The sequence below is a fragment of the Mirounga angustirostris genome, unplaced genomic scaffold, assembly GCF_029215605.1.
Source record: "Mirounga angustirostris isolate CCGP_5_RB_7025 unplaced genomic scaffold, mMirAng1.0.hap1 SCAF_12, whole genome shotgun sequence".
In the NCBI taxonomy this organism is placed as follows: Eukaryota; Metazoa; Chordata; class Mammalia; order Carnivora; family Phocidae; genus Mirounga; species Mirounga angustirostris.
The window spans coordinates 74242372-74530729 of NW_026991720.1; the positions used below are offsets into that span (position 1 = coordinate 74242372).

Sequence of the window (288358 nt, forward strand, 5' to 3'; positions counted from 1 at the left end):
ACGAAAAAAAAAATCCGATTAATATAATTTTTGTAACTACCCAATAAAGACCTGACTTTTTGTTTCCATGATTCCAATAGTTTATATCCTTAATATTTTATTAAACACATAGATGTATTTCTCACTCTAAAGGTTTCAGATAGTCTCTTTAGAAGTGTTTCTATAAGGCAAAATGCCAATTCCTTGCAAACTTTGAATTGAAAATTACTGAAACTGACATGGTGCGATGTAAATCTTGTAGGATTGTTTATTTTGTTGGTAAGAACTTCTGAAATAAAAAATTATAGAGCAGTGACAATAGATACAACACGTCCATGTTTTCCTTTCTGTTAAGACTGACATGGTTAACAATGTCATGTTTATTGAACTTAGAACTGCAAAATGTTTCCTTAAGCTGAGAGTAAGTATTACCCATGCACAGACATTAGATACATTCTATACAAAGAAAACAAGGTCTTTGCAAGCCCTGAAATTTCAAAATCAGAAAAAAACTTTGCCAAAAAAATGAATGAAATAGAATTTTTAAAAGAAGATAGTGAAGCTCAGTCTAGACTATTTCACTCTTCATAAATGTAAGTAAGCATTGAGGACCTAAGTGTAAGCACCCTCGAATGGACTAGAAAAATCAATATGTCACATGCTGTGACTAACAGCTCCAAGGATACTATCCCTTCTTCATTAGGCAAATGTAATTCCTAATAATGCCTAATTATTAAGAATAAGGTATATTCTTCTAAAATGAAATAACTGACAAGTAATCAAAAAGTATACAATTCACATATATGATCCTATTGCATTATTTTCTTATTCAAAGTATTACATTTATTCAAAGTATGACATTCTTGTTCATTTGACTATTATCCTATGTGCATCTGAGTTTCCCCATAGGAAACAAAGTAATCCTTCTTTATGGTAATGTTTCAAAGACTGTAGTAATTTTTCTAAATTTCTTCAAAATAATTTAGTTTGTGGCCTTTCTTCTTTAAAATGATACCAGTTCTTCTGTTAATTTGCCATATTTTAAGTCAGTTATGGTATCCTTTGCTTTCTAATTCTTGTCATCCGTCTTAAAACATCAAGGCAAAAACTGACACATTTGTTATTCTCAGCCAATTTTAAAAATAGTTTTTAAAATATACAACAATAACAAAAACAACTCCTTTCTTCTCCTTGACAAGTTGTGATTGATATCTATCTGTGTGATTTCATCATATTCAATAATTCCCCATCATTGCTGGCTTATATTTCAGATATGGTGTACCCAATCTAACTAACAGAAACATAAGTGTTTTTATTTGCAGAGTTGCTATAGATACAGAGTTGCTCAGTTGTATTAACTTCTCTCTTTGCTAAAGGAGACACTTTCTTTCTAACTTCAGTAATTAAAAATTTTCAGAGAAAGTGAAAGGAAAGCAAAACACTTTAAGCCTATATTAAATGAATCTTAGATACAGGTCAAATTCTATTACCACAAACATTATGAAAAGCAAACATCATGTGCAATTTTGCAAGGTCCATTTATATTAAAGTAATATTTGATCTGATAAGTTTTCATTCCGTGGAAGGAGATGTGAATGGCAAAGGGCATGGATTTCAGCCTATAGCCAATTTGACATTTCCACATATTTCCAGATTCATGGCTATGTCACAGATGATTGACAGAGTGAGAAATCCTCTCTTCCATTACCTTTCTCAAACACATCCCAAGTCGATCCCCTTACTTCCACATCGACTGTCCAACCTTAGTCCAAACCATCATCACCTCCTGCCTGGACTCCTGCAGTATCCTCCTAACCAATCACCCTGCTCTCAGTGTTGCCCCCATATGTAATATATTCTCTACATCCAACAGCTAGAGGGTTATTTATATATATTTTACTTTGAGAGAGAGAGAGAGAGAGAGAGAATCTCAAGAGGCTCCACACCTAGCGCAGAGCTGACCTAGGGCTCGAACTCAAGACCTGAGATCACGACCTCAGCAGAAATCAAGAGTCAGCGCTTAAGCAACTGAGCCACCCAGGTGCTCCCAGAGTGATATTTTTGATACATAGATCGTATCCTAACATTTTCCTATTAAACCCTATCATACCCAGAATAAAATCCAAATGATACTCTGTTTAAAAAGCCCTGCTTACTCCAGTCCCTGCTCATTTTCTTCTACTGTGTGCCTATCTCCCCCTGCTCCTCATGGTGCTCAGAGAGGCCCTTCCTGACTACTCAAGCTAATAGAGCTATCTGGGATTTCTCTACCAGAGAAAATGGTGGGGTTTTTCAAGTATATTAATAGAATTTAATTTTTAGAGAAGTTTTAGGCTTACAGAAAACTTGAGCAAAAAGTATAGAGAATTCCCATATATCTCTGAGCACCCCAGAACACACATAGTTTTTCCTATTATTAACATCCTCTTTTTGTTGTGGTACATGTGTTAGAATTGATGAGCCAATATTGATACAATATTATTAACTAAAGTCCATAGTTTACATTAGGGATCACTCTTTGTGCTCTGTATCCTATGGGTTTTTGACAAATGCATAATGTCATTTATATGGCATTTCTAATTCTATAGCACACGTGTATCTGCCATTACAGTGTCATACAGAATAGTTTCACTGCTCTAAAAATCACCTGTGCTCCCCTTATTCATCCCTCCATCCCCCTGAATCCCTGGTAAACCACTGATCTTTTTACTCTCTCCCTGTTTTTGCCTTTTCAATAATGTCATATAGTTGGAATTATATGGTATATAGCTTTTTCAGATTGGCTTCTTTCATTTAGAAATATACATTTAGGTTTCCTTCATGTCTTTTAGTGGCTTAATACCTCCTTTCTTTTTATTGCTGGAATAATGGAATATTTTAACAGTATTCCATTATATTCTGAGTTGAATGGTACCCCTCCCCTCAAATATTGAACTCCTGATGCCCTGTGAATGTGACCTTATGTGGAAAAAGGGTCTTCACAGATGATCAAGTTAACATGAGATCCTTGGGGTGGGCCTACTACAATATGACTGCATTCTTATTTTTTTTTCTTTTTTTTTTTTATTCTTATGTTAATCCCCATACATTACATCATTAGTTTGAGATGAAGTGTTCCATGATTCATTGTTTGTGCACAACACCCAGTGCTCCATGCAGAATGTGCCCTCCTCAATACCCACCACCAGGCTAACCCATCCTCCCACCCCCCTCCCCTTATTTTTTTTTTTAATGGAAAATTTAGACACAGAGACAGAGGCACAGGGAGATTGCCACGTGAAGACTGGAATTATGCTTCCACAGGTCAAAGAATGTAGAAGATCGCCAGCACACCACCATCAAGGAGAGAGACATGGAACAGATTCTCCCTCACGGCACTCAGAAGGAACCAATCCTGCCAACATCTTGATTCGACACCTCTAGCTTCAGAACTGCGTGACAATTCTTGTTGTTGAAGCAACCCCACCTGCGCTGTGATAGCAGCTTCAGGAAACTAACACACATTGTAGAGATGTGCCGCAGTTTGTTGCTCCATTCACTGGTTGAAGGACATCTTGGTGGCTTCCAAGTTTGGGCAATTATGAATAAAGCTGCCATAAACATTCATGAGCAGGTTTTTGTGTGGACAAAACTTTTCCACTCCTTTGGATAAATACCAAGGAATGCAACCACTGGATCTTATATTCAATTTTGTAAGAAACTGCCAAACCACTTCCAGACTGTTCCACCATCTAGCATCGCCGCCAACAATGGATGATGGTTTCTGGTGCTCCATGTCCTCACCGCATCTGGTGTGGTCAAGTGTTTTGTCTTTTTAGCCATTCTAATAGGTGTGTAGTGGCATCTCACTATTGTTTTAATTTGTAACTCTCTAATGACATATGATGGAACGTCTTTTCATACGCTTCTTTGCCATCTGCATATTTTCTTTGGTTAGGTGTCTGTTCACATCATTTGCCCATTTTTTAATTGGGTTACTTACTTTCTTTTTGTTGAATTTTAAGAGCTCTTTGTATACTTTGGATACCACTCCATTATCAGATATATGTTTGCAAATGTTTTCTCCCAATATGTGGCTTTTCTTGTCATTTCTTACCAGTGTCTTTGGCAGAGCAGAAGGTTTTAATTTTAATATTGTCCAATTTATTATTTTTTTCTTTCATGGATTGTGCTTTCAGTGTTGTACCTAAAAAGTCACCACCAAACCTGAAGTCACCTAGATTTTCCTCCGTGTTATCTTCCAAGAGTGTTATGGTTTTAGACTTCACATTTAGGTCCATGACCCATCTTAAGCTAGTTTTTGTGGAAGATGTAAGGTCTTTGTCTAGATTCATTTTTTTTCTTTTTTGCATGTCGAAGTCCAGTTGTTCCAGCACCAGTTGTTGAAAAGAACTGAATTATTTTTTCTCCTTTGTCAAAGATTGGTTGGCTGTTTTTGCATGGGTCTATTTCTGGGTTTTCTAGTCTGTTCCACTGATTCTATTTGTCTATCCTTTCACCAATACCACACTGTTTTGATTACTATAAGAACCTATTTTTAACATGTTAAGCTTTTATATACTTTAATATTTTATTGTGTATCTACATTTTGATTATTTCTCATTTTTGAATGACAGCTATGAAAGCAGAGAACTCCTCTATTTTGTCCGTTCTGTGGTTCTAACACTTAAATACCTGGTGAATACAGAAGCTCTTAATTGGTATGTGGGAAGTAAATGAATAAGTGTTTTCTATTTTAACCTGCTAATTACCACAGTTATTTCCATAGTAATATATTGTGTGTGTACACACACACATACATGTGAAATTCTGAAATTTGGTTGCAATATTTTTGTTTCTTTAGGTCTAAGACACATTTGGTCAAATTCCACTAATTCTTCTACTTAAACTAAAATAATGCCACTATTATTAAACACTATTTGAATTCTTAGCTTCTCCCAAATTCCATGCATTGTATTCTGATTCTTGAAAAGCTAACTATTGTAGAACCTATGGACTTAATTGCACTAAAGTATTTATTATTTGGTGGCCAGAGATTTGGCATTCTTAAGGATGGGACCCTCAAAAGACATTTGTTATCCCTCACACTTATTAAGTCTATCAAGCCAAAAGAGGTCTGGTTAGCAGAACTCAGGCTTTTCTGGTGCAGAAAACAACAGGGACCATGGTGGGCATCTCATATGGGCAGTTCCTATAGAGCCTTAGGTATATGAAATCCTCAAGCAGGATGCTGCAGAATCCTTGTAGTATTTTAAAAGAAATACGAAACCCGTATTTTTATATAAAATCTAGTATTTAAATATTGGCAACTAATAGAATGTATTTTTTTCTAGACTATGAGAATTTTCAACAAGAGCACCATATTATGAGTGAAAGACAAATGGGAGAAGATATAGACAATACAGAGACACAATAAAGAATTCCCATCTACAATATATAAAGAACTCATATAAATCAATAATAAAGAATTAGAAAGTAAGAGAGGGACTTCAGAGACACTACACCAAGAAAGGTATTGATATAGTCAATAAACATAAAAAATGGTCAATATAATTATTCATCAGAGCAATTCAAATTAAAACAGCAATGACATATCGCTATACACCCTCCAGAATGACTAAAATTCAACACTGAGTATAATAACACTGATTAATATTACAGACATAAAAAATGAGCAAATGAATTGAGAGACAAGTGACTAGAAATTGATTCCTTTTACATAAAATTCAGGAACAGGCAGAAGTAGTCTACCGTGGAAGTTAGATAGTGGTTGTTTCTTGGGCAGAGTATATTCACTGAGAATGGATACGAAGAGCCTTCTAGAGTCTTGCCAATCCCATCTTGATCTGGGAAGTGATTATGTGTGTGCAAATTTGTTTGTAAATATTCTTTGAGTTGTATAATGAAGATTCCAATGAGATACTAGGACACGCCCACCCAAATGGCTAAAATTAAGGAGACTCCCAGTACCAAGAATTGGTAAGGCTAAGGAATAAGTGTAACTTGAATATATTATATGTTGAAATTAATATAACAACTCTAGAAAACTGTTGGTAACATCTCCTAGAGTTGAGTGTTCATATAATTTATGACTAGCAATTCCATGGCACATACACATATATCACCAAAAATACACAATCAAGGATGTTCACTGAAGAATTATTCAGTATAGCTCCCAAAAGGAAACAACCCAAATGTTCATCAACAGTGGAATAGATAAAAATTGTGGTACATTCATACAGTGGAATATAATATAGGAGTAAAATTAAGCAAGCTGCTACAAAAAAGAAAATGAATGAATTTCATGAACATCCAGTTGAACAAAAGCAGCCAAACCAAAGAAGTACCTAACATTCAGCACTATTTATATAAATTCAAAAACTAGCAAAAACTAATTTATGATGTTGGAAGTCAGCTTGGTGATTACCTTTGGAGATTAGTAAGGGAAGGGAAACAAAGTTGGATCCTGGGGGGCAAATATTATTCATCATATGATGCTCACTGCCTCAATGTAGGTTACAAGAATCAATCTTTAAAGTATATTTTAAAAATTAACACGCTTATTTTACAGATGAAGATACCAGGGCTCCGGGAAGCTTAAAAATAGGCAAGTCACACAAATTGGAAAGAGAGCTAGTCTCCCACTGCCTGGCTCTCTGGTGGGTTTTTTGTTTGTTTCTTGGGGTTTCCTCTCCTGTGACTAAGTTAGCTAGTTAGTTATTTATTTAGGCCATTCTTTTGCCACAAGCAAACGGATGGAAGATCAGTACACTGCTCATGATTTGATACAAGTAAAACCGGCGAGCTTACAGTCCCCTGCGCTTTTCTGATCCGTGCGCAGACCCGTGCTGTGGTCTCTATGCCTGGGCGGCAGTCCCTGGTTCTCTGTATTCACCTTCATCGCCATTGGGAAGTGGATTCACATGAGGGTTAGGAATAGAATATGGTTACCATCTCCCCAGCCAAGGGGCTGGACCTGATGTGAAAAGGGAGGTGAGGTGATGAACGTGGATGTCTCCTGCTCTTCAGGGAAGCGTTCATCATGCTCAACCCCAGCCCGAGAAGAAGGATGAAGCAGGTGAGGGACTTCCTCCTGGGAGCTGAGCCCTCCTCCCGGTGGACGCCACTCAGCACAGGCTGTCCCCGCTGTGGCCAGACCAAGCTAGCAGCCCAGAAACCCAGGACCCAGGCGCTGGCGCCATGTTGACCCGGACCACCGCAGAGCCAGAAAGGAAAGCAGCTCTGCATTTCCTGGTTTCATTGTATGTGTACGTGAAAGAGACTACAGATACATTGTGACTGTCTTTCATTAAAATAAATTATCATGGTAATAGAACTATGAAAAGCTATAAAATCTTTAAAACAAACTCTTCAAGCAAAACACTTTTTGAGAAAGTCTTCAGAAAGTACAAATTGTAATATAGCTTTTTGTTTCCAAAACATGCCTCCGACTAACTTCTTTCATTCTAAATTATCTTATTTGGTTTGCTAATTGCATTGCTTCTCTCATACTGGTCTTTTTTCACTTTTATAGGTCTGTTGCACTTTACCTCAATATTTAGCTTAATAGAGGTTTAAGGTTTTGAAATTTAAAAAAGAGAAAAACAACATTTTTCAACCAGTTAATATCTAACTCAGCTCATGTCTCCAAATACAGCTAGTTATTCTTTGTATTTGCCTCTAATCAGTACGTGATTCTAACTCCAACCACAACCCCAGGGAACTGGCCGACCCATGGCCGGGCCAAGCTCACTGAAGGGCTCCAATGAGAAGTTTGAGAATCACCGAGTGCCTGATTCCAAGGTGCCCCAACTACATAGACCTCCTTTATCAGTCTCTTTTTTCCTAGGTCTTAACTGTTAGTGACATTGTCTACTAAGGATAACTGTTTCAAACTAGTTTCTTGCAGGCATAGTTTACCCGCAAGGCATAGGAAGTCACGGTAAACAGATGAAGACCTTTAGCATTTTTGCAGTGGTAAACCTCAGAGTAAATACAAACGTTCAGATGTGAAGTTCTATTTGTGCTTAAAGCATACCAAAAAAAGAAAGAGGGAAAGATTAGAAGGGAAGGAGGGAGGGAGGAAAGGAAGTGAAGAGAGAGAAAGAGAGCATTCTTTCCTTAGCAGCATCTTTAAAATCCTTATGATTGTGATATGCTCCCGCTTAAAATGAACCCTACAGGGTTACAAAGTGGGTTGTGACTAAGTAAAGGATCCTGTAGTCCCTGAAGAAGAAGGTGTACTGTTTTCAGGACTGCCTCCTAGCAGATCAAATAACAAATACAGGGATGATTACTTAATCAGTCAAAAAAACAAATTAGGGGAAGCTTCCTTCAGACTTAGTTAGATTCTATAACTAATTTTGCAAAAAGACACCAGTAAGTCAGAGAGTCTAAATTTATCCCATGAATTATGAGAATACAGGTCAAATGATAAGAAATCAAACTGACCCCACAGATTTATTTAAAAAGTATTACCAAGATATGCCTTCAGATAAGTGAAGTGTCCTGAGGTGTACTGAGATTCATAAAAGAAAGTGTCAGTTCAGTAGCTTGGACTAATGAAAACTACAGCATGGAGAAACCACGGATACTGTTGTTGCCCCGAGTCATCAAAAGAAAGACATAGCATTCCACAGTAATCCTGAAACTCATAACCAATTGAGTAAGACCTATCCATAAATGTCCCACTGTAAAGTCCCCAGTCCCGTTCATCCCACACTCCTCCTCCTCCTCCTCCTCCTCCTCCTCCTCGAGGAAGAGTCCCAGAAGCCCAGGAGGTAGAGAAAGATTCAGATGACGGAATCCAAACAGTCCCTGCTGTTTCCTTAGCATTTGGGTGTTCTCATTTCCCTAGTTCCAGAACGATGGTCCGGTTTGACAAAGCAGTGGGGAGAGAAGAGAACCTTGCTGCCAGCAAATGCCAAGAAATGTGATCATCATGTCTGTTGACACTCAGAATCCCAGAAGAGTCTGGAAGGATGGTAGGGCAATTCACTGTAGCTGAGACCCTTTTCCAGCTTTTTCTGAAATTTTGCCATGTCATATTCAAGGACAGGAACCATTTATTTAAACATAAGGTGCCTTTTCTAAACTTTTTTCTTTCTGATTTCCAGGGGCCACACTTTTAAAATACAACCTTATTGTGTGTACCCTTCAAATTTAAAATGAATCTCAGTACACCTGAAATGCTATAAAATCTATTCTTACCACTTTGGAGATGATACTAGACAAAAAGATTTTTAAGACCAGCAGACAGAACAGTTCCCTTTTTTTCTTCCTCTCATTCTCACTCTGCATATTGAAAAAAAAAATAGCCAAAACTCACTATCAGCACAAATTGAGGGAAGGATGGAAAGAGAAAATATTGGTGGGAGTGCCACCCACAGGCCAGGTACTTTACATTCATTCAATCATTTCATCTCTATAACAATTGCTTTAATGTGGGTAATATGGCTATTTTTTTTTTTTTTTTTTTTTTTTTAGAGAGAGAAGGAGAGTGAAGCTCAGAAAATTTAAAGAGAATATTTAAGGTCACAGAATGAAGTGGTAGAGCTGGGATTCATGCACATGACGCTAAGTCTAGACTCTTCACGCCACATTGCCTTTTATCCTACATCACTCAGCCTCCTTGGAGGATCAAAGAAGGATAAGCCACAGCGGTTCCTGCTTTCATCAAGCTTGAAATCCTCTGGAGGAAAAATAGCAAATACAGACGTTTTTGCTAAATTAGAAGCATGAGAACCAAATGTAATGCATTATTCTGGACTGGATGCTAGGTTTTAAAAAATCTGTAAAAGATACTCCAGAATAATTAGAGAAATTTCCATTGGAATCATATCAGATAATATTATTGTATCAAGTTAAAATATCTTGGATGGTACCCAGGTTATACAGGAGAATGTTTTTAGGACACACAAGCTGAATCATTTCAGGGTGAAATGACAAAATGTCTGTGACTTATTTTCAAATAATTCATAAGAAAAATGTATGTGCCTGTATGAATATACAGACAAAGCAAATGGTGTAAAATGGTAATGGTCACTAAATCTAGGTGAACTCTATAAGAGTACTGACTGCATTTTTTTCTGTTTGGGGGGTTAATATGAGATTATGTAAAATGGCTTGCGGTTGCAACAGCATTCACGCAGTTTCTAAAAGGAAAAAACTGCAAGAGTTGTAATCTAAAATAAGTGATGGGGATTAAAGAGTGCACTTCTTGTGATGAGCACCTGGTGTTGTATGTAAGTGTGGAATCGCTAAATTGTACACCTGAAACCAATATTACACTGTGTGTTAACTAACTGGAGTTTATTTATTTATTTATTTTTTAAAAGATTTTATTTATTTGAGAGAGAGAGGGCACAGAGGGATAGAAGGAGAGGGAGAAGCAGACTCCCTACTGAGCAGGGAGCCTGATGCGGGACCCGACCCCAGGACCCTGAGATCATGACCTGAGCCGAAGGCAGACTCTTAATAGACTGAGCCACCCAGGTGTCCCTAACTGGAGTTTAAATAAAAAACTGTAAAAAAAATTATATTTCACCAAGAAAATAAAATAAATTAAAAGTCATAAGACCAGTAGAAAACCAAGCCAGTCTCACCCTTGATAATTTCTGTTTGTGAACCTTAAGGATAAGAAAGGAGAGAAGGAATAATAAATCATATATTTTCGCAGAGGACTGAAGTTTTTGGATTGAAGGTAACTGATAATCTTAATACAAGAGAGTCTTGGAAACAGTATTTGGTTACAGGCAGGACAGCTCCATAATTTGCAGGGCCCAGAGCACAATGAAAAGGAGAGAACTCTTGTTCAAATATTATTAGTATTATGGCATTATTAATACCAGAACATTAAACCAAGTGTGGGACCGTTCACAGTGGGGAACCTGTGTGACCACACAGGTCTCATGTCCATGAAGCCCACCCTTATTACCTTAAAAAAATGTGAAATATGTCACAGTTTTCTTCCCATAATTATAAAAAATCCAGTCACTCAACCAGAATAAAGATTGTATTGAACCATTATACATTGTGTCAAGAACTATAATTGAAACAAATGAGCTCTACAATGCATTCCTTCCACATATAAGTTCCATATTTTATTAATATTATTTTGCATTAATAGTATTTATTATATTTCGTATTCCAAATATAAACTCATATGTTAATCATTCATATCACATGATCTGGGGCTCTTGTGTCTTATATTATATGGAGGATATATGAAAGCAGTTACATAACATAAGCCACATAAAAAGTCCTGTGTGAAGGCACCTGGGTGGCTCAGTTGGTGAATCGTCTGCCTTCGGCTCAGGTCATGATCTCAGGGTCCTGGGATCGAGCCCCGCATCGGGCTCTCTGCTCAGCGGGAAGTCTGCTTCTCCCTCTCACTCTCCCACTGTGTTCTCTTTCAAATAAATAAACAAAAATCTTAAAAAAAAAAAAAAAGTCCTGTGTGAGTTATAAAATGGATCTGGTCTTCTCAAATGTGTCCATGAGAATGTAAACTAGCAATTGAGTAATAAATATAACAGAAGACATAGGTGTTTACTATGTTTATTTCCACATTTTCAGTTGTTCACAGATGAATTGGTTAGTAATGTTTGCATTTGTGCTGTCAAATTGTGCTGAACTGGTTATTGGTCTGTTACTTTGGGCAGTTTTTAGAAAGAAACGCAACTGCAAGTCTTTGTCTTAGAAAACTCATGCCAGAGATAAACAAATCAAACCAAGGAACACTGGCTAATAGGTTTAGCTTATTACCATTTCACATACTTATGTCATGTCACAAACTTCCAGTGAGTAGGGGTTTCTGTGGTTGAAATGCTTACCCCAAAAAATGTTCTTTCATTAGGATAATTTTTCATCTTCTGCCTGTTAGACTATTTCTTTAGTTATCATTAATCATGCTTTATGCAAATCAACTGCACAGGCAAACTGCCAACACAAAAAGGTCTTAATGAAAATTTTAATCTTTATTTTTTCATAAAATTCTTTCATTATGAATTAGACCATATTGGTTATAAGTCATAATATCTAATTAACATCCAGATATAAATATAGTTCCACTCCTCAAAAAAAAAAAAAAGCTGCATTTCCTGACTTCTTGCAATATCAAACATTTCATGTTAACCCTTGAGCTTTGTAAGACATTGTATCAAATCTTGAAGGTTTCTGGACTTCCATATTAAAGGAAATGCAGGATATAAGACAAAACAGTTATCAGGGATGATGGGCATATATCTGGTGATATTTCAAGTAAGGCAAAATCCCACAATGTGTATGTATATTTGAATTTAAAAATAAAGGCGAGCCTTTCATACAGTACTATTCGTTTTAATTTTGTTTTAAGCAATAAATAATCATGTTTCTTAGTTTTCATTTAAAAAATGCCTATTTTTCAAAAACAAAACAAAGAATATCAAGCTCATGGGTACAGAGAACAGATTGGTGGTTGCTTGAGGTGGGGGGTGGGAGAAGGGGTCAAAAGTACAAATTTCCAGGGCGCCTGAGTGGCTCAGTTGGTTAAGCGACTGCCTTCGGCTCAGGTCATGATCCTGGAGTCCCTGGATCGAGTCCCGCATCAGGCTCCCTGCTTGGCAGGGGGTCTGCTTCTCCCTCTGACCCTCCCCCCTCTCATGTACTCGCTCTCTCTCTCATTCTCTCTCTCTCAAATAAATAAAATCTTTAAAAAAAAAAAAAGTACAAATTTCCAGTTATAAAATGAGTAAATCGTGGGGAGGGACCATAGTTAATAATACTATATTGCATATTTGAAAGTAGTAAGGAGAACAGATCTTGAAAGTTCTATCACAAGAAAAATAATTTTTAACTATGTATGATGATGGATGTTAACTGGACTTACTGGGATCATTTTGCAATATGTACAAATATAAAATCATTAGTCATACATCTGAAACATATAATGTCAATTATGTGTCAGTTAAAAAAAAACCTGTTTTTAAGCAAAATACTCCTTGAAATTTTATGATTCTTCTATAATGGAAATAGTGATCTATTGACTAATATTTTTTAAAATATTAGTATTTTAAAATATTACCTTTTACGTAAGTCGTTCTGGGGAGTTGGTACAATGCCCACTAAATAAAATAGTTCCCAATTATTTTCTTGCCATTTAACAAAATTTTTTTTAAATAAAAAAAAAGAAAAAAGAAAAAAGAGATTATCAAAAATATTTTTAGTAGAAAAACTGTGAGGCAGGACTGCCAACCCAATCAAATATCAAGTCACATTTTAAAACAGTGATAATCAAAACAGTATGCTACTAGAACAAAAATAAGTATGAAGATAAATAGAACATAGTGAAAATGTCTGAAAAAAGCTTTAACAAACATTTGTATTTGACATAGGCAACATCTGGAAATTACAGAGAAGAGAATATTCATTAATAAATAAATGAGAAAAATTCATTAGAATTTGTGGAAAAATTAATCTAGATACACAGTCCACACAGTCCACAGTCAATCTAATTTCTGATGGATTGTTGAATTAGGTAAAAACAAATCTTAGAAAATTTAATTAAGTACAGATCACTAGAAGGATGACCTGCCTATAATATATACAATTTATTCAAATCAAGACCCTGACAGATAAGTGAACAAAGATAATAAATAATTTACATTAAAGGAATAAATAATTTACATTAAAGGAATTAGAAGCTCATATAAACTTCTATTTTGACAGAGAAGAAATGCAATTAAATTAAAATTAAGGTAATATCTTATTTCCTTTATAATGAAAAAAACTAATGTTAATATCAAAATATAATGAGAGTGACTTTGGGGTCAAACTAGCTTATTCTGACAAGATGGTCTGTACAGATTCTTTATGAGAAGCAAACTACGATCTGTAGAACAACTGTAGATTTATTGCTACCATTTCTCTGAATGCCCACATTTCCAAGAAATTCCTGTCAGAAAATAAATTAACTTTAGAAATATCTATGTACAAACTAGTTTATAACAGTAACATAACAATAAATAATTAGAAGTATACATAAAGTTTAGCATCGGAGCGCCTGGGTGGCTCAGTCGTTAAGTGTCTGCCTTCGGCTCGGGTCATGGTCTCAGGGTCCTAGGATCGAGCCCCACATCGGGCTCCCTGCTCTGCGGGAAGCCTGTTTCTCCCTCTCCCACTCCCCCTGGTTGTGTTCCTGATCTCGGTATCTCTCTCTGTCAAATAAATACATAAAATCTTTAAAAAAAAAAAAAGAAGTATACAAATATACATAAGGCTTAATGATGAAAGAATGCTACAATTACTAATTTTACATCAGCTGCAGGCTTAACCATCTCCCTTAAGACTTTAGGAAAATTGGCAACATGATTGAGATGGTCATGTGGAAGAATGAATGTAGGAGAATCTCTAGAAAGTATTAGCAGACCTTTTCTAGTAAATATCAAAATTGACTGTAAATATTTGAGTGTAGTCTTGTTTAGAAAGCATATGTGGAATATAAAACAAACAAAAACCCACAAATAAACACACAAAAAGCAGAATCAGTCCTGTAAGCACAAACTAATGGTTGCCAGGAAGGAGTGTGTGGTGGGCAACATGGGTGAAGGGCAGTGAGAGATACAGGCTTCCCATGGTGGAATGAGGAAGTCATGGGGATAAAAGGCACAGTATAAGGAACACAGTCAATGATACTGTAATAGTGTCCCATGGTGACGGATGGTAGTGTGGTGAGCAGAGCATCATGTATATACTTGCCAAATCACTATGCTATACACCTGAAACTAATGTAACATTGTATGTCAGCTACACTCAAATAAAAAATTTTTTAAAAACAAAAGAAAAAGTATCAGGGATATCCTCACTGCTTAGACTCTTAGAAATATACTTTAACAGAATGTATCAATGCTTCTAAAAAGTGTATCACTTAGCATAAAACAGCATTTATTAAAAGACCCTAAAATATGTCATGGCTCAAAACCAGTATTTTTCACTCTACTAACGCCTGAGATGAATGTTCCTATTCAGTCAAAGGGTAGCTCCCTCCACATGGTGGCTAAGGGGCACTGGTTTCTTCTGTCCTTCAGACCTCTTCCTCTCTGGCAGCCCAGAGGAAAGAGGACCGCGATGAAGTAGATTTGGTTGTTAATGATCTTAGCCCAGAGATGGGACAAATGAGTCCCACTCTTCTATGCCGCTGGCTAGGGAGCTCAGTTACGTGGCCACCCCCAGCTGTAGGTGAGGCTGGGAAAGGAGCCTCCTGGTTCTTAGGAAGCAGAGAACAGAGATCTAGGAGATGACTAGCAGTCTCTACCCCAGCATATACATTTTATGAGCCAGCAGATTCATCTTTGAGAATTAATCCTGAAGAAATAACGATACACATTTATAACAATGTATGACAAAGTATGTTCATTAACAGTGCTCATTTTAATAGTGAAAATAATCTCCAATGATAATAATTTATAGAACATCAAAACAATGATGCACTACACAGACATATATAATATATAGAATAATGACCCTAGTATAAAATAATGGAAAATGAAAAGTGCAACATAATATTAATTGGAGAAATGAAAAAGTCAAGTATAGAACAATACAGTATGGTTCAAGATTTGTTATAATCAAAACTAGAAATAAATGTGGATGTAGTTACAGGAATATAGATTCACATATACATATGGACATAATCACAGGAGAAAAATTAAGGATATGGCCCCAAACTGGTTTTTTTTTTTTTTTTTTTTGGTCTGGTAGAATCAGGCAATTAATTTTTTCTTTAAGTTTGTGTTTTCTACAATGACAAAGCACTGCATTTCTTAAATACACTAAAAAACAAAAAAAATCATAAATTTAAATAATATGTTAAAATATTAAACAGGGTTTATTAGATATTAAGACTAAGCACAGTATAGACAGTTGTAAATCCATCATGATTACAAATATGTATTTTTACATATTCACATATATACAAAAAGACATAAAGGCATTCATGTAAATATGTACAGATTTGTATTTAAGTTTCTGTTGTAATTTTCCCTTATTTATTTTTAAAGATTTTATTTATTTATTTGAGAGAGAGCAAGAACGTGAATGGGGGGGTGGGGAGGGAAGGGGTTGAGGGAGAAGCAGACTCCCCACTGAGCACAGAGTCTGAAGCGGGGCTCCATCCCAGGACCCTGAGATGAGAGCCTGAGCCGAAGGCAGACGCTTAACTGATGGATCCAGCCAGGTGTCCCTAATTTTCCCATATTTAAAATGTTACATTACTTCAACCATTTATAATGGGTTGGGTCTTTTAATGAGAAGAAAAATATCACTTAAAAGCTAACTGTAATTTGCTCTAAAAGACCTAGAATTATTCTGGGGGGACAGAATCATTTTTGTCCTTTAAACTAAATTGGGAAAATACTTTCATTGCCTGCCTCTCATCGTGGAAGTTAAGGAAACAGGGAGTTTGCTCAGGTCCAGCCTGTGCATCCGGATGAATGACAGGGCCTCCCCATGCCCACCAAAAAAATAAGACCGTATCTTAATTCCTGGAACCTGTGAATGTTCCCTTGTTCAGACAAAGCGTCTTTGCTGATGTAATTAAGTTAAGAATCCTGAGATGAGTTCATCATCCCAGATCACCTACGGGTCCTATAACCGATGACAGTCTCCTTTATATAAGAGACAGAAGAGAAGACACAGAGAAGAGAAGGCAGCATGACGAAGGAGACAAAGATGCAGTGATGCAGCCACAAACCAAGAACCGCCCAGAACCATCGGAAGCTCGGAAGAGGCAAGGCAAGGAATTTCCCCCAGCGCCTTGGAGGAAGCGTGGCCTTGCTGACACCCTCATTTCTAACTTCTGGTCTCAAGAACTGCGAGAGAATAAAGTTCTGTTGCTTTAAGCCTCACAGTTTATGACGTTATTATAGCAGCCATGGGGAGCTAATCCAGAGTGGTTAGACAAAATGAAGTAAATCACCCTGTGTAATCAAGTAGCAAGAACATAGAATATTCTCCTGATCCTGGGAGAACATGCTTGGGGGCACCTGCATGGGGAGACAAGGAGGATGTGGGGGAAAATCTCCAGATAGAAAATAATCTGGCACAGAGTAGCCCGCAGGACTGAGGTGGGTATGACCAAGAAGCCGTCAAACTAAATAACTTGGTTTCACTGTGATGTTATTATCTATGCTGTGCTGTTCTCTAGCTTAATCTCTATCCTTCATCCCTCCTTCTTTAGTGAAAGTGTTCTCTTAAAAGAATGGTGCTATGGGGACTGAGCAGGGTTTGTCTCGGGTACCACGGAGAAGTAGGGCAGGGAGAGAGCAGGACAGGGAAGGGGAGAAACAAAGAAGGACCCCAGAATTCAGCAGCAGCATAGGGACAGCAATGAGTAGTGAGCAGGGAAACAAAAACCCAACAACCTGCAGGGCCCTGGAGGAGGCAGGGGACCTTCCATAGCAAGGCACCAGATCCAGGGAGTGTATTTAGACAGTCAAGTAGACATGACGGCAGAACTGCTCAGGGCAGTAGGAGTACAGAACAGCCACACGCAGAAGGCGAGGTCAAGGTCAATTTCAGCCAGAGTTAAATTCCAAGTTTCTTTCAAAACCAACCACTTGCAGCCCCAGCTCTGACCTTCTCGTTCCCTCTCTTCCCCCTCCATCTCTTCCCATGTTATGTTTGGGATTTTTCTTACTACGGCGTATGGTAGGAAGAGTCAAGTTCAGTTCAATAGAGTCAACACCAACGATGTGGTACCCCACTGCAGGACTGATACCGTGAACAATCAAAGCACAGAGAGATCGTGAGGACTCCACACGAGGAAGAGTAATAAATTAAAATCCTGGTCTTTGAAACATCAAAGAGGGGAGGAAAAGATGAAAAAGGAAAGAGAGGCAAGCAGAAGAGAACAGAAAAGTAACAGAAGCTTCTGGAGATGGGCGGAGAGATGAAAAGGTAGTATGATTCAGGAGTGAAATAGTAAATAGAAGTATTGTAAAAATCAAAACAACAATGAGGTAAGGAAAGGTCATAAGAGACAGAGAAAGGAGCTCAGCAGGAATAAAAAGTAGGAGTGAAGAGGCAGAAAGAGAGCTTTGAATACAGAACACCATATCATCATAATAAGGCAGTTTATATTAAACAGGAATACTTTTAGAACCTATATAAAATCATTTCAACTTTCTGGCTTTTAATGAGAAGTGTAGTCAATTTAAATTTTAATTTAAATAACACTTTCCAAAGACCATAAAATTTTGGACTCCATCAGGATTTATTACCCTCTAGGAGAAGTTAGGTACTTTAGAAATGCATTAATTCCCTTATAACATTTGGCTTTTGCCACAGAACCAGTTGCTGGCTAAATGACTCTGTGACCTAAAAGAGCTCATTTATTTCTCACAGTGAATATTCACTCTTAGGGAGCATCTTTCATATTAGGAGGCTCCAGCTCAGGTTTGTGGAGAAAGGCTAATGATGAAACAGAACTTGACTGCTCCTATCTTGAATAAATTATTAGTCTTTTCTAGTTTCAGCATTAATTTTGTTATTTATGAGAATTAATATAAATCTGAAAAACAAACTATTCTACATTATGAAGTTTGAAAAAAGTGACTTTGGAAAACTTATAGTCATCCATTTTAGTTTTATAGGAAAGAAGTTCTTTTCAAAATGATGAGATGTGAAGGTGATAAATATGTAATAATGTTTTCATACACTTGCCAATTTAATGTGTTTGCATAAATATTTAATACATCAATCTTTTCAAGAAGAACATGTTCTGCATTTCAATGTGTCTTTTCTTTTTCATTAGATTGACCTATTTCTAAAGTCCCCAGAGTAAATTCTATTATTTGGTGGACATTTCCAAGACAATGATCAATTCTCCTTGTTTTGTGAGTGTACAAGAAAATACGAATTTGTTTAGACTCTATGTGACATCACCATTACATATATGCATATGTGGTTTATAAGAGTTAAATCTGTTCCCGTGGATTTGTATTATAAAAAGTATGAAGAACATAATTTGAATCAAAAATTTTAAATGAAGAAAATATGTTGAAATTATTTTAATTCTGAGTCTAAAGAAGGAAAGTTTCTGGTAAATGCTGACACCACAATTTTGTCCAAGTTTGAGATGCATGTATAAAACAAACTTTTTTCATGAAATTTAGTATAGCTCCATTAAAATTATTATCTTTTTAAGGTCTGTTCAGCTAAACACAATTCCTCATTAAACCAATCTCTCTAAATCTCATTCACATTCAGTTTTTTTCCAGTGTGCCTTCTCAAATCATATATATGCCTGATTACTCTACAGATAGCTCCTCTCAACAACACCTTGCATGTGCTAGTTTATTTCTTTACATGTACTCTTTGAAGCATATATTATATATATATGTGCTTGCTGCTTCATAATACCTTATCCCATGGTGTTGCTATTCTTATTTCTTTTTTCTCCATACATCTTCTACTGGGGTATTTAATTTTGAAACAATACTAAAAAGGTGTGTACAACAAAACTACAGACAGATGTCAACTACTGAGCATCTGTCCAGATGTTCTTAAGCTTAAGAGGCAGTTCTCTCTCACGTTCAAGTTTTCTGCAAGTCCTAAAGGTCAGCAAGACACAGCCAACTCTCCCAGGACTCTGCACAGGTAGGTAGGCTCTACCTTCCCTCTGGGGAATTAATTCGCTGGTCTGTAAGGCTGAGCCCCTCCCAGTGGCAGAGCATCCTTGCTGTCTCCTTCAACAAAGAAACAATTGAGGGGCACCTGGGTGGCTCAGTTGTTAAGCATCTGCCTTTGGCTCAGGTCATGATCCCAGTGTCCTGGGATCAAGCCCCGCATTGGGCTCCCTGCTCAGTGGGAAGGATGCTTCTCCCTTTCCCTCTCCCACTCCCCCTGCTTGTGTACCCTCTCTCGCTGTCTCTCTCTCTGTCAAATAAATCAAATCTTTAAAAAAAGAAAAAACAAAGAAACAATTGAGAGGTGGAGAACTGAAAAACATTCAGGCTGCCATTTTCCTCAGAATCCCCTAGTAAAAGGGTTAGCTTAGACATTGTAATATTTGAAGATATGAACAGGGGAGGAAGAAAGGGAGGGAGGGAGGGAGAAAACTAACAAGAACATCTACATTTGAATGTAGAACATAAGCTTCTCTGGAGACAAAGATTTAGTCTAGTTTACTATTCCTCTGTGGTTAGAAATGAGCCTCGTGCATGCTAAATGCTTAATAGTTAGTGGTAAAATAAATGAATTAGAAGAAGACGATCATTTTATTTTTTTTTTTTTTAAAGATTTTATTTATTTATTTGAGACAGAGAGAATGAGAGAGAGAGAGAGCACATGAGAGGGGGGAGGGTCAGAGGGAGAAGCAGGCTTCCCACTGAGCAGGGAGCCCGATGCAGGCCTCAATCCCGGGACTCCAGGATCATGACCTGAGCCAAAGGCAGTCGCTTAACCAACTGAGCCACCCAGGCGCCCGAAGACGATCATTTTAAAGGGAAAAAAAATGACCAGTTCTGTAATATACCATTTTTAAAATCAAATAATAAAATGCATCTCTAATGAATAAAGTAGATTGGGATTCAACAAGCCTAACTCTGAGGCAGATTTGGTAAAACTCCAGAGGCTTGGTCTTCTCTGCAAAGATGATGCTACCACGCAACAGCAATCTCCTTTTCTTTGTACTCAGGGAGCTTTGGTTTCCTATCGGTCTATTCAACAAACACTTCAATGTGAGATCAGAAGAAAATACCCAATTAAAGTAATTAAAGTTTACAAATGTCTCTTTCTGATAGACTTTCTGTTAAGAAATACGTTGTGAGATACCTTTGAAACATTGAGGCGGGAGGGGGAGCAGTTCATAAAAAATAATAGACTTTTAAAGCAACTGCACAACCTAAACTATGTGTTACAAATGTGGTCTTCTGTAAATCACTTGGGATTTCAGGAAGATCCTGTAATTTAAATTAGTCATGTATTTTTTTAGTAAACATGGTAGTTCTGTTTCTAGAACTTAATGAGCACTGTATTGCAGGGACAGGTAAGACACACTCTCCAAAACTAGTAAGCACCCTGGTCATCATGAATTCTATGTATATTTATGGAAAGGGGCAGCAGTAAATTACTTTTTATTTTACTTTTACATTTTATATTACTTCTAAAGAATCAGGGGATGAAAGCCCCAAGCACTCAAACATGGCTTTGTAAACAAGGACAACTTACTGAATAGAAAAGTCTCAATTGTTTAGTTGAAAGGCTGCTAACTTTCCCACAGATTGCTTTTAAGTCACTCAAAAATGCTAAAATACGAAAACTTGGAATTAATCAATGACTTTCATTAAATATGATAGAAAATGCTAGTGACCAAAATAGCCATTAAAGTATAATTCAACAATTGAGTAAGGTAATTCAACCCAATAAGAAATAGTTGTTCTCAAATATAATTAAAATATTCCATTGCTTATAGCAGATAGCAGAAGCCCATAAACTTTTTCTATAAATGATTAGATAGTTAATATTTTAGGATTTTGCGTCTTACAGCTTCTGTTGCAACTACTCAATTCTGTCCTTGTCGGGTGAAAACAGCCATAGCCATGCATAAAAGATTGACTGTAGCCATGTTTCCAATAAAACTTTATTTACAAAGGCAATCAACAGTCCAGATTTGGCCCATAGATCACTGTTTGCCAAACCCATAATATGGCATATAAGACTCTTCAAAATAGAGCAAAAGCTTACATTAAGATTCCACATTTGAAACATATGCAGCCACTCCCAAATTTACTACTTGTTCATATTCTCTCTTCCTCTTCCTGCCCTCCCCCTTCTTACGTTTCATTCCTCTCACCTTCTGCAGTAGTTCATCAACAGCAGGGGTCATAGTGTACAAAGGGACTAACCTTCCTCAAAGGGGAAGCGTATTTTTTGACTGATACTGTTTAAACTGCCAGCTCATGGTAATAATAAAAAGCAGACTGACTTTCAGTTGATTTTATTTTTTTAATGTATTTTATTTAAATTCAGTTAATTAGCATATACCATATTATTAGCTTCAGAGGTAGAGGTCAGTGATTCATCATTTGCATTTAATACCGAGTGCTCATTACATCACATGCCCTCCTTAATGTTCATCACCCAGTTACCCCATCCCCTCACCCACCTCCCCTCCAGCAACCCTTTGTTTGTTCCCTATAGGTCAGAGTTTCTTAGTTGATTTTACTCTTGCACTGAAAATTCCCTATCATTTTTACTGCCCATGTTGCCTGCTCTCAAGGCAGTCTGCGCCAGCATACCCAATGTTCTTCTGTATCTTAAATGGAAAATACAACTGCATATGTTGGACTTCTTTCTGAATTAATAAATGTTCTTTAATTGTTGTCTCGAGGTAATAGGATGCATCATAACTTAATAAAGCCTATATTGATACATATTTAAGCTATATCCAATGTTCCCTGGTACAAATAATGCTTCACTGCATATATTTGAATACTCATCTTTGCACACTTGTAAGAGAGTTTTGTTTGAATAAATTCCTAGCAAGTAAGTTCATGACACATTTAAAATTTTAACATATATTGTCACATTGCTCTTCAAAAATTGTGTCAATTTAAACTCTATCCAAGAATAATTGAGTACTATGAATAAATCCATACTCTCTCCAATAAAGAATAAAATCAGTGTTTGTAATTTTTGCCAATTTTTAACTCAAATGTGATCTCATTTTATTTCAAATTGTATTTCTTTTCATAAATTATCAAGCATTTTTAAAAATTTTTTCCTCTGAAAATGCTCTTCAGTATATAATGCTGTGTAATTTGGGTTCAGTTAAAGGGAATGTCCACAAAGACAGTCTTACCAACGCATAAATAAAGTTTAATATATTCAAGCAGAATATGTTAAAATTGCACAGCTTGTTAACTTGGATTAGTCTTGTTAAGATTGATTATTTAGCCTCATTAGTTAAATGTGTTTGGACATTTCTGTCTTGTTACACTTAAAATCTTTCACAGGCTTCTCAATAAATTATTTGTATTCTTATCAATAAGAAATAGTAATCAATATTTTTGTTTGGTGTGTAGTGTTAATAATTCCACTCTAATATGGGTATGATATTTCCAAAGACATATGTCCTCTTCAGGAAGCCATACTTCTTTTCTTTGACTTACAAATGAGGACGGGGTAGATTCATACATGATCATCCATAATATTTAATAATAAAATATAAAATTTCTAATCTAATTTCATAGGTGTATAGTTTACTGTCTGTTTGTTATGAAATGACAACCTTAAACAAATATATGATGATCTTGAAACCCTTTTAGACGTTTGACTTTTAGGGGGAGAATGTTGAGCTGTTTTTAAGTTTTAAAGTACTACCTAAACAAGATATGTGCACTCAGCCTTCCTACTTTTTGGCAGTGGTACACCCCTCATCCTGGTTTCTTCCCTGTGGCCCTCCCCCTTAGCTTCTAGCCACGGCCCATCCCTCTCCACTTAAAGAGGAAGCTTTATCTCTCTTTCTATTTCCTTCCTGTCCCTGTCAAAAAATAGGCGCCTATTATTTTCCTAATTATTATGCATAAAAAGATAATATTTTATACTAGAAAAAAAGTTCTCTGTCCATATTATACCAACTCAGGCAAAACTCTTACACCCAGATAGTATACTCTGCCTTCTCCCTTGTTAGAACGAGTGAACTGTCCATGCTCTTATCTAAACTCATGTGTTGCACTCATTCACTGGAGGCCATCTACTGTTGTCTGCTCAAAGAAATAACTTCTGCAATCATTCTTTCTCTCCCTCTTGTATCACTGTATGCAATGTTACCATGCCCAGGGCTCTGCCCTTGTAATCTTGGCATGTTGATCTACATCCAACCCCTAAATGTTTTCATAAAAACTCATGACTTCAAATACTCTTAACCTCCTGAAAGATTCCTCACTTATATCTCAAAGCCAAACCACACTCCTAAACTCTAAATTAATATATTCAAGCTGCTTATTTAACATCTCCAGCCACATTTAAACTAAGAGGCATCTTTGATATATTTTACAACTGAGTTTTGACCTTCCCTGTATCTTTCCCTCTTATGGTTCCACATCATTGAAAATGGCAATTCCATTGTTTCCAGGTGCTCTAATCAAAACACTGAAGGCAAAATTGAGTTTTCTCTTTTCTTTATAACTACATATAACCAACAACAAAGAGTCTCAACTTTTTCTTCAAAATATATCCATATCTAATAATTCTGGATTATGTAATTCTAATTATCACCATGGCTACAACTCCAGTTGAAACCACTCTCGTCATTCACGTCAACTACATGGACTCTCTCCTTCCACCTTTGTTTCCAGGCAGTCTGTTCTTTTTTTTTTTTTTTTTAAAGATTTTATTTATTTATTTGAGACAGAGAGAATGAGAGAGATAGAGCACATGAGAGGGGGGAGGGTCAGAGGAAGAAGCAGGCTCCCTGCCGAGCAGGGAGCCCGATGCAGGACTCGATCCAGGGACTCCAGGATCATGACCTGAACCGAAGGCAGTCGCTTAACCAACTGAGCCACCCAGGCGCCCCAGGCAGTCTGTTCTTCACACAGCAGCCATAGACAGATCATGACATGTCTCTCCTTAAGAATATCCCTTGGCTTTCCAGCTTCCTTGGAGTAAAAGCCAAAGTCCTTGCCATGGTTTACAAGGCCCTGTGTGATCTAGTCCAACAAGATCTCTCTCTGATCTCATCTCTTACCATTCTCTACCTTGTTCGCTTCTAGTCTCTTACCATTCTCCACCTTGTTCACTTCTATTTTCTAGAACATACCTGGCCCTCACTCATCCTAAGAGCCTGTGTTCCCTTGCTTGTGAATCTCCTTTCCATGTAGATCAACAATGCAGACTTCCTCACTTTCTTCAATTTTCTGTTAATTTATCATAGGGGTCAGATATAAAATAGAATATTAATAAAGACTAGACCACGCATAATAGTAAATGCTTGCTAAATCCATCATTAGATATTATATGGAATCAGAGGTTACATACGATTGGAGAAACATAGTTTCAATGTATGATCAAAATCAAGAAAATTTAAAACAGAAGAAATATCTTTTATGTAACAGTGAAAGAGAAATACTAATAGCTAACACTTACTGAATGCTATTCTCCTGGACATCATGTTCCTTATGCATATTAAATCACTTAATCATTAAAACTGCCTTGGGGAATAGGTAATATTATTTCCATTTTACAGATGAGACACATGCAGAGAGAAGTAACTTGCCCCAAATCACATAGAACAGGAGCTGTGATTTCCACCTAAGTGGTGCCTTCAGAACTATGCCCTTCACCACCACACTCTTAGCCATTTTACAAACTATTTCCATAATTTCAGGTTTCTTTACAAAGTAAAATTCCTTAGGTTCATCCTTGGTAAAACAAACAAACAAAAAGTACCACCCCGAGGAGTGATGTTGTAATAAGGGAGGCCATGCATGTGTGGGGGCAGGGGTTTTATGAGAAGTCACTGTACCTTCCTCTCAAGTTTGCTGCAAATCCCTAACTGCTCTAAAAAACTCTTTTAAAAATTCTTTAGGGAAAAAAGTTAAAAAGCCCAAATAAGTTATAATATAAGATTACAAAAGTAAAAACAAGTATGGTAGGCACAATTCTAATATAGTGCCAAGATTCCTGCCCCTGGGTTTACACTTCTGCAGAACCCTCTCTGTTCAGGGTAGGCAGGCTTTGTAAATACAATGGGATAGTCACTCCCATGACTGGGTAACACTACTTTGCACAGTTGACCTTAAGCAAGAGAGATGATTCTCAATGGGCCTGAGCATAAGTGAGCATAAGTCAGGTGAGCCCTCTTGCTGGAAAAGAGATTCAAATTCTGGAACACAAACTTGATGTGCAGGAAGTTTTCCATTGTGGCTTTGAAGATGGAGAGGGTTGCAAGGCATGAGCCTGAGAGTATGAGAGTGACCTTCCAGTGGGTTTCTATCAAGGAACTGAATTCTGCCAACAACTTGAAACATCTTGGAGGCAGATTCTGAGCTTCAGATGAAAACACAGTCAGCTGAGAACCTAGGCTCTCTGTGCTTGGATTTATGACCTACAGAATTATAAGATTATATATTGGTATTATTTGAAGTCATTATGTTTGCCATATTGAAATAGAAAACTAAGACAACAGGCATCATATAATTCATTCAAATTCAATCAGAAAAATAAACTAATTTCTCTGATTCAGTTTAAAGAAATAAGGAGGGCACCTGATGTGATGAGTGTTGGGTGTTCTATACAACTAATGAATTATTGAACACTACATCTGAAACTAATATGTTGGCTAATTGAATTTAAATTAAAAAAAGAAAAGAAAAAAATTAAATATATTTTGCCTTGAAGAAATAAATCTAAAACAAAATGCTATAGAAATGTTAAAAATATAAAAAAATAAGTTTCCCAAATTAAAGAAATAATAAAAAAACAAAAGTACCAACATTAACAGAGTAGATTGAAAAAAAATTGCAGAGGCAATAGGATTATTTATATTGACCAAAGGGTTATAATCTCCCATAATAGCTATAACAGCCATATAATTCAACATGTTTGCTACATAAAATACCAAAATGAAACATGAGAAGTACAAGATGAATTTGACAGAAAGATGTTTGTGAGAGTTTTCAATACATCTTTGTCAAGCTCAGACAAGGTTCATAGAGTTTGTGTGCTTAAGGGATCATGGAGGTTGGCGGCAGCAAGAACAGATGAGAAGCAGCATGGATAAGGATTACTGCTGATAATTTTTGCTTAATTTCAGTTATGGCCTTTGTTTAAGGGCAACCTTGGGGTGAGAGCCTGAAGGGACACCAACTTCTTGCTCTTTTCCCCATATCTGGTTAAAATATATTGAAAATCTTGAGTGTTTAAACTATATTCAGAATCTTACATTTCTTTGACTTAATTGTATACTTTATCCTGGCTATCATACAGCTATGTCAGTTTTTGTATGAACATTACTGACAAAATATTGAATGAAAAATATATACAGTGTGATTACTATTAATATGAAATGGTATTGTGACATTTGGTTTATTTTGGACTTAACCTACTTTTATTAAAATACGTATTCTTGTTCTGAAATTAAATACCTCACCTGTTAACTCATTTTAACTGGACTGCAAAGTCCACAGTGTGGCATGGAGCTGTGTGTGATCTCCACACTAGGTTGGGTAAAAATACACCAGAAGGTACACAAAGACTTTCCAAAGGGTTAAAGTTTCCAAAGGACAATGCTGCTTTTTAGACCCTTAACTTCTGTGTGGCTTCTTTTCTAATACTTAACTGAGAAAGAATAGATTTTGCTGATTCTTCACTGCCAAATCCCCTTTCATAACCCTTTGTCCTACTTCACACAGGAAATTATTCTCTCTCATTATCTAGAAACTTGCTATGCAGTGTGTCCCTAGCCAGTAAAAGTATCCCAGGCATCAAGTGAAGAGTCAGTTTGAGTGAAACACTGGTGTGGATGTTGACAAAGTGAAGGACTTTAGTGACTGTTTTAACCCCTTGTTTTGCAAGTCAGTTGGATTTAAATTCTTTGTTTTCAACAAAATTGATGGAATACCCAATAAAATCAATAACTATATTACTAAAAATAATTTTTGTGACTTTTGGCATATTTCTATAAAAACTTCAGGCAAATTGAATAATATTAATACTCCCACTCCCATGCAGTTAAAAATGTGGAAAGGATTTTACATTCATAAAAACAAAAGCCAACAGACTTGACTGAACTCTGATTCTCTAACAATTCTTATTATTCATCCAGAGATAGATTAAAAGTTTACTCTCTCATTTAAAAATGTAAGACTGATCTATTTTGCCATATTTAATAATTATTTATCAGCCTCTTAACATGTTTATATTGTTCTGATCACATAAGAATAAAAACTTCATTGACAAATTAATTATGAAGACATGCCTTAGTACTTAGAGCCTTTTTATAGGAAATTTAAAAAATTAATTTGAATTATATACACATATTTGTTGTAGAGAACTATAATAGGGTGATCAATAAAAGGTATCAAATATAAAAAATATTACATTAAGATAAAATTTTATGAAAGTTGTATAATAAAACTCAGAGATCTAGGATAAAAAATGTATTATGTAAAATTCCTAAACATAACAAGAATGTCTAAGTACTTTTTAAAAAATACATGATTGTGATCATCAAATCACTGTGTTATTTAGGTTCAATTGGACATTTTTAAGAGAGTTATCTGGCTATTAATTGTTCAATGAAAATACTTGCGGTATATCAAATTACTGACTATTTAAAATTTTGATTAAAAATTTTAGCTTCAAAAAAAATTATCCATCAGCTTAAACATGCATGATGAGAAGCATATTATTCACAGTTCAGTAAAGAGAATAGAGCAAAAAAGTTTGAAGGCATTACCATAGAGCAAGGGGTATTGGATTCGGCCATTCCTGGTATGTAATAATTTTCTGTACTACTTTCTAATCAAGAGCCTGTTTCATCAGCAATAAAATAGGATTAATACCACTTTCAGGATTGGTGGGAATAAACAAAATACTATTTATAACTGACTAACTCAGTACTTAGTACCAGTACCTTCCTCATATCTTCCACTACAGATAACATGGTATCTAACCTATGGTACTATTCAGTAAATGTGTTGATTTAATTTCAAATAATCACCTTTAGCCATAACAATATCCATAGAGAAAGTTTCCTGCAATAACAAGAACTCTAGTCTCTGACCAATAGCTGAAGAGATGGATGTCATTAAAACAGATTAAAGCAAGATATTGCAAATTTCAGAAACACGGATAAAATTTTAAATTAAGGGTTTCAGTTTGTTTCCTGAGATTAAGAATTCCTCATATCAGTGAGGTCATATGATACATGTCTTTCTCTGATTGACTTATTTTGCTCAGCATAATACCCTCCAGTTCAATCCACGTTGTTGCAAATGGCAAGAGTTCATTCCTTTTGATGGCTGCATAATATTCCATTGTGTATATATACCACCTCTTCTTTATCCATTCATCTGTCGATGGACATCTTGATTCTTTCCACAGTTTGGCTATTGTGGACATTGCTGCTATAAACATTGGGGTGCATGTACCCCTTCGGATCCCTACATTTGTATCTTTGGGGTAAATACCCAGTAGTGCAATTGCTGGGTCATAGGGTAGCTCTATTTTCAACTTTTTGAGGAACCTCCATACTGTTTTCCAGAGTGGCTGCACCAGCTTGCATTCCCACCAACAGTGTAGGAGGGTTCCCCTTCCTCCACATCCCTGACAACTTCTGTCATTTCCTGACTTGTTAATTTTAGCCATTCTTACTGGTGTGAGCTGATATCTCATTGAAGTTTTGATTTGGGTTTCCCTGATGCCGAGAGATACTGAGCACTTTTTCATGTGTCTGAGCATTGCTGGAGTGGTGGGGGGTGGGAGGGATGCAGTGGCTGGGTGATAGACACTGGGGAGAGTATGTGCTATGGTGAGTGCTGTGAATTGTGTACGATTGTTGAATCACAGACCTGTACCTCTGAATCAAATAATACATTATATGTTAAAAAAAAAAAAAAAAAGGAAGAAGATAGCAGGAGGGGAAGAATGAAGGGGGGGAAATTGGAGGGGGAGATGAACCATGAGAGACTATGGACTCTGAAAAACAAACTGAGGGTTTAGAGGGGAGGTGGTTGGGGGGTGGGTTAGCCTGGTGATGGGTATTAAAGAGGGCACGTACTGCATGGAGCACTGGGTGTTATACGCAAACAATGAATCATGGAACACTACATCAAAAACTAATGATGTAATGTATGGTGATTAACATAACATAATAATAAAAAAAAAGAAAGAAAAAAATAAATTAAGATTTCAGCAGGTCTTTCCAACCCAGGAATGACAGTGAGAGACAGATCATGTTTCTCTGGACCTTATCTCTCATGTTAGGAGGAAGAATAAAGAAATTTGTAACCCTGAGGAATGAAATAAAAGGAGTCAAATCTGTGGCAAAAGGGACTAAAATCATATACATAAACTGGCAGACTTATCCAATAGTGATTTTGGTCATAACAATCAACTATAATTTATTAGTTTCTGTAAATTAGGGCCCTTTGTAAATTAATCAATCTAAAACATAACCTCTGGAAAATGGTTCATAGATTGATTTCTGATTCATTATGACAGCTGAATGCCTGGGTCTATTTTTGATTCTCGTAGAATCCTTAAATACTTCTTGTTAAATATACTCTTGGCAAATAGGAATGAAAGTTTCCTAAGTACAATTGTAGCTTAAGCAGACAAAAGACAAGAGAAGACTATCCCTGCACCTATCCCCACACAAACAGAACAATACAAAATAATTTCTACCATCCTCCTAAAGTTTTTTTTTTTTTAATGTAGACAAATAAAATTGGCCTAGAACTGTGGAGTTAAATATTTGGAAACAGATATATATATTTCTTTGATGAATCTGATTAATTATGATTCAATCTTAGTGAGGAGATTTATACTCTGCTTATGTCTAATTTTATTTAATCACCTTTATTCATGAATACATCTCTTTATTATCTTTGTCTTTAGGATTTTTATGCAAAAACGCAAACTTTTTTGAAAGCAGTCATTTAAAACTAAGCACTGGCAATCGAGTCAAGTGAACCATTCAGTACAAGCAAAAGGTTTATGCCCAAAGATTTTACAGTATTCATTTCTATGAAAATAAGTAAAATATATGTTAGAATATATATTCAGACTTGACTTTATGCACATGATGTGTTCTAACAATCTACTTTATAAACAATACATACTGTGGTTCTAACAGTAAGACTGTGATGAAACACAGAGTACAAATTTTAATTACACACAGTTCTAATACAGTGAGCACTGCAGCATATCTGTCATCTTTGAAATGGTAACAGAATGAAAAAAAGTTTTGAAATATGAGCATGAAGGTAATGAGATCAATAAATGTCAGCTAGAAAAAGTAATCACAACTCCTGAGACTCACTGACCTTTCTACAAATTCCAGAAATAATAGAGTAGCTTGGGATGAGGAATTCTTTAACAGTGAGAAACTGATACAATTATAAAAAGAAAGGGAAGCATAGATTGCCCTAAGACAGCAAAAACATTGCCTATAAAGGTAATTTTGACACAATAATTTATTCCCTTGATTTTTCTTCTAAGGTCACCACCAACATTGATCACAAATCTTTGGTCTTTACAGAGACAAAATTCCCATTGAAGTCTTCTGAATACTGATATATCTGCTTCATAAACTTTTAGTTTGCTTTGTAATATTTAGCATCTTAATAGAGGTTAATCATACAGTTAGTTAATTTAAATGCCCAAAGTGAAAAACATTCTTTTTGGTAGTTTTAAAATCACTCTATTAGTTTATGAATATAATTTGGAAAAATCCAGTTTTGGAAAGTGTTTGAAGGAGTCTTTAGAAAGATTTAATCATTATTAAATATTCAGCATTTGAATATAAAATGAAATGATATTATAAAACTCTGAACTATGGTATTAAAATATTTTTAAAGTCCACAAAATTTTAGATCATATGATAAAATAAGGCTTCCAGAATGGCTAAGTTTCTACAGAACCAGAAGGGCCCAGAAAGGAGTAAATTTTCATTTATTGTGGCTTTTATCCCGAGGGCAGACTGGAGATGGCACTGTAAAAGTGGCTAAAATTTCAAGAGAAAATCTACAGTCTTTTTACACTAGGAGATTAGAGAAAAGTTCAGGGAAACCACAGATATTTAAAAGTGAAGGTGAAATCAAGGAAACAAGAAAGCCAGAGATATGAGCCACAGATTCTGCTCATATACTTGTCCATATGTTTTGCTGACCCCCTGAACTACATATACACTGGAAAAACTCAAAGAAGTATGGCTAAATACAAAATAACTGAGATTTAAACTGCCAGTCAAGAGGCGGAGTTTGCAACTTGACTCCAACCAAATTAATTACCTGCTAAAACAAGTCATCCACACACCTCTAAGAAATATAACAAAATCCAGAGATTCCACAACATGAAATTCATGATGCTCAGGGCATAATTAAAAATTAATTGACTCCTAAAGAATCAGGAATCCAAAAATGAACAAACAAAATCATCTGAGACCCAACCCAAAAAAGAACCAGGTCTTGAAATTATCAGAAAGGATTTGAAAATAGCTGTTATAATTATACTTAATAGAAATATGATCACAGGGCACCTGGGTGGCTCAGTTGGTTAAGCGACTGCCTTCAGCTCAGGTCATGATCCTGGAGTGCCTGGATCGAGTCCCACATCAGGCTCCCTGCTTGGCAGGGAGTCTGCTTCTCCCTCTGATCCTCCCCCTCTCATGTGCTCTCTCTCTCTCATTCTCTCTCTCTCTCATTCTCTCTCTCTCAAATAAATAAATAAAATCTTAAAAAAAAAGAAATATGATCACAATGGAAAAAAGAAAATAAATCTTGGAGATAAAATAAAAAGCTATAAAAGAGAACTAAATGGGACAGTATTCTGAGAAGATGGTTAGATAGGAAATATCAGGAATTTGTTTCTCCAACTAGACAAAGCTTATACTGGCAGAATCTGTCTAATATAACTATTTAGGAACTCTAGAGGCTATTGAAGGTTGCAACTTTCAAAGGAAGCCTTGAATACTAAATTGGAATTAATTTTAGTTATTCGCACAATAGCAGGTACCCATTCCACACCCCTAGCCCCATGGAAGGTACACACTTCCCAAAGCAGCCAGCAAACAGCTTGTGGGACCCAGAGTGAGCACATATATGGGATCTTTAATGAGTTTATCACCAGATTTCTCATCAGAAACTTTGGAGGCTGAAACAAACTGCTAAAAGAAAAAAAAAATGTCAGCCATGAATCCCATATCCAAAAAAACTGTCCTTCAAGAGTGAGGGAGACATTAAGACATTCCCAGATAAACAAAAGCTGAGGGAATCCATTACCAATAGATCTGGCCTACAAGAAATATTGAAGGAAGTCTTGCAGGGTGACATGAAAGGACACTAGACAGTAACTCAAAGCCATATGAGAAAATAAATATCTCAATAAAAGTAAGTGGGCAATTTTAAAAGCTAGTATTATCATAACAATGGTTTCTAACTCTATTTTTTGTTTTCTACATGATTTAAGAGACAAATATTTTTTTAATTACTAGTTTTAAAAGCTAGTATTATTGTTAACTTTGGTTTGTAACTCCACATGTTGTCTTCTACATAATTTAAAAGACTGATGCATTTAAAAGAACTATTAGTTTATGTTTTGGGACATACAATATATAAAGATATAATTTCGTGACATAAACAACTGAAAGGGGTAGGGATAGAGCCAGAAAGGAACAGAGGTTTTGTATGTTATTGAAGTCAAGCTGGTATAAATTCAATTTATAAAGTTATTAAAGTTATAACTTTAGGATGTTAATTGTAATTCCCATAATAATCACAAAGAAAATAGCTATAGAATATACACAAAAGGAAATGAGAAAGGAATTTAAACAATTCACCACAAAAAAATCATCTAACCACACAAGAAGACAGTAACACAAGAAATGAGGAACAAAAATATGAGGCATATAGAAGCCAAATAGAAAAATGACATATATCTCTCCTTATCAGTAATTATTTCAAATGAAATGGATTACACTCTCCAGTCAAAAGATAAAGATTGGCAGAATGGATAAAATCATGATACAACTCTATGCTATCACTTTACATCTAAAGACACAAATAGGTTGAAAGTAAAAGGATGGAAAATGGTATTGCATGGAAATAATAACCAAAGGGGACTAGAGGTAGTCATACTAGTATCAGACAAAATAGACTTTAAATCAAAAAAGTTTACAAGAGACAAAGAAGGACATTATATACTAGTTAAATGTTCAATATAGCAAGAAGTTATAACATTTATAAACATTTACATACCTAATAACAGACCAAAAAAATATATAAAGCAAAAACTGACAGAACTGAAGGAAGAAATAGAAAGCTCTATGAGAATATTTGGAGATGTCAATGACTCAATCTCACAAATGGATATAACAACCAGACATAAGTTAAGAAACAGAGGACTTAAAAATACAATAAGCCAACTGATCTAATAGACTATAGAGAACTCTACCAAACAACAACAGCATACATATTCTTCTCAAGTACACATGGGACATTTCCTAGGACAGCCCATATGTTAGGCCACAAAGTAAGTCTCAATAGATTTTAAAAGATAAATATAGAAATTATCTCCTCTGACTATAGTGGGATGAATTTAGAAATCAAGAACAAAAGTAAAACTGGGGGCACCTGAGTGGCTCAGTCATTAAGCATATGCCTTCGGCTCAGGTCATGATCCCAGGGTCCTGGGATCGAGCCCCGCATCAGGCTCCCTGCTCCGCGGAAAGCCTGCTTCTCCCTCTCCCACTCCCTCTGCTTGTGTTCCCTCTTTCGCTGTGTCTCTCTCTGTCAAATAAATAAAATCTTTAAAAAAAAAAAAAGTAAAACTGGAAAATTCACAAATTTTAGAAATTAAATAGCACACTATTAAACAACCACTGGATTAAAGGAGAAATCACAAGAGAAATTAGAAAATACTTACAGAAAAATGAAAATGAAAACATAATATACCAAAATTTAAGGGATGCAGTGAAAATGGTGTAAGGGAGAATTTTAAAGCTTTAAATGCAGACATTAAGAGAGTTCCAGGTCAAGATGGTGATATAGGAAGATCCTGAAAGTTCTTCTTCCCACGGACACACAGAATCTACAGCTATATATGCAACAGTTTCTGCTGGGGGGGAAAAAAAAACTAAACTAAAAGCTTGTGAAGCAACCCCTTTATATCAAACAAATAAGAAGGAAACCACATCAAAGAGGGTAGGAAAAGCTGAGACACAATCTCACCAGAAACCCCACTCACAGTGCAGCAGCTCACAATCGGGAGGGAACACAAAACCTAGAGCTTCTCCCTGAGGACTGACGGATTCATACCCCACATTAGGCACCCCAACTTATAAGACCAGCATATGAGAGACAAGCCCCAAAACAACTGCCTTTAAAGACCAATGGAACCCACACCCATGAGAAATGTAGGGCTGTGGTGAACTGAGAAATAGCTCTTGAAGGGCTCATCCACAGATTCAGCCACCCCAGGGCCCAACACAGAAGCAGCCCTTTGAAAACTGCCCAGACTTTATGTGAAAGGCTCATTTGCTAATTAAAACATTGGCCTGAGGTGCAGAGGCCTGCTGGGATTCTATCCAGGGACAGAGGCTGGTGGGTGCCATCTTCTTGCTCGCAGCTTGCTAAAACCAACAGGTGACATCTTTTTTTCCTTTTCTTTTATTTCTTTTTATTTATTTATTTATTCTTACCTTTTTCTTTTTATTTTTTGGGGCACTGTCATCTTTGTATTCCCCTTCCGCCTCACTCCAGCCAGTAGGTACCACCATCACACCCACCCTCTGTCACACCTTAGAGTGCTGGTATCTCCTGGGGGGAGCTTCTACAAATGTCTACAAATGTCTGACTTTCTAGGTTTTATATCTGGTTACCCAGTATCTATGGCTTCCATCCAGGGGATACCTCTTAATTGGCTCCAAAGACCAGGGAGGGACCTCTGTTCCTCGATCCCATGAGACTATAACAATTGCAGAGATAATTCTTGGCAGACTACCAGTTCCAAGCATTGCACAGACAGCAGACTGAAACGTAATACCCCCGGATCTTTCTGGGAAAAGGTCTATTTTCTTGTGCAGAAGCTTCAGCCTAAGGGGGAAATTCTGCTTTGGCACACTTACAGGGGCTTATAGAGGTACTCTCGGGGAATGTAAGCTGGCCCACACCATATTTTTAGTCTTCCTCGGCCTTATTCTAACTCACTGGTATCTTCCAGAGTGGAGCTTATACCCTTAACTGGTGCCATGATGTTTATGGCTGCTGTCAGGAGACACATCTACATTGCCTGGCTCTGGTACCCAGCAGGGCTTACACTCACAGGTCCCACCGGATTGTAGCCAATGGAAAAAGAACTTTTGAACAGCTATCACCCTAAGGACAGAGCAAAAAGCAACAGACCCAGAAGCTCAGTCTTTTTGTAAAAGAGGCCTTATTAGTTTATCATAATAGCTACCACCTGAGGGGCACACTTCTAATTAAACATACATTTAAGAACTGATTGTAAGCCCTTCCTGAGACCTCAGAGGGCAGGTGCTATTCTGCCTTTTCCCTCTACTACATTACAGAACACCAGCGTCTCTTGAAAGAGACCTCTTACAGGGGTCTGGTGCACCAGTCTTTACATCTGGTGCCTTAATTTTTGAAGTTGCCACCCAAGAGATACCCCTTGATCGCTTGGATCTGGTGGCCAAGAAGGCTTGTGTTCCTGGGGCCCATGGAATTGCAACAATGAGAAAGAGTTGTGGCAGGCTACCAATCCAGGGTACTGCACAGACAGCAGACTGAAACACATCTCAACCTTTCTGTAAAAACCGCCTACCTGATAATCCTAGAGCTTCAGCTATAGAGACAGGCTTCACAGATGGCACACATTAGGGGTTATGAAAGTACTGTAAGGGACCATAGGTTGGGGGATGCCATCACTGTGCTTCCTTTGCCTCTCTTTGCTACAAGTATCTCCCACAAAAAAGCTTACAAACTCATCTGGAGTTCTGATTTTTGCAACTGCTGTTCAGGGGACACCTCCAGATTGCCTGGCTCTGATGTCCAGTGGGGCTTACACTGTGATCTCAGAGGACTAAATATATTTTCATTCTTTAAAAGCTGCTGCCAGGTTTGGCCTCCAATCAGCCGAGGTGCTGACAGAAATCTACCACTTTGGAATACTGACTGACCTTGCACAGTCTCAATTACTGGAAGCTATTAAAAATTAAATAAGCTGCTTAGACAATCAAAGAGGTTAGAAATACAATCAAGATCTAGGGCAGGGTTGAACAGTAAGTTTCATCTCTTAAATAAGGCCAACCCATCAAGACTCAGAGAGATGGGTGTTTCATCTAATACATAGAAACCAAAGAGAATCAAGCAAAATGATGAGACAGAGGAATACATTCCAAATGAAAGAAAAAAAATTAAAGGTCAGGAAAAAAAAAAAAACTTAAAACAGAGATAAGTAATTTACCTGTTAAAGAGTTCAAAATATGGTCATAAAGATGCTCACCAAACTCAGAAGAAGAACAGATGAACATAGTAGGAACTTCAACAAAGAGATGGAAAATATAAGAAACTATCAAACAGAAGTCACAAAGCTGAATACAACAAATGAACTGTAAAACACACTAGAGGGATTCAACAGCAGATTGGATGAGGCAGAAGAAAGGATCAGTGAACTCAAAGACAAGGCAGAGGAGCTCACCCAATCAGAGCAGCAAAAACAAAAAAGAATGAAAACAGTGACGATAGTTTAAGGGACTTGTAGCGCAACATCAAGAGGAATAACATTCACATTATAGAAATCCCAAAAGGAAAAGAGAGAGAAAGGAAAGAAAATGTATTTGAGGAAATAATGGCTAAAAACTTCCCTAAGTTGGGGAAGGAAACAGACACCCAGATCCAGAAAGCCCAGAGAGGTCCAAAAAAGATGAACCCAAAGAGACCCACACCAAGACACGCTATAATTAAATGTCAAAACTTAAAGACAAAGAAAGAATCTTAAAAGCAGCAAGAGAAAAAAACAATTTGTTCTGTAGAAGGGAACCCCTATAAAACTAACAGCAAATTTTTCAGCAGAGGGGCGCCTGGGTGGCTCAGTTCTTAAGTGTCTGCCTTCAGCTCAGGTCATGATCCCAGGGTCCTGGGATCGAACCCCACATCAGGCTCCCTGCTCAGAAGGAAGCCTGATTCTCCCTCTCCCACTCCCCCAGCTTGTGCTCCCTCTCTTGCTGTGTCTCTCTCTGTCAAATAAATAAATAAAATCTTTAAAAAAATTTTTTTTTCAGCAGGAACTTTGCAGGCCAGAATAAAGTGGCATGTTAGAGTCAAAGTAATGAAAAGAAAAACTTCCAACCAAGAATATTTCTACCTACCAAAGTTATCATTCAGATTTGAAGGACAAAGAAAGTTTTCCAGACAAGCAAAAGCTAAAGGAGTTCATAAACAGTCCTATAAGAAATGCTAAAGGGACTTCTCAGGCTGACAAGAAAGGGTGCTAATTAGTAACAAGAAAACATATGAAAGTATAAATCTCATTGGTAAAGGTAAATATATTGTAAAGTTAATGGATTAATCACCTACAAAGCCAGGATGAAGTTTAAAGGTAAAAGGGATAAAATTAACTGTAACTACAATAATTAAGGGATGTACAAGATAAAATTATCTAAAATGTGATATCCAAAACATAACATGGGAAGGGGTAAAAATGTAGAGCTTTAGAATATGTCCAAACTTAAGCTGTTAGCAACTAAAATAAAATGTCATAAATATAAGTTGTTATATGTAAACCAAATGGTAACCACAAAGAAAAAACCTATAGTAGTTACACGAAAGATAATGAGAAAGGAATCTAAGCATACCACTAAAGAAAGTCATCAAACTACAAAAGAAGTGAGCAAGAGGAAAAGAAAAAAGAAAAGAGAAACAGAATAAATACAGAACAGGAAGAAAACAATTAACAAAATGGCAATAAGTACATACCTATAAAAAATTACTTTAAATGTAAATGGACTAAATTCTCCAATCAAAAGACACAGAGTGGCTGAATAGATTTTAAAAAAAAAAAAAGATACATCTATATGCTGCCTACAAGAGACTCACTTCAGATAGAAGAAATCATATCAACATCTTTTCTGACCATGAATGTATGAAACTAGAAATCAATTAAAAAAAGAAAATGGAAAAAAATCAAAAATAGGTAGGGATTAAACAACACGCTACTGAACAATCAAAAGATTGATAAATCCAAACCAGAAATCAAAAAATACCTTCACAATGAGAATAAAAATAAAACATACCAACAGTCATGGGATACATCAAAAGCAGTTCTAAGAGGAAAGTTTATAGAGATAAATGCCTATCTCAAGAAACAACAACAAAAAATCTCAAAAACCTACCTTTACACCTTCAGGAAATAGAAAAAAAAAGAACCAATGAAGCCCAAAGTTAGCAGAAGTAAGGGAGTAACAAAAATCAGAGCAGAAATAAATGGAATAAAGATGACAAAGACAATAAAAAAGACCAATAAAACCAAGAGCTGTTTTTTAAAAGATAAACAAAATTAACAAACTTTTAGTTAGATTCGCCAAGAGAAAAAGAAAGAGGACATAAACAAATCAAATCAGAAATGAAAGAGGAATTGTTACAACTAATACTACAGAAATACAAAGTATCATAAAGAACTGATATGAACAGTTATACACCAGCAAACTGGACAATCTAGAAGACATGGAAAAATTCATACATAATACAAACTTCCAAGACCAAACCATGAAGAAATAGAAAATCTAAACAGACTGATTTAAGACCTAAGAAGATGGAACCAATAATCAAAAATTTCCCTGGGAGGGAGGAGCAAGATGGTGGAGGAGTAGATCTAAATTTCATCTGGTCCCAGGAATTCAGCTAGATAGGTATCAAACCATTCTGAACAACTATGAACTCAACAGGAGATTGAAGAAAAGAATAGCAGCAACTCTCTGAACAGAAAAGCGACCACTTTCTGGAAGGTCTCTTCTGATTTGTTTAGTGTATAATTTTCTGGGGTTGCTGTTACCCTGTTACCATTTTGTTTTCTCATTCATCTGTTCTCCTCTGGACAAAATGACAAGAAGGAAAACTCACCTCAAAAAAAAAAAGAACAAGAGACAGTACCATCTGCCAGGGACCTAATCAATACTAACATCAGTAAGATGTCAGAACTAGAGTTCAGAATGACAATTATAAAGATACTAGCTGGGCTTGAGAAAAGCATGGAAGATACTAGAGAAACCCTTTCTGGAGAAATAAAAGAACTAAAATCTAACCAAGTCAAAATCAAAAAGGCTATTAATGAGGTGCAATCAAAATTGGAGGCTCTAACTGCTAGGATAAATGAGGCAGAAGAGAGAATTAGTGATACATAAGACCAAATGATGGAGAATAAAGAAGTTGAAAAAAAGAGAGATAGAAAACTATTGGATCACAAGGGCAGAATTCGAGAGATAAGTGATACCATAAGACGAAACACTATTAGAATAATTGGGATCCCAGAAGAAGAAGAAAGAGAGGGAGGGGCAGAAGGTATAGTGGAGCAAATTATAGCAGAGAACTTCCCTAATTTGGGGAAGTTCCAGAAATGGTCCATTTCTGGGCTGTCTATTGTTATATCCTGCCACTTTACTGAATCCAATCAAGAAATGGGCAGAAGACATGAACAGACATTTTTCTAAAGAAGACATCCAAATGGCCAACAGATACATGAAAAAGTACTCAACATCACTTGGCATCAGAGAAATCCAAATCAAAACCTCAATGAGATACCACCTCACACCAGTCAGAATGGCTACAACCTACCATTGTAGGTTACATTGTAGGTTACAGGATGAATATGGACATCCCTGCCATGTTCCTGACCTTAGAGGAAAAGCTCTCCGTTTTTCCCCATTGAGAATGATATTTGCTATGCATTTTTCATACATGGCTTTTATGATATTGAAGTATGTACCCTATATCCCTACACTCTGAAGAGTTTTGATCAAGAAAGGATGCTGTACTTTGTCAAATGCTTTTTCTGCATCTATTGAGACGATATATTGTGGATAATAATTCTTTATATCCTGCCACTTTACTGAATTCCTGTATGAGTTCTAGCATCAAGACTGTCTTGATGATTACAGCTTTGTAATAGAAATCCCCTGGGAAGAAATCCCCTGGGAAGGGGTAGAAATCCCCTGGGAAGTGGTAGAAATCCCCTGGGAAGCCATCTAGCCCTATGATCACCTAATCTTCGACAAAGCAGGAAAGAATGTCCAGTGGAAAAAAGACAGTCTCTTCAACAAATGATGTTGGGAAAATTGGACGGCCACATGCAGAAGAATGAAACTGGACCATTTCCTTACACCACACACAAAAATAAACTCAAATGGATGATAGACCTCAATGTGAGGCAGGAATCCATCAAAATCCTAGAGGAGAACACAGGCAGCAACCTCTTCGACCTCAGCCACAGCAACTTCTTTCTAGAAACATCACCAAAGGCAAGGGAAGCAAGGGCAAAAATGAGCTATTGAGATTTCATCAAGATAAAAAGCTTTTGCACAGCAAAAGAAACAGTCAACAAAACCAAAAGACAATTGACAGAATGGGAGAAGATATTTGCAAATGACATATCAGATAAAGGGGTAGTATCCAAAATCTATAAAGAACTTCTTAAACTCAACACCCAAAGAACAAATGATCCCATCAAGAAATGGGCAGAAGACATGAACAGACATTTCTGCAAAGAAGACATCCAAATGGCCAACAGACACATGAAAAAGCCCTCAACATTGCTTGGCATCAGGGAAATCCAAATCAAAACCTCAATGAGATACCACCTCACACCAGTCAGAATGGCTATAATTAACAAGTCAGGAAACGACAGATGTGGCAGGGGTGCGGAGAAAGGGGAACCCTCCTACACTATTGGTGGGAATGCAAGCTGGTGCAGCCAGTCTGGAAAATAGTATGGAGTTTCCTCAAAAAGTTGAAAACAGAGCTAGCCTATGACCCAACAATTGCACTACTGGGTATTAACCCCAAAGATACAAATGTAGTGAGCTGAAGGGGTACATGCACCCCAACACTTATAGCAGCAATGTCCACAATAGCCAAACTATGGAAAGAGCCAAGATGTCCATCGACAGATGAATGGGTAAAGAAGATGTGGTATATATATACACAATGGATTATTATGCAGCCATAAAAAAACAAAACAAACAAACAAAAAAACGAAATCTTGCCATTTGCAATGACGTGGTTGGAACTAGAGGGTATTATGCTACGTGAAATAAGTCAATCAGAGAAAGACATGTATCATATGACCTCACTGATATGAGGAATTCTTAATCTCAGGAAACAAACTGAGTGTTGCTGGAGTGGTGGGGGTTGGGAGGGATGGGGTAGCTATACGATAGACGTTGGAGAGGGTATGTGCTATGGTGAGCGCTGTGAATTGTGTAAGACTGATGAATCACAGACCTGTACCTCTGAAACAAATAATACATTATATGTTAAAAAAAAAAAAAGAGAGAGAAGAAAATAGGAAGGGAAAAATGAAGGGGGGGAATTCGGAGGGGGAGATGAACCATGAGAGACTCTGGACTCTGAGAAACAAACTGCAGGGTTCTGGGGTTGGGGGTAGGGGGATAGGTTAGACTGGTGATGGGTATTAAAGACTGCATGTATTGAATGGAGCACTGGGTGTTATACACAAGCAATGAATCATGGAACACTACATCAAAAACTAATGATGTCATGTATGGTGATTAACATAATAAAATAAAATTTAAAAAATATATATATAAAAAATAAAGTCACACTTGTGAAAGAAAAAAAAAATTTCCCTTGGGGCTCCTGTCTAGCTCAGTGAGTAGAACATGCATCTCTTGATCTCAGGGTTGTAAGTTCAAGCCCCAAGTTGGGTATAGAGATTACTTAAAAACAAAATCTTTAGGGGCGCCTGGGTGGGTTAGTTGGTTAAGCATCTGACTCTTAATTCTGGCTCAGGTCATGATTTCAGGGTCATGAGACTGAGCCTCCAGGTAGGCTTCACACTCAGCGCAGAGTCTGCTTGAGATTCTCTTTCTCTCCTTCTCTCTCTCTCTAAAATAAATAAATAAATCTTTAAAAAGAAAATCAAAAGCTCCCCAACAAACAAAAGTCCAGGACCAAATGGCTTCACTGATGAGTTCTACCAAACTTTCAAAGAAGAAGAACAATCCTTCCAAAAACTCTTCCAAAAAACATAAGAAGGGACACTTCAAACTGATTTTACAAGGTCAGCATTATGCTGATATCAAAGCCAAACAAGGACAACACGAGAAAAAAAAAATCATAGGCCAATATGCTGATAAACATAGGTGCAAAAATCCCCAACTTTGGGGAAGACACAAAGTATTAGCAACCAGATTTCAACAATACATTTATTCCTGGAATACAAGAATGGCTCAACATCCACAAATCAATCATTGTGATATACCACATTAACAAAAGGAGAAAAATCATTGATTATCTCAATATATGCAGAAAAAGCATTTGATAAAATTCAACATCCATTTACGACAAAAACTCTCAATAATGTGTATATCGAGGAAATATATCTCAACATAATAAAGGCTCTCTATGAAAATCCCACAGCTAACATCATATTCAATGGTGAAAAGCTGAATGTTATTCCTCTAAGATTAGGAATAAGACAAGGATGCCCAGTCTCACTAATTTTATTCAACACAGTATTGGAAATTCCAGCTAGAAGCAATTAGACAAGATAAAGAAAGAAAAAAAAAAAGGATCCAAATTGGAAAGAAAAAAGTTAAAACTGTCAATATTTGCAGATGACACGATACTATATATAGAAAACTTTGAAGTCCAACAAAAAACTATTACAAGTAATGAACAAATTCAGTAAAGTAGAAGAATGCAAAATTAACAATATATACAAATATCAAATTGTTACACTGTATATCCAAAAGTAATGTAATGTTGTATGTGAATTGATCTCAATAAAAAATATGAAAAAAATGCAGACATTACAAAACAAGATCTCAAATGAACAATCTGCCTTTACAACTTAAGACTAGGTAAGGAAGAACAAACTAAACCCAAAGCTATCATAATTAAGGAAATAATAAGAACTAGAGCAGAATTAAACAAAATAGAGAATAGAAAAATAGGGAAAATCAACAAAACCAAAAGTTTTATTTCCAAAAAGATCAGTACAATTGACAAACATTTAGCTACATGGACTAAGGGAAAAAGAAGAGAGAAGATTCAAATTACTAAAATCAGAATTGAAAGTGTACATTTTTATTGATTCTACAGAAATGAAAAGAATTATAAGAGAGTATTATGAACACCTATATGCCAACAAATTGGATAAACTTGATGAAATGGACAAATTCTTAGGAATATAAAACCTATCCAGACTAAATCATGAGGAAATAGAAAATGTGAATAGACCTATAATTAATAAGGACCTGAATTAGTAATAAAAAATCTCCTGACAAAGAAAAGCCCTCAGCCAAATAGCTGCACTGGTGAATTCTATCAAACTTTAAAAAAATTAATACTAGTTCTTTTCAAACTTTTTCCAACAACTGAAAAGGAGGGAACATTTTCTAACTCATTCTATGAGGGCTAGCATTACTCTGATGCCAAAGCCAGACAAAGACAATACAAGAAAACTGCAGACCAATATCTCTTCTGAACATGGATATGAAAATCCTCACCAACATACTAGAGAAAACCAAATTCAGCCTCATATTAAAAAGATTATACACAATGATCAAGTGAAGTGTGTTCTGGAATGTAAGGATGGTTCAACAAATGAAAATCTATCACTGTAATACACCACATTAACAGAATGAAGGGAAAATAACACATAATCATCTGATGCAGAAAAAGAATTTGACAAAATTCAATCCCCTTTCATGATAAAACACTCAACAAACTAAAAGGAAAAAGAAACTTTTCCTACATAAAAAGCAATATACTTAAAACCCACAGCAAACATCATACTAAATGGCAAAAGACCGAGAGCTTTTCCTCTAATATCAGGAACAAGGAAAGAATGCCCACTTTTATCACTTCTATTCAACATAGCCCTGGAAGTTCTAGCCCAAATAATTAGGCAAGAAAGAGAAATAAAAGGCATCCAAATTGGAAGGGAAGAGATAAAATTATCTCTATTCACAGATGATATGATCTTATCTGCAGAAAACCCTAAAAATTCCATACATAAACAAAAACTATTAGAACTAATAAATAAATTCAGCAAAGTAGCAGGATACAAGTTAACACACAAATATCAGTTGCATTTCTATACACTAACAATAAAAAATCAGAAAAGGAAATTACAAAAACAATTCCATTTACATAGCATTAAAAAGAGTAAAATGCTTAGTAATTAAACAAGAAGGTGAAAGACTTGTACAATGAAAACACTGATTTAAAAAATTAAAGAAGATATAAATAAATGAAAACATATCCCATATTCATGGATTGGAAGACTTAATATTGTTAAGATGTGCATACTACCTAAAGCAATCTAAAGATTCAGTGCAACTGCTATCAAAATCCCAATGACACCTTTTGCAGAAATAGAAAAACCCATCCTAAAATTCATATGGAATCTCAAGGGATCCTGAATAGACAAAACAATTTTGGAAAAGACAAACAAAGCTGGGTGAATCATACTTCCTGACTTTAAATCTTACTACAAGGCTACAGTAATCAAGAGTGTGGTAGTGGCATAAAGACAGATAAATACACTAATGAAATAGAATAGAGAGCCCATAAATAAAGCACATATATGTTCAAATGATTTTTATCAAAGTTGCCAAGACCACTCAATGAAGAAAGGATAGTCTTTTCAAAAATGGTGCTGGAAAAACTAGAAATCCACATGCAAAATAATGAAACTGGACCCTTACCTAACACCACATACAAAAATTAACTAAAAATGGATCAGACTTAAATGTAAGACCTAAAACTATAAAACTCTTAGGAGAAAACAGGGCAAAATCTTCACAACACTGGATTTGGCAGTGATTTGTTTTGGATATGACTCCAAAGGCACAGGCAACGAAAGAAAAAACAAGCAGGGCGCCTGGGTGGCTCAGTTGGTTAAGCGACTGCCTTCGGCTCAGGTCATAATCCTGGAGTCCCGGGATCGAGTCCCGCATCAGGCTCCCTGCTCAGCAGGGAGTCTGCTTCTCCCTCTGACCCTTCCCCCTCTCATGTGCTCTCTCTCATTCTCTCTCTCGCAAATAAATAAAAAATTTAAAAAAAAAAGAAAAAAGAAAAAAACAAGCAAATTGGACTTTGTGTAAACTTTTTTTTTTTAAGATTTTATTTATTTGAAAGAGAGAGAGCATGCACATGAGTGGTGGGTGGAAGGGAACAGGGAGAGGGAGAAGCAGACTCCCCACTGAGCAGGGATCCTGATGCAGGGCTCAATCCCAGGACCCTGAGATCATGACCTGAGCTGAATGCAGATGCTTAACTGACTGAGCCACCCAGGTACCCCAAAACTTTTGAAATTTGTACGTCCAAGGACACAATCAACAAAGTAAACTGGCAATCCACAGAATGGGAGAAATTATTTGCAAACCATATATCTGATAAAGGATTAATATCCAGAATATATAGATAACTCCTAAAACTCAATAACAACAACAACAACAACAAACAACCCAATTCAAAAATAGGAAAACGAAGTGAATAGACATTTCTCCAAAAAAGATACACAAATGGCCAGTAAGTACATGTAAAGATGGTCAATACCACTAATCATTCAGGAAATGAAAAATCTAAATTACAATCAAATACCTCCTCACACCAGTTAGGATAGCTATCAAAAAAAACACAAAACAACAAATGTTGGCAATTAGATCCTGTGTGCACTGTTGATAGGAATGCAAAACAATACAGCTGCTGTGAGAAACAATATAGTAATTCCTCAAAAAAGTAAAAATAGAATTGCCATATGATCAGCAATTCCACTTCAGGGCATATATTCAAAAGAACTGAAAGCAGGGTCTCAAAGATATATTTGTACACTCATATTCATAGCAGCATTATTCATAACAGCTAAACATGGAAGTAACCCAGATGTCACTGAAAGATAAAAAAAAATAAGCAAAGTGTGGTATATACATACAATGCAATATCTTTCAACCTTAAAAATTCTGGCATGCTACAATATGGATGAAACTTGAGGAAATAATGCCAAGTGAAATAAACCAGTCACAAAAAGATAAATACTATATGATCCCATTTATATGAATTTCCTAGAGTAGTTAAAATCACAGAGATAGAGAGTAGAATTGTAGTTGCCAGGAGCAAGTAGCAGAAAGGAATGGGAAGCTATTATTTAATGGGTATAGAGTTTTGCTTTCACCAGACAAAAAGAGCTATATAGATGGATGGTGATTGCTGGTGACTGTTGCCCAACATTAGGAATGTATTAATATACACTTAAAAAAGGTTATGATGATAAATTTCAATTAGGTATATTTTACCATAGGAAAAAAAAATTAAAGAACCAAATGAAAATTCTAGAACTGAAAAGCACAACATCCGAGATTTTTCTTAAGAACTAGATTTACTGAAAAGCAGAATAGAGAGGACATAAAAATCATTGAACTTATAGACAATTACATCAGTGATTATGATCTAATTATCAAATGTGAAGAAGAGAAACAAAAAAGATTGAAAAAAAATGAACAGTATCTTAGGGAACTCTTGGACAAAAGCTAAAGGTCAAACATATGTGTAATTGCAGTCCCAGAAGAAAAGGTGATAAAAAAATGAAGCAGTATTTAAAGAAATAATTGCTCACAATTTTCCAAATTTAGTAAAAGACAAATTTACAGCTTCAAAATGTTCAGTGAAGCACAAATAGGATAAATATGAAGAGAACCATGCCCAAGCACCTCATAGCCAAACTTCTGAAAGAGAAAGGCTTGAAAGCAATCAGAGAAAACTGATAGAAGATCAAAAACTTGAATGGCCTATAATTCATCAGAAACCACTGAGGCCAAAAAAACCTTAAAAAGTACTGAAAGAGAAAACTACCAACCCAGAATTCTATGTTCAGTGAAAATATTCTTCAGGAATATAAAAGTAAAATAAAAATAATCAAAGATAAAATAAAACTAAGATAAATTCATTGCCAGCAGAAATTCACTACTATCAAAAATGTTAAAGGGATTCCTTCAGGCTGAATGGAAGTGACACGATAAGAAAACTCAGATCTTTGAGAAGGAATGCAAAACCTTGAAAAGGTTTTTAGAAAAAGCAAAGGAAGCAAATATAAAAGGCTATACTTCCTCTTAATTTTTCATTAAAATCCAAAGGACCATTTAAAGCAAATATTACATTACCTTGTGAGGTTATCATGAGTATAAATGTAATACATATAATAATAGCTATAGCACAGATGATGGACAGGAAAGGGAGACCTACACAGTTACAGTTTACTACATTTGATATTAAATGATACAGCATTATTTATAAGAAAATGCATATGTTAATCTCTAGAGAAACTTCAGAAAAATAATGCAAGAAGGATAGCTAAAAAGTCAATAGTCAAACTAAAATAGTATGAAAAAAACTATTTGAATAATCTAAGAGAAGGCAGGAAACAGGATAGAGGAACAAAAAAAGGGGGGGGATAAAAAAGAAACAAATGGACTAAATATGCCAATTAAAAGGCAGATAGCAGAACAAATTTTTTAAGAGCAAGACTCAAGTATTCACTATCAATTAAAAGGCAGATAGCAGAACAAATTTTTTAAGAGCAAGACTCAAGTATTCACTATCTATAAGAGATCCACTTTAATATAAGAACATAGATAAGCTGAAGATAAATAGATGGAAAAGACATACTATGTAAAAAGTAAACATAAGAAAGCTGATGTGGCTATATTAATATCAGACAGAATAAACCACAAGAATATTACCAGAGACAGAGTCACATTTTGTAACAATGGAAAGGTCAACTCATCATGAAGACATAACAATCATATATATGCATGTGCCTAAAAACAAAGCTTCAAGATACATGAAGCCAAAAGCCATAAAACAAGTCTCAAATTTTGCAAAATAATATGCCATTGAACTGGGAGTCAGGACACCTAAATTTAGCCATTTATCAGCCGACTGACCTTGGGTAAGTCATATTATCTGAGACATTGTTTATTCCTCTTAGAGATAACAATAACACCTATCATCAAGATTTGTTTGGGGGTTTGAAATAATGAAAGTGAATGACCTAGGATAGCATCCAGCAAACAACTGGAACCTACAAAATGCTTATCACAGGTCTTGAATCAGAATTATTTTCCTTTCTTTTTTTAAGATTTTTATTTATTTATTTGAGACAGAGAGAGAGAGTGAGCACAAGGAAGGGCAGAGGGAGAAGCAGACTCCCCACTGAGCAGGGAGTCCAACGCAGGGCTCCATCCCAGGACCTGAGCCAAAGGCAGATGCTTAACCGAGTGAGCCACCAGGCAACCCTTGAATGAGAATTATTTTCTATTCTCACCATTGCCTAAATCAAGGTAATAAATGAAGACTGAATAAGGAGTAAGTAAAATATTAAACAGTAACACTATTGAAACACTTTTGCTAGGGCAGAGGGATAAAGGGCTTTAATAGTATTATTGCAGAAGCAACATGGCTCTTTTTACCTATTTCTCAGCTGAGATCCTAACCTAAAAGGGGCTTTTCCCAAGAAAAGGATCTTCCTGGTCACATCTGTCTGTCAGGAGCTAACAAAAGAGCACATATTTCAAATAAAATGAAAGCTGCAGGGCCTGACAGAAGCCAGTCAGGAGGTTAATAAACAAACAAGGGGGTTAATAAACCAGGCAGCCAGCATTTTCTAGGTCATATTAGCAGGAAGGAAAATCACCATAGAATTTACCTAAGTTACAGTATTTGGAGTCAATTTTGAATACTTGTTAATAAAAAATGAAAATTTTTGACAACTAATAATATAAATAATGACTATCACAGTATCAAAATGGAGTACAAGAATGATATGGGACACATATAAGTGGGAAGGAAAAGACAGAATTTCACGAGGAGAAATGCCACCTAAAAAAAATAAAGTTAAAAAATATAAAGTTACCTCCATAGCAGTATCATATTTAAAAGCTAAGAGGATACATGGGTACTGATGTCAGAAAGTGCCCTATAATATTCAAAGTTTGTTGCATATGTTTTCATATATATCAATGAATATTAAAGATTACATGTGTTTATTCCTACATACACATTCACTCTCAACACTATTTTTGTTCTCTTAATAAAGTCCCAAGATAGATAACAGCCTATTATTGATATATCTGGATGACCCTCTACCTGAAAACAGTAGGTAGATGTCTAATGCTCCGAGGATTCAAAGACAGTATTTTCACAGTGCTTGCTTCTTTCTAGGGGTGCTACACATGAATTCCCCCCCAAAAAAAGATCTTTTTAATACAAGCTAGGATATTCCTATTCCACAGTCATGTCTGATATTTCTTATACTAGTAAAATGATGAAAATTTAGCATTCATAATGTGTAATAGCTTACACATTAACCAAATGTTCCTAGTGTTTCTAGACACTTAAAAGTTGTTATAAGGCAATCTCTACTTTTCTGTGGAAAAGATAATTACCTGATTAGTTGCAACCTCTGAAAGACCTTGGGGACAAAAACACATACATCAAACTGTCACACTGTGATTTCTTGATAGCTCAAATCTCACTCCCAATGGCTTGCCAAGTGCTGAGCATATTACCACTTGCTATATAAGTATACAATAACATTTGTTTCAGTAATAACTCATAATAACCTATGACTTTATAGAAAATCAAGCCCATGAAAACTTTCTCATGAATCTGAGTTACTAATTCAATGGGAAAATTGTAATTCTACCATAATAATTTATATACAATATATATTAATATTAATGATTCATTTCCCAGTAGTTAAACAATACTGCTTAAGTGAATGGTCATAAGCAAAAGAACAATGTAGTTCTGTCATTCATGCTGGTATTGTGTATCTTCTATATGTCAGTAACTTAAAATCGTCTGAAAATAATGTATTTCCATATAATATACACATAGGCCACTGTGATTTTCTGCATTAGATATAGATACAAAATTACAAAATCCCTTAGAGATATTAATGTAAGACAAAAGGAACATAATGTGATGGTGTTCACCTGCTGAGTGATGAACTAAAGAGGATGAACTAAAGAGGATATCCTAAATGTGGCCAACAGAGAAAATTTGTATTTTTCCTTGAGCTTAAAGTCCACCAATGAATCACTTGATCTCATTAACATTGTTGCTAGAAATTTTGTAAAAGTGGTACTAATAGACTATACTGGCAAACAGTAACCACAGATATGGTGGTTCTGTCTGAGTCTAAATATCAGGCAACCTAAGGGGCAGAATCAGTAGCATGTTAATAAGAACTCCACAGGTGCGAGTGAGGGTCTGTAAGCAAAGTGCTAGATTATACGTCACTCACTGAACACTTGAGGCCAACCTGCAGGAAGTATCAACAACAGGGGCATTTCTATATGGACTAGCACCATGTATGCATAGTTAAAATGTTACAGAGTTTTATAATTGCCATTTATAACATGGAGGAATAAGGTCAACAAGAATTAAATGATTGTCCAATTTCACACAGCAAGGCAGTTATGAAGCTGAAACTAGCCAACAGGAGAGAAAATTTATAGCTTTCAAATACCCGAAATATATCTGACGTGGTATATAGTTGTTGCTTCATGCTGAGCTACTATTTGTTCTTTACTGTAGGACAGTAAAAAAACAAATAAATAAAAATTCAAAAAATGAAAAGGCAAAACAAAAACATGCACAAACCTCCACCAAATGCATTATCACCTTTGGATTTTCTTAAGACATAACCATTGGAAATGTTTATTTCTACTACTTTTCTTCCATGTTCCCACTGCTTTTGTTTTGAAAAAGCTCTACATTTCACCATGGAAGAACCCTTAATTAAAGGAAATGCACACATTTTCCTTTGATACTTTAGTTCAAGTAGCATTAGGTATATAATTATTGTTTTTGCACATACTCCAGTAAATGTTCTCTTAAAATTTGCCTGAAAAAACTATGTAGCATTTCATATTTCAAAAACAAAAGTTCTTTTTTTAAGAAGCCAACTAATAGTCTTTTACCTATAATGCCAGTGGGCAAATCACTTAGATTTAGAACTGAATTACGGTACTCTGACACTCTAAACTCACTTTTTTATATTGCTTTAATTCACTACATTTTAAAAATAGAGTAGCCAAAAGAAATATAGTTAGAAAATAAAGGGAAAAAACAACTTTCTTATAGCAACATTGTGTTTAATGATTGGATGATTTTCGGCATAAAAATAAGACTTTATAACCTTTAGCTTCCATATAAACTATAAACATTATATATTTATTATATATATATAAACTATAAATATATATAAAATAGTTGCTATTTTAATTCACTAGCCAGTAGAGCATCCTATTATACTACTTCCTCCTTAAATTAGTACCTTAATGAAAATTATTTGCAATTTTTTATCCTATCTGATATAGCAAAGAACCACATTTATATATATGCAAAATGGAAATCGATTGACTGTTTTCAAAGAAAATCATTTTGATAAAGGTGCATAATAGAAGCATGCATTAGTTTTTGTTGTTTTTTTTTTATTTCTGACTAGCCACTTAAAATAGGTTTTCTCAATTACCAGGAAGTATTTATTATATATCCATATTTGTAATTATAATTTCCAGGTTGAATATGTAACCCAGATTCTTTTTTTTTATAACCCAGATTCTTGAAAAATTTGTCATTAACTTGGTATCTCTAAAAGTTATGTTTAAATCTTGAAAAATAACCGACAAGTAATTATTGATGAAAACATTATTTTATATACAAAGATGATGGACATATGCTTAGCACTTTGCAAACCATTAGTAGTAAAGTTTGACCTAGTAAGAAATCAAAATCTGACAGTTCAACATATATCACCATTTCTTGAGCCATGTGGCATTTATTTTATTACAAATTAGGTAAATGCTATTCATGACTGATCTACATAGTATACTATACCTATTTTTCCTTTCTTGCACAAAACATTATTTTTTGGCCTAATAATCTATGTATTTATCACCCTTGGTCGTTAAACAATGCCTCAACTATGTAAATCTTCAGTCAATATATCTAAACACATTAGGAATCCTAACAATTCCATCTTCGCAGAGACATCTCTGCCAGACACCTCTGACTTGCTCCATCTGGTCAAGTTGCTCTGCAGTTATCCTCCTCATATATTTCTTCTCTCCCATCCTGAGATTCCCTTCACCTCTCCTTGACTTAGGTCCCCCATTTACTGGATCATAAATATTCTCTTTTCCTCAGTTTACTCCCTGCTTGGGACAGAGCACATACTTCAGTAGTTTCCTAGAAAAGGATGCATGTAAGATTTTTTTTTTACGTATCTTGCATGTCTGAAATGCCCTATTTTTACTTTTACATCTGATTCATAGTATAGAATTCTAGCTTGGAAATAATTTTCACTGGACATTTCCAAGACAGTCTTCTGGCTTCCAGCATTGCTGAGAAGTCCAATATCATTTTGCTCCTTAATCTCTTGAAGGAAACATATATTCTTTCTCTGAAATCTGTACAGTTCTCTTCATGGATCATGTGCTTTCCCTTGAACAGAAAAAAACAAGAAGCATATTGTGATCAATTGTCCCTCTAGCCTATGATTTACCTGTTTTGGCTCTCTCAAATTGCTTGTGTACTTAAAGGGAGAAGCCAAAGGAGTTAATTCATGTCTTAAATATCTCATAAATCAAAAAAGGAACAATCTCAGAGGGAACACATCCTGACTAAGGCTCTAATTAGTATTTGTCCCAATTCTCCTCACCATCACAAACAGGGACTATTCTTCACTGGGCAGGCAATCTCCCACTAGGTTGTTACCTTGGGATTTCATACTCATTGGCTCATTTAATCCTAAAATCCAATCAGAGGAACAGAGGTATATTTTGGGAGTAATGAACATTTCACTGTGCTTAAAAACACAAAGCTTAATAATACTGAAAGCCAACATTTTATTTCAGTGGCCAGGTCATGGTGACCAACTAAAAATAATCTCTAAATCACTCTAATAACAATATGTTGATGATGACTTTCAGGGCCCCTTTTCCCACAGAGAAATATTCAGAAAGATTTTTCTTTCACTTTGCACATTATTTTTTATTGAGGTGTAGTTGACATACAATATTATATTGGTTTCAAGTGTACAACATAGTGATTCGACATTTATAAACATTATGAAATCCCCATGATAAATCTAGCTACCATCTGTTACCATACAAAGTTGTTACATATTATTACATATTATCAAAAAGATTTTTAAAAACACACAGAGAGGAATTATAAAGAGCACCTAGATGAAGGCCCAGGATATTAGTCTATACTATCCTTTCTTCCATTTTATCTCCAAAATTATGGATTTTTTACAGGGTTTCAGAAACTGCAAAAAATAAATCAATGTTCAGTGTAATGAACCAGAAGATAAACTAGGCATGTCTTTGAGATTCAATATATTTCATTTGCTTTATTGACAATATTCTTTTTTAAAATTCCAGACAAGAGGTCTGAAATACATACCTGAGCCTTAATCCAGTGTTTTTATTATTAAGCATAATTTAAAGATATTAAACCATATTATCTTCCGTATATATTATCATGTTGACTTAGGGAGCGAAACAATAAACGCTGTTCTCTTAACAGTTTTGTGCAGAACTTTCTATATACTTGGGTTTCCTTATGTTTCACTGAAATCTTTATGTTCATGAGGTAACAGTGAAGGAACTCATCTGTGGTATTTTTTCCAATTATCCAAAGAAAGAAGATCATTTTTCTTTTTTCTTAGTTGAACAAATAATACACAGTAGGCACACATCTTCATTTGTCTACCTCATAATATTTAGTTCTCACTTGACTACTACACAGTAAATATTTTTATTCACATTTTGACAAATTCAGAAACCTGAAGCTCAGAGAGATTAAGTAACATGACCTACATTCCAAAGTTAGAAGTAGCAATGTTAAGATTTGCATGCAAGTTTTTTTTTTAACTCAAACTCTTATGCTTTTCCAGTTTTGATGAATAGATTTAAATGGAGTTTGATGATGTTTGCTTGGCTTTCACTAATAGAACATTCAAATGTTCAAGACATTTTCTCTCTAATGGGAAAAAAGGTGTAAGTTTAAAAAAAGGCTTGAAAAACTTTACAAGTATTATGAAAGTGTGGAAAGGAACATATTAATATTATGTGGCCAAATATATCACTTTTATGAGAGAATGCATTTGTTTCAACTTCTGCTTCTAAAACTGGTGAACCAGGTAATTTCAATAAGACCCTGGCTAAAGATCCAGACTGAGAACAAGCATCTTCTCCAGAGATTCTAATGAAATACAAGTATGGAAATAATCATCAGGAATATGGGTATGGGATATCAGCAGTAGGTCAAGAAATTTAACACATTTCTGGGAGATGGAAAGCATACTGGAGCGTTTCCTTTTGATAAAAACATGAGAGAGAATACACCATATAATGACCATAGGGCCAGAGTCACTTCCTTTATCTGGTGAAACCCCAAAGGCAGCCGATGCAATGGAGGGGTGTGTGTGTGGGGGGAATATGGGTCTGAAAACAGTGAAATTAAGTGAAGGTATGTACACAGAACAACTGGGGCAGATATCCCCTCATTCTTCTCCTCTATCCCAACTCAGGATACAGGCATCCGACACTTACCCCAGTCTTATCCCAATCCTAAATGCCTCCTTTCTAAAGAAATGATCAAAAAAGCTAGTGCATATACCAGCCCCCTAGAATAATATTCTCTTCATTCTCACATCTCAGGGCCTAAAGCCTGATCCCCAACTCCCCACTTGTTCATTCTGTCTGTCTAGAGTCAGTACAGGAAAGAGAAATCATTCTGGATTAGCTTTTTTTGGGGGGGGGAGGATTAAATAAAAGAAATTTGGTGATTATAAAATCAATGGAAGTTATAGAGTAGCAAGTACAATCAGCTTTCAGATAGGACTGATACATAAGAACAGCTGTTACTTCTGCAAAAAGCAGAACTATGAAAACTATTGGGCTTGTGAACATACAGATCAGAAAATGGGAATCGGGAAAGAACTACTGCTTATTCCAACAAGCTCCAGAAAGCTGCAGATGAGACCCTGGAATATTCCTGTGGAGGTGCACCTCCAGCACCTCAATGGCCAGCAGAAAATAGCTAAAAATACAGCAGGAAGAAGGGTTTTTTTTATCTAATGTGCAGAACCAACTTTGCTCCCAGAATCCTGGCCACTGGGGAGTCTCAGGGAAGAGATAGTTTCTTGGTTTCCAGTCAGTGCAAAAAATAAGACTCCCTAGAAGAAGGTGCAACTAGACCATATCCTCCAAACTCATGCCCCAGAAGAACTTGTGAACACTGGCACTCCATTCCTTAGCCAACAGGAGCTCCCAGGCAGGACACCGATCGCAGCAGAGACCTGAAAGGAAACCAAACCTATTGCCACAATAGCAAAGAAACCCCCGCACCACCCACTCCTCCCTTCATGGAATCAGCATTAAGAACAACCAAAGATCATGAGGCCTAAGAGGATAACCAACACTGTAAAAGAAAATGATGACCAAAATAAGAAAATAGGAAATTTAACATCACTCAGGAAGCAGAAAAGACAGCTCTAACATGATCAAGGAGATTAACTAAAGCTAGGATTCTTGGGAAAAGGCTCAAGTAGAGAACATGAAACCATTCTTAGAGATTTATGTTTAAACTGCTAACACTGAATGGCATAAAATATTTTAAAGTGTAGAGAGGAAAATATGGACAGAAAATATAAATGAAAAGTGGTAAATAAAAGACCAATCCAAGAGATACAGCCTCCAAGGAGCAGGGGTTCCAGAATAAGAGAACACCCTCAAATGTAGCCTACCCAGAGAATATCCAGTCCGGACTAGAGCAGGAGGATAGAGGGTCTTCAGGAGGAGAAAATTCTGGGAAAAGGAGAACTCCTCACACTAGGTAGTATAATATAAAACTGGAGAAGCTAGAAACACTTCTAAGAGCCATACAATTTTAGTAACATTGTTCCTATAGAAATCTCATCCCAGCACACTAGTTAACAATAAACAACATTATAAATGCTGCTTACTGATTCCTCACTTTTAGAGTCAACCCAAAATTACCCAGTTTTCAAATGTCAGCTCAGATGTATAAAATAGTACATGGGCCAAATAAAACACACATATGGGATGAGTCCAGGCCCCAGGCCCCAGCCAGCAACCATTACAGTCATCAGTTGACAAAATCTTCAAAATGGTGGTCTTCAGCCAAAAGTTTTCTGAAGTTTTATTTAATTTGAGAAGTTTGTAGCCGTTACTATGTTTGATCCAGAAAGTCAGGTGGGAGAGGAAAAGCATAGATAACATGGTTGTGGTTTCAGAAAAAAGAATATAAATGTCAACACATTGAACAAAATAAAAATAAACCTATAGGTGACTGATCATGGAAGACAGAAGTGGGGAAAGGTGAAAGAAAGGGTAGGGACATTGGAGTCCTTGTCTTGCGAGTGGAAAGCCAGGAGATGCTGTTGATAAACTGAGAGCATACACACAAAAAATGTAAGTGTAAACATAGTATTAGAATTGCAGAAAAGATCAACGGGAGAATTTAAAATAATTAAACTAAAATATTTGAAAGGAAGAAGACAAAATGTGAGCCAAATCCTCATTTTTTGGAGAAGGTGTCAATAGATGCATATTAAACACCTACTCTGTGGGGCTCCTAGCAGGCTCAGTCAAAAGAGCATATGACTCTTGCTCTTGGGGTCTGTTGAGTTCAAGCCGCATGTTGGGTGTAGAAATTACTAAAAATAAATAAACTAAAAAAAAAAAAAAATACCACTCTATGCCAGGCACTAGGCCAGGTGCTGAGGACACAGGAATGCACACAGGAGCAGGAGGGGGAATCTGAGCATGACTGAAGAAACAGAGGTAAAAATATATCATCTAGTGTTATGGAGGTAACCATTAAGAAAAATAAAACAAGCACAGTAGAACAAAGTTGCCTACGGGTCATGGTATTAGCAATGGGGGCATGGGGTTGTGGAGGAGGAGGCTGTTCCTTTCCTTGAAATGCTCTGTGTACTATCTAAGAGGCCATTGTGGCTGAAACTGCAATGTGGCTCCTTCAGTGACAGACTTGTACCCTGGCTGCTGGGAGTGCTGCTCACAGACCGCCTTTGGCCATCAGCCCCTTCGGCAACTGTCTCAGTTGCAGAAAGCCAATCCTCCCAGGTAGCCACACTTAATGACCGACTGATCCTGAAGTTGGGCTTGGCCCTCTCAACCCAACCCAATCAAACCATCAGCAGGTTTGATTTCTTCTGAGGCCTCTCTCCTTGGCTTACAGAAGAGTTGGAACCGATAACTCTTCAGAGCCACCCTAGCTCCTGAGAGTCAGGGGATACTGCCATTGGGCTTTCCCTTCTACATTTTTCTGCTTCTCATCATTCCCTTCCACAAGGGTTAATCCAATGGTGTTCAGTAATAATCTATACACTACCCTCTGTCTCAGAACCCACTTCCCAGGAAACCCATCTCTATGACAACCATTTGGTGGAGGTACTATGTTGATAAATACAAGTTTAAATGCCAGCAGAGTGCCAGTGATGGCTTATTCACTGTAATGTACAACAAATGAATAATTAGCCAGTAAAACAGAATATTTGTGACAATAGAATTTGTTTCCACTTTTATTAACATAAGTTTCACTTTGTTTTATTCCATTTTGTTCTCTTTTGTATTTTTGTCAAGGATGGACTCCTTTTTATCTAATATCTAACCCCAAATATGAAATTGGAGAATTATTTTGGATACACAGAAAACATTACTAGTTTTTAATTACTGTGCATTTCCTTTCTATTATACACTTTAATTTCATCAATACTTTTCCTCATGACAAGATGTTACTGATTGGGCAAAACAAAACACATTTCAGTTATGAAATCTGTTAATTCATATGTATGTATGTAACTTTGCCACCGAATGATAGTAAATTCTTTTTTGCAGTGTATCTCTGCAAGGCAAAGATTGTAGCTCCATTATTTATGTATCTGATTCCTAAATATTTCATATAAGGCAGATGGCCAATAAATTTTTAAAGCATGAGTGAATGAATGAATGAATGAATGGACTTGCTTCATACAATATTTCATCCAGAAATCTTTATACAATTATTAGCATATCTGACTTCCTGCTATGTAACTCATGACAGTCTAAGTTCTAGGTATGTCAATCTCCTTGCAGTTCCTACACACTAAAAGTCTCAGCTTCTCAATCATTAAATTCCTAAGTACTTATTAAATAACTACTCTGGGCCAGGCAGTATGCCAGGTGCTGGTTTTGAGGATATAATAATGCTCGTGGGGTGGAAAGAGCAATGCTTGACCTGTATCTTGTTGTTCACTCTCTCCCTTCTGCCTGGACTACTTTACGGTTTTGATTTTCGGGCAAATTTTTATTCTTGCAACATGAAGTGGTGGTTAAGAGCATGGATTCAGACCACCAGCATTCAAAGCCTTGTTCCACAGTTACTAGTTATGTGACTTTGAGCAAGTTCCTTAACCACTAAGTCTGCAATTTTCTCATGTTTAAAACATGGATAATAATTATATCTACCTCATACAGTTGTTGAAAGGATTAAGTGATGTAATCTAAGTAAAGGTCTCAGATTAGTTCCTGGTTCATAATTGTTTAATAAATGTTAGCTATTATTGCCAATATTACTGTGTCCTGCTGCTAGAAAAAGTTGAATGCTGACAACAAATTCTAAGATGTATCAGCTGCCACCGAAGTAGAGTGACTTTAGATCATCAACAAATCTTTTACTATTTTTTATAAAAAAAAATTAATCTGAAAACATAAAATATTATCTGGTATGTACAATAGAGCATTAATAATCAAGCTATCCTACCATATTATCCAGAAATCACTACAATGTTGTGGAAGCAGTGGGAAGAACAGCAAAATTTGGAAAGGAGCAAAGGAAGAGAACCCACATTGTTCTAGGTTTAAGGATGCGAGTGTTTCAAAGCTTATCCATGTTGCTTTAATTGCTTCTTTCATCACTTCTGTGGAAGTAAAGCTTCCACAATTTTCCTCATTGGAACTCTGAAGACCCAAGAGTTAGAAACATTACATAGGTCTCATGGTTTCCTTTTATTATGGAATAAAACCAGTACTAGAAAACAGAATGTATAGCTTTTTGTCAAATGTTCTTTCTACTATCCAAAGTTCTTACAAAGGCACACACAGGATTTTAAATCAAAGCTTTAAAAGGTTCTTTCATGGGTCAAACTTAAATGATCTAGATGGTGGGATGCCTGGGTGTCTCAGTTAGTCAAGCATCTGCCTTCGGCTCAGGTCATGATTCCAGGGTCAGGTCCTTCCTCAGTAAGGAGCCTGCTTCTCCCTCTGCCTGCCATTCCCCCTGCTTGTGCTCTCTGTCTCTCTGACAAATAAATAAATAAATAAAATCTTTAAAAATATGATCTAGATGGTTGGTCACCGTGGTATCACTTATGTGGAGTGCACAGATGTGCAGACTCTCCACCAACACACCACAGATGTCCACAGGAGGGATGATGTGGGAACATGTGCTGTCAAGAAGACAGTGGATTGCTACTCCTTTCTGTCTCCTCTTCCAATCAGGCAATCGATCAGCAGCACCAATAATATGCTCATCCTGTAGGTAATCTAAGATGTTGAACCTGATCTTAATTTACCTGCAATTTAACTCAATGCCAAAACTCTTCCCATGAAACAGTGAGTATTGTTTGGATGAATAATAGTTTTTCTACTCGGGGGTCTTGGAGTCAAGTGCCTTACCTATAGGAACATCTAACTTTCAGAGTTGTTATGAGGATCAGTAGAGATACTATATGAAAGTCACCAGAGCACTGTCCAGCACATAACAAGAGCTTAGGAAATAGTAGCTAGTAGCATGGGTAATGTGGGTACCTGTAGTAGTGGACAGCTAAATTTTGAATAGTTTAAGCCTGTGGGTTCGAATGGTAATGACATGCTCATGGAAGCATTAATGTGCATTAGTTTGATGTCCATTTTCAGAGGAAGAGCTAGCATCAGATTTTTTTTTTTTTTTCCTGAAAGAGCCTTCTGTATTCCTTTTTAGGGCCACCATTACAAAATACCACAGACTGAGTGGTTTAAAAAACAGAAATTTATTTTTTCACAGTTCTGGGGACTAGGAGTCAAAGATCAAGGTGTCAGCAGGTTTGATTTCTTCTGAGGCTTCTCTCCTTGGCTTACAGATGGCTGCATTCTTGTGTGTTCCCTCGGGTTTCTCTCTGTGCATGCATGTTTCTGGTGTCTGTGTGTCCACATTTCTTCTTTTTATAAGGACTCCAGTCATACTGGATTATGGCTCACCCTCAAGACCTCACTGTAACCTAATCACCTCTTGAAACACCTTACTTTCAAATATGGTTATATTCTGAGGTACTTGGGGTTAGGACTTCAATATATGAATGTGGGGAGGACACAATTCAGACCATAACATCTTTGCAAGGTAGAACAGCTTCACAGAGACAGATTATGTACAACAAGCATTATGATTGCCTTATCAAAGGACCCCAGTGGAAAAGAAAGGATAAGGGAGATAAAGGAACAGTCTCTGACCATTGCAGAAGAATGTGGCACACACCTAAAGTACGAAAGAGCACACTGACACTCTGTGGATGGATCTGCAGGAGATTGAGTCCAGCATTTCCCTCAGTAGTTCTCACTAGGTGTAACTGCAGGGCACAGAATGCGAACATGTCCTCATACCTCACTGTCTGGAGAGATGATCACTGGAACAAGCCATCTCCTTCTTACAGGCCAGCACTGCTTTCTTTTCAGAGTTACCAGGCAACAGAGAAGAGGGTGCCTAATAGCATTTGTGGTGTCCATGCACTCAGGGTCTAGAAATGCCCCCATAAGATAACTATGCCAATACTTTAAAAATACACGTACATTGCTAAGAATGAACAATTCTGAAAGTGTCACAGCAGGTGTCACCATCAAATGCTATTTTCCGGAGCAACCTTAGGCACCAGCAACATGGTGGTGCTCCACAGAAGCTGTAATATGTAATGGTTAAGACTCCAGGCTCTTGCTCCGATGTTGCTGGCTCACTGTCAGAAGGAACACTTACTACTGGGTAGCTTTGGGCAAATTCCTTGACCACCGCTTCCCAACACCTTCATATCTAAAATGGGAATAATACAGATTCTTTCACCAATGGGTCGCCTAAGAATTACATAAGCTAAACTGTGTGAAGTGCTAAGAATATTTCATTACCAAGAAATCCAGAGCAAAGAACTCGATCTCACTAGAGGAGGGGAAAGTTCCAAAATGTTCATTGTCAGATACAGCAAATAAAAATACTGGATGCCCAGTGAAAGTTTATTGTCATATAATAATGACTATTTTTAGAATAAGCATGTCCCAAATATTGCAGGGACACTCTTATACTAACCATTTGTTTGTTGTTACCTGAAATTCCAACTAACTGGGCATCTTGTATTTTTTTATCAGACAACCCTAAAGGAAACATACTGAGTGATAATGGGAAAGAACATCAAAGAGCACAATACCTTGAATGTCATAGCTGTTTAAAACACACATGCCTTAGGGCTGCCTGAATGTTTTAGTAGAGCCAAGGGGCTGTCACGTAGAGAACCTGTGATAGAAACAGAGCATTTGGACTGACGATGCATTAGGAAAACTCAGTAGCTACTTAAGAGTCAAGGAGAAAAATGAATTAGTAAGCATCATGAAAGTATCCACTGAATTATTGTCTCAGTTCTCCACTAGAAGTTATGCATTTAAAAGGCATTCAATAAAAGCTCGATACATGAAATATTAGTGAATGATTAAACAAATAAAGAACAAATACTTGAATGAATGAAATTTTTGAGAATAGTGAATTAGAAAGTATAGAGTAAGTGAAAGGAACCATGAATTTAGGGAGATAAGTTAGGAATGGCTTGAGGGAATCTAGCTGGAGGGGATGAAGAACAATCTAGAATAGATGGAGTTGAAATGGAGAGAAAAGATTCTAAAAACATTTCAAGATAAAAGTCACAGGACAGGGGAACTATGCACAAGCGTTATTATCATCATCCAGCTGTGAATACTCTCCTCAGAAATGTGTTGGTTGAGTTGCTTCTGTAAGATACATTCTAGTGGGAAAAACATTTCATGTGAATCCCTCAAGGTTTTCCATTCCAAGGATTCTGGGAAGAGAATAATAACAAAACAAAACAAAAGTTGTTGCTGTTGTTGTTTGCTTTTTTTAAGCACAGAAGAAGTTTAATCATAATCAAAAGTAAATATTCATTAGACAATGAAGAGTCACACTGTCTCCAAAAGTATCGGTAGGATGTGTGTACATTAGCATTTGAGAGTCCCAATGTAAATAAGCTTCATCTAAGACTGTTGTCCCAGTATTCTGATCTGTATGCATACCAGACACCTCCAAACACTGTCTCCTCTTGAATATAATACAAGAGAAAAATATAATTCAACCTATTCGAAGTGGCAAATCACAAAGGATTTTCTCTTCTAACAGGTACACACTTAGTACTTATTGATGCTATATCATCACAACTGCTAAGGCACAAACCAACAAAGGAATAAAAAGAATTGAAAGAAAGTAAAGTTGTCATAAGGCTTCTTTATATAAATGAAGTATGTCTCTCATTAGCACAGAGAGGTGTTGAATTTTTCAAATTGGTCAGAAATTAGTTGGCATTTCTTTAAACTTGACAGCTATGGAAAATGTGCAACAGGAATAATTTTTATATTTATTCAAAATAAGTATTATCATTAATAGGATTGAGTGTTCTAGAATTCATGGAGAAATTACTGTGGTTTATTTTTTTAAAGATTTGATGGTTTTGGTATATCACAAAACAATTTTTAAAAGCATTGTTCTATAATCTTCAAGCTCATTTATTTAAAAAAAATGTAATCATGTTTCTGATGCAATTAACCCTAGCTCAAATTTTGAACACTAATTGGTCTCATTAGCACAGATTTTTTACTTCTAACTCAGAGGGGGACAAAAGCTTTTCCAAAAACTCCCAAATAGTTATAGGGTTGAACTTTGAAATTTTCTCTGTGGAACTTCTCACAGAAAAGCAGGTTGTCTGATACCACACATTTAGTTGGATGGCATGAAAGTATTGCTACAATCCCCAAAATGATCAGGCTTGACATTCACACTGTCCCACTTTCATCCCCCTCACAGTTTTGCCAAAGGATGTTGTTCTCTGACTGTCGCATATTTAGAAATCCAGTTTCATATTTCCTGAGTATTTTATAATCCAACAATTTAGAAGTACAAATGCAGCAAGGACAGAACAGAACTAGAGCTGAGAGCCAAATGGAAACACCAAGAAGAGTGTTCCCACCACTATTTCTCCCTCAAAAGCAGGGACCAATTAAGTCTCTAGCAGTGACATGAAAGTGGAACATTCAAGTTCAGCCCATATTCTACAATGAAATTAAGTATTGGCTGCTAATATCAGCCACCTAACAATAGCAATACTCAAAATGAAGATCTAATAATCAAAGGAATGCAAAGAAAAAATTCCTTTCAAATCCTTAGTCTTATAATCTCACACCTAATTAGACCCCACAAAATGTTGAGTTCCCTCAAAAAGGACTGATAATACTGTTACAAGAGTCAGAAAGCAATAACAGCAATAAACCAAACTTTGTTTTTATTTACTCAATATTTATTAAACCATAATTCAATGTGCTAGAAATATATTAAGTATATTAACAGAAGTATATTAATTAATATATTAAGTATGGCACATAAATACATCTTTTTTTTTTAAATATTTTATTTATTTATTTGAGAGAGAGCACATGAGAGGGAGGAGGGTCAGAGGGAGAAGCAGACTCCCCGCCGAGCAGGGAGCCTCATGCGGGACTCGATCCCAGGACTCCAGGATCATGACCTGAGCCGAAGGCAGCTGCTTAACCAACTGAGCCACCCAGGCGCCCGGCACATAAATACATCTTAATGTGGTTTCAAGAAGCTATTAACATAACAACTAGTTAGAAGTACACACATAAGAGGCACCTGGGGCCTCAGTTGGTTAAGCGACTGACTCTTGATTTCAGCTCAGGTCATGATCTCATGGTTGTGAGATGGAGCCCGGATCGGGCTCCATGCTTGGCATGAAGTTGGCTTGGGATTCTCTCTCTCCCTTCTGCCTCACCCCTGTTTTCTCTCCCTCTCTTAAAAAAAAAAAAAAAAGAAGAAGAAGAAGAAGAAAAGAAGAAGTACACACACAATGGTGGTCATGGTGCCACACCGTGAGTGCAGATGCTAAGTACTTCAACGAAGTTTAGTTCTTAGCCTGTGAAAACATCAGCATTAGTTATCCAAGTTAATATATCTTCCCAAATTAAACAATTTATTTTCCAATAGAAGTATTAGGTTCCTGTGATATTAAGGACAATCAAACATAACAAGTCACAGGAAAAAATAAATTAAAGAATGAGACATTTTAGCTTGAAAAGAAAAAAAAAGCTATTATTCCATATACCTGAAATCAGAATCATAAGTCTTGCTTCAAATGACTGTACAGTTCATCAGGGAAAATGACTGGTATCTAAAAAGCCACAATACAAGCTAGAACATGATTAAATGCCATAAAAGAGGACCAGAGTATGAGATGATAGTTCAAAGAAGGGAGAGAAGGTATCCAGTTAGGAAATGTGCCATATTACATGGGAAGAAAGTATCTGACCCTTTGGGAGGGTTAGGACCCACTGGACTGAGAGGGAGTTCTATGTAGAGGAAATGACATAAGCAAAGCTGCAGAAGTGAGAAATTCTGAGACATATACCACCAGGTCCAGAGAACAGTTCCATTGGCAAAATGTGCCATATATAAAGGGGAAATATGAGTAATAATAGTAGGGAAATAGAACATACAGAAAAATAAAATTTCTCTGATTTCTCAGTGCTCCTATAAAAAAGCCTACCCTCTTGAGACATAGAAATAAAAAAAAAATGTTTGTTTTCACTTTCCCTAGAAACATTTTACCTTCCATATACCATTAAGATTAGATCGGCACTTATTTGTACAGTTAATTGCCCTGATCTATAATTATGATAGAACTTCTCGTACCTCCCCCCTAGAGAGCCAAATGGTTACAATGTGGATTAGGTCCCTAGATTAAATAATCAAGGTATCAAGAAGACTGTTTCCCTAGGAATTTATAATTCAAAAGGGAGGAAGCTCAGAATTTGGATACATCCTTAGGTCATAAAAGCTGTGGAGTCCAGGGTTTACATGTTCTTTGGAAAGATGTATTTACATTCTAAAAGGTTGTGACAATGCAGAATCCTTTCCATGCCATTTAAAGAACAAGGGTTGGTTTGGGTTTTTTTTTTTTTTTCTCTCCTTTCAGAAGGGGAAAGGAGCAGCTGTCTTTCCCCTGAACAAATCCATTTTTCTCCATCTCTCCTCTAGAGAATGAAACTCATCACTTGCCTTGAACGTGTCCATAGGAGCTTACATTGCCTACAGTCTAGCTGTGGGGAAGCAATGTCACAATGTTACTGCTGATCTGGTTTTGAGCATCAGTACAGAACTCTTTTCCCTCAGCCAGATGCCTTGTGCTTCTGTACTCACATACATAATACACATGCATACATGTATATATATCTACACAAACACACACAAATATGTAGATATGCATGATTCATGTATACACATACACACACAAGAGAGAGTATCTCAGAACCTTCACAGTTTTTGACAAAACAGAGTCAGATCGTGAAGAACATTCACTGGCAAACCAAAAGTTTTAATTTTAAAATGCTTCCTTTTGAACTGCAGGAAACACCTTCCAAAAGCTGCAGGAAAGTGGTGCCTTATCCCCACAGACATTACAACTGCTTCCAGCATAACATCATTTCAGTGATGTTATAAAATGTCGCTGCAGCCCACAACAGAGAACATAGAGACAGGTGAAAATCAAAACAGCAGTTGCAACCTAAGACAATTGAGTTCAACGAAACTCAATTCTATTTAGTTAACTCTCCTCTTGGGAATTTGAGGATACTAAAAAAAGATACTTTTCAAGATGGCTTCCTTCAAGGAACTGACATTTTTTTTTTCTCATGAGATAAGACAAATACACACTTGAACTAGACCAGTGCTAAGATTTTTAGTTTAGACAGTAGTTGCTAAAAATACTCAGGGAAGGAGAACTCAGTGCAGTTAAGAGACCATATTTCTGAAGGAGGTGTGTTCAGAAAGACTCTTCCTTCCCTACTTCGTAATGAGTCATTTCCTTATATTGTAGTTCCCCAAATGGAACTGGTAATTCTATACCTACCTGCCTGCAACCCTCTACATTCTCCCAAAGCACCAGACATCAATGAACATAAAGATAGGAAAGGCAGTTGACCAGATTCAGAAATCATTTATAAGAGCATCTAGAATTTGCTTGATTTTTCTCATTCAAGATCTTTGTACCTCTTGGCTTTGGAGTGAGATAAGTTTGAGTTTGATCTTGGACAGTTCACTTAATCTTTCTGAGATACAGAGTTTCTCTTCTGTGCAATAATGAAGCCATGCAGATAAAATGAGATACCTGGGATAAAATGACCATCATATCATCTGACTCATAGACAATAAATATTGTTCCTTTCCTGAAGCCACTCCTCCCAGATATCCTTGATTCTAGAAATATCTTTCAAGGGAAATGAGAGACAACAGGGGTGTCATTGTGTTGGGCAGAGGTGGACGGTCAGCAGTATATAAGGACATAAAATTGCTTATGATTTTCAGCTTTAGTCATAAATATGAATGGTGACAGACATAAGAAAAATATTAAGAGAGAGTTCCCTATGGTATTACAAGCTGCAAAAATCAGGGAAAACATGGAAAGCAAGTGTTTGAATTTTTTCTGCTCAATGAAAAAGCAATAGAAATGACAGACATATAAGTGGGAAAAAAACATGGATCTAAATGAATTTTTAAAATATGTAAACAAACAGGATTGTATTCAGTTATAGGAAAAGTATTAACATCACATAGGGTGATCAAAAATGTTTATAACTTAAAGGGCAAAAAAAATTAAGAATAAATTCATGATCTATTTTTGAAAATTTTAATAATGTAATTGGCTCAGATTTTCAATAAATTGCAAGGTTTTCTCAAGAGGAAAGAATAAAGAATAGAAATTAATCAGCTACCAAAAAGTGAAAATTACATTTAGTTGAATAACAACAATGAATCTGAAAATGTGCTGGAAACTCAGGGAAGTTGATCCACTGTCAAGTCTCTTGAATGACTGTATCTGGATCACTAATCTTCTCTGATAATACTCCTTGTGTCTTTTACTTTTCAGTGTGTAATTGTTGCCCTCATTTGATAAAGAGCAATTTTTTAACTGGAGTAAATCAGTGTGTTTTCATGCTGCTACCTGGCTGCAAATCTGAGATGACATCAGGCACAGGCTCTCTTTACTAATCTTAAAGTTTGGAGAAGGCAAACATCTAATTTGGTCTGAATATTGTGCCTTTGTTTTTTAAGAGAGACTATTGCTGTTTGAGTTTGTTTTATATAGGTTTCTTCTCAAAATGTGCTGATTTTATGCAAAGATTTTGCTTTCTAAAGAGGGAAATCTGAAGCTTCTCCTTTCTCATCCAATGACAGCTTCACCCGTTGAGGACAGGAATTTCATGGCTCACAATTTTTCCCTACATACCATATATTCAATTCAATAAGATTCTTGGTCAATTTCCCTTCTAAGACTTCAAGTCCCCTTAATACCTGGAATGCATTCACTGCTTCCCTCGATCTTGAAAAAAATAGAAATAACAAATTCACTGTGTTAATGACTTTCTCAAGTATATCTACGAATTTGCATAAATTTCTCAAAAAAAATAAATTTTGCATTTTTTAAAATAAGCTTGGAAAGTTCCACTTAGAAACAATTTGCCAAAAATGGCACTAGGCTGCTTTTAAATGCTGTGATTAAGGAAAGGGGGACCTGTCCATTGAACCTGCTTCAAATGAAGTAATAAAATTACGATTAGATGAAATCAATGCCAAGGGAAGCTATGAGAGATCTTAGAACACCTGCTCCCACCTCAGGCATTTTTTTACCTTTTTATTGAAATATAACATGTATACAGAGAAATATACAAGTTATTAGTATATCACTCAAAGAAATGCTACAAATTTAATCTGCCTGTGCAATAAATAGCCTCTTGTTCTGGTCACTACTTCTCCCCAAAAGAAGAACCACTATTCAAACTTTTAAACCATAGATTTTGGACTTTATATAAACTGTTTTGAAGTTTATATAAATGGAATCAAAGACTATATGCTCTTGTGTACCATTTATTTTGCTCCATATTAGGTTTATGAGATTTATCTATGTCATTGAATATGGTCAATCCACCTTTTAGGCATAAAACTAGGTGTGGGCAAATCTGTATTTTCTGCCTCCCCAATCTGCCATATTCACATAGAATGCTTAAACCATTAAAGTAATAGTTTTAAATTCTGTGAAATTGTCAACTTACTGTGAAAATTATTAAGCATATACAAAAGTAGAAAGAAGAACAAAATGAACCCACATGTAGCTATCATCTAGTGTCAACAATTTCATCAACTTAGGAATTTTTTTCTTTAATATTTATTTATTTGAGAGAGAGAGAAAGAGAGAGTGTGGACGGCAAGGGGCAGAGGGAAAGGGTGAGAAAGTTTTGAGCAGACTCCATACTGAGTGCTGAGCCCCAGTGGGGGCTCCACGCAGGGCTCTAACTCACGACCTGAGCCAAAACCAACAGTTGGTGGCTTAATCTACTGTGCCACCCACGTGACCCTAGGAATTCTTGTTTCTTTTTTTTGTTGTTGTTATGCTTGTCTCTTTTTTCTATTTTTTTTAAGATTTTATTTATTTATTTGACAGAGAGAGATACAGCGAGAGAGAGAACACAAGCAGGGGGAGTGGGAGAGGGAGAAGCAGCCTTCCTGCTGAGCAGGGAGCCCGATGCGGGGCTCGATCCCAGGACCCTGGGATCATGACCTGAGCCGAAGGCAGACGCTTAACGACTGAGCCACCCAGGTGCCCCGGAATTCTTGTTTCATCTGCAATTCCACTTGCTTCCCCCTCTTCAATTCACAATATGGGATTATTTTTTAAATACCCAGTATCATTTCATCTATAAACATTTCAATGTACAACTCAGAAAGCCAGGACTCATTTTACAATTTAAATACTATTATCATACCTAAAAATAATTTCTTACTCAGTGTTCTGGTTAGCATTCTAATGTTCCAATTTTGTCATTTTCCCCATTTTTGTTTGTTTGTCTGGTTGGTTGCTTAAAGCAGCGTCCAAATGAAGTCCAAGTGCTTTAAATGGTTAATATGTCCCATTTGATCCCTAGTCACCCCAATCCTGTTTTTTTCATTTTTTCCTGGCAACTCATTTTTTTAAAAATTTTAGAAATAGAGTGGTCTTGAAAATTTTACCACAGTACGAATTTTAATGCTTGCCTTCCCTTGGTGTATTTTTTTTTTTCTTTCCTGGATAAGCTAGTGGTTTATTTTGTCTATTTTTCTCCCAAGGAAATTAGCTTTTACATTTATTCATTACTTCCATTGTTTTTATGTTTTTCAACTTATTAAATTCTGTTTTATCTTTATTAATCTAGTCTCTTTTAGTTTCCTATTTTTCTAGTTTATTGAGCTGAGTGTTTAATCTAGTTCCTTTTTGTCTTATGTATATAGGCATTTGTACTCTACTTTTTCCTTTGATACTCTACTGTTGTCCTATAGATTTTTTTTTTTAAGATTTTATTTATTTATTCATGAGAGAGAGAGAGAGAGAGAGGCAGAGGGAGAAGCAGACTTCCCGCAGAGCAGGGAGCCCGATGCGGGACTCGATCCCAGGACTCCGGGATCATGACCTGAGCCGAAGGCAGACGCTTAACCATCTGAGCCACCCAGGTGCTCTGTCCCATAGATTTTTATATGTTATACTGCATCATTGTGAAAGAATTTTGTAATTTTATTTTTTAAACTTGACCCAAAAGTTCCTTAACATTCTTTTTTCTTTCCTTTCTAAGTTGAACAACCTACTTGGTTTCAATTTTCTGGGTGGGTTGTTTTTGCCATTATTCTTTTGTTTTATAAGTGTGTCCCTGTATATTCTCCTTTGAATCGCTTGCATTTTATGCTTTATGAGTTATTGCTGTGTTAGCATACACATAAATATTAATAACTCTTAAATTTACTGTGATTTATAGCCTTTAATACTATAAAATATACTTATCTATCTCTGATGATTTTTGGTCTGACTTCTGCCTTGAAAGGTATTATTGTGAGCCCTTCTTTTGATTTGTATTCACCTAGCATATCTTTGCCCATCTTTTATTATTTTTAAGGCTTGCTGAGACATAATTTACATACACTAAAATTCACCCTTTTAGGTGTACAGTTCTATGAATTTGGACAACCATAAATAATCATGTTGCTGCCACCACAATCCAAACATAAAATGGTTCTATCACCACAAAAAGTTGTTGTTTTTAGTCAATTATTAACCCACCTCCAACCTCTGCCAATTACTGATCTGATTTTACCTCTACAAAGTTTTCTTTAGCCTTTTTTTAAAAGTTTTTATTTAAATTCTAGTTAGTTAACATACGGTGTTATATTAGTTCCATATGTATAATATAGTGATTTAACACTTCCGTACATCACCTGGTGCTCATCACAGCAAGTGCACTCCTTAATCCCCATCACCTACCTCACCCATCCCCCACCCACCTCCCCTCTGGTAACCATCAGTTCTCTATAGTTAAGAGTCTGTTTCTTGGTTTGCCTCTCTTTCTCTCTTTTTCCCTCCTTTATACCCATTTGTTTTGTTTCTTAACTTCCACATATGAGTGAAATCATATGGTATGTATTTTTCTATGATTGACTTGTTTCACTTAGCTTTACCCTTGCTTCTATAATTTAGCATAAAGCTTTTGAAAGCTATCCATGTTGTTATATGGATCATTAGTTCATTCATTTCTGGTGTTGTGTATATCTGTTTTATGGCTATACATTCACCAGTTGAAGGACATTTGTGTTGTTTCCATAACTGGGCAAATAGTGAATAAAGCTGCTATAAATATTCCCATTAAAGTTTTTGTGTGAATATCTTCGTCTTCCTTTAGTAATTACCTAGGAGTGGAATAGCTGGGTCATATGGTAAATATATATTTGGTTTTATGAGAAACTGCCGACTGTTTTCTAGAGTGGTTGCACTACTTTGCATTATCAGCAATGTATCAGATTTTCAGCTGCTATCAATTATGTTTTTCCTCTTTTTCCTTTGCTTTTCTTTATTTCCCTTCCTTGCCCTTTCCTCCCTCCCTTCCTCTCACAACTCTAATAGATGTACTGTGTTATTGAATTATGGCTTTAGTTGGCATTTCTTATTGATTAATAACACTGGTAATCTTTTCATGTACTTATTGGCCATCTGTAATTCTTCTCTGATAAATGTATGTTCAAATTTGAGGTCCTCTGTCATTTACTTTATATGGAGTTGTGAGAGTTCTTCATGTATTTCAGGTATCAGATCTTAGATGTGTGTTTTGCAAATATTTTCTTCAAGTCTGTGGCTTATCTTAATTTCTTAACAAAGAAATTAGAACAGCAGATGCTTTTAATTTTGATGTCCAATTTATCACTTTATTTCATGGTGTTTTTGTGCATGTGTGTTATATCCAAAAAATCTTTGCCAAATCTAAAGTCACAAAGACTTCATGTTTTCTTTTAGAAATTTTATAGCTTAATTTTTACATATAGTTCTATAATTCATTTGAGCTACTTTTTGTGTATGGGTGTGAAGTATAGGTCAAGGTTCAATATTTTTGCATATGGATGTCAGGTTGCTCCAGCACAACTTACTAAAAGACCATTCCTTCTCCACTGAACTGCCTTGGAAATTTGTCAGTTAACTGACCATATTTGTGTGGGTCTATTTCTGGATACTCTTCCATTGTGTCTATCTTTTCACTAATACCACATTCTAATGATTACTGTTGCTTTCTCATAGGTATTGAAATCAAGTACAAACTACTTGTTCTTCTTTGGGGTTGGGATTGCATTCAATCTACAGATCAGTTTGGGGACAATTGATATATTAGTAATAATGAATTTTCCAATCCAGGAACACAATAATTTGTTCATTTACTCAAGTCTTCTTTGATGGCTATGATCTAAGCTTTATACTATTTAGTATAAAAAATTTCACATATTTTGATAGATTTTATCCCTATTTTATGTTTTTGGTACAATTGTAAATGGTACTTTTTACTTCATTTTTTCATTGTTCATTGCTAGGATATAGATTTGATTTTTGCCTACTGTGCTTATATCCCGTGACCCCACCCAAGTCACTAATTAGTTGTAGTAGCTTTTTTCAACATCCTTCGGAATTTTCTAACTCAACGATCACATTGTTTGCAAAGACAGTTTGATTTCTTCCTCTGGGTCCTTTGTTTCTCCTTCTTGCTTTACGACACTGGCTAGGAGCACTATGGGATGTGAATAGAAATGGTGAAAGAAGACATTCCTGCTTTATTCCCAATCTTGGGTGGAAAACATTCACAACTGAATATGATGTTAGCTGTAAGACTTTTGTAGAGGCTCTTTTTCAGGTTGAAGAAATTCCCTCTTTCTCCTAGTATAATTCCATTATGGTCATAGGTCATATTTTGTAGGATTATAATCCTTCCATAACTATTTTTAGTGGCTCATAATATGGTCCATCTTGTTTAACATTCCATCATATATTTGAAGAGAGTCTGTATTCTCTTGATATTTGTTATTCCATAAGTACTGACTAGGTTAAGTTGATTGATAGTATTTTTCCACATCCTTAGTGATTTTCTGTCTATTTGGTCTACTGATTACAGAAAGAGGAATATTACATCCTCCAAGTATAATTGTGGATTTGTTTATTTTCCCTGGTGAGTGCTATCAGTTTTTGCTTCATGTAGTTTGAAGCATTGTTGTTAGGTACAAACACATGTAGCGTTACTATGTCTTTTTGGTGAATCAGTGCACTTGGTGAATTATTCCCCCTTTATCTCTAGTAATATTCCTTGTTCTGAAGTCTACTTAGTCTTAGATAAATATAGCCCTCCAGCTTTCTTTTTATTAGAGTTTGCATAGTACATCTTTTCCACACCTTTCAAAAATTCTTATTTTGAAATACTTTTAGATTTACAGAAAAAAAATGTTAAAAGAGTAGTTTCCTTCCCCACCCATAATGTTAATACCATACAAAACCATAGAATATTTATGAAAGAACAGGAAATTAATGTTTTACAAAACTAACAACTAATACACAGCTCTATTCTTTTTTGGCTTTCATTTTTCCTAGTAATGTTCTTTTCTCTGGTACAGGATTCAATTCAGGATCTCAGATTTCAATTAAATGCTGTCTCCTCATTCTTCAATCTGTGGTCTTGCTTAGCCTTTTTTTTTTTTTTTCCTGTGTGACACTGACACTATTGCAAAGTACTGACCACTTATTTTGTACAATTCCCCTCAATTTGACTGCGTAATATTTTCTCATGATTAGAATGAGGTCACTTATTTTTGCCAAAAACAAAACACACAGAAATCATGTTTGGCCCTTCTTTAACAATATCAAGTGATAAATGACGCTGGTATGATTTATTACCAATGACGTTAGCATTGATCACTTAGTTGAGATGGTGGCTCTCATGTTTCCGCACTATAAAGTATCCCTTTTCGTTTTTATATTTTTAAGAATCTTGTGGGAAGATATTTCAAGTTTATGCAAATTTCCTGTGTCTCATCCTATTTTGACCACTAATTTTAGATTCTGTTACTCTTACTACTACAGTGTTTTGTCTAATGGTGGTTTTCTATGTCCATCATTCCATCTACACTTATTAATTATATTCTACTATAAAAAATGTACCATTTATTTATTTATTTAGTGAGTCATTTCTTTATACCTGTATGGACTTATATATATGTATTTTCTTCTGAGTTACAATCTAGATTTTTTTTCTCAACTTGTCCCAGATTTAGGCACTGGAAGCTGGAAACTTTATCCTATACAAATTCCCTCATTATTTTTCAGTCCTTTTTTATTTTCTGAAAATACAAAATGTTCCAGATTCATCTTATAATTTATACCATTCATACTTAAAATCTTCAAGGGGCCCTGTCCCTTTTATCAGGAAATCATATTTAGAAACCATGTCCTGCATGTAAGATTTGCTTGCTATTATTTTAATTAAGTGAATTTTGGTAATCAGAATTTCTTTAGGAAATTATCCATTTCATCTGCATTTTCAATTCTTTTTTCATAGATGGCTGCAATAGTAATCTCATGATTTTTAAAAAATTTCTTCTGATACAATGCTTACCTCTTATTTTGTCTTAGTTTCTACCTTCATACTTCCTTTCTTCATCAAGTTAATGAGTGATATGTCTTTTTTGTCACTTTTTTGAAAAAATAAGATTTTTGAATTACTAACTAGGTCCACTGTTTTTCTCCTCCTGACCTTGTTACCTTTTTATCCTTATTTTCCTTGACATTTGTGGTAGGGAGAATAATGTCCCCGTCAAAGATGTACACATCCAAATACCAGGAACCTGTTACATAGCAGAAGGGAATTCAGGTTGTAGATGTCATTAAGGTTGCTAATCAACTGATCTTAAAATAGGGAAATTTTTCCTGGCTTATCTGAGATCAAGGTTTCTGCAAGGTTGATTCCTTCTGAAGACTTCTGGTGTCCTGCTGACATCTTTGACATTCCCCAACTCAGCCTTCATCTTCACTTGGTACTCTCCCAGTGTACCTCAATTTCTCCAAATTTTCCCTTTTTATAAGAACACTGGCCATACTTACTTAGGGACCTACCTTACTTCACTATGCCCTCATCCTAACTTAAGTAGTTACATCTACAAAGACCTCATTTTCAAATAAGTTCACATTCTGAGGTATGGAGGGTTAGGATTTCAACATATGAAGTGAGGTGTGGGGGAGGAGGCACCACTGAACACATGACAAGGGCAATCTTTTGTTTCACATCCAGTCCATTTCTGAAGTTTTACCAAATACATTACTTTCAGGGTGATTGCCAACTGATGGCTATAAATTTGAGGAGCTGATTTTGTTCTTTATTAAGCACCAATTTGATCTTGAGATGCATTCTGCTTTTTTTTTTTTTTAATATTCAAATTCTAAAATTAAAGGATCAAGCTGATTCATAAAATTCATAATGCTATGTTGATTTGTTCTCATGACCTTGGAGATACTGATATAAATCTTAAGGAAGATTTGCCTAATGTATAGCCTAAGAAACAATATGCATAATAACTGGTATAATACCAGGCATCCAGAGTTAAAAATAAACATTAAATAAATTGTATTAAATACATTTAAATTATTTTTATTGCAATATAAATATGAATTTTATGTAAATATTAAGCAAATCATTGTACATATAATTAAACTGAATTAATTTAAAATTTTGATAATTACTTAAATTCTAATTAACACGTTATAAATTAATATAAATATTTATACAACTCTATATTGCCCATAAATATCTGAAAAGGGGGTCTGGGAATCAATAGGATTAGCTGGGGTTTCCCCAAATGATTTATTAAAAAATGTGGGTAGAAATGCCCAAATTGCATTCCCCTGTCAAGGAAGAGTAAACTTCTGTCATGAAATATAATATTCTGTCTTGGTTCTCTGTAATATATATTTCTCCAAGCCACTGTTCCCTGTGTAGGTGAAGATTCAGGATGTAAATTAATTACCTAATGGTCATTATATATTTCACTTTCTCTAAAATATCCTCCTCCTGTCTCAAAAGTTACATATGTGTATAAGGGTTGGTTATGAAATTCCTCCCATTTTAAGTGGTTGATTACTATATGGAAGTAACACAAGTAAAGAAGGATACAGTGGGGTCCTTTGGTCATTTTATTACATTGCCTTCTATCTATGAAGCAAGTTCTGGTTCAAACAGAACATGTGGCCTCTCCAGTTATAAGCAACCCCACTTAATTGTCAAAGAAACATGCTTGCCATGTACTTTGAGTCTTGCTGAACTCCCATGAATTGTTTATCCATTGCAATTCTGTATTCATGCGGCATGGTGAACACTATATGAAAATGGAGAAGCAAGGAACACTACACATGTTAACTTGTGTGCATGCTCCCATCATTCTCTTACAAATCACAAATTCAAAGATAAAATTAAGAATGTCAAGATGGCAACAGTAAAGCATTAAGCCAAGCATAGAGTCCTTCTGACTGTGGAGTCCTGTGTAGCTGCTTAGGTCATATGCCCACGAAGTCATCTCTACTCTCAAGTTGGTTGTAATACACCCCTGACATAAAGTGATGAAAAAGGCACATCATCTGTATTTTTTTTAAAAGCTCATAATCCCAGTCTAATGGTAAAAAATATACCAGACAAATGCATATTGAAGGAAACTCTACAAAATACCTGACTGGCACTGTCAAAACTATCAAAGCCATTGAATACAAGAAAAATCTGAAAAACTATCAAAGATCAGAGACACTAAGAGATAAAATGACTAAATGGGATATGACAGACTAGACTAGATTGTGGAAGAGAAAAAAAGGCATTAATTAAAAAACTGGTAAAATCCAAATAAAGTGAAGAATTTAATTAAAAATAATGTCCCAATGCTGGTTTCTTAGTTTTGACAAATGCAGGTGACAGTGGAAGCTGATAACACTGGAGGAAGCTGAAACTGGATGAGGGTTTTTAGCAACTCTCTGTAAATCTTAAATTATCCCCAAATAAAAAGTTTATTTTTAAAAGTTACTTTATCCCACTTTCCTTGCTAACCATTATCCTCCCTCTTCATCTGACAAATAAATAATGATAATGATAATATTATGTTTTAAAAAAAATGAACTTTTCTCAGAAGAATTTTAATGGCAACTAAGCTACCAAATGGGAATATAAATTATAAATATTTAAAGATATTATTAAATTATGCAGAAAAGATATGTCACTGAAAGAAACTGTCCAAAACTTTAGTTTCCAAGACCCCTTAAATAAAGTCTATCAAATTCCTGGTTACAGAAAAAAATAACATTCATACAAGAAGCAATAGGTTCTGTTTAGGTAATAACTTCAGATCTGCAACACGTATAGGAAATTCACATTACGTCTTATTTAGCATTCTCCCTCTTTGAAATGGCAAATTTCATGTTAATATCAAAATGTAGTAACAGTTCCTTAGACCATTTTCATCTATTTTTCAACAAAAGCTATTGAGATAACTGTAATACACAAAGTACTGTTCAAGGTTAAGAAGAAAAATGTGGGATGAGGATAAAACCTTTGTGTCACCAAGTTTTATAGCTGATAGCAGATAGAAAAATACTGTGCAGACTTTCTCAAACTGGCATCTCAGAAATCCCTTGTGTATGACTAACTGCCTTGATAAACTGCAATTACATTTGTAGCAAAAGGTCCTGGAGAGGAAAGGTATTGACCCAGGGAAAATGAAAAAATCCCAAGGCACTCTTTGAAGGCCATTTGTAGCCATACTTAAATAATTAGAGTATGAGCCCAGCCTTTTTAACCATGTACCTCTCGAATTCATGAGCCGAACCACAGGTGTGTAACATAGGTTAATACATCTTTTACTTAGTAAGAGTATAGCAAACAATTCGGTAAATGAAAATCAAACTGTTATGTAAAGATATTTTACTCATGCAAATTTTAAGGTCAATATAATTATTTGGATAATGCAAAATAGTTTCCCTTCTTGTGGGAAAATGGCATTTACAGGTGATCATTTAAAATTTTAGTTCAAAGTTTACTAATATCAACCTTACACGCGCACAGAGTTTCAAGAGTCAAATAGATTATCCAAGGCTTCTCATAAGAAACAGCAGGTCCGTGCTTGACTCCATCCCTTTTTCCCAATCTTGAAATAACCAAATTCAATTTTTTTTCAGATGATTCATTAGTATGTAATTCTGGTAAGGTTTTATATCTATATGCATTTATTTTATCTTAACGGTAACGTCAGGTTTCTGTATCAGAGGCAGACCAACTGTTTACTCACAGAATACCCTGTCTCAGTTCTCCATATTCCGTTTTATCCACAGAGCAATGATTTCTCAAGTTTTTGTTGCAGGCCATTTTGAGGAAACCCAATATAAAACAGGCTCTCCCTTGACTTCACTTGCAAGGGGTCTGTATTTCTGAATTCAGAAATTCTGAAATTGGGAGATTATACGGCGCTGTCACATCTGCCCCTCTCCCCTGCAGTAAGAGACACAGAGACAGAGACTGAAAGCCTTTCTTAGAGGAACAGGGGAAGGTATCTTCCCTCAAGTGTTAAGTATTTGGCTCTGGGGGAGATAAGGTTTTATTAATTAATTAATTTATTTATTACCCTCTGAATGGGAGCAGATGGCTACTTGAAGGACAAGTAGTTATGGGCCCAACAGCCTTAGTGGTGTGAAGAACAAATGGGTCTGGCGGGGAAGAAGAGACATTCTCTCTCTTTATAGCATATTGATTTCCATTGTTCAGAAAGCCTCTACCATGCAAAAACATGAAATTTTTCACTTTGCTTCCTGATGTATTCTACATGTGTAACTACTACACTTGTATTGCTATTTCTAACTTTTAAAATTGTAGGCACTAGTTTTGGCATCTTATTCTTTCACACACACCCCCAATGAATATTCCCTGCCCCCACAACTCTCAATGTAGTTTTATCATAATCTTGGTTAGCTCAGTATTCAACATTTTTATTATTACTACCATGTAAATGATACTATTGAGGCACCAAACTATGATAGCTTTCCTTTATTGCTCAGTAATAGTCTTCCTTGCAGCTAATAATGTATTTTTTCCCCTGAGTATTCTGTTCCCTTATCCACTCATCTAGGCTGACGCTTTCCCCTCACCAGTCTTTACTTATGTTAAAAAACCAAGAGATTCTCTCCAGTCCAACTTGTTGAGGAAGTCTTCTGAAGAATTATGACTTGCAGAGAACAGCACTGAAGGCATGACAGTTAGGGACCTGCAGCAGTCACTTGCGCTTTCTCACCTCAAATTGTCTCCACTTCTCTGATTTCAGCGGCAGCTGGGGTAGACTGTGCCCTGTGATCTCAGACTTACCTTGTTCTGGCATCATCCCATCTCAAGCTCTCTTTGTATGACTTTCTGCCCTCCCACTTGGTGCCTAGCCCACCCCCAAACATGGCCCAGGAGAGAGGAAGAGTTAACCTTCAGGCGTAAGTTCAAACAACTGGGATGGCAGCCATTGAATGAGAGGTGCGGCCTCCTCTCATGCAAGGGAACAATCCTTGGGGCCACTACAGATGCTTCTCACAGTGGTCCTCTACAATTGAGTCTTAGTTGCTCATTGTGACCCTAATAAGGGTATTTTTATATTGGCTTTTCCTCTTTCTTTTTCTCCTTCCCCCTCCCTCCCCCCCGCCCCCGCATTCCCTCACTCCTGCTCCCTGGGATTATCTCCCACATGAACCATTACCAAGTTCTTGTTCTGAGGGAACCCAATATAAAACAGGATCTCCCTTCACCATCACCCTGGCAATTTTCTTCTCCTTTCCCTTGGGTTAGCATTCCAGCTCTATGGATCCTCCTCTTTCCCTTACCTTCTTTTTTGTGGAATACGTCCTTCAATAGTCTCCTGAGAAAGTATTTTCCTTAGAATTTTGAAGACATTCTCCAGTGTTTTCTGGCTTCCAATCATGCCGCTAAGACATTGAATGCTTTATATTAGATATTGTATTAAATTTATTTTCCTCTCTGGAAAGTTGCAGGATCTTCCTTTTTTTTTTTTTTTTTTTTTTTTTTTCCATTAGTGTGCTGGAATGTCAGTTATGTGGTTGTGGCTGTCATTCCTTCAGTTAGGAAACTAGTAGAAAATTCTGCAATCTCATATTCCTATTCTAGAAAATCTACTTGCATTTGTTAATGATTTCCTTTCCTCCGTTTCTTTTTCCCCCTTTCTAGAAATCCTATTTCACAAATGCTGGGCTTCCTGGAATAGTCTTCTAGTTTCTTTATAGTTCTCTTTATAGTGCTCTTCTATTGCTCATATCTTAAAAAAAAAAAAAAAAAAAATTACGTCCTGGAGAGTTCTTCAACTTTATCTTGCAATTCTTTCACTGAAGTTTTAGTTTTTACTGCATATTTAAATTTTGTAGAGCTCTTTTTGTTCCCTGAATTATCCTTTTTTATTTCACCATTGAATAAAGGTCTTATTTATGGACTCTGTCATCTTTCATTTCATTGCATATAATAATAACAGGAGCAGAGTGGTTTGTTTTTTCCTCCCTGATATTGCTTCCTTAAAGCTACTTTTTTTTTTACTTTCTCTCTCTTTCATATTTAATTTTGAAGCACTAGAAAGCTGACTGGGTCCTTCTGTTGGTTGCTCACTAAATTTTCTGTAAGGTAACCAAGTTGGTCATTTTGTGAGGGCATCACTCCTCTGGCTGACCCATGCCAGCACTGGAGTGTTGACCCTCTCCTGCGTGGAAGGGTAAGTCTGTCTGCCAATGTTCTGGGCTAGAGTAGGAGAAGAAAACTGGAAGTCTCAGACAATGCAGAAATTCTTCGTTTTACTATCTCAGGAGACTAAAACTACTCTGTTCTGCTAGAATGGAGAGTAGTAAGCCCGTCAGTGAAATGGGAGAAGGGAGCTTGTGTACCCAACTGTCTGTTAAAGAATCTTTTGAATAATCATTTTAGCCCCTCATTTATCTCTATCTCTATGGATAACAAGAAGTAACCAAAGCTTGAGCCTCTTGGGAAATTGTATTTTTAAGTCAGTGACCTCACCACTGCTGATAGAATTCAGCATTCTCGCATCTGCTAGGTCATTTGCCACATTATCTGCTTTCCAGTTAATAAAATTTTTATTACTTTCTCCTCTCTCCTCTCCAAATTCTTTGTCCATGTACCTTACACCATTTTTAAAGTCCTATTACTACCATTTTAGAGGTATTTTAGGAGGTGGTGATATACAACTGTGTGGAAAATGTTAGTTTCAATCGGATAGGCTATAGGTTCTCAAAGTTAATAAAATGTTCTTATACAGAAATATCTACTCTCTTTTCTTTTTTTTCTTAAACAGGGTTTATCATAAATAATTTTACCTTTTTTTGCTATTTTCTGGCAATGTGATTTATCAATTATATGATTTTGGTACAACAAATGAGATCCTCAAGATTTTATTTTGTAATATCTGAGGCTACTTATGCTAAATTAAGTAGCTCCCAAGTTTTTCTAATTTTTTTAAGTTTTATACTATTATTCTATGATTCTTTGGTTTATTTTTTTTTTAAGATTTTATTTATTTATTTGACAGAGAGAGAGAGACAGCGAGAGAGGGAATACAAGCAGGGGAGTTGGAGAGAGAGAAGCAGGTTTCCCGCCGAGCAGGGAGCCCAATGAGGGTCTTGATCCCAGGACCCTGGAATCATGACCTGAGCCAAAGGCAGACGCTTAATGACTGAGCCACCCAGGTGCCCCTCTTTGGTTTATTTTTAACTAATCTTTGTATCTCAGTACTGACAGGATGAATTAGTGGCTTCTGTTCTAACTATTTTACACACAATATGGAAGGCTAGAGTGGTTCTACTTTACAAAGGCATAAAGTATTAAAAAAAAAAAGTTTTTTGACAGGTACTTTGTTGGAGGTCCTAGCCCTCAATTTTTCCCCTCTTGCTTACATTTTTAATATGACTGGTATTATTATAATAGAGTCTTTGAATAAATGAGGCCTTGTTGTACCTTAATAACAATAATAAAGATGATGATGATAATGCTAGTAATAATAATAATTTCTAAAATTTATGGAGGGCTTACTCTCAAGTACTATTTTAAGGGCCTTACATACATGTCTCATTACAATCTTACAAAGTACTAGTATTATCTGTACTATTGTACTGAAAAGAAAACAAGGACTAGAGAAATGATATTTCCTGTTACTAGAGTGAAAAAAAAACGTGAATCTGGGATTTTACTTCCAGTCTGACTGACTCTAAGATCTCTGTTGTCCCATTTCCATGCTATACTGACTCTGCAAAGCAGCTTAATAGATGCCACAAATGAACAATAGATATCACAAATGCATTTTTATATAATTTATAAAGTTTACATTGCAGGCTAAGATTAAATCAAGGACAAGCAGCTCAATAAGAATAGACATTGCGGTCACAGGTGAATGCATGTGTAGTGGCTGTGAATCCCCAACCCTGGAAGTCACAAGCTGGCTCCTGAGTGTTATATAGAATTTGATATAAATGATGTATAGGGCGCCTGGGTGGCTCAGTCAGTTAAGCGTCTGCCTTCAGCTCAGGTCATGATCCAGGATCAGGTCCTAGGATTGAATCCTGCATCGGGCTCCCTGCTTAGCAGGGAGTCTGCTTCTCCCTCTCCCTCTGCACCTCCCCCACACTCATGCTTTCTCTCTCTCTCTCTCAAATAAATAAAATCTTTTTTTCTTTTTTTTTATTTACTTCAAATAAATAAAATCTTTAAAAAATATTAAAAAATTAAAAATTAAATAAAAAAGATGTTTAACATCCACCATGATACTTCTTAGATCAAGGCAATATGCACTTATTAACAATTCACAGTATATGAAACTATGTGAGATAACTGAAAAATTAGGGACATAAAGAAAAGAAGATATATACCCTCTGCCTACAAGGGAGTTACAACAGTCTAGTTGGAAATATAAAATTCATATAAAAATGTGAAGAATTTTACAATACGAGAAGAATTTTTGAAATGCATGCAGTATAGTGTTACTTCATAAGAGAGAGCTCGGGTGGGGAGAGCTGGAGCTGACAGGTGGTGTGCAGGAGGCAGTGCTCAGGTAGGTTACGCAGCTTTCCCACTGACAATAAGGAGTTACAAGGTATGCTCATCATCAGATGAAAGGCAGAAATGAGAATTATACAGATAGTTGCAATACAGAGAGGAAGGGAAATAGCACAGAGGATTCTCTACCTAGGGAGGGAAGTGTGAGCAATACAGTGAGAGAACAAAGGCAAGGTGATATAGTGTCATGTCTCCCACAGGGAGCCATTCCATAAATACTAGTCAGAATTGAAGATACCTGGCAAATCAGGCTGAGGAATCTGGGCAGTAGCTTTTGGCTAAAAGGGAGATTTCTTAAAGTCTTTCTAAAAAGAATGACATAATGAATCCTTAGGAAGAATCATCAAAGTGGTAAATAAGATGGAAAGAGGAAGAAGGGCAGGAGCCTCTCATGGCTGATAAGATATTGGTTAGAAGAAAACCACAGAAATCTGGGCTTGAGGTTATAATTGCTTACATACACGAGAATGACGAAATGCAGAATGGGGGCCTACTTATCTATAAAGAAAGAACTGTCATGGCTAGTAAAAAAAAAAAAAAAAGAAAAGAAAAAGTTAAAAACAGTTTTCAGGTTTTCAGATCCAGTTATCAGAAATATTTATGAAGCTCCCAATACCCAGGAATATAACATCTTAGTCATCCCCACTGAACAGGCTCCGTGCCCCTCTGAACTGAAGTAGTATTTTTGATTAGGGCCCAGCTGGTGGTTCTGGGACACTTGCCAGAGGATCTGGTGACCAGCTTAATAATTACATGTTGATTAGAATATGTAATTTATGAAAACAATTTGAAAAATGAAACCCCAAACTGCCTGGAATAAAAGAAACCTTATTACACACATAAACACATTTCATTTATTAATTTTATTCTACCCTGAAAAGGAAAGAGAATAAATTGTCATGACTATACAGAAAATCCAATAATTATTTACTCATTTAATTAATCACTCAATTAAGTGAGTAATATATCCATTCAACAAATGTTACATGGAGCACCTACTACATGCCAGGCACTGTACCAGGTATTGAAGATAAAAATAATAGTAGGATAATATCCTTCCCCAAGAGGCTCACAGATTGGCCAAAAGAATAACTCAGGGTGTTGGGGAATCACAAAGGCATGGCAGTTCCCCATGTTACCTCAGAAAATGGCAGGACTAAAAATGGGCTGGACTGATGTGGAAGGGCAAGAGGTGTTGCATCATTTAAGTGAAATTAGCTTTGTTCTTTTACTCTAAGAGTCTTTTTTTTCTCTTACTCTAGAGTCATTTTTGATCTCCCTCTTTCTTTACACCCAACATTGATTCCATTGGCAAATTTTATTAAGTCTACCTTCACAACGTATCCCAAATTTGACTGTTCCGCATATGATCCACTACTATGTACACAACTAATTCAAGTTCCACTTATCTCACATGTGGACTACTGCAATAGTCTTCTCACTGGTCTTCATGCCTCTATCCGGGCCCCTAGCGTCTCTTCACCCAACATTCACAGTAAGCCTTTTGAAGTTAAGTCAGATGGCATTACTCCATTGGTTAAACCTATACTCATTTAGAGTATAATGCAAAGTTCTAACAGTGCCCCATGGAACTCTACACAGACTATATTTGTCTCCAACCTCCTCCCCATTCTCCAGTCCAACTTCCCATGTGCTATATGGCCTCCTTGCTGCTCTCCAGCAAACCTAGTGCACTCCCACCCCAGGCTTTCATGCTAACTGTTCTCTCTGCATGAAATGTTCTTCCTTAGATACCTTCTTCTCATACTTCTTTTTGTCTTTGTGTAAATATCACTTAATGTAGCACCTTCCATAAATCTTTAGTGCTATTACTCTTTTATTCTTCTTGTTTATCATGTATTTGTTTATTGTTTGTCCCTCCCTGCTGAAATGAAACGCCACAAGTGCAGAATAGTTGATATATTTTTGTTTGCTGCAGTATCCCTAAAATACGCGTAGCACAAAGAATGCCCACAAATAGTATTTGTTGAATTAGTGAGTCAAATGTAACTGACATGGCTTAGGGCTTTTTTCTCTTTTCAGCCTACTTAAGTGGGCAAATAAACAAAGGATAAGTATTGAACAGATAACCCTCTTTTATAGTCTTTAACCTGTAACCCCTGTAAGGTTTAAGGAGCCCACAGGTTACTATTTTTTTATTTTAACATTTAGATAGGATTTTATAGAGATTTTGGACTACAGGTCATTTTATTTTATTTTTTTAAAGATTTTATTTATTTATTTGACAGAGAGAGACACAGCAAAAGAAAGAACACAAGCAGGGGGAGGGGGAGAGGGAGAAGCAGGCTTCCCGATGAGCAGGGAGCCCGATGCGGGGCTCAATCCCAGGACTATGGGATCATGACCTGAGACGAAGGCAGATGCTCAACGACTGAGCCACCCAGGCGCCCCGATATACAGGTCATTTTAGGAAATTTTTAGAAATAGGAAAGTATGCTTTAAAAAAATCACCTAGAAACTTATTTCCCCATGTTATCCATGGCTGACATCTTCATATGGGTCTCATACTGTATGGACAATTTTACGCTCTGATTTTCATTATCTAATATTTAGGTTTTTCTTAGCATTAAGCAATTAAAGTTCTTTGAAACAATGATACGTGTGTGCATTTCTGTGTGTTTACACACAAATTGCTTTCCAGAAAGTATGTATCAGTATACACCTCAATGAGCAGACTTGGTGTCTATCTCTCCTTACCCATGCTGAGAACTCAGAGGCAAGGTAGTAGCATGGCTGAGAGCTCAAAAGCCAGGGGCATCTGGGTGGCTCAGTCAGTTGAGCATACGACTCTTGATTTCAGATCAGGTCATGATCTCAGGGTCCTGGGATCATCAAACCCCACCTTGGAGTCCACCCTTAATGTGGAGTCTGCTTAGGGTTCTCTCTCTCTCTCTCTCTCTGCCCCTCCCTACTTACTCTTTCTCTAAAATTAAATAACTAAAATCTTAAAAAAAAAAAAAAAAAAGCCAGACTGCCCAAGTTCCAATTCTAGTTTCACCATTTGCTAGCTTTGTGATGTTGGGAAACCTGTATCACCTCTTATTGCCTCAGTTTTCCTATCTATCAAGAGGAGATAACAATGATCCCAAGCTCATAGGTTTATCATGAGAATTAAGTTGAGTAAACATATGCAAAGTGCTTAAAAGATTAAGGTTACTTACTTACAAAGTGCTTAAAAGAACTATTGGGACTTCATTAAGATAAAAAGTTTTTGCACAGCAAAAGAAACAGTCAACAAAACCAAAAGACAACTGACAGAATGGGAGAAGATATTTGCAAATGACATATCAGATACAGGGCTAGTATCCAAAATCTATAAAGAACTCATCAAACTCAACACCCAAAGAACAAATGATCCAATCAAGAAATGGGCAGAAGACATGAACAAACATTTTTCCAAAGAAGACATCCAAATGGCCAACAGACACATGAAAAAGCCCTCAACATTGCTTGGCATCAGGGAAATCCAAATCAAAACCTCAATGAGATACCACCTCACACCAGTCAGAATGGCTAAAATTAACAAGTCAGGAAATGACAGATGTTGGCAGGGATGCGGAGAAAGGGGAATCCTCCTACATGGTTGGTGGGAATGCAAGCTGGTGCAGCCACTCTGGAAAACAGTATGGAGGTTCCTCAAAAAGTTGAAAATAGAGCTACCATATGATCCAGCAATTGCACTACTGGGTATTTACCCCAAAGATACAAATGTAGGGATCTGAAGGGGTACATGCACCCCAGTGTTTATAGCAGCAATGTCCACAATAGCCAAACTGTAGAAAGAGCCAAGATGTCCATCAACAGATGAATGGATAAAGAAGATGTGGTATATATATATATATACAATGGAATATTATGCAGCCATCAAAAGGAATGAAATCTTGCCATTTGCAATGACATGAATGGAACTGGAGGGTATTATGCTGAGCGAAATAAGTCAATCAGAGAAAGACATGTATCATATGACCTCACTGATAGGGGGAATTCTTAATCTCAGGAAACAAACTGAGGGTTGCTGGAGTGGTGGGGGGTGGGAGGGATGGGGTGGCTGGGTGATAGACACTGGGGAGGGTATGTGCTATGGTGAGCGCCATGAATTGTGTAAGACTGTTGAATCACAGACCTCTACCTCTGAAATAATACATTATATGTTAAAAAAAAAAAGAAGAAGAAGAAGATAGCAGGAAGGGAAAAATGAAGGGGGGAGGAAATCAGAGGGGGAGACGAACCATAAGAGACTATAGACTCTGAGAAACAAAATGAGAGTTCTAGAGGGGAGGGGGCTGGGGGGATGGGTTAGCCTGGTGATGGGTATTAAAGAGGGCATGTTCTGCATGGAGCACTGGGTGTTATACGCAAACAATGAATCATGGAACATTACATCAAAAACTAAAGATGTAATAATGTATGGTGATTAACATAACATAATAAAATAAAAAAAAAGAACAAACATAAAGATAGAAAAGAGAAAAAAAGAGTAAGCAGATACTTAGCATATATAAATGTTAGCTGGGAATATGAAAGAAGCAAAATTCAATATTGTATATGAACATTTAAAATGTGAGGGAAAAGTATAATATCCCATGTATCTTTGATTATAAATATATTGACTAATTTTTGACTTCTTGACCATGTTTTCTTTTTGTAATTAGTCTACTTAAGTCCTTTTCTCATAATTTATTCATTTGTGTTATTTAGATATTGAGATGAACTTTTCACATATTTATTGAAAATATTCCTCTAATGAGTTATATTGTTGGTTCATTATTATGTATTATAGTTCTAATGTACAGAAAATTTTTAACTTATATTGTCAAGTCTATCAGTTTATGCTTATGCTTCTATATTTTCTCCAGTATTTTATGACTTAAAATTTATATTTAGTTCTTTAATTCATCTGGAACTTAGTGTATGGTAGGATGTGAGAATTTACCTTAAAGTTTCTATGAAGCAAATTTTCTCAATATCATTTATTAAAAAAATTCATCCATACCCACTCTTTTATAATACTTCCTTTATATTATGCTTATATGGATGATATATATATTTATATACACACACCTATATATATATACACATATCATATCAAAATTAAATTCCATATCCTAAAGATTAGTTTACATTTTATGTCAGTATTTATAGAATAAATAAATGAATCTGAGTTGAGTGGATAGTAAGGATAAAAACTGCATTGGCAGAGTTTTCCTTTGTCTGTCCAAGTAAGGCTAAATATTTCCTTCATAGGGAACTTTTCATACTAAATTCCAGTTAAAGGTAAAAAGCAATGTGTGAGAACCTCCTGCAACTTTTGCTGCATGCAGATGATCTGTGTAATGCTAATAGCTTCATATACTCAATGTGATTGTGCATGAGCCTGTTACTAATAAACCCACTCAAATAAGCTGGCTAATGTATAACACAATAAATAGAACAATTAGAAATGCCACAGTGTCAACCAAAGCATTTGTGAAATTCTAATCTTTGTTTCTAACCATTTGGGCTTGTTTCCCTGCTGTTGTTTCTAAAGCTCGCACTCTCATTAACACTGAAAAGAACAGAGGCTTTCAAGAGTTATGTAGAAGGCCTGCTGCTGATCACTTGCCCTCATATTTTTAATGAGCCTGAGCATCTGAAATTAAATGAATTTTAAGTGCAGTGTCTTGAACTCACTTCAAAATGAGTACGCAGATCTCGTTTCTAGTCCTTCAGTTATTAGAAATAAATAAATGAATGATTGAATGGATAGATCAATCAATCAATCAATCAATTAAAAGGCCCTCCATTGCCTGCCTTGTACTGTCGGACTAGATGACTGCAAGCAACTGTCTGAGGCCCCTCCACTAGGCAGGAAGTACAGCCTTCCTCTGGGTACACTGCAGGACAGATGCTGGGACTAAGGCTGGAATGTTTTTGGATCACAACTGCGACCTCAGTGAGATAAACAATAAAATTAAGGACACTTGCATCCAAATCACTTTATCCTTTTCGATTTATTTTTGGCCAATCTTTCCTGGTCAGTGTTGCTATAGTAAGATGAGCCTGCCTCCTACATGATTTCTTTATGAGGTATAAAAGCCAATCCTAATGCTTGTTTTCATTTTATGGTGAAACATCCTTAGTGTTTTCAGTAGATTTAAGCATGTTGATAGGCATTATTGCTTGCTTGCTTCCTTAGTTTCACTTGTTTTTTTGCAAAGGCTTGTGAACAATTTGTCCAAAAGAAATGTAGCAATAAAGGACTTTACCTTGTTAAAATCTTCTTCGGCTTTTTTTGGTTTTCGTTTAATTCAACATATCATCTGATAACATAAATAGACTCCAATTAGGGAAAAACATAGAGATTCTGTTTTAGAAAATAAGGATATACTGTATAAACCGATGCTAATCTCCACCTTGCTAATCAGGAATACAGAGTCTCAGAGGTCAACTTAGAGAAACACATGTCATTCAAAACTCCCTACAAAATAAAGAAACTGCCATAGCATTGTGTCACATTTAATCATCAGATGATGAAGTCTATAGACAGCAGAGTGAGGTCCGTAATATTGCTACATTATATTCAAAGGGTCTGTAGAAAGTTATGATGGAAAACTGGGACATTTGCAGATGTGTCAAACAGCTAGGAGAAAAAGATCAAAGTCTTTCAAGGTTGTGGTTGTGGAGACTCCTAATCCTGTGTTCCTTCCAAGTACAATCATATCATAGCTACAATGTGAGAATATTGGGAAGGCTTGGAGTGAACTTCAGATAAGGCTCTTATATATGAATCGTGTCCACAGGCTATAATCAATCAAGTATTTCATTTTCCCAGGAGAAATGTATTTAAATTATTAATCCTGCCCAACCTATGAAGGACTGGTCATCAAGACTGCTTCTACACATACTAAATTATCTCTCACCAAAGAATATTCCACATTTAAATACCTCACAACTGAATATCTGTTATCTTTTGCATGTTCTGATTTGTCATCAAGGCTTTCTAGGATTCTGAATATGATTGATTGTTTCAGTGAGGTGCTAATCATCAGGGTAACAAAAATAGAGAATGTAAGAATCATTCACAGAATCCTTTTGCACTTGACTACATCAGAAATCCAAGTGAGAAGAAAGAAATAGGAAATCAGACCTTGCAAGGGAACCTTTTTAATTAACCTCATCAGTGCTGCTGTGGTTCAGAAAATGTGGAAGATACACAGTTCCTTTAACATGTTTGCCATATTAAATATTTAAAGCAATGATGAAGAGACTTCCAAGACCAGCTATGACAAGCAAAGAGGTTAAAAGTTATCACACTCATCCTTAACAAGAGAAAGCTGGTCAAAGTGAAAATCAATGACTTATTTTGGACCCATCAGAGAACTGACATCACAATACAAACTAAAACCCCATCATCTAAAGAGATATATACACCTAGAGACACAGGCTGAACCTGCTTAATTCAAGCAGAAGCCTCTGGAGCCATAGGTCACTAATTCTGATGACTTGCTAGAGGTTTAATAGTCCTAACTTGTCAACTAATACACAGGGTTAGCTGTCATAAAATTCACTAATAACTCAAGTGTGCACATAAGGATCCCCTGGTCCTTCACTGATATTCCTTAGAGAGAGGTGCTTGGACTACAGAGCTAGACTTGCTGGTGGAAGGAACACAGCTCCATTCCACTTTACATGATAATAGGCTAGCTCAGGAGTGGGACGAAAACATCCAATTTTCTATGTAACAAGAGATCTCTTACCTCCTGACCCAGGAAATCGCCTTACAGTACTCAGGATCTCAATGTCTACACTGCTGACATTAGTCAGAAGGCTTGTTTTCCTTCCTAAACACTACTGTCAAGCCAACAAAATAAAATGATGGGAAGAGGGACCCATGGCCAAAGAGATCAAGAATGAACCTCTCCACAGGAACTTAAAAATGTATATCCATAACTTTCCTATCCCAATTAAACACACACACACACACACACACAGTGCTCAGGATCTTCGGTTCCAACAATGATGAACTGCTTTACTAACCACCCAAAAAGTTATTTCTTGATATTGGTCCCTCATAAAGAAAGACATTTTTTTCAAAATATCAGAGGTTGGGGCACCTGGGTGGATCACTCAGTTGTCTGCCTTCAGCCCAGGTCATGATCCCAGGACCCTGGATGAACCCTGTGTAGGGCACCCTGCTTAGCAGAAAGTCTGCTTCTCCCTCTGCCCTCCCCCTGCTCATGCTCTCTCTTTCTCTCAAATAAATAAATAAAAATCCTAAAAAAAAAAAAATACCAAGAGGTTATGAACTTTTCAGTCTATGCATACTACAATATATAATGACCACAAACAATTTTGCTTCATGGCACACAGAGAAAATCATAATACCTACACTATAAACTGGACCAAATTGGAAAATTTTTTGGAATAAAAAGAGGGAGCTTGGTGTAAGAAAATAATTGTATGTTCTTTATATTATATAATTATAAAAATACATTATAAAGAATTAACAAAGAATCTTTGAATTTATATAAAACTTGCAAAGAAAATCTTAAATTCAAATTTAATGAGAAACATGAGGTTTTTTCATGTTAATAACTTTTTTAATGCTTGGAATGTCTACACACAATTCTTGATTAAATATTTTAATAATGATACCTTTAAATCCTAGGTAGTAAAGACTGATGAGAAACTTCTTTGCACACATGATATAAACTGCAGAAGTATATTTATTGCTTTACTGTTTTATTGATGTATACTTCTTTTTTTCCATTAACATGATTTTGGATAATCCCAACTCTTGTCATTGTACTTTAGAGTATGATCATTCTTCCAATTTAAGAGTTCTTCCTTGTTTTTCATTTATATATAATGTTAGAAAATCTTGAGATAATTAAAAATAGATTTAAATTCCAATAGAAATTTTCCATATTGAATATTTAAAACAATGATGAAGAGACTTTCAGGATCAGCTATGACATGCAAAGAGATTAGAAGTTACCACTCTCATCCTTAACAAGAAAAAGCTGGGCAAACTGAAAATCACAATACTAACAAAAACCCATCATCTAAAGAAATATATATACTCTGAGCCACAAGCTAGTTCTGTTTAATTCAAGCAGAAGCCTCTGGAGCGATATGTCAGTAATTTTGATGACTCGCTAGAGGTTGAATAGTCCTAGTTTGTCCATTATCCTAGTTAGTCCATTAAGATAACAACAAAAAATAAAATAAAATTATACAGTTTGGAAATTAAGAAATAAAACCATTTTTATTCAAAGACATCATGATTATTCATGTAGAACATCCCAAAGAATCCCCAAAGAAACTCCTGGAACTAATAAGCAAGAATGCAAAATTTTAGGATACAAAGTCAAAATACAGAAGTCAGTTGCTTTCCTGTATATTAGATTTAAACAATTGGAATTTGAAATTTGAAAAGCAATTCCTTTTACAATGGCATCCAAAAACTGAAGTACTTTGGTATAAATCTAATACAGTATGTACAGGATATAGAGAGAAAACTAAAAAAAAAAAAAAAAAAAAAAAACTGAAGAAAGAAATCAAAGGGTCTAGAATAGACAATACAAAACTGAAGAATAGGGTTGGAAAACATACACTACTTGATTTCAATACTCACTATGAAGCCATAGAAATCAAGATAGCACATTACTGGAGGAACAATAGATAAATATCAATGGAACAGAAAAAAAAGTCCAGAAATAAAACAGCAATTGAATGGAGAAAAGATAGTCTTTCCAACAAAGAGGCTGGAACAATTAGACATCCATAAATAAACAAATTCTTAAGATTTTATAAAACTCTAGACCCAGACCTCACATTGTATACACAAAAAAGTAACTCAAAATAAATTTTAAACCTAAATGTAAAACACAAAACTATAAAAATTCTAGAAGAAACATAGAAGAAAATCTGCTACCTCAGGTTTGGTAGTGAGGTTTTTTTTGTTTTGTTTTGTTTTTTAAAGATTTTATTTATTTATTTGAGAGAGAGAGAGAGAGCACATGAGAGAGAGAAAGAGCATGAGCAGGGGGAGAAGTAAAGGGAGAGGCAGACTCCCAGCTGAGCAGGGAGCCCAACATGGGACTCGATCCCAGGACCCTGGGATCACAACCCGAGCTGAAGACAGACGCTTAACCGACTGAGCCATCCAGGCACCCTGGTAGTGAGTTTTTAGATAAAATACCAAAAGCACAATCCAATTAAGTAAAACTTGGTAAACTGGACTGTCTTAAAACTAAAGCTTCTGCTGCATAAAATACACTAGTCAGAGAATGAAAAAGCAACTCATAGACTAGGAGAAAATTCCTGCAAAACACATATCTGATAAAAGACTTCTATACAAAATACACAAGAACACCTAAAACTCAACAATAAGAAAGCAAGCAATGCAATTAAAAAACAGCCAGAGATCTGAACAGACACCTCTCCAAAGAGGAAACAAAAACAACAACAAAAGATCATTTGTCATTAAGGAAATGCAAACTAAAATACCAAGAGGTCACTAAACAACTATTCAACTAGCTAAAATCCAAATTTTGACAACACCCACTGCTGAAGAGAATGTAGAGCAACAAGAACTCTCATTCCTTGTTGGTGGAATGCAAAATGGTACAGCTACTTTGTAAGATCATTTAACAGTTTCCTACCAAACTAAATATACTCTTTACCATACAATCAAGCAATTGTGCTCCTACTTATTTACCCAAATGGTTTGAAAAAGTTATTTCCACATAAAAATCTGTACTAGAATATTTATAGCAGCTTTATTCACAGTTGTCAAAAATTCGGAACAGTCATGATATTCTTCAATAGATGAATGGATAAACAAACTGGTACATCCATATAAAAGAATATTAGTCAGTGGTTAAAATAAATGAGCTATCAAGCAATGTAAATAATAAGGATGACCCTTATCTGCATATTTCTAGTGCAAAAAGCCAGTCTGAAAAGGCTATATACTATAAGATTTAATTTACAAGATGTCCTGAAAAAGGCAAAACAATAGCATTGGTAAACAGATCACTGTTTGCAAAGGTTTAGTGGAAGAGGGTGCTGAATAGGTAGAACACAGGAGATTTTTTAGGATGATGAAACTCTTCTGTGTTTTCTGTAGTGTTAGCTACATGACACTATGGATTTGTCAAAACTTATAGAACTTCACAGTCTGAAGACTGACCCCTAACAAGTGTATATTTTTTTAAAAAAATCATTTAGGGGGGATCTCCGGATGGAATGCATCTGATGACAAAATAATCTAACTGTATCACAAGTGTATGAAACAATGTCACTGAAGTTGATGGGGAAAAACAATGTCTACCGAAGTAATTCTGGAAATGAGTGGAGACTGTAAGACTAAAGTCAAAAGAGATAGTACATAAGTACTATACCATAATTGATAGTTTTCCCCCACACACAGGAATACAGATTAACAATTTTAAAACTACTATACATATATACTTCACTTTATTAATTAGGTAAATAGATGGCAGATGGTGGGAGACAGGTTTCTCAAGGCTGAAATGGACAATTACAAATAAGCAAGAATGAAGACTAGAACTATCCATGTTATATTGGATTAGCATTGGAGACATCAGTATAATTCATGCCTAACTTCATAAAGATACAGATAAGAAACACATAGAAATATAGAAATGTAGATACTTGTAAATACATGGGCTAGGAAGGAAAATACAATGAAGGTATGTCAATGTACATGGGAGCCAAGTAAAAGAGCTCCTCATTACCAAAGATGGAACATTTTTTGCTACAAATCATGTGATATTCATACTGTTAAATTATAACTCTTAAGTATAAAATAAGTATCTGTAAGCCCATACTAATAAAAATAAATTATTGACTAAAGAAATCAAATGGAAAGAATAGTTTCTATAGATAAATCCAAATAACTTATGTAGACACTGTGTGCTCAAGGAGCTGGAGCTTAACTTCCTACTCCTTAAGTGTGGGTGGTAAGTGACTTCTTTCCAAAGAGTAAAGTATGAAAAAGGCGGAAAAATAACTTTTACTGCAGAGAAATTTGACAAACACTACCTCAACTGGGTGATCAAAGATAACACTAATAATGAAAAGTCATCATGATAGTATGTACCCTTGAAATGATGTGATAATAACAGCGCTTTACCTCTGTGGTCTTCCTCCTAAAAACCCATACCCCAATCTAATCAGAAAAAGTTGATTAAGAAAGTTTCTATGAAGGGCGCCTGGGTGGCTCAGTTGGTTAAGCGACTGCCTTCGGCTCAGGTCATGATCCTAGAGTCCCGGGATCGAGTCCCGCATCGGGCTCCCTGCTCGGCAGGGAGTCTGCTTCATCCTCTGACCCTATCCCCTCTCATGTGTTTTCTCTCTCTCTCATTCTCTCTCTCTCAAATAAATAAACAAAATCTTTAAAAAAAAAAAGAAAGTTTCTATGAAATATCTGGCTAGTAATCCTCAGAACTGTCAAGGTCTTCAAAAATAAGTCAAGCTTAAGAAATTGTCACAGCCAAAAGGGCCTAAGGAGACATAACTACATATTATGTGGTATCCTGCCTGAGATCCTGGAACAAAAAGAGGACATGAAGTAAAAGGTAAGAGAATGTGAATAAATGTGGACTTTAGTGAATAATAATGTACAATATGGTGACAGATGGTAACTACACTTATTGTGGGAGCATAGCATAATGTATAGAATTGTCAAATCACTATGTTGTACATCTAAAACTAGTAAAACAATGTATGACAACTATACTTCAATAAAAAACACTCAAATATCTTTAAAATAGAAAAACACATATGAATATACAACAAAAAATAATGAATTTCTAAAAAATAATAAGGTACAATCCTGGTTCATTAATTGTGGCAAATATACCATACTAATTTAAGATGTTATTAATAGAGGAAACTGGGTATGAGGTATATGAGAATTCTCTATACCATTTCACAAGTTTTCTATAAATCTATAACTATTTTAAAATTTGTAAAGTATTAATATATTTTAGATCTAAGATTAACCCCTTACTCAATTTATGGTCTGCAAATATTTTCCCCCATTCAGTACATTGCCTTTTCATCTGGTTGACTGGTTTTTCTTACTGTGTAGAAGCTTCTCAGTTTGATGTAGTCCCACTTGCTAATTTTTTCCTTTGTTGCTTGTGCTCTTGGTGTCACATCCAAAAAATCATTGCCAAGACCAATATCAAGGAGTTTCTTCCCTATGTTTTCTTTTAGGAGTTTTACAGTATAAAGTCTTATATTTAAGTCATATAAAGATTTCATACAACTCAATAATAAAAAAATAAATAATCTGATTATAAAATGAACAGAGGAAATGAATAGATATTTTTCAAGAAGATAGCCAAATGGCCAACAGATACATGAAAAGATGCTTAACATCACTAATCATCAGGGAAATGCAGATCAAAACCACAATGACGTTATAAGCAAACAATGAATCATAGAATACTACATCAAAAACTAATGATGTAATGTATGGTGATTAACATAACAATAAAAATAGAGTTTTAGGAAAAAAAAAACACAATGAGATACCACTTCACACCTGTTAGAATGGTTATCATCCAGAAGACAAAAGATAACAAATGTTGGCAAGAATGTGGAAAAAGGAAACCCTCATGCTCTACTGGTGGGAATGTAAATTGGTGCAGCCACTAAGGAAAATAGTATGGAGGTTTCTCAGAAAATTTTAAATGGAACTACTGAAGGCTTTCATGCAGATGGTTTGGAGGGAACAAGGGCCTAAGCACCAAGCCTCAGCAGGTTCCTGTTTTTAAATGTGTTTCTTGACTATCTCAGTTTCTAACTTAAGTCTAGAGCAGCAACTACTTCATCGGTAATTATTTTGAGTAGGAGCACCTGAGTCTTGTCCCATGCATAGGTATTGGCCATCCCTCTCAGAAAGAAATATCAGCACAAACAATTCAGATTACAAAATGAGAAAATCCAAAACAAAAGCACATGAACAAATCTCCCAAGTGTACAAAGTGGGAGGACATTGGATGGATGAGAAACATCATGAACAACGATTCAAAACATACATGAAATGACATGTTTGGAGGTTGAAAAGTCAAAGATCAAGGTGCCTGCAGACTGGTATGTCTGGTGAAGGCCACTTCCTGGTTCACAGATGGCCTTTTCACTGCATTCTCCTCACTTAGATATTTCTTGGGTCTCTTCCATTTCTTCTCATGGGTTACAGACATGGTGATGAGCATGATCAGTGGGAAAACTCAACTATTTTTCTCTGAATTTGAAGAAGTTATCTATTGTGTTCTCTGCTATCTCCCCTAAATACTGTCCATGAATGAATACAACTCTCTACCCCTCCGAAATTGAGAACAGGGATATTATTATCTTTATGACTAATCCCTCCTTTAATTCTAAATACAGGCATCAAGAAGCTTATTACCATCAATGGTTTGGACTATAATCTATGCACAGTTTAAATCATTCCATATGAGGCAGAAGTACAATAATCACCCGCTGATACTAAGAATGATCTTAGAAAGCAATCAGATTTAAAAATGAGACTTAGGGTCACCTGGGTGGCTCAATCGTTAAGTGTCTGTCTTCAGCTCAGGTCATGATTCAAGGGTCCTGGGATCGAGTCCCACATCGGGTTCCCTGCTTGGCAGGAAGCCTGCTTCTCCCTCTTGTGTTCCCTCCTCACTGTGTCTCTCTCTGTCAAATAAATAAAATCTTTTAAAAAAATAATTAAAAAAAATAAAAATGAGACTTAATGGAAAAGAAAAAAAAAGAACTACCATTGATCTAGCAATCCTACTTCTGGGTATATATCCAAAAGAAATGAAAACTGAATTATCAAAAAAATATCTGCACTCCTAGGTTCACTGCAGCATTATTTGCAATAGCCAAGATATGGAAAAAACCTAACCATCATCAAATGAATGGATCAAGAAGATGTGTGATATTGTGATATATATCTATATATATCTATATCTATATATATAGATAGATAGATAGATATATCTCATATATATATATAAATATATATTTATATATAATGAAAAAGAAGGAAATCCTACCATTTGCAATAACACAGATGGATCTTGAGGGCATTATGCTCAGTGAAATAAGTCAAAGAGAGAAAGACAAATACTGTATGAAATCACTTACATGAGGAATCTAAAAAATCTGAACTTGTAGAAACTGAGATTAGAATGGTGGTTACCAGGGGCTGGGGGAATAGGGAACTGAGAAGATATTGGTCCAAGATTGTAAACTTGCAAGTAGAAGATGAATAAGTTCTAGAGATCTAAGGCATAACACAGTGATTATAATCAAAATACTATATTATTTACTTCAAAGTTGCTAATAGATCTTAAATATTCTAACCACAAAAAATAAATATTTATGTGACATGATAGAGGTGTTAGCTAACCCTATGGTGGTAATCACACTGCAATCAACACATCACATACCTTAAACTTATACAATTATATGTCAGTAAAAAGGTATTAATAAAATGCAGACAATATTGAAACTTTCCATGTAGCTTACATAGGTTTTTTTCCCCTCTAAATTTTCATAATGAGTCTTCAGGATTCAAATCCTAACCCAAATTAAATATTATTAGAAAGCATTTTAACTTCATTTTTCTGAAGTTTAATTTTGACTATGAAAACACAAACCTTTTCAGTATGTATGTAGTGTGTGTGTGTGTGTGTGTGTGTGTGTGTGTGTGTGTATAAAATTGTCTTGGCACTTTTCTGTTAATTTGGATGTTCCCACATTTCCATTAGGTAACTCATTTCTGGAAGCCAATAGGTCTCTTTCAATAATATCTCTTAAAGTGAGAATCACACAGATGCATTTGCCCCCAACACAAACTCACAACAGTTCTTCTTTTAATTTACAAACTCTTGATGAATTTCTTTCTTTTTATAATCAGCTTTATTTCAGTAGGAAATAGTAGACTATAGTATTCTGATTCTATTTCTTTAAGTAAAACTGAAAAGTTTTGTTTGGAATGTTGAGACTTGAATTTTAATAGATTTATCATTTTGACATTATTTAATGTGGATTCCAGAACTCCAGGCAAACCTTTACATTAAAAGATTCTCTGTGAATAGAAAAATGTATTACTTCAATTTCAAAGTTTTCAAATTGAACTTAATGTGTAAAGCTTTTACACCTTCCTATCATTGCTGCAACACCATTGATATATAAACCTCTGCTGTGTTTCAATATGATTTTATTTTTTACAAAGAGTTCATTTCCCATGTGAATATGCTATCTCCGAAGTTTGTTTTGCTCTTTCTTTCAAATCACTTAATGTTTCTCAGCATTTCTCTTAGGAGAGTCTAAATGAGAGGTAGGAAGAGTTAACTTTTTCTAGGCTGATCTCCTACAGACTGGTCTTTCTGAGAGGGTGGTGGCTGCCTGCTGAGGGACCAATTGGAAATGCAAACCACTCCACAGAAAAGAAAAACAAGTACTAAGGTATTCAATTCTGTGAGAATGCTAAGTCAGTAGTGGAGCAGGGTTGGAAGTCAATGATTTGTTCTGTCACAGATCTACAAGTTCAAGGCATGGACCCAAGTCCCTGATCATGGCAGAGGCTTGTGCTCTCCTAACCAAAAATACTGTGGCAAATCAGTGCTGATGGCTAAAGTTCTAACACATCATCGAACTGTGACTACAATACTCAGCCCACAGTCTAGGTCTAGCACTTAGAACCTGATATCTAGCGGTCTTATATTCCTGTGTGCTTCTGAGTGCCCTTTCAGGGAAAACTGCAAATCTACTAATCCTCCTGTATCAGAAGTTTCTCTCTATAAACATCATCCAGGTCTGATTTGTGTGTTATCGGGCCATTTATCCTAATTTGTTTGACAATTTGGTGCAGAAAGCTAGACATCTTGCCCCCAAACTCACCATAGCCTCCAAAGAGTGAACCAAGGGATTCAAGACCAAGAACATATGCAAGGAAGGTTAAGAAAGTAGTGTTCCAGGGATAATGGAGTCCATCAATTATAAGGATTTGAACTACAGGTTACTAATTTGTTACTTATCTCTTGTACTGACTGGAGCACAAACCAGGGACCAAAGATAACATTCTTTTGTTATTATTAATGATCTTGAAGGGATTTTTCAAGAAGTGAGGAAACTCCTTGAAGGGGAGAGGGAGATTAGAGCTACAATTTGCTAACCCATATGGGAGAAATGATGCTCTTCTGATTTCATTCTTGATCTTCTTCCCAAACCAAGTACATTAGTCCAAGACAGGATAGTACTGCTAGGGTGCTACATGTTCTGTTAAAGTAGAAATGAAAATAAAAAAGACCTAAAATACACAGCCTGCATGACTATCCCTCCCACTAGAAAAATAGGCACTATCCAAAGGTACCAAGTAAACCTAACAGGGTCCAAATATACTTTTTTAAGGAGTCCCCTTGTTGTAAGGGTGTAACATAACTTGTAGATAAAGAAGCCAACTATGATGAGATTGATGATGTTCCCAACCCTAATATACATAAAATAAAATAATAAAATACTGGGAGGTGAGAATGGGGGCTTCCTTCAACTGACAAGAGAACTGGTGGAATTGCACTATCTACTTAACACCTAAGATATGGGATATCTAAAAACAGGACTCAGAACTTCCCAAAAATGGAGACAAAATTGTAGCCTCTCCCTATGAAATTAAGCTTATAAAGTGATTGGTCCAACCGAGTGGCCCCTGAAGTGTCACTAGTCAGGGGCCTCTGATTTGCAGAAGCATTGCCTATCCAACTGTGGATACACCCATATAGGTCAAGCACTGGAGATATTGGTCAATTTACCACTGACCTATCCAGATATCATCCAAACAAACAACAAAACACTCTTCAATGACAGGGAAACACAAGAGTCTAGCTCTGGTATGGGATCTAGTATCACACTCCATTTTAGTCACGGAGTGCAACGCAAAGGAGAAACTTACTCCAAAATCCTAGGGGTCTGTATTATGTTCTCTTTGGGAAGAAGGAAAGGCTCCATGCAGCATCCCTTTCTATCCTTTAAGTGCAATTGGATCTACTCAGTCAAAGCTCTGAAACCTCAACCTGTTGCATATCCTTCTCTTATTCTGGGCCCCTTTCAAAATCTGCAATTTACACAGTAAATGAATTGAAAGAGCATCTCCAAATATGAAATATGTTCACTTTAATATCCAAAGAAGCCCACCAATTGTGATTCTTTCTTTTTATGGAGAAGTACAAGGTAGAACAACCTCTTTCATTTAAGGAACTATCCTGACATTTTTGAGACCATTCAATGATTAGAGACTTTACCAATGTGGCTGCCCCTGAAGTTTTATTTCCCATCCTCTGGTTTAGATGTTTCTTACTGAGATGCCTAGGTACTTGCTCATTTCCTGGTCACCAAATCCCATTAGCATAATGTCATATATGTAATGGACCATAGTGAGGATCTATAGGATGATTAAGGTCCCTTTATGATTATATTATGAACAAAATCAGGAGCATTGGCTACTTAGGGACAAAATAATAAATGTGTACTATTGATCGTAGGCAAAGGCAAATTGCTCCTGATTATTCTTACTAGTTGGAATGAAACAGCAAGTTTTTAGTAAGATAATATTTGTGTAAATCTGCCTTGGGCTGTATTGATTTGATATAATAAATATCATAAGAAACTACAATTGTGATTGGAGTACCACTGGATCAATAAAATACAGACATTCTACAGGACTTAGGTGGCTTTTCAACAACCAAACAGACCTAAATATGGATATTTTAAAAATGACCATCTCTGCATCTTTCAAGTATTAAGCCCATTATTCCTACTGAAACTAGGGAACTCAATCCATGGTAGTATCTTCCACAATATTTTTATTTACCCTCTGCAGTGAGTAACCAGGGCAAAATTTTTCAAGAATTATGGTACTCCATTCACCAATGTATTTCTTAATTCCTCAGTGAAGGGCATGTCTGCCAGACCTTCCTAGATATGTAGTTAGGAATGACTGAACTAGTTGTATACTCCAATATTTCTATTACACTAATCCCTGAGACTTGGTCCTCTAAAATATATAAAGAGAGCCCTTTCATCTCACCTCACTCAACTGTGGGCAACAATTGTGTCCAAGCTTCAGTTAACCAACCCAATACACATAATCCCACTCCCAATTGCTAGATCCAACAAATCCTAGGTTCCAGGGAATATACTCACTGATAAATTCAACCTGGTACAGCTTCATGTTTTATACTCTTTAGTTTTTGTCTAAAACTATTAAAATCTAGCTCCATATATGTTCCCAAGTTACAATACTGTTGGCAGGAATCTATAACTCTTTTGGTATGTAGGCTACCTTTGCACAAGTAGGCTTTATAATTATTCCTGTGAGATACAATGGTATTAAATACTTGCCATTGGCCCAGCAAGGAATGAAATACCAAAAACAAATAAGAAACAAATAACTTTTTGTTAAATCTAATTAATATTTGACTATAAAATTATATTAAATGAAAGGACTAATATTTTAGAAATAAAAAAGAAAAAATGAAAAGGCTTAATGAAAAATTAAAGTATACGTAAATTCTCATTTTCTTGGGAGGAATGGTGATATTGTAGGCAAATGTAGAATTTAAGAGAAAATATTATTTTTAAATCTGAGTGTTAAAAGAATGTAAGTATAACTATGAAAAAAATTCAACCTGTAACATCTAAACCAGCAGACGAAACAAAGAGTTTAAATAAGGAAAAGATCACCAGATTCACTTAACAGAATATTGGAAAGATGAAAACAACTTAAGAAAGAGCATGGTAAACAAGGAAAAAAAAAAACCTGGTGGATATAAGTCCATGTATATAAGTATAGTCATCCCTTGGAGATGTTGTTAGTTCAGTTCCAAACCACCACAATAAAGCAAATATTGCAATAAAGTCAAATGATTTTTTTATTTCTCAGAGCACATAAAAGTTATGTTTACACATACTATAGTCTATTAAGTATGCAATAGTATTTTGTCAAAAAAGCAAAAAAAAAAATTATTGCTAAAAATGCTAACCATCATTTGAGTTTTTAAGTCATAATCACTGATGACATATAACCATAACAAATAAAATAATAAAGGTATTTAGAAAATTGCAAGAATTACAAAATGTGGCACACACATGAAGTGACAGATTTGCAAGACACAGGGTTGCCACAAACCTTCAATCTGCAAAAAACATAATATCTGCAAAGCACAATAAAGCAAACACAATCAAATGAGGTATGACTGTAATAAAGATAAATGTAAATGAACTAATACTAGTTATGAAAGAACAAAGATCATTAGAGTGGAAAATTAATTTAAATTATATCAGCTAGGAGGGAGGGCTATGTGCTATTCATGTCACTGCCATTAGGGTTCAGTATAAATAACAAATATAAGTTGCAATGTTCAAAGTTAAGTTTGTCTAGAGAAACATTTTCGGGAGGTAAAAGAAGAGAAGGAGGAAGGGGAGAGGAGGAGGAAGAGGAGAGGAGAGGAGGAGGAAGGGGAGAGGAGAGGAGGAGGAAGGGGAGAGGAGAGGAGGAGGAAGGGGAGAGGAGAGGAGGAGGAAGGGGAGAGGAGGAGGAAGAGAAGAAGAGAACTATTAATCAAAGGCTCATTATCTCCTTCCCAATTAGTGGCAGTCAACATAATTCATAATTAAATTATTAAATTGAAATGCTGTTTAATAGCAGTTGCTACATAAATTTGAGTGTTGTACTAATTTGATTACAAATCTTAGCAAATAACAATTTCCTGGATCCAGTTACAGTGTTGTTGTTTTTTTTAAACCATCCACCCATTCTTCATCTTTCATACCTCCCCAGTTGTTGAGCCTTGTATTTGGTTGTCTGTGTGTTGAAGTTTATAAATATCTACACATTAGCCTCTTTTGCCCATTTTATGTTATGTTCCTTGGAGTCGTAAAACATACATTTTTTTTTATTCTTTCTAGTGCAGAGCTTTGTTAACAATGGATGCCTTTTTGCTGCTTGTAGAGGTGAGTAATAACAGCAACACTAACATTTGTGGTGGATGTCCACTAGAAAGCTTCATGCTCTGTAAGAATTGCCTTACTTTGTATGAGCAAGTACCACCATCACAATGATTTACTTACCTTGCCTCTACATGGGATTATACCCTGTGGGAATAAATATGCATTTAAAATCCTAAATAATGGCAGCAAATTTGCCTAGAAATTATGCATGTGGGTTGTATAATGTTTTGGCATGCCTCAAATTCATCATAATAGGTTTGTATACCTCTTCACAATAATTTACTTAGAAAAATGCATTCAAATTTTCACATCCTTGGATAATGCAATTCGTGTCAAGAAAAGGATTACTAATTCCCTTAATGATTCATTCTGTACTCAACTCCAGAGAATGCAGGAGTCTAGAAGAAGGTATCATTTGCAATAAATGTCAAAAACATGTTTTATCTAAATAGCTCAACATACAGTACTAACAAAATTTAGTTAGAGATAATTTATACCCTTCAGTGGCCAGAGTAATCTATGGGTTTCTTCAAATTGCTTTTGTCTATAAAATAAACTCAATTTGCTTTACCACATGAAGCACAAATTTAAAGCATATTTCATAAATCTCTGTCACTGAAGATTAAAGTAATCTTTAATTTACAAATACTGCCATCAGCCTATGAGCTTTATGTTGCTGGGGTTTGAAAATTGAGTTATACAACATAAAACTGATTTTCAACCTCACCTGCTAGTAAAGGCAAGATATCTAATAAAATAGGAAGAGGTAAGCCACTATTAATTGTCCCTAAAGATATCATATGTGCACTAATATGGTTCTAAACTCTTGTTTGCCTGAACAGGATTTTTTTTTATTATGTTACATCAATCACCATACATTATATCATTAGTTTTTGATGTAGTGGTCCATGATTCATTGTTTGTGTATAACACCCAGTGCTCCATTCAGTTCATGCTCCCTTTTGTTTTAATAGAGCACTAGGGATAAGGCATTTAAGATGCATCCACAGTTATCTGTCATAGTTACTCCACATGGTTTACATCTGCTTCATCAAGTCAAGGACCTACATAAGGTCTTTTAGCCCTTGTAGGAAAACATATATTACCAACAGACTCTCTGATCTACAATGTTGGTTCAACAGTATATATCAGTCACAAGCCCAGTGTGAAATGTAATAAAATAAACTTTATACTAATATATATATATAAAATTTCCAGCAGGCTAGGGTCTAGCTACTTCAAAAACGTCTATTTCAAAAACAAATGCAAGAACATAGTTCAAGATGGAAGCATAGGAAGATCCTGAACTCATCTCTTACCACAGACATATCAAATCCATAGCTACTTATGAAATAATTTCCTCTAAAATAGACCTAAAAAGTAGCGGAACAGCTCCTTCACAATAAATAGTAAAAGGCCCATATCAAGAGAGGTATGAGCATCAGAGATATGGTTTCATCAAAAATCCAACCCCTGGCATGGTAATTCTAATCAAGGGAGAATCTCACAAATCTGGAGCTTCTCTCTGAAGAGTAAGAGTAAGAAGTTGTGTCCCATATCAGGGACCTACCTCAACCCTTAGGACCTATATCAGAGAGATGAGCCCCCAAAATGTCTAGCTTTGAAAAACAATGGGGCTCACAACCAGGAAACCCAAAAGGCCGTAAGGAACTGAGATAGTTCTCTTGAAGGGTTCATGTACAAATTCACTTGCCCCAAGGACCAGCACAAAAGCACCAGCTTGAGAGTACCTAGATTCTATGAGGAAATTCATTTGCTAACCTCAAAGCATCTGTGGAGGGGAAAGGGCAGGGATTTGTTGAGATGGAGGTGCTGGTGGGAATATTTCTGCATTCTTGCCTTACTTTGACGGTGCTGGCAGGAATATGCTGGCCCTGTCTGAGCTCTACACTGTCACGCTAAAGCTGGAAGGCACACCTCAGGCCTATGCTCTTCCACTACCTTGCTAAAGCCAGCAGGCATATGTAATCCAAACAGGAGATGCTCCTTAATCACCTGGCTTTGGTGGACAGAAGAGCTTGAGTTCCTGGGTCCCAAAGGACTATAACAATTAGAAAGACAGTTATTGGAACACAACCACCAACAGGGCAATGCACAAATAGCAGAATGAAACACATCCCCAGTTTTTCAGTGAAAAAGAAAGGCCCTTTTACTTTTCCTAGATCTTCAGCCTGAGGGTCAGACTTCTTGTCTGCCACACATCTACAGAGGAACTCTCATGGAATATAGGCATTGAGACACCATCCTTGTACTTAGTCCCACTGTAGACTATAGCTCACTAGTACCTCCCAGAAAGGAGCTTATACTCTCTTCTGAAGCTCTAATTATTGATATGTCTCCCAGTGGATATCTCCAGATCACCTGGTCTGGAAGCCAGCAGGGTTATGATGTGGTCCCACAGGAACATATATATTTGCATACTTTAAAAGCTGCTGCTTGAGGATGTGTCTTCCAATTAGCCTAAAACTAGGAACTGACTTAGAGCCTCCTTTTGTAACACTGACAGATCTCAGCACACCATCAACAACTGGGACCTATCCAGAATAAATAGGGATGTTTAGACAATCACAAAGGTTTAAGAGACAACCAAGAACTAGAGAAAGGTTGAAAGATAAGGCTCATCTCCTACACAAGGCCACTCCTTCAAGACTAGGAGAGAAAGCTATTTTGCCCAATATACAGAAACACACAGAGTCAAGCAAAATGAAAAAGCAGAGGAATACATCCCAAACAAAAGAACAAGACAAAACCTCAGAAAAAAACTTTAAAGAAACAGAGGTAAGTAATTTACCTGATAAAGAGTTCAAAGTAATTGTTATAAAGATATTTACTGAACTGGGGAGAAGAATGGATGAACACAGTGGAAACTTCAATAAAGAACTGAAAAATCTAAGAAAGTACCAAGCAGAAGTCACAGACCTGAAGAATACAATAACTGAACTGAAAAAAACAAAAAACCAAAAACACAAAAGGGGTTCAACAGCAGACTAGATAAAGCAGAAGAAAGGATCAGTGACCTAGAATACAGGTCAGTGGACCTTACCCAACAGGGTAGCAAAAAGAAAAAAGAATTAAAATTGTAAAGATAGATTAAGGGACTTATGGGACAACATGAAGCAAGAATAATACTTGCATTATAGGGGTCATTCAAGGAAAACAGAGAGAAAAGGGAAAAAACTTATTTGAAAAAATACTGGCTGAAAACTTCTCTAACTTGGGGAAGGAAACAGACATCCAGATCCAAAATCTCAGGGAGTTCCAAATAAAATGAACCTAAGAATGACCCACACCAAGACACATTAGAATTAAAATATCAAAAGTTAAAAACAAAGAGAGAATTTTAAAAGTAACAAGAGAAAAACAATGTGTTACATATGAGAAAACACCATAAGCCAACAAGATTTTTTAGAAGAAACTTTGCAGGCCAGAAGGGAGTGGAATGATATATTCAAAGTGCTGAAAGAAAGAAAAAAACAAAACAAAAACTTCCAACCAAGAATACTATACCTAGCAAGTTATCATTCAGAATTAAAAGAGAAATAAAAAGTTCTCCAGACAAGCAAAGGCTAAAGCAGCTCATCACCTCTAAACTGGCCTTACAAGAAATGTTAAAGGACCTTCTGTAGGCTAAAAAGAAAAGGCAACAAAAAAACATGAAAGTGTAGATCTCACTGGTCAAGGTAAAATAAAGTAAAGGTAGTAGATAATCACTCATAAAGCTAGAATAAAAGTTAAAAGTAACAATAACTAACTACAATACTCAGTTAAAGAACATCCAAAATTTTTAAAAATGTAAAATGTGCCATCAAAAACATAAAACAGATCAGGGAGTAAAAATGCTGAGTTTAGAATGTGTTCAAACTTAAGTTGCTATCAACTTAAAAAAGACTGTTTTGGGGTGCCTGGGTGGTTCAGTCATTAAATGTCTGCCTTCGGCTCAGGCCATGGTCCCAGGGTCCTGGGATTGAGCCCCACACTGGGCTCCCTGCTCCGCGGGAAGCCTGCTTCTCCCTCTCCCACTCCCCTTGCTTGTTTCCTTCTCTCGCTGTGTCTCTCTCTGTCAAATAAATAAATTAAATTAAAAAGACTGTTTTATTCATATATATACATTTGAGCCTCATTGCAACCACAAGGCAAAAACCTCTAATAAATAAACAAAAGATAATAAGAAAGGAATCTAAGCAGAACATTAAAGAAAGTCATCATACCACAAAGGGAGAGAGCAAGAAAAGAAGGAACACAGAACTACAAAACGGAAAACAATTAACAAATGGCAACAAGTACATACCTATCAACAATTACTTTAAATGTAAATGGACTAAATTCTCTAATCAAAAAATACAGAACGGCTTAATGGATTAAACAAACAAACAAACATAAAAACAAGATTCATCTATATACTGCCCAGAAGACACTCATTTCAGACATAAGGACACATAAAAACTAAAAATGAAGGAATAGAAAAAGATATTCCATGCAAATGGAAACCAAAGGAATGCTGGGGTGGCTAAACTTACATCATACAAAATAGACTCTGAAACAAAGACTGTGATAAGAGACAAAAAAAAAGTATTACATAATGATAAGGGGATCAATCCAACAAAAGCTTCTATTTGTAAATATTTATGCATCCAAAAGAGGAGCACCTAAAATATAAAGCAAATATTACGAGACAAAAATAGAGAAATTGAGAATGATATAGTAATAGTAGGGGACTTTAATATACCACTTCCATCAAGGGATAGAACATCCACACAGGAAATCAATAAGGAAATATCAAACCTAAATTACACATAAGACCAGATGAACTTAATAGGTATATACAAAGCATTTCCTCCAAAAGCAGCAGAATATACATTTCTCTCAAGTGCACATGGAATATTCTTCAGGATAGATCATATATTAGGCCACTAAATAAGTTTTAATAAATTTAAGAAGAATGAAATCAAGCATCTTTTCTGACCACAGTAGTAAGAATATAGAAATCAATTACAATATAGGAAAAATCAAAAATATGTGGAGAGTAAGTTCCATGCTACTGAACAACAAATGGGTCAATTAAAAATTAAAGGAGTGATCAAAAAATACTCTGAGACAAATGAAAATGGAAATACACCTTACCAAAATCTATGAGACATAGCAAAAAAAGTGCTAAGACAGAAGTTCATAGCAATACAGGCCTATCTCAAGGGACAAGAAACATCTCAATAAGCATTCTAAAGGACAATTGAAAGAACAAATGAAGTCCAAAATTTGCAGAAGGCAAAGAATAATAAAGATCAGAGCAGAAATAAATGAAACTGAGGCTAAAAAGACAATAGAAAAGATCAATGAAACTAAGAACTGGTTCTTTGAAAATTTAAACAAAATTGACAAACTTTTAGCTATACTCACCACAAAAAAAGGAGAACTTTAATAAATAAAATCAGAAATGGAAGACAAGTTACAACTAATACCACAGAAATACAAAGGATTAGGGGCCCCTGAGTGGTGCAGTCACTGGAGAGTCTGACTCTAGATTTTGGCTCAAGTCATGATCTCAGGGTGGTAGGATCAAGCCCTACGTCAGACTCCACATTCAGTGCAGAGTCTGCTTGGGACTCTCTCTCTATCTCCCTCTTCCCCTCCCCTCCATGCATGCTCAATCTCTCTAAAATAAATAAATAAAATAAATCTTTAAAAAAAAGAAATACAAAGGATTATAAGCAACTATTATGAACAGTTAGACCAACAAATTGGACAACCTAGAAGAAATGGATAAATTCCTAAAACATAAAATCTTCCAAGACTGACAAATGAAGAAGTAGAAAATCTGAATAAACTGATTACTATTAAGGAGATTGAATCAATAATCAAAGCCTCCCAACAAAAAAATGAAACTGCCAGACTAGACAGTTTTACTGGTGATTTCTACCAAGCATTTAAAGATGACTTAATACTTAACTTTCTTGAACTCTCCCAGAAAATGAGAGGGGAGAATACTTCTAAACTCATTTTATGAGGTCAACATTACCCTAATACAAAAACCAGACAACGACACCACAAATAAAAAAAAATTACAGGCCAATATCCCTGATGAACATAGATGAAAAAATCCCCAACAAAATATTAGAAAACCAATTTAACCATTCATTAAAAGTAACATACAATGATAGTAAATTGTATCACTATAGTGATAAAAAGATGGATTAACTTCCATTAATTTACCACATTAACAAATGAAGGATAGGGTCGCCTGGGTGGCTCAGTCGTTAAGCATCTGCCTTCGACTCAGGTCACAGTCCCAGGGTCCTGGGATTGAGCCCCGCATCGGGCTCCCTGCTCCGCAGGAAGCCTGCTACTCCCTTTCCCACTCCCTCTGCTTGTGTTCCCTCTCTCGCGGTGTCTCTCTCTGTCAAATAAATAAATAAAATCTTAAAAAACAAAAAACAAAGAAACAAATGAAGGATAAAAATCATATGATAATCTCAATAGATGCAAAAAAAGCATTTGACAAATTTAACATCATTTATGATTTAAAAATCTCAACAAAGTGGGTGAATGTACCTCAACATAATAAAGGCAATATATGACAAGCCTACAGCTAACATCACACTCAAAGGTAAAAAGCTGAAACATTTTACTCTAAGAAAAGGAAAAAGACAAGGATACTCACTCTTGCCACTTTTATTCAACAAAGTACTGTAAGTCTTAGCCAGAGCAATGAGGCAAGAAAAATAAATAGAAGGCATCCAAATTTGAAAAGAAGAAATAAACTGTCACTATCTGTGAACAACATGATTTTATATGTAAAAAAGCCAAAAGACTGTGCCAAAAACCTGTTAGAATGAATAAACAAATTAGGTAAAACTACAGAGTATAAGATCAACATGCAAAAATCTGTTCCATTTCTATACACTAGCAACAAACTACCATAATGAGAAATTAAGAAAACAATTCTGTTTACAAATGCATCAAAAAGAATAAAATACATAGGAATATTTTTAACTAAAAAGTTGAAAGACCAATACACTGAAAACTGTAAGATACTGATGAAAGAAATTAAAGAAGACACAAATAAATGGAAAGGTATTCTGTGCTCCTTGACCAGAAGAATTAATATTGTTAAAATGTCCATATTACCCAAAACAATATTCAGATTAAATGCAATCTCTATCAAAATCCCAATGGCATTTTTCACAAAATTACAACCACCATAAAATTTGTATGGAACCAGAAAGGTCCCAAATAGCTACAGCAATCTTAAGCAAGAACAACAAAGCTGAAAGCAGCATGCTCCTTGATTTCAAACTATATTACAAACCTCTAGTAATCAAAACAATATGGTGTTGGCACAAAAACAGACACACAGTTCTATGGGACAGAATAGAGAGCCTAGAAATAAATGTATCCATATATGGCCAATTAACTTACAACAAGGCAGCCAAGAATATATAACAGGGAAAGGGCAGTTTCTTTAAAAATTGGTATTTTGAAAAATGGGCAGCCAAATGCAAAAGAATAAAATTAGACTAACATCTTACACCATACACAAAAATTAACTCAAAATGGATATAGACTTGAATTTAAGACCTGAAACTCTAAGAATTCTAGAAGAAAACATAAGCAGTAAGGTCCTTGACATCAATATTGGCGATTTTTTAATAATCTGACTCCGAAAGTAAAGGCACCTAAAGCAAAAAAAAAAAAAAAAAATTGGGACTACATTAAACTAAAACCTTCTGCACAGCAAAGTAAACCATCACTAAAATTAAAAGGCAACCGACTTGAATAGGAGAAAATATTTGTAAATCATATATCTGGTAAGAGTTAATATTCAAAATATATAAAGAACTCATACAACTCAACACTAAAATGATCTGATTTTAAAATGGGCAGGGGATCTGAATAGACATTTTTCCAAAGAAACCATAGAGATGACTAACAAGCAAATGAAAAGATGCTCAATTTCACTAATTATCATCAGAGAAATACAAATGAAAAGCACAGTGAGATTTAATCCCACACCTATTAGAATGGCTATCATTAAGAAGAGAAGAGATAACAAGTGTTGGTGAAGATGTGGCGAAAAGGGAACCTTCATACACTGCTGGGAATGTAAATTGGTGCAGCCACCATGAAAAACAGTATGGAGTTACGTCAAAAAATTAAAAATAACACTACCATATGATCCAGCAATTCTACTTCTGGATATTTATCCAAAGAAATTGAAAACACTAATTCAAAAAGATATACACCCCTATTTTCATTGCAGCATTATTTACAATACACCAGATATGGAAACAACCTAAGTGTCCATCAATGGATGAACGGATAAGGATGTGCTATATATATAATGGAAAACTACTCAGCCATGAGAAAGATGGAATCCTGCCATTTGCTACCATATGGATGGATCCTAAGGGTACATGAGGTTATGCTAAGTGTAATAAGTCAGACAGAAAAAGATAAATACCATATGATTTCACTCATATGTGGAATTTAAGACACAAAACAAATGAGCAAAGGGAAAAAAGAGAGAGAGAGGCAAACCAGGAAACAGACTCTTGACCATAGAGAACAAACTGATTACTAGAGGGGAGGGGAGGATGGGTTAAATAGATGATGGGGATTAAGGAGTGCTCTTGTTGTGATGAGCACTGGATGTCATATGGAAGTACTGAATCACTATATTGTACATGAAACTAATATTACAATGTGTGTTAACTAACTGGAATATAAATAAAAACTTAAAAAAAAATGGTTGTACCATTTTTTATTCCCACTAGCAAAGAGTTAGAGGTTCTTTGGTTCCACATACTCCCCAGCATTTGGTGTTGTCTTAGATTTTAGTTGTTCTAATAGGTGGATGGTAGTATCTTATTGTTTTAATTTGCAATCCCCTGATGAAATATGATGTTGAGCATCTTTTTATAAGCTTATTTGCCATCTGTCTTTCTTCTTTGCTGAGATGTTTGTTCATGAGGTTTGCCTGTTTTTCATTTGGGTTGTTCATTTTCTTAATATTGAGTTTTTAAGTGTTTCTGGTATACTTTGGAGAAAATTCCTTTATTATATATGTGTATTGTGAAGATTTTCTCCATTCTGTGGCTTGTATTCTCATTTTCTTAAAAGAGTCTTTCACAGAGCAGAAGCTTTTAATTTTTAATGAACTCCAACTTACCATTTTTTTCTTTCTTGACTTTGGTTTGTATATAAAAAGTCATCACTAAACCCAAGGTCACCTCCTCTGTATCTTCTTTAAGTGTTATACTTTTCTATTGTATATTTAGGTTTATGATTAATTTTTAGTAAACTTTCATTCAAAGTGTAAAATTCTGTTGTTCTTGTTGTTTGCAGGAGAATGTCCAGTAGTTCCAGCACCATTTACTGAGACGAACCTTTCTCCATCAAATTTTTGTCATGAATGGGTGTAAGATTTTTTCATTGTCTTAGTTCCTCTGTCAAAAATAAGTTGACTAATTTTTGTGGCTCTCTACTCTGTTTCATTATTCTATTTGTTCTTCCACCAATACCATGCAATCTTGTTCATAATAGCTCTTCAATAAGTCTTGAAGTCAGGTAGTGTCAATCCTTTGACTTAATTCTTCTTCAATATTGTCTGGCTATTCTGGGTTTTTACATTTACATAAAAACTTTCACATCAATTTATCAATAGCCCTAAAATAATTTGCTGGGGTTTTAATTGGGATTGTATTGAATCTATACATAATGTTAGGAAGAACTGACAACAGTATTGAATTTTCCTATCCATGAACGTAGAATATCTTTCCATCTTTAGATCTTCTTTGATTTTCTACATCAGCTTTCTAGTTTTTCTCTTGTAAATCTGGTATAATTTTGTTAGATTTATACAAGTATTTCATTTTTGAAATACAATTCGTGTATTTTTAATTTCCATATAAACAATGTTTACTTTTTAATTTCAAATACAGTTGGTTCACTGCTGATATATAGGAAAGCAACTGACTTTTGTATATTAACCTTGCATCCTGCAACTTTGCTGTAATCACTTATTAGATTTAAGAGTTGTTTTGTTGATTCTCTGTGATTTTCTACATAACCAATTATGTCATCTATAAACAAAGATAATTTTATTTCTTTCCCAATCTGTATACTTTTTATTTCATTTTCTTGTTTTATTGCATTAATTTGAAATCCCTAATTAATGTTGAATAGGAGTAGTGAGAGGAAACATCTTGCCTTTTTCTCAGGGAGGAAGTTTCTAGTTTCTAGTTATTAAATGTGATGTTAGTTGTAGGCTTTTTGAGACATTGTTTATCAAGTTGAAAAATTTTCTCTATCTTCCTAGTTTGTTCAGTTTTTGTCATAAAGGGATGTTATATTTTTTCAAATACTCTCTCTTCATCTATTGGTATAATTATATGATTTTTCTTTTCTAGCCTATTGATGTGATAAGTAATATTAATCAATTTTGGAATTTTGAACCAGTCTTGTATACCTAGGATAAATCCCACTTGATCATGGTAGATAATTCTCTTTATACATTATTGGGTTTAATTTGCTAATATTTTGTTAAGAATATTTGCACATAAAGTTCATAAGACATATTGGTCTAGAGTGTTCCTCCCTTTTAATGTCTTTGGTTTTGGTACTGGAGTATATCTTAAAACCATAATCTGATTTCAGAGCCCATGGTTTAAACTACTATAGTCTAGTATCTGAATGGGTTAGCTACTATATTCTACTATCCCACTAAGGAAATGGATTTTAATTGCATTTAATTTTAATTACTTCAAATTTAAGTACCATATTCTACTATCTGAATGGGTTGTTTTGACACTTGACTTTCTACCATGAACAAGGCATTGTTAGGTATTTTCACACATATTGTCACATTTTGCTGAATCACATAGGAGGAGAAAAGATAATCCCAGCAAAAATAAGCAAATTTGTCTTATTTCTAAAATGAGTATAATAATAGTGTCCATCTCATGAGGTTTTTATGAGGAATAAACTATGCAATGAATGATAAACACTTAAAGTACTTAAACACGTCACATAAATGTGTTCTTGAAGTGACAGTGATGTCACAATTGAATTCTTTTGTGCTCTAAACCAGTATCTATACTATTATTAGGCATTTCTGCTTAGATGATGGATTAGTTCTTCAGAATCAGTCTTTCCAAAATTAAATCTCTACTTCCATTCCTAAAACCATGTTACCTTTCTCTTTTAACAGTTTATAAGCTGACCTAGATGCCAAGCCATAAAATATGGGGTTATTTTCTTTATTTCTCCTTTACCCAAAACAAATGAAATCCTGCCTTGGTTTCTTCCCCAGTTTTCTAGAACCCTACTCACATCCTCTACTGTGGTACCATTTGATTTAATTAATTTTATTTATTTATTTTGATTTAATTAAATTTAATTTCTCCATGCTGTTTCCCTTAACTATGGAAAGGGCTACCTAGGGCATCTCACTACCTTCATTGTTTCATTCAACTGATTTTATACCCTGCTGTTAGAATCGTATTTCTGACTAAGGTCAAGACTATACTTTAATAGTATAGTAATTTAATAGGTCATCTCGTGACCTATTTTATTATAGCATTCAACAGATTTAGCAAGCTACACAGATTAGCCATACATCTATCCACATATCTTAACATCTTACAACTTCTACTCAAGCCAAACTATAATACCAGTCTTTCTCATTCCAAGTATATACTCCATATATGTATTCATGCTATTTGTTTTATACAGCATGCCTTAGGTTTCTCTCTCACTTTTAAAATATCCCATTCAGGGGCGCCTGGGTAGTGCAGTTAGTTAAGCCTCCAACTCTCGATTTCAGCTCAGGGTCATGGGATCAAGCCCTACACCAAGCCCTGTGCTCAGCATGGAGTCTGCTTATGACCCTCTCTCCCTGTCCCTCTACCCCTCCCCTCCCTCTTTAAATAAATCAATCTTCATAAATAAATAAATAAATATTATATCCCATTCATCCATAAAAGCCTGAGATGTCTCCTCTTTCCTAAAGATTTTATAGACATTAATATAGCTCTTTGTTCCAGGCTTCTATATATTTTCTTAAACAATACAGCATTTAGTACTCTGTTTTACAGGTTTATGTGCCTGCCTTCCTGCTACACATGAGTTTTGTGGTATCAGGAACTGCATAAATGATTTTTGTATCCACAGTGCTTAGCATAGTTATTGGCACAGCTGATATTCAACAAATCTTGTTAAATTGAAGGCATAAATATTGTAAATAATACTGTTAAATTTTATTTTCTTTTTTAAAGGAAGTTAAGATTTTAAAATTAACTATTACTATTACAAATGGAGATGGCTAAAGAAGAAATAAAAAATCAATTATTTTAAGATGTAATAAGAAAAGAGATGATCACATTTTCATGAAGCAAGATATGCACATGAATTTCAGTTGTCACCGTAAACATCAAATAAGATACCTTTTTTAAAGGAATATAAAGACCCTATAATCAATTCCACTTCACCATATTAAAGATGTAGAGGATGTCTCTTCAGATTAATTACAATGAGACTGCAACAGAGCATAGAAACTTTTCATCAATACATATCTTCAGTAATGTATTGATAAATGCCATGGATGAAAAGAGTGATGCTTCTAGAGCAGTCATATTATAATATTATAATACATTTTTCTCAAGTTCTGCCATCTCTGAAATAAAGGATATGGCACTGCTTGCCAGTGCACTGTAAAGGAACTCTGCAGACCCAATCACATTCTTTAGCAGAAGCAGAAGGGGACCATGCCACTCACAGTTCTTGCTCAAGTTTCAACACGAGACGTAAGTACCTATTTTAGGACCAAACAAAAATTTTTACCCATGAACTAATTCTAACCTCCAGTCTTGCTATTCATAAGAAAAAAAGAAATGAGATACTCTAGAGCAGCAAGAGCAGAAGTAAACCAACTGTGTCCAGACTGTAGCCTATTACTGTATAATAATGCATGAGCTAAGAATGCTTTTGTATTTTAAAAAGTTTGTAAAACAAAGGAGAATAAGAGGAGGAGAGAAGGAGGGGGAGGAGGAGAGTTTAAGTCATAGACCACGCATGGCCCACTAAGCCTAGAATATTTACTATGTGGCCCTATGAAAAATGTTTGCCAACCCTTCTTTTTGAGCAGCAGTGTCTAATAAAACTTCTGTGATGGTGGTTATGCTCTATATGTTTGCTGTCCCAATATGGTAGTCACAAAACTCATACAGCTACTGAGTACTTGAAATGTTGTTAGAGCCATATCTGTTTGGGGGTTACCACACTGGACAGCCCAGCTCTAGAGCACACATCTTCCTGTTCCAATTGTTTTGAGCCTTCAAATGCCATGAACAATGAATGGAATAGAATCCAAGCTGCTATTACCTGATCAGTTGATCAGTATTTAGTTATTTAGATAATCTAACTCCTCCCAAAACATTTTCCTTTCCTTTCCTTTCATATCCTCGATTATTCTAAGTCACCTATTTCCTTCCAATGCATCTTCGGCAACCTTGCTATCCCATTCTCTTGTTTTAAATTGGAAAGTAGAACACAGGAACAACCTAGGATCCTACTTCAAAAGCCAGATATACTTCTGTGAGACTAAATCAAAACTCGAAATCATTGTCCTTAAAGGAGTATCGTAGATGAAGGTTGGTGGTTTTTTTTTTTTTTTTTTTTTTGATACTTGTCTGAATGATACAAATCTGACAGACACATTATGAAGTGGCCTAAAGACCCAACCGCAATGTATAATGTAATTCCTGTGGGAAATTTGATTCTGAGTTCCGAACACCTGACCTAAAAATTTACCACAAATTTTATGACAAATCAGGAATAAATTGTGTATAGTGTAACAATAAAAATCACTTACCAGTTGTGCAGTTCTATAAGTCATGAAGTGTTTTTACTTAAGTCCTATGGAAATTTTTACACGACTTCATATATAATACATATACTCTGCATTTAGAACTACCTAATGTCTTAGTACATACTTGCCCTTGACAGTCACCTCTATTCCAGGCAGTTTTATTCTATCAGAGTGACATTTCCAAAATCAAACAAATCCTCCTCAGCCTAACAGGTAAAAACATTTATTGAAAAAAGAACTGGAACATAATACCACCCTTAAAACATTTTCCAAAGCTGCATTCTTTTTAATATTTTACTTTATTAATCACAAGGCTCAGGACAAGATTCTCTGTGTAATATATGTGCATTATTTCTTAGAACTTAGAATTACAGTTTCAGTTTGCTGGTTCCCAGATTAATTCATTCAGAAAGTAAAAATTAATTTTGTGTTTTTGTTAGATTTTCTTTTGTATTGTAAGTTAGCCTATTTTCAATGCACTTTGTTAGGCAAAAACATAAAGTGGGCAATAGATAAATGTTGAGAATATCATTCAATCATTTTTTTTAAGATTTTATTTATTTATTTGACAGAGAGAGAGGGACAGCAGGAGAGGGAACACAAGGAAGGGGAGTGGGAGAGAGAGAAGCAGGCTTCCCGCGGAGCAGGGAGCCAGATGTGGGGCTCGATCCCAGGACCCTGGGATCATGATTTGAGCCGAAGGCAGACGCTTAACGACTGAGCCACCCAGGCGCCCCTCAATCATTTTTTTCTAAGTAGCTGTCAAAAGCTCTCTTTAGAAAGCTTCTCAAGGGGAAATGGCTATGTCTAGAGTAAATGATACCAAGCATCATAAAAATATGCTAAATGATTCTTATCTGTCAAAAATGGCTAGTAAAAGAAAAGTATAATTTCTGTCGGCGGGGGGGTGGGGGAGATCTATTCCTCATAATCCTTTAAATGAGACGTTTCTGTGCAGTCCAATTATAAGGGAAAATGAAGTGTGTACCAATATGAATGTTTGGGAACTCCAAAGTCTTTTTCGTTAGAAAGACAATGTACCCAGACAACTGGCTGATTTTTTTTTTCAGGATATTATACTATCAATATTTAGCCAACTTGTGCAAAAAATGCTTAACAAAAGAAAATATTAAAAACCCAATACAAAATCTCTGACAGATGTAAAAAACTACTAATCTCTGGCAAATTATTGGGGGAAACCTCGTATATAGAAACATATCAATGATAATTTTGAGTTTAAAATTTTCTTATGGTCATGATCCCAGAGTTGCAGGATCGAGTCCCGCATCGGGCTCCCTGCTCAGCCAGGAGTCTGCTTCTCCCTCTCCCTCTGCTGTGAGCACTCTCTCTCTGTCAAATAAATAAATAAAATCTTTAAAGTAAAATAAATTAAATAAAATAAAATTTTCTTGAGGAATCTAAAATCCTTCAAAGTTCCCATGGTTTTACATTACCTGACATTTAGGAGATTTCATTAAACTGTATATTATTTGGGTGAAGAGAAGAATTCTTATTTTTGTTTTGCATATGCTCTGGACAAGGAAATTCAAGGCATGATACTTCATGTAATATTCTCTCACAGATTTTGTTCTATAAAAATGAGAAATTCAAATGAATTATAACTAGCATTCAAGGAATAATAATTGAATGGAAAAGCAGTAATAACTTTGGTTGGACAGATGGCAAATCTAAATACTCTGAGATTAAGAAGAGAATTAAAAAGGACCTCAGAGATCAAATAATCTGTTGTTTTACACCAGTACATTGATTTCTTCCATTTTATCTTATATACAGTTTCATTTCCAATACTTCAATTGACAGGGAATTTTCTACCTCCCAAGTCAGTCAATTCTACCTTTGGAACATTCTAAATGTTAGAAAAGTCTTTTTGGCAAAAATATAAACTACCCATAATTTTCTCCTTATGTTTCTCTCTTTGAATTCTGGTTTGGCTCTATCAGGTGCCAGTAGTAATTCAAAGAATTAACCTGAAGCCTGAAATGCAGTGTCATATAGGTCTACCAGGAGGCCTAAAAGTCCACCATGAAAATGATGGGTTCTGAGGACTGGGGATACAAATATGGTTCATTTCATGACAGATAAAACCAATAAAAAGCATGAAAACACATTCAGTGGATAAGCTTTCTTCTGTGTCTATAATAGTAGTTTTGACTTTAATTTTCACTTACAAAGTTTTCTGAGGAAGTTATTTTCTTCCCTCACACAATGCTATTATAAGGATTTGAGAAGATTAAAATTATTTTGAAAAATCGGTACTATAAAACCACTGACATTGTTATTTACTAAGTTACAGTAGTAGTGGCAGTGATGGGTTTGCTTTCTTAATGAAGATTTTCAGAAGAATAGAAAACATATTAATCAAGATAAGGGGTTGGGAGAAATAAAAAACTGGGACCAGTGTATCTTAAATCATAATGTACACAGAATTATTTGCGACCTTCCTTAAATGCAGATTTTTTGTATGCCCCCACCCCTGACTGACCCTCACTCATTAATATGTATTTCTGTATTTTACTCCCAGTAATAGACCACATTTTGGGAATTATAAGTTTGGCTCCAGAATAAGAGTCTAACTCTAATGTAAAACAGAAATGTTACTGATGAAATATTATTTTGTAAACATTAGAAATAAAGAAGGAATAGGTGTCTGGGTGGTTCAGTCAGTTGTGTCCGACTCTTACTTTTATCTCAAGTCATGATCTCAGGGTCCTGAGATGGAGCCCCAGTGGGCTCCACGCTCAGTGGGGAGTCTGCTTGAAGATTCTCACCCTCTGCCTCTCCCCCTGACTTAGTCATACTTTCTACCACCCCCCATATAAATAAATCTTTTAAAAAAAAAAGAGAGGAGCAATTTGGGAAACATAAAAGTCTATTGATAAGAATAAATTTATACATATGGATGTACAAGAATATAAAGAAATATAAGCTTGTCCACCCATTTACAGATTATAACAATATATAAAGAGATCAAATGTCCCTTTAATTATCTTAATATTTGACAGGGATTTGAAAAACCAAGTACACAAACAATTAGGGGGAATATCCAAAAGAGAGGAAGGACAACATCAGTAAAGCTAAGGCTGGCTCATTTACTTGGACAGTATCACTTCAATAATAGGACATTTCTTCTCAAAGGCCCTCAAAAAACAAAAACAATCCATGGGCTTCAAAAATCACACTTCAGCTGAATTACAAGTAGAGAATCAGAGTAGTAGTACTTGGGCAAAATTTATATCAAAGGCTGGATATAGTTGTAGAAGTTAGTACTACTATTTGCTATCTATGTGACCACGGGCAAGTTGCTTAGCTCCCAGGAACCTCAATTTTCTGTCTTGTAAAAAGGGGATCATAGTATCTGTCCTTTTCTGCTTCAAGATGTTGTTGTATGGATCAAAAACGAGTGTACTTTCGAAATTTATAAACACTACCATGTGGATGGTATATGGGTATATTCAAAGTCTTACTATATAAGCACCGTTAAATCCATAGAGAGGCAATGGCTTTGGAAGAAATAATGGCAGGTTTTGGAGACACCTTTAATCTCATACATTTCTGTAAGAGGGGTGGGAACTAATGAGAAGTATCACTTAAGACATACAGGCACAAAATAAATTTTCACCTTCTGAATGGGTTTTGTAGTGACTTCTCAAGTGCAGTTAATGAGTATATCACCATAACTGTAACTGACTCTGGATGAACAAACACTGGGGCAACTTGGCTACTAAATTCTGAAATGTATCCCAACCATCTGCCATTAGTATGAGGTTCTCATTATTCTTATCAGTTCTCACGACAGAGTCCTAGTAATACTTTTGGTGAACACAGCCTTAAAGTTCTCAGCTTAATTAAACTTTAGACAGGCTTATTCCTGACCCTAGTACTTTGGTCTTCCTTTTCTTGGAGCATTTACTTTAAAGACTTTGTAACTGCAAATTCCTTCACTGCCCCCTTTGAGATGTAAATTTTTTTTAAAAGTTATTGTCAGTGTTACAATCCAGGACTACCTGTCTCCAGGATCTGGCAGCCATCCCTTTGACATGTTAACATCAAGGAAGATAGTTCTCCTATCTCCCAATCTCTGTGGGAGGACAGGAGCTGAACTTTAGTGGTTGCCCTACTCCAAGTTGTAAAATTACCTCCTATCACAAAAATAGGAGAAAATTTACTTTTCTTTTGGAAAAAGCAAGTTAGCAAACACAGATGGCCTGTGTTCTCTCTCACCCCAGTGCTTACAAATCTCCTTACCCTTTGTTTCAGATGAAATGAATTCAGACTTTAGTCTGATCTCCCTCTTGACTATAATAAATAAAATCTTGAATAAAATCTTCCTTACCTCTTTAACTTCGTCAGGTGAAATTTTTGCTTCGACATTCAGGGACCTGTTTAGGACAGAAAAAAGACTTGTAATTTGCAATCATGGAAACAGCAGACCAGAAGGAGTGGTACCATTTGATAAAGATATAATGTAAACAAACTCTACTTTGTGAAAAGGTTGCTGTCAGTCATAGGAATTTGCATGAAGCTTGGAATCATACATTTAAACAAGTTCTAAATATAATTGGCTTGGGAAAGGAAAATTTTTGTGCAAAATTACAGCACTGTTTAATAGAACCCGGACTGTATTTTCCAGATTGCCAAAACTCACTCAACACATGGCTGATAGCTGGAGCTTTGGCAAACATGAAAGAATGCTAAAGAAAATGTTGCCATCTGGTAAAAGAGAGAAAGGTGGTGGGCTGCAGTCTTTTTCTATTTTTTTTATGAGACTTTACATATTCTGTTAGACCAAAATGAGCATATCCGGATAGGAAAAAAAAAAAAAAGCCTACATTTTTATTTTAATAAATTTAAATATGAAGGAATTCATTAGGTTACTATGGTCTTACCACTCTTCCATTACTATTTTTAACAAGTTACATTTCCATGTAATATGTTAATGAAGACATGATCTGGCATATGCACTGGTCTGTGTGAGCACCGAGTGTAGCTGTAACTATTCATGAAGCATGTTGCCTTTCCATTACTGTAATTGTAGATGATCCTTCAATGAATGTATTCATGTATTACATGGCTGATGAGTTTTAACTAAGCCTAAATATACATCTCAAGTCACTTTAAAATTATCTTGTAAAACATCTATCCCTTTTTTTAAATTAGTGCCATACTGTTCAATCTCATTACTAAGTAATGGCAGTTTGTCCACTTGAAAGTCATTTCACTTTGCCTCCTTCTGTCATGTTTGACTGCTAGGGAGAGTCCTATTTTGCAGTTAAAGACTGTGTGTGATTAATATCCATAATCATAAGATATGACTGAATTAAAATCAATAACCCTTTTATTTGCAATAGAGATCTCTTAAGCCTTAATTGCTGATTTAGTAGTTAATTGAGAAAATCCTTGTTAATGATCTGATGTAGCTCTGAGGGAATGTTGAATGAGTAAGAAATTGCTCTCCGGGAGGCATAATTTTCCCAACTGTGTATGGCTGACCCTGGAGAGAGATGAACAGAACAGGCCATGGAATGAGCGGTTCAATTTCTCTCAGCACACAGTAACACACGACACGCACACTGAAAATAACTAGGAATTACTCATCTTCGTGAGAATCCTGATCAGTAGCACTCAAATATACAGGAAAAAAAAAAACAGAAAGAATAATATTCCCTAGAACTTATTTTTTTAGGAGCCTATGGAATGTACTTTATTACAGATGCCTCTTAGTTTGTATTTTCTAAATTCATCTGTCTTTTGCTTGTCTACTTCCTGCATGTGTGTCCCTCAGTGCTTACTTTGCTGCTGAGATAATTGCTCCTGGAAAGGAGATTGTTAATGGTTCTGGAGGCATAAATTCTCCAGAATTAAACATCTCATCTCATCTGCGTTAGCCTCCTTCTGCTAATTTAAAAATCATTGCCCTTCACAGCCTTTACAGAAGGATCTCTCATTTTAAGTATGTGTTATTTAGAAAAGAAATACAGTAAATTCTATGAGACAATCTCCTTTTAGAGAGGAAGAAGGGGAAAAAACAATATTCGGCGAAGCCCAAAAAGTACCATGCGTCGTCCTAGGTATTTCCAATACAACATTTACTCTAATTCTGACAGGCACAACAAAAGTGCTTATGACTATGTCCACATTATAGATTAAAAAACAGGAAGACACTAAGGCTCAGAGATGTTGGGTAACTTGCCCAGAGACCAACTGCCAGTGAATAATGAAATAAGGATTTGAAACATGACTTCAAATTTGTGCTTTCTTCTTTGTTTTTCTTCCAGCAACAGGATGCATCGATAAAATAATCTGTATTTGGAATAAAAACATCAGTGTTGAAAAACATGTTTTGAATTAAGTACGCTTAGATGCAAATTGTAATGTGTTCAGGTCAAAACTCTTGGTATGTGTCAAATAACATAAATGCATGTTTCCCAAACTATGCAGCTGCGCCCTGGGATGTCACAGCAAATTCACCAGGCACTGGGGTATACCTTAAATTCTTAAGAGAAACACGGCGATACTTGACATTTGTCAGATTGCCACAAACTAGTAGTTTGAGGTAGTTCAGTTTCAGGAGTACATTGTGCTAAAAGCCCTTCAATGGCATCTCTTTGCATAGCTGGATTTTCAGTGATTGCTGGGAAGAAAACCAAGTACTAAGCAAAAAAACGATGTGGAACACAGGTTAAATGAGGGTCCCAGTGGTGTCTAGGGTGGTGCTAATATCTTAGAGGTGTGCCATACTCAATAGATACATACATCCCATTTGTAATGGTGCTTATGTAAAAATTAAATTCTCTTTTATAATTTATGTGTATTATTTTCTTCAGACATTTAATAAGTTGTTAGGACAAAAGTATTGACAGAGTTATTTGGACTTCACTGTGTAATAAATGGAACTTTTAACTATTTCTTTTGGTCTGAGGACACAGTGACAACATGAGTGAGGACTAAGGAAAGCGTGGGAATCTCAGAAAACATTTAGTATCTTCTTCCTCTGTAATAAAGAGGTATTGTACATGTAACTTAATCATATGAGCAAGCCAGAAATCAATGAAGATTTCTCTACTCATGCTCATCTGTCATACTTTAAAGCTAAAGTCAAGGTAATGTCAGAGAAGACCGTGTTTCAAAGACATATTTATTTCAAAACCTGTCTCAAGTTGAGCATGTGGCCACACCTTCGGAGGCTTTGTGCCTGGCAAATTTACCTTGTGAACTGGGTACGCCATAGGTGCTGTATAGTGTAAGGGACAGAAGACTTGAAACCCAATTCCAGTTCTGTCATTTGCTGACAAAACTAGTCAAAAATTGGTCATGCTGTCCTCATCTGAGAATGAATAGAATTCAGTGAGAAGCCCTACTTCCTATACTTCTGTTGTGAGAATTAAAAATAATATGAGCCAATGTTAGTTCTAGGTAAAAACTAGATGCTTAATAAACATTACTGCCTTCCGGGCGCCTGGGTGGCTCAGTTGGTTAAGCGACTGCCTTCAGCTCAGGTCATGATCCTGGAGCCCTGGGATGGAGTCCCACATCAGGCTCCCTGCTCAGCAGGGAGTCTGCTTCTCCCCCTGACCCTCCCCACTCTCATGCTCTCTCTATCTCATTCTCTCTCTCAAATAAATAAATACAATCTTTAAAAAAAAAAAAAAAACACATTACTGCCTTCCTTCTGAGTTCACCTTTCCATTGCAGAGAGGATCAGTAATTAATATTTATACCTCATACCAGAGAATTGCCAATATTTCTTTCAATTTTCTTCTACCCTGAATATGCACTACCACAGATTAGAAAAACTAGTCTCAGAGAATCTCTCAAGGCTTTATTCATTATTTATTATTCATAATGAAAATAATAGTTTATATTGATTCTCGCTGGGTCATTTCTAGCATCTCCCAAATGACACCCCATTCTTAGTCTACTTAATGATGTCCATCCCACAAATATTAAACCAATATCCCCAAAACACAAATTCAAATATATCATCTACTAGAATATATCTACTCAAAACTCTTTAGTAGCTCCCTATTGTCTATAGAATTAAGTCCAAATTATTGAGTACAACATCATGGCCCTCCATTAGAGATCTCCCTATTTTAAAGCAACATAGTCCAAAGGTTAAGAGCAGACTCAGAGTTAAACTTCCTAAAATCAGAGCTTTGTGAGTTTAAGCAAGTTATTTATCCTTTCCATGCCTCAAATTCCTCATCTGAAAATGGGAAAAGTAACAGAACCTACCTGAAATGGTGGTTGTGGAAAGTAAATGAGTAAAGGTAAGTACTTAGAACAGTGCTTGGCACAGAATAAATTCTGTGTTAGATTATGCCTTCTACTGCTCATATACACTTAATTTCAACAAACAAAACTGCATGATAGCCTCTGAACAAAGCCCACATTTTTGGATGTCTGTGATTCTTGTTTTCCCTATATTTAAATTCCCTTTCTAAGCTTATCTCCAGCCCAAATCTTTGCAAATTATATCCGCTTATCAAAAGCCTCTCTATGAAGCTTTCCCATATTTCTTTCTTTTGCTTCTTAAGGGAATTAATTTCTAACACTCATTTTACTGATCATATTCCCCCTTGTATTGTTATCTATTTATTTTCTTCACAGCTCTAATCATAATTTATAAGCAAATATTTCCTTGTTGGTTAACTATAATTATATTATTGGTATATTATTAAAATTCCAGAAATCCATGTGTGTGTTCTGTTCACCTTGTACATACAGCTATCTTGCAGCAATACCGAAGTAGCCCTGTGCATTCTGGTCAATTGAATGTCAACAGAATCAAGTGTAAAGCTTCTAGAACATGCCCTTTCTGCTGGCTGAAATGGGGATGCAGTGTTATAACTGGAGCAATCATCTCTTTCCATGAGATTATTTTGGGAACTGAGTTCTCTGCAGAGGAAAAAGAGAAGTATGTGGTTTTCAGACTCTGGAGTACCATAGTATATTTCAACTGACTACTTCCAGACTCTAAGAAAGAAGTAAATTTCTTTTTTTTTTTTTAAGATTTTATTTATTTATTTGACAGAGAAAGACAGCGAGAGAGGGAACACAAGCAGGGGGAGTGTGAGAGGAAGAAGCAGGCTTCCCGCTGAGCAGGGAGCCCGATGCAGGACCCTGGGATCATGAACTAAACCAAAGGCAGACATTTAATGACTGAGCCACCCAGGTGCCCCAAAATAAATTTCTTATTCTATTAAAACCAAGGTTGTTTAGGAGAGCACATGATGTGATGAGCACTGGGCGTTATACGCAACTGATAAATCATTGAACACTACATCTGAAACTAATAATGTACTATATGTGAGCTAATTGAATTTAAATAAAAAAAGAAAAAAGAAAAGCAAGGCTCTGTTGGATTTTCTGCTATTTGTAATCAAACCTAATTCAATTAATACACATTCATAATCAATCAGATTGTTTTATTTTCTTTTACTTAGAACTTTGTAAATCTAAGATCAAGAGAGATACAAAGTCCCCTAAATTCTTACTCATGATGCAGTTATTACATGACCTCTCAAAATATAATACAGTTGGCCCTTAAACAATTGTGGAGATTCAAGGTGCCAATCCCTTGCACAGTTCAAAATCTGCATATAACTTTCTGACTCCCCCAAAATAGCCTACTATGGATTCGAAGGCTTCAATAACATAAAGAGTCAACTAACACAAATTTTCTGAGTTATATGCATATTTTACTTTGTTCTTACAATAAAATAAGCTAGAGGAAAGAAAATATTAAGGAAGAGAACATACATTTATAGTACTATACTGAATTTATCTTAAAAAAATCCACATATAAGTGGTCCCATGCAGTTCAAATACATGTTATTCAAGGTCCACTGTATTTTAAGATTTTATTTTGTTTTAAACTTGGAATATATTACCAACTGCCTGAATTAAAATGAGATTACTTTGTGTTTTATTTAGTATATTTTAGACGTATTTTGCCTATTTCACAGTTGCATCTAGCAATTTTATTCAGAAGAAATATTGACTCCTGGTGATCTAAGCTGGACCAATAATAGTCTTTTCCCCAGCAACTAGAAGGTTGAGCAAAGGAGCACAAAGTTGGAAGGGGTAGCTGAGTCATGCCAGGGCAGCACTGTAGCAAAGGGCCCCAGGTTCCTGCTGCTGTGACCCCAGGATGTTTATGTTCCTGTTGGTGGCAGAAATTTTTAGTTGCCTTTCTAGAATTCACCTTCCCTTCCTCAGTCCCAACAGTACCCTAATGTTCTATTCATGTAATTGGAATGGTATTATCTGATCTCAGTCCAAGATGTGTCCTAATTTGCTGAAGCCAACAACATAATTCATCCCCATACCACAGTTTCAGAATTAGGGGTGGATATGTAACCTAGACCCCAGCTTAGGTGTGCTGGAGCTAGCTCATAGCAGCTCCCCAGAGCCAACTGCTAAATTTCTTCAAAGTCTGCAAGTCAGTAGTCAAGACTACTACACAGAGTCATTATTAAAAATTAAATTATGAACTCATACTTAAATTATATGGAAATACTTAAAATACATCAATTCCTAATCATTTTATATTTTTTTACTACACTTTATTAGAATTGATGTTCTTCAGATTTTGACATTTATTCTACCTGTATGGTGGAAATTCGATGTAATGGTGTGCTACTACAGACTTTTTCCCAACTCTGTGGTCAGTGACATCATGCTGGTAGCTAAATAACATATATTCTTCCAATACTTTCAAAACTATTGTCCAAATGAGCAAGTAATTCACTCACATCATCAATGAATGAATTGGTGAGGTTTCCCAACAGCTAGGATGTTTTCAAATCATTACTGGATTGCAACCATAGGTGGGCTATAGATATGAGAGTTCAGCAAAAGTTAATAAAAATATTCTGAGAGAATTAATTGGTCATATGGAATTTACATTGAAGAGTATTGTGTATTTTTTTTATTTGTGAATTGTGGGCTAGACATCCTTTCCATGAGTAAAATTTATAATGATCTTATGTACATAGATACATGGTTATATTTTTTCAGAGAGCCGATTTTAATCATTTAGCAGCAAACCAATGCCTAAGCCAAGTAGTTAGTGTATGACTTTCCATGAATGAACAAGTGCTAAAATTAGTACAGTCACAGGGAAGCTTGGGACTTTTATTCAATGATAAAATAGACATATTTCTCTCTCTTTCCCTCCCTCAAACACACACACACACACACCACACTCTCTCTCTCTTTCTCTCTCTCTCGATATAAACCAGGAAGAATGTACCCTCAGAAGCCTATGGCTGCAGTCCTATGACACAATAGAAGGAGTCAACTTTAGAGTGGTACAAAGGCAGGAAAGAAATCGAAAGAAGCTAATTTCTTGGTGAAGGTTTTGAGGTGCTGGATCAAACCAACACTGTAGCAGCCATATTAGTCAATGACTTTCCTGTTTAAGGCAGTTGAGTTAGAATTTCTGTCCTTCATGAGACCTAATTAGCTAGCTATTTAACTTAATAAATGATGTCATTCTCCTTTCAAGAAACATTCCATTTTACCTCATTTTTTTCTTACCAAAAAAATTTTTTAACCAAAGTTTGTGACTCAGTCTTCTAAAAGATTAGGTAGGAGTTTTAGAGAAGGAAAGAACTGTGATATAGTGTTTTTATAGAAGGTACAATTATTGTGAAATATACAGAAGATACATTCTCAAGAGAACGTACTGGGAGGCACAAAGGTAAAAGATTTGGAGCGAGTGCTGCTTTTGAAGACTCTCCAGGTTGTTGTGGACAATATACTTAGGTTGGTAGAGATGGTATTCTCCTCCTCAGGCCCTAGATCCCAATGGGCCTTGGGTAGCCACAGGAAGGCTTCCCAGCCTTTTTTACCATCAACTTTATGTCCCTGAAATTATAGCATAATAATATTTTATGATTGTGAAATCACTTAGCAAGCCAGGTCACCTGTATCTAATACCCACATTTCATGTACAATTTTACATTATGCCACTGTCTGCAGATTACAAGTAATTAAAATGCATATTATTGTGTTTACCTTATATACAACATAGCTACATCATGATGGCCAGTCTGTGGGAATGTTACATCAAAAGGCCTAGTCGGGTACCATCACAACTGCGTCTATTGCTTTCATCCACAGACACCTTAACAAACACGGAATTAGATACCGGAGTAGGGCAAGGGCCACAGATCCTTTGAGAAATTTATCTTTTTGAAATATGTTATATGGTTAACATGGAACAAAAGCACTGGGATACTTTCCCATTTTCCAGGATAGAAAAGTTCTAGCCCATAATGGTACAGAGCAGTGAATTTGCCAATCAAGTTACTGATTTTGGTTACCAAAGAAACAACAAAGGATGAAAAATTCTAGAGCTACTACAGTATCTTTACTATATCTAATGGTACAGAACAATTTAAAGTGAGAATACCTTAAAAACAACCCTTGAAAACCCTACTACAAGACTTGGATTGATACTCAGTTCCTGTATGTTACAATGCTGAAAGAAAGGAAAAGAAAAGAAAAGAAAAGAAAAGAAAAGAAAAGAAAAGAAAAGAAAAGAAAAGAAAAGGAAAGAAAGAAAAGAAAAGAAAGAAAAGGAAAGAAAGAAAAGGAAAGAAAAGAAAAAGAGCCTTCTATCTTTTGTCACCATAGAGCTGAAGCTACTAAATATCAAATATAGAAATTGATTCTGTGGGGTGCTTAACTAAAGGACCCATTAAATTCACAACCTCACTAATTCTTTTATATGGAATATATACTAATAGGAAATTAAGGAACCGTGATCATTGAAATAAGGGTATCCAGAGCATTCAAAGGATCTGGAGCCTCCCAATTCCTCTAACTGCTCTGCAATGTTTCCATTGCTGTACAGATCTAAAAATTTACCCAATTCAAACATTTATAACTTCTCAACTGCTTCAATTAGTGAAACACAAAATCAGAATAGATAATAAAAGCATTATACCCCAAATTTTGCAAACACTCAATCATGAAGAGCAGAGTATGATTTTGGATCAGGCTTAAGTCTTTGCTATGGGTGAACACACAACAATTTGGAATTCAACAGCTTGCGGTAACTAACTGTGATTCTAATAATTTGTTGGTTTAGTCAAAGCAAACCAAGATCAAAAGGTGACTCGTGCTAAGTAATATTAAAAAGCCAGAAGTCTGATATAAAAGAAGGGAGTCAAAGACTACAGGAGAAAGTAATGTTAGATTAGATTCATCCTGTACTTTTCACCCACATATCTCCTCCCTATTTTCATTGCCAGGGTTCAGACAACTCTTAAATATTCTTTCCAATTAGGAACAGACTAATGATGGAAGTCCTAGTTTCTCTGAAAAGTGCTTTACTGGGCTGAGAATTCTAGTGAACAAAGATAGAATAAGACTGTGATCCATGATCTCACTAGGGATGGAATAAGCCATGCCCAGCAGGGCCAAGTCTGTGTTATTACCCTCCAGAAATAAAATATCACTTGCCATAAGATTACACTGTTCCTATGACCTCCAATCTTCCAGATGTCTCAGCTCAAATTAAATCCCAGTGACAGTAAATTTGATTATTCAAATGTGGCCCTTGTATCTGCCTGAGAATTAATCATTCAGTCATGGCTAGAAATAGGGCTTGGTTACAGTCACTGGGGTATCACTTTGAACATGACGGATCACTGTACTTTGATCTATTTTGTTCTTTTTTACTTGATTCTTAACCCATACACACACACACGCACACACACACACACACACACACCCTTGTTCCCTTAATCCAAAATGTCCCCACCTAATAAGATCTAAACTGTCCCATGCACATGTCCTTCCTCCCCACCAGAGCACAATTTCCAGTTATATCCTGCAACCCAACCAGAGTTCTTTGCCCTATAGAAATAACCCAAACCTCCACTTTGCCTTCCCAGTGTAATAACTCATTAAAAATTAAAGGGAGCCAGTATAGGGATTTGTTATTGTCCTTGTGCTGGTGAATTGTTAACAACAGCTTTCTGGGGGAAAAATATATCTTGATTTGTAGTGTTTGTCGATTTCCATAAACACTTCCACTATGGCCACCTCTGAGCTACCAAAGTCAAGTTACTGAACAGCAGAAAGAAAGAAATGTACATCATCAACTCTGTAAGTAGATACAAAATGGCTCCAACACAACTATATACTTTTACAATCAGGAATTGGGGAGATCCTGGAGTTAGACACCCTACTGATTCTTGCCTTAGGCATATTTAGCTCATTTAGCTCATTTTCATTTATCCCCTTACCCTCAAACTCTCCCTTACTAATATAATTCACTGAGGTTCTGTAACATCAGGAATTAGTGCAAGTATTGAGCCAGGATCCAACAGTCTCCCCCAAACTTTTTTATCTCTCTTTCCCTATATATTTACTAAACTAACCCATCCCATTTGATGAAAGATTGGAACAATTTTCATAGTATATACATTTAGTGTTATAATAGCATCATTTTCTTAAGCTTCCCCTTTTTCAAGGAGGGGGGTGTTCTGCTCTGTTCAGAAACATAGGTAATATAGGAGTATCTGGTTGAGTCTCAGATCTCTCTGTCAGACTGTAATTCTTAACAGTTTTTCTGAAAATCCAGTAGAGCTTAGTTAATTCAATCAACTAAGGATAGTCAATTTTATTCCCTTTGACCATATGATTAACTGACTGCAGCAGACCTCTCTTGTCAGACCACGCACCACTCTGGGAGTATTGCACTGATCTTACTCCCCATCCCCATTATATAACCATATACTTATTTTCTTCAACTTATGATCAATATAACATAAGCTCCATAAAGGCAGAGGTGTTATATGTTTTGTTCCAAGAATAGTTTCTGGCATCAAAAGGAAGGATGAAAGTAAAAAGAGAGAGAAAAGAGAGGGAGAAATGTTAAAAGAAGATCTAATATGATAGAATCATTTAAACCTTAAAAGCATCTGGTGTTATCTCATCCAACAGCTTCATTTAGAGATTAGGAAATGGAATCCTGGAGAGGTCAAAATATTTGTTCATGGATAATCATCTATAATTGCCAAATCAGAACACAAGTTTCCTAGAACATAGGTATCCTTATCTTATAAAAGGCAGGCTACTCTTGGGAAAGGCTTTAACACTGAGATTAAAAATGGACAATTGCCATGGAGATATACAGATAGATATATAGACAGGACAAGGAAAAGGAGAAGAGATTATTTTCTTACACATCCCGATTGTATAAAAAGCATTTTTTTTATTATGTTCAGTTCGCCACTGTATAGTACATAATTAGTTTTTGATGTAGTGTTCAATGATTCATTAGTTAAGTATAACACCCAGTGCTCATCACAGCACGTGCCCTCAATACCCATCATCCTGTTACCCCCTCCCCCCGCCCTCCTCCCCTCTGAAACTCCCAGATTGTTTCTTGGGGTCCATAGTCTCTCATAGCTCATCTCCCTCTCTGATTTCTCCCCCTTTGGATTTCCCTCCCTTCCCCTATAGTCCTCCGTGCTATTGTTATGTTCCACATATGAGTGAAACCATATGATAATTGTCTTTCTTTGCTTGACTTACTTCACTTAACATAATTCCCTCCAGTTCCATCCATGTTGATGCAAATGGTGGGTATTCATCCTATCTGATGGCTGAATAAGATTCCATTGTATACATGTACCTCATCTTCTTTATCCATTCTTCTGTTGAAGGGCATCTCAGCTCCTCCCACAGTTTGGCTATTGTGGACATTGCTGCTATGAACATTGGGGTGCACATGCCCCTGCTTTTCACTATGTCTGTGTCTTTGGGGTAAATACCCAGTAGTGTAATTGCTGGGTCATAGGGTAGCTCTATTCTTTTTCTTTTCTTTTCTTTTCATTAACATATAATGTATTATTTGTTTCAGGGGTACAGGTTTGTGATTCATCAGTCTTAATACAATTCACAGCACTCACCACAGCACATAGGGTAGCTCTATTCTTAACATCTTGAGGAACGTCCATACTGTTTTCCAGAGTGGCTGTACCAGCTTGCATTCCCACCAACAGTGTAAGAGGGTTCCCCTTTCTCCACATCCTCGCCAATATTTATTGTTTGCTGTTTTGTTAATTTTTGCCATTCTAACTGGTGTAAGGTGGTATCTCATTGTGGTTTTGATTTGTATTTCCCTGATGGCTAATGATGTTGAGCATTTGTTCATGTGTCTGTTAGCCATTTGTATGTCTTCTTCGGAGAAGTGTCTGTTCATGTCTTCTGCCCATTTTTTGACTGGGTTATTAGTTTTTTGAGGGTGGAGTTTGAGAAGTTCTTTATAGATCTTGGATATCAGCCCTTCATCTGTAATGTCATTTGCAAATATCTTCTCCCATTCCATGGGCTGCCTCTTAGTTGACTGTTTCCTTTGCTGTGCAGAAGGTTTTTATCTTGATGAAGTCCCAAAAGTTCATTTTTGCTTTTGTTTCACTTGCCTTTGGAGACATGTCTTGAAAGAAGTTACTGTGGCCGATGTCAAAGAGGTAATTGTCTATGTTCTCCTCTAGGATTTTGATGGATTCCTGTCTCACATTGAGGTCTTTCATCCATTTTGAGTTTATCTTTGTGTATGATGTAAGGGAATGGTCCAGTTTCATTCTTCGATATGTAGCTGTCCAACATGACAGGGATGCCCACTCTCACCACTATGTTCAACATAGTACTACAAGCCCTAGCCTCAGCAATCAGAAAACAAAAAGAAATAAAAGGCATCCAAGTTGGCAAAGAAGTCAAATCTCCCTCTTTGCAGATGATATGATACTTTATGTGGAAAACCCAAAACACTCCACCCCCAAATTTTACTAGAACTCATACAGCAATTCAGCAATGTGGCAGGATACAAAATCAATGCACAGAAATCAGTTGCTTTTGTATACACTAGCAATGTGACTGTAGAAAGAGAAATTAAGGAATCAGTTCCATTCATAATAGCAACAAAAACCATAAGATACCTAGGAACAAACCTAACTAAAGAGGTAAAAGATCTATACTCTAGAAACTACAGAACACTTATGAAAGAAATTGAGGAAGACACAAAAAGATGGAAAAATATTCCATGCTCATGGATTGGAAGAATAAACATTATTAAAATGTCTATCCTCCCCAGAGCAATTTACACTTTCAATGCCATCCCTATTAAAATACCACTGGCATTTTTCAAAGAGCTGGAAGAAAAAAGTCCTAAAATTTGTATGGAACCAGAAAAGACCCCAAATCGCCAAGGGAATGATGAAAAAGAAAAACAAAACTGGGGGCATCACGTTCCCTGACTTCAAGCTGTGATCACCAAAACAGCATGGTATTGGTACAAAAAGAGACACACAGACCAATGGAACAGAATAGAGACTCCAGAAATGGACCCTCAACTCTATAGTCAACTAATCTTTGACAAATCAGGAAAAAATAGCCAATGGAAAAAAGCATATTATTTTTTTAATTAGAATAGATAAAATGCACCAAAAACTCTTGGATTATTGCTTTCAGCTTCCTTATTCTGAGTAGACCTTAAAGTGATGAAGTTGACAACAAAGCTTCTTTTATCAAAAACACAGATGACGTTCCTCCATGTGGCTTCCAGCACATTCTGTGGGGAGAGCCCATTCCAAACCATGTTATTTTGGTATTGCTCTGTTTGGAGGGTCCTAAACCATTCACAGAAGCAGGCAGATTCTACATGTGTGAAAGGCATGTAGTGAAAGGTTTTTTTATTATCTCTGTTATCTTCTCCTGCACTGCTCCTACATAATCCAAATTTGTATACCCCAATGGAAAGAAGAATGAATCATCTGATTCTATTCAGCAAGATCATTTTTTGAAACACGAATAATCTAATACTAAAACATCACTAAGAATATACTATAATAATAACAAAATAAAATAAATTTTGTTCCTGTATTTTGGTCTATGAATCAAAATCTTTATCTCAATGTATAAATTGATCTCTGAAGTATAAATCTTGCTTTATCAAAATGCTAAATTAAAGGAAAACAACCACGTGACTTGAATATCAGAAAAGACTCAACTCTCTCAATCTCATCTGAACATGAAATGAACCATATTATCATTGCCGGGTAGAACATCCAATTAAGCTTTCTTAGAATTTGGAAGCTTCTGTTCTGGGGCATAGTTCTGCAATGACACTCAGTAGATGAAGCTTTCACTTTCCCTAGCTGAAAGCTGCTTTTTCTTAGAGAAGAAAATTGTGCCAATCAAATTTGAATCTTTCTAGAACAAGTAGGTGTTTTAGGAAAAGGCCAATGTGTATCATTTGTAGCACTTAAAAAAAATTATGTTATTTCAATCATCCTTTCAATATAACTTTAGCTGCAAATGTACAAAAAGGGTCTAAAAAAAAAAGTTACTAAAAGAGGTGGTTGGATAAGCCCAGGGAAGGAGTAAGTTATGGCTAATAAAGGTGACACACTGGAAAGAGTTTGAAAATTTGGGTAATAATTCACCCAGTCTTTCTGTGATCCAGGTAATCCAGTTTCTCATTTATGGAATGATGATGAAGAGAAGGAATGAGAAAGATTTATTAACCAAGCACATACTCTGCAAGGCGCTGGTAAGTTACAAATCTCTCTGACATTAGTACATTATTATTGAGAAGATAGGTCAGAAAGACAAGATGCTAACAAAGAAGGAGCTTTGTAGGATGAAGTGTTTAGACAAACCTTAACAAGATATGTAGGATTGAACGAATCCTTGAAAGTTCAGCAGGGTATTTAAAACCAGTGAAGCAAAGGGAAAGGGTCATAATATTACAGCTTGGAGAAAAATAAAAGGGACACTATAAATCACACTTACATGGATTTGGAATCAGATGCAACTAACTTTGCCCTAACACAAGATACAGGAACCTAGGTACTTAACCTCAAAGTAAAATAATAACAATAATAATACCAGTTAATAAATACTAAGTGCTCATTACCTGCCAGTGATTGTTTTAGGTCTTTACATGCCTGAATTCATGAAATCTGTGAAGTTATTAGTGTATGATTATCTCCTTTTTGCAAATGCTGGAATTGAGACATACAGATGTTAAAAAATTTTGCCCAAAGCCCATTCGGCTAGGAAGTGGTGCATCAGGGATTCCAATACTCAATAAATGGAAACAGTTTTTTTTTTTTACTTAAAATATTTTAAAATAGGGACGCCTGGGTGGCTCAGTCGGTTGAGCGACTGCCTTCAGCTCAGGTCATGATCCCGGCGTCCTGGGATGGAGCCCCGCATCGGGCTCCCTGCTCAGTGGGGAGTCTGCTTCTCCCTCTCCCACTCCCCCTGCTTGTGTTCCCTCTCTCACTGTCTGTCTCTGTTAAAAAATAAATAAAATCTTTAAAAATATATATTTTAAAATAGACTATAAAGCTCTATAAAACACTAGATACAACAACTTTCAAATTGAACAAACTTTGTAAACTCATCATGTTTTTATTGCAGTTTTCCCATTTTCTTCATTGAGATTAGTGTATTATATATCTTTTATATAACAACTATTCAAGGTCAGAGCAGCGTACATAGAAATGGAAATCAGCCGAAAATATGTGTTAGGCAGGAGTCATTGTTCTACTTGAAATTACTTGATATAGTAAATTAACCCAGGGCAGTATTGTACTGCTGTATTGAAATGATAAAAAATGTGAGTAATTTCATGAGTCATTTATTAAACGCAGCTGAATAAATTACTGAGAGTTCAAACTATAGGCAACATATGTTAGGAAAAAATTAACAAATGCTTAAGAAAGAAAAGGTTCAATATTATATGTACATATATTTGTAGGGGGTAGGTACGTGTGTGTGTGTATATTCACAGCAATTTATATGTCCATTATGGACTGTCTGTACATTTTCATATTTTAAATTCATTATAACATACAGTGTTTGTGTGCTTGCTTCTGAAGTGCTATTTTGTTATTTTCCACCACATAAACTAGGAGCATCAAGAGAAAGCAACTTATAACTCAATTAGATAAAAGTATGCAGAAAATATTCAGGAATATCCTAGTTATCTTCATCAGTTCTGAACAAGAGTTCCAAAAGTAGCAGTCTGCTCTTTTAACTTTCAAGTTTTATTCCTAACAAGGCTAAAATTTGTCTCTTCATTTAGGACACTTTTTCAAATTTAAGGCAAGGTGTACAGTGATTTCCTAGACATGTCAACTATCGTAGAACAGAATAGAGGTTATTTCCTTACTTGATGAGGTCTAAAAAGGATTTCAGTGTCTCTCTATAGCTTGCAGGGTAAAATGTGTCATCTTTATCTATAACTAATACCCCTCCAGGATCTGGTCTTCTGACGACCTCTCTTAGTTGCAGCTTCCGATACTCTCCCACCGTCGTTTAGAGCACCTGCTTTGATGTATTATTTATACCTTCAAGTGTGCAGGAGTATTGGCTCAAGCTCTTAGGACATTCTAAAAATTCTAAGCTTCTCCTTCTTATTAGTCTAGCTAAGTCATTCTCATCCCTTTACCAGGGTCACCTTTTCCCAAAGCCTTTCTTCATCAGTACAGTAGGATTCTTTCTATAACTCTGAAGAGTCTTTTTTTTTTTTTTAAAGATTTTATTTATTTACATGACAGAGAGAGACAGCGAGAACAGGAACACAAGCAGGGGGAGCGGGAGAGGGAGAAGCAGGCTTCCCACTGAGCAGGAAGCCCAATGCGGGGCTCCATCCCAGGACTCTGGGATCGTGACCTGAGCCGAAGGCAGACGCTTAAGGACTGAGCCACCCAGGTGCCCCAGAATTTATTCTACTTCTTATGCTATTCATGTTCTTGTATATTCCTAAATTTGGAGGACTTAACAAAGTTCTCTAATATATCCTCCAAATTGTTAATTTTTTTGTCCTTCCTGCATCGGGTTCTGTTTTTATTTCCTAGTTCACCAAAGTTCTGTTTTTTGTTTTTGTTTTTTTAATTTTTATTTATTTATTTGACAGAGAGAGACACAGTGAGAGAAGGAACACAAGAGGGGGAGTGGGAGAGGGAGAAGCAGGCTTCCCGCGGAGCAGGGAGCCCGATGCGGGGCTCGATCCCAGGACCCTGGGATCATGACCTGAGCCAAAGGCAGACGCTTAACGACTGAGCCACCCAGGTGCCCAACTCTGAAGAGTCTTATGTATCATACCACCTATACTATGTGGCACCATAGTAGTTGATTTCTTTTCTTTTGGGGGGGTCACCTTTGCAGAACTAAACTATTCAAGGACTTACGTCAAGGACTTTTATCTTACTTGACTTTGCCCTATGGGGCACCTGGCTGTTGAAGAATGACTTATTTACCTATTTTGATAATTCACTGTCTGGTTTAGTTCTTTTTTTTTTTTTTTTTTTATGTTCAGTTAGCCAACATATAGTAAGTACATCATTAGTTTTTTTTTTTTAGATTTCTTTTTTTTATTTTTTTTTTATTTTATTCTTATGTTAATCCCCATACATTACATCATTAGTTTTAGATGAAGTGTTCCATGATTCATTGTTTGTGCACAACACCCAGTGCTCCATGCAGAATGTGCCCTCCTCAATACCCACCACCAGGTACATCATTAGTTTTTGATGTAGTGTTCAATGATTCATTAGTTGCATATAACACCCAGCGCTCATCCCAACACATGCCCTCCTTACTACCCATCACCCAGTTTAGTTCTTTATAACCAATCTGCAGGGTTCAAGTTTTCTATGCATGTTTTTTAAATGGAGCCTTAGATGTCCATTAACTGGGTATGTGCACAAAAAAGGAAAGAGAGAAATGGTACCACATCAATTCCTCAGTCCTTGCTTCTCCACCATAACTCCATTTCACCCCTCCCATCCCTGATCGCATTCTTTGAGACACTAATGAGCCTGAGCATGCTGTCTGAGGAAAAGTTGTAACTAAGAGGGGAAGTGACGTCAGTGGCTCATTCTTGGTATGAGGACCCATCTTCCTAATTGTAAAGAGAGTAAAATTCTTTCATGAAGCATCACCATAATGGAATAAATGTAATGCCAAAGGCAGCTGACTTTTCTTAGGACACCTCAGAACTCTTACGCATAAAAGTAGAATCTCAACCAGCCTCTCAACCGAATATTGTTACCTCAGAAGTAGCAGCTGAAATGCTTATTACTTTTTGATGCATTTCCTTTTAAGATCTATTGGTTCAAAAACTTTAGCAGTGACTTTGAGAGACAGATTTAATAAATGGGAACATTCTTCCAGCTGGGATCTTTTGAAACAGGATAGTTATATTTAGTTCCTAAACACACTGAGTCAAAATATCCTTATTATTTAAATGTTAATATCATTTCTTCTGTCTTTCCTTTCTATCTTCTATCTTTTTATCTTCCAGAAAGAGATCCCTTACACAGGCTGATCACTGTCAACTTTTTCTCTGTAACCCCCAGAGTAAGAAAATCAAAAACAAAATACACAGAAATATTATTTACCCTACACATATTAGATACCATTACTTTCCTAGATAATTTCTCCAGCTGTGGATGGGATCATAATACCTTCTGGAAAATAGTATCAATTGGGCATCCATATGGTTCTTGGATCAGTGCTTAATCCTCCTATGCCCTAAAAAAATCATTCTGGAACAATTTTTAAAACAAGTCTCACAACAGCTCCTTGTCAGTAATGTTGATATGGTTAGTATTAAATAATGCCTCCCCAAGTAGAGGAAGTGTATTTGCTCAAAAGGTGTATTATAAAAGATGCACTCAATAAATATTTCTTGAGTAAAACCTGAGTAAACTACCAGATAAATTATAAAGTAATTGCACCGTAATTCCAAATCCAATATATACAATTTTATATATTAGTTCTTAAAAATGTTTGTGATTAAATTTAACCATGCTTTGTTAAAGAAAATAAGGGCTTTTCAAAATTAAATGAATGTCTTTATGAAGCCAATAACTACTGTCCAATTTGTTTTCTTTATATAACTTCTATTCTCCATTCTTATATTTATGATTACTCATTCCCTCTGCTCAATATTAGGGCATAAGTAAGCCCACAGGGAAAATAATTTCTGTTTGTCTTGTATAATTAGGTCAAGGATAGAAAGGTCATGAAGTTTTGGAAGATGGCAAAGAAAATATATATTAACATGGGCACTGTTCTTCTTTAGTGCTTGAGGACATGAAAAAGGAATTTATTGTATTTGGGTTGTGGATCAGGACATCTTTTTTCCGAATAGGTCAACATGCATCTTTGAAAGAGTTATAAAATTCTGGCACTTGAATGTCTCCCAAATGTCAGAATATTATCATCTGTTTCAAGCTTTATATACTATAAAACTTTTTCTTTTACATAATTTTTACAAGATAAAATTCTGTTACATCGCTGTCAATCACTTTAAATTTCAGTGATTATCATTCAGTCTCGGATTCTTACAGGAAATTTAGGCAAAGGTTAACTCTTGCCTGTCTAAAAATTTGTTATTCAGAAATGCCATAAAGCACACATAATGTTTTAAATAATTTACTTCAGAATAAGAGAAGAAAGGACCTCACTAATTAAAAGCTAACAGATCATTACATTGCTTAAGTGTAAATACTTCTAGTGGCTACCCAGCGACAGAAGGCTATGGATAACTTTTATTTTTTCTTATTTTTTTATTTATGTAGAAAATTACATCATTCTTAGTATTCCTCCTCTTTAATAAAATTATTTCATTGCATTCTTTAATGAAAATTTGAAAATGTATGTTTTAAACAATGATCTCTTGCATTTAGATGATGAAAAGCAAACACAGGATTAGTGCATAATTTTTATAAGAGAGATGACATATTTTAATCTGCAATAGGAATATTCACATAGGTCTTTATCACAACTTTGATACTATATACACTGAGACACTAGAAACCATGTGGCAGATACTTGCATTAAGAAACCATCGAGTGGTAGAAAAACAGCAATAAGAAAACAGAATATTCAAGTGAAAAGTGAGTGTCCTTTGCAAATGTGTCAAGGTGACAATTATGTAGCCAAAATGCTAGATCTCAGTAGTTTGGAGAAATGTTGGGATCATTATGGCCACTCTAATCACTTTAACTCATATAAACTATAAAGAATTAATGCAGCAATCATGATAACTTTATTTTTAAAAATTGTTCAAATTACCAATTCCTCACTCTTAGGTTTTGGTTGTTTTATGTAAATGTACATAGCTAAGGATTTAAAGACATTAATAAGAAAGCAAAGTATCATTTTAAGGGACATCCATGGGTCTTGGTTTCTGAACTGAAAAATCAAAAGCAAACATGGAGTTCAGAAGAAATGATAAGGCTAAAAAACTTTAAAAGCAATCAACTCTGGGAAGAACATAAAGAATCCATAAGGGTATGAAGACTATGTTTTTAAAAGAGAAGAGAAAGTTGGGGGAAAAAAAGTCCTAAACAAAAATTAAACATTTTCTCTGGTAAACAGGATAAGATACTCCAAAACTGTTTACTCATATAATAATGGAATACAATGATGAAATTAATTTTCCCAACATGTTCAAATGGAGTGAAAGATCATAACATTAGCTAGTCTTACAGCAAGTACAGATTTCCAAGGGGGGGTGAGTTATGGCTCTATTCCACAAAAATGTCTATCTATTAAACTTATGCTGTCAAAGCTGTTTTATCACCTTTTTCTCTCCAAAATTAAACTCTTCTGGCACAACTAAACCCAACTGGCACACATAGAAAGTGATTGATTTTAGTGTCAGTTCATATCTAAATATATAGAAGCAATGAAAATAGATGAAGAAACAACATACAGAAGGTTGCCTGATAGTTATAATAATGCTAATTATCACCTCTCCCTAAAAATAAGTAGCACCTGGAAACCTCATACGACCCCCCCCCCCATTAAGTAGTATGTGTGATAACCGTAACAGAAGATTTTCTTTCTTCAGACCCCACTTAGCATGATGTAGGCTTAATCTAACAAAATCAGTGGGATCCTTGAATGTTTAATTTGTGCTGTCAGAAATTTATTAGAAAATAAATGGCGTGTGATCATAGTTTTTAAAGTAAATTTGACAGGTATCAAAGAGAAAAGGTAAGATCATTTAATTAATGAATTAAACATCTCAAAATTATAGAATCATGAATTTTAGAGCTCAGGGGCTTTAAAAATAACTTGGAGCCAGTGTCCCCATTTTCTCAATAGGATAAAAACCAGAGAGGTAAATTTACCTTAACCCGATCACATAGTAACATTTTGTGCTTTCTTTTTTTAAAATTTTTTTTATTATGTTATGTTAGTCACCATACAGTACATCATTAGTTTTTGATGTAGTTTTCAATGATTCATTGTTGGCATATAGTGTGTGCTTCCTATACACTAAGACATAGTGATAATCAAAAAGAAACTAATCATATGGAAGAATCCCTTCAGATTTATCACATTTGTTAGTTTACCTCTTTTTTTAAGTTGAAGTCACATTTATGAACATCTACTTGATGGTGGCAATTGATATCACACGGATCATAATTAGAAAATTCAGAATGACCTAAGAGTAGATCTTAGAAGAAAGAACCTCTAACAGGAAAATCCGTGTGACCTAAGATCAAGACACTTCTAATCTGAAGACATCTTTCCTCATGTTAGCTGTCTCTTCTGTTTATTCAAGAAGACCAAAGCTAATCATTGCAGGATGTATTATGCACTGCTTTAAAATATTAATTCCCACCAAAAAGGGTTTGTAAAAGTATAGGCAAAGAGAAGCCTTTACTGGGGCCCAAACTGAGATTACTTTTGTGGAGTCAACAACTTCTCAGGAATCTAGACACATCAACAATTTGCTTAAGAGGAAAAAGGATCAGTGATAAGAGTAATGCATGGGTTCTGTGGCCAGAGAAGAAAAAAGAGAAATGGAGACAACATCCCAGCCTCTACCCACAGTTAAGTCCCACGGACTGTGTCTGAAGTCTCAGGAGAAAATGACATGTATAGACTGGTTCTGATGCAGGAACTTGCAGGAAACGCAGCACAAGTTTTGCATCTCAAAGGTCTACAGCTTGGGAGTTGCAGGAGACCATATCTGGACGGAGGGGCAACTGATCAAGAGAAATAGCAAAGCTCTGTTGGATATGGTGGAGCTGAAGGTCCATGAGAGAGGTGTGGTGAGGAGCTCTGGCCATGGGACAGACCCAGGAATTTCCAGAAATACATGGGTAAAATTTTCAAAGAGCTGAGATCTGTTGTGGAAAAGTGGAAGAAATATGTTCAGTGAAATCCGGGTAGAAATACTAAAACAACCTTATCCGGTGAGCCTGGTGAAGGAGTCATATCCGAATAATACTAAAAAATGCAGGTTTATGACGACAGGTTATTAGAGCTGCAATGGGATTTACATGTTACCTAGTCCAGCCCCATCTGACTGCAGATGAGGGAACTGAGGTCTGGAGACATTATTTCCTCCTCAAGTTCACACAACTTGACAGAGCCAGAGCTTGTGATGGCTGCTTCCAGTGATCACGCTGCAGCTTTCTTTCACTGTTGGTCTGTTTCCTTTATTTAAAATAGCTCTGCATTTAGCATCTAGGGGTTCTTTAAATTTCTGAGAAGTGAGGATTTTTTTAATAGAATGTGAGCTTTGCAGTTTTAGAAATACTAGTTATTGTAAATACCAAATGTTTTCCCGAACTAGCTCTTTGAAAGAGCTTTGATATAAAAAGTTCTTTCTAAAATAACTCCTTTGTAATACCACAAAGGGCATCTGAGGATAATTTATCTTTTCAATGCCATTCATCTAATATCTTTACATTTAAAGTGCCGGTACAGAGTTTTGATTATAAGACAAAAATGTTAAAATCAAATGCATCATTGAGTTGAAAATGTGTCCAGTTCAATCTTGCTGCTGCCGCGGGCCTTTTTTTATACTTTCAGAATGAAAGGGTTTAAAGTTAGAAAGAGGAATGCCACATGCCGACTGGGAAGTTAATAATAATTTCAAATTAAGTATCATATGCTTATGTGTAGTTAAATATTGAATTGAGAAAGATGTGACCACCACTTATATATAGAAGCTCAGACTTCCTCTGTAATACATAATTAGCAGAGACCATCTTCCTTATCACTATTAGAATAAAAGAAAGAATTTTGAGATTTAATTTTAGCTCACTTTCTAACTGCTTGGTTTTCTAGGAGAGTATGTATGTAGAATTTCTTATCTAATATAAAATACAGTGCCACCGATATTGGTCCTGATTTACAAAGGCGACAGATGAGTTACTGACATCCAAAATAATATGGAGTGGTATCATTCTCATACAGATTAAGAGCTGTTTTAGGTAACCAGGCAATGAGTAGTAGGTGTACCTTTCCTAACATTTATATTTACTTCACAGTTCAGGAGACGTGTTAACATCAAATCAAATAATATAATATATGTGGATGCTCACTTTAAATTTTAAAATTCCATTGAGATGTAAATTGTTGCTGTTATTATTCTTATTAGCTACCGAATAAATGTTCCCATATAGCTTTTGAGGCTACTCTACTAGCAATCCCTTCCATCAGTGTGCTGTGACTTGCAGTTTGATAGCACTTCTCTGAGAGTAAATGAAAGGATAAGTTATTTCTATTTCACACTCAGTTTATGGGTTGCTGATAATTTGGCCAGTTTTATCTTGACTGAGAGATATTACTCCACTCTCAAAGGATCAATTCTGTGGTCACTTCTTTCTCCAAATCCTAAAATCTGCAGCAGGGGTTTGAATTTTTAAAATTCTATTTTGCCCAACTCAGGTACCCACAGGGGAAGGGAAGGAAAACTGAATGGGAAGAAATCGGAGAGGGAAACAAATCTTGAGAGACTCTGGACTCTGGGAACCAAACTGAGGGTTACAGAAGGGGGGGAGGATGGGGTAACTGGGTGATGGGTATTAAGGAGGGCACATGTGGTGATGAACACTGGGTGTTATACTCAACTAATGAATCATTGAACATTACATCAAAAACTAATGATAGGGGGGCGGAGCAAGATGGCGGAGGAGTAGGAGACCTGGATTTCGTCTCCTCTCAGGAATTCAGCTGGATAGGGATCAAACCATTCTGAACACCTACAAACTCAACAGGAGATCGAAGAAAAGAAGAGCAACAACTCTCTCATCAGAAAAGCGACCACTTTCTGGAAGGTAGGACGTGCGGAGAAGCGAATCCGAGGCGATATTCGGGAGGATAGACGGCGGGGAAAGGGCCTCCATCGGCCGCTTCTGGCAAGTGATAGAGCCGCGGAGCACAAACTCGGAACTTTTAAAAGTCTGCTCCGCCGAGGGACGTCACTCTGGTGGCTAAGCGGGGGGTGGAACCCTCCGGGACAGTGTGGTCTCAGGACCCTCGGGGTCACAGAAAGACCGGGGGTGCCTGAGTGTGGCCGAGCTCCCAGGTATCGGATCAGGGAAGCCGGCTACAGAGACGGAGCTGAGGAGCGGGGTCTCAGTTTGGGGTGGCCATAAATCAGGATCCGTGGCACAGTCGGGCCCCTGCTCCTCCAGCAGGGACCCAACAAGCGGCAGATCCGGGGAGACTCACCTTCCTCCCCCGGGAGGAGCCGCGCGGGAGTGCACCGCAGGGATCTGCTGGGTTTGGAGACTGCACGCGGGGTCGGGTGCCAGAGATAGAAATGCTCAGTCACGGGCCGGGTGAGCATGGAGTGCGGCCGGAGACCAGGGAGACGGGAGTGACTGACGGCTTTTCTCTGGGGCTCACTGAGGAGTGGGGCCCCGAGTTCTCGGCTCCTCCGGGGCAGAGATTGGGAGGCCGCCATTTTCACTCTCCGCCTCCAAAGCTGTACGGAAAGCTCGCAGGGAACAAAAGCCCCGGAGAGCAAACCCGAGCAGATTACTTAGCCGGGAGGGGGCAAGGGCGGGGCAATTCCGCCTCCGGCAGAGACATTTGGAAACCACGGCAACAGGCCCCTCCCCAGAAGATCAGTGAGAACAGTCAGCCAAGACCAAGTTTACCGATCAATGAGAACGGCAGAACTCCAGCGCTAGGGGACTACTGCACATAGAATTCACGGCTTTTTTACCATGATTCTTTAGTCTTTTAAAGTTAATTTTTTTTAACTGTCTTTTTGTCTTTTTATTTCTTTTTGAATTTTTCTTTTTCCCTTTTCCAACCAACATCTTATCAATGCTTTTTTAAAAAAAAATTTTTATTTTTCATTTTTAGAGTCATATTCTATCCCTTCGTAGTAGTTACCCATATTTTTGGCTTATATATATAAGTTGTTCTCTCTTTAAAATTTTGAGATAGTTTCTTCTAACAGATTAAAATATACCCTAAATCTCTAGTATATGGTGTTTTCTATTCCCCTGCCTGATCACATCCTCTCCCTTTTTTTTTCTTTTTCTTTTTTCTTTTTTTAAATCCTCTTCTTTCTTTTTTCAAACAACTTCTTATCAATTCCTTTTATAAAATTTTTTATAATTTCCATTTTTACATTCATATTCCATCCCTTCATCATATCAACACTTATTTTTGTACATATATAAGTTTTTCTTTCTTTAAAATTTTGTGAGGCACTTTCTTCTAAAAGACCAAAATACACCCCAAATCTAGTGTGTGGCACTGATCTATATACCATATAGATCATATTTGATCACATTCTGGTTGTTCTTTTATTGTTGTTGTTTTGTTTTGTTAGTTTTTGTTTTTATCTTTATCTTTATCTTTTTCTTTTTTTTTCTTTTTCTTTTTTCTCTCTTTCCCTTTCTTATCCCACTGCTTCAGGTCTTTTCTGATTTGTTTAGAGTATATTTTCTGGGGACATGGTTATTCTGCTAGCATTTTGTTCTCTCATTAATCTATTCTCCTCTGCACAAAATGACTAGACGGAAAAAATCACCTCAACAAAAAGAACAAGAGGTAGTACCGACTGCCAGGGACCTACTCAATACGGACATTAGTACGATGTCAGATCTAGAGTTCAGAATCATCACTTTAAAGATACTAGCTGGGCTTGAAAAAAATATGGAAGTTATTAGAGAAACCCTTTCTGGAGAAGTAAAAGAGCTAAAATCCAACCAAGTAGAAATCAAAAAGGTTATTAATGAGGTGCAATCAAAAATGGGGGCGCTAACTGCTAGAATAAATGAGGCAGAAGAGAGAATCAGTAATATAGAAGATGAAATGATGGAAAATAAAGAAGCTGAGAAAAAGAGAGATAAACAACTACTGGATCATGAGGGCAGAATTCGAGAGATAAGCGATACCATAAGACGAAACAACATTAGAATAATTGGGATCCCAGAAGAAGAAGAAAGAGAGAGAGGGCCAGAAGGTATAATGGAGCAAATTATAGCAGAGAACTTCCCTAATTTGGGGAAGGAAACAGGCATCAAAATCCAGGAAGCACAGAGAACCCCTCTCAAAATCAATAAAAATAGGTCAACTCCCCGACATCTACTAGTAAAACTTACGAGTCTCATAGACAAAGAGAAAATCCTGAAAGCAGCTCAGGAGAAGAGATATGTAAACTACAAGGGTAGAAACATTAGATTGGCAACAGACCTATCCACAGAGACCTGGCAGGCCAGAAAGGACTGGCAGGATATATTCAGAGCACTAAACAAGAAAAATATGCAGCCAAGAATACTCTATCCAGCTAGGCTGTCATTGAAAATTGAAGGAGAGATAAAAAGCTTCCAGGACAAACAAAAACTAAAGGAATTTGCAAACATGAAACCAGCCCTACAGGAAATCTTGAAAGGGGTCCTCTAAGCAAAGAGAGAGCCTAAAAGCAACATAGACCAGAAAGGAACACAGACAATATACGGTAACAGTCACCTTACAGGCAATACAATGGCACTAAATTCCTATCTTTCAATAGTTACCCTGAATGTAAATGGGCTAAATGCCCCAATCAAAAGACACAGGCTAACAGACTGGATTAAAAAACAAGACCCATCAATATGCTGTCTGCAAGAGACTCATTTTAGACCCAAAGACACCCCCAGATTGAAAGTGAGGGGGTGGAAAACCATTTACCATGCTAATGGACACCAAAAGAAAGCTGGGGTGGCAATCCTTATATCAGACAAATTAGATTTTAAACCAAAAACTGTAATAAGAGATGAGGAAGGACACTATATCCTACTTAAAGGATCTATCCAACAAGAAGATCTAACAATTGTAAATATCTATGCCCCTAACATGGGAGCAGCCAATTATATAAGGCAATTAATAACAAAAGCAAAGAAACACATCGACAACAATACAATAATAGTGGGGGACTTTAACATCCCCCTCACTGAAATGGACAGATCATCTAAGCAAAAGATCAACAAGGAAATAAAGACTTTAAATGACACACTGGACCAAATGGACTTCACAGACATAATCAGAACATTCCACCCCAAAGCAATGGAATACACATTCTTCTCTAGTGCCCATGGAACATTCTCCAGAATAGATCACATCCTAGGTCATAAATCAGATCTCAACCGGTACCAAAAGATTGGGATCATTCCCTGCCTATTTTCAGACCACAATGCTTTGAAACTAGAACTCAATCACAAGAGGAAAGTCGGAAAGAACTCAAATACATGGAGGCTAAAGAGCATCCTACTGAAGAATGAATGGGTCAACCAGGAAATTAAAGAAGAATTAAAAAAATACATGGAGGGCGCCTGGGTGGCTCAGTTGGTTAAGCGACTGCCTTCGGCTCAGGTCATGATCCTGGAGTCCCGGGATCGAGTCCCGCATCGGGCTCCCTGCTCGGCAGGGAGCCTGCTTCTGCCTCTGACCCTCCCCCCTCTCATGTGCTCTCTCTCTCTCATTCTCTCTGCCTCAAATAAATAAATAAAATCTTTAAAAAAAAAAATACATGGAAACCAATGAAAATGAAAACACAACTATTCAAAATCTTTGGGATGCAGCAAAGGCAGTCCTAAGAGGAAAGTATATAGCAATACAAGCCTTTCTCAAGAAACAGGAAAGGTCTCAAGTACAGAACCTAACCCTACACCTAAAGGAGCTGGAGAAAGAACAGCAAATAAAGCCTAAACCCAGCAGGAGAAGAGAAATAATAAAGATCAGAGCAGAAATCAATGAAATAGAAACTAAAAGAACAGTAGAACAGATCAATGAAACTAGGAGCTGGTTCTTTGAAAGAATTAACAAGATTGATAAACCCCTGGCCAGACTTATCAAAAAGAAAGGAGAAATGACCCAAATCAACAAAATCATGAATGAAAGAGGAGAGATCACAACCAACACCAAAGAAATACAATTATAAGAACATATTATGAGCAACTCTATGCCAGCAAATTAGATAACCTGGAAGAGATGGATGCATTCCTAGAGATGTATCAACTACCAAAACTGAACCAGGATGAAATAGAAAACCTGAACAGACCTATAACCACTAAGGAAATTTAAGCACTCCATCAAAAATCTCCCAAAAAACAAAAGCCCAGGGCCAGATGGCTTCCCAGGGGAATTCTACCAAACATTTCAAGAAGAATTAATACCTATTCTTCTGAAACTGTTCCAAAAAATAGAAACGGAAGGAAAACTTCCAAACTCATTTTATGAGGCCAGCATTACCTTGATCCCCAAACCAGACAAAGACCCCATCAAAAAGGAGAATTACAGACCAATATCCCTGATGAACATGGATGCAAAAATTCTCACCAAAATACTAGCCAATAGGATCCAACAGTACATTAAAAGGATTATTCACCATGACCAAGTGGGATTTATCCCTGGGCTGCAAGGTTGGTTCAACATCCGCAAATCAATCAATGTGATACAATACATTAACAAAAGAAAGAACAAGAATCATATGATCCTCTCAATAGATGCAGAAAAAGCTTTTGACAAAGTACAACATCCTTTCTTGATCAAAACTCTTCAGAGTATAGGCATAGAGGGTACATACCTCAATATCATAAAAGTCATCTATGAAAAACCTACAGCGAATATCATTCTCAATGGGGAAAAACTGAGAGCTTTCCCCCTAAGGTCAGGAACGTGGCAGGGATGTCCACTATCACCACTGCTATTCAACATAGTATTAGAAGTCCTAGCCACAGCAATCAGACAACAAAAAGAAATCAAAGGCATCCAAATTGGCAAAGAAGAAGTCAAACTCTCACTCTTTGCAGATGATATGATACTTTATGTGGAAAACCCAAAAGACTCCACCCCAAAACTGCTAGAACTCATACAGGAATTCAGTCAAGTGGCCGGATATAAAATCAGTGCACAGACATCAGTGGCATTCCTATACACCAACAACAAGACAGAAGAAAGAGAAATTAAGGAGTCGATCCCATTTACAATTGCACCCAAAACCATAAGATACCTAGGAATAAATCTAACCAAAGAGATAAAGGATCTGTACTCAGAAAACTATAAAATACTCATGAAAGAAATTGAGGAAGACACAAAGAAATGGAAAAACGTTCCATGCTCATGGATTGGAAGAACAAATATTGTGAAGATGTCAATGCTACCTACAGCAATCTACACATTCAATGCAATCCCCATCAAAATACCATCAAGTTTTTTCAAAGAAATGGGATAATCCTAAAATTTGTATGGAACCAGAAAAGACCCCGCATAGCCAGAGGAATGTTGAAAAAGAAAAGCAAAGCCGGCAGCATCACAATTCCGGACTTCCAGCTCTATTACAAAGCTGTCATCATCAAGACAGCATGGTACTGGCACAAAAACAGACACATAGATCAATGGAACAGAATAGAGAGCCCAGAAATGGACCCTCAACTCTATGGTCAACTCATCTTTGACAAAGCAGGAAAGAATGTCCAATGGAAAAAAGACAGTCTCTTCAACAAATGGTGTTGGGAAAATTGGATAGCCACATGCAGAAGAATGAAACTGGACCATTTCCTTACACCACACACAAAAATAGACTCCACATGGTTGAAAGACCTCAATGTGAGACAGGAGTCCATCCAAATCCTAAAGGAGAACACCGGCAGCAACCTCTTTGACCTCAGCCGAAGCAACTTCTTCCTAGACACATCGCCAAAGGCAAGCGAAGCAAGGGCAAAAATGAACTATTGGGACTTCATCAAGATAAAAAGCTTTTGCATAGCAAAGGACACAGTCAACAAAACCAAAAGACAACTGACAGAATGGGAGAAGATATTTGCAAATGACATATCAGATAAAGGGCTAGTATTCAAAATCTATAAAGAACTCATCAAACTCAACACCCAAAGAACAAAGAATCCAATCAAGAAATGGGCAGAAGACATGAACAGACATTTTTCCAAAGAAGACATCCAAATGGCCAACAGACACATGAAAAAGTGCTCAATATTGCTCAGCATCAGGGAAATCCAAATCCAAACCTCAATGAGATACCACCTCACACCAGTCAGAATGGCTAAAATTAACAAGTCAGGAAACGACAGATGTTGGCAGGGATGCGGAAAAAGGGGAATCCTCCTACACTGTTGGTGGGAATGCAAGCTGGTGCAGCCATTCTGGAAAACTGTATGGAGGTTCCTCAAAAAGTTGAAAATAGAGCTACCATATGATCCAGCAATTGCACTACTGGGTATTTACCTCAAAGATACAAAAGTAGGGATCCGAAGGGGTACGTGCACCCCGATGTTTATTGCAGCAATGTCCACAATAGCCAAACTGTGGAAAGAGCCAAGATGTCCATCGACAGATGACTGGATAAAGAAGAGGTGGTATATATATACAATGGAATATTATGCAGCCATCAAAAGGAATGAGATCTTGCCATTTGCAACGACATGGATGGAACTGGAGGGTATTATGTTGAGTGAAATAAATCAAACAGAGAAAGACATGTATCATATGATCTCACTGATATGAGGAATTCTTAATCGCAGGAAACAAACTGAGTGTTGTTGGAGTGGGGGGTGGGGTGGGAGGGATGGGGTGACTGGGTGATAGACACTGGGGAGGGTATGTGCTCTGGTAAGCGCTGTGAATTGTGCAAGACTGTTGAATCTCAGATCTGTACCTCTGAAACAAATAATGCAATATATGTTAAGAAAAAAAAAAAAAGAAGAAGGTAGCGGGAGGGAAGAATGAAGCAGGGGAAATCGGAGGGGTAGACGAACCATGAGAGACGATGGACTCTGAAAAACAAACAGGGTTCTAGAGGGGAGGGGGGTGGGAGGATGGGTTAGCCTGGTGGTGGGTATTGAGGAGGGCACATTCTGCATGGAGCACTGGGTGTTGTGCACAAACAATGAATCATGGAACACTTCATCTAAAACTAATGATGTAATGTATGGGGATTAACATAAGAATAAAAAAAAAAAGAAATCCTAAAAAAAAAAAAAAAACTAATGATGTACTATAGGCTGCTAGTTGAACATAATAAAAAAAATTTGTAAAAGCAAAAAAATATTCTATTTTGGATAAATAACTAACAATTTTATCTCAAGACTACTTAAGAGCCAGGAGCAAAGGCAAAGATGGACCCCTCTAAAAGGAATGCACCAGACCCTATTGAGCGGGAGAACAACAATACCCCACCCAACACAACACAAGGCTATAAGAAGAGAGAGGAAGAAGATATATCGTCTTTTTTTTTTCTAATTACTGGTTCAGAGGAAAGATAACCCATCTTAACTCCCAACACACACACACATACACACAATATGGTAAATCCAAACAATCATCAGCCCATGACCCCCAGAGAGCTGACGAGAGAAGTTAAGAACTCTCCTGACAGAATTCCAAACTGACTATGATCTGCGTTTCTGCTCCATTTTGGCGTTGCTCTTCCTTCACTGGTCATCACCTGATACCTAAAGTACAGTTGGGAGTCCAGACCATTAATATCACTCTACAGACAGATTGTGTGCCTTGCCCATCTTCTAGGAGGGCATTTTCTCAATCTAAGTCTTCCTTGTCTTGACGGATGGTTTTTATTATGTACTACAAACAATTTTTTATCTGGCAATATATCAATATCCTCTTCATGCTTAACATTTTAGCCAACACCATGTTCTATCACCATTTGAGCAGTTTAGAAGACACCATATGCATAACACTTCCCATTCTGTATGGTATGTGCAGTCATGTTTTCTACAAGCATCGACTTGTTATCTTTAGTATAGTCCCAATGAGCCAGACTGATTATCCTAAATTAATTTTCCTTCTTCATTTATTTTTTTAAGCGGGAGGGTTGAAAAGTGGATGACAAGGAACAGTTAGCAGGCATTCTGCAATCTGTTGTCTGTGGAAGAGAAGACTAGAGTTTGAGCTAGATCTGGGTAGTGAGAGTAGAGAGAAGTTTACAGATTTTACAAACATTTAAAAGATAAGGTTCGGGGGTCAGTATCCTTAGCATCTCTTATCTCAAGTACCTGGGTAAAGTCCTCTTTGGGGATGCTCCCCAGCCCCAACCTGCTAGAGCTGGTGGACTTTTTTTTTAATTAAAATATAATTAATGTACAGTATTATATTAATTTCAGGAATACAATATAGTGATTCAACAATTCTATACATTACTCAGTGCTCATCAAGATAAGTGTACACTTAATCCCCTTCATCTATTTTATTCATCTCCCCCACCCACCTCCCCTCTGGTAACCACAAGTTTGTTATCTGTATTTATGAATCCTTTCTTGTTTCTTTTTTTTTCTGTGTTCGTTCATTTGTTTTGTTTCTTTAATTCCACGTATGAGTGACATTATAGGGTATTTCTCTTTCTCCAACTGACATTTCACTTAGCATTTTACCCTCTAGGTCCATCTATATTTTTGCAAATGGCAAGATTCCATTATATACATATTCCATTATATACATGCATACACACACACATATACAAACACACGCACACACATCTTCTTTACCCATTCATCTATGGACAGACATTGGGGTTGCTTCCATATCTTAGCTATTGTAAATAATGCAGCAATAAACACAGGGGTGCATATATTGAGAGAATTTCTCAAATTAGTGTATTCATTTTCTTTGGGTAAATACCCAGTAATGGAATTACTGGATCATATGGTAATTTTATTTTTAATTTTTTTGAGGAAATTCCATATTATTTTCCACAGTGGCTGCACCAATTTACATTCTCAGCTAGAGTTCACAAGGGTTCCTTTTTCTCCACATCCTCACCAACACTTATTTCCTGTGTTGTTGTTTTTTTTATTTTAGCCGTTCTGTCAAGTGCAAAGTGATATCTTATTGTGGATTTAATTTGTATCACCACCCTGTGACACAAATATATAAAGGATAAATAACATGCTACTTAGCAATGAATCAGTCAGCAAAAAAATCAAAGAGAAAATCAAAAAGTACAGGGAGATAAATGAAAATGAAAACAGCATGGTCCAAAGTCTCTGGAATACAGTAAAGGCAGTTCTAAGAGGGAAGATTATAGCAATACAGGTTTACTTTAAGAAACAAGAAAAATCTCAAATAAACAACGTAACCTTACACCTCAAGGAGCTAGGAACAACAAACAAAAAAGCCTAAAGCTAGCAGAAGAAAGGAAATAATAAAGACTAGAGCAGAAATAAATAAAATAGTGACTAAAAAAAACCCAACAGAAGAGATCAATGAAACCAAGAGCTTATTCGTTGAAAAGATAAACAAAAGTGATAAACTTTCAGTCAGACCCCCATCATCAAAAAAGAGTGACAGGACTCAAATAAAATCAGAAACAAAGGAGAGGAAATAATAACTAACACCACAAATGCAAAGGATTATAAGAGAATATTATGAAAACTTCTATGTCAACAAATTGGACATTGTAGAAGAAATGGATCAACTCCTAAGAACATAACTTTCCCAAACTGAATCGGGAAGAAATAGAGAATCTGAACAGACTAATTATTAGCAATGAAATTGAATCAGTAATCAGAAAATTCCTTATGAACAAAAGTCCCAGACCAGATGGCTTTGCAGGTGAATTCTACCAGACATTTAAAGAAGAATTAATACCTATTCTTCTCAAATTACTCCAGAAAATAGAAGAGGAAAGGAAGCTTCCAAATTCATTCTATAAGGCCAGCATTACCCAGATACCAAAACCAAATAAAGACACTACAACTAAATCTGCAGGCCAATATCTCTGTTGAGCACAGATGCAAAAATCCTCAACAAATTATTAGCAAAGTGTATCCAACAATAAACCAGAAACCAGAAAATTCCTAGAACATGGAGAATAATTTCTTTGCCATCATCAGTAGATACATTTTTCTAGGAAACAAAAGCAAACATAGTTATTGGGACTACACCAAAATAAATACTCAAGTGGGATTTATTCCTGGGATGCAAGTGTGGTTCAATAATTGCAAATCAATGTGGTACATGACAATAACAAGAAAAAGGATAAAAACCATATGATCATCTCAAGAGACAGAGAAAAGGCATTTGACAAAAATACAATATCTGTTCATAATAAAAACTCTCAACAAAGTTGGTTTCGAGAGAATATACCTCAACATAATAAAGCTCATATATGAAAACTGACAGTGAGAATCATACTAAGAGCTTTTCCTCCAAGATCAGGAACAAAAGAAAAATGTCCACCCGCTCTGCTTTTAGCCACAGCCATCAGAAAAGAAAAAGAAATAAAAAGCACCCAAATTGGTAAGGAAGAAGTAAAACTCTTACTATATGCAAAGTACATGATATATAGATAGAAAACCCTAAAGATGCTACCAAAAACTACTAGAACTAATAAATGAATGCAGGATACAAAATTAATTCACGTAATCTGTTGCATTTCTATACACTAAAAATAAAGTGGCAGAAAGAGAAATTAAGAAAACAGTCCCATTTACAATAGCACCAAAAGTAATAAAATACCTAGGAATAAACTTAACCAAAGATGTGAAAGACATGTACTCTGAAAACTATAAAACAGTGATGAAAGAAGTTGAAGATGACACACAAAAAATGGAAAGATATTCCATGCTCATGGGTTGAAGGAACAAATACTGTGGTCCATACAAACCAAAGCAGTTTTTCAAAGAACTAGAACAAATGATCCTAAAATTTGTAGGGAACTACAAAAGACCCCAAATAGCCAAGGCAATCTCGAGAAAGAAAAACAAAGCTACAAGTATCACAATCCCAGATTTCAAGATATACTACAAAGCTATAGTGTTCAAAACACTATGATACTGGCACAAAAACAGACACATAGATCATATGGTTAAATAATCTATGACAAAAGAGGCAAGAATATACACTGGGGAAAAGACAGTCTGATCAATAAATGGTGCTGGAAAACCGGACAGCTACATTCGAAAGAATGAAACTGGACCACTTTTTTACACCACAGACAAAAACAAACTCAAAATGGATTAAAGACCCAAATGTGAGACCTGAAACCAGAAAACTCCTAGAACATGGAGAATAATTTCTAGCCATCATCAGTAGATACATTTTTCTAGGAAACAAAAGCAAACATAGTTATTGGGACTACACCAAAATAAATTTTAAAAAATTAAAAAAAAAAAAAAACTTTTGTACAGCAAAGGAAACCATCAACAAAACAAAAAGGCAACTCACTAAATGGGAGAAGATATTTGCAAATGATGTAACTGATAAGGATTAATCTCCAAAACACATAAAGGACTTCCTTCACCTATTCTTAATGAATGCAAGCTGATCACAATCTTCAAAAAAAAGCAAATGAGAGATAGGAGATATCTCTATCATGGAGAAAGCAGGAAAACTGAAATTCTCCAAAATGGGTATTATAACTCTAATAGAGCAAAGGATCAGCTTGAATTCACCCTCTGAACTCTCTTGACACTCATTCTTCTGCTGTCCAATGTATTCTTTGAGGCTCAGTTCCTTGTGTACTTACTGTGTCTCATTTACCCGCCTCATGGACAGAGAGCAGATGTCTGTCATCTGGGTAAGCCTGCACAGAACCGGGCGCCTGGGTGGCTCAGATGGTTAAGCGTCTGCCTTCGGCTCAGGTCATGATCCCAGGGTCCTGGGATCGAGTCCCACATCGGGCTCCCTGCTCCTTGGGAGCCTGCTTCTCCCTCTGCCTCTCTCTCTCTCTCTCTGTCTCTCATGAATAAATAAATAAAATCTTTAAAAAAAAAAAAAAAAAAAAGGCTGCACAGAACCCAGCAGGCCAGGGCACACAGTACTTGTTTGATAATTACAAATTTAACCTTTGCACTTACAGTGAGTTCATGGATAAACAATTCCTTATATTGGACTTAACAACAAGGTCGCATATAAAATTATCCAGTAAAGTCTCTTATTAAGTAAACAATATATAATAACTCAGGTTAGCCATATTTCCATTTGAAACAGCCATGTTATACGTCTCCAACTGGGAGTTTGGGTGAAGAATGAGGTAATCTGCATTCGACTAGTGAGCCATTCTATCCCGCTTCTCATCCACACAATCAGTGGCAATGGAATATCCAAGGGGGGGAAACATAAAGCATGTTTGGCTCCTGCAATAAATTCGATTACATTCACACCAAATTAAGCCTATTTTCGTTTTGATATTATAAAAAAGCAGCAGGAGGTTTGACTAGATAACCTGCGTTTACTTTATTCCATTCCTTATGTTACAGTCAGCTGGATCGCGTGCTCCCGAGGAGGGAACTAAGAACATTTGGGCCTTGTCTTACTCAAACCGGTGTGGCTCTAAGTCAGGATGTTACAATTCACTTTCCTGGGGCCACCAGAGAGAAATTAAGGAGCGCTCCCTAGTTCCTTGGCTGTGTATCGCCTTCTTCATGCAGGAGGGATTTCCTCCTACTTTAGGGCACGAAATATCATGTGTCAGCACGAGGCAACAGAAGACTGACTTGTCCCAACAGGACCATCTCGGTTGTCCAGGACAAATGTTTTACAAGTGTGAGCTGTCCGCATCTCTGGCCCTTTTAGAGGGTCCTAAAGCCCAAAAGCCCTACCTCCTTTCAGTTAACACAATTTATGGCTGTTCTGCTCCACCTTAACAATGCTCATTAATTGGGCGCCTGGGTGGCTCAGTCGGTTAAGCGACTGCCTTCGGCTCAGGTCATGATCTCAGAGTCCCGGGATCGAGTCCCGCATCGGGCTCCCTGCTCGGCGGGGAGTCTGCTTCTCCCTCTGACCCTAACCCCTCTCATATGCTCTCTCTCTCTGTCAAATAATAAATAAAATCTTTATAAAAAAAATAATAAATAAACAAGGTTTCATTGGGCGCCTGGGTGGCTCAGTCGGTTAAGCGACTGCCTTCGGCTCAGGTCATGATCCTGGAGTCCCGGGATCAAGTCCCGCATCGGGCTCCCTGCTCGGCAGGGAGTCTGCTTCTCCCTCTGACCCTCCTCCCTCTCATGCTCTATTTCATTCTCTCTGTCTCAAATAAATAAATAAAATCTTTAAAAAAATAATAATAAATAAATAAATAAAAACAATGCTAATTAATTAAATGTTTGTTTAGCAGCCCAGATGAGTTAGTGTACCTTCCAAAGCTTGAGACCAACACTAAAAGGATTTAGAGTCTGGTTATAAAGGAAAAAGTCATTTCTAAAATGTCAAAATCCTTCTTTATAATGCGATGCTGGTAAAAGGGCGGGGCGGGGCGGGGGGAGACACCTAAATAAAACCAAGTCAACTTTGAGCAGTCCTTGAATAGTTCATCCAGCTAACATCAAGCGTATCTCCATCGTCAGCCAAGTCTAATGAAAGCTCAAATGTGCAGCTTTCTAATGATTCTGCCACTTTCCTTTCTTGGCTTCTTGTTTCTCCTCACATTGTGGTGTTCAAAATCTATTTCTGTAGTTGGTTTAGGACATTTCGTTTCAGAGCAGTTGGCACGTTCTGCCTGACTGCAACCATGTTATGAAGTCGGCCACACATTATCCTGTCATCAATTGCCAGGGATGTGAATCTTCTCGTCTTTTGTTAAGGAATTGATTTCCTCTAGTAAAATGTGCTTTCCTGTGGCAGCTGCATAAGCGCCTTCATTACAGCTGAAAAGGGAAGGCTGGGAGGCAGGATCACCTACCAGCCATAAAGCAAAGGGAACACTAGCGAGTCCAATGGGGCACCCATCTTCCTTACCGAGGCACAAACAACATTTTTCTCCATGTGTTCCCTCTCGGTGCATGCCTTCTAGATTTTCTATAGGGCCAAATTCTGGCCTGAAGAAGGGGAAGGGGTACCTTCCTGCTCAAGAACAAGGCAAGAACAAATTTCTAAAATCATTGGTCAAACTGTAGAGAAAAGTCTCTTGATATCTAGTAAGACAGTCCATAACTTATATTGAAAGAAGCACAGAAAAAGCAACCTTCAATTCTTCGTAGCATATTTTATATGTTTGCAGATGGGATGCATTTAACCAGGAAAAGGAAACATCACTGATTTCAATATACATCAAAAAAACGATTATGCATCGATGGGATACTTTGGATATATTATAAACTGTGTGGTGTAAGAATATTGATTGACATGAAATATTTTCACATTACACATGAAAGTAGAATGTTCACTGTAATTGCTAATCACTCCTTTTCATGTCCCCTCCACTCTCTTGTTCTCTGTCACACCCGCTTGACATCACGTTAGCCCTGCTTACATCCACCTGTCTGCCTAATGCATGCCTGCCCCTGGGCATCAGAGAATTGCTAATAAGAAGCACTCAACCCAGCTGACAGATTTCCCCTAATATTTTTAAGCACAAATCTCAAGTAAACCGTCGGCATGTCTCCAGTTATTTGGTTCTCCCACAAACCAAGATGTTATTTCAGATCTCGTTCTTCAAATTGCCAATATTCCCTCCCCATTCTTTCCTCCCTCTTAGTTAAAGACCATCTTTCCATCACCAAATCTGCCTGTTGGCCTCTCTGCATATGTATGTAAATGCTCTCCTTTCTCTCTGATTCTAATAAAAACTTACTTTCGCTAATCTTGTGTAAGTCCAAATACACTTCACCTGCCTGGATGCTCGCCTGTCCTTCCTTTCATTCCAGGACTTTGCTCCTGCATTTGACCTCTCATCCTCCACCATCATTCTCTCTTTCTCCATCTCTTTATTACCCACTCCCATGGTTTCAGTGTATCTATTCAATGACAATACAAAACACGATTACACAATTTCTGTCTTCAGCTCTGATTTCGCGCCTCAACTATATAGATTTGTCTAAATAAATAAGAGTTGTATTAGCTGTATTAACTAAGCACCTTTTATATGCAATGGGCAACTCGCAAGTATTATAACCGAAAGAAAATTATGTATTCTTCACTTCCCCCCAGACAACCTCCCCACTACAACTTCTTCTCAGAAGATGGTACTGTCATTGTTCCTGTGGCTCACACTAGAAAACCTGGAATCATTCTTTACAATCCTCTTTTCCTCAAAGCCTAAGTCCAATTTGCTAGCAAGAATTGTATAGTTATGCAAAATATAGTCTAACAGCAGCCGCTCCTTACCTACCACTTAAGTTCAATTTATCATCATTTTCATCTAGAATAACTTTCTAACTGGTCAAGCTTTTCTGCTTTTGTTCCCAAAGGTCACTTCTGCACATCCAAAGCAGTCTTTTTGTACAATGTAATTCAAGTTCTATCACTCACATGGCCATATTGTCCAATGACTTCATACTTGTCGAAATGTTAACCATTTAGTTGTACTTTTTCTTTTTAATATAGTCATGGTCCTATGATACATATTGCTCTGCAGTGGTTTTTAAGATTAATTAAGTCATCCATTTAGCAAATATTTGTTGAATGTCTACAATGTTCCAGGTACTATTCCAGCCTCTGGAAATACAGGGATGGAGAAAAAAGAATCCTATAAGAAGTTACCCTATTTCCTTGGATGTCCCATAGCACATAAACATTTACTTTTCCTGTTGACAAAAATAGTGCATGTTCACCATATAAAATTTGAAAAATACAGAAAAACAAGTGGAAGAAATGCACTATACTACAGACTTCTATTAATATTATGTTCATTTTCCTCTCATGCTTTTCTGTATTTCACTTACTATATTATCCCTGTGGGCATAGCCTATGTTCTCTTTATTCTTTAGTATCCAGGTCAGGACACTTCATCCCTTTTGGGTTTTAGAAGTTACTTCACCCCTGAGCTGGCTTCTAAATGTCTAGATCATTCTTTCCTCATCAAGGTCTCCTACTCTGAAGACCAAGCACGTGTTTCTGCCCATCTTTCTAGAGAAACTGCCCTTGAGGTATGTATCACATCAAGCATCCAGTGGCCACACTGGATGTATCTCTACCTCTCCATCATAAAAGCAAGAGCATCTCCAAACTTCATGACTGTATCTTATAGTTCTATGCATGTAACCTCCAGAGTAAGCAAAAGGAAGGACTTGGTAGTGGTCGTTTCTTTTGGGGGGGGGGGGCGTGGAACAGCCTAATCAGAGATCCTGGGGAATTTTTTGGCTGATTCTAATAGTCAGCAAGTTTGTGGTGCCATTCATAAATAAGAAGAAATAGAAAAATCAAGCAAAAGCATGAAAGCTTCAAATAAAATCAAAAGCCCTATGAGCATGTTATTTTACCACAGAACTATTGCACAGCCTGGAATCATAAAGAGAAGCACCAGGGAGCTGAGTAACTAGGACCATGGTGACAGTGAGCTAGAAAATACGTTTCTCTTCAAATGCAGAGCACCTGATGGTCCTGCAAGATACAGTACAATGCCACATACTTCAGGGACACCAATTTAAATCCAAGCAGGGACATTTGTCAGAGCAAAAGTCATTTGTGCCTAATAGCATTTTATTATTCCATGTGAAATGTTTCAAAGTTCTGAACCTCGTTCTTAGGGGATGTGACTACATTATCAAGTGGACTACTCCATTTGCTCCCACTTCGTATCTCCAACGATAAACCATGCCCATGCCACACAAGAGAACACAGGAGCAAATAACGGGTATCAGAGCAGTTCGGGTATCAGAGCAGTTCAATTTTATAATAATTATCACAGCAACAGCAACTGAAACACCTGGTATTTAGGTAGCACTTTACATTTCACAAAGCACTTTGATGTTTACCATTCATCTCTTTTAACAACCTTATGAAATTAACTAATTTACAAGGTATCACCACTTTTGTTTTACCGAGGTGGAAAATTGAACTTCTGATTTGCTAAGTAACTTGCACCTTGATTTATCACTGGAACTCAAATCCTAACCATCAATAGAAGTGAACAAGGACTCTAAACTGGGCTTTTGGATTTCAAGTCTACCATCATCTCTTGGACAGCATGTGGTCTCTTTGTAAGAGTCTCTATAATACTAAATTCTTTAGAACAAAGTAATTTCATCAGTGAACGATTTAAAGAATAAATGGTTGTCCAGATGTTTTGTCTGAGTGTAGAAATATATTATTTTATAGTAGAGCAATTATGTGGTACTTTTAGAATAATCAGTTGCCCATGGTAAGATTATTCACACTGGAAGACTATTTGTTCTTTCTTCAAGTTTATAATAAAGCTAATAATTTAATAGCAGCCAACATTTATTGATTGCCTGACATGTGACAATCTTTCTTCTTTTTTTAAGATTTTATTTATTTATTTGACAGAGAGAGTGACAGGCGAGAGAGGGAACACAAACAGAGGGAATGGGAGAGGGAGAAGCAGACTCCCGGCTGAGCAGGGAGCCCAATGCAGGGCTCGATCGAAGGACCCTGGGATCATGACCTGAGCCAAAGGCAGACCCTTAATGACTGAGCCACCCAGGCGCCCCAACAACCTTTCTTCTTAAACCTCATACCAACTTAACAAAATGAGCATTATCCCCTATTTTTCAGATAGAAACTCAGGTATAAAAAGGTTAAGAAACAGGAACAAACCCAGAGAAAGAGTGGAACCGCTGGGATACAATTCCTATCAATCTGGCTTCGAAGCTTGCACTAAATCATTACACTTTTGCCAAGAGGATAAGCACACAGCAGAATCATTAAGGAACTTTCTCTGAGGAAAGTACAAGGCAAAGCAGACATTGAAAACCTGCATGACTTTTTTAGGGTTCACTTGATCTAGAAAAAATACACAATACTGTTTTCTCAAGTACTATACTATTGTCCCAGGAAAATTATCAAAGGGTATATATTTTACAAACACAATTACTGTGATATGCTAACCCACAGAACAAATTCAAGCATGATACCCATTTAACAGCAAATATTCAATGAGTTAGTATTGACTGCCAAACACTGTGAATTCTGTGGTCTCAGCAGTACAAGGAATTCAGGATTTAAAAAAAGAGAAGAATAGACATACCTGCAGTCTTGGAAATCCCTCTGTGGAATCATTGCAACTTACAACAAACTGCAAATAAAATACAAGTAGTGAGATCCATGGTTCTCAAACTTTAGTGGGCACTGGAATCACCTGGAGAACTTGTTAACAAGTAGATTCTTGGACCCCAACCCCTGAGCTTCTGATTCAGAAGATCTGGGGAGGGTGTGAGTATTTGCATTTCTAACAAACTTCCAGGTGATGCTGATGTTGCTGGTCTAGGGACCACACTCTGAGAACTACTGTGATTTAGGTTCAACAGAATTCTAAGAGAGCATAGAGGAAGATGTAATAAGCCTTCCAAAGCAGAAAAAAAAAAATTCATGCAAAGCTTAGCCTTTTTTTTTTCTTTTAAGGTTTATTTATTTATTTGAGAGAGAGAGAGAGAACGTGTGCGTGCACACACACACTCCTTGGAGAGAGGGGCCAAAGGAGAAGGGGAGAGAATCTCAAGCAAACTCTGTGCTGAGTGCAGAGTCCGACATGGGGCTCAATTTCACGACCTTGGGATCATGACCCTGAGATCACAACCTGAGCCCAAACCAAGAGTCAGGCTCTTAACTGACTGAGCCACCCAGGCATCCAAAGAGCTTAGCCTTTGAACTGTGCTTTGACAAAGGAGGAGAATTTCAGATATCAAGGGATAATGTACTTCTGTCTCAAAAGGAGACATAATTCTTCAGACTCATCCTTCTCTCATCTTAGTGATTTGGTGGTCTCACTCTACTCTTGCAGAATGGAATGAAAATTATGAATCCATCTCTCTTTGCCCAACAGCCCAATATACATTGATATTTTCTTGGCTTCAACTGGGGTCCTGACATTTCAGAAAGGAATGAAAGAAGAGTTTTAACACATTTTAAGCCCTATTAAATTCCTTCTTTCTTCCATTTCAAATGATTTCAATTTCCTCTGAAATCTTCTCCTAACCTGACTTTCACATTTTAGTGATGATCAAGAATGTGAATGAGATGTTGGTCAAGTTTTCTTTTGTAGATTTGTTTGATTGATTGTAATGGCTGAAATAAGTCACAACTTCCTGAGTAAGTATCCTTCCTATTCTTATCCCAAAAGGCAAAAGAATAAATGGAAACAATTCTAAAACGCCTTTTAACTGTATGCTGGAGCTGGAGAATAATCAAAGGGATAATGTACTAACTCATGAGAATAGTTCTATTCCCCATTCCTCCAATCATTTTACCACATGACCCTAAAGAAGTCATTTAAGTTCTCACTGCTTTAATTTTTGCATTTATAAAATGGAGATAATATTTGCCATGAGGTTTAGTTAATGCTTGAAAATGCTTTTGAGATCACTGGAAAAGAAGAGAATAAAATACTATTACTCTACATTGAACTTTGGAACTCAAACTATAAAACAAGAAGAATCTACAATCCTGCAGCAACCAACCAGTTGAGAAGGAATTTTCCTACAACTAAGCTGCTCTCTGTCATGACAAATGTATATTGGACTCCAATATTGTCAAGTGCTTTACAATCATTCCTTCTAATGGTTTTTCTTCATTGCTCTTGCAGATGGAACAACTAATGGGAAGATAATTCAAATGCTATCTGTCAGTCTAAGAGGAGAAAACCTTTTCGATAAGGGCCAGGTAGTAAATATTATACACTGCAGGCCACATATGAGCATGCAATCACATATGATCATGATTATGAGTCATGCTTACAACTGGGACAAATAATGATCGCTAATCATTATCATTTAAAATTTTTCCCTTAAAAGCACTAGCATTCCTTCCCTCTTTCATTTTAGTTTATTATTCATTCAGATTGGGTCAGTAATACAGAGTTAGGGAAAGTCTACTACCTAAATATTTGGGTTTTTAGTTTGAAAATGGACCATTTTTTCAAATAATACTGTTGCTTTCAAGTTCTATTTTCCCAAAAATAATTCATTAAATCAAGCTGGTTGATTTTAGGACCCCAAACACAAGCCATTCTGTTTCATTCACATTTTCTCTTTTGTTTTGCCTGCTGCTTCATTACTTGTGTTTCCTCATGAGCCTTTAGGGAAAATAATGTTATTCCTTCGGTCGTGCAAATTGAAAACCTATTTTTAAAGAGCTGTGCTCCAGCCATCTTGATTATCCTACATTCCATTCTCCTCTTCATTTATTTAAAAAAGAAAGACTATCTATAAGTCCCATGTCTCTCCTGGGAGTTGTAGAAGCCTGTTTTATTCTTATTAACACGTTTACACACATTTTGTTTTCTTATTGCAGTGACAGTTTACCTTCCTGTTTACTTTTCTGTTTATGCCTCCTTTAAGAAGTTTTGTCTAAAGTGCTCTATATAAAGATTAGTAATCAGATCTCCTTTTAAAACTACATAAAGTAGAAACGAGTTTTACATCTTAAGTTACCAGAGTTTATAAAATGGAAAGTAGTTTAAAGATTTTTGCTTCCTTGTGGTTATAATTAAAATTTTTAATATTAGGAGTTTCTCCTTTAACTGAGATGAACTTCCACATAAAGTTCCTCATAAATCCATGTTAAGTCAATCAACTTACTCTAGGTTACTATATTTCTTATTATAGGTTTCTTATTATAGGTTACTATAGTTTCTTCTTACAGGTTAATAAAGCAATTATATTTAGTCTTATGTGATAGAAAATGAGAAAGGCACTTATTTTTAATCTATGACTATAATCTTACAACTTAATATATTTAAAGCTATTTTTTCTGGTTTTTCTTTCCCTGAGGTATGCACTTCTGAAATAAGCTTATCAGTCTTGACACATGGAAGTCGCACTATCCTGTTTTCCTCAGATTCATGCCATAATTAGAAATCAATCAATTGTAGAAATGTCTTCACAGCACTATGATTTAGCATTATGTCCTCAGCTTTTATTGAGGGCTGATATAATAAAGGACTCTATGAGGAAATTCTCTGTGGTTTTGATAAAACTGCTACTAAAGACACTGCCCATTATATTATTCAATATCCCAGCATGAATGCTCACATTTTATGTTTTTCTCAAGGTTCCAAGCAAGGAAAAAATGTTTCCTCTTGATTCTATTTGCTCTCTTATAATTTAAAAAGAGTTTTAAACTAATAAATTCAGCACTAAGTCACAGTATACAAAATCAATATACAAAAATTAGTTGTATTTCTCTATGTTAACAATAAATAATCTGGAAATGAGGAATTTGAGAAACAAGACAGAGGATCATAGGGGAAGGGAGGAAAAAACAAGATGAAACAAGATGAAACCAGAGAGGGAGACAAACCATAAGACACTCTTAATCTCAGGAAACAAACTGAGGGTTGCTGGAGTGGTGGGGGGTGGGAAGGATGGGGGGCTGGGTGATAGACACTGGGGAGGGTATGTGCTATGGTGAGCGCTGTGAGTTGTGTAAGACTGTTGAATCACAAACCTGTACCTCTGAAACAAATAATACATTTTATGTTAAAAAAGAAAAAAAGAAAAAAGAAGATAGTAGGAAGGGAAAAATGAAGGGGGGGAATCAGAGGGGAAGAAGAACCATGAGAGACTATGGACTCTGAGAAACAAACTGAGGGTTTTAGAGGGGAGGGGGTGGGGGGATGGGTTAGCCCAGTGATGGGTATTAAGGAGGGCACGTTCTGCATGGAGCACTGGGTGTTATACACAAACAACGAATCATGGAACACTACATCAAAAACTAATGATGTAATATATGGTGACTAACATAACATAATAAAATAAAATTAAAAAATAAAAAATAAATAATCTAGAAAAAATTAAGAAAACATCCCTAGGGAACTACGATTCAAAATCACAATGAAATATCACCTCACACTTGTTATGACTGCCATTACTCCCAAAAAGCAGAAAATAGCAAGTGTTGGTAAGGATGGGGAGAAATGGAAACATGCACTGTTGGTGGGAATGTGAAATGGTGCAGCCACTCTGGAAAACAGTATGGAGATTCCTCCAACACTTAAAAATAGAACTACCACATTATCTAGCAATCCCACTTCTGGATAGATATCTAACAGAATTGAAAATAGGACTTTGAAGAGATATTTGCCCTCCCATGTTCAGTGAGGCATTATTCACAATAGCCAAAATGTAAATGACCTAAATATCCATCAGCGGATGAGTGGATAATAAGAATGTGGTGTATACATACAATGAAATATTATCAAGCCATAAAAAAAGGAAACTCTATCATATGTTTCAACATGGAAGAACCTTCAGGACATTATGTTAGGTGAAATAAATCAGTCAAAGAAGGACAAATATCTCATGATTTCACTTACACAAGTTATCTGTAAGAGTCAAACTCAGAAGCAGAGTAGAATGATGGTTGTCAGAGGCTGAAGGGAGGAGAAAGAAGGTGTTTTTAAATAGGTATCGATTTTTAGTTACACAGGATGGAAAATTCCTAGACCCTAGCTATACAATATTGTGCTCATAGTTAACAATACTGTACTGGACATTTAAAAATTTGAGAGGGTAAATCTCATGCGTTTTTTACCACAATAAAAAAATTAAACTACAAAACTTCTAGAGGAAAACATAAGAGAAAATCTTTGTGACCGAGAATTAAGAAAATATTTCTTAGATATAACACCAAAAGCATGATTCATAAAACAAAAAATTAATCATTGAATTCCATCAAAATTATGTACTTCTACTCTTTTAAAGACACTGTTAAGGGGATTAATAGACAAACTGCCAACTGGGAGAAAATATTTGCAAATCTAATAAAAGATTTGTATTCTGAATATATAAAGAATTCTGAAAATATAAAAAAAATGAGGAAAAGGTTTGAATAGACAGTCTACCAAACAAAATATGCAGGTTACAGTGGAAAGTACACTAATCCACTGTACACACACACATGCAAAATAAGCTCCTAAATATATACTCAATAGCATTAGTCACCAAGGCAATGAAACACCACTATACACTTACTAGAATTTCTTAAATTAAAAATTTCCACTCTACAAAGTGATGGTGAGGCTGTAAAGCAACTAGAGAAGTAACTAGAACGCTCATATGCTGCTGGTCAGGATGTAAAATGTCACAAACACTTTTGAAAACAGTTGGGTAGTTTCTAAAATAGTTAAATATATACACACCACATGACCTAGCTATTCCAGTCCTTGTATTCACCTAAGAGAAATGAAAAGAAGTTCATATAAAGACTTGTATCTCATTCAAAGAAGCTTTATTAAATCAAAACTCAAAACACCCCAAACGTCCATCAACAGGTCAATGGATAAACAGAACTGGGCATATTCATAGAATGAAATACGACTCAGCAATAAAAACGAATAGACTCCTGGACGAATCTTGATAAAATTATGGTAAGTGAAAGAAGTCAGAAAAAAAAGAAGACTATATACTGTATCATTCCATCTATACAAAACTCTATGAAATGCAAACTAATCTAGGAAGCAGAGCAGTGGTTGCCTGGGAATGGGGTTGGTGTGCAATGGGGTGAGAAGGGCTAGAAGTGATTATAAGGGGGCACATAGGGGAACCTTTTGTCAAAGGGTTATTGGAGGTAGTGGTTATGTTCATTATCCACATTCTAGAAGAATTTGCAGATGTATACATATGTCAAAACTCATCAAACCTCACACTTCAAATATGTTTAGTGTGTTGTTTATCAATTACACATCAATAAAACTGTTAAAAATGTTCCTCATGTGGCTCTGAAGTGATCTGAGTCACACTTTGAAAGGGTGACCAAGAGGCAACATTCTCTAAGATAAAAGAAAGGCTGAGGCTAGGACTTCCACGAGGAGGTAATCTGCAATAGTCCTACAAGAGTTAATAAGAGACTGGGTTGGATAAATCGTGTGGGAACGGAGAACGAAGAAGAATGGACAATTTTATACTTGTTGGCTCACCTATGACAGTATTCCCCTGCTCCAAAAGCAAAACCTGAAAACTATTTGGCCTCCAAAAGTCCATTGTAGTTTTATGAAGCATAACTATTTTTCTCCTTCCAGTTCAGTCTCAAGTTTAAGATAATTCTCCGAGTCCAGGAAGGCAGAGGAATACTGCATAAATTTCATCATATTTATTAGATTGACTATCATGTATTCAACCAACAAGTATCTTTTGATCACCTTCTAACTCTGTGCAAGGCTCCTGACTAGGCATCAAGATATAGGGAGTTCCACATACAAGTGCTGGCAGATAGGGACTGCCAATACATTTAGCAAGATGAACAACAATTGAACTATTGCCTTTCAGAGTCAGAAGTGACTTACTGGCCTGGTGTTAATGCCCAAGGTCCAGATTTGACTTTTAATTTGTGTCCTATATGATTACACATATAATTTTTAGGGTATCATGCATGTACCAATTACTGTGTTGACAGGTATAGTCCAAAAGTCCAACATCTGTCTTGAGCTAAAGCTTTGTGCCCTACATCAACCTTTGTTTCTCATAGTCAGGCTGGCCTCAGGACAAATAAAATTACATATAAATGAGCCCTGACTTTTATTTCCCCCATAGGTTCTAAATAATTTGGCTGTAACTCTTTGGGGATGGCATTCATGAAAAACCCTATAATCTTCATTACTGTGTTTCTCAGCTGCAGGTACTTCCAGAGCTGTGATTTATCTAAATTGTATTTTTGTCAAAGGGTTATAAAGGGGATAATGTGAAAAGTCTATTGGGATATTGTTAGTAAATTTATAAAATTACTTTCTGTATCCAGTTAGACCAAGTAATTTTTTCACTCGTTGCTTTTAGAGCAGGCTTATGTATCACTGAAGACTTCAAGGGAATAAAAATTAAGCACCCAAACTAAAGATTCTTTGTCTAAAACCATGTGTTAGGACAAGTTTATCATTTACGAAGCTCAAGGATAGTCTTTAGATGAATGAACTATCTGAGCCTAAAGCTACAAAACTGCATACAGATATTTCCAGAACTCTTCCTCTTGCCCACTTTATACTGTTCTTTCAGATCTATGAGTGAATTACTGGTCCCAGTGCCATATACCCACCACAGGAGCACATTCTCACTGCTGCTTGATCCAACCAAGGCGGCAGTCCCTACACTGGGCTTGACTCCAAAGAGAGGTTTGTCTAATGTAATGGATGCTTCTGAGCACGGTTCTGCCCTTCTGTAGTTGAAAGGAGCGGATGGTACAAAACGCTAAGGAGGGTCTGACCTCCTCTGGTCTCGTGCAGGTGAAGTCCTACTGTATTTGCAATGCCAGAGGGCCAAATAATTTTGGAATCTCACCTGACTCCTTGATGGTGTTAGGTTGAGCAGTCAGTGAATATGAAACATTTTAGCTCCTTAGTTCTGTAACCTTTAACCATATGTCTGGAACCTTTTCATCTTAACCATCTGGTTAATTTCTATGGATCCAAGAGAAATGTAAAGGGCCTATGAGCCAGAAGTAGCTAGCATGAAGTCCAAAGTGAAAGCTAGCTGGGGCTAGCAGCCAGATAACAGCGCACTGCAAAGCAACAAAGTTTTAGCAACAGTTAGAACATCAAGCCGGGAAGATAGCAACATGAGCAAGCAGAAGAACTATCAAAACCCAGCCTACTATCTAAGTTATATCTGTTTAGTCCATTTAGCTGCTGGGTTACAAATTTGAATAAGAAAAACAAGGAAAATAGTAACTTGTCCCAGCTCAGCAGAGACTAAGGTGACAAAGAACTAAATGCAATGTGGTGTCCTGGACTGATTCCGGAACAGAAGGAAATTCATGGAAAAACTGGTGAAATCTGAATAAAGTTTGAAGTTTAGTTCACAGTAATGTGTCAATGTTGATTTCTTAGATCTGCCAAATATACCACAGTAATGGAAGATAATACCCTTAGGGAAACTAAAATAGGTGGGACCTTTACAGGGATTCTCTGCTCTGTCTGCAACTTTTCTGTGAATCTAACATTATTTCAAAATAAAAAGTTTATTTAAAAATGAGTAAGACAAGATTCTTATCCTGGAGTAGAGCATAATTGGAAAGATATTATAGTAAAGAGACCAGCTCCATTCTAACACTAAATGATTTAATAAAAAAAAATTCACAAGGCTCAATGGTCCATAGGACCAGCAGAGCTCCTCGTCCAAGCTAGAGTTTAATGAGAATACCTGAGATCGATTCTAAAGCCCTGGCAGGAAAAGGAAAGGGTAGCTAGAATTGCAGGTAGGAGGAAGGGTATGAGGCATATAGAGAACAGATAATTTGGAAGGGCAAAGGGTAAGACTAGAGATGGGACCAGATCCGACCGTGTGAGGCCAAGTGCCTGGATAAGGACCTGAAATCCACCTGGGGATGATGGTGAATAACATCATCAGATCTGCAACAGCATGCACATATATTTTTGGAGGCAGAGCTGAAAGTAGGGAGACAAATTAGGAATCTTTTGTAATGCAGTGAATTGAGAATTACAAAGGAAGTAAAACAAGCAGTATTTAGTGAACCTGACCTGAGGCCATTGAGTGCAGAGGGAAATAACCTAGCAGACAAAAAATGTCTCTGGATTATCACTGTACAACAACATGATACAATAATTAATTTTCAAACACTAATAGCTGACTTGTGAAAAACAGTTGAAACTCTGCTTAGTATACAACTTCACTGTGGGTACGACACAAAAACTTTCAGTCGAGGCAACAAGGCATAAATTCATGCTTTTAAAGCCCATACACCTGAAACAGAATAGTAATTGATAAAATATTAAAAGGGAAACCAAAACACATAGCTAGCTTGAAAATGTTAAGATCTCTGTGAACCAGAACGAAGACCCAAAAACTTTTCTTTTTTGTAAAAACAAAACATTTCTAAAATACAAAGTTTATATTTTAAGAAAAGAAATAGGAACATGAGTTTCAGAGAAAACAATAAATCAGAATATGGAAACCAAAATCACAATATGCATTTTTAAAAGTAATAAATGAAAGAAGAAATTTTCAAATTTCAAACAACACATGACAAAAGCAAATAGAGCATCCGGGTAGAAAATGTTAGCCAGCATTGTCTAACTGAAATTTTATATGTGAGCGGTCATATCCTTGTCTGTGTATCTCTTTGGGAAACTGGCCATTTCCATATGTGATCATTCTTTTAGGATACCATTGGTACCAGGATGTCTAACCGATAATAAATAAATGACTTCAGCAATAAGTCTCCTATTCCTTCTCTTGAAGTAAATAGTGCCATAAACCTAAGAATGCTACTATATGGGCATTTAAAGCATTTCCATAGTGCCTGGCATACAGTAAGTCCATTACTATTCCTGCAAGCATCAATGATATAATTTATTACTAGTATTATTATCATCATTATTCAGCACTCTTAGATAGTGTTAGAGATGATACAAGTTGTATCATCCCCTTCCCTCCCTTCTATGAAGACCTACCTGCTCTTCTTTGTTCTGATTTCCAAAGACCTCTGAATAGTTCCCTTCTCATTATTTAGTTTCACTTTCCAAAACACATTCCTTTTTTTCCCTTTTATTTTTTATTTTCCTAATAATGGACACCCTTTTGATTACTCTGTTTCTGTAAATAGTGCCACCATTATTCCAGGCTTAAAACCTCAAACTAATCTTTTAATCTTCTATCTTCTTGTTCAATTCAATTAGCCATCATCTAAAAAAAAAAAAAAAAGAAGAAGAAGAAGAAGAAAAAATGTGTCCTTTAAATCTCTCTCACATCTGTCCATTTCTTTCTGTCATCATCACCAGCTTTAAGGTTTTAGAAGTTCAGGGCTAGCTAGCTGTTATTACATCCCATCTGATTTGATTCCCCTTGTCTCCTCATACTAAACTTTCCCCTTTGCACAACAATATGTAAATACTGTATTCAGGGAGCTGGACTCAATAGTGTGCAAGTGGAAAACAGCATTATTCCTTCTTCTACATTCAAACGTGCTCATGCACTAATTCTCTCCCTGCATCTGCCACAAGTCACAGGCAGATCAGAAAATTTTCTAGGCCCTTTGGTCACAAACAGTCTCAATCTGGTCCAAAACAATTTAAAAATCTTCCTCTCTGTTCTCCCACCTCCCCACCCCTGATAGGGTCTCTATCAGATGTAAGCCTGCAATGGAGGGTGGGGACTTTTTTGCTTCTCCTCTATTTCTCTGTCACTTTCTCCTCCACTTATGGCTGTTCTAATGGACACCTCAAGAGCCAGGACCCGGAAAAAATGTAATGAGAGATAAAAAGAGTTGTGACAGGTGGTTAACAAAAGGCATTCCTCCTTCTGGATGTGATGGATGCACAAATACTGTTTTATTTCCATTCATTTCCCATTTGGGGAGCACTTTTTTTTTTTTTAAGAGAGAGAGCATGCAAGCAGAGAGGGGCAGAGGGAGAGAAGGAATCTTAAGCAAGCTCCACGCCCAGCATGGAGCCCGATGCAGGGCTTGCTCTCACAACCCTGAAATCATGACCTGAGCCTAAATCAAGAGTCTGACACTTAACTGACTGAGCCACCCAGGCGCCCCTCTTTTGGGGAGCACTTTTGTAGGTTTTCCAAAGTGTCTCTCTGAGGACTGCTGACTGCAGTTATCAGGACACTGTCCATAGCGCCCCCTGTAAGGGCGATAAATAGACCCACAGGCACCCCTGTTCAGAGAAACTCCCTCGGGTCTGTTCACCCCCACACACTTAAGAGATGGAAGTGAGCATTCACAAGACGAAAAGCAATAGGTTTCCAATATTCTAGCATGCTTTGCATAGTCCTGCAGGATCCGAAGTACATATTCAACCCCTATTAAAGTTTCAGAAATATTCAATTTCCACTGAAATTATGGTAAGAAAAGTTCCATTTTTATAGTCTGTTAAAACTAATGTTTTCAACTCACACTTTTATGAAAAGTCCTCATATGCTCATAAAGCCCATAGGCTATTTTCTTAGCCTAAGATTCTTAACCTAAAGCCCTCTCTAATCTTCTCTGACTGGTCATTCTAATCTATTCCCTACTACTGAGTGAATCCAGACATCCTATGCTGCCCCAGATCTAATCACTGTTCTCTGAATTCTGGCCTTGTTGCATCTCTATCTACTCCACTCTCCACCCCAGTCAGGACTCTTTTCCAATCTCCATTTTCAATGAAACTGTGAATTTGATTAATTCACACAGTAGAGGAACTAATTGGAGGGATAGTGGAGTGTTCACAGAATCAACTGGAAAGCCAGAGAACTCTATGTAGAAGGAAATTAAAAAAGGAAGAAATCTATGCCTTAAACTTATGAGTAAGTAAAATAACAATTCGGGGTGACACCTGAGTCCTCACTGCTAATGTGAGATGAATTTGTGAGTGGATACAGGTTGCCCCTCAGGTGATCCGCCTACTTGGTAGGATGCCTGGGAGTCATGATCTGCCCGTCCCCCTTTAACACTGAAAAAGTAGACTGGTAATAAATTAATAATCGAGATTGAGAAGGTGCTTGTTTCCTACAAGTAATAAACAGGGTTAATCCAAGGAAGGAAGGGAAGGAAGAAATCCAAGATTATTTCATAGGAATGATCTGTTGGGGAGACCCTCAATGTTATCAGTCATCATTACACTACTTGGCCCTCCAGTCTTCTGCAACCACAGCAAATGATCTCTCTCCCTGTCCTTTCCCTTTTTTTTTTATTTCCACAAGATTTAAAGTCCCAGGCAAGAATACACACTTACCCATGGCTGACTCACGTGTGCACAACTCAAAAACCATGGGGCAAGATAAAGTTACTTAGCATTAGAAATTAGTCAAATGTATTACTTGGGGCACATAATATCATTGTTTTTATAAAATCCCAAGAGACTATATTAAAAATAATTAGAATTCAAGGGAGATATCCACAAAGCAACTGGGCACAGACATATATGCAAAAACTCAATGTCTCCCTTATACAAAAACAAAGAAAACTGCAATGCCGAAGACATCAATCACTTAAAAGGGAAAAACAAATATAGATCCTCATGAAGAAAACTATAGAGGCGCCTGGTGGTTCAGTCAGTTAAGCATCCAACTTTTGCTTTCAGCTCAGGTCATGATCTCAGGGTCCTGGAGCTGAGCCCTGCGTAGGGCTACACTCAGTGGGGAGTCAGCATGAGGGTTCTCTCTCTCTCTCTCTCTCTCTGCCCCTCCCCCCCCACTCATGGACATACTCTCTCTCTCAAATAAATAAATCTTCATTTTTTATTTAAATTCAATTAGCCAACATATAATACATCATTAGTTTCAGATGTAGTGTTCAATAGATAAATCTTTTAAAAAGAAGAAAACTATAAACACTAATTTAGATGTGTAACAGAAGAATTGAATAAATAAAAACATTCATTATTTTTGGATGGAGAGATTGAGTATTTTAAAGTGACTCTTTGTTACTTTACCTATAATCCAGGATGAATCTGGATTAACCATGCCCCTCCTTACTGAACAACAGGTATTTAGTGTGTGAATTAAATTTAGTTAATTTGATTGAGCTTATTTATCTTTTATGTGGAGGAGTGGTGTGTGTGTGTGTGTGTGTGTGTGTTCTGGACATGATTTGAAATTGGCCTATAGACATAGATAAATAGAGAATTTACACTTACTTAGACTAACATACTTGATATTAAACATGAAGTAATTAAACAGAAAAAATATCTAAGTTCATGGCAGACTCACAGCATCCACATTTCTACCCAAAGAAGTGTTCATATTTTAAATCTGAAATCTCTCTAAGGAAATCATGTTAACTTTTAGCTTATCTTCCAGACTGTCAACCATTAAATATGGTCACTTACTCATGGAAAGATCCCACTGTATCTTCCATCTTATCCAGAAACTAGAAAGTTAGATTATTCTTAGCTTTTTTGTGTCCCTTTGTCCTGCTATTAGGGGTCTGGGCAGATGGGAAGATAGGTTCTAAGATTGTTAAATCTCATGTTAAAGAATCCCCCATCTAATTATCATGTTATGCTCCAGACACAATGCCATTACTGATGGAGATTTGATGAAGGTTGGGAATTAAAGCAAAAATAAAGTTGAGAACAATTAGGGAATTATCATCAAATTGCTGGCCAATACAGAGTATCCAGTTGATGTCTAGAACAAGACTTATTTTTTACTCCTCTGATACTAACAGCTTTCCTTTACCAACTCCTGTGACTGAAGAATATCAGAAGGTCAAAAGTCCTGTGTAATCATATGAAACCCTTAATCCTTGCCTGGTATCAATGTTCCTGTTCAGGTGCTTTTGCTGTACCTCCAAATCCTCACACATTGTCTGCTTGGTCTAGAGCCACTGGGGGAGGCTAACTAACCTTGTTCCACCCCAGTACGACCCAGCCCTCATGTGCTCTGAAGAACATGTCAGTGCACTCTCACTATTCATTTTTTATCTTGATATAGTGGTGTGGATTTGTTTACAGAAAAAAATGAAAACAAAACAGAGACAAAACGGGAGTGTTATTCACCTAAACATTTCTCCCTCAGATACAAATAGACTCAAGTGGATCCATTGGTTACTTAGATCCTTCCTGGTAATCCCTCTTGACTGAAAAGATAATTCCTACATTAACTAAGAATGTTTAAGCTCCTTTTGTTTGGAGAGAAAATATAATGTAAAAAGCTACCAGAACCAAGTCCCTTTCCAGTATTTCATGGTGGTCGAAATAGTCCTTCATATAGAAAGGATGTCCCCCCACCCACCCATCCATCCAGAAAGACAAAGCATTCATTCACTCATTCAACAAATATTTACTGAACAAGTGCTCGTGCCAAACACTTGGGGACTCGGGGGTGGTAGAAAAAAAAAGACAAAAATTCATGTCCATGGACTTTCACACTCCAGTGGGGAGAGAGAGACAATAAACAAAATAAAAATAAGCCCTTCTCTGGCTCCACATCAGCCTATTTCAACCACATTGTTCCTTGAGGTCACAAAGATTATGGTGTCTACTGACGGGCTGGTTGGGATCTTGTTTCTAGTCATTTTCTCTGCTACTTTTCCTTCTTACTGGTTATCTCTGCTCCAAGGGTTTTTCTTTGCTACTACATCCAACTCCAGAAATGTCTGCAATGTAATGAGTTTCTGCTAAACACAGTACTAACCCCAGCAAGGCCCATTAAACACACAGAGATGCAGAGACTGGAAAAGAGTCACTGTTTATTATATTTCTTTTCTTTTTTTTTTTTAATTTTTTTTTAAAAAATTTTATTTATTTATTTATTTGAGAGAGAGAGAGAGAAACAGCATGAGAGAGGATAGTGTCAGAGGGAGAAGCAGGTCTCCCGCCGAGCGGGGAGCGCGATGCAGGACTCGATCCCAGGACTCCGGGATCATGACCTGAGCCGAAGGCAGTCGCTTAACCAACTGAGCCACCCAGGCGCCCTGTTTATTACATTTCAAGAAGAAATAAGCTGGGGTTGTACATTATTTATGAACTGTTTATGATGTCATCCAACACTAATATAAACACAGACTGACAAAACCTAATAAACACTCTTCCCTCCACCACTTCATTGTTCAACTCTTCTTTTTTTTTTTTTAAATATTTTATTTATTTATTCATGAGAGTCAGAGAGAGAGAGAGAGAGAGAGACGCAGAGGCAGAGGGAGAAGCAGGCTCCCCGCCTAGCAGGGAGCCCGATGCGGGACTCGATCCCAGGACCCCGGGATCATGACCTGAGCCGAAGGCAGATGCTCAACCATCTGAGCCACCCAGGCGCCCAATTGTTCAACTCTTCTAATGGAGAGTTCAGGTTTTCAGTTTTTCACTCTTTAACCTTTCATGATACTGATTGACCCAGTAATATGCTAATCAATCCTCATGCCAGATCTCATTACATAGCCAGTTAAATACAATAAATCACACATTCAATATGGAAAAAGATAACACTTATTTTTGAAACAACTTTGTTAGGAAGCAAAGTTATTAAACTTTATTGGGCTCTGCAAATAAATTTGGTGGGGGTGAAGGCTCTAAGCTCTGAACTCCAAAACTAAATTTCTAATTTGGCTTTTTTTTGAAGTGCTGGAGTTCCTGTCTATTTTAACACGCCTGGTGTGAAGATAAGTCTTTGCAGATTTAGAGATAAGTGAACATTGCTTTGGAAGTATTTGCACTTTATCTTTTTGATGTGTCTTTTAAGAACAATAAAGAGATTTATTTCTGTCAGGTAGTAGTGAAAATATTATGAAGACCCTTACCGCTTTGATATTTCATGAAAGGCATGGTGTATCTATGGCAGTTGAAGCCTGAAAAAAGAGGAACTGGACAATGTCTATTGAGTTGAGCAACAGCTAGTAGGGCAAGGAGGGGAGCAGAAGGGAGATGACGTATCCTCTGTTTAGCTTTTCCTAATAGACAACGTATTTAGGAAAATCAAAATAACCATATATGCAAGAGAATGTCTATTTAAAAGAATTCATTGATTATGGTATTTTTTATAGTTCTAGCACAAAGGGCAACCGTTTTCCAGGTTATAATTCTGTACTAAGAACTCTGCTTTATTGAAAATATGAGCTTGTCATAAAATGTTAACTGTAAATTTATCCTGACTATAAAATTAAGCATGTTATTTATTTATGATAGAGAAGCCACCAATGACCAGTAAACTATTTAGGAGTTGGAAATGGGAGAGTAATGTCAGTCTAAAGAATGAATTTGGGGGAGCCTGGGTGGCTCAGTCAGTTAAGTGTCTGCCTTCGGCTCAGGTCATGATCTCAGGGTCCTGGGATCGAGCCCCACATCCGGCTCCCTGCTCAGCAGGGAGTCTGCTTCTCCCTCTCCCTCTGCCTCCCCCCTCTCCTGCTCTCTCGCTCATTTTGTCTCTCCCTCTCCCTCAAATAAATAAAATAAAATCTTTTTATAAAAAAAAGAATGAATTTGTTCAAAATTATCTCTCTCTTCTGGGATATGAATTTTCAAAACACAGTAAGAGTTGATGTAAGTCAGCGCTACCCACCCTGCTGCCCATGACTGTGAGGTACAGGTCCACAACAGGATAGAAGAGGAACTGAGATGATGTGTTTCTAAACTTCTATAGTTATTTGGAAGTGTAATTTAATATCCATTTAATCTAATAAAAACTATGGACTTGTATTATTTATTTTGTACATTTCATTTTTCTATTAATTTATTTTACAAAAGTATCTCTCTGAAGAGTACAGAAATTAAAAATGAAGAAAATGAAGAGAAAGGACACGCCTTCACCAAAGTTAGAAAACAAACAGAAAAATACCAAAGAAACAAAAAGAGTAGCTGTGGGAAAATGGAGTTTTGGCTTTGTTTCCTTTAATCTGTAAAGGAAAGTTTTTTTTGTTTTTTTTTGTTTGTTTGTTTTTAAGATTTTATTTATTTATTTGAGAGAGAGAGAATGAGATAGAGAGGGGGGAGGGTCAGAGGGAGAAGCAGACTCCCTGCAGAGCAGGGAGCCCAATGCGGGACTCGATCCTGGGACTCCAGGATCATGACCTGAGCCGAAGGCAGTTGCTTAACCAACTGAGCCACCCAGGCGCCCTGTAAAGGAAAGTTTTTGACAAAAACTCTGTCACAGAGGTTAAGACAACTTCTTGGAGGACTTTTTTTTTTTTTATTTCCTTCCTCCTCTCCAGTCCCTGATATCCTTTAGAGTATAGGTATCTCGCTCTAGCATTGATTCGACTGGGTCAAATATATTGCTTCCATCGGCTTCAATAAAGCAGTGGGTTTTTTTTTTTTTTTTTCATTTTATTTCATTTGTTAATAATCTCAACAACTTTCCCTTAATTTTTTCACATAGGCACATATTTCTAATAGAAGTTTAGGACTTAACTAGAGCCAATTTCATATCCTTGGTATTACAGTAGGTAATTGGTTGTTTATCTCTCTTTTTCACTCCTGCCACACATTTATCCATACTCAGTATCAGTTGCAAAACGTAGCTGCTCTTTGTCAAGCTTTCTTTTCATAGGCTTTCGGTGGGTTAGCATTGGAACTAATGGAAAAATTCTTACAGTCAAAGGACGATACTCCCACCACTATCACATCAGCTTCCTGACAGAGGCAAAAAGTTATACATGTTGTTCGCACCTCTTCATCCTTGTGTACTGCCACAGCTGTCTGGACATGGCAAGTATATTCAGGGAGCAAAGGAAAACAAGTGAGGAAGGCTAAATATTTCCCACCCCGTGAAATAATCAAGTTCTTTACCTAATGAGCAAATTCCTATTGTAGAAAGGACAAGTAGAAGTTAAAAGTCTGAAGGACAACTAAGAAAAACACCCTGACACAGCAGATCCTAATATACGAAAACTCAGGGAAAAAATCTACCCATAGTTTTTCCCCACTTTGTTTAAAAAATGCTCTAGATTGGCTTTACTCCTTTTTTCTGTTTTAAAACCTATTTTTGTTTTTTATTTTTTATGTATTTTGTTAAGTTTTTGTTTTAATTCCAGTTAGTTAACATACAGTGTTATATTAGTTTCAGGTGTATAATATAGTGATTCAACACTTCCATACAACACCTGGGTATTCATCACACCAAATGCACTCCTTAATCCCCATCACCTGTTTCACCCATTCCCCCCCCCCACACACACCTCCCCTCTGGTAACCAACCATCAGTTTGTTCTCTATAGTTAAGAGTCAGTATCATGATTTGTCCCTCTCTCTTTTTCCCCTTTGCTTGTTTGTTTTGTTTCTTAAATGGTTGGCTTTACTCTTGAGCACAGGAAGAATTACAGAGGCTTTCAAAAGGCAATTCTTTAGTATTGGCAATAAAGAAGACTGAACTGCTCATACAACAACATGGATGAATTTCAGAAATATTATGCAAGTGAAAGAAGCCAGACACAAAAGAGTATACATGGATTGAATTCATTTATATGAAGATCTACCAAAAAACCAAAACTGATCTCAGTAGTGAAACACATCACCATAATGAGTACATCCTGAATGTGAGGGGTATAAGTATGTGCTGACTTAGAACAGAACTTTTTGGAGTCATGGTAATATTCAATATCTTGATAGGAGTTTGGATCATACCTGTGCATGCATTTGTCAAACCTCATCAAATGGTATGCTTGAGATGTATGCATTTCCCTGTGTATAAAATGCACCTTAAAAATAGGAACATAACAAGTATAAAACCCATTAATTATATGCATGGTGAAGTGTCTAGAATTAAGTGTACAAACGTCTATAACTCCCTTTGAAATTTCATTCAAAATCTGAGATAGATTGATGGGTAGATAGAGATAGGGACAGATGGAGAGATAATGTGATTAAGCAAACATAGCAAAATATTAATTGTAGAATCAGGATGAGGACTGTGGGTACTCACCATACAATCCTTTCAACCCTTCTGTATATTTGAAATTTTTTCATAATAAAAGATTTGTTGGCAGAAAAGCAATATTTTCCTCTCTGAGCCCAAATGTATCTCCCCAAAACTCTGTCAGGTCCTCTGAAATGGCCCCCATTAAGTACTACAAGACTTGTTAGATCATTTTCCAGTATCTTGAAATGAAAACTTCAGGTGGGATGTAAAAAAAAAAAAAAAAAAAATACTGAGAAGAAGAAACCTCACAATTAAACAACCATTCATATATCTGGTCCTGGCAATATCTCATTTAATTCTTGAAAGAACTTCTTAAATCAGGTATTGTTTTGTAAGATCATGTTTTTTGTAACAGTAGCCACTTCAGTTCTATGGTCACTTAAAAGAAAACAGAAATTAGTGTTTGATACAACACTATAGATTTTATTAATGTCTTGATGTCTTTGGGGGCAATAGGGACAAAAAAAAATTAAAAAGCTCCCAAATAAACATTCTGAAGAATCATTTTAAAAAGAGAAAAACACCTTCCCCATCTTTCCATCATAATGCAATCCCTTCTCTTTGATAGGTAACATCTTAAGAGGCCCTTTTCTGTCTGCTGGTGAGCCTCAGCAATGTACATTTAAGCCAACATCCTGGTGCTCAACGATCCTAGTCAAGCCAAGTATTGATCTTTAAGATACAGAATTGCAATTGTATGATGTCTTTCCCCTGTCCCTATCTTAGACCCTGGAGAACTGCAACTGGCTCCAAGCAAAGGAGCAAAAGGAATGGAAGGAGTGATATTCTGTGAAAAAACAATTTGGTTTGGGAGATAAAATGTCACATTCTTGGCTTAAGCTACTAAAACTGGGGTAGAGGATAGATCCTGAAGTTCATAGCTCTCCAAGTTGGATCTCTAGAAGGGTTCACCTCCTTCCACTTTAAGCCCATAAAGAAGTTTCACACAGAAATTTACAGAGAAAGCACAGTTTAGAGAGCTTATGGACTTGCCCAGAGCCACATAGCTAGCTAGCGTAGGGAACTGAAGCCCAAACACTGAACGGTTTCCTCTGCACCAAGTCTGGAGCTACACAGTGTGAACTGGTTTACTAGAGCAGTTTCTAGATATGTTACTGAAAATTGAGCACTGAGAACAAGAGCGGCCTTCCCCTGAAGAAAAACAACAACAACAACATGGGAACGTGAAGCCCTCCCTGGAGATGGCAGAACCAGATGGAGTGTCCGGAGAGCCAGGAGCACAATGAGAGAGAAAACATCAGAAAAAGCCTAAATAGGAAAAGAGGAAGGCATCAAAAATCAACGTCACCCATTTTCCAGTTACACATTATTCTAACTGGTTATTTCCACAGCAGAAATGGGGTTACCATATACCGCAGTTTGTCCAGGATGGTCCTGGTGTGTTCCTCTTGTCCTTTGGATTATAAATTTCAGGGACACCTTCTTTAGAAAGCAGAGATTTATACTGAGAAATGATTCATTAGAAAAAAAATGTGTCTTATGAAAAGGGGTCTTTTTTAAGTTGAATGTGATTGTAATTAAATTGTAGCCAAAACTATTTTGTGTAACTACCTTCCTAGTAACCCCACTGTTGATTCATTGGCATATTACCTTTTAGAGAATCAATCCAATTCGGATGACGTTTTATGGAGAAGCTTTGAGTTCACAGAAATTTTGCTATTCTTCTTTCAAAAAGTAGACTCTCTGGTCTAAGCATATTGCCCAGATTTCCAGGTAATTTTTCCCCATCTATCATACTTACATTATTATATAAATGTCTATTTCATGTTCAATATGAATTTTCATTTATACTTTCAAATATGATATGAAATCTGTTTAAAGAATGGGAAACCATCATCTCTGGTTCTTAAATTTTAGTCCCCAATTTACTTTGTACTTACGTCTTATTTTATATATGTGGTGAAATAAATAGTCATGATGTTTTAAAGATGAAATAGACTGAAGGAAATCTCATTTAACTCCCTGCAAAAGCTGGATAACATTTCTAAGTTTGTTGAACTATTACATAGTGACAGTTTATTACAAGCCATTTATACTTCGTCCAACTGCTACAAAGATGTGTGTTATCTGCATCATGCAAAAGGATTCCTCTGGCAGAGTTCAAAATAAATTCGGATTGTGTATGCCATGTCACTGATAAGACTGATAGATGGAGGAAAGAAAGGTGGGTGTGTCTCCCCCTAAGGAATCTTAGTAGGAACTGGAGCTTCTCTCCTGAGTACATCAGAGCATCAACTAACTATATAACCTCGGACACATCATCTCATGTCTCTAGACCTCAGTTCCCTTATTTGTAGAATTAAGAGGTTGGGTTTAAGACCTTCCCAGCTGTGAAACAATGTAATATTTGGATCACAATTTGGAAAAAAAAAGTCATTTACATATCTCAAACCTTCTGAATCTTAAACAACAAAAAAAGTAAATATAACTTTAGGACATACTGAATGCTCACTGTCATCAAACACTGTGTAAGTACTTTCCTTATGTTGCAGCATTTGATATTTAAACTAATCCTGTGAAGAAGCTGAGGAGGAAAGACATACCTAAGGATAAGATGCTGAAGAACAAAATAGAACGAAGAGATTTAGAAAACCATCCAAGACCATATAATTACTAAGTGGCAGCACCAAGGGTCAAGGCCAGGCCTCTCAACTCTACACCACATATCACTAATCAAAATGATATCCTGCCTCCCCTCTCCTCCAACCCCCCGTTGGGGGTTCAGAGAACAGCTATTGTTGCTTTGACACTAAATAACTAAATTAACGTTGACAAGACTTTTCCACCTGGGCCCCAGTTTCCTAATTTTTAAGTGACAGACTTAACAAGATGGCTTCCAAGATTTAACCATTTTTTTATTCCGTGGCAATCATTTGACTGCCTACCATGTCTAACCTCAAGTCCTTCTCTGATTCCCATAAAAACATGACTTAAGAAGTTACATAAATCAGGGCACATGGGTGGCTCCCTTGGTTAAGCGTCCAACTCTTGATTTCAGCTCAGGTCATAATCTCAGGGTCATGGGATCAAGCCCCATGTAGGGCTCCGCACTGAGCTTGTCCCTCTCCTTCTCCCCACTTGCTCTCACTCTTTCAAATAGATAAATAAAATCTTAAAAAAAGAGTTGTATAAATCACTTCCTTATTACAATGACCCACGCAAATAAGTAATAGTTCAAAACTGGTTATCTATAGGCAAAATGGAGAAGAGTGAAGAAATTTGAGAGATTCAGGAAAAACAAAGTCTACAGAATTCAGTTACAGATTGGCTATAGAGCCTGAGAGAAATGAGAGGAGGACCCTTGGGTTTCTTGCTTTTATAAAAGGCTGATATAGTGTGATTCACAGTTGGCCAAGAGTATTTGGTAAAGGGACAAGAGTATTTAGTATAGACCTAATTTTCAATTTCATAGTTAAAAATTTGCATCTAATACAAGATTTGCTACTGGTCTTTCACAGTGAAAGAACAGCAGTTCTCATGGGAAAATATACTTGCATAAAAATCTACAGAAATAGAGCAGTAAGGGGACCTATGAGATAAGAAAGAAAAGGTGTCTTAGTCCTTTCTCCTCTATCTATAGACATGATTATATAAATAGATATAGATCACATATACATGTCAGAGATCCATGATCAGAACCCTATGCACATGGTTCCTGCTCTCAATCTAGATTCTCTCTACACCTCAGCCATCCTCATGTACTGAGTATGTTATTTGAATCTGGCACAGCCTCACTCCCAGGCTGTCATGAAAGAAATGGGATTAAAATTTCACTAATGATGGGCACTTACTGGTGCTTGCCTTTTCTTCCACACAGCTCAGCTTACATGTTTCAGATGTCAGTTCATAATCTCAAATCTGGTTTTCATGGGATGATGTTCCGTTGAAGAATATGCAAGAGGAATAAGATGGTTGGCCCTCTATGACACTCAAAAAATAGGGAAAATCTCATAATAATACTGTCAAAATCCCTAAGTATCTATTTCAGAATTTCTCCATAAAATTCCCCATGAACATTTTTCTTCAATTCCATTCTCTTACGACATCCTTTATTTGGGCCAGGCATAATATAATAATTAATATTCAAACTTTGCAGCTGCTTGGGAAGGAAGGAGGATTTCACTCTGTAATTCGACAGCTGATATAATTGCTGCTACAGCAGTTCACTATTCCTGATTTTCAGCAAAATAAAGATTCATTACATAGATCATTGTCTCTTAGTTTTCAAATGTCACTTTTGATGGTGTCTAGAGAATATTTTTGAACTACACTTTTTAGAAGTTGTTAATGGGCAGAACCTAATGGCTTATGATTCTCTTTTCTATAACAGCCAAGGGAGCATTAATACCAGTAGTGGGAAACAACACATAATGTCAACACACACAGTGTCATCGATACAGACACATTATTTTCCAAACGTATGTAAATTTATACCATCATCTTGTTTTTTTGCAATATTCATGTATACCTTTATTCTTAATTTTTCTTTGACATATTTATTCAATACATTTATTTATAAAGAAAACTGCATCACTATAGTTTAAGTGAAAACATGAGTTTTTTTCAAATATGTACTAAAATAAATTTATATCTACTTGTGTTAGACTGCCTTTAAAGATGGCCCTCGTTGATCCCCACCTCTTGACATTCAAGCCCTTGTAATAATCCCCTCCTCTTGAATATGGATTGGACCTAGTGACTTGCTCCTATGAACAGAATACAGCCAAAGTGATGTGATGTCACTTCCATGACACCCAGGCTGAACCCTGACCAGCACAATTAAACCTGAACTTTAGGGGTGGGACCCAGGGATCAGTACTTCTTTTTAAGGTCCCTCAGTAATTCTACTTGCAGCCAAAGTTGAGAAACACTACCTGAAATTTAGGATTGTGCCAAGGAATGGCCTCTGAGCCTTCTCTTTTCTCTATCAACCATTATTCTTTTGGTGATCTCACCAGAGAGTTTCACTGCTTTAAGAACCATGTAGGTGCCTAAGACTCATATTCTATATATCTATATCTCCAGCATAGATTTCTCCCTTGAAATCCAGGCTCCTATACCCAACTACCAACTCAAATGAATACCATTCCAAATAAGCATTTTAAAACTGTGCTCTTGACCTCACCTCCAAATTTATTCCTCCATTTTCTTCCCCTCAATAATTAACAATCCCACCCTTCAAATACTCGGGGGGGAAATGTGTACCTCATATGTAATCAGCAAATCCTGTAGGTTCTATTTTTTTTTTTTTAAGAGAGATAGAGGGAGTAGAGGGGAGAGGGGCTGAGACAGAATCTTAAGCAGGCTGTAGGACCAGCACAGAGCTCAACACCTAGCTTGACCTCACAACCTTGAGCTGAAATCAAGAGTCAAAGGCTTAACTGACTGAGCCACCCAGGTGCCCCAATGTAGGTTCCATTTTTAAAATATATCCATAATTCAACCTTCTCCTGTCAACTCCACCACTATCACCCAGGTCCAAACCACTGTTATATATCTCTTGATATACAGCAAAAGCCTCTTACCTGCCTCCATTGCTTCCTTTCTTTCTCCTTACGCTCTGTGATCCACACTGCAACCACAGCAATCCTTTTAAAATATGTTAAATCATTTTACTTATGAGATCAATTGTTTCTACTCTCACTAAGAGTAAGTCAAAACCATTACAGTAAGGTATAAGAACCTATAAGATCTACTTTTCCCAACTGTGACCTCCCTGACCTCATCTTCTATTACATAACTCCAGCCACACTGGCCAACTTGACATTTACCACACACTCCAGGTTTACTGCCACCTCATCGCCTTTGCATTCTACAGCCATACTGCCTGAAACGCTCATCCTTCAGAAATCTGTGGGCATGTCCTTATTGTCTTCTAATGTCTGCTCAAGTGTCACCTTCTTGGTGAAGACTTCACAGACTCTATTTAAAGGTGCAAACCCCCCATATGATCCTTTCTCACTTACTTTTTCTTAATAGTTCTTATCACTATTTAAACATGCATACACACATACAAACACATGCTCTGTGTGTATATGTATACACACTGTTGGGGAGAAATAATTTTCTCTACCCTTGAAGGTTTTTTTGCCTGGTCTAAAAATTAAACTGACACAAGACAGATTAACTGGAGAAAATCACATTTAATTATATTAATTATATTATATATATTATATAATTAATTATATTAATTCCCCATTTATATATGGGGAAGCCACATAAACACGAGAAATTCCAAAGACAAGCAAAATGAGGTATGTATGTTATTCTAGACTAAGGGGTAGGGGGCAGGGGTCTGGGACTTCAAAGAGAAGAAAGGAAATTCATAGGAAGATGAAAGAGAAACATTTGGGAAACAAATGTTCACTGGGCTATTCAGAAACAATGGGACATAGGACTTTGATCAAACTGGGTTCCTTCCTGTTTATCACACCTAGTTCATATTATACTGTCATTATCTATGGTGACAGCTCCTGCCTTGGAGCAGTTCCTCTGTCTAAATACTTTTAGGCAGTTAGATGGGGAGGCAAAAAAAAAAAAAAAATCTTGAGTCTTCTGTTTCTTAAAAATAATCAGCCTAAAATAAGCCACAAGCCAAAGAGGCACATTTTGGGATAACAGATTTTGCTCCCTTACAACACACATACAGACATACCCATCAATATTGTCTGCCTCTGTCCACAAGAATGTAGAGTCCTTAAGATAAAAGAGATTTCTGTCTGCTTGTTCACTGTCCATTTTGTTCACCAGAACAGTGCTTGACATACAGTAAGCACTTTATTAGTATTTGCTGTATTTTTAGTGATAAATCTTGTTTGCTGCAGGAAAAAAAAAATGTGATTAACATAATTTTGCCACTCTCCTAAAGAATGGCAATTACACAAACCTGGGTGGGGAGGTATTTTAGAATTTACAGAGAGATTGGCTATAGTTGGCTAGCCCCTACTTTAAATCACTTTTGCAGTCTCCTTATAAATAGTAAGATTTTGAAAGACAACAGAGATGTCATTCCGAATACAATGAGAGTCACCCAAACATGCGGTTGTTTTGGGGGTTTTGGGTAAGAAATGACATACAGAAAGTAGAGCCATTTAAACCTCAGAGTCATGAAAAATGAACGAGGCAAGGAGCAAAGAGGTGGTAAAAATGAGAGGAAGAATTCTGGTGTCCACTTAACCAGCAGGAATTATGTCATTTATAAGATAATGAGAGAGACAGAGGACACTTACTTTAAGCATCAGACACATTCAGAAACAGATCAGAAAGATAACATCGGTCACCTAAGGCCTAACTAGACTCCTTCAGCCAAGATGGCAATTAAATGATCCTTTTTATTTTTTTTTTATTTTTATTTTTAAAGATTTTATTTATTTATTCATGAGAGATAGAGAGAGAGGGGCAGAGGGAGAAGCAGGCTCCCCGCGGAACAAGGAGCCCGATGCGGGACTCGATCCCAGGACCCTGGGATCATGACCTGAGCTGAAGGCAGCCGCTTAACGACTGAGCCACCCAGGCGTCCCTAAATGATCCTTTTTAAATGAGCTAATTCAAATTCTTCATGCTTGGTTGTTAAAATGTACCTCAATAGTTAAAATGTACATAAGAAGAAAGACTACAGATCTGGGTGTTCTATTTTCCATCTACATCAGAAGACTGAAGAGGCCTCCATTTCTGGCAAGCCAGATTTTTCTCTCCTTTTCAAAAGAATTTCTGCATCCAGCCCAGATGGCTGACAAGAGCAGAGGAAACCACCCTTGCCCTCCCCACCCCCCAGGTAGGACCGAGGCAAAACCTTTTAACCTATCCACCACCTCACTCCCCCACTCCCCATCCACCTGCCAGAGCCTTCTCCCTGTCCTCACAAAAGCTAACCAAGCCCCTCCCTCTCTCCAGCTTTCCTCTCTACTGATGACCTTGTTGCTGTTTCACAGAGAAACTGAAGCTGTCAGGAGGAAGAGCCTTTAACTTCCTGCCCTCTCAGGGACAAACCTCAGGATCTAGTGCTTGCTCCTCCTTTCAAGTCTCAGAAGCTGAAATGTTCCTTTGTCTTGTTTCAGGCTAGTCCCTTCCCTGAGACCTCCACCCATCCACCCCTCCCATCTGGAACAAGGACTTTGTTCCATCTCTCCTACCCTGTCTTCTATATTTGCAGATGTCCCCTCTTTCCCTGCTCCTTCTGCACAGTCTGTAAACACACCTGGCTCTCTCTCTGGTTGTAAACAAATTCATGAACCCGGATCCTCACCACCGGTGTTGGCCTCCAGCTTCCCTCTTACCTCACATAGCTAGCCTTCACACCCAGTCCCTCAGAACATTCAACCTTCTGTCCACATCCTCACCTCCCATTCACTCACCAGGTCCCCCACAGTCCGGGCCTACCATGGCACAGAAACATCTAGGGCAAATATCTCCAAGAACCTTTCCTCCCCTGCATTAAAGGTATAATTTCATTGTTATGTTCATGGAAAACTGTAAACATAATCCCTTATATTTTTAATTCTTAGGTTTAGTTTTACTATTTTTAAATTCTCATTAAATAATTTCAAACTGAAAATTATGTTTTCACGGGGTCCTCATAAAACCTCTACTAAAATGTTATCCAATGAGAATGCAGTAAGTCCATTTCCATGTGTTTAAGATAAGTTGGGGTCTAAGTTGACCCAAATTTGGATCACACTAGTTTTACCATAAGAGACACTCAATCACTCATAAAAGCAGTGCTTCAAACACAATGCAAACAAAACACATTGGTTTATTTTCTCCTTTTTTTGAATTCTTCATTTTTCTGTTTTTTTTTCAGTAATAATTATAATTCATAAATGCAGGAAGTAAAAGCCTTTCCATACTCTTACCTCCACAAAACAGCTCTTATTATAATTGCCACAAAGCTGCCTAGACCTTCATCCATAAAGAACATATGTATATGTATGCATGCATAACCTGGTTAAAAATTCTAATTCTTTTCGGGTCTCATTTTATCTAACATCTTCTTAACATCTGACACAATTGATTCTTCTCTTTTCTTGCCACACTCCTCTTATTCAATGGAATTAATCTTAAACTATTAAACTCCTTCTTTACTTTAGTCCCATATTTCAAACACCGACCAAAATCTGCCAGTGCTACCACCTGACTATTCCTCTTACGTACCATATCCCAAGAGATTAGTTTAGGCAGTCACGTTATCTCAGCCAGACAGCTTCATTGAAATTCTCACTGGTCTCCCTGCTTCTGCTCTTGTCCCTAATATATATTTCATACTGCCACGAACACAATATTTTTCCAATGAAATATGATCATGTCACTTCTCCAGTTGAAGTGCTCCTATGACTTCCTCATACCTACAGGATGAAGTTCATACTTTCCAATACAAAATGTCAGATCATATGTGATCCGGCCCCCATCTAACTTGTCAACGTTAGCTTTCACCAAGCCACCCTCTCATTAATCATGATCTAGCAAAATGAAACTGTAGTTCTTTGAACTTGCTCCTTCTACCTGGACTGCCACGATCATATCCTCCCCTAGCTCTACAGCCCATGCAAGACAACTTACCATTCTTTTCTTTTTATTATTATGTTATGTTAGTCACCATACATTACATCATTAGTTTTTAATACAGTGTTCCATGATTCATTGTTTGCATATTACACCCAGTGCTCCATGCAATATGTGCCCTCCTTAAAACCCATGACTGGGCTAACCCATCCCCCCACCCTCCTACCCTCTAAAACTGTGAGTTTGTTTCTCAGAGTCCATAGTCTCTCATGATTAGTCTCCCCCCCCACCCAACTTCCCCCCTTTCATTTTTTCCTTCCTCCTATCTTCTCTTCTTTTTTTAACATATAACATATTATTTGTTTCAGAGGTACAGGTCTGTGATTCGTCAGTCGTATACAATTCACAGTACTCACCATAGCACATACCCTTCCAAATGTCCATCACCCAGCCACCCATTCCTCCCACCCAACACCACTCCAACAACCCTCAGATTGTTTCCTGAGATTAAGAGTGTCTTATGGTTTGTCTCCTTCTCTGGTTTCATCTTCTTTCATTATTTCCTCCTTCCCCTATGATCCTGTCTTGTTTCTCAAATTCCTTATTATCAGTGAGATCATATGATACTTGTGTTCCTCTGATTGACTTATTTCACTTAGCATAATACCCTCTCGTTCCATCCACATAGTTGCAAATGGCAAGATGTCGTTTTTTGTGATGTCGTTTTTGTGATTGTATATATACAATATTCCATTGTATATATATACCACCTCTTCTTTATCCATTCATCTGTTGATGGACATCTTGGCTCTTTCCACAGCTTGGCTACTGTGGACATTGCTGCTATAAACATTGGGATGCACGTACCCCTTCGCATCACTACATTTGTATCTTTGGGATAAATACCCAGTAGTGCAATTGCTGGGTCATAGGGTAACTCTGTTTTCAATTTTTTGAGGAACCTCCATACTGTTTCCCAGAGTGGCTGCACCAGCTTGCATTCCACCAAACATGTAGGAGGGTTCCCCTTTCTCCGCATCTTCGCCAACATCTGTAGTTTCCTGACTTGTTAATTTTAGCCATTCTGACTGGTGTGAGGTGGTATCTCATTGAGGTTTTGATTTGGATTTCCCTGATGCCGAGCGATGTTGAGCACTTTTTCATGTGTCTGTTGGCCATTTGGATGTCTTCTTTGCAGAAATGTCTGTTCATGTCTTCTGCCCATTTCTTGATTGGATTATTTTTTCTTTGGGTGTTGACTTTGATAAGTTCTTTATAGATTTTGGATACTAGCCCTTTATCTGATATGTCATGTGCAATTATCTTCTCCCATTCTGTCGGTTGTCTTTTGGTTTTGTTGACTGTTTCCTTTGATGGGCAAAAGCTTTTTATCTTGATGAAGTCCCAATAGTTCATTTTTGCCCTTGCTTCCCTTGCCTTTGGCGGTATGTCTAGAAAGAAGTTCCTGCAGCTGAGGTCAAAGGGTTGCTGCCTGTGTTCTCCTTTAGGATTTTGTGGATTCTTGTCTCACATTTAGATCTTTCATCCATTTGGAGTCTATTTTTGTATGTGGTGTAAGGAAATGGTCCAGGTTCATTCTTCTGCATGTGGTTGTCCAATTTTCCCAAAATCATTTCTTGAAGAGACTGTCTTTGTTCCATTGGACATTCTTTCCTGCTTTGTCAAAGATGAGTTGACCATAGAGTTGAGGGTCCATTTCTGGGCTCTCTATTCTGTTCCATTGATCTATGTGTCTGTTTCTGTGCCAGTACCATACTGTCTTGATGATGACAGCTTTGTAATAGAGCTGGAAGTCCGGAATTGTGATGCCACCGGCTTTGCTTTTCATTTCAACATTCCTCTGGCTATGCGGGGTCTTTTCTGGTTCCATACAAATTTTAGGATTCTTTGTTCCATTGCTTTGAAAAAAGTTGATGGTGTTTTGATAGGGATTGCATTAAATGTGTAGATTGCTCTAGGTAGCATAGACATTGTCACAATATTTGTTCTTCCAATCCATGAGCATGGAACGTTTTTCCATTTCTTTGTGTCTTCCTCAATTTCTTTCATGAGTATTTTATAGTTTTCTGAGTACAGATGCTTTGCCTCTTTGGTTAGATTTATTCCTAGGTATCTTATGGTTTTGGGTGCAATTGTAAATGGGATTGACTCCTTAATTTCTCTTTCTTCTGTCTTGTTGGTGTATAGGAATGCCACTGATGTCTGTGCATTGATTTTATATCCTGCCACTTTACTGAATTCCTGTATGACTTCTAACAGTTTTGGGGTGGAGTCTTTTGGGTTTTCCACATGAATTACCATATCATCTGCAAAGAGTGAGAGTTTGACTTCTTCTTTGCTGATTTGGATGCCTTTTATTTCTTTTTGTTGTCTGACTGCTGTAGCTAGGATGTAGTGTACATCCTAGTACTATGTTGAATAGCAGTGGTGATAGTGGGACATCCCTGCCGTGTTCCAGACCTTAGGGGGAAAGCTCTCAGTTTTTCCCCATTGAGAATGATATTCACTGTAGGTTTTTCATAGATGGCTTTTATGATATTGAGGTATGTACCCTCTATCCCTATACTCTGAAGAGTTTTGATCAAGAAAGGATGCTGTACTTTGTCAAAAGCTTTTTCTTCATCTATTGAGAGGATCATATGGTTCTTGTTCTTCCTTTTATTAATGTATCACATTGATTGATTTGTGGATGTTGAACCAACCTTGCAGCCCAGGAATAAATCCCACTTGGTCGTGGTGAATAATCCCTTTAATGTACTGTTGGAGCCTATTGGCTAGTATTTTGGTGAGAATCTTTACATCCCTGCTCATCAGGGATATTGGTCTGTATTTCTCCTTTGTGATGGGGTCTTTGATCTTGGAATCAAGGTAATGCTGGCCTCATAAAATAAGTTTGGAAGTTTTCCTTCCATTTCTATTTTTTGGAACAGTTTCAGAAGAATGAGTATTAATTCTTCTTTAAATGTTTGGTAGAATTCCCCTGGGAAGCCATCTGGCCCTGGGCTCTTGTTTGTTGGGAGATTTTTGATTACTGATTCAATTTCCTTACCGCTTATGGGTCTGTTCAGGTTTTCTATTTCTTCCTGGTTCAGTTCTAGTACTTTATACTTCTCTAGGAATACATCCATTTCTTCCAGATTGTCTAATTTCCTGGCATATAGTTGCTCACAATATGTTCTTATAATTGTTTGTATTTCTTTGGTGTTGGCTGTGATCTCTTTCATTCGTGATTTTATTTCTTTGGGTCATTTCTCCTTTCTTTTTGATAAGTCTGGCCAGGGGTTTATCAATCTTATTCTTTCAAAGAACCAGCTCCTAGTTTCGTTGATCTGTTCTACTGTTCTTTTAGTTTCTATTTCATTGATTTCTGCTCTGATCTTTATGATTTCTCTTCTCCTGCTGGGTTTAGGCTTTATTTGCTGTTCTTTCTCCAGCTCCTTTAGGTGTAGGGTTAGGTTGTGTATTTGAGACCTTTCTTGTTTCTTGAGAAAGGTTGTATTGCTAGATACTTTCCTCTTAGGACCGCCTTTCCTGCATCCCAAAGATTTTGAACTGTTGTGTTTTCCTTTTCATTGGTTTCCATGAATTTTTTTAATTCTTTAATTTCCTGGTTGACCCATTCACTCTTTAGTATGATGCTCTTTAGCCTCCATGTATTTGAGTTCTTTCCGACTTTCCTCTTGTGATTGAGTTCAGTTTCAAAGCATTGTGGTCCAAAAACATGCAGGGAATGATCCCAATCTTTTGGTACCAGTTGAGACCTGATTTGTGACCTAGGATGTGATCGATTCTGGAGAATATTCCATCGGCACTAGAGAAGAATGTGTATTCTGTTGCTTTGGGATGGAATGTTCTGAATATGTCTGTGAAGTCCATCTGGTTCAGTGTGTCATTTAAAGCCCCTATTTCCTTGTTGATCTTTTGCTTAGATGATCTGTCCATTTCAGTGAGGAAGGTGTTAAAGTCCCCTACTATTATTGTATTGTTGTCGATGTGTTTCTTTGATTTTGTTATTAATTGCCTTATATAACTGGCTGCTCCCATGTTAGGGGCATAGATATTTACAATTGTTAGATCTTCTTGTTGGATAGACCCTTTAAGTAGGATATAGTGTCCTTCCTCGTCTCTTATTATGGTCTTTGGTTTAAATCTAATTTGTCTGATATAAGGATTTCCACCCCAGCTTTCTTTTCATGTCCATTAGCATAGTAAATAGTTTTCTACCCCCTCACTTTCAATCTGGAGGTGTCTTTGGGTCTAAAATGAGTCTTGCAGCAGCGTATCGATGGGTTTTGTTTTTTTAGCCAATCCGATACCCTGTGTCTTTTGATTGGGGCATTTAGCCCATTTACATTCAGGGTAACTATTGAAAGATAGGAATTTAGTGCCATTGTATTGTCTGTAAGGTGGCTGTTACTGTATATTGTCTCTATTCCTTTCTGGTTTATGTTACTTTTAGGCTCTTTCTTTGCTTAGAGGACCCCTTTCAATATTTCTTTTAGGGCTGGTTGGGTGCAAATTCTTTTAGTTTTTGTTTGTCCTGGAAGCTTTTTATCTCTCCTTCTATTTTCAGTGACACCCTAGCTGGATATAGTATTCTTGGCTGCATATTTTTCTCATTTAGTGCTCTGAATATATCATGCCAGTCCTTTCTGGCCTGCTAGGTCTCTGTGGATAGGTCTGTTGCCAATCTAATGTTTCTACTGCTGTAGGTTACAGATCTCTTGTCCCAAGCTGCTTTCAGGATTTCCTCTTTGTCTCTGAGACTTGTAAGTTTTACTATTAGATGTCAGGGTGCTGACCTATTTTTATTGATTTTCAGGGGTGTTCTCTGTGCCTCCTGGATTTTCATGCCTGTTTCCTTCCCCAAATTAGGGAAGTTCTCTGCTATAATTTGCTCCAATATACCTTCTGCCCCCCTCTCTCTTTCTTCTTCTTCTGGGATCCCAATTATTCTAGTATTGTTTTGTCTTATGGTATTACTTATGTCTTGAATTCTGCCCTCATGATCCTGTAGTTGTTTACCTCTCTTTTTCTCAGCTTCTTTATTCTCCATCATTTGGTCTTCTATATCACTAATTCTCTCTCTGCCTCATTTATTCTAGCAGTTAGAGCCTCCATTTTTTATTGCACTTCATTAATAGCCTTTCTGATTTCGACTTGGTTAAATTTTAGTTGTTTTATTTCTCCAGAAAGGGTTTCTCTAGTATCTTCCATGCTTTTTTCAAGCCCAGCTAGTATATTTATAATCGTCATTCTGAACTCTTGTTCCAGTATCTTACTAATGTCCATATTGATTAGGTCCTTGGCAGTCTTGTTCTTTTTTTTTTGAGGTGAGTTTTTCTGTTTTGTCATTTTGTCCAGAGGAGAACAGATGAATGAGAGAACAAAATGCTAAAAGGGTGACAACGACCCAAGAAGAATATACACTAAACAAATCAGAAGAGACCCAAACCAGAGGGAAAAGAAAGGGAAAGAATATGATCAGGCCGGTGAATAGATCAGAGCCACACACTAGATTTGGGGCATATTTTGGTCTGTTAGAAGAAACTGCCTCCCAAAATTTTAAAGAAAGAAAAACTAAATGTATGTACAAAAATCAGGGTAAATACGATGAAGGGATGGAATATGACTGTAACTGAAAATTATAAAAGATTTTATAAAAGGAATTGATAAGGTAGAAGTTGGTTGAAAAAAGAAAGAAGAAAAAAAAAAGAAGAAAAAAGGGGGGAGAGAATGTGATCAGGTAGGAGACTAAAACAAAGCTATACACTAGAGATTTAGGGTATATTTTGGTCTGTTAGAAAAAACTGTATCCCAAAAATTTTAAAGAAAGAAAAACTTATATATATACAAAAAATAAGGTTAACTACAATGGAGGGATAGAATATGACTCTAAAAATGAAAATTAAAAAAGTTTTTTCAAAAAAGGATTGATAAGGGGCGCCTGGGTGGCTCAGTCGTTAAGCGTCTGCCTTCGGCTCAGGTCATGATCCCAGGGTCCTTGGATCGAGCCCTGCATCAGGCTCCCTGCTTGGCGGGAAGCCTGCTTCTCCCTCTCCCACTCCCCCTGCTTGTGTTCCTGCTCTCGCTATCTCTCTCTCTGTCAAATAAATAAATAAAATCTTTTAAAAAAAAAAAAAGGATTGATAAAATAAGATGTTGGTTGAAAGGGGGAAAAAGAAAAATTAAAAAAAAATAGAAAAAGAAAAAGAATAAAGAAAATTTTAAAAATTAACTTTGAAAGACTAAAGAATCAAGGGGGGAAAAGCCATGAATTCTATGTGCTGTATTCCCCTAACATTCTCCAAGGAGCCAAGAACTCGGGGCCCCACTTCTCAGTGCACCCCCAGAGAAAAGCAGTCAATCACTCCTGTCTCCCGGTCTCTGGCCGCACTCCGTGCTCACCCAGCCTGTCACTGAGTGTTTCTATCTCTGGCACACGACCCCGTTTGGAGTCTCCAAACCCAGCAGATTCCTGCAGCAGGCTCCCATTCCACTCCTCCCAGGGGAGGAAGGGGAGTCTCCCCGGATCTGCTGCTTGTTGGGTCCCTGCTGGAAGAGCAGTGGCCCAAATGTGCTGTGGATCATGGTTTATGGCAACCCCGAGCTGAGAGCCCACTCCTCGGCTCTGTCTTTGCAGCTGGCTTCCCCGCTCCGATACCTGGGAGCTCTGCCGCACTCAGGCACCCCCGGGCTTTCTGTGACCCCGAGGGTCCTGAGACCACACTGTCCCACCTAGGGTTCCACCCCCCTGCTTAGCCACTGGAGCGACGTCCCTCAGAGGTGCAGACTTCTAAAAGTTCTGATTTTGTGCTCCGCTGCTCTACCACTTGCCGGCAGCGGTTGACAGAGGCTCCCTCCCCTGCCGTCTGTCTTCCCGAATATCACCTCAGATTCACTTCTCTGCATGTCCTACCTTCCAGAAAGTGGTCGCTTTTCTGTTCAGAGAGTTGTTGCTATTCTTTTCTTCGATCTCCTGTTGAGTTCGTAAGTGTTCAGAATGGTTTGATCCCTATCTAGCTGAATTCCTGGGACCAGACAAAATTTAGGTCTTCTACTCCTCCACCATCTTCCTCCTCTGCTCAAGACAACTTACCTTTCAACACTCATCACCATTTTGAGGAATGCTTCCTTTTCCCCTAAACTCTCAGGTAAAACTCATCATTCTTGTTCTGCAGTTTCTTGTAATTTTCTAAAATTTTTAAGCCTATCTACACCTAATGAATTGTAAGCTACTTGAAGGAAAAGACTGAGCCTGAGTTGTTGCTATATCCCTAACAAATTTTTTAGGGATACTGTGTTCATCTCTCTCATAATGGAGACTATTTATTGGGCATCTAGAATTATTTACTTATTATTCTAGACATCTTATATTCATTATCCCACCTAATATTCACAATAATCCCATCTCTACTTTACAGAATTTAAAACTGAGGGATTATATAGTTTAAATAACTCCACCAAAGTTACACAGCTAGTAAATGGGGAGCCAGAATTCAAGTATGTCAGCGCCAACATGCTTTCTTCTCCCACAAAATAGCTCTGACTTAGCATTTAATACTATTAGTATTTATTCTGTCCTATGTGATTTATTCCGAATTTATGCCCCATCGTCAGTAAGAGACAATGGAGCCTTTGGCTCTCCTCTTTTGGCTTGAGAGATTACTCAATATACAATCTTTCTTTTTACCACATCTGCCTACATAGAAATCAAGAGAGATGAGTACTTCCTTTATAAATGCAAGACTGTAAATTACCATGTTCAAATTATAATTCTAAGGTTCTACCTTTGTCCTGGTTTGGCTCTAGTCTGTTCACTATTATTTTATCAGAAGAGTAGCTAAGTTTCTGGTACATGAAATATTTGTATTCAATTCATGTCATAATTTTGAACACTTTGAGGTTTGGATGTAGAGTAACTGAAACCATAGAAACTTCTCTTTACAACCTTCTTGGTGGTTTACTGATGTTTACTCAGTATAATTTCTCTAAAATTATGTATTATCTCATCATTCTTTCTATCCCATTTAAATCATTCATAACATTGTCTACACATGTACATTTCCATGTTGGACTGTGATATTCCAGTATGGACATTAAATATATTCATATTTATGGTACCAAAAAAAGATAAAGAAAGTATTTTTAGGGGCATTTGGGTGGCTCAGTCAATTAAGCATCCGACTCTTGATTTCAGCTCAGGTCATGATCTCAGGTTCATGAGATCAAGCCCTGAGTTGGGGTCCATGCTCAGCTCTGCACTCAGCGTGGAGTCTGCTTAAGATTATCTCTCTCCCTCTGCCCCTCCCCCATCCTCTCTCTCTCTCTCTTTCCCTCTAAAAATAAATAAATACTAAATAAATAAAATCTTTTTTTAATAGAAAATATTTATATTTGCAAATGGGAATTACATACAGAATTGCCCATTTCCAATAATGTGTAATATCAATGTGTCAAGAGAACACCAATTAAGATCTAAGTATAAAATATACTCTGAGTTGGGCATTAAAACAATCCACTTTATTAATAAACACATAGTGAAGTAATTTTCTTTAAAATATAAAATTAAAAAGAAGTTAGCAACTGCTCTTTTATTCATAAAAGAAGTTAACTATGTTGTGTGTGAATAAGAAGTTTAAGACAATGTAAACTCCATAGTATAAAGAGGGAAAATACTACCACCAGACACAGTGGATCTGATCAAGCCTTACAAAACAATAGTTGTTTATATGTTATGTATGTTATATTTATCAATAAGTTGCATATATGTAACCTCTTTGCCTCAGGAGTAGCCATTTTATTCTGGAGAGGCAATATACTTTGCCAGAATAATCTGTTTTCCATTATTGATCTAAAGAGATCATTAAAAATTCCTTATCCTTAAAACTTGGGCTTCCACATTCACTAAATAGTTTTTTATGTACATTTGACTTGTTACCCAATACATTACATCCACAACAATGACTACTGAATGCCCACTAAGTGTCTGGAATTTCTAAACCAATGTTTCTGTGTATTTCCAATAACTTTACATTGAGTTCTAATTTTCTTTGATGTTGACTGAACGTCATCTCAATAGAAGACAACATAGTCAAAAGGTCCTTGCAGCTAAAACACTGGGGTCAAAATATCCTGCTTTGATCAACCACTGTGCACGGACGGGCTAAATTCACCATATATTATAAATCTTACTATCCCAGAGCCTTTAGTGTTGTGGGGGTGGAGAAGTAAGGAATTATGGAAGGTGACTATTACACAAAGAAAGAAGTAATCCAGATGTTGCTGGGGTCCTCTAGAATCATTAACCATTAATTTGACTGAGCAAGAAATTCTGAGCTATAATAAGAAAAATATGAAATCAGACAATTTTAAAAGCCACAATTATAGTCTCAAGCAGCCCTTTCATAGTAGTCTATTTCATGAGTTTCATTCAGCATCTACCATCAAATAATTCATTTACAAATCAAGAATTCTGGAAAAACTTTCTTAGTGTATGGTATAAAAAAATTCTACTTTTTTAATAATCTAATTTTAAGAAAGTATTTTAAATGCTGAGTAGAAAACATTTACTTCTCCTTTGTGTTGCTCTTTGTCTTTCAAACTACTAACACACTCAAAACACTTCTGACACCAGATGTGTGGGATTTTTTTCCCCACACTAAGCAGTTCTCTGTGACACCAGCTGGGTATCCCACAATTTAATTCAATTCTGACACCAAAAAGAACTAGTGCAAACCCCACAGGTTAAGGGCTCAGTCACACAAACCTGCCTGCCCCGCCCCCACTTCAGATGTCAATCGCAAGTAGTATGTCCCCAAATTATGCACAATTTCTGTCCAACATGGTTCCCATGACCCTCCCCTTGGATTTGATTATTTGCTAGAACAGCTCACAACTCAGAAACCCTCCCTTATTTACATTTACAAGTTCATTACATAGTAAAGAATATGATAAAGGATACAAGTGGATGCCAGATGAAGCTAGATGAAGAGATATATAGAGTATAGGAGCTTTTGTCCCTGTGGTGTTGGGATGCACCACCATCCCAGCACATAGATGTGTTCACCAACCCAAAAGCCATCTGAACTTCTTACTTTGGGGATTTTTATGGAGGCTTCACCATGTAGGCCTGATCAAACATTAACTCCATTTTCAGTCCCTCTGCCCTCTCTGGAGAATGCAGGATTGGAGGAAAATTCCAAGCTTCTGATTTGGCTTGGTCTTTCTGGTGACCAGCTCACATCTAGGAGCCCACCAAAAATCACCTCATTAGAGCAAAAGACACTGTTATCACCCAGGACATTCCAAGGGATTTAGGAGCTCTGTGTCAGGAACCAGGAGCAAGGAACACTATGTATAACTATTTCTTATTATTTCACACATGCCTAAACAAATTATTTTTAAGTCCCAAATCCATCAGCTAACAGATATACAATTCATACAAAGTCTTAATCACAGCTTTAAAAATAATGTAAAGAATACTCATTCTGTTCCTGGCACTGTGCTATGAGCTTTAGCTCTAACTGCATCTTTGAAACCCTGTAAGAACCATATGAATTGATACCAGTGCAACCCCAATTTTACAGGTAAGTAAACTGAGTCAAAAGGCAAAAGATGGTCTAAATTTGAAATTTGAACACAAGAAATCTCACTCTCAAAGCCCATGCTGTTAATCCAACATCCAAATGAGGAATACATAGAATGAATGAGTTATATGATGATAGATAGGTAGATAGATAGATAGATGATAGATGGATAGATAGATAGATAGATGATAGATAGACATAGACAGACAGACATGCCTTCCAGGCCTTTAAATTTATTTATGAATTTCTATCATAGATATTGAGTTGCCAAGACCTATCAAATACTAGCTCCATACTTTATGATTAATAATATACTTGAGGAAATATTCAGTTTCTGCTTTTCTGAAAAAAATCCAAAGATGTTCTGTTCTGTGTATTGTTCACGTGGTCAAAATTAATGTTGCAAATGGAAATGTTAGTAACTATGTTTAAATCTATTTATATTTATTACTTAATAAATGTAAAACTCTACATTTCAAATATTCATTCACAAAAAAAGAGCTCTTTTTTAAATCTAGTACTTTGTGGAAAGAAGAATAAAAGAAGCTAGTCTACCCCATATTAAATTGTTAGAGAATTATAATAACCAATGTTAGAAGCTATCTGAAAGTTATCAAAAATTAGCAATAAATGTGAGTTTTGGCTCGCTCTTAACAATGCCCCAAATTTATTTAAGAACCTAATGGAACAACTGAAATTTTGTTCTATTTCTTAGAGTCCTGTTTCATAACCCTGTTGCCACAGCTGAAATTAACAATAGCCCTTCTAAACCTCATAGCCGTCATCAAAGCAACTCTCAGAATATGCTCTTGAGACCCCCATGACTGAGTTAATGTTTGATCAGGCCTACATGGTGAAGCCTCCATAAAAATCCCCAAAGTAAGAGGTTCAGACGGCTTTTGGGTTGGTGAACACATCTATGTGCTGGGATGGTGGTGCATCCCAACACCACAGGGACAAAAGCTCCTATACTCTATATATCTCTTCATCTAGCTTCATCTGGCATCCACTTGTATGTGGGGGTCGAGAACTCAAAACTATTTTCAAAATAATACTAAGACATTATTTGCATTTTTCACTCTCATTCTCTTCCAAATGAACAATGGAGTTTTCCAGAGGGCTACATAATGTGTGCTACCATTACAAACTAGCGTAGAAGGTAATGTGAAAATTCAGCTATCTTCTGTTAGCCAGAGACATTAAAGAGAGCCACAAAAATCTAAAACAATACCTCCATTATCACTATTTTTTGCTTTGAAAACTATACTTCTTTTTAATAAAAATGTTATTTATGTTAACAATGAATACATTATCATTTTAAAATTAATGAACAGGGGAGCTGAGGTGGTTCAGTCGATTAAGCATCCAACTCTTGATTTTGGTTCAGGTCATGATCTCAGGGTCGTGAGATTGAGGCCCACGTCAAGCTCCATGCTGGGCGTGGAGCCTGCTTAAGATTCTTTCTCTACCTCTCCCTCTGTCCCTCCCTCCCCTTGCTTGCATACTCTCACTCTCTCTCAAAAACAAAATAAATATTAAATTCATATTAAATTAATGAACATATAAATATGTGTTAAATTTTCTGTTTCAATTACCAATACAGCAAATATAGATAGATATTATAAATAAAAACTCTTTGGCATCTTCAATAATTGTTAAAGGGGGTCTTGAGAACCACTGATCTAAAGCACCCATCATTTGTCCTACTCAAATTCTTCACTCTTTATATTCTCTGAGTTTAGCTTATTGACTATGATCATCCCTGGTGTGTTGTTCCATTTTTGGTTGTCTATTACCTTACAAAATCTAAGATAGTACAGGGGCGCCTGGGTGGCTCAGTCATTAAGCGTCTGCCTTCGGCTCAGGTCCTGATCCCAGGGTCCTGGGATCGAGCCCCGCATCGGGCTCCCTGCTCTGCGGGAAGCCTGCTTCTCCCTCTCCCAGTCCCCCTGCTTGTGTTCCCCTCTCCCTATGTATCTCTCTGTCAAATAAATGAAAATCTTTAAAAAAAAAAAAAAAAAAAAAAAACTAAGATAGTACAAAGTCTTCTGATTCCGACTTTTGAACAAATTAGTCTCAGTCAATAACTCCATCTGAGGGTACGATACATCAGATGGTGCTATTCCATAGACAGACTTGACAGAATCTGTTCTGAACAACATCATGCTTTATCTGGAATACACCATGCCATCATGGAAGTCTGGGAACTTATTGTTGAGGAGAAATTGATTAAACTTCACTGTTAAACTTCTTGATGTCTGAGAATTTTCATGTTACCATTGTGTAAGGTGATGAATTATATTAAAATTGTGTAGACCCTCAGCATAGCAGACTCCATACTGGGCCTTCCACAGGTTCAACAGGAGCTAAGGACCACTCCAGACCATCCATATGCCCTGCTTAAAGCCTGGCCTGAGTGGCTCAGAACAGAGGTAAAGGAACATCTCTCAGCAGCTCTGAATATTTTCTGCCAGTCTCTCCATTTTAAAACATTCTCTCCGTTGGGGTGCCTGGGTGGCTCAGTTGGTTGGGCGGCTGCCTTTGGCTCAGGTCATGATCCCAGGGTCCTGGGATTGAGCCCCGCATCAGGCTCCCTGCTCACTGGGAAGCCTGCTTCTCCCTCTCCCATTCCACCTGCTTGTGTTCCCTCTCTCACTGTGTCCCTCTCTGTCAAATAAATAAAATCTTAAAAAAAAAAAAATTCTCTCCATTTATGATTATCCCACTATATCCCTTTGGTTCTACTCCTATCTCTAATTATAACCATCCATGCTCTAAACAAAAGTCTTTCATGGTGATTTCTCCTTAGCTTTTTTCTCTACTCAACTCACAGGATGAGACCTTCCATACCCAAGTGTGCAGGTATCATCTATATACAAGTGACCCTCAAATCACAAGTCTAACCTTGACTTTGCTTATGACTGCAACGCCTCAATTCCTAATGGACTGTTAAATAACTCCAGATGGATGTTTACTAGCTCCTCGCATAACATACGAAACCCAACTCATTATTTTCCCCAACAAACAACAAAACTTAAAATTGCTCCTCTCCCTCTGTTTTACTAGTTCTCAGCCATAGTGATTTTTCCCCTCTAAGGAACATTTGCCAATGTCTGGAAACATTTTTTGGTTGTCACAACTGGGGAAGGGGGTACCACTTGCATCTAGTGGATAGGGCCACTGATGTTACTAGGTACCCTACAATGCATAGGACAGCACCCACAAAAAGGAATTATCTGGCCCCAATGTTAACAGTGCTGAAGTTGAGACATACTGCTCTATTTCCATCACTTGTCCATCCTCCCTCCAGCCAAGGAAGTTGACCCATGGCTCTGGCACAGATGTGGCTACCAGGAGCCTCACAGCTGAAGTTGAAACAGAAGCAGCTGGAGGTCATGGAGAAACAAGGGCCTGAATACAGTAGGATGGTCTCTAAGGTGAAGGTGGGTTCAAAAATTGAGTGGACGGTAACTGAAAGCAGTGTTAAGTTGGAAAGTTCATCTGAAATATCGATATCTAATAAATGCTTGCATTGGAAAGGGGATGCTAGACTATATGACATTTTTCAAAAGATTGAGTTAATTATTGATCCCATGATTCTTTTAAAATATCTCAGCCATTTTAAAGGTTAAGCATAAGCATGACAGCAGAAATAAAGAGCATTTTGGTGTGGAAGATATCTTGAGGAGCAAGGTGGGTCCCACCTCTTGAGGAGCAAGGTGAAGGTGGGTTCAAAAATCCAATGGATGGCAGACTGGCAGATCCCTGCTCCTCATCTCAAGCTGGTGAGAGGGAGTTCATAGGGATCACTCAGAGTTCTACACATCTTCTGTATTTGTGGAGATGCAGTAGCCTACCTTTTGACTTCTACCTGGGCAATCAAGACGTTGAAATGAGCCGGACAGCAGTTTTAGAAGCAGCATGCTGCTGAGTTAGGATAAATTTGTTCTCTTACAGCCTGTCTGGGTCAAGAATGTGTTCATGTTTCCCATCAACCAGATTAAGGTCAGGCAGCGTGCTAGCTGTAGTAGAGCCTCTCCTGTAAAGACTTCCTGTGATGAGCTCTCAGCAGACACATGCTCAAGATGCACCAGGGAAGTGCTAAGAGTTGTACAAAGTAAGTCACTAGCTGAAATAGGGAAACTTGCCTCTGCATCAGGGGAATTATAGGTGAGACACTCATAGATATGCAAGGGTCTCCAAAGACCCCACAAAGGCACTTACAAGAGAATCAACTTTAATCATCTGACAGGCTGCAAAGGCAGAATGATATTATAAGGGTAGCAAAAAAGTAACAACTTTTGCATCTCCCTGGTATCTCCTCCCTCCCATGGGTCTAACAAATTAAAGGAAGGGAAGCATGCCAGGGGTGAAGCTGCCAGCCGCCATTGCAAAGCAGGCCCCCAGCTTGGCAAGGGAGAGTGGGAGAAGGTTTTTACTTTCAATCACTTCCTGAGTCTTGCCACAATTTGACTGCACATGCTCCTTACTGAATTGAGACAAATTACTTAAAGCAACTATAATTTTTCCTCTTACCTAAGAATGAACAGAAAGGTTATGCAGTCTGCCCATGTTTGTATCCAGAGACAGGGAGAGTACTATCCCTACTGAGCAGTATAAAAAGATCAGTGAGACACTGCCTTTAATGAGGTTACTATTATGATTACAGTTCCTACATGTAAATCAATTCTGAGGTGTGGGCAGTGAAGCAAAACCTAGATTTGCCTGAAGTATCTGGCACCAGTCAGTCCAACAATACGGGTGCATTTGCAAGGAGAAAACTAAAGAAGGTATCAGGGACCTTCCCTGTATTTATGGGAGTCATTGAGCAACTACTAGATGAGGGGAATATAACCTTAAAATGCAAAGATTTAAACATCACCCAAGTTAAATCACCCACTCTCCCCCTCACACTCCATATGTAATAAGCCACCAATCAAATCTTCCTCCACAATATTCGACAACCACTCCTCTCCATTCCCACTATGCTGGTTTCACTTCCCAAGTTCTCATTCCTGGATCTCCCAGCTGGTCTTTCTTCCACAGGATCTAACCACAACCATTTTTGAGTCAGATTCAAAAGAGTAGAAATGTGGTTACCAGGGGGGCAGGGAGACAGAGGAAATGGGGAAATGCTAGTCAAAGGGTCCAAAGTTGCTGTTATGTAGGATGAATAAGTCTAGAGTTCTAATGTACAGTATGAGGACTATAGTGTATAATATTGTATTGCACTGGAAATTTGCCAAGAGAGTAGATTTCAGGTGCTCTCACCACACACACACTCATAAAATGTGAGTAAATGAAATGCTAATTAGTGAAGTACCAGGGTGGCTTAGTCGGGCTGAGTCAGCTCAGGTCATGATGTCGGGGTCTCTCTCTCTCTCTCAAATAAATAAATAAAATCTTTTTTAAAAAAGAAATGCTAATTAGCTTGACTGTAGTAGTCATTTCACTATGTATATCAAAACATCATGTACACCTTACATATATACAATTTTACTAAAAAAAATAAAAGAGCTATATTCTTAAAGCACAGGTTTGAACACACCATTTTCCAACTTGACAACATTTTTGGGGTATTTATTTTGGAGAATAAAATCTAAACACCTTAGTATGACATTCAGGGCTCTCCATGGTGTAGCCTCAATCTCCTCTGCTGTACTCATCTCCTATTATACACACACAAACATACACACTGCGATGCCCTATCATTCTGGACTGTTTGTCATGGCCCAAATAGATCATACATTTTCCTGTCACTATGCTTCTTTTCATATTTTGACTTCAATCCCAAATACTCTTTCCCCAGCCCTACCTTCCACTGTCTTTCTCTCCTCCAGCTTTTGAAACCCTATGCGTTGTTCTGAGTCCAGCTTATAGTAGAGCTAGTGAAGCATTATCTGGCCTCCTTCCTCTGTGCCCCAGCTTTTTTTTTTTTTTTTTACTACACTTACTTGTACCATTTGTTTTGACTCTAGCTTGTAATATAGATCATTTTTGTTTGTCTATCTCCCCCACCAGTTAGTAAATCTCTTGATGGCTTACATACAACAGACAATCAATAGATACTTGTTGAACTGAATTAAATGCTACGGACCAAAGTAGTTTCCTCCACACTTTTAATTTTTCTAGAATATACCATTCTCAGGTTTAATTATCTACTGGTCCTTCCTGTTTCAGCAAAAATAACATAGAAGAAGCAATACATTTCTTTTGTAAAGAAGTCAGGACTATTTTTTTTTTAAATACATGGAGGTGAAACAGAATTGTTTAAATGAACCTTTTTAAATCAAGTACTGCTAATGGTAAATAGATGAATTTCTAAAAACAGTGACGTGCTTCACAATTTGAAACAAAGGTCTGTTCTTAGGGAAAAACAGCTTAAAAGTAAATTATCTAAACCTGGTTTTAAAGATACCCAATAATTCTGACGGCACAGCAAAACAATTTCTTTCCCTTAGTAGAATGAGCACATAGTCTTCTTTTGTTTCATCTTTTTTTTTTAATGGCTGACTTAGTTGTTATCTGTTAAGTGGATGAGGCAAAGCTTATGTGATTAAAAAAACTCGGGTGCCTGGGTGGCTCAGTTGGTTAAGTGACTGCCTTCAGCTCAGGTCATGATCCTGGAGTCCCAGGATCGAGTCCCGCATCGGGCTCCCTGCTCAGCAGGGAGTCTGCTTCTCCCTCTGACCCTCTTCCCTCTTGTGCTCTCTGTCTCTCATTCTCTCTCTCAAATAAATAAATAAAAAACAAATCTTAAAAAAAAAAAAACTCAGTGACTTTAGAACTCCAAAAGCCTCATAATCTACAGACCATTTCATATGTGCTATTTTCATTCTACCCCAGCCCTATCTTCTGTGACAAGCATGGAACTAATCTCATCATAGTAGAGTTCTGTGTTCTTTTTCTCTATTGAATTGTGGATGCCTTGAGGACAAGGACTTCTCTATTCATATTTGTACCTCTAGCTCAGTGATTAGCATTTTATAAGCACTCAACAAATATAAGTGCTAATTAAATGAAAGAACAAAATGATGACAATGAAGTCGACCAGCAATCTGACATCATGGATAAAAGAGGGTCTTTGGAGTCAAAAAACCTGAGTATAAATATGACTTCAAAGTTTACAAAGCATTTTTATATACAAAGCCCAAGAATCCTATGAAGTGATAGTATAGCCATTAGTACTGTTGGCCAGATACTTCTCTCTCCTATATTTATAATAGAATTGCATTTCCTGGCACTCTTGGGGTTGAGTAGGACCATATGACCAGCCAATGAGTTGAACATGTAAGTGACATTTGTCATCTCCATACCAGAGCACTTAGTTGACAATGCAAGATTTCTGAACCCTCTCTTTTTCTTCTAGCAGAGAAACAGGTAGCATTCCATATGCTCTGTGAGCTCAAGTCCCTGAGTGACTATGACAAGAACAACCCCACCCTCTCCTGCCAATCTTTAAAGAACATGTTGCTTAGGTGAGCAAAAATTTTTAAAAAGTTCTTGAAAGCCACTGAGATTTGTAGGTCATTTGCTAGCACAGCATAACCTACCCTATCTGACTGATACAGGCAGGCAAAACAATCACTGGTCTCCACATTTAATAGATAACAACACTCAGTTGCAGAGAAACCAAGGGACATTTTTAAGATTGTATTAGTCAATAGCTAGAAGGGTAGTAAGTAGCAGAAATAGAATTCATTACAAGCACAAACAGAATTCATTGCCTATAAATGTAGGTAGGGCATTTGTATACCAGTTTTTAAGGGAAAAAACGTTTAATGTATTTATTTAATTGAATACAATTGTGTATGTATGTATACATAATTTTAGAACAGACATAAGATAAAATAGAAGTAATCGTGGCACCTGGGTGGCTCAGTCAGTTAAGCATCTGCCTTCAGCTCAGGTCATGATCCCAGCGTCCCGGGATCGAGCCCCGTGTAAGGCTCCCTGCTCACCTGGGAGCCTGTTTCTCCCTCTCCTCCCTGCTCGTGCTCTCTCTCAGTGTCTCTGTCACTATCTATGCCTCTCTCTTTCTCTCTCTCTCAAATAAATAAAATCTTTTTTAAAAAAGTATCAAAATAATAAATTCTAGAATAATTACATTAAAATATTTTTTAGTTTTAGTCTTCTTTAGTGAAAACTTATAAATTTATTATTAAACCTAAAATTGTTTATAATTTTAATTTACAAAAAAGCCTAAAATTTTAGAATTGTGTATTCACACCACTATCTTGAGTTTTTTAAATTATGTCCTTGTTTAGAAAAAAATACAGATTTTTTTGTTTATTTGGAAAATGAACTTGATTTCTAATTAAGCTATCTTCAGATACTTTCCAGTAATTAGACACCTTATAATTATATATTCTTGTCAAAGTTGCTTGCATCTTTTGGAATTATTACCAGAATAACAAGAAATATTTTATATATTTAAATTATTAAACTGAGTGTTGTATGGATTATGAACTAAAATATACTTTTCTGTTTTTGTTATATAATCAGAATTGGCATTTCTGTTGCTGAAATTCATTGTGCTTTTTCTTACTCTCATTAACTGTGACAAATATAAACACACTAATCTTTCTCTTGAACAATAAAAAGTATTTTCAAGAATGTTAATTAAATATTTGTACTGTGCTGCATAGGCTACCATCAATGTCCTTCCTTTTTCCATCAGCAATTTCTATCTTTAGGCAACTGAAAACATTTCCTCTAGTTTTCATCTTACTCTTCAAGTACATTATACAAATGGACTGGGGAACAATGTACATCACTGAGAAGCCATTTCAATTCAAATATATCCATACACAAAACCTGAACCCCTGACTGGTTTTCATGATTACTGTATTACCCTGAAAAATTTAACTACTTCATGATCTAGGATCAACTGACAAAGTACATGTTCAGATGCTTCAGAGAGGTAAAAATATCTACAAAACAATAATTATCAAATAAGTAATTTATTTCTCTACTACCATAATCATCCCAGATAGACCAACGTCATAATGCTAGAAAAGTGTAACACTAGAAAAGGATGGTAGGCTGAATCAGTTAAGGATCTGTGACTGAATGCAACAGAAAACAACCCTTGTTATCTTAAGAAAACTGCATGCATTGGAAGGATACTGAGCATCTCACAGAATCCCAAGGACAAGTAAGGTCTTGGGAAAAACAAGGACAGGTAGTTTGGGGTGCTTCTAGCCCATAACAAAAGGAGTTGTTACCACCACCGGAACGAATTGGTTCAAAATGTTTGCTTCCTTGTGATAAGGTCAAGACTCCTACAAGGAAAAATCTAATTCTTCTAGCCTCAATCACATGCACAAACTCTGGCCAGGGAGCAGGGTATGGCTCCTCCACTGACTGTCCTACCAAGACCAAGCCGGATGCGGTGTTGGGGGGGCGGGGAGGAGTGGGCAGGGGATCCCTTTTCATGGGACAATTGGCATGTTATTAGCAAAATAAGAGGGGATGGATGCTGAGCATTCAAAAAATCAGATGTCCTGCTGTTTTAGAGCTGAAAGCTGAAAGATGGGGGTGTTATTTTTGCTCCCATGTTAATCCCTCTGAGATACCAACAAAGTTTTGACAAATAAGACAGGATAACAGATACGGTTCAGGTACAGAGCAGGCTTATTTTCACACACACCTGCCTGATAAGATTCTACCTTCAGGATTCTGTAAAAAGTTAACAAAAGATATGATGAGTATCTTCTTTTCACTGGGTCAGTTTATCTAGTAAACTCTGGGATCCCAGCTGAGGAAGCACCTTAGCTTACTGGCAATGATCCTATTTCCAAGCAAGATCACATTCTGAAAACCTGAGAGTTAGGGGCGCTTGGGTGGCTCAGTCGGTTAAGCATCCAACTCTTGATATCGACTCAGGTCATAATCTCAGTGTCATGGGATCCAGCCCCGCATTGGGCTCATTGCTCAGCGGGGAGTCTGCTTGAGATTCTCTCTCTTCCTCACCCTCTGCCCCTCCCTTCCACAAATAATAAATAAGTAAATATTTTTAATAAATAAATAAATAAATAACCGAGAGTTAGGACTTCAACACATGAATGGGGGGGCATCCACACTTGAACCCATAACAGCAGGATTCTGGCCTCATGATGTACCAAAGCTTATTTTGCTCATTATCCAACTTGCAGCAACTAACCTATCCTAACAGCAGATGATCTGTGGGTTCTGGTTCCTTGTATTTTTGACTGGGCATGAGCCAAGTATTAACATTTTACTTTTCTAGCATTCCCACTTTATAAACCAACTACCTCCCACAGCGCTTTGCTGGTGTACATATACTGCCCCCTTAACTGCACCAGTTAAAAGCAAAGAGAAGGGTTAGGACTAGACTCAAGGAAAAGTATTCGAATTCTTAAGTGATGCTGAGAGAGATGTGACGTCTTGCATATGAAAAATGTCTAATTCTCCACAGTCACACAACATAGACATCAGGTGCTCACTCCTCTATTCATGTACAAAAACTACAGGCCCTCTCTGCTCAGAAATGCCCTGTTTCCCTGTCATAGCTGACGCTGTCACAGACTTCATAATCTCTCAGGGCTGTTCAGAGTCATAAAAATTACTGGGGCTTCATGCCAGTCTATAAACTATTAGAGTTGCTGCTCTAGAAAACAGCATATTAATATGGAAGAACATCATGAACACAGACATAAATATACTCCCTTTTTATTGATATTGACTTCATTGGAGAGAAAATTCCTCACAAGTCCATACTTTGCTGTTTGATTCCTTTACTTGGCTCTTCATATAATCTCTGACTTCATAACATGTGAATGTCTCTACTGGTATTAGGATGGTATCTCTAACAATATTGTTTAATTTATTCCAGTTGCTTAGAAATGGTTTCAGTGACCAATCATATTGGGAGAAAAAAATTAATTTCTATTTTAATGTGTCGAATATCTTCCAGAACTTCTCCCTCCAATTTTTTAAACGTAATCTTATAAAATCACTTTGAACTCCTTTGTGTGTAATTAATATTATGTTCAAAATTTGTGTGGACTCTTCTAGAATTAGAAGAAAAAGGAGAAACACAGCAAAGAAAATATTCTACTTATAATTCGATCCCAGGGAAACCCTTGCACTAAAACTCAGATTCCTTGAAAAGATCCTTGCTTTGGCTTTGTAGCTGAATTTGAAATCAGGAAGACTGCTTCTGATTAGTTTTAAAATAGAACTGCAGGATTAATTGTTATATTAGCTAGAGTTTTCAAATGGGAAAAGTTCCACCAAATTATTCGAAAATGGAAAAGTATGGGAAATAGCATTTATTCTACAGGTGCCATTTATGGGGCAGTAATTGTAAGTCATCCTTGTCAAACACAAACATGAAAGATATCGGGGTCAGCTCAAACTGGGAATAATTTCATCCAGAGGCAATAAGAATGAAATCACCTAAATATATGTATATAACTTGGTTAATCAAATACTTTATTTTTGTGAGGTCACAGAGAGGTAAAGTGTATATTTAAACCTAATATCTACTTCATTTTATATTTTTTGAAGTATCTTGAATAATTTTCCTTAGTTATTTCTTGCCATTCAACCGTATAGAATTTAAATGCTTTCAACTTTACCTTTTCTTAAAATAAATAAGGTTGACAACATAATCATGGAATAAATTAATATAAGTTTCATCTTCCTCTCCAGATCCACTCTCTATTCATTTTCACTCTATTCTGTGCAGGTAGGGGTGTGGGAGAGGGGTCACTGCCCTGGATCACTGCATTAGCATCTTCTTGTGGACCTGAGTGACATTAGGCACCAACAGCAGATGGCAGGAGGGAGTGGAATCGGTCACAGTACTTATTCCCCTAGTTCCCTCCTGCACGGTTGCTAAGGGCTGGCTGTATCTGCCCAACAAAAACCCAGTTCCTGTCAAGCAGCTCCCTCCATACTTGTACAGCTGTCATCTCCAGGTGCTGGTAATCATACCCTCTCTTCACACTTCCAGGTCTAGGATTAGTAAAGAATCTTCTTGTTCCTAGCTCCAGCATGCTGTCCTCTTCCTTGTGGTGTACCTACATCCTTTCCATATCTTTGAAAATAGCCCTTTATGGGGCGCCTGGGTGGCTCAGTCAGTTAAGCATCCGACTCTTGATTTCGGCTCAGGTCATGATCTCAGGGTCCTGGGATTGAGCCCCATTTGAGCTCTGTGCTCAGTGGGGAGTCTGCTTGAGATTCTCTCTCTCCTCTCCCTCTCCCCCTGCCCCTCCCCCCACTCGCACCCATGCACTCTCTCTCTCTAAGATAAATAAATACATCTTTTTTTAAAAGATTTTATTTATGGGGCGCCTGGGTGGCTCAGTTGTTAAGCATCTGCCTTCAGCTCAGGTCATGATCCCAGAGTCCTGGGATCGAGGCCCGCATCGGGCTCCCTGCTCCGCGGGAAGCCTGCTTCTCCCTGTCACACTCCTCCTGCTTGTGTTCCCTCTCTCACTGTGTCTCTCTCTGTCAAATAAATAAATAAAATCTTAAAAAAAAAAAAAGAATTAAGGGAAGATTAATACCCTGAATAATTAGGGTATTTCTTCTCCAATTTGGGTCCCAGAACCCTTCAGGCAAGAGTTTAGAAAATCACCTAGAGAATGCAAAAAGCTCCAGACATGAGAACCCAAAGACACTGAAAGCAGGAATTTCTTAAGGAAAAGGTAAATCTAGGATTATCCTATAGAGAATTCCATAAATGCCAAGCCCCATCCATGAGAACAGAACTACCAATGTTTTTTAATGTCCCATTATTAAATATGAATATATCTAGTAGGCAAAACCAGATTTGATAAATGTCTCTACTGTGAAAGGCAAAGATCAAAACAACCTACAGAAATAAGCAATATGGAGATGACAAAAATGATGCAGAGAAGTAAACTTTAAAAAAGCCTAGCAGTAATATCTTCCAATAGGTAAGAAAAGTTCTTATATCCCTGAACAAGAACAGAATGCTATAAAGAAACATTTGGGTAACAAAAATATGAACACTTGGACATTTAAAATACAATAGCAGAAATAAAAACTCATTTGGAGAGTGTTAGAGGATGAGATTGATGAATTCCCCCTAAAAATATAGCAAAACACAAAGTGATTAAAAATAGGAGAGGAGGGACGCCTGGGTGGCTCAGTTAGTTATGCATTTGACTCTTGATTTCAACTCAGGTCATGATTTCAGGGTTATGAGATCGAGCTCTGTGTCAGCTGTCAGCATGGAACCTGCTTAAAAGATTCTCTATCTCCCTCTCCTTCTCCCTCTCCCTCTGCCCCTCCCTTTTTCTCTAAAAAAAGAGAGAGAGGGGAAAAATTAAAAAGAAAACAAAGAGAGGACCAATGCAGTAAGTCTAATATCTGCATAGTAATAGTTATAGAAAAAAAAAAAAAGCAAAAGCAGAAATTATCAGAGAAATAATATAAGAAAATTCTCCGTAACTGAAAGATATGAGTTTTCATACTAAAAGGAACACATTGAGTAACCAGATCAGTGGATCAGAAAGAGACCAAAGAACATTTAGAACACCAGGGATAAAGGGAAATCACTACAAACTTACAAAGCGGGGGTAAAGCAGTTATAAAGATCTCAAAAATTGTGTCCTAAAACTCCTCAACAGCAATCCTGGATACCTGAATATAAAAACCAATGCTTTGAACAACGTACAGGAAAATATTGTACAACTTATATTACTCAGCCATCAAAAAGAATGAAATCTTGCCATTTGCAACAACGTGGATAGAACCAGAGGGTATTATGCTAAGCAAAATAAGTCAGTCAGAGAAAGACAAATACCATATGATTTCACTCGTATGTGGAATTTCAGAAACAAAACAGATGAACATAGGGGAAGGGAAGGAAAAATAAAATAAGACAAAAACTGAGAGGGAGGCAATATAAGAGACTTCAATATAGAGAACAAACAGGCTTACTGGAAGGGAGGTTGGTGGGAGGATGGGGCAATTGGCTGACGGAGATTAAGGAGGGCACTTCATGTTTTTAAGCACTGGGTGTTATATGCAACTGCTGAATCACTAAACTCTACCTCTGAAACTAAATAATTAATAAATAAATAAATAAATAAATAAATAAATAAATAAATAAATATCTATATCTAGCCAAATTCAGACATTCAACTGTCAATAGAGGTGAACCAGTCTGGGTAGAAGCAGTACAGAATACTCTGAGAAAAACTTCAACAGGTGTTGCTGATGATATACCTGAAGGGAATGAATACCTCGAAAAGAGGATTAGATATTTGGCAAAGAATTTGAGATTGAATTATTGATAAATATGTTCTTCAAAAACTAAGCACAAACGATAGAATCATTAATACTATAGAATAGGTGAGGTTGTATTAGTGATATATATGCTTTAAAATTAAGCAAAAACAATACAATTAACTACAAATAAGCAAAAAATACTACAGAGTAATCATAATTTACTACATGGCTCCACTCTAAATAATTTGCATATTCTAGGAAGATACACATGAATATTAATATAACAAAAATGATGGCAGAAATATATTGGGCCACGGGAGAAATGGGAGGTGTGTATGTGAGTAGTGGCAGAATACAGGAGAATTTGGTAAAACAGAGTTAAATCCTTAGTGTGAAGTCAAAAGAGCCTACAATATTAAAAACAATAAAATAGCACTCTAAACATGTTATTTTATTTAGAGATATCGAGGTTACTACCAAAAGTATCAACTAATAAATCACCAAAATTTCAATAGCTAATTCATTATTCCCACTTTGAAATCCTGAATTAATTACTGTCTCAGCCTTTCTCATGCCTTCAGCCTACTCTACCACCTTTCCACCCTTCAGAACAAGCAATGGTTAATTCAACCCATGCTTTCCAACCCAAGTTTTATGAGCCTACATCCGCAATGAAAGTGATTTAATTGAATTTATTCATTCATTAATATATTTGAATTATGAAAATGTATTTCTTCAACCTAAATTAGTCTCAGTGGTAGTCAAATATGGAGAATCCAGCCATGATTTCTTCCCTTTCCCAAGCTCTCTGCCCTCAGAATTTTCAGAGTTAGTATGATGTTATTTGGGAGTTGGCCTTGTTAACACGCTTTTCAAAATGTCCTAAGTTGTGAGAAAAACTTAGAGCAGTCTTTCTTTAAATGCTAAGGGTTCGGTTTTTGTGTAAACATTTTTTGATGTTTGGCAAAGTTCTATCACCCTTCATTAAAAAAGTTTCAATATCAGAACAAGAACAGGATTGTTCCTAATTCCCATACTAAATAGGATATTCTGTCATCCTTGAAGGGTTTTAACCAATAGTTAAAGATGAGAGGTTTCTTAAGAGGCCAAATGTCTCAGCCGTACACAAGTTACTCAATTCCCTGTCATCAGGTAGGAGTGTTACAGTGTCAGACTTCGTGAGCAGAAGATGAACAGCCAGGAATAAGCAATGCATAAGAACTTTCCCAGATGTATAGTCAACCCACTTTCTGCCTGCCCCTAATTCTACATATCTTTCCATAACTCTAAGACCTGGATGTAAAATGCAGAAGTCAGGGATATTGCAAAGATTTATGGTCTTTTCTGGAGCACTGGGGGACTCATGCCCTGGCCAAGGATTATAATCATTCATATATGTAGGGTTTCTTTTTCTCCCTCTGTGGTAGATGTAACACTGACTTTCAGGAAGTCACTTAAACATGTTTCAAGTCAAAGATATACGTGAGAAACCTATTTAACTGTTTCTTAGCCCAAGTACAAAAAATACACTGAATGAAATGGGGGACATAACATGGCTTTTGTAGCAGGTGGCAAAGCCTTTAATGAAGCAGCAACACCACAGTTTCCCTGGGGGCAATTACTACCAATGAATATTTCAACATGGGGTTATATGCTTTAACTCCTAACAGTAACACGGAAGCTGGTGGAGGTGGGAGGAGGCAAAAGGGAGGGGGAGGTGGTAACTTTAGTGTTTGCCAGCTTCAAGTTCAAACCAAATCCAAACATTCCACATTTCATGATATTCCCCTAAAAATCCCTGGGGCCACATTTATGGCACGTGTACATTCATGATACAGTGATCTGCAAAGAAAGCAAACACTGTATTATTTAGTCCATTATGACTGATTCCAATTCCTCAACTGACATATCAATGACAGGCTCTGGTCTGGGCACTTCACATACATTATCTCAAGTAATCTCCACAAAAACCTTTGAGGTAGAAACTCTTGATACTCCTTCTACGTATGGGAAAAATCAGTCTTGTAGAGTTGAGTACCTTGCTTGTAAGTGTCATAGCCATGATCAGAAATCACTTTGTGGGGTGCCTGGGTAGTTCAGTCAAAGTGTCCAACTCTTGATTTAGGCTCAGGTCATGATCTCAGGAGTACCCAGTACTCCTCGCTGGGCGGGGAGCCTGCTTAAGATTCTTTTTCTCTCTCTCTCTTCCCCTCTTCCCTCTCCCCCAACCAAAATAAATAAATAAATAAATAAATACTTTAAAAAAGGAGAGAAATCACTTTGTTATATTGCTGACTCCTCACACATCAGTGATGTAATCACTATGATCAGTGACATAATATGGAGGATTTTTGTTTTCCTGAGTGAAGTCACATCTCCTCAGATTGCTGCCTTAGAAACCCACCTTAGAAAGAGATCTTTCATCCCTGAATACCATCCCTCTTTTATCTTACAACCACCAGGAACATAGGATATGAGAAATAGAGGGGAAAATAAGGTTGACTGATACTAAGGACAGGGAAAAGGAGATGAGGGAGTAGGGTTTTAGGTTTTACTTAAAAATATGTACATAAAATAAAAATATGAAGCTAATATGGGAAACATTAACAAATGTTAATTCTAAACAGGTGGCATATTGGTTTCTGTTATATAATCTTTGTACTTGCCTATATGTTTAAAATGCTTTATAATAAATTTTAGAAAACATTTACTTAAAATGAAAAGTAGATCTGGGCTAAATTTGGACCAAAATGTTAACACCGCACTGATGATTTAGACTGTGGTCTAAAAGAGGTAGTCACTGAAGTTTTCTTAGAAGGAAATGACAGTCTTGGGACTGTGATCACTCTCACAGCTGAGTGAAGAATGTATTGAAAAGGGGAAAGATGAGGGCCAGGGGAATAAGTGGCCAAAGCCACCAGCACAGTTATGAAAGAAGCTGAAAATGTGAGGCATGGAGAGGGCAGAAGGAATTGAGAGGGAAGGACAGAAGTGAGAAATTTCTAGTAGTGAATGCCCTGTGATTTTGTGACTAATGGGCTATCAAGGCCAGGGGTAGACAGAAGACTCAGACAGAATCCAAGCTTCCCAGCATAGTTGGTTAAACCGACATAAAACCAAGGAAAAAGTGGCACAAGTCAGGAAGGAAAAGTTATGACTTCAGTTTGGCACTCCTATTTAGAAATACTGACAGGATATCAGAAGTGAGATGTCCATAGGCAATTAGGAATGGGGGCCTAGAGCTCTGGAGAAAGATCAGGGCTGAAGACAGATAATCAAGGATCTTCTGCACAGATATGCTCATCTGGGCCATGAGGTAAATACAGCTGTTCAAAAAAGAGAGCAGAGCAGAGGAAAAAAAGCAAAATGATAGGGAATGGGGGAACAGTACTATATGGGTAAGAAATACCTGCCTCATGTGAACACACCCTCAGCAAGGAAACTCTCTACTGCCTTGAACACCATCCTCAGGGAGCCAGGGCAGGAGAGAATTGCCAGTATATCCATTATGTCCCAGGAACAACCCTAAGTGTTCAATAGGATGTTACTTTTCCCTCACTACAGCCCTCCAAGGTGATAAGACAATGCCAGTTTTAGAAAAGAAAAACCTGAAGTTCAGAGATGGGTCAGAATTTACCCAAGTTCACACAGGAAACAAGGGGCAAAGCTGGGGTTCAAATCCATATTTGAATGATTCCAAAACAGATATTCTTTCCTATGAATTCTGAAATAATCCACCTGGGGAGCAATTTATGTGTCTGATAGGTCAAAACTCAAGTGTGCTAAACATATAGCATGGTTAAAATACTTTATTATTACTTCAGATAACCATTTGTTTGGGTTTCAATTGAGCCTATGACTTAGTCATTTTTCTCTGTTGTTTTTTTTTAAGAGGTGGGCTTTTATACAAAAAAAAAAAAATGTTTGTATTTGGTCCAGATATTTGTTTCTCTAACAAGAGAATCACAGCAAAATATTTGTTTCAAGTAAGTTTTTCTTACATGCTGAAGTGTTCAGTCAAAGCAGTAAGTTAGCCACAAACTTTGGAAGCCTTAGCTCAGTATGGGCTCCATGCTTGCTGGCTGCTCAAAAGTAAGTGATGAGTGAGAAAGTGAAAACGAAGGTCTCTGAATCAGGAGAAGGAAGTGGATGGACTGTGGTATAACCTGATCTTTAGCAGGTGCCCACCAAGGTTGCCAGCCACTTTAACATGCCCTCAACATGCTCTGCAATCCTTAGCACAGAGAACTGATGAGAAATATGCTTTAGAAACAGCAGTGTTAAGAGCTGTTTCTCACAAATAGAACCCATGAGTGCTTAGGCTTAAGCCAACAACTACCATTTACAATTTTGAGTCTCAACTCGTTCCAGGTGGCTCACTGGTAGCTTCATAGTGCAGCAAAGAAGGTAAAACAAAAACCAAAATCAAAATCAGGACTATTGCTACCATGCTGTCAGTAGGGAAGGTATACCGAGGATCGAGGCTCTGAACAATCAAAAGACATAATGGAATGAGTTACATTCCAAATCTGTGGTTGGTTCATGGTACTGCCCAAGAGGTGGGATAATATGGACCAGGTCTGAGCTCTCCACATCAGCACTCAATCAGTAACAGTGTTTTTTAAACCCCAAATTTAAGAGTCCACTAAAAGATGTCCTTTTAAAAATCTGCCATACTCTGACAATGACTCCTTGATACTGCTTTGTGCTAAATATCCTGAAATACTGTAGTCACCTGTGTGGCTCAAGAAAACTATGACCCTTAGCTGACGTAGGCACAGAATGCATTTTGCATACAGAAGCAGAAAATATCCTGTATCTTGGTCGTTGACCTTGAAGGATGGAAGTTATGAGAAAACTAATGTACTCCATGGATTGCTACCAATCTATATTTGTTTACTGCCATTCTAAGTCAGCCTCATCACAAATAGCCTAGAAAATATTTAAAGGACATAGAATGGATCTAGCAGAAGACTATAAGATTGAACTGTTGCCAACACGATGTTAGTAAAGTACACAAATCTTTCCAGACAGACTAAAGAACTATGCAAACGTCAAGTCATTCTTTTCTCTCATCTGGTGTGGAAGTGATAAACAGACCGAAAATCAACCTTGTGTTGATTCCTCACTTTAATGCGCTGACTTGTTAATCTAATAGCTTAGTTTTATGGGTCAGCTATTTCAAATCAAGAGTTGCACTCCATGAGCCCATATTTCACAATACTAACTGTGCATCTGATATAAACAAGTACAGTAAGCACATGAATCAACAAGACACATGAATAAACATGTCCATGCGGCAGGAGACTACTGTTAAAAGAAAAGGAAACAGTAGTTGAAGAAAAAAAATAACTCTGCTTAGGAGAATTTATATTCAATCTTCCTCTCTTTAATGGTTTTGAAAATTGAAAGCAGAAAGATATGACACATTACCAAAATAGTAAATATTCCTGTGTGATGTTTTGCATAAAGTGTGTCTATTCATTTTGGTTCCCTTCAATCTCTTACTGTTATAAACACTGGCTCTAATCAAAGGAAATACCAACCCATTTGAGGTGTTTTGAAGAGCTTATTTTAATGTTTTAGCTTTACATTAATTACTTTCTGTAAACTATATGTTCTGTTTGAAGCCAATTCAGTAAACTATTGTGCACACATAGCCATGAGCACATGTTTTGAATATTAAAAAAAAAAAAAGTTCTGACTTGCCAGTGCCTTAGAAGAACATCAGAATTTGAATGTGGCTTGAAATTCAGCAACTTAATAGTGGTTTAGTTTCAGAACATAGTTCATGTCCATGATCAAGGAACATTTCTGTGGAATGCGCAAGTCCATACTAATTTTCCAGATTTGGCTGATTTGAAGCAGAAGCCTATTGGTACTGCCAAGTAGGTCTGGGAAATCATTAATACAGCTCAGAAATATAGATGGTCTTGCCTGCTGCCTTTCTGGTTTAATCTCAAATTATCCCAACCCACGGGTGAAGGAAAAAATCAGACTCATCGATTTTATTACCATATTTCATCAATTCCAAGACATTTTTACATATTTAACCTCTGAAATTGTGATGTATCTTTAATCTATAGCATCTCAGAATTAATTAGAAACATTTTTCTTTCTTATTGGCATATAAAATAAATGTGTATGCTACTACCGTTGTCATTTTGGATTAGATGAAATGTGATATAGTTACATCTTACTACTTCCTAGTATAATAAATATCATTTCAAATTAGTGAAAGCAAAAGATCTGAATTGTAGAGTGTTTTTAAAATACAGTTTTATTACTTTTAACTAGTCTTAATAGCAGTTTGCGACCTAAAAACCTTAGAGGAATTTTAAAGTATGAATTTGCTAGAGGGATTATATTTAAGTAATAACAGTAAATACAATAAGTGTTTCATATTTACCAAAGTCTATATTATAACCTTTCCAAATGCATTTTTCTTCTCTAGCCCTCTTAGCAACACTACTTGTCAAGGGATTTGAAGGGGACAAAAACCTCTCCCATGACTAAGTTATGAACCAAATGAAAAGCAAAACGAACAGTAAGAGAGGTGGGCGATCCAAATACTACCTTGCTGTTGATAGAGCCAATGGGTGAGAACATGGCCTACCAGCAGATAACACAACTGATACAGAAGGAAACAGTAGGGCAGGAAAATACTTGCCAACACACATGAGGCAGGAATAATATTATTCCCATGATAAAAAGGACAGCTGAGGTACAGGTGATATCTGACAGTCAGATGGTTAATGTAAAAACAAGAGGACTTCGACGGGCTCTCCAGTCATTAATTTGTTCTTTTTCTTCACAAGGATGACTTTCATGCCTGCCCTCCTAATCGCTGAGAACACTGGGCAAGTTGCTTAACCTCTCTGTGCCTCAGTTTCCTCATCTATGAAATGAAGAATAATAATAGGATCTACCGTCAAGGGATGTTATGAAGAAGATGAGGGATAACAGATAACATGCTTGGAAGAGTCTGACAGGAGTAAGCACTCAGTACCTACTGGCCACTGGTAAGTTAAACCATATAAACTTGACTTTTTCAAGTCAAAAATGGCCAACCATGAGCAACGTCTTAGGTTTCAACCCACTGTCATCTGAAGGAACCACATTTGGCTAACATTTCAGGGTTAAACATGGACTCACTGGGGAATCTTTAACAGAAGTATGTCATATTTATGAAAACACTTCCGTTCTCTACAGTTCTTCAGAATAGAAACTGGCAAAGCCAGAGTTCAAACAAAATGAAAGAAGTTATTCTAATATAATACAGTCCCAGCCAAACGCCTCACCAGATCATAAAGCTATTGTGATGATTAAGGGGACTGACAGGAAGAGATGTGCAAGGAAGCCACTGTCCATACTGTGTTGTAAACCCTAACAACTTAATTAAACCACTAACAAGCAAGCATCACCTTTCCACTGAAAATTTTTTAGTGCTTCAAGTTTGGAAAGAAAATCAAATATAAATGAGAATTTAATTTATTTTGCTCATCATCCTCAAATGTTCAGAAATAAAGTAGTAGAAAAAAAAACATTTTTAAAATGCTAAGAATATACTTAAAGACCCCTCCCCTCAACTGCCCTTTTTGTGCAAATAGTGTTTGATTTTTAAAAATTTACTAATGTCCATTTCCATCTTCCAGGTATTTGTATTTCTTGTTTTGTTAGAAGCTTAGAGACTGAAAACAACTCTCTTGTGACTATAGTGATCATTTGCATCTTTGACTGCTCAAGACAAGGTTACGCTCACATCACTTTCTTTGTCACAATATTTCTTTACCTGATTTTGTAATTTTCATTAATTCCTTCCCCCATTTCATTCATTTCATTTGTTGGTGTGGGGTGAAGTGTATTATAAATTTAAATACTGAAATACACAATGGATTTTTAAAATTTTTTTATTTAAATTAAATTTAATTTACATATACTGTATTATTAGTTTCAGAGGTAGAATTCCGTGATTCATCAGTTACATATAACACCCAGTGCTCATTACATCACGTGCCGTCCTTAATGCCCATCACCCAGTTACCCAATCCCCCGACACACCTCCCCTCCGGCAACCCAGTTTGTTTCCTATGGTTAAGAGTCTCTTATGGTTTGTCTCCCTCTCTGACTTTGTCTTATTTTATTTTTCCTTCCCTTCCCCTATGTTCATCTGTTTTGCTTCCTAAATTCCACATATGAGTGAAATCACATGGTATTTGTCTTTCTCTGACTGACTTATTTCACTTGGCATAATACCTCTAGTTCTATCCATGTCATTGCAAATGGCAAGATTTCATTCTTTTTGGTGGCTGACACAACAACAAAATTTTTTAAGTATCCATTTCTTTGTGACTAGTAAATTCGGTATTAACTTAATAGAAAGGGATTCCATTTTATCTTATGCCTCGCTCCTTGTCATTCTGGTTGCCATTAGCCATATTTAGGTATCTGAGAGTAAGTGCCAAGGAAAATATTACACTAATACTCCCCCTTTTCAGTCCTCTAGATAAGTACATATTTCTTATTTTCTCTCCCAATATTTATCACTATTCATTATGGAAATATTTAAAAGTGGAGGCCTTAGAAAATTTATATTCCCCATGGAAATGAGCACAGTTGCAGCATATTATATACGCTCAATTCATAGTTATATGTTCAATGCATAGCTGGTGAATGAATCATCTCTCAAAAGATTCCATACAGCTGAATCTGTGGGGGAATTTCACCCAATCTCAGTTCTGACTTTACAAGGTGACTTGGGGGTTCCTTTCCTGGTGGAAATGACCTTTCAGTGGTATTCTGAGTACCTGAAGAGGAAACTGAAAGCCAAACGTGGGAAAAAGAGGAGAAAACCATCTAACAAAAAAGTAACGAGAAAGACAATAGAGGCGTGAAAAAGTAAAAAATGATACTGGAATGAGATGGCTGGCTAAAAGGGTTAAAACCAGGGCCATTATTTAGGAACAAATGATAAGGGGCCATGGAAGATGATGGGACAGGATCAGACAAGCTTACCAGATACCTAGAGGACTTAACACTTAGCAAGCACTAATATTCTTCCAGCAGCAGCATCCATACACTGAATGAATGCTGGGCTGATTGGAATAAACACCCATCCATTTTACTGGAGCAACAACATGGCATTGATGACATAGTATGATTGATGGGCGCTGCCATCTGGACTTTACCACCGTCCTTTTGTTGTATATTTCTATTAGTATCTGTGTTTTTCTGCTGAACCCTCTCACACATTTTCTGTTTTGGAAGCTGTTTACAGGGGAAATTTTAGGAGAGGACTACTTCTGTCAGTTAAGTAACAAATTAGCTTTCCATAGAGGCTTTTTTAGATACAAAAATGCAAACCAGATTCTTTGGAAAAATTCTAGATATTAAGGCACTTACTGGTGTTGTAAAAGAAAACTCTTCAAGTTCCAACTTGAAACGAGGTTTTCCTATAGAGGATAGATATAGCCAAAGAACTTCTTATAATCACTTATCTAGAATGTCTAACATGTCCTTAGAGAAGCAATATGAAAAGACACATTCAATAAATATTTATAAATCATACAGTCTCATAAATTTAAGACATTTTACATAGAAAGTTTCTCTATACTAGGAAGAATAGTGCTTGAAGTATTCAAGAAAAAGGCTTTATTGAGAGCATTTTTTCTTCTTGTTGTATAACTCTAAATAACATGCAAAGTAGTGAGAAGTGTTGCTTACATAATGAATTGAACCAAAGACCTTCAGAAGCCAACTAAATTTTGAACCTCCCTCCACGTTAATGCATTTGGCTTTGAGGACAACGCATATGTCTATATACCAACTATGTCCCCTAAATTTCATAAGGAAACTCATATGTCTAAATACATACAATAACTTAGCATGACAGCATGGTTCTTCATTATTTGTTTATAATTTAAATATAGTAATCCAACATGATATGAGACTAAGACAACAGAATTTTGAATGTGGCTGAGACGGTACATTTGTGAGCCAAAACCCTTATGTATTATTTTATTTTTGTCAAACACAAAAATAGCAGAAGTAAAGTTACTCATGGCCTAAAGAGATGTTTAAGGTTGGCAAAGGAAACAGGATTTTGTAAAAATCACATCATTGTTCAACATCTATTTCCGTCTTTGTACTTAGTTTGCTATATAACTTGGCCAAGTTTTTTAAGTTCCTTTCACGTTGGCTCTTTCTCCACCAAACAGAAAATTGGCAATTACCCGGTGAGCTAGTACTATGTGTTCAGCAAAAGAATTTGGGTTAATAAGTGGAATTTTAATCCTAGCTAATCCAGGGACCCTATCTCTGTGTATGGAGATTTTGCATTAGTATACGGAAGAATAACTAACTTTCAAAAGACAGATGGCATTAGATTACAAACAACACCAGACTCCTCTAAATAATGCACGGAGGTTAAATGAAAGGACAGCACTGTTTTAACTCTGATATCTTAAAAAGTCTCTGGAAATTAAGTGGCCAGAAAAAAATACCAGACACTTGTTTAAATTTATGTATTTCAGGAAACCTCAAAATACACTAGACTTCAGAGTTACTCACCTTGGTGTTATTTATTCAGAGACACTATGCTGTTTGTCTTTCTGATTGACCCTGTTTCTACTGATTCCAGGTGCCAAGCCTTGGCATGGATGAGTGTCACCATGGGATGCAAGCTCCAAAAGAGCCTGTTGTGAGCTCCACCCATAAGGACATGATCTTATGGCTCCATACCCAAATGCAAATTAAGAACCCACCATTTGCCAGGCCCTAGAGATGACACAGTCAATAAGGAGCTCACGTTTCAATACTTTCCTATATATTATTTAAGACAGAGTACTTGCCCTTAGCGAAGTGGCATGAAGAGGCTAGTCTGATAGCTGAGTGCAGACAGATATGAAATCATCTGAAACAGCTAAATCAAAATAGGCTCACTAATCACTGCCAATGAGAAAGGGGTCTCTCTGTATGGCCCCCCCTTCCATGGGGTCATGCTACAACTTGGGGCTCCCCATGGCGAAATTGCACTGAAGATTTCTATTACATTATAGGCTCCTTTTATATCGAAACTGTGTCCTCTGTAATTTAATAAGTTTCTGCCCAGCCACATAAAGTGCTGCTAACACTAGATGCTCCACACAGTCATTTTATAAACATCCACGGAGAGACTATGTGCAAAGCATAGTGCATATGCCAGGTTTGAGGACAGGGGATGCAATAAGGAGTAAAAGAGAGACCCCGAATCCTAAGGGAGTTACACTTAAAAGGGGAGAGACAGATAAACAATTATGTAATACAAGCTATTCATTATGGGATTATAGAGGAGAAAGCAATTATATTTACTTGCAGGGATTTATTTGTGGGGCAGGGTTATGAAAGCAACAGCACTGAACTGAACATAGGAGAAAGGGCAGAATTTTGCTAAGTAAATGAAGAAGGAGGATGTTCCAGGCAAAGAGAATGTCATAATTATATTCGTGGAGGTAGGACAGCACCAGATGTTTCCAGAGAATAAGAAATACCATATTTCCTTCTGGCTGGTTAGCAGCAAGAAAAGAATGAGATAATGCTGGGAATGCAGTTTGGAAGCAAAGCAGGAAAATCTGTGAATGTCATGCTTAGGCATATGTATTACACTGTACAGGCATTGGGAAATCAAAGCTAGAATCAATCTTTTTGCTGGGAGCATTCAGCCCTACCCCTCATGGTAGAGACGAGGACACTAAAATCAGAGAGGGATCTGGCTGACATCACACAAATGATTAATAGTGGAACCACCGAACATTTTTTAGTACGAGGCCATAATGATCTGGTTCTGCTTCTGGAATGTTATTTTTAGAACATATTATAGAATGAGGTAGAATAGGGAGAGATTGAGAATGGGAGAAACCAGTTAGAGAGATCTATCAGCCACTAAACAAGACATAATGAGAACCTGAAATAGGATATACATGAAAACAGAAAGGAGAATACAGATGACAGTGATGATGAAGATAGTAGTGATTACTGGGCACTATTTGAAATCTGTTACATGTTAACACATTTTGTTGTCATCACAACCCAACAGGTGATGCTATTATTACCCTATTTTACAGAAGAGGGAATATAATCACAAGAAATAAAGTGATTGCCAAAAATGACAGGAATTCATTGGAGGATGCAGGATTCAAACCTGGCATTCTGGCTCTAAAGTCTAATTTCCAAGCTAATGGATGTGAGAAACCCCATGGACTACAGTCCACAGACAGAACTAGGTACTGATATTGGAGTCAAAAGAGGAGGATTCAAAAGCATGATAAATAAGGTTCAAATTTGGATGACTGGAAAAATTGTATCTCTTTAAAAATGAAAATAGGGTTGTCCCTAAAAGAGTATTTGAGATATATTTGGTTTTAGATGCTGGTGTGATATCAAGGGAGAAAGGCAGGCATTAAAAAATGTAAGAGTTGGGGCACCTGGGTGGCTCAGTCAGTTAAGTGTCCGACTTTTGATTGCGACTCAAGTCATGATTTCAGGGTTGTGAGATTGAACCCCATGGCGGGCTCAGCAGGGCGTCTACTTCTCTCTCCCTCTCCCCCTCTGCCCCTTCCCATGCTCGCACCCTCTCTCTCTCTAAAATAAATAAATCTTTAATTAAAAAAAAAAGAAATGTAAGAGTAAAGCATAAGAGAGTGATTTAAGAAGAGTATACACTGGAAGTGGCAGAGATAAACATTGGAAGTCAACCTTGGAGAGGTGAGAGTTCAAATCCCAGGCATGAGTGAAATCCTCAAGGAAAAAGAACTGAAAAGAACTTATCACTAATGAGTGAATGGAAAATGAGGTCATGAAAGATTCTGAGACCTTTTTAGAGAGTTGGGGAAACGAAGCAAGTGTGGTGTAATGGAATCCAGGAGTAGAACATTTTGAGAAAGGTCTTGTGTTGAGCAAAGACCAATCAAAGAAGGGGGGGATGAGAAAAGGTGATGTGATTTGTAACCAGAAGTCACTGGCAACCTATGATGGGGCTAGTATAGGACAGCTGTGGAGGTAGAAGTCCGTTAGGGATTGTTTAGAAAGGATAGGGAGACCATGATATTGGGTACCCTGATGATAAAGGGAAGACAAGGAGGCTGATAACTTGAGAGCAGCAGAGGACGATGTGAGGTTTCAAAAAGTGCTGAGAGCCACTCATTATCTGTGGACAAAAGATGTCTATATTGGCCATGTGATTTTTTTAATATCAGCATTAATATAAATCCTAAAGAAGGGACCCAAATTACTGAAAGAATTCAGAGAGAACCTAACATATCCAGAAAATTAAATAATTGTTCAATAAAACCACCAATGAAGTGATGACGATATTAATGCATTGCTTAAATGCAAAGTCCCTAAAGGAATTTTAATTCTGGGTCAATCAGTATTGTTTCTGCACAAAACAGAACATCAAGGAATATAATAGAACATGAAAATATTTAAGGAAGCAAAACTAAAATGGCAAATCATTGTACTGTCATCATCAGCAATATCACACCCATGACCAATCTAGGAAACTGTGTCATCTTTCCTCTCCACCTTGGACATTCTTCTAATACTGCACTCACCAACAATTCTACTTCTATTAGATTCTTGCTTCAAGCAAAAATATCTTCATTCCCATTTAGATACTTAAAGAATGTTTGCTAGATTAAATCGTGCAAATTATGGCAGACTAAGAAAAGACCAGCTCGGTGTTTGGGATAGAAAAGGTAAGAACCACAATTCCACCCTGCTGAGGGCTTTTATCCCATGGAAAGAAAAGATAGTACATAGCATTTAGGGGCATCAGCCACGGTATCAGAAAGACCTGGCCGCAAATCGCACCTCTCTTTCGCCTGTATAAGCAATGCTGGAAAAGTTATTTAACTTCAATAAGCCCCCAGTTTCCTTCTCTATAAAATAAGGCTAATACAGTTAATGATAATGGGTTTTTTTTTAAGATTTTATTTATTTATTTGAGAGAGAATGAGAGAGAGAGAGCAGGAGACGGGGGAGGGTCAGAGGGAGAAGCAGACTCCCCGCCGAGCAGGGAGCCTGATGTGGGACTCGATCCCGGGACTCCAGGATCATGACCTGAGCCGAAGGCAGTCGCTTAACCAACTGAGCCACCCAGGCACCCCATGATAATGTCTTCTTGACAGGACTTCTGTGAGGACTATATGAGGTAGTGCATGTAGAGTGTTTAGCACAGATCCTCACACATTTTAAACTCTATCACCATTAACTATTACGTTTTCCCCTTTGTCCTGAGAGTAATACTGGAACATACCCTGCACACCGCTTCGATGAACCATCTCATCATATTTTTAAGGTTGTATTTATTTATTTACTTACTTACTTATTTATTGAGAGAGGGAACATTTATTTATTTATTTATTTATTGAGAGAGAGAACATGCGAACCAGGGAAGGGGCAAAGGGAGAGGAAGAGAATCTCAAACAGACCTTCCCCCCACAACCCCGCTGCTGAGCACCGAGCCTGATTTGGGGCTCCATCTCATGACCTTAAGATTATGACCTGAGACAAAATTAAGAGTCAGACACTTAAGCAACTGAGCCACCCAGGTGCCCCTCATCATGGCTTCTTCTATCCTCTTCCTCCTCGTCCTCCTCCTCTTCATGCTCATCCTTCATTCTTTCTCCCCCACACCCCCACCCCCATTTTTCAAAGGGAATGAGTATCATAAGGTCTGGTTAAAGGAATAAAACAAAGTGCATTTGTTTGCTCAGGCTACTGTAACAAAAAAAACACAGACTGAATGGCTTCAATGAGAAATCCATTTTCTCACAGTTCTGGAGGCTAGAAATACAAGAACAAGGTGTTGGCAGATGTGTTTTCTTCTGGGGCCTCTCTCCTTGGTTTGCAGATGACTGGGCCTTACAGCAATGTGGCCTTCCCTCTCTGCGTGCCTCCCATGCCTCTCTCCTTTGTTAGCAGGACATTAATCATATTAAATTAGAGCCCACTCCTAGGACCTCATTTAACCTTCATCTCCTTTCTACAGACCCCATTTCTAAATATACTCACATTCTGAGTACTGGAAGTTAGGACTTCAACATATGAATTTTGGGGGCACACACAATTCAGTCCATTACAAAGAGGAAAAATATTTTCCATTCTTTAGGTCTATAGATTGCTTAAACTAACTTAGCTAAGACAAATGCCACTTTTAAGAAATAATGTTGGGGGTGCCTGGGTGGCTCAGTCGGTTGAGCATCTGACCTGATTTTGGCTCAGGTCATGATCTCAGGCCTGGGATCGAGCCCTGGGTCAGTCTCCATGCTCAGTGGGGAGTCTGCTTGAGATTCTCTCTCTCTCCCTCTCCTCTGCCCCTCCCCCTGCATTCTCTCTCTCTCTCTCTAAGATAAAAGTAAATAAATCTTTAAAAAGATAATGTTGAATATTGTTAAATAGATCATTTGTTTCCCTTTGGTCAATATCATTGTTTATAATATAAAATATACATACAAAGAGATGGAATATAATTTCTCTATTGTAAAAAAGTATCCATTTTATAAAATATGTTTTAATTTTCTCTAGTATTTATTTGGAAAAAAGTTAGAATGGCATTAGCATATTTAGAACTATAACAAAGATATTGAGATTAATTCCTAAGAACATTGACTAGATAGATGCATTTCAATTCTACATTGTTGATTAGTGGAAAGAAAATGCCAGTGTAAATACATTGTTTAAATATAAAGCATCAAAAAGGATTTTTTATGTACAACTGGCAAAGTGTAAACACAGAATGTTGATGTTTTTCATGTTTCTCTTAAAATGCTGAATCAAGCTCCGTGCCAGAGGCAGAGGGCCAGGCTATCGGCTTTGACAAGCTCAGCTGAAGTAAAGCCTGCCTTCCAAATGTGAAGGGCAAGGAGCCCAGAAAAAGACCTCATTCCCGCAACTCATGAACACTTTAAACACTTGACTTTTTCTTTATACTCATCAGCTTTGCAGCATATCTAGAGAAATTATTTTAATATATGAATATGCTTCTGTGAATCTTATAAATGTTCTTTGTATTTAGTAAAGACCAGGCATTAAGTCAGCGGGGACTATCCTTCTCACCTGAATGGGAAAAAAGAGATCTCCAATCCAACCGTTAAACTCTTCCATTATTTAATCAAAATTAAGTTTTTAATGCATAGTTTTCTTTAAATTCTACCTTGACTTTATTTAGTACTATATTTTGAAGAACATCTGAAAACAAATACTGGGATATCATAGAGGATAAGGAGAAATCACAGAATATGTTAATCTTGATGGCTGCTTATTAATGTCAAAAGAGAATTTGGCACACAATTACAAGAACAACAACAAAAGAGAATTTGGCACAAAGCAAATTTTAAAAAGCAAATGTAAAGATGGTATTTTTGATGGTAGATTTTTTAAAAAATTGAACATCCACCAAGAATCTTTTTTAAAAAGTAGAAAGGTCTTAATTTGATCAGTTTCCCATATAAGTAAAATCATTCTACATTCAAGTGAAAAAATTGAAGAATAACATTAAATGACATAAGATAAAACTCAGCTGGGAATTAACAGTTTGCTGCAATAAAGCTACTACTATTAATTTAACTGTACCAAGTTAGGAAATTCAACTAGGCTACACATCTCCAAATAATTGAATATTGAGAGCTCAATTAGCAAAACAGATCAATTATTTAGTAGAAGAGTCAAAACCTCATAATCACATTATCTCATCTCTCCATTTCCTTCACTAAAGCACTGAAGCTTTTCAAAGTAATTGGACTCTCCAAATGAGGAACAGAAGAAGCCACCTTCACTGACAGGTAGTAATCAGCCCAAATGGGATTTCCAGGTAAAAGTTTATCTGCCTCAATCACATCCTTGATGGAGGCATGTAGTCTTGCAGTTTGTTTCATGGACCCAGCTATTGGGCCAGTAAAAAATGGAAAAGGAAACCAGAGTGGGAGGTAAAGAGAGGAACAGAAGGAAGAGGAGAGAAAAGCTAAGGCCAATCAACTCCAGATACCCAGAGCGAAATGACATGTTGAAAGAGCCTGAGTCATCCCCAGACTTTCATTTGTATATTCTCCAGGCTTGCTATGGTTAACATTTATAGAAATGGCATAAGATTCCCACTCGTGTGTTGCCAAAAAGCAAAACTGAGCCTCCTGGAAGCAATCTCTAATCAGCAATTATGCTCAGGAATGTAAAGAGGAGGGTATGTTACAGCAACCTAGCTAATAACATGCACTCGCTCAATGATTTATAATAGACCAGTAACAAACAACACCAATTCAATTTGTTTAACTGTCTGTGTAGCTCCTCAGGGAAGGGAAGACACAAATTTTGGTAGGCTGATAAATGATTTGTACTTACTTGGAAGGCTGTGTTCAGTTGTGCATCATTATTTCCTCAGCTATTCTAATAGAAACGCCCTAAGCAAGTGCAATGCCTAGAATATTCTTCCCATCTTACACATATGAATTCAGGCTAGCTTGAAATTTGGCAAGGATGGTAAAGTAGATTAAACCATACGAGAGAGCAGTGACCCTGATATACTAAATTTAGCAACGTTATAGTTCCAAATAAATTTTCTAAATATCTGCCTATACACACATTTATATTAGACATTTAAATAAAAACATACTTTCTTCAACAAGCATCTATTAAACATCTCCTCGGTGTCACAGGAAGTACTGCTTGCTAGGAATAAATAAACATGATTCTTGTCTTCAGAGAAGGCAAAAGAGAAAGGAAACTATAATTTTCGTGCCCAATGTATATGAACACAACACTGTTGTGAAGTTGGTACTATTTTCCCCATTTTACTGATAAACTAAGGTTCAAGGAAACTGCTTGTTTATTATTAATTACCCAGTTAAATAACAAAGTATTTCAACCAAGATCTGTCAAACTGCAAATTCCAAGCTGTATGCCAAGTTTCAGCAGAGAAGATGGGAAGGTAAACTCTTGTAATAAAAAAATTATAGTATAATGAAATGTGTACAATATAAAGTAATAGCAAAAATACGGTAGTAAATTGTGCTTGGGGTAAAGGAAAAGGATAAATGTCTAGCAGACAATATTTGAACTTTGTCTTTTAAAACATTCTCTGCCACTATTGGAGCATGCATGGCTATGCCCCTATTAAACCTCTGCAATCCCCAAAATACACCATATTCTTCACCCTATTTTCTCTTGGCCCATACTGTGTGCTTTACAAGAAATATCTCATCTTTGTCTACCTGGTGAACTCCTACAGTGAAATCTAATCATCTACAGAAGTGAAAATTCATAGAAAATTGCCCAACAATTTATTCATTCAGGAGATATTTATGAGTCCTTACTTATATACTAAACATTTAGAGACAAGAACCAACAAATGCTGACCTGCTGAAAATCTAGTCAGGGATATGGAAAATTAAAATGATGATAATAAAATACTCGCTACCTTAAAAGGAAGCACAAGAGATAGGACAGAAGAGTGGAGGCCACCAAGGGAGTTTCCCCAGAGAACACCCTGGTCTGCATCTTAAAGCCTAAGTATTTGTTGATATGCAGAGAAAGAGAATTAAAACAAAAGAAACCTAACTTCTTGGTGTGCTTGTCTTGTTGGAAAATATCATGAAAGTCTTGGCAGCACTGCATTGAATTGTTAATTATGTAATGAACAAAAGAGTTGATTAAATGCATGGGACCAGCAATGCGACATACAATAACAGTCCCATAGTGTAATTTTCATGTCTTCCCTATTCACTAGCCAGGAGACATCTGACAATGATGTGTTCATTGGAGGAAAGAGAATTCTGAACATAAGACTCTATCATGCTCAATTTGCTAGCAATATCGATTTCCTGATATAATCTGCAAATGAAGGGAAATTTAGTTGGTTGGCATCAAAGAGGAGAAATAATCATGACTACATTGACAAATGGAAAGATAACCTCATTCTCACCTGAAACACATGTCTATGGGAAGAACTTTTCTAGAACAGGTTAGCCCAACAAGAGGACATTTATTCTAGGTTCTGTGTTTTTCTCTCCCTCTCCTTCTCTCTCTCTCCCTCCCCTCTCTCATTTTAATGCATATTATATAACATGCATATTATATATTGATATGTGTGTGCACAAATACACACACACACAGACACACACCTTTCTTCTTCATATTCACTGAATCACTGCAATGAATCGTGACTGGTATTGAACTATCTCAAGGTGGAACTGAGCTGGCATTTCCTCACTTTCCAATTTTCCCAACCAGAGATGTTAGCATTCACCTTACAGCTAAAAGGTCCACTTTAATATCTAGTGTATATGTTTTTAAAACTACTGATGCCTCTTATTTTAAAATTCAATAGTAAATAATAAGAAACATTTGGGAGGCACTACCTTGTTCTATAACTTTACTTTTGTTAATTATTTTAATCCACACAACGACCCTATTAGGTAAGTACCACTATGATCTCCATTTTACAAATAAGGACCTGAGCCACAGAGAGGTTAAGTGACTTGCCAAAAGTCACACAGCATTCACAAAGGAAAAAAAAATGGTAAAAAAAAAAATTGGCCATGGTGCTCATTGCCTTTCCCAAGCACTAAGTTCACCGAAGAGAAGTATAAGGACTTTGTGCTTTTTAAGGGGTTAAAAAGGAAAATGACAAACGGTATTCTAGAAAGATAAACAATGTGTATCCTAACAACAATAATTTCCTTTGGACTTCTCTTATCGCAACCTTAATTAAGCATTTTAATTTTCAACATGCTCAGTCCCAAATAGCTTCTGGCTCCTACATCTGAACTATAAGAACAAGCCTGTGATTCACCTACCTTTGCAGTGAAGCATAGCTTAGCTTTGAGGCTTCTCACCTTTGGGTTTAGATTTTCAAATATGAGGATCTTACTTCCATTTTTTAGTGTTTTTTTTACTATCAATGAACACTATATTATTTTTCTGATCAAGCACTTTTCTAAATAAGTTTGCAAATTTATTTGCAAAAAATACCAGTGTGTTATGACTATGGTAATGCCATTTCAATTATATTATAAATATCTTCATCAATTAATGATTCTGTATTCAGGTCTATGCTAACAAAGTAAGGTACAGTTATTTTTTTTTTAAGATTTTATTTATTTATTTGACACAGAGAGAGAGACAGCAAGAGAGGGAACACAAGCAGGGGTAGTGGAGGAGGGAGAAGCAGGCTTCCCGCCGAGCAGGGAGCCCGATGAGGGGCTTGATCCCAGGACCCTGGAATCATGATCTGAGCCGAAGGCAGAAGCTTAACCGACTGAGCCACCCAGGCGCCACCCCCCCTTTTTTTAAAAAGATTTTATTTATTTATTTGACAGAGAGAGACACAGCGAGAGAGAGAACACAAGCAGGGGAAGTGGGAGAGGGAGAAGCAGGCTTCCCACCGAGCAGGGAGCCCAGTGCGGGGCTCGATCCCAGGACCCTGGGATCATGACCTGAGCCGAAGGCAGACGCTTAACGACTGAGCCACCCAGGCACCCAGTAAGGTACAGTTATAAATCAATTAGTAAAATTCAAAAAAGGGAAGGGAATGAACAGCATATAAGTGCTAGAAGGATCTTAAAGAAATACTTACAAAAAATGCATATTCTGCTTAAGGTATCTGGATAATTGCTTCAAATCTTTGTTTTCATTGCTGACATAGACCTGCCCCATATAAGATCACTTCATATGATTTTTCATGAAACATCAATGATAAAATCCTCATTATTATGCATATTTTTTAGATATTTAAGCAAAAGGTAAAAATAAAAAGCCTCAATTTTAGGATTTCAGAAGGAAAAATTAGCTAAGTCGTCCAATTAAACAAGAAGTTTATTTTACATTGTTATATTTTAATAATGTGACACCTTGTTTGTTTAGAGAAAAATGTTCCATTATCAACTAGGCATTGAGGAACCAGTACAGAATTTAAAATCTGGGAGAATTTTCATAGGAAACTGAATCTTAATAAAGTGCTGGTAGAGTTTCCCTTATAATTTTAGCACCAAAGTATATTATATACTCCCCAACATCTTCTATCTGAGCACTTAGACCCACATTCCTACTGATGTTCTTCAGAAAGACAAACTGAGACATGGGTTGGCAGCTTCCTGGAAAGATGAAAGAGGCTTTGGAGCCCAAGCTGTGCACTGGCCAAATTCCAGATGAGTGGTTTCTTCCTGAGATGAGGCTGAGTCAGCCAGGAATAGTCCAGAGGCAGGAACCGTGAATGGCAAATAAATAAAATGCAGTAAAATGACAGAAGATTAAGGGAAAACATAATATTTGATCTCTAACTTTATACCAAAGACTTGTTAATTAAGAAAATCTGGTCCTTTGATTGTGTTTGTTGCATTTATGTTCAGAAGTGGTCCAAGGGAATGAGAAATGTGTGTTACACAGCAAAACTCAATGAGTCTTCTTCATTTCTTCAACATCCTTTCCTCTTAAAATGAAAAGATACTCATTCTGAGAAGTAAACATAAAACTGGTTTATAGGAGTAGGCCCATGGTGCCAGAAAAGAGTTTGCCTTCATTTTCCAAGATAGCTGTTAAAAAATCATCAGCATGTGTATTAGTCAGAGTTCTCCAGAGAAACAGAGTGGTACATATATACATATATATGTATAAAGAGCTTTATTATAAGGAATTGGCTCACACAATTAAGGAGGCTGACAAGTCCCAAGATGTGCAGTCAGCAAGCTGGAGACCCAGGAGAGACAATAATGGAATTCCTTTTCGTAGGCCTGCAGACTTGAGACTCAGGAAGAGTTAATGCTTCAGTCCAAGTCCACAGGCAGGGGGGAAAAAAAAAGTTCCAGCTCAAGGAAGACAGGAAGGAGGAAATTCCTTCATATTTGCAGGAGAATCAGTTTTTTCCTTCTATTCGGACCTTCAACTGATTGGATGAGGCCCACCCACTTTAGGGAGAGCAATCTGCTTTACTCAATCCACTGATTCAAATGTTAATATCATCCAAAATACCCTTACAGATATACCCAGAATAACGTCGGACCAAATGTCTGGACAGTCCACAGTCCCAGTCAAGTTGACAAATAAAATCAACCATTATATCATGGTAAGACACAGGAAGAAAATAAGACAATATCTCACTTAGTCAAAACTTTTTTTTTTTTAATTTCTGAAAGCAGAGTCACTAGCTTATCAAAGGATTGAAGCTAGAATCAGATCACATATATGCCTTGACACACAGAACTATGTAAATTACACCACACTAGCTTTCAGAAAAAAGTATACTCGAAACTCGAAATGTTCCCTTTTTCTTTCCTTTTTGATTTGTTCTCATTAAACATCAGAATACTTTCTCTAGCAATTTGAAACAATTTTAATCTGCTTTCTAAATTCACACTGACCATCTTTTAAAACTCAGAAAATGAAAACTATTGACAAGCAATCTCATTAGATCACTCCCAAACATCTCCTCTCTCTAAGAAAGAAAAAGTGCACTCTGACACTACATATAACAAATGCTTGAGTTTAGTCTGAGGTGGTCTGTTATTCCAAAGAGATCAAGTAGCTCACAAGAGACAGAAAACCAATTTCAATATTTGTCTTTTACAGACAAAAAACAAATGATGCAAACCCATGTGAACAAATGTCTTTATCCAAGCCTCCACCCTTTCTCTTCCTTGGACGATAACAGTAAGCTATCTTATGAGAGGCATGGCCATGCTGACTTGAAGGAACAGGCCCACAACTCAGATTGCATATGGTTGAAATGTTACCCTCATGTGTTCAGTCTTCTCCTTTCTGCTGTCTACAGAGACCATAATCCGTTCCCAATACTGCCTAAAAATGACTGGCAGGCCGAAAGGACCCTTGCAAAATCTGGACCTGGGATCTGCTACCCCCCTTCTACATGCACTAGTAATGGTGACACTGAATAGAAAAGAGTAAGCATATCTCCAACCCAGTAACCCCCACCCCATAAATCCCCTCATGTTCGCCCAGGGCTGACCGTGCACGGGCTCCCGTATCAGCATTCATTCTGTACTTACTGCATAGAAACCTGAACGGTATCAGCTCTTAGGATGAAATAAAGTGAAACAGGATGCCCAAAAGAGGAGGATGTTTTTGCGACTGTTTGTATATTTTGAAGAATCAGAAGGCACAGCCTTATTCCTTACCTGGACATGAAAAACATTTTCAACAAAATCCCCTTCACATGGTCTAGGGGGCTCTTCATCATCTGGCCTGCATCGGCTCCAGCCCCATTTCTTAGGAATCTCACCATCCCCTTCTCCTCTCCCACCACACCAGCCTCACCCCTTCCCACCTCAGGGACTCAACATGCTGCGCCTTCTGCCCAGAATGTCTGTCCCTCCACTCTGTAGCAGGGTGATATATTTTTAAATATTCCCTGATGGTATTTTTCCTTGTCTGCACTTTGAATTTTTCTCTGCAGCTTCTGTTATTAGGACAAATATGACTTTAGCACTTTTTCTGTTGGGAGTGGAGGGCAAATACTTTCCTGGGAATCAGAAAGAGATGATTTAGGATCATCCCTGCCTGACAGGAAGAGAAAATGAAAAGAGAAGTCTGAGGGGAAGAGGGAAAACCCTACACAACCCTACAACAGAGCCCCAGAGTCAAACAGGGAGATGGGGGAGTGGGGAGGAGAAAAAGTTGTGATTGTAAAATTTGCAAATAGTTCAATAGAATTCTAGAATAAGGGAGTTTGCTTACATACCCCAACACAATCTCCAAAGATACACGCCTTTCAGAGGAACCTTGAGGGTGTCGTGGGGCCACTGTGTGGAATATGGTGCCTGAATGACAAGAACAGAAATGACTGAGGGAGGAGCCAGGTGGATGGGCCTGAAATAGCTCTCCATTTCCTCTCAGCCTGTGCATGGCAACAGAAATCCCTCTGTGACCTATTGGTGGATTCAGAAGACAGCTGAAGCTCCAAGTTCCCTAGGAAAGCTGTGATCTTCTAGCAGAATGACATATGCTCAGTTCCCCAAACCAGGAGTCGAAAAAGACTTCAACAATACTGTATTATGTACTTCAAAGTTGCTAAGAGATTAGAACATAAATGTTCTCACCACAAAAAAGAAATGATAATTATTTCAGGGGATGGAAGTGTTAGCTAATGCTTTGGTAGTAATTTTATTACAAAATATAAATGTATATCAACACATTACATACCTTAAACTTAGCATTCTACATGAATTCTATCTTAATAAAAAAATTAAAACATGGTAGGTAATCGGGCTGCACTATCGGCCATCCAAAACCTAAAACCTGTTCTGTGTCTGAGAAAATGAAGTTCCCTCAGTTTAAGCAATGTTTTGAGTTTCTGTTAACTGCAGATGAACTCATGTCTTACCCAACACAATAGCATGGACCTCTCATCGACTTTTTGTTTTTTTTGTAGTGTTCCATGATTCATTATTTGCGTATAACATCCAGTGCTCCATGCAGAACGTGCCCTCTTTAATACCCATCATCAGGCTAACCCATCCTCCCACCACCCTCCCCTCTAGAACCTTGTTTGTTTTTCAGAGTCCATCGTCTCTCATGGTTCATCTACCCCTCCGATTTCCCCCCCTTCATTCTTCCCCTCCTGCTAGCTTTTTTTTTTCTTTTAACATATATTGTATTATTTGTTTCAGAGGTACAGATCTGTGATTCAACAGTCTTACACAATTCACAGCGCTCACCATAGCACATACCCTCCCCAATGTCTATCACCCAGCCGCCCTATCCCTCCCACCCCCCACCACGCCAACAACCCTCAGTTTGTTTCCTGAGATTAAGAATTCTTCATATCACTGAGGTCGTATGATACATGTCTTTCTCTGATTGACTTATGTCGCTCAGAATAACACTCTCCAGTTCCATCCATGTCACTGCAAATGGCAAGATTACATTCCTTTTGATGGCTGCATAATATTCCATTCTCTCTCTCTCTCTCTCTGTGTGTGTGTGTGTGTGTGTGTGTGTGTGTGTATACACCACATCTTCTTTATCCATTCATCTGTCGATGGACATCTTGGCTCTTTCCACAGTTTGGCTATTGTGGACATTGCTGCTATAAACATTGGGATGCATGTACCCCTTCGGATCCCTACATTTGTATCTTTGGGGTAAATACCCAGTAGTGCAATTGCTGGGTCATAGGGTAGCTCTATTTTCAACTTTTTGAGGAACCTCCATACAGTTTTCCAGAGTGGCTACACCAGCTTGCATTCCCACCAACAATGTAGGAGGGTTCCTCTCTCTCCGCATCCCCGCCAAAATCTGTCATTTACTGACTTGTTAATTTTAGCCATTCTGACTGGTGTGAGGTGGTATCTCACTGAGGTTTTGATTTGGATTTCCCTGATGCCGAGCGATGTTGAGCACTTTTTCATGTGTCTGTTGGCCATTTGGATGTCTTCTTTGCAGAAATGTCTGTTCATGTCTTCTGCCCATTTCTTGATTGGATCATTTGTTCTTTGGGTGTTGAGTTTGATAAGTTCTTTATAGATTTTGGATACTAGCCCTTTATCTGATATGTCATTTGCAAATATCTTCTCCCATTCTGTTGCTTGTCTTTTGGTTTTGTGGACTGTTTCTTTTGCTATGCAAAAGCTTTTTATCTTGATGAAGTCCCAATAGTTCATTTTTGCCCTTGCTTCCCTTGCCTCTGGCAATGTTTCTAGGAAGAAGTTGCTGTGGCTGAGGTCGAAGAGGTTGCTGCCTGTGTTCTCCTTTAGGATTTTGATGGACTCCTGTCTCACATTTAGGTCTTTCAACCATTTGGAGTCTATTTTTGTATGTGGTGTAAGGAAATGGTCCAGTTTCATTCTTCTGCATGTGGCTATCCAATTTTCCCAACACCATTTGTTGAAGAGACTGTCTTTTTTCCATGGGACATTCTTTCCTGCTTTGTCAAAGATGAGTTGACCATAGAGTTGAGGGTCCATTTCTGGGCTCTCTATTCTGTTCCATTGATCTATGTGTCTGTTTTTGTGCCAGTACCATACTGTCCTGATGATGACAGCTTTGTAATAGAGCTGGAAGTCCGGAATTGTGAAGCCACTGGCTTTGCTTTTCATTTCAACATTCCTCTGGCTATGCGGGGTCTTTTCTGGTTCCATACAAATTTTAGGATTCTTTGTTCCATTGCTTTGAAAAATGTGGATGGTATTTTGATGGGGATTGCACTGAATGTGTAGATTGCTCTAGGTAGCATTGACATCTTCACAATATTTGTTCTTCCAATCCATGAGCATGGAACGTTTTTCCATTTCTTTGTGTCTTCCTCAATTTATTTCATGAGTATTTTATGGTTTTCTGAGTACAGATTCTTTGCCTCTTTGGTTAGATTTATTCCTAGGTATCTTATGGTTTGGGGCACAATTGTAAATGGGATCGACTCCTTAATTTCTCTTTCTTCTGTCTTGTTGTTGGTGTATAGGAATGCCACTGATGTCTGTGCATTGATTTTATATCCTGCCACTTTACTGAATTCGAGTTCTAGCAGTTTTGGGGTGGAGTCTTTTGGGTTTTCCACATAAGGTATCATATCATCTGCAAAGAGTGAGAGTTTGACTTCTTCCTTGCCAATTCTGATGCCTTTTATTTCTTTCTGTTTTCTGACTGCTGTGGCTAGGACTTCTAGTACTGGGTTGAATCGCAGTGGTGATAGTGGAACCCTGCTGTATTCCAGACCTTAGGGGGAAAGCTCTCAGTTTTTCCCCATTGAGAATGATATTTGCTGTGAGTTTTTCATGGATGGCTTTTATGATATTGAAGTATGTACCCTCTATCCCTATACTCTGTTGAGTAGTGATCAAGAAAGGATGCTGTACTTTGTCAAATGCTTTTTCTGCATCTATTGAGAGGATCATCTGGTTCTTGCTCTTTCTCTTATTAACGTATTGTATCACATTGATTGATTTGCGGATGTTGAACCAACCTTGCAGCCCAGGGATAAATCCCACTTGGTCGTGGTGAATAATCCTTTTAATGTACTGTTGGATCCTACTGGCTAGTATTTTGGTGAGAATTTTTGCATCCATGTTCATCAGGGATATTGGTCTGTAATTCTCCTTTTTGATGGGTCTTTGTCTCATTTGGGCATCAAGGTAATGGTGGCCTCATAAAACGAGTTTGGAAGTTATCCTTCCATTTCTATTTTTTGGAACAGTTTCAGAAGAATAGGTATTAATTCTTCTTTAAATGTTTGGTAGAATTCCCCTGGGAAGCCATCTGGCCCTGGGCTTTTGTTTATTGGGAGCTTTTATATTACTGCTTCAATTTCCTTAGTGGTTATAGGTCTGTTCAGGTTTTCTATTTCTTCCTGGTCCAGTTTTGGTAGTTGATACATCTCTAGGAATGCATCCATTTCTTCCAGATTATCTAATTTGCTGGCATAGAGTTGCTCATAATATGTTCTTATAATTGTTTGTATTTCTTTGATGTTGGTTGTGATCTCTCCTCTTTCATTCATGATTTTGTTGATTTGGGTCCTTTCTCTTTTCTTTTTGGTAAGTCAGGCCAGGGGTTTATCAATCTTGTTAATTCTTTCAAAGAACCACTCCTAGTTTTGTTGATCTGTTTACTGTTCTTTTAGTTTCTATTTCATTGATTTCTGCTCTGATCTTTATTATTTCTCTTCTCCTGCTGGGTTTAGGCTTTATTTGCTGTTCTTTCTCCAGCTCCTTTAGGTGTAGGGTTAGGTTGTGTATTTGAGACCTTTCTTGTTTCTTGAGAAAGGCTTGTATTGCTATGTACTTTCCTCTTAGGACTGCCTTTGCTGTATCCCAAAGATTATGAACAGTTGTGTTTTCATTTGCATTGGTTTCCATGAATTTTTTTAATTCTTAATTTCCTGGTTGACCCATACATTCTTTAGTAGGATACTCTTTAGCCTCCATGTATTTGAGTTCTTTCCGACTTTCCTCTTGTGATTGAGTTCAGTTTCAAAGCATTGTGGTCTGAAAATATGCAAGGAATGATCCCAATCTTTTGGTACCAGTTGAGACCTGATTTGTGACCTAGGATGTGATCTATTCTGGAGAATGTTCCATGGGCACTAGAGAAGAATGTGTATTCCATTGCCCCCATTTTTGATTGCACCTCATTAATAGCCTTTTTGATTTTGACTTGGTTAGATTTTAGTTCTTTTATTTCTCCAGAAAGGGTTTCTCTAATAACGTCCATGTTTTTTCAAGCCCAGCTAGTATCTTTAAAATCATCATTCTGAACTCTAGTTCCGACATCATACTAATGTCTGTATTGAGTAGGTCCCTGGCAGTCGGTACTGCCTCTTGTTCTTTTTGTTGAGGTGATTTTTCCGTCTTCTCATTTTGTCCAGAGGAGAATAGATGAATGAGAGAACAAACTGCTAACAGGGTAACAACGTACCCAGAGAATATACACTAAACAAATCAGAAAAGACCTGAAAGCGGGGGAAAAGAAAAGGAAAGAAAGAAAATAGAAAAAAGAAAAAGATAAACACAAACAAAAACAAAACAAAACAAAAAAACCAGAATGTGATAAATATGATCAGGCTGGTGCATAGATCAGTGTCACACACTAGATTTTGGGCGTATTCTGGTCTGTTAGAAGAAAGTGCCTCCGAAAATTTTAACAAAAGAAAAACTTATGTATGTACAAAAATAAGGGTTAATATGATGAAGGAATGGAATATGACTGTAAAGATGAAAATTATAAAAGATTTTATAAAAGGAATTGATAAGAAGGTTGAAAAAAGAAAGAAGAGGATTTAAAAAAAAAAAGAGAGAATGTCATCAGGCAGGAGACTAGAACAAAGCCATACACTAGAGATTTAGGGTATATTTTGATCTGTTAGAAGAAACTGTATCTCAAAATTTTAAAGAGAGAACAACTTACATATATATACCAAAAATAAGGGTCACTACTCTGAAGGGATAGAATATGGCTCTAAAAATGTAAAATAAAAAATATTTTTTACAAAAGGGATTGATAAGATGTTGGTTGAAAAAGGGAAAAAGAAAAATTCAAAAAAAAAAGAAAGAAAAGACAGTTAAAAAAAAATTAACTTTGAAAGACTAAAGAATCATGGTAAAAAAGCCATGAATTCTATGTGCAGTATTCCCCTAGCGCTGGAGTCCTGCCGTTCTCATTGATCAGTAAACTTGGACTTGGCTGGCTGTTCTTGCTGATCTCCTGGGGGAGGGGCCTGTTGCTGTGGTTCCCAAATGTCTTTGCCGGAGGAGGAATTGCCCCGCCCTTGCCCGGTCTGGGCTAAGTAATCTGCTCGGGTTTGCTCCCAGGAGCTTTTATTCCCCACAAGCTTTCCGTACAGCTTTGGAGGCTGAGAGTGAAAATGGCGGCCTCCCAATCTCCGCCCCAGAGGAGCCGAGAACTCGGGGCCCCACTCCTCAGTGAGCCCCCAGAGAAAAGCAGTTAGTCACTCCCGTCTCTCGATCTCGGGCCGCACTCCGTGCTCACCCGGCCTGTGACCAAGTGTTTCTATCTCTGGCACCCAACCCCGTGTGGAGTCCCCAAACCCAACAGATCCCTGCAGTGCACTCCTGCACCGCTCCTCCCAGGGGAGGAAGGGGAGTCTCCCCGGATCTGCCACTTGTTGGGTCCCTGCTGGAGGAGCAGTGGCCCAAATGTGCTGTGGATCACGGTTTATGGCAACTCCGAGCTGAGAGCCCACTCCTCGGCTCCGTCTCCGCAGCCAGCTTCCCTGCTCCGATACCTGGGAGCTCTGCCGCACTCAAGCACCCCCGGTCTTTCTGTGATCCCGAGGGCCCTGAGATCACACTGTCCTGCGAAGGTTCCACCCCCCGCTTAGCCACTGGAGCGACATCCCTCAGCGGAGCAGACTTCTAAAAGTTCCATTTTGTGCTCCGTGGCTCTATCACTTGCCAGAAGCAGCTGACGGTGGCCCCCTCCCCCGCCATCTATCCTCCCGAGTATCGCCTCGGATTCACTTCTCCGCACGTCCTACCTTCCAGAAAGTGGTTGCTTTTCTGTTCAGAGAGTTGCTGCTATTCTTTTCTTCAATCTCCTGTTGAGTTCGTAGGTGTTCAGAATGGTTTGATCCCTATCCAGCTGAATTCCTGGAACCAGACGAAATCCAGGTCTCCTATACCTCTGCCATCTTCCTCCACCCTCCTTCTCTCATTGACTTTTTTAACCAATCAAGAGTTTCATCAGTGTCAGCCGGCAATCTTGGCACTCGGGTGTGTGTGGATTTTATCAGTCCTGGGTGGCGCAACAGAAAGCAAAGTACAAGGATTTAAAAACAACATCTGAGCCTGAACTCAATGAACAATGAGTTTTATTCTATCATTTTCCCATATTAGTGAAGCCAGATCATTTTAGGGATTTTTATGTTCTTTCTAGATGCTACATAATTCTTTAGAGGAAGAACGCAAAATAATTTTTTTTTAAAGATTTTATTTATTTATTTGAGACAGAGAGAATGAGAGAGAGAGAGCACATGAGAGGGGGGAGGGTCAGAGGGAGAAGCAGGCTCCCCGCTGAGCAGGGAGCCCGATGTGGGACTCGATCCAGGGACTCCAGGATCATGACTTGAGCCGAAGGCAGTCGCTTAACCAACTGAGCCACCCAGGTGCCCGAACGCAAAATAATTTAACAGTCCACTAACTCTCTGACTTTCTCCAAGCAGTTGGTCATTTCCTTTCTTGTTACTATTATTATGACTATTATTACTATTAAGATATAAAGTTCTTATTAAATTTAATATGTTTCAAATGTTAAAACTATGCACTTTCAATTATCACCATCATTTAACAGATTTTTCTAATTGAGACTCAAAGAAGCTAAATTGTATCTAAGCTCATCTCTTCAAAAATTTCAAATGTGTTCAAAACACAACAAGACTTTTGGATCCTGGTTCCTGGATCCTGGGTTTTCCTTATTCTGCCTTAAAAGTTCTTTTTAAAATATACTTTAAACAATTTGTATGAGGCTCAGTTCAGTCTGAGCATTCTCCCCATTATTACTAGTCATTGGTGGATATGCCTTTTACATTTGTTGAACATGATTTTTTTACTTTCTGTTTTTTTGCTTTTTGTTTTTGTTTTTTGAGAGAGATAGAGAGACTGGGGTGGGTGAAGGGACAGAAGGAGAGGGAGGGAGAAAATCTTAAATAGACTCCACACAGAGTACAAAGCCTGACACGGGGCTTGACCTCATGACCCTGAGATCATGACCTGAGCCAAAATCAAGAGTGGGATGCTTAACCAACTAAGCCACCCAGGCGCCTGCCCCTTCACTTTCTGTTTATTAGGATGCTCACCACACATATATATCTTATATATTTAAGTGATTCAAATTTCTCCTGTCCATGAACCTGCTCTGACCCTAGAACTTTCTAAGCTTAAAAGTAACAGAGGACATCACAATGGAAATGGTAGATACAATTATCTACATTGAAAGTCTAAAATTATTTTATTCACTAACAACATATGAAAAGCAAGTAAAAAAATGAGAAAAATATCCTTATTTTAATATTCACATTAAAATATTTACATTAATATAGCAGGAAACATGGCATTATTCATAACAGACAAATAACTCATAAAATCAATTTAAAAAACACAAAGACCACACGGGATAAGCAGGCAAAAGAAAGAACAGATGCCTCATAAAATAGGACATCGGTTTGTGAAAAAAATATTTACTCAACATAGTAGGAACTTCTGGTTCCTGCCCATATGGCAACTTAACATGGGGCTTCTGGTTCCCTCTGTAAAATTAACCCTGGAATAACTATAGAAGTAAGAGGGAAAAGTATTTCAGAAACTAACCTTTCCATAGTGATACTAAGCCGATTTCAATGATGTGTTGAGGGGAAGTAGTTGTCTAAAGCTTCGGACAGAGGACAGCTGAAGGAGATATGGGAGGATATGTTAAAATACAACTCTCTAAGTGCTATGTTGGCCTTTGCTGGGCTGTGTTTGGGACAATCATTTCCTATGCCTGCACTATAAAAATCATTGGCAACCTTTCAGATGTCAGTACACCCATGTTCCAACGTATTATCTATCATAAGATTGCAAATGTCCCATCAGAGTGTGTATTATATATAAACAGGTGCCCACAGAGCTGCTGCCCCCCACCAGACATTCACTTTTACCCGCTCCCTGCCCAATCCCCCAGAGCAGATGAGTTACAAATGAAGGAGGCAGCCTCCTATCACTGTTTCTCCTTGAGGCTTTATAGGAGGCAAATGGGAGAAATCGGGAGTAATCACGACTGGGTCTGCTGTGCCTGAGGCTCTCCACACTGGGGTTCATCCCCTCCACCCTCCTCAAGTTCACCAAACCAGCAAACACTGGAAGCCGGTCTTCAACCCTTTCTTAACTCATATTACTAAACACAATAACGCATCTTCCAAGGGATGATGGATTCTCAGGTCAAAGTAAGAAGTATAAGTATCTCAATGAATTTTTTTTTAACTGGATAAAATATGCCAAGTGAATTTTTTTCAAAAAAGTAGGCCAAAAACTTAAAATAAACTTGAACATGTATTGAGAAGCTAAAGAAAGTGTCACCCAAATTTAAATAAAAGACTGTGGATTGAAAGGCCCTCCAGGTGAGAGAGAAGGAAAGTGCTACAGAGACACAAAGCCAATGAGGCAACTCTAACCATTTCCAGAAAGGGTAGATCTTTTACAAAGAAACAAGATTTGCCTTGCCATCAGACTTCTCAACCACCTTCTCTGGATGCAAGAACACAATTGAGAAATAAATTATTAAATATTAAGGGCGCCTGGGTGGCTCAGTCGTTAGGCATCTGCCTTCGGCTCAGGTCATGATCCTGGGGTCCTGGGATCGAGTCCCACATCGGGCTCCCTGCTTGGCGGGAAGCCTGCCTCTCCCTCTCCCACTCCCCCTGTTGTGTTCCTGCTCTAGCTATCTCTCTCTCTGTCAAATAAATAAATAAAATCTTTAAAAAAAAAAATCTTTTAAAAAAAAACTATTAAATATTAAAAGAAGTTTAAACCTAAAATTCTATATGCATTATATCATTTACGTGTAAGAGTTAAAAAAAAAAAAAACAGTATGAGAGCAAAATAAAAATAAGTTCAGGTATACGCCCTCAGATTTACTACCAAAAGTCCATACTGAAAATATTCTTGAAGGAAGTATTCAAATAAAACACACACACACACACAAAAAAAAAATCCAGCAGAGGCTGCAAAATGTATAGAAATTAGAGTTTCAATATCTTGATAAATTGAGTGCTATGTTTTTAAAGCTAAGATCAAAGAACAGGAAAAGAGAATATGTAAATAATAGCCCCCAAATTGAGATAGGATTGGAGAATAATTGGGAAAATAATAATCATCTTCCAAAAAACTCCAATAGATATGAACAGGTAATTAAAAATGCACACATGCTGGGCGCCTAGGTGGCTCAGTTGGTTAAGCGACTGCCTTCGGCTCAGGTCATGATCCTGGAGTCCCGGGATCGAATCCCGCATCGGGCTCCTTGCTCAGCGAGGAGTCTGCTTCTCCCTCGGACCCTCCCCCCTCCATGCTCTCTCATTCTCTCTCTCTCAAATAAATATATAAAATCTTTAAAAAATAAATAAATAAAAAATAAATAAAAATGCACACATGCATACAAAAAGCTAGCAAGCATATCACAAGATGCTAAAAAATCACTGATATTCAGAGAAATGCAAATTAAATCAATGAGACAATACATATTTTACCCTGGAAAAATTAGAACACCAAGTGTTGATGAAGATGTAAGTATACAGAAAACCTATTGTATTCCTTTTAGAAACAAGTTCTATGGTTCTATTTAGTCAAAGTAACTACAGCAAACACAACAATCAAAAATTCCAGAGAAATTTTCAAAAAGGTCCATCTGGAACCAATATAAACAGGGTCATATCAAAGACACACAGGAGCTAACTTAAAGGAATTCCACTGATGAAAGATGGGCAATTGGATTATCAAAAAGAATATAAATTGTAGTATGAAAATGCATTCATGCATAGTGAAATTAAAAAAAGCAAAACACCTCTTTGGTCACCATTAGAGATTATTCAGGCATTAACTCATCAGAAAAAGTGAGAAATAAAGGGAAAGAATCAGAACGCATCTGTACAAACTATTGTCTGGAGAAACCAAACTGTTAGTGAGGGAAAGTTCTTGCAGAAGGGAAGGTAGAATTTGAAAATTAACATTTTGCAAACCCTAATGAAGTTATGGATCTAGCCAATCTTCATCAATGGATGTTAAAAGGATTTAAAAGGAAAGATTGAGGGCGCCTGGGTGGCTCAGTCGGTTAAGCGGCTGCCTTCGGCTCAGGTCGTGATCCCAGGGTCCCGGGATCGAGCCCCACATCGGGCTCCTGGCTCGGCGGGGAGCCTGCTTCTCCCTCTCCCTCTGCCTCTCCCTGCTCATGATCTCTCTCTCTCTCTCTGTCAAATAAATAAAATCTTTTTTAAAAAATTAAAAAATAAAATAAAAAAATAAAAAATAAATAAAAAGAAAGATTGAGGGAAGTTCTATTGGGCTGACAACACATGATCTATCTTAACATCACTAAATGGGGGCAACCAGATGGTCTGGGCTTCTGGCTGCAATGCAGTAAGGAGGAAACAACACAAACTATGACATATCCTTGACAAAAAGAGATTGAACCTGACTCCAATCAAGTCTCTACATATAACTATTAGTTTACAGTAAATATAGGGGTGAGGGGAAGAAAAATCATGATGAATCAATCAGTCAAATCAAGAATGTGAAACACACTATGGGACAAATAACCTAGTCTCTTTCCAAAAAACTGACATAAGAAGTGGGGGGCTGGGAGCTTGTTAGAAATAAAATGAGGTTTGACAAACGTAACAACCAAATTCAGTGCTGGCTTCTATTTTAAAAACCAACTGTTAAAGTATTTATTGAGACAGTTGGAGATATTAGAATATAAACTGCCTACTGCATAAATTAAAAAATCACTGCCACCTTTTTTAGATATGATAACGGTATTTTAGTTACATAAAAAACATTTATCAGATATATAGTGTGATTAGTTCTAAAACTTGGGCATTTGTTATACTGTTTCCTCTATTTCTATGTGTGTTGGAAAATAAACATTAAAAGTTGGGTTTTTTTTTTTAATAATAAAATCAAAGGGGTGCCTGGGTGGCTCCGTCAAGTAAGTGTTTGTCTGCCTTTGGCTCAGGTCATGATCCCAGGGTCCTCATATCGAACCCCGCCCACATCAAGCTCCCCACTTAGCGGGCAACCTGCTTCTCCCTCTCCCTCTGCCGCTCCCCCTGCTTGTGCTCTCTCGCTCTCTTGCTCTCTTTCAAATAAATAAGTGGAATCTTAAAATAATAATAATAAAATTAAAAATAGTACATTAATTTAATAGCTCCATATGCTATCCAAAAATGGCATTTTTATCAACTTTAATTATATGGTGAAATGTGTTTTCTATAATGCTATGCCTTTTAAAAAGGCTGAAGATAAAATTTTAGTATGTTCTCATGTATTTAACAAACAATTCACATAGGAAAAAAAGGCGAGCCCAAAAAGAAATCTAAAAAGTATTCCACCTTAAAATAGTAGGATAATGAGTAATATTTTTTACTTTTCTATATAATTCTCTATAGTTTCCATATTTCCAAATTTCTAACTTTTATCATCAGGAAACACTTTTAAGAATATCCTCCTTTTTTTTTTTTTTCCTTATTGGAATGAATGAAGAATGTCCAATCAGGATTTTACTTCTAGAATTTCCTATCCCTCAAGAGCCATACACTTTTAAAAAAATCCTCATCACTGCAAAATACCTGTGTCTCTCAGACCTTTTTGGAACAGGATTTTCTAACGTCTCAGCTACAAGTCAAAGCACCTTTTAAAATCCTTTACTCAGTATACTGAGCTTCAAAATTGCCTGCTCATCCTCCCACATTTCTACTACTTCATAGAGCAAATCAGTTTTCCATAATAAGTGACTGAGCTACTGAAACACAATTTCTCTACATTAATACCTGAGACACCAAAATTGCAATACAGTCGACCCTTGAATACATGTTTGAGCTGCACAGGTCCACTTAAACCTGGACTTGGGGGGCGCCTGGGTGGCTCGGTTGGTTAAGCATCTGCCTTCGGTTCAGGTCATGATCCCAGGCTCCTGGGATCGAGCCCCGCATCAGGCTCCCTGCTCAGCGGAGGGTCTGCTTTTCCGTCTCCCTCTGCCTGCCGCTCCCCCTGCTTGTACTCACTGTCTCTTTCTCTTTCTGTCAAATAAATAAAATCTTTAAAAAATTAAAATTAAAATTAAATTAAATAAACCCAGATTTTTTTTCCATACGTGGAGTGCAGTACTGTATGTTTTCTCTTCCTTATAATTTTCCTAACAAAATTTCCTTTCTCTAACTCACTTTATTGTAAAAATACAGTATATAACACACATAACATACAAAATATGTGTTAACTGTTAATGTTATCAGTAAGGCTTTCAGTCAACAGTAGACTACTGGTTAAATGTGGGGAGAGCCAAACGTTATATGTGGATTTTCAACAGTGTGGGTGTTGGTACCCCAACCCCAGCACTCTTCAAAGGGGTCAATTATAATTTTTTTAGTTAGTATCATCTTTTGAGTCCTGGCTATATAACTAATATACAATGATTAAAATGTTATGTCAAGATAGTAAACATGACATCTGATAGAAATCCATTCCCGATCAACTCTCCTTCATCAAGAAATCATGTCAAGGGGCACCTGGGTGGCTCAGACGTTAAGCGTCTGCCTTCGGCTCAGGTCATGATTCCAGGCTCCTGGGATCGAGCCCCACATCGGGCTCCCTGCTCGGCGGGAAGCCTGCTTCTCCCTCATCCACTCCCCCTGTTTGTGGTTCCCTCTCTCTCTGTGTCTCTCTCTGTCAAATAAATAAAATCTTTAAAAAGAAAAAAAAAAAAGAAAAGAAATCCTGTCAATTAAAACTTAAAATATATCTCAGGAGGGAGCGCTTTTATTTAGTTGTCTGAAGACCTTTCAGCAATGTTGGAACAGCACTAGTGACAGAATCTGCACAATGAAAACCCTGCCATTCCCTTAGCCAAAAAAGTCCGGCCTTCAACAATTCTTTTCTTTTGCTAATAACTTCCTTGCCCCACCTCCTTTCCAATGAACACCTTCCATTTTGTGCGACTCCACTCAAGCATCTCTCTAATTGCTAGATGGGATGCTGCCCGATTCGTGAATCACTTAATAAAGCCAATTAGATCTTCAAATGTACTCATTTGAATTTTTGTTCTCTAACAGACTGTAGATGGCAGTGGGTGTGTGAAAATTTAAAATAGGATATTGTTTATGTTAGTCAAAACATACACATTTTACCTGTACTATATAAATTCTCCTTTCTGGGCTGCCAGGGAATAGCAAGAAAGGCATTAGCTAAAATACTACGTGAAAATATTAAGGCACTAGCTAAAATATTATACTATGATAAAAATGTTATTTAATAATATATATTATGTTATATATATAAAACATATATATAAATGTTAAGGAAAAAATGAACTTAGGAGAGAATGAGGGAAAGAAGTGCCTAGAATACTGAGAAAATAGTAGGTTCAGCCCTTAAGTCAGAGAGGGAAAAAAGAGCAAAACAATTCTTGTTACTCGGTTGGTTCTGTCTCACAATATAGGCTCCTGGTTTTCATTTCATGTGCCAAATGATGTCTTTGGAGGGGTCTATTAGGATGTTCTGAGACCTAATTTCCAATTGGCACTTTGAGACATTTTTACCTGCCTCCTTCCCTCCCAGAATTGTTCTACAATTTTTGTAGTTTCTGCAGCCTTTGAGCCCAAGATTAAGGAACACACACACAGATATCTTGGCCCTTCCACTCCCTATTTTTATTACCCTTCTCTATAAAAAGAAGAATGGAAGGGGGATATTACAGGGCTTAAAAATGCTTAAAGAAGGCTGAATCTTCATTCCCAAGTAGTAGAGGAGCAAAGGGTCATTTAGAAAGGAAACTGTATGCCCTATTTGGGATTATGGATTTTGAATTCAAATCCAGTTCAGGGGGACATAGAATATCTTTAAGTCAAAAGAGATGGGCAACCCAAGAAATCATATATCTTGCTTATAAGTATGTACTTTGATATAGTTTGAGATGTTTTGTTTTTGTCTGTCGTTTAATTTGGTTTGATGTCCATGTGGGAAACAAAGGCAAAAGAAAAATTAAATTTCCTTACAGCTTACACCCCACTGACAAGTCCTTGAAACAAGCAGAGTGACTTTCCTCTAGGAATACAGCTGCCTAGATGTTCAGACTTTGATAGGGGTGAGAGGCAATCTTAGCCAGACCCCCATGATCCTGTAAGTTTTTTTTAACATATAAAAAGTCCTTTGGAAACTTTCTTCATCTCTACCCTCACCCTCACCCCCACCCCCAGAGATATATGTTGGCACTCTGATGGCCCCCAAGCATATGGCCCACTGATATACACCTGAAGGGTGTCATGACCAGGGTTTTATTAGACAGTAATAAATGACCTTTTGCTAACAATAGCTAGCCCCCTCAGGATCCTGGAAACCTTGTTTCCAAAGTTCCTTAGAGATTTACATTATCCCTAACCCCTTCCCAACTTGAAAGTATATAATCAGTCACCTGTCACAACCCCAGAGCAGCTCTTTCTGCCCACAGGTCCTGTCACCTTTAATAAAACCACCTTTGTGTACCAAAGACATCTCAAGAATTTTTTCTTGGCTGTCAGCTCTGAACCCCAACATTTTCCTATAAAGGTGTGGCACTGTATAATGTTTAATAAGAGGTTTATTCTTTATCATGGGAATGGTCACTTAAGGAGTTTATATACAAATTTAGAATAAACACACATCCACTTCTCTGAATTAGGGTATACCTGAGGGATGTTACTACCTGTAACTTTTGTACTCAGAAAATACCAATAAGGCCAATCTGTGGGACCCAAGAATCTTTTAGAATTAAAAAGCATTTAAAGCCTAATTCCTACTTTCCAAAATTTTAAAGCAGGGTAATTTTTTCAGGGTATATTAGTTAAACCTGATCATAGTTTGGAATCAGTGTATGGTTATGGGATCCTTAAAATAATATGACCATCTAGGCTGGTGACACTGGTTTCATATTAAGATTACAGGGGAAGAGCTGATTTCTGAACAGTGCATTTCTAATGCTGAAAAACCTTCAGGGTCCAGCCAGCCTGGTGCGGTGACTGGGAACAATGAGGGAAAATGGCTAAACATGGTGGGTAAACTAAAGAACTGTGGTCCTGGGACAAATGAATGCCAAGGCCTTTAGGTGGTGCTTAGCATGGTTGGGGGTGGAGGGGGAGGTTCCGGGTGGACGGGTGGAGTTCAAGCTTTCCCCATAGAAAGACCACACCTGGACCACTGTCCATGGGACCATAGAAACTAGCATCAGCAGTGACACTGTGATTAAGTGAGTTCTCAGGTTCCTGGAACAATATGGCAAAGGAAACTGTGCTCCTGATGGAAATGCTAGACATCCTGCTAGTATAAAGGTCAGGGGTCAATGAAGCATCTGTGACAATAAGAGGAGTGACTGTATTTGTTTCATAAATTTGAGAAGCATTGATCATACATATAATTTTGACTCTTCAGGACTATTCAGGAGTCCTCAGGATTATTTTTTGGACACAATTGAGACTATCTTTGACTATAATTATCAGATCACAACTACTGGGACATGAATTCTATATATGATCACATAATTTATAGTATAATACACCACCAGCTGATTCAAATGAATCAATATTGGTAAAGACTGGAAATGTGCCAACACCTAGTAAGTCCTATATAAGTGTTCATTATTATTTGTTACATTTGTTTTTTTCATGGTGTTATGGGTTAAAAGAAAACTGCCCACAATGCTCAATTAAGTCTTTGATGTGTTTTAAAATAGAAAGTCATAGAAAACCATCCATTGTGCCCTACTTTTCATGTGCTGGTGAATATTTTTATGACTGATACAAGTGGAATTGAATGTGATATATATTCTGATACATCAGTACCCCTTAATAAAGTTTCATTCCATGAACTATTTGATAATGGGCACTGAAAAAAGTACAAAAGATTTTCAAATGATTACCTAGGCTACTTATGCTTTCAAAATGCACTAAAAATGTGTAAGAGAAGTGAGAAGCAAGCTTCTTACAAATTTTAAATAACTTACCCCAGAAAAAGAAAATCATCTTTGGACTATTACACATATGAACCACCTGTAAGAATCCTAAATGGATGTAACATCTGTGGTTCTAGATAAAAGGTTTCATCATTTATTGAAGTCCTAAAATGTCATGCACAGACTTAGTTTTTAAATGGTTTTCCATTGACAAAAGAATATTATTTCTCAGAAGTTTCTAAATGTTTGATAATTTTAAATAAGGCCAGGTCTAGTTATTTTGAAATGCTACTCCAATCTAAGAAAAACAGTCCTGGAGTATTAGAGATTCCTACAGTCATACACACAAGAAGAAATGTTCAGTATTTTCAGTAAAAATAAAAGAATTTTATTTTTCTTAACTAAAAAATATCTGCTATTACCACAGCTTGTCTTCAGCTTGAATTTGTAAGGTTGATCTTAAAACTAAAGTCCAGGGGCGCCTGGGTGGCTCAGTTGGTTAAGCGACTGCCTTCGGCTCAGGTCATGATCCCGGAGTCCCGAGATCGAGTCCCGCATCGGGCTGCCTGCTCAGCAGGGAGTCTGCTTCTCCCTCTAACCCTAGCCCCTCTTGTGCTCTCTCTCTCACTCTCTCTCTCTCAAATAAATAAATAAAATCTTAAAAAAAAAAAAACTAGAGTCCATACACAGGGTCAAGAATGCTATCTACATAACAATTAGTAAGATATATTTGAGAATAAAGAAACATTTCCAACCAAGATAAATTAACTTTATGTTCCTACCCAGAAGATACACATTTCTACCAAGAAGAATGTCACTAAAACCAATCAACAGTTCTTAATTTTCTCTAACTGGAGGGACAGTGGGTGCTACTCTCCTGCATGAACTTCTATAGAGTCCCCCTTCTAACCTCCCTGCCCTTATTTGTGTCCCTTGAAAAACCCCTAGCTACACAGGTAAAGTGTCTAAAATGATAATCTGATCATGTCTCTCCTATTTCTAGGATGTCACTGGATTCCACTCCCCTGCAAACCAAAATCCAAATTCTTTAGCGTTACATGTGGAGCCCATCATGATACAGACGAATGGATGGATTTTCCAAACTTAGCTCTGCACCCCTTTCTCACACTTTCAGCTCTAGCAATTCAGAACAGCATACAGCATCTCAGGCATACCATGTTGTTTAGACGTCCACATCATCAGGCAGTTCCTGTCATTTACAAATCATGTTGCCTCTCCTGGAAAGCTCCCCTATTCGTGCTCTTGCCCCAAGCCACCCTCAAACACGCCCCTGTGTTCTATCTGGATCATTCCTTTTCCAATTTCAAAATCCAAGAGCAGCCTCCTTCCAAAAGGGCTTTACTGTCAACTGCCTTCCTGGTAACTCAGAGGAGAAATAATCATTCCCTGCTCTATGTAACTTTGTTTTCTCTAGATACATTTCTTATTGCAGTTTTTTTATGCGCTAATGAGTATATTCTTTCTCCTGCATTAGATTCTGAGCTTCCTGCAGGCAGAGCCTGTGCCTGATTTGAATTTACCCAGGGCCTAGCTCAGAAGCACAGGGAAGGCGCTCCGTCATGTGTCTGCTTGATTGACTAGATACAAAGGAACCTTGAAAGAATATTTTCTTGCTTTTGTTGACTTCCGAGTCACAAAAGAACTTGGAGCCCTCAGCAGGCCCTGTTGTTCTGTAATTGATGATAGGCCTTTATCAATACTGAGCCATTGAACAAAGAAGCTCTTTCTGAAGATACTAGAACCATCTTCACTTACTTAAATTTCCAGAAACTTGCAGTAGCTAGCCTACCAGTGGCCTCTGAGCAAATTACGCAAACTTATTTCCATTTCCAAACTTTCATAATTTCTAAGGGCAGATGCAAGGAGAGAAATACAAATGCTTCTTCAGATAAAGGTTGTGAGCCTGCTTTAAATCACTTAGAAGCTCTGCTCTATGGGGCAAAAAATCACATTGAAACAAAATATTTTTACCAAGAATGGAATTTCTAAGATACTACATCCTTCAAAGTGACAACATAATGGCAAATTATGACCCACCAAACTCAGAGGAGTAACATTATGTCTGAAGAAATACAGATCAAATCAATGCTAAGCAGTGAGTCTTTTTCACGGAAAATTAATAAGGTAATCACCCAGGCTTCTGGGTCCTGAATCACTTGCTACCTGATGGAGGACCAATAGTAACGAAGAGCAGTGAATTATCTTAGAATGCCCCAGGCCAACCATGAGTTGATGTATTGTGACAGGAGTCATCAATAACCAATATATAGGTGTTTGTGTATATATATGCTGAGGACTGCAGAAGATAGGTCTCATGAATAATACCCAAATGATATAAAACCTAATCCCTGCTTTCAATGAGTTTATAGTCTGGAAAAGGAAATAAGGCTTAAACAGAGAAAATCAAATAACATGCAAAGTATGTGATTTTCAAACACAATGCAAGGTAACAAAAGATTAAGTTTCTGCTTGATTCATTCCACCAACATAGATTGAGTGAAACTGAATACCTAATACTTTGTGTCAGAGTGATACAGACCATAGGAACAATGAGATTTCAGAGGAAAGAGATGTCTATATGTGCACCTGTTGTCGGGAAACTCCGGAGAGAGATTTGAACTGAGGATTCATAAGTAGGTAATATTTAGATTTGCAGAGAAAAAAAGGGAGATGGCCCAAAAGTAGGAAAACAGGTGTGAATCAAAGCACATTACCAGGTCATATTTTTAATTTTTATTCAAATTCTATAATGACTTGGGTTTGCTGTGTTTCAATTCCTGCATGCATGTATCTATACCCCGTACAACTCTCCATTCCTTCATGCTTAACACTGATTCTTCAACATTACTGTGCTCTCTATTCCACCCACTTTCTTGCCCCCGTAACAACAGAAAAGGGACAGAAGAAACCTTTCCCGAATTAAGAGAAGATGCACCCTATAAATGACTCATGTGTGTGTTCACGGAGTATGTCAAGAGAGATGGACGCACGAAAATAATCTGGCTTGAATGCTTATTTACTGAAAATTTTAAACATCCTCTGTGGCTAATAGGCTCATCTAATAAACATATTCAACACCTCAATAAATAGCATATTTTCTATTTGCTTCTTGGCAATTGCTTTCATCCAACTTGCTCAAAGCTCTTCAAAGACAGGGAGCCAGACTTTCCACAGTTCTAAGTCATTCCCTGAGGTAATTTGGGTGGTTAAGGAGGCACATTAATTCTTTCAGGCCACAAGGGGTCCATTTATTGAATATATAGTGAAAAACCAAAAGAGAAACAAAATTCCCCTGAGCCCCAACAATGGGTAAGAACTCTTCTCCAAGCTTTTCGGCCACATCACGCTCCCCACAGCATGTTGATTAGCACAGAGGAAGTAGAATTTTGCATTTTGGTTTTAGAAAACCCAAGGAGAATGTCCACCGATGACTGACTCTCTTATTCTGAAATAATTTCTTCACTATTTAAATCTTGTGTAAGAAAAACTTCCAGCTATGACTGTAGCAGCCTTTCAAAAACATCAACAATAAAGATGAATCAATACAAAAATTTCAATGATAAATTGTATCCAAAGTTTAGAGATATCAATTTTTTGTTAATTGTATTGTTCCTACACATAGATTTTATTTTGCCTTGCTTAAATATGAGGCAGTTTGCAAAGACAATGACCTACCCCAAAGGCTTCCTACAGACATGTCAAGGGTTTAGAGACTTACTCAATTCTGATCTTGAAAACACCTTGGAGTATCATTTAGCCTTGAGAAAGCAGATCCCGACAAGTACCCACTGAGAGGCTAAAAAATCAAGGTCCTCTTCTCCAGCTGGATTTGTGCATAACTCCTGCTAAAGCCAGGGCAAATTTGAATCATAATGAGAAGATCATGTCCTTCAACTAGTTTCCGGGGGCAGAAAAAAACATTAAGATTTATGCTTCAGCCTAGCCCACACTCTTGTCTTGTCAGATCTATTTTTAAAACTCAAATCATTAGAAAATGGCTGTTAAGAATCCTTTCACTTAACTGCTTCAAATATTCATAAGCATTGGTGAAACTGCATGTAACTAGGGAGAATAAGGCAAGAATGTGGAGAAAATTATGGGTTTGCACCTACTTTTTGTGATTTGTGATTCCACAGCATTTGGTTATCAAAAATCACTCTGAGTTTCTTAGCATTAAACTGTTCCATTTTGGAAAATATAATTTTGTCAAAATAACCAGGGACAAGACTCATAATTTATTTTCTATAAAGGTGATTAAAAGGCAGCTACAAATTAGGCTGATACAGTATATCATTAGGTTAAGATGAGGAAAAAGTAATTTAACCCAGGTAGCTCAAGAGAGGGTAACCACTTACAGAGATGTGGGAAGAGCTGAAAACAAGAAAAGTTAAGGCAACCAGAAAACAGGAAGTTGCTACCATTTTTAGGGCAGATGAGCAAAGAGAGCAGATGGTATTATCAGAAGCAGGGAGAGAAAGCCTGCACGCGTGAGCTGGAACCAGGCAGAAGCAACAGGAGGGAGAGGCTTTGTGACTGGATCTAGAACCTTGCAGGAGATGCAGCCTCAGTCTTAAACACCACTAGAAGCACGGCGGACTTCTTCCCGACCCCACTTGCCAATGTCCTGGCACTTCCTGCCTTTGGCCAAACTTAATCAGAAACCAGTGGGCAATGTGGCTTCCAGAAATTAGGCTCCTTTGTGAACCAGAGCAGTGTAGAGGAAGAAAGGGGAATGGATCAGAGAGTAACAGGCAGATGTTTAGTACCATGTATCCTGTCTGCTCTCCAGCAAACATCCTCACTCTGCTCTTGTATTGAAGAACAGGGGCAATTCCATGACCTAGTGTCTCAATAAATAGTATCTACAGGGAGGGCAAACTAGGATGAGGATAAATCTATAATGGAAAAAGCAGCAGTACTCACTCTTATTATCTGGGAGAGAGGCATGTGTGGTGGTTTGTGGCTTGATGAGTGTCCTTGCTTTGATTATGGTCTCACAGTGACCATAATCTGACATTAACTTTCTGTGAGATTATATGCAACCGGAGAACAACATGGTTTCGCTATGAGCATCAGACCAGTTACCAGACGTCAGAAGCTCCTCTTTTCCTTTCTCAGTATACACAGAACTTATATTCATAATATATTTTTAAAGATGTAAGTAAAATATGTATTTATACCTAACATATATAATATGCATATTTTTTCTGTTCTTTCTTCTAGTATGTGATCATGAGTAGTAATTAATATTTTAACACATCCGTCTTCTAACACACATACCATGTTCATTCCCTTTGATCTTAGCTACCACCTTGACAGTAGAGATTCTCTACCTGGTACAGTGACCTACACATTATGCCCTGAAGAGGCTAAACTTTTGGCGGTCCAGCCTTTATTGGCTTGTCCCAATCTCCCATTAACTTTCACTATTGTGCGTGAAAGTACTGAGTCCCCAGTGAATCCTCTAAGTCCCATTAGTCTCCGTTGCAAGAGCAATCCAACTTTCCTTCATCAGCTGGAATCAGTCATCTCACCCAGGTTAACAACCTCTTTCTCTATCTATTGTATTGGTTCAGTGGTATGAGGAGCCCCAAATGGCCAGGTATTAATCTCAACTCCAATTCAACTCAAGAAAACCATCTTCACACCACCTCCCACAACTCCAGTAGAAGCCTACTCTCTTGGTAACAAAATCCTCTGAGACATCTAAAACCAAGGTTGTGGGAATGAGAGCAAAAGTCACTAGAGACCAAAATTGTGAGGGAGGGAGTTCTTAGAAATAATAGTGAAAGGAACCATTCCTATGCTTCCCTCTTTGGCTATGGGAGAAAGAGCACTGGATATTAGCGACCAATTCAAAGCACATATGGCATTTTGTAGGGCAGCATCACCAACACACAGGCAGCCGGAGGCATACTGGGTTTTCAGTAGGCCAGTTTATAATTCTATGAAGCCAACTTCTTCTGAGTGACAAGGTAAATGTATGACTAGAGGATTCTATGGCCCTCCGGCTCACTTCTGCTGTGAATTATTTCCTTGGTCACATACACAATTGTGTGAAATAGCTTTATTCTGAATGAGTCTACCAATGGAATACTGTTAGAAGCATTTTTCACAGAGAGACTGGATGATGTGCACAAGGAACTCCTTGTATTATTTTTGTAATCTTCAGTAGGTCTGAAATTAATTTGGAATAAAAAGTTTAAAAATAAAGAAGCCTAGGTAGGAGAAGAGGAGTTGTTCCTGCCAACAAGAAGACTCAGGAGGAAACAGAACTCAATGTTTAGCAGATTCAGGGAGAAATATGTTATATTAATCAAAATTGCATACCTTCTTTATGTTCAAAATAAGTAATTATTAAACACACTGATACAACATAGCATTTTAACTTATGTGAAATTATCTTGAATTACAGAATTTTTTCTTCCCAATCAGGCCTATTCAAAATATTATTTCAAGTATTTGTTTTTTGTTTTTTGTTTTTTTTACTTATTTGGTTTATTCTTTTATTACCGGGGAACATCTTATCTATAGATTTAGTTCTGCATGCAGGTTTGTCTTAAACTTTTGAGAAGGGTTATTTTTGACAGGGGCATATATTTTCCAAAAAGAGCTTAAAATTTAAATACCAAAACAAACTCACTCATTCCTAATGAATTCCTAAGGAACTTGTATTCTTCTCCCTTTTAAAAAATATTTATTTACTTATTTATTGTTAGTTAGTTAGTTAGTTATTTTTTTGCAGTTCGCTGTATTTCAGCTAACTGCTTGTCTGGTTGTTCTCTGGGTTGGTAATCTGCCCTATCACTTCAACTTGCAACTTGAATCTGATCTACCCATGAAAAAGTGCTAAGTGGATAAACCAGTGTGTAGTACCTGTGCTCTGTTATATTTTTATTTTCACACAAAGGCACTATCTCCTTTTGACAGAAGGAGAAACATTTTTTTTATTTTTGCCCACTTATGAAAGGAATTACACTTAGATACCTGAATTAACTGGTTCTCTAGTTCTAATTTATTCTAATCACATTTTAGTATCTTCAATTGACTGGTACCTGGACTAGCCACCCAACTGACCTGCTCCTTAATTTGGCATTAGTGAAGAAGGAATCTAATTATTATTATTATTTTTAAAGATTTTATTTATTTATTTGACAGAGACAGAGACAGTGAGAGCAGGAACACAAGCAGGGGGAGTGGGAGAGGGAGAAGCAGGCTTCCCCCCCAAGGAGGGAGCCCGATGTGGGACTTGATCCCAGGACCCTGGGATCATGACCTGAGCCGAAGGCAGTCGCTTAACCAACTGAGCCACCCAGGCGCCCAGAAGGAATCTAATTATGAGACTGAGACAGTCTAGTCCCTGACACCACTTGTCCATTTTTAAAAAATAATGCAATGCTCAGCTTGTGTTCACTTGAGGTTTCTTGGCAATCCAATTCTTAAGCTACAGAAGGATCACTGGTGAGTGAGGAGGAAGGTAGAACAAGAAAGCCAAGATGACCACATGATGAAACAGCCAGGAGACAATGCTAAATGCCTTGAGGAATTTAGATTTGAACTTAACGCACCGAGGATCCAGGAAAGGACATCAGGCAGGGGAGTGGTTTGAACAGATTGGCATTTTCAAAATTTATTCAAAATGACAAGGTTCTTTTCAATATGCAAATATACTTCAGAAGTTAAGTCTCTGTCATTCAAGCTTGCAGTGAACTATTTTGATCTGCTAATCAGAGGGCAGCTGGAGAGGACTAGGTTTTGAGGAGGTGGAGATGGACAGCGCCAAGAACAGATTTTGTCTAGAGATTGCTGTCTACAGCACATCACTCCGGAAAATTGTCCCCAGTCACCTGCAGCAAATGCTAGAGTCGTATATATCTATAAGTTTAAGGCCAGTATGCACAATCTTGCCCCAGGATATGATCCTAGAAAAAGGCTTCATTTTGTTTAATCAAACTAATCTCGGGATTAGACTGATTGGAATGTGATTCAACCACGAAATATTATGAGTGAGGGGCCCTAGACATCCAACCTGTCTCAAAACAATACCTAATCTGACCAGCTCACACCACCTCTTCAAAAAAGTAAACCCTTCCCTGATAAAAAGCTACTAAATATACTACCAGTGTACTTTAAAAGCAGGATTTCAAAGAACAAAGCCAGAACATGTGGAAGCCAGGTCTGACATCTTTTCAATCAGTTACTTTGCTGAACTTTAGGAAGGTGTAACTTACAAGGGCGCCTGCGTGGCTCAGTCAGTGGAGGGTCTGACTCTTGGGTTTTGGGTTTTGGCTCAGGTCATGATCTCATGGGTTGAGAGATTGAACACTGCATTGGGCTTCACGCTGGTTGGGGAGTCTGAGATTCTCTCTATCCCCATACCCCTCCCCACTGCTTGCACTCTCTCTCTCAAATAAATAAATAAATAAATAAATAAATAAATCTTTAAAAAATTTAAAAAGAATCTGTAACTTACATTCAAAAAAAAACTTTCTTTTTTTTAGCCTTTCTCTTTTTTTCTTTTTAAAGATTTTATTTATTTGACAGAGAGACACACAGTGAGAGAGGGAACACAAGCAGGGGGAGTGGGAGAGGGAGAAGCAGGCTCCCTGCAGAGCAGGGAGCCCGATGTGGGGCTCGATCCCAGGACCCTGGGATCATGACCTGAGCGGAAGGCAGACGCTTAACGATTGAGCCACCCAGGCGCCCCAGCCTTTCTCTTTCCACCATCTTATGAGAATAGTGACAGACAGGCTAAAGGACAGAGGGAAAGGATGCTTGAGGGAAGGGCACAACGAGACAGAAAGGGTTTCTGAAGCTGTGTTTGGAAGCCCATGCAGGGTGCCCACCTGTGGAGGCCTCATGGGAACACGACTCCTAACTAAAACAACAACGATGTCTGGAAGGCTGTGGTCCAAGGCCATTTTTGCTGGCTATACGCAGTGTGTCTGGAACCAGAAGGAGCACACAGCTCTTCTTAAGACTGAGGGGGTTTATGCTCTGGATGAAACTGAATTCCATCTAGGCAAGAGATGTGCTTATGTGTACAAAGTAAAGAACAACATAGTGACTCCTGGTAGCAAACAGCAAAGCTAGAGTAAACTGGGGAAAAGGAACTCGTGCTCATGGAAACCGTGGCACGGTTCATGCCAAATTCCAAAGAAACCTTCCAGCTAAAGCCACTGGCCACAGAATCCATGTGATGCTGTACCCCTCAAGGATTTAAACTTACTGAAAAAATAAATAAATAAAGGTGTAGATTTGAGGAGGTGGAGATGGACAGTGGATTTAAACTTACTGAAAAAATAAATAAAGGATTTAAACTTACTGAAAAAATAAATAAATAAAGGTGTAGATTTGTTCTTTTGTTAAAAAAATATGTTCTTTTTTAATTTACTTCCTGTATATCATTTCCTGAAAAAAGTAAAATGTCTCTGTGATACCTTTATAAGCAACTCTAATTTTGAACTGGTAATTTGGGCATCCAGATTATGCTCAGCAAAGTATGAATCATATAGATCCCATTATGCGATTACGCAAATGCACACTAAATATACAATTACAAGCATATATGGGCAGTGAAATTTAATTAATTATTATGACTTAGCTCACTTGCCCAATGTAGTTTTATTAACTAACCGTCCACAGATGTGTTTCCTCTCTTGATTCATTTACATTTTAATACCATGTAGAAATGATAAATTATCGTAACAGCAGATGATAAAAACAGATGGAATAAACATAATTGAACCCAAAATGATTTACATAGGTTTGAATTGAACAGTTTGTGTATTTAAGTCAGTATTAAATGCTTTATTCTTGTATTGTGGCTATTTAGGAAGAATTTCACAAACACAAACACACACACAGGCATTCAAGCCAGCCAAGGGCATTTAAAAATGCATATTTAAAGGCTTTAAATAGCTTTTAAATTGAAGAGCAATCATTAATTATACTTAAAGGTATAAATATTAAAAGAAAAATGTGATCAAAAGGATCAGACAGAGTAACCTAGGGATTATAAAAATTATCAATAAACACTAATGCTAAGTGAAGTGAACATTTGACAAATTACCAGATATAATTGAAAATCTCAGCCACTTATAGATTACATTGTCCCCTGGAGGGCTTCATTCCAAACTTAAATAATTGATTATCTTCCTGAAGATGAAATCTAAAACCATCAGAATCACTTCATTCCATTCCAAAATAGTATTTGTATGTGTGCACGTGTGTATGCATCCCCGAGTCTCTTAATGGGCATACATTTGAATTGACATACAAAACTATTACTTCTCTTTCTTTGAAATCCCATCCAGTAAAACTGCAATTACATTAAAAAGTCAATATTTGGGGCATCAAATTTCTCTGATGTCAAAAAAGTGAAGAAAACTTGTTCTCATTTCTCAAAAAAAAGATTACAGGAATAGCATAGGACAGGAACCGGTTACCAGAAAATGACTGCTCAGTGGTCCGTGGAAAGCCTTCCTTCCCCCGTTTATATCATATGATATTCCTGGCAGAATCCTCCTTTGGCGGGAAATAGAGGATTATAAATGTGTGGACTTCAAACTACCTTCACTCTCCTTGAACAGTTATTTTCACCATAATTCATCTCTCAGGAGGTATCCTCAACCTTAATAATTTACTTCTAGCTTTATGTGCACAGTGCTAAAAGAAAGAGCCTAAAATTGTGTCAAAAAGAGAAGAGCATTTTCTTCTCCTTTTTTTTTAAAAGATTTTATTTATTTATTTGCCAGAAAGAGAGGGAGAGAGAGAGAGCAAAGGAGGGGGAGGGGCAGGCAGAGGGAAAAGGAGGCTCCCTGCTGAACAAGGAGCCCAATGTAGGACTGGATCCCAGGACCCTGGGATCATGACCTGAGCTGAAAGCAGATGCTTAACGACTGGGCCACCCAGGTGTCCCAAGAAGAGACTTTTCTAAAATCGAATTATCTTAGAGTCAAATATGGAAATTTTTTTTTAACTTTAAGGATAGGTATTTCTATTCAGAGCTTCATCTTGCCATATTGCAGAAAAGAATTTTTTTTAGCCCTGGACTGCCCTTGGGATTCAGAGGTATTTGAGAAGTAGGTTGACCCCTTCAGGTTAAAAAGGCCAAGTTTATATGCCATGAAGTCATTAAGGCTGATCAATATTGCATTGCCAAGAAGTGGGCCTCAAAAGCTACACCATCTCAGGAACAAGGGACAAGTTGGAGACGAATCAGCTGTAAAGCATAAAGATCAAGATTCATCAGAAGAAGCAGAACTAAAGTGGGTGAGAACCAACCACTTGGCTGTCAAAAGACAGGGATTTTTTTGTTTTATGTTGAAACTTCCAAGAAATTAGAAAGCCAAGGAGGTACAGTAAAATAGTCACACTAAAAAGAGAATGATAATTACTATTTACACAAGGAAACCACATATTGTTCTTTGGCCACAGTCATTGTTGCTGCCTGAGGTAAGTATCATGGCTTATTTTTTATTTCTAATTCTCTATCTGAAATAAAAAGATACAATGGGCTGTGGAACATGGATGCCCCGTCTCTCTCCATACCCACACCTCAATCTGCATTCACTGCCACAACCCCTTCCTGCACCATTTGTATGTTCTCAGCACTGTCAAGGAGCGTCTTCAATGGTTAAAAATAAAACAAAATAGTTGTGATGAATCAAGATACAAAAACTAGCTAACTTAGACCCTCATGAACAACTTAAAACCTGGTAATGTTTAGGCTTTATCTCTACCCTGCGTTCTTGCAAATACACGTTTATTAGCTTACCTTTCCTTGAATAACCATAAGAAGGTCTTAAAATCCTGATAACATTTTCTGGGAATTATAATACTTTTCAGTATTGCATACTATTAAGCCACTTAATGGTAGAGATGGAAATTTTGAATTTTCATAAATAAAAAATATTTTCACCACAGCAAGTCCTTACTCTCTACAGTCATGCTTGATTTCTAGAAACTTTGATACCCATAATGAAGTAAGTAAATTACCTTTGATAGTGATATCACACCACCTTTGTGCCACAGCTCAAAAGCTGGGCAAAGACCTCAAGCCAATGGCCTGTATGACTGGTGATGCTCGGAAGGGAATCATCAGAGTCACATTCTACCTGTACTGGCAACTCTGCCTGCATTTGCAGTAACAATAGCAATCCCCATTTTACATCATAAAGAGCTGTGTTCAAAATGGTTTCGATGTCAATAGACCTACCCTATGACCCAGCAATTGCACTACTGGGTATTTACCCCAAAGATACAAATGTAGGGATCTGAAGGGTACGTGCACCCCGATGTTTAGAGCAGCAATGTCCACAATAGCCAAACTATGGAAAGAGTCGAGATGTCCATCGACAGATGAATGGATAAAGAAGATGTGGTGTATATATACAATGGAATATTATGCAGCCATCAAAAGGAATGAGATCTTGCCATTTGCAATGACGTTGGATGGAACTGGAGGGTATTATGCTGAGTGAAATAAGTCAATCAGAGAAAGACATGTATCATATGACCTCACTGATTGAGGAATTCTTAATCTCAGGAAACAAACTGAGGGCTGCTGGAGTGGGGGGTGGGGTGGGAGGGATGGGGTGGCTGGGTGATAGACATTGGGGAGGGTATGTGCTATGGTGAGCGTTGTGAATTGTGTAAGACTGTTGAATCACAGACCTGCACCCCTGAAACAAATAATACATTATATGTTAAAAAAAAAAAAAAAGAAGAAGAAGAAGCTAGCAGGAAGGGAAGAATGAAGGGGGGGAAATTGGAGGGAGAGACAAACCATGAGACACTATGGACTCTGAGAAACAAAATAAGGGTTCTAGAGGGGAGAGGGGTGGGGGGGTTAGCCTGGTGATGGGTATTAAGGAGGGCATGTTCTGCATGGAGCACTGGGTGTTATACGCAAACAATGAATCATGGAACACTACGTCAAAAACTAATGATGTAATGTATGGTGATTAACATAATAAAAAAAAGACAAGAGTAACAAATGCTGGAGAGGATGTGAAGGAAAGATAACATTGTGCACTGTTGGTGGGAATGCAAATTGGCACAGCCACCATAGAGATTCCTCAAAAAATTAAAAATAGAACTACCATGTGATCCAGCAATTCCACTTCTGGGTATATACCCAAAGGAAATGAAAACAGGATATCAAAGAAATATCGATACTCCCATGTTCATTGCACCATTATTCACAATAGCCAACACATGGAAACAACCTAAGTGTCCACTGATGGATGAATGGATAAAGAAAATGTGATATAAATACATAATAGACTATTATTCAGCCATGACAAGAAGGAAATCCTGCTATTTGCAACAACATATATGGACCTTGACGGCATTATGCTAAGTGAAATACATTAGGGAAAGACAAATACCGTATGATCTCACTTATATGTGGAATCTAAGACCACTGAACTCATAGAAACAGAGTATAATAGTGGCTACCAGGGGCTGAAGCTGGGAGAAATGGAGAGTTGTTGGTTGAAGGGTACAGACTTTTAGTTATAAGATGAATAATTTCCAGGAAGCTAAGGTACAGCATGGTGATTAGAATTAATGCTACATTGTATACCTGAAAGTTGATTTGAGAGTAGAATTTTAATGTTCTCCTATAACAACTACAAAATGGTAATCACGTGAGGTGGATAATGTGTTAACTAAAACTTAAACTTACAATGTTATATGTCAGTTATATCTCAATAAAGCTGGGGGGAAAAGATTTATTGCATTAAAGGTAAAAAAAAGATGTGGTATATATATATATATACAATGCAATATTATGCAGCCATCAAAAAAAAAAATGAAATCTTGCCATTTGCAACAATGTGGACGGAACTAGAGGGTATTATGCTGAGCAAAATAAGTCAATCAGAGAAAGACAAGTATCATACGATCTCATTGATATGAGGAATTTGAGAAACAAGACAGAGGATCAAAGGGGAAGGGAGGGAAAAATGAAACAAGACAAAACCAGAGAGGGAGACAAACCGTAAGAGACTCTTAATCTCGGGAAACAAACTGAGGATTGCTGGAGTGGAGGGGGGTGGGAGGGATGGGGTGGCTGGGTGATGGACATTGGGGAGGGTATGTGCTATGGTGAGTGCTGTGAATTGTGTAAGACTGATGAATCACAGACCTGTACCCCTGAAACAAATAATACATTATATGTTAATTTAAAAAAAAAGAGCAAAAAAAAAAAATGGTTTCGATGTCAACCATGGAAAATACTACCTTGCAAAGTCCCTGTTCATAGGTATATTTCCAAACATTATTAGTGAGGTAAATGAATGATCTCTCTCTATCACAGAATCCTGCTTTTGCCTACATTCATAGAAATTTAAAATACTGTCATTGCAGCACCTCTACAAATTTGATTTGAAACCTTGGTAGCCATGCCAGGATCCAGCAATCAAGCAATCAGACTACAGACGATATTGCATATACAGGGATGTCTGGATGGCTCAGTTGGTTAAGCGTCTGCCTTGGGCTCAGGTCATGATCTCAGGGTCCTGGGACTGAGTCCCACATCAGGCTCCTTGCTCAGCAGGGAGGCTGCTTCTCCCTCTGCCTGTCGTTCCCCCCTCCAACAAATAAATAAATAAAATATTTAATATATATTGCATATACAGGTTCTCTGAGGCTCCATAGGTTTAATAACTTTGATAATTTGTTCTGATCAGTTTTGTTGCTGTTTTACCTTCTAGTTCTTTGGAATCTTTGTTGATTTCTGCTCAGAGCAAACTGCTTTTTTGTTAGATATCTTAGCTCTACATCTTCTATGATTTAATATGCTAGTTTCTCTTGGTTGTCTGAGCCCTTCAATTTATCAGCATTTTGAGACTTTTTTTTAAATCCCAAAAGGACCAAAAGAGATCCAACTCATCCATAGTTAGAGGTTTCTGGATTATATCCGCCTGCTGAGTTCGACATTAGGCATTTCCTTCTGAACTACTTGGTCCAAAATACCTTGAGGGAAACTAGGGACATAATTCTACCAACCTATTTTCTGTTTCAATTGGATGCATGTTCATTGGCTAATTCTTCACCTTCAACTCAGCCATAAACAAACAGTCCTGCCTCCAGAGTCAGTGATGTAATTGTTGTGGACAGTGTGCTAAAATGAGGTACCTTCCAGACCTGTGCTGAGTGTTTAACACGCCTCATTTTATGATCTGATCATAGACCATCTCCAGAATCCACCCCTCAGTGCCCTCCTACTGTGTTATGCTCCAAATCTCTGCGGCTGCTTTTCCTTCCTTTAACAAAGGAAGTTCATTCCTGCTCTAGAATCCCTGCAGCCACTCTTTCTAGAGCAGAGCCTCCAAAATCTTCCTGACTTGCACCTTCCCACGGTTTAAGCCTCAGATGGAATGTCAGTGGTGCCTTACCTGATTTATCATTCAGAATGAGTGTCCCCACCTCCTCATACACACAGTACACGAACAAGGAAGTTTCCAGGTGGTTCCCAAGTAGAAGGCAAGGATGACTAGCAGCCTAAGCTGATAAACAAGCCATTACTTTGTAGGGCCAAAGCTCTGCAAGTTAAACTTTTTCAGAGTTTCAGAAGTTGATATAAGGTTAAAGTCTTAGTCTTTTCATAATATAGTCTTGAAGTGCCTTCTGTAACAGAATGATAATCCATATTATTTTCATGAGGAGGCCGTTTGATTTCATTTCAATTGTTTGCAAAACAGCATTCTGTGTGAGAACTTTCATGAGATGAAGGATAAATCTGAAATGATTTGTGAAGGCACTTAGCCCTGTGCTAAGGACATAGCAGATGCTTAATAACACTTGTTGCCTGATTACACATGTAGCATATTTAAAAATGACAATGACATTCTCTGACAGGTTACACAATTCAACGCTGTAATATGGACTGTTGAAATGAGGTACAGTGACAGACTCTCTCTCCCACTCTGCGGCTACCAAGAGTATGTCATTTTGAAGTCATTCCTTTCCTTTTCCATTAGGGAGCTCTTTTTGAAAGGCAAAGACTTCAGGAGATTATAGCAAACCCCTGTTGGGTTGTATATTCAGGCTCTCTTTGGCAAGAAATCCCCCCCCAACTTGACCCCACCATTAATGGGGTTCCTGAAGCCAAGCGTCTATGTGATTTTGCCCTAATTAGGCCAGTCAGACTTCTTCCAGGTACTTAAATTTCTGATGTAAAAGATAAAAAAACTGAGAGTTCCAAATATTGGTAACATAAACAGTGGAGTTCTACTTCTGTCCAATATAGGAGCCACTGGTTGCAGGTGGCTACTTAAAATTAAATTTCAATTTCTTTTTTTTTTTTTAAGATTATTTATTTATTTATTTATTTGACAGAGAGAGAGAGACAGGGAGAGAGGGAACACAAGCAGGGGGAGTGGGAGAAGGAGAAGCAGGCTTCCCGCTGAGCAGGGAGCCGGATGTGGAGTTCCATCCCAGGATCCTGGGATCATGACCTGAGCTGAAGGCAGACGCTTAACGACTGAGCCACCCAGGCGCCCCAAATTTCAATTTCAATTAATTAAAATTAAAAATTCATTTCCTCAGTTGCATTAGCCACATTTCAAGGGCTCAATATTATAAGTCATCTCCATCACAGATGATTCTATTAGACAGATTTGCTCTAGAAGAAGACTCAACAAAGTACATCCCACAGGTCAAATCTTTTTGTATAAACCATGAGATAGGTTCTGGTTTTGTTTTGTTTTGTTTTCATTTTAAAATGGTTAGAAAAAAATTTTTAAAGAGTATTTCCAGACGTGAAAATTATGTGAAATTCAAATATCAGAGTTCACAAATAAAATTTTATTGGAACGGAGCCATGCACATTCATTTACATATTATAGATGGCTGCCTTCATGCTACAGTGGCAGAATTAAGTATGTGCAACAGAGATCATACAACCAGCAAAGTCTAAAATATTTATTATCTGGTCCTTTATAGAAAAAGTTTGCTAACTCCTGCTCTGGAGAGACATGCTAAGGTCTGTAAAGCTTTCTCAGATTCTTGAGAATTTATGAAAAGACCAGATAATACTTACCCTGGCGTGCTAATGACTTTCAGATCAGTGGAAAGTTTTTTCATTTCTGTGATGGAGATTGGAAAGGAGAAGGACCACTGTTAAGAAGTGGGGTTGGAGGGAATAAAGGAGAAGAGTGTCTTCTTCCCCAATACCCACAGACAGGTGCTAGAGCATTGTTATTTTACTGTGCTTACTTCAGTGTACCCAGGCCCCCCACTGCCTAAAAAGGAATGGAAAAAAAAAAAAAAAAGAAGAAGCCTTCACATTTCCCTCGTCTAAACCAGGGGCTCCTAGACCTCCCCTGTGAGAGTCCTGCTAAGTTCCCTTTAAGTGAACACAGCACCAATTCTCCCTGCAGCTGCACAGCTAGACATGCAGGCCAGAGCTGATGGGCATAATTAGGCCTCAAGCCAGGTGTAAGTGCAATCAGAGTGGAAAATACGCCACAGCATCCTTGGTGAACTGTGAACTCCTCCCTACACGGAAAGGAGGCACACTGGTTATGTGTGAGTGTTTCTTGAAAAGATGTCATTACATCAGGGTAATCACAAGTCAAGAAATGTCCAGGGTCATCACAGTGTATGAGTTATACTTTACAGGGACATGCCATAAATTGACAGAAGAAAAAGAATACTAGGCAGAAGAATATAAGAGATCAAGACAGAATTCCTGAAATGGGTACAGATATGAAAGTGTCTAGGGGTTCAGAAGAAAAGCTGAGCTTCACAGAAATTCTGGGTCACTTGCTGTGACAAGTAATTCTCGACTCAGGACTCTCACAATAGGAGGCTTCAAAGATTCTTCTCTCTAATAATGAGCCCGACAAATCATGTTTCATTTTTTCAAGGAGGTGCCAGGTAATCATTTTGCCTCTAGTCTAATAGAATCACTATGGGAAAGTAGGTTAGAGGACCAGCATGACATCAGATGACCTGATTTTGAATCCTGTCCCTACCACTAAGTAGCTGCCTCATTGATCTCAACTGTAAAATAAGATACCTACTTATGAATTTGTTTGGATGAATAACCAAGATACAGTTCAAGTGAAAGTGTTTACCACTGAAATAGGCAAGAGCAGTAAATATGGATGCTGATTTGGAAGATATTGCTAATGGCCTAGCCAATGCCCATCACTGCCACCACCTTCTTTGCAGATTCCTGAGAATATTCAGTCACTGCCTAGTTCCAAGCAATAGATCACGATCTGTTTAAATCCAATTTGACAACCTTATGCCACACTTTCCCAGCCTCCCTTGTAGTTAGGGCTTGGCAGGTGTTCCAATTCTAGCCAATGAGACCTTACTAGAAAGTGCCTGGATGAGGGATGGGATGGGCGTGGGGCAGGGGATGGGGGGAGGCAGGTCCGGGAAAGCTTTGGTTTTCTCAGATGGAAGGGGACACACAATGAAGTAATACCTATGAAGAAAAGGCCACAAGAATTCCAGAGCCACAACCATAACATCCCACAGCCACTGGACCAGTAACCAATACTCCCCGTGCTGTTGAGAAAAATAAACCCCTAAACTATTAGGCATCATCTGACTTTCACCCATTCTTAAAAATGTATTAGATAGAATAAAGGTACCCAAAATGCCCTGATAAAATTTTTTTATTTCCCTAGAAATTTGCCAGTCACCAATATGGAAATGGGAAAAGAAAGAAGTGAAAAGTGTTAACTAGGATTTCTGTCCCTTGCAATTACCTCCTAGGGAGTGTGTCTTTAAGTCCTGATCCTCTCCTACCCCATTAGCAATCTACCGTGCCATGGAGAGGTCACCGTGGATACCACAACCATCTAATGCTACTGGGAGACAGACACAAGGATGACAAAAAGTAGCTGACACCTTTCCAGTACTTACCAGATGTAAGGGACTATTCTGAGACTGTTATACATATTGACTCATCTAACACAATTATCCACTGACATCAGTGCTATTATTAACCCCATTTTAGAAAATGGAGAAACTGAGGCACAGAAGAGTTGAAGGACTTGCCTAAGGCACCACAGCCAAAAGACAATAGAACCAGGGTCCAAACTCAAGCAAAATTTAAGCGCTACGTGCTAGCACCTCGCCTGCTGAGGTGGCAGTAAGCCTGAGGCTCCGCAAGGTAAGGATTTAGAAGGATTTGGTGAACTGATCTGGCAGACCTCTGGAAAACCTCCATCTCTTATTTTGCCAAGTCATCTCTTTACCAAGCTCTTCTCCCTAGAAGAGGTAATAGGGTAAAATAGGGTAAAAACGGGTCAGCTGGTTTAGAAAGTTAGCCAACCCAAAACGCCTACCAACAACTAGAAGAGACTAGAAGGTGTTTAGCCTTAAAAACAATGGCGAAGAGAAGCACCTAATGGGGGAGGAGCTCCCCAGAATAGAGATATAGACGTAACATTCCAGAATTTCGAAGGTAGGATGCCATTAATCCCCTCCTGTATCAGTGCTCAGGCTGTCGGGATGTAGCCCTTACTCTCCCATCTCCCTTGACCCTGACACCAAGTTGACATCTGTCCAGCACATCTGTATAGCAGCTCAGCACCTAACCTGGGGAACTGCTCTCGGCCTGCTCAAGCAACAGTCTTGAGGAAGGGCGATCTATAGCTTGTCTAACTTGACACAGGCCTATCACAGGGGAGCAGAGACAAGACGTTAGTTTTGAGCTAAGCCGTCCTTTTTGGGATGAGTAACTCAGCTGAACAAGACAACTGTGACATTTTCTTTGCATATCATACCTAAAGTAAATTATATATAATTTCATTTTAAGAGAAAGGAATGGTTTAAGCGACCAGCAAAAGTACCTTTTGTTTCTACTGGTTTTGTTTCTACTGTAGCATTTCTAATAGAGCCCAAATTCATGTTTGCTTACATACTCATCTGTTTAAGACACAAAGGACTGAGTTCTTGCAATGCAACAGGCATAATGTAAAATCATACTAACAAAGCAAGAGATGTGCCCCATACCCCTTCTATTTCTTTCTAGAGATTTTAGGAGTGGAAACTACATTTTATGCCGGTACATTAATGTATCTTGGATTTGCCTGTACCCGTGAAACAGAACTTTGAATTCTCTGATAAGCCTGATGGTAGCAGAGTACAGATAGGCAGCTCTTCTGGGGAGGGTCTATTTGGAAAGTGATTAGCATTTGAATTGAGAAATGATTGATGACTGAGGACAATAAAATGTTTAAGGCAGGCGTTCCAAAAGAGGAAGTCTGACTTTTAAAGCATTTGATAAATGCCTGACAGATTTTACCTCACAGATCCACTCTTTGTTATTCTAAAACATCTATTTCTTTCGTTATTCCAGGTCATCCCAACACTGTCTACTGTCCCCAGGGAGACACACACACACACACACACACACCCTCAAACAAAAACTGTCACCCTCCACCCTCACCCCTTCCCCAAAAAAACACAGATTTAGGGAATTAAAAACTCTTTTCTCCTCACTTACACAAAACAAGTCTGCTGAATTCATGTCATCACGAAATTGCCTGTTTTGATGGGTGGTAATTGTTCTGAAGGAAACTGTCTGTATTTTATTGATCTTTAAGGAGCCCAGGAACCTACAGAATTTCAGCTACTTTTTCAGGAAAAGAAATAGGTCCTGATTTTGCAAATTATAAAAGGCCACACTTGGGCTATTTAAAGGGGGAAAAAAAAACACACTTCACACTTTAAAAAAAAGGAGGCACCATCCAAGGTTATATTTCAATTAGATAAAAACAGACAAATTAAACTCAGATTACCCCCTCCTCCTTTTTTAAGAGAGATAGAGAGAGAAACAGGGGGAGTGGAAGGCAGAGGGAGAAGCAGATTCCCGACTAAGCAGGGAGCCCGATGCTCCATCCCAGGATCCCAGGATCGTGACCTGAGTCAAAGGCAGACGCTTAACCGACTGAGCCACTCAGGCGCCCTACCCCTTTTTTTTGGATATCAAGAAAAGGAAAAGAGTCTAGGGCCACGAACAGCACAATTACCACCCTAGCCTGGAAGAATGACACCGGATGAGATGTGAAGAAACCATGTGGCAAGTCAGAACGCAAGTTTATCCTTAATCTGGGATGGATATGGATGTTGTCTTCACGGCAGCTCTGTGACCATTACTTAGTCCAAAAGCCTTATGATCAGGGATCACTTCCTGAAAGCACAGTGTAAAATGTTTTTTATACCAACTCAGTAGATTCTCTCCAGCACTCACAGAAATGAAGGAGGCAATTTAGGAAGAATGCTATAGGTGGTTACATGGTTCACCTCTCCTCTGGATTTACAACAATTGCTTTGTGTTTAGGTTTTCAACCCCTTTGGCAGTTCCACTTGCCAGAAATCCTTAATAAAGCTGAAGAGAAGCAAAACTGTCAGCTGCAATAGAAGGCTACAACAGATGAATAATATATTTCCAAATTAATTGAGTATGAACAGTTGGCCATGTCTGCTAGGTTTATTTTATTGTATGATTTGCAGGCTAATAATGAAGACTGAGTTCTTAATTATAAGATTTGCATTCCTCCACTCCATCATAAAGGCTCACATAAAGGCTGTTTTGTCCTTTAATGAAATAAGGATTTGAATGCATGATAAGGAAGGGATAGGGTTGGCAAACCTAAAGCCTTCCTAACCAGTATTTAAGGTCTAAAGGTCCCTCTCAAGTTACCAAAAATATCAGTAATAAAATTCAGCTCCTGGTCTCACAATTCTAGATGTTCCATTTTTTATACTACGGGCAGGAAAGAAAAAGTGGTATACTTTTTTTTAATATATCAAGAAACCCATGTTGGGGGAAGATGATGGAGTAGGAGGACCCTAAGCTCATCTTGTCCTGTGGATACAACTAGATAACACCCACATCAGTGTAAATAACCCAGAAAATAACCCAAAGACTGGCAGAACAGACTCTCTGCAGCTAAATGTAGAGAAGAGGCCACATCCAAGAGGGTAGGAAGGGCAGAGAGAGGGTCAGGACCTAAAGGGACTTGTGCGACCACCCATGGGAGGGAGGGACACTGCAGGAGCCAAGAAGGAAAAGAAACAGATCTTAATGCCACGTACCCAAGGCATGGGGAATCCCCACAACATTTGGCTTTGAAAACCAGTGGGGCATAATTTCAAGAGTTCTTACAATCAGCAGGTCTTCACACCTGGAACTTTAAAAATCAGCAGGCTCGGCTCTGCGAGAGCCAGAAGAGTGACAGGAAACTGAGTCCTTGCCCTTAAAGAGACAGCACAGGAAGCAGCCCTGCTGGGATACAGCAGACAAGCCGCAGTTTGAAAAATGCCTGAGGTACCCCAAGAGGAGATTTGTTTACCAATGTCAGAGTCTGTGTTGGGGGGGGCAGGGATCACTGGGAAACTTCCCCAGGAACGAAAGAGCTGCCGGGTTCCATTGGCCTCTCCCGCCCCCAATCCCCCAAGCCTGGACACATGGACACCTGCGGGAACCAGGACAGGGCCAACCCTTGCTACTTAACTTACTAACAGCACACCCCGCCACACATTCCCCCCCGCAGTCATGCCCCCTCCAGCCAAGCCTCAACTGTTCTCCCACAGCAAAACTGAGCAAACCTTGCCAACAACCTGTGCCCTGCCTCTGCCTCCTCCCGCAGACCTGCCTCCTCCCGCAGACCTGCCTCCTCCAGAGTCTTTGGGATGCAGCAAAAGTGGTCCTAAGAGGAAAGTCAATGGCAATGCAGGCCTCCCTCAAGAAGCAAGAAAAATCTCATATAAACAACTTAACCTGACACCTAAAGGAGCTAGAGAAAGAACAACAAACAAAACCCAAATCCAGTAGAAGGAAGGAAATAATAAACATTAGAGCAGAAATAAACAAAATAGGAAATGAAAAAATAGAACAGGCAATGAAACCAGGTACTGGTTCTTTGAAAAGATCACAAAACTGATCAATTTTTAACCAAATTCATCAAAAAGGGAGAGAGGATGCAAATAAACAAAATCAGAAATGACAGAGGAGAAAACAACCGAGAGCACAGGAACACAAAGGATTGTAAGAGAATATCGTGAAAAATTACATGCCAACAAATTGGACAACCTAGAAGAAAGGGATAAATTCCTAGAAACATATAACTTCCCAAAACTGAGTCAGGAAGAAAGAGAAACTGAATATACTAATTACCAGCAACGAAATTGAATCACTAATCAAAAAACTCCTAACAAAAAGTCCTTGGCCTCGCAGGTGAATTCTACCAAACATTTAAAGAGTTAATACCTATTCTTCTCAAACTATTCCAAAAAATAGAAGAGGAGGGGCGCCTGGGTGGCTCAGTCATTAAGTGTCTGCCTTTGGCTCAGGTCATGATCCTGGGGTCCTGGGATCGAGCCCCGCATTCGGGCTCCCTGCTCCACAGGAAGCCTGCTTCTCCCTCTCCCACTCCCCCTGCTTGTGTTCCTGCCCTTGCTATCTCTCTCTCTCTGTGTCAAATAAATAAATAAAATCTTAAAAAAAAAAATAGAAGAGGAAAGAAAGCTTCCAAAATCATTTTATGAGGCCAGGATTACCCTGATACCAAAACTACATAAAGACACTATGAAGAAAAAAAAGAAAGAACTACAGGCCAATATCTCTGATGAACATAGATGCAAAAATCCTCAACAAAATATTAGCAAACCAAATCCAACAATACATTAAAAAACATCATTCACAAAGATCAAGTGAGGTTTATTCCTGGGATGCAACCTTCGTTCAGTATTTGCAAATATATCAACAGGATACATCATATCAACAAGAGAAAGGGTAACAACCATATGATCATCTCAATAGGTACAGAAAAAGCATCTGACAAAATACAAAATCCATTCATCCTCAACAAATTAGGTTTTGAGGGAACATATAGGAAAAACTGATAGCTAACACCATACTCAATGGGGAAAAACTGACCACTTTGACAACAAAAAGAAAGAAAAAACATCCAAAATGGTAAGAAAGAAGTAAAATTTTCACAATTTGCAGATGACATGATACTCTATATAGAAAACACTACAGACTCCACCAAAAACCTACTAGAACTGATGAATGAATTCAGTAAGGTCACAGGATACAAAATCAATACACAGCAAGTCATTAAATTTCTATACACCATTAATAAACTAGCAGAAAGATAAATTAAGAAAACAGCCCCACTTATAATTGCACCAAAAATAATAAAATACCCAGAAATAAACTTAATCAAGGAGGTAAAAGACCTGTACTCTCAAAACCATAACACAATGAGGAAAGAAACTGAAGATGACACAAACAAATGGGAAGATATTCCATGCTGATGGACTGGAAGAACAAGTATTGTTAACATGTCCATACTTCCCAAAGCAGTCTACAGATTTGATGCTATTCCTATCAAAATATCAACAGCATTTTTCACAAATCTAGAACAAATAATCCAGAAGTTTGTATGGAAACATGAAACACCCCAAATAGCCAAAGTAGTCTTGAAAAAGAACAAAAACTGGAGGTATCACAACCCCAGATTTCAAGATATACTACAAAGCTGTAGTAATCACAACAATATGTTTGGGGCTCAAAAACAGACACATAGATCAATAGAATAGAATAGAAACCTCAGAAATAAACCCACAATTATATGGTCAAATAATCTTCAACAAAGGAGGCAAAAATATGCAATGGGGAAAAAACAGTCTCTTCAACAAATGTTGTTGAGAAAACCAGACAGCTATATGTGAAAGAATGAAACTGGACCACTTTCTTACACCATACACAAAAATAAATTCAAAATGGATTAAGGACTTAAATGTGAGACTGGAAACCATAAAAATCCTAGAAGAGAGCACAGGTAGTAATGTCTCTGACATCAGCCATAGCAACATTTTTCTAGATATGTGTCCTGAGGCAAGGGAAACAAAAGCAAAAATAAACTATTAGGACTACATCAAAATAAAAAGTTTCTGCACAGCGAAGGATACAATCAGCAAAACTAAAAGACAAACTACTGAATGGGAGAGGATATTTTCAAATGACATATCCCATAAAGGGTTAGTATCCAAAATATATAAAGAAGTTATACAACTTAACACCAAAAAACCACAAATAATCCAATTAAAATGTGCACAGAAGACATGAACAGACATTTCTCCAAAAACACACACAGATGGCCCACATGAAAAGATGTTCAACCTCACTCATCATCGTGGAAATCAAAATCAAAATCAAAATCACACTGAGGTATCACCTCACACCTGTTAGAATGGCTAAAATCAAAAACACAAGAAACAACAAATATTGACAGGCTGTGGAGAAAAAGGAACCTTCACACACTGTTGGTGGGAATGCAAACTAGTGTGGCCACTGTGGAAGATACTATGGAGGTTCCAAAAAAAAAATTAAAAATAGAATGACCATATCATCCAATAATTCCACTACTGGCTATTTACCCAAAGAAAACAAAAACAGTAATTTGAAAAGATATATACACCCCTATGTTTTTTGCAGCATTATTTACAATAGCCAAATTATGGAAGCAGCCCAAATGTCCACTGATAAATGAATGGATAAAGAAGATGTGGTAGGGCGCCTGGGTGGCTCAGTTGGTTAAGCGACTGCCTTCGGCTCAGGTCATGATCCTGGAGTTCCTGGATCGAGTCCCGCATCGGGCTCCCTGCTCGGCGGGGAGCCTGCTTCTCCCTCTCCCACTCCCCCTTGCTTGTGTTCCCTCTCTCGCTGTGTCTTTCTCTGTCAAATAAATAAATAAAAAATCTTTAAAAAAAAAAAAAAAGATGTGGTATATATACACAATGGAATATTATTCCAGAATTAAAAAGTCTGAAATTTTGCCATTTGCAAAAACATGGATGGATCTAGAGAGAATAACGCTAAGTGAAATAAGTCAGTCAGAAAAAGACAACTACCATATGATTTCACTCACATGTAGAATTTAAGAAACAAACAAACAAAAAAAGAACAAATAATTTTTAAAAAGAGAGACAAACCAAAAAACGGGACTCTTAACTACAGAGAACAAACTGATGGTTACTGGAGGGGAGGTGGGTAGGGGAATGGGTGAAACAGGTGAAGGAGATTAAGAGTACATTTATTAGGATGAGCACTGCGTAACATATAGAATTGTTGAATCACTCTATTATTGTACACCTGAAACTAATATAACATTATACATTAACTGTACTGGAATTAAAATATAAGGAAAGAAATCTGAGCTATCTCACGATCACTTCTTGAGATAGGCACTGCGTCATTTCATGGTATGGATTTTAGTTTGAGCTACACCCCAAGTGTAAGTGATTTGGCAATTAGGAGGTGACAGGTTGAGAAGAAGGGATACTTCCCAAATTCCGGAACAGAATGGATCTAACAGGTTCATAACTAAAAAGAATTCTGAGTGCTAACCTTGAAAGCCCTTTGGTACAACGTGCTGAATGACCGCATACACCTCCACCCCCCGTGCTCACCCACTGGCACACAAGCTGCAGCCTGACAAATGTGTGGGGTAGACCAGTTGTGGTAAACCAAAGTAAAGCATTGGCTATTGCCAATATTTTAGAAAAACACAAAGGGAAGGAAGACACAACTTACTCCTGGCCAGTGGATTTCTTTGGGACAGAGAACTGGAGAGAGGCCACCACACGAAAAGGTTCTTGAGGAGAGAAGAAATTGGAGTTTGTGAAAGGCCTGGATTTTAAACTTTAGGTACTGGTCAAAGGAAAAGGTTGAGTAGAGAGCAAGAATCCATATGTTTCAAAGTGACTGAGAAACAAGAAGACTGGAATATCCATTTCAGTGGTTCTCGAACATGAGCATGCATCAGAATCTCTGGGCCCCACTCATTAGGAGGCCCAAGTGGAGGCTCAAGGGTGCACATACCTAACAAATTCCCAGGTGATGCTGAAGCCACTGGTCTAAAAACCAGACTCTCTGAGAACCACTGACCTACATCAGGGTTTCTTAATCTCAGTGTTACTGACATTTGGGGCCAGATAAGTCTTGTTGTGAGGGACTGTTCTGTGCATTGTAGGATGTTCACCAGCATCTCTGGTCTTTACCCACTAGATGCCAGTAGCGACCCCTGCACATGTGACAACCAAAATGTCTCCAAAGTTTGCCAAATGTCCCACAGCGGGTAAACTGCCCATTGAGAACCACTGATCCAGACAGATTGCAAAAGAATATCTTTTTTATCTCTGAATACAAATTTTTCTATTTTTTTAAAGTGGGGAGGTTTACCCTGGTCTAATTTTTATTTTTCTAAAAATCTATTTGGTAACTATAAATAATCCTTTTACTTAAAGGTCAGGCAGGGAGATGGGACAAATTTTTCAGACTAAGAAAATAAGATTGATGTCTCAGTCCTGATTTATTAGGCTACAGAGGACACAAAGCAACCTTTTCCTACTCATTCTATGACATACGGTCTTTCCCTAAATCTCAGATATTTGGGTATGATAGAGGTGTGTTCCTTAAGGTGTTTTCAAATTCAAATATTTTTACTCAACCTAGTGTAATCGCTATAGAATAGATTCTGGAGTTACCTTAAACCAGGAAAATGATGCTGAACACAATCATGACAAAAGAGAATTAACATACTTAAAAAAAAAATCTGGGGCACCTGGGTGGCTCAGTAGTTAAGCGCCTGCCTTCAGCTCAGGTCATGATCCCAGGGTCCTGGGATCGAGCCCCGCATCGGGCTCCCTGCTCAGCAGGGAGCCTGCTTCTCTTTCTGACTGCCGCTCCCCCTGCCTGTGCTCAGTCTCTCTCTCTCTGACAAATAAATAAATAAAATCTTTAATAATAATAACAATAATAAATCCCAGAATGAAAGAATATTATCAAAGGCAGGTTAAATGTCTAGGAGGGAAATGAGACACACTGACGCTAAAAGCAAATATAATGCAACAGCTCATACACAAAACTCTCTCTAATCATACATCTCTTTTCCTTTACTTCAGAGCACTCCTATTTCACAGTTTGCTCTATTTTCTATTATTTGTTTGGTCTGTTTAGTGTAAATGAACATGTTCAAGCCACACACAGAAAAGCCCTATAAGATTAAACACAGCAAACATATCAAGCCAAGATTTCAAGAGATGCTCTAGGGCCTTGAGGTGTGCCTCTAAACTATAATATGGTGACCTTTTAAAGAGGAGAACTTGGGAGGGAAATTTTAATTTTTTTTCCCTACATATACAGATTGGCCACAAGGCCCAGAAAGAGTGGTAGAGTAGAAGAGTGAGCAATGTGCAGAAGAAATTTGTCAGAACCTTGAGGAACAATGAATGAGAGGACAGAGGATCCACAGACCTCAATGGGCCTTGGACTTTGGACCCCACTTAACTCACAGTCTGGTAATATGGGATTGGAAGTCAAAACGGATTCACACTTATGGCTCAAAACAATGGTTATTAGTGTGGCAGGTGGAAATAAGGATGGGAAGGTAGGAGGAACAATCTTCGAACTGCAAAAGACACTTTATATGTGCTGTGTGAATGAATTAGTTTTAAATATCTCATTTTATTAAAAAAAAAAAAAAAAACAAGAGTTCTAAACAGGTGTTTTATCAGATGTGCCTGGACCAAAGTGGTTCCTAGTAGCCATCAGTTCACTATGTATTTTTTCACAGGTAAAAAAAGACTGCCTGTGTTAGCATCTACTTGTAACACTACTTACTAGATAAAAAGGGGATGTTGCAGCCAAAGAATTTACCTCCTAATTACATATGCACCAACAAGTCCGGTGTATAGAATATTGCTTGAATGCTTTTTGGTCTCTGAGTGTAGAATGATAGCTCCAAGAGATGTGTACAGATATTGGGTAAAAAAAATAAATAAATAAAATAGTTGTATTTTCCCATGGAATTAACCTCTTTAACATGGAATGAACCAATTTAAACATATTTCTTTACTGCACAAGTTTTCAGACCTTTAACATCTCAATATTGCTTTGGACCCTGGAAAACATGGAAGGGCGTATCTTCGAGTGCATTTTATATTTCACTGCCATTTTCACTTTAGGGACAAAGGATGACAATAGTACATGTAGCATTCAGTCCGTATTAGCCCCTATCCTTCTTTTGTCCACAGAGGATTTCATCCCTGGCCTTATCCCGATATTCTTGGGTGTACAACATTAGTGCTGAAAAAAGTGAGAATTTTGTCTGTGTAAGGCTTTCTAGATTGGACCCAGAGGTTTTTAACTGCTTTAGTCAATTACTTGTTCCTCAAAGCCTGAGGCATCACACCGAAATTGTTTAATTGAGTTAAAAAAGGTTATTTACAGTATTTTCCACATAACTGACTTTTTCAGCCAACTGATTTGCATATAGTACAACATTGCTAATTTATACTAATGACTGAGAGAACACTGGAGATTACAACTTTAAGAATGAGCAAGTACAGTAAGTAAAAGCATGAAATTAAAAGCAATTAGAGCTGTCTCATCACAAAGGAATTTGATTAGTCCATGCTTATTATTTATGGTCATGATTTATAATACTCCATCATCTTTTTTGTAACGAAACCTTCATGATGTGACATTTTACTATCAGCCTACAAGAAAGATGGACAAAGCTGCCAGAGATTTGGTTTTGCTTGTCAGCTTTCCTGATGGACCCATTCATTCTCTCAGCATTTACAGTACTATGCTCCTGCCCTGTGCAAAGGCCCTTTAAGCACAATTTTAATGGCTTTGGTCTCTTACTGTAAGACTAATAGACTTTCACTGGAACCTCAAAAGCATTGAAAATACAGACAAGAAAGTAGAAAAAGAGCACCAGTAATCTCATCCCCTAGAGGTGACCACTGCTAACATTTGCTATGTTTACTTCCAATATTTTCCTCTTCATATATGTGAAGCAAATGTGAAGTATGTAAATATGTTTGCAGAACTGAGATCATACTTTATCTTTAATTCTGTATTCTGGTTTTTCATTTAGCTGTTGATGAGGACCTACCACATCATACGCATAACTTAATTATTGCTGCATATTTAAAGCATACACATAACTTAATTATTGCTGCATATTTAAAGTGTATCTTAAAGTCATTTATGTAGGCCCAGTTAATACTTAAAGGTCAGCCGTTGTTGAGTTCTAATTATTTGAAAATAAATTAAAATCATTCCGAGAGTCTAAACTGGTTTTGCATCCTTAGAAGTGCAGCACGTGTATATTTTCCTGAAGAGCTGAAATTAACTCAGTTTGGAAGATGAGGCGAATTCAACTCAAATGCAGTCTTACTCACACTTGCTACCAATCACTCTCTGTGCAAGCAGCAGCAGGGAACAGGAACCAGCACTGTCTCAGTCCATACTTCCCCATCTCATGAAATCGGGCTTCCTCAGTCGTTCTGTTGCATGGTAATTTCCATAGTCAATTTCAACCCACTTCTATTGTGGGGAACTTCCACATTATAAGTTCCAGAAAAATAAGTCTTATTTTCATCGTTACTATTTCTAGTTCACAGGTGAATTAATTGCAGCGCTAAATGGTAGGTGACTTTTATAGGACTTACCTAGGAATTGAATTTCTTGCCATTACTAAGGGTTTTTTTATTTTGATTTGTTTTTTAAATCCTATAC

General features: G+C 37.2%; 1 non-coding gene and 1 pseudogene across 1 annotated transcript; both read left to right on the plus strand.

Moving 5' to 3' along the window:
- The first annotated feature begins 176177 nt into the window (after nt 1-176177).
- LOC123836218 (U12 minor spliceosomal RNA) lies at nt 176178-176327 on the plus strand. The gene has a single exon (XR_006788908.1). It is a non-coding gene; the product is annotated as a U12 minor spliceosomal RNA (small nuclear RNA).
- A 90343-nt stretch (nt 176328-266670) lies between these two features.
- LOC123836004 (large ribosomal subunit protein eL33-like) lies at nt 266671-267001 on the plus strand (annotated as a pseudogene).
- Nucleotides 267002-288358: the final 21357 nt, after the last annotated feature.